Below are 288,358 nucleotides of genomic sequence, written 5' to 3'. Positions count from 1 at the left end.
TGTAAAGTTGAAAAGATGCCAAGAATCACAAAGTATCAAAAAGATTTTGGCTGCACAAGCGTTCGATCGCGTTAGTCCCCAAATTTTTAAAATGCATTTTTGAGGCTCTTAGGTGTGTCAGATTTCGAATTCGATCCCAAAAATGGATCCAAAATGGTCCAATTAACCAGGGGTGTGATTTTTGTGCAAATTTGAGCACTTTGAAAAATTTGGGTCAACAGCTATATAAGGGCTCGACGGGTCATTTTCAATTCATTTGTGCTATTTGTCTTCTATTGATTTGAGCTCTAAGAGAGACATGGCAGTTAGCATGAGACATCATCATTTTGAGCGTTCCAGACGTCACAGCCGCCCAACAGACTACAGACCACCGGTGAGTCATTGATTCCCCTCCTTCGTACTTTCACTTTTAAGCATTTCAAGGTCATTTATTACACATTTTAGCTTGTTTTTAGGGGGTCAAATCTCTCTTCGTGCGAGACCTATCAACTTTCGTGCGAAGATCTTCTTTCTTTGCGCAAAGAAACAAGGTTAGCTATTTCTTCACGCGCGGCGAGGAGGATCTTCGCGCGAGAGACATTATGTTTCGCGCGAAGGAAGAGATTATTCGCACAAGGCAATTCGTTTCTCGTGCAAAAATCTCTTTTCTTGCACGGACAGTTCTTTCTTCGCTCAGGCAACCCTTTTTTCGCGCAATGGCATGATTCTTCGCGAGAAAGAAGAATGTTTTCATGCGAAACTGATAGAATTTTGCATGAGATTTTATGAATTTCGCGCGAAATTTCATGACAGTCTTGTGTAAAAGTTTGATTTTCGCACTCAAAAATTGCATTTTAATTTGTTCTGATGCATCATTTTGTCTTGATATTGATTGGTTCTTTTGTTGTTTCTTGTTGTGCGTGCAAGAGGTCTTTGGTGACATTGCATTCAGATCGCATTTCCCACCATATGGGGAGCTATTGCAAAGTCTCGATGATGCTGATCGGGCACACATTGCCCAATTGGGTTTGTCTTCTTTGTGTTAAATTCTAGCCATAATGGTGAATCACGGCCTTCTCATTGCATTGGTTGAGCATTTCCATTCAGAGATGAACACATTCCACTTGCCTATGGGTGAGATGACCATCACACCAGAGGACATATGGAGGATCTTGCAGATTCCATTTCATGGTGCCCGAGTTATCTATGATACAGTGCCCTGAGCAAGGTCAAAGGCACTATCCGTTGTGTTCGGGAGGGATCTACTGAGAGGTAGGGCTATCAGCTGGGATGAGCTGATGCACACTTATGGACCCACGCACAGGCTAGCATCAGTGCTAGCTATATTTTTGAGCTGCTTCTTATGTCCTGACAGAGGATAGCATGGTTTGGAGTGTGGGTGGGGAGTCATGCTCCACAAGATGCTAGAGGCACTTGATATTTTTGGGTAGGGTCAGTGCATGCTGGCTCACCTTTTTCATGAGATGCACAAGGTCGTCTTCCACAAGAAGAAGACCATGGTAGTCAGAGTATATGGTTTGCAAATCTAGGCCTAGGAGCATCTTCCCATATGTAGGCCAATTTTTTAGGATGCCCGAGAGCCCATGGAGCCCTATATTTGCAGATATCAAGGGCATATTACCCAGGCCCACTTGGGTAAGACAGAGTAGTGGAGGATACATCTTGATGACCTAGTGTCTATTGTATGGCGACCCTGGTGAGAGATAGAGGACTGGGATGATGCTCCCAGAGAGTTGCCATGGATGTTTAGTTCTTGACCTCTGGTGGGCAGGACGACATCTGTTATGGAGAGATTCATGATCTCTTGAGTGTGGCGATAGTATGGACAACCACAAGATATTTCTCCTGAGTTCTGCGCCTATGCCAGGTTGCAGAAGGATGTTAAGCGAGGTTGGCCAGCGTGGATGGATCCAGGGCGATCCATGATAGACATTCACAGCTTAGCTGTAGTTCAGTGGGACTACCTGCCAGAGGTAGTTGATGGCGGGATAACGCCTACATATCAGGTATTTTTTATTAGCCATCTATTCCCATGTTTTATAGATCCAGTGGGGATGGCAGGGCAGGTAGAGAGACAGGTGCCCAGCAGTAGCAGGCACAGCAGCAGTCACGGGTCTGGCACTGGGTTCAGCAAATGCAGATTCTCCCACGTCAGATGGGATCAGACCTAGGTGTTAGGGGCAGTGGGACTGAACAAAGTCAGTGCTACAGGCAGAGGAAAAAGGAGTAGGCACCTCAGTATGAGGCTCCACAGCAGCAGGTGCCACCATAGCCGCAAGTGCCACCATAGCAGCAGGCACCACCATAGCAGCAGGCACCACCACAGTGGTAGGCACCTGAGATGCTTGATAAGGACATGCCGGATTAGCCAGTAGGTGGGGTGCAAGACATGGTATGACAGTATCGAGAGTGGGTTCGTTTGGCCTCCCGACAGTTGAGAGAGTTACAGATTGCAGTGGCAGTCAGGGATGCACAGCGACAGTGGGACACAAATCTTTGGAGAGAATGTGTCAAGACTGCAGAGCAGAGATTGGAGCTGGCACATGATGAGATCCGATTTCAATTGGCTCGTGCAATGTATTACTATGCTGCATATACCAACACGGTGCCAAATGAGACACTCCAGGTGTAGCGCTTTTCTTAGTATGCGTGAGAGTCTGGGGGCGCATGACCTCCTGCCAGGCCAGATATGCCACTGCCACCTTCGCCACCTGCTGCTCCTGCTCCTCTTGGAGGCGAGGATGCAAGACAGAGTTAGACACTCTGTGCTTGATCTTTGATTTTGATCCCTGGCTATGTATCGATTGGTGTGCCAGCACCACATGTATCATTTTTGATTGATTGCGCTCGAGTAGCGCCCATTTTTGTACTGACTCATTTTTTTGATATATATATACGAGATCTTGAGCTGAGTATTCCTGTGTACATGTCATTGTCTATTTTTCTTTACTTTGATGTACATGAGATGTATGTTGTACTTAAGTAGAATGCATATGTATGGACTGACATCTCACATAGTGTTGATTGTGTTTGCTTGACAGTCACAAGTATTCTATTGAGGAGCGTGAATTGATGAACCAAATGCTTGTGCAGCTATGGAGGAATCTGATGCATGTGGAGATTCCCCCCATTCTTTTATTACAAAGGGTAGGAACATAATGACCATCGAATTGTGTGCTTATGCAAATGAAGGATGTAATGCAAGACTATGTTAAATGCAACCCTAGGTTTGGTTACCAAGCCTCAATATTTAATAATCACTGAATATAAAATAAAGCTCGTACGTTATACAATTCCCACTGACACTGCAATCATGGAAATATGAATTTAACATACGTTATTAGTTTGTCAGGATTAAATGTAAGCATTCGAGGCACAAGAAGCTAGAAGGACTAGAATATTTGTCCCTTTTAATGTAGCAAGTTAACATAAGCATCAGAGCATAAATGCTAGGATGACCTGAATGTTGCTAGCATGATAGGCACATCAAACACACGGGAGATCCCTCTTATGCTAAGTATTTAGTATTCACTCTGTCCACAACGACCCTTGTGTTCGTAACTTGAGATAGAAGTGTGCTAGATATACTCGCAGTGACCCGTACGTTCACTTAGCAGGATGAGTATCAGTATTTACTATAGCATGAAGAGTTTACTCCAACAAACAAGGAGAAGAACCAACGTTATTGGTGTATTCGTATAAAAGGAGTCGAGGTACACACGGCCATCCAATAGGAGATGGAGGCTCTTATAGTGGACACCCCTCTTATAAGAATAAATCAACTTATTGGAACTAAACAGCAAACAGAAAGAAAAGAAAAGATCATGCCCCCAGTCATTACTTCTCTAGTCGAAGATGACATCATCGAGTTGCTCGAGGAGATATGATAAAGCAAAAAAAGAAAAAAATCTCAGCATATCCAAACAAGTATATCATTTTTGAGTTCAATTGTTTTGGGATTGATGTCAAGTATCAGTGTCCATAATGGGTGATGACAGTAGGCAGATGCAGTCAGAATGACTGGTGACTGAGGTCAAAGAGGAATCTTCACAATATAGAACCTAAAAAAGATTGAGCGATAGTAGACAGACACAGCCAGGATGACTGGTGACTGATGCAAGAGAGATCTTCCATAAAGGAATTTGGAGACATGACATTAGCAATAGTAGGCAAACATAGCTGAAACAACTGGTGACTATTGCGAAAGAGATTTTATGAGGAGAATCTTGAAAAGAGTGGCACTAGCAATAGTAGGCAGATGCAGTGAGAACCACTGGTGACTGTCGTGAAGGAGATTCTCTGAGGAGAATCTCAAAAATAGTGGCACTAGCAATAGTAGGCAGACGCGGTGAGAACCACTGATGACTGTCGTGAAGGAGATTCTATGAGGATAATCTCAAAAATCATGATACTAGAGGGAAATGCCCTTGAGTTGTGACAAGACTCAATCCATGGATACATGAGCGTAAAGCAGGAAAATTAGGAAAGTGAAAGCATGAAAGTGACTGTATAGAATAGCCAGAAGATGCGCTACAAGATGGAGCATTGGGAACAAGAGGTGCCTATTTACTAGGTTTTCACCTTCTTGGTTGTATTTTCTTTTTTTTGCTACCATGATGCCTGTTTCCAAGTTTTCACCAATGGAACTTTTCTTGTTTTTCAATTTTTTTTATTTTTTTTTTAAATTTTTGGTGTTACCAAGGCGCCTATTACTAGGTTTTCACCAGGGTAACAATTTTTTCAAGACTTTTTTTGATTTTTTTAGATTTTTTTAGGACATATAGATATGTACAGAGAGCTTGCTGAGATTAAATCAACTATAAAACCACTTTAGGTGGAGAGTGTTAATAGGCTCTTTAAACATTTCTCCTTCAGTTGTGGAAAGTTGATAGGCGCCAGATCCATATACTACAGTAATGATGTAAGGACCTAGCCAATTTGGTTCAAACTTCCCCTTTTGCACTCATTGTTGTTGATTCTTAGGGTTCTCTCTCAGGACAAGGTCACCCAACTGGAAGTTGTGTGGCTTGACCCTCTGATTGTAACTTCTAGTCATTCTTTGTTGATATGCTCATAGATGATCACATGCCACTTATCGTCATTCATCCAGTAACACAAGCTCTTGAAGCCAAGCTATCTTGTAGTCGTCATTAGTGATAAGACCCTTTATAGAGATTCTCAAGGTAGGAATCTCGACCTCTATTGGAAGCACAGCATCCACCCCATAAACCAACGCAAAGGGAGTTGTGCCCGTTGGAGTTCTATTGCTTGTCCTATATGCCCACAGGGCTGGGTTGATCTAGAGATGCCAGTCTCTCCCTGATTTGCTGACTGTGCGATGAAGAATTTTGAGGATCGCCTTATTGGATGCCTCAGCTTGGCCATTACCCTAGGGTTAATAAATGGAAGACCAATGTTGTGTGATCTTGATTTTCTTGCAGAGTTCCTTGAGGTCTTTATTCTTGAACTATCCTCCATTATCAGTAATGATTCAGGACGGTACACCATATTTGCAGATGATGTAATTTGTGATGAAAAGCGCTACAGTTTTTCCATCAGCAATTGTGAGAGGGACTGCCTCTACCCATTTCATGAAATAATATGTAGTTGTGATGATGAACTTATGTCCATTAGAAGAGGTTGGGTTAATCTGCCCCACCAAGTTGAAGGCCCATTGTTGAAATGGCCATGTTGTAGTAGAGGGAATCAGCTCTCTGGCTAGAGTGTGAATGAGATTCCTGTGTAGCTGATACTGCTTGCAAGACCTAGCATACTTAATAGCTTCTTGCTCCATTTTAGGTTAGTAGTAACCAGCATAAAGGAGTTTGCGAGCTAGCGTCAGGCCATTGGAATGAGATCCGCAAATGCCTTTGTGAACATCAATTAGTGCGCATTTGGACTCGTCGGGTTCTAAACACCTAAGGAGTGTTCCGCTGAGACCTCTCCTATACAGATCGTCAGCAATAATGACATAATGTGAAGCATTACGAATTAGGTAACATTTCTCATTCCCAGTTAGACCTTTCGAAATGGTTTGATTACGAAGGTAGGAATAGATGTGATGGTAGCAGGATGATTCTTCTCCTATAATAGAACAGATCATCTTGGAATCAGGTGTGTCATAGGTTGGGTAGTGTAACGCTTCCACCAGGAACTCATGTCGGAGATCATTTTCTGGCATTTGCAGCAGGGAGGCCAGAGTGGCCATGGCATCAGCCACTTTATTATCTACTCGTGGAACTTGCTAAAAGGTGATGTGTGCAAAATACTTCGTCAAGTCATCAACCATGCATTTGTAAGGAATTAGTTTCTCATCCTTTGTTTGATACACATCGTTTACCTGGTTGATAACAAGTTGAGAGTCACCAAAGATGTCTAACTGATCCACTCTCCATTTAGCTACAATTTTCATACCATTGATTAAAGCCTCATATTCAGCAATGTTATTTGTACAAGGAAATATAATCTTGTACGCTTTAGGCAATGAGTATCTCTGTGGTGTAATGAAGAGTAATCCAGCACCTAATCCCTGTTGCGTGAAGGACACATCAAAGAACATAACCCATGTATGGTGTGTGAGTGTCAGAATTGACTCATCTAGGAAATCAATGTTCATTGGTAGAAGACTTTTTATGGGTGCCTCGGCCAACAGGTCTGCAATTGCCTATCCCTTTATAGCCTTGTGTTTAACATATTGGATGTCAAACTCACTGAGTATCATGACCCATTTAGCCAATCTTCCTGTGAGAGCTGCCTTACTGAGCAAGTACTTTAGTGGATCTATTTTAGCCACAAGCCGTGTAGTGTGGGCAAGCATGTAGTGTCTCAACTTCTGGGAAGAAAAGACAACTACCAAGCAAGCTTTCTCAATAATGTTGTAGTTCTTCTCATAAGAGACCAATGTTTGGCTCAAGTAATAAATCGCTCTTTCTTTGTTATCATTGTCTTCCTGAGCCAACAAGATTCTCGAAGATGTTTTAGTGGCTAAAATGTATAAAAGCAAAGGCTTCCCATGCATAGGAGGCATCAGAATTGGTGGATTGACAAGATATTGTTTGATCTGTGTTAAGCTTTTCCCACAATCCTAGCTCCAATTGAATTTCACACCCTTATGTAAGGTCTTTGTGAAGGGTTGTGATCTATCCACCAATTGTGAAATAAACCTGCGAATAGATTGAAGCCTTCCTTGTAGTCCTCTCATCTGACTGATGTTCCGAGGTGGTGGCATGTCCATTATCACTTGTACTTTCTCTGGATCTACTTCAATTCCTTTTGCAGAAACAATGTATCCCAACAACTTCCTTGATGTGACACCAAATGTGCATTTCTTAGGATTGAGCCGAAGATGAAATTTTTCCATACGATCTAGGATGGGTCCCAAATCTTGCAGATGAGTATTGTGTTTAGCGCTTTTGACCAAGGTATCATCGACGTAGTCCTCCATGGTTCTATGCATCATGTCATAGAAAATTGTAGTAATAGCCCGCTGATATGTAGCACCAGCATTCTTCAAACCAAATGGCATTACATTCCAAAAAGAGGTTCCCCATGCACATGTGAAAGCTATTTTCTCCTAGTCTTCTAGCGCAATTTTTACATAATTGTATCTAGAAAAACCATCCATAAGTGAGTACATCTCATAGCCAGCAGTCATGTCTATGATCATATCAATATTAGGGAGCGGAAAGTCATCTTTAGGACAAGCCAAGTTAAGATCAAGGAAGTCTGTACAAACCCTGATAGATTTATCGTGCTTGGAAACTAGAACAATATTGGATATCCATTCAGCATAATCAACTGGACAGATGAAACCAGCCTTTTGGAGTTTCTACAATTCTGCTTTGATGAGCAATGCAACGTGAGGGTGCATTTTTTGAAGCTTTTGTTTAACTGGTTTGATGCCTGGTGCTATGGAAAAATGATGCATGATAAGATCAAGATCTAATCCTGGCATGTCGGAATATGTCCAAGAAATTTTTATTTTCTTTTCCTTGAAAAAGGAAATGAATTGTTCCTTCTCTTCAGGTGACAGTGACTGCGCCAGATGTATCATATGAGGATGTTCTTTTGTGCCCAGGTTAATTGGCTGCATCGGCTCTCTTAACACTAATGATCTCTCCTGAAAGTGACTAGGAAGGACATCAAATATCTCATCCGCAGGCACCTCAGAGAGGTTTTCACCCTTGGATATGTCTTTTTTTTTTACTTTATTGGGATTTGACACTGCCACAATGTGGCTTTCACCATGGGACCTCTTGCATTTTTTCTTTTTAATTGCGTGACTGAGATATTTGATGTCAGCCTCAGTCATGTTGATACTCTGCTCATTGGTGGAAGACGTTACAGGTTCCATAGCATTTAGGTAATAGGCGAGAGCATAGTCATTCTAGAACATGGGGACTTTTTTAGATGCATTGGGGTTCCAGTCTATAAGCTTGAGATGTGTGAGTGAGAGAGGAGTGGCTGATTCAATTGTGTTCACAGTATAGTCATTAAGTTTGTGGACTAGTAATTCGAGACCTACGGCAACCTCATCCATAGGTGTGTTCAAATGCCTCAGAATACTAACGTTAGGAATTAACGACTCTAGGATACTAGTTGGATCAAACCCCTGTGACCTAACCCTAGAAGTTTCACCCACTTTGATTCAATTTTCATAGACATGCACTTGGTCAATGTCTTTATCAGTAGTAGCTTCTGAAAGATTGTCAAACTCATATTCATGAGAATCGGTGCTACATGGTGAGAGACTATAGAACTCCCCAATAGTGATAGGGACGTACTCTCCTTCAACCTCTGGATTCTTACACAAATACTCAATACGACATGACTGACTAGATTCTCCCTTTTCTGAATGATATTTGAGTTGCTTAGTATTGTCCTCAGAAGAATCACTAGTATCATCCATAGTGCTAACACATGGCACAAAGTCATCTGGCTCAGCAAAGAATTTAGCGAGATCATAAGGATTAGGATGAGGGTAGGAATCCTCATCATTAGATTCTTCCTCTTGAGTATCTGACTCAGCTTGTGACTTGTTTTCAGATGAACTCTCAGGTTTGGGGATGAATTGATTTGATCCCAAATGGAAAGGGACCTTCTTAAACCCTAGGCCAGTTGTATCACTGTTGCTTCAAGTTGTTGCTTTGATAGGATAAATTAAGCCATTATTATTGCACTCAATAGGGCCAATTCCCTTGTAACCAAAATGCTTCATAAGCCTAAGACCGGGTCCATATTTCTTAGGAGTGATTTCTCGAGCTTGTATAGTTAGGTCCACTGGAGCCTCTTCTCTGTAAAGCCATGCAGCAATGGCTCTATTTTCACTTTCATCTTCTAAAGGCCCTGTAGCCTTAACAAAATCACCATTATACTTGGTCTGAGGTGTCAGCACGAATAGCTTCTTTGCTTCGGAGGGTCTCCCATAGTGTCAAGGAGACTCTGGGAGAGACGTTAATGATAGCATTGGTTCAATGTGGTACTCTCCCATACTAGTTTCTTTCAGTTTGAATGACTGCTCAATTTGTTTTAGCTTATTATCGTGACAATCAGTAGACTCACGGTTAGCAGGGACAAAATTTTCAGCAACTTTGAGCATATTGCAGGTGTAGCTAGTAGTGGCAGGAATAGTAGCTTCAGAACCATGAAATGGGAACTTGATGCATTGATGGTATGTGGATGGCACAGTGCGCATCTCATGTATCCATGGCCGTCCCAACAAAATGTTGTAGGCCAAGGGAATGTCAAGCACCTGACACGTGACATCCCTTTTGACAAGACTGACACAAATTGGTAAAACCACAAGACCTAGTGACTTTCGTTCCACTTCATCGTATGCTTTGATAGTGATCTTTCATCGAGGATCAATAGAGTCCTCAGAATAATCCAATTGTCTAAGCAGAGTAGCAGAGACAATATTTAGGCCAGCACCGTTGTCAATGAGTACCCGACGAACACGTGTCTGGTGGATCATAACCTCGATGTGTAGAGGTTGATTGTGTGGGTGTTTCAACGAGTTATCATCCTCCTCGGAGAAGGTCATAAGATAAGTTGAGGTTAGGTGACCTACCATGGATTGAAATCACTCAAGATCAAGATCTTGAGGAACATTTTCCTGAGTGAGGGCTTTGTCTATAATTTTCCTGTGAGAAGGCGAGAGTTTAAGCAGCTCAAAGATGGAAATCTGAGCATTAGTTCATTTTAGCTGATCGAGAACACTATAACTAGTTGCAGTCAAGTTCATTGCAAGTTTTTCACCTTTACCAGATGGACCAGCAAGGGTGTTGTCTTTGTGTTGTTCAGGATTTGAAATAGGAGGCACAGGGCCTTTGAGCACCAACTTGGCATGAGAGCAAGTAATAGTGTTAGCACAGTGTTGCGAAGGCGTATTATCCATTGCATTGGAAGTAAGGCCCCTCAAGACAAATGGTGTCTTGGGTTTGTCGTTATCTTGCTTGCCCTTTATGGTAATAACGTCGCAGTATTTAGAATCTACAAGTTCAACCATGTGAATGACATTGTCATCATTGGAATATGTATAGTTGACCTTATTATAGGGTTCTGGTTTCGAAGTCTCTCCTTTTTCATAAGCTGGGAAAGGCTCTTTGAATGCCTTGTGGTCCGAGTTTTTGTTATGTCCATCTACCACAAGATCACCAGCATCAATCATGTCTTGGACTTTATGACGCAAGTTTATATAGTTGCTGGTTTTGTGTCCCTTTTTTTGGTGATACTCACAAAATGAGGTCTCATTCCACCATTGTGGATCATAGGGACGAGGGTTATCCATTGGTGAGATAAGCTTATGTTGTAGCAATGTTTTGTAAACCACATCTAAAGGTTCCCCCAAAGGCATATACTCTCGCTTGGGGCGTTTTGTCCATGACTTTTTTGATTTTTTCCCAGACATCTTATTGTCAGGGGGAGGTTTCTCAACATTTTTGGCCGCTTTGAGACAATCTGTGAGATTAAACATTGCTTTAGCTAGTTTAGGTGTGACATTGTCAACAACTCCATCATGTACAATTTCTCAGTTCTTGTTGACATGTTGGTTTTATCCTTGTTGGAAGTGGAACCTTGTTTTGTGTCTCTCTGAAGAGTGAGTTCACCTTTCTTAACCATTAATTCCTTGATACAGATAACCTGTGTAATCATGTCTTCAAAGGTACGTGGACCTTGAAGTTGGAATTTGTATCCGAAATCAGGTGGGAGGTTATCAGTGAAAATGTCAAGCTTCTCCATTTCTAGAATTTTGCGAGAATACTTACTGTATAGTTGTCTCCACCATTGGAGGAATGTGAGGAAAGGTTCACCAACCTTTTGTTTAAGGTTGCATAGATCTCAAATATTGATAGGGTCTTGTATGTTATGAGAATATTGCTAAACAAATGAGTTGCCAATTTCATCAAATGTCTTGATACCAGGAGGTAAATGTGAGAACCACTCCAAAGCCTAACCACCTAGGCTTCTAGGGAATAAACGCATGAGGTATGTTTGATTGTGTATAAACTCCATAGAGAAAGCACCAAATTTCTGCAAGTGATCTTGGGGATCAGTAGTACCAAAGTACTTTTCATATTTGGGTAGTTCTATGCCTCGTGGAAAAGGCGGCATGTTTATACTTTTTTCAAATGGAAATGAACAAAGAGCATCCAATGTGTATGTCTTTGTGGGTTTATCTTTCTCATGCATCATCTGAGCCAATTGGTCTTGCATAATTTTCAATTATTTTTGGAGTTTGGAAGTCTCAGTTTCTTCTTCAGTTTTGACAATGGTTTCTACATTGAAATGAGAAGGTAACTTTGCTCCCTCTCGGGCAAGTTTGAGAAAGTATTTTTCTTTCTCTTCGTTGATTAGGATTCCCATGACCTTTTCGAAGTTTTTGTCTCTTCGACATTTTGCTATGTGTTCAGGGAGGATTTCCACCTCTTCATGCTCCTTATCAGTGTCATAGTCTTTCTCTTTCTCTTTGTCATTCCTAGGTGGTTTTTGATATCGACTATGACTACCATGTTTAGGTTCATGATTAGTCATTATAGGAACGTGTTCAGTTTCAGTGTGTTGTGTTTCAAAAGGGTCTCTGGAGAAAGGATCATACATCGTGTTTGGGAATGCAGGACCTCTACCTGTCTCAGTATCCTCTTGATAAAAAGGATTCCTAATTTGTTGCAAATTTATGGAAAATGTTTGTTAAACTCGAGATGACCTAGCAGGTGAGGGAGATTGTGAAGATGCCTCACTAGCTGAACTGGATACAGATTGCATAACGAAAGGTAAGCGACCTCTACCGTGATTACGACCCCTAGCACAACCACATTTAAGGTTATAGGGATAAAACACGTTGCCGTTTTTGGTTGTGACAGTCATAGACAAGGACAAGAAGTTAGAACTTGGACAAGGACTACACTAAGACTAAGTCTCAAAAATTGCAAGGTAATAGTAAGAATGTTGTTCACTAAGGCACAAATGGTTTGATTTAAAGGCTAGAACAGCGAGAGATTATGACCAACGCGACACAAAGTATAACAAGTATTAAGACAAGGACCAAAAAAATTACTTATGAGATGAGACTAGTCAAAGTACAAGACACAATTCTTTGGCTAAGTGAAGTGTCGATATTTCAGGACTGTGTGCAGATAGAGAGCAATAAACGGACGCAAAAAAAGATAGTGTGCAGGCCGTAGACAGCTAAAACAGACCCAAATTGGTAATGTTGACACAAGATTTTGCACGAGAAACCTTTACAGGCCGCACGAAGAAGTTTTATAGATTGCATGAAGGAGTTTTCTGGCTCGCGTAAAGGTCAATGATAGTGTTTTACTTTTGCATGAGAAAGTTCACAGGGTCGTGCGAAGATTGACGACAAAGGTTTAATTTTGTGCGAGAACAAAATGATTTCACGTGAGGACCAGATGATTTCGCGTGAGACCCAAATGATATTGCGCGAGAAGTCAAACTAGTTTTACAATAGCAACTAATTTTGACAAATTTTGATTGTTTCAGTAACTATTCAGATAAATAGGCACGTAGAACAGCAAGCAGGTGATTTCAAGAACATCTGAAAACAATGAGCAAGGGCAAAAGCAACCTTGCACATGAACAATCAAGTGACTTAGTTTGTGCTAATCCCTAGGAGAGCTATTTGTGTATGTTTTCAAAGAGTTTTGCAATCATTGCACACATTCCTAGAAAGTGAAAAGTTTGGCCTCTCTAAGGTTTTTAGTAATGTTTTGACTTTGCAACTTTTATGACTCACAGGGGTGACCTCCAATCTTGGCACACCGAGGTTTCAACACAGTCAGAGAACTTAATCTTCAAGAGCTACTTGGGAGATCTGACAAACCACAATGAACCACACTCATGGAGATTTCTTCCACAAGGACATTTATATAGCGGTTGTCACTACCACGTCAAAAATGGCTATTACCGAACTTCGCAGTTTGCCCTGTAGAGGGATTGTCTGTTACGGTTAACCCTCTCTAAAGGTGACCAACTCACAATAGTGTACCACAAGGGGACTTAGCTTCCAGATTTAAGGTTTTGACACCTTTTCACTTTTAGCCCAATCAAAGCAGACAGATTAATCTGACATGCTAAACTAAGAGTATCTCTTAAAGATCTATGATATCAACTCCCAGTGATCTATCCACCTCTCTAGAGAAAGGATGCCTCAATCAACAAGTTGAAGATTCATCTATCTGCGAGATGCTCAAAGTATCCTCCCCACCTACAAGGAATCCGTCGTAGAGAGGAGTTTCACTAGGAACCCACTCTCTCAAGATCCACGAATAGTGTTCATGGCGCCAAATTACTATGTGTGTACAAATGTTAATTCCCAAAAGAAAATCTATCCAAAAGAAATCAAAGAGCACAAGGTGGTGCACTTAACGCTTTAACTAATGTGAGGTGAGTCCAAAGATGTGGAACATTTAACCCCTCACACAAGCCAACACGAGTCCACAACTCAAAAACTTGTGAATCTAGAAAGCACAAAAGGGTTGCCTTGTGGAGCATTTAACGCTTCTTTCCTGTAGTCCCTCCCCTTTAACGTGGTGTTGATCTTGCAACCACAGGGTGAAACAAGGGGCCAATGGATTAGTGAGTCCAATAACCCAAGATAGCTAATTAGATCTATCACTAGTAACTAAGCCTGCTAGATGAAAACTAATAGAGATCACAACCTAGTATCAAATTATGTATGTGTTGTAAAATGAGAACATGGAAGGAAATACACACAATCTTGACACAATAGATGTTTGTTTTAGGTCCAAATGAAGTGTTACCAGTCAAAGAGAATTACCTGGTAATCCTCGCAACACGCTTAGTAGATGTTTTACGTATTTTTAAAAACATTATCACGCTTTTCCAATTGTCCCGCAAACCGTTGTTATGTTATCCCAAAAAATCATAAAACACAGAAAAACCAGAAATAATGAGCAGTTAGGAGAAAAATCAAAAAACATTAAAATCAATGCAAAAATAGCCTCTGTCAACAAAGTCTCGCGCAAAATTCTTGACAATCTGCACGAAGAAGTTTTTCGACCCGTGCAAAATTCTTTTATGGCCTGCGCAAAGAAATAATGTCGCACAAAGATTCGCATGCTCAGGCACTTTCTCGCACGATACAAAAAGAATCTTCGCACGAAGATTTTGGATCCTCGTGCAAAAATGAACAGTCTCACGTGAAGATTCTCGAATTTGTACGGAACAATATGGATAGAGAACAAAAAAAATGATTAAAAAATGTAGAAAGAGGCCAGAAAAATTGATTTTCGAGCCCCACGGTGGGTGCCAAAAATGTATATGTGAAAATGTGGCCTATGCTAACACACACACTTCAACATGGTCTTTATTTGCAGATTCATCCTAGAATGAAAATTGGATTGTTCATCCAAAAATCATCCGGCAAGGCGACTTGTTGCCTTCTATCTAAAGGGAATTGCTTGTTAGATATCCTCAGATTTGAGGTGTTAAGCAACCAAACCCTCTACGAATGAAGGATTTAAAAGAAAATGTGACTAATCTATATGAGAATGCAAATTAATCTAGAATGAAGTATGCACATTTAATCTAAGAACATGTAAAAGAAACCTATGCTAAAATGTATGCATATTATGCTAAATGAGATTAAACTAGAAAATTAATATCTTATGAAAATAATGAACTCAAATGAATACACAATCCAGCAGCAATTCAATGCAATTTCTCTTTTCAACCTCTTCCTGAAATGAAGAGAGGAGGGTCTCTTAAATAGACTTTCCTGAAATCCATCAATGGTTGAGATTGATTTCAATCAATGGTCAGGATTAAAGGTGAAGTTCAGTGATAAAGAAAGATTCCCAAATTAGAGGAAGTTAACTGATTTCTTTTGAGTAGAATAAGGAGTTAACTAATTTAATTTGAGTAGAATAAGGAGTTAACTGATTTAATTCCTTTTTGATCAACAGTGAACTGGAAATTTCCCTTTTTGAACTGAAGAGAGATTTTGGTGCGATATTTAATTTAATAAAATGAGATATGCTCTCATAATTACCTTTTCAATTTAATTAAATAATTCTATTTAATTAATTAGAGACACTTTTCTTATTTAATTAAATAACTTCATTTAATTAATTAGGAACGGCTTCCCATTTAATTAAATAACTTTTCTTAATTAATTAGAAGTAAGTTCTCCATTTAATTAAATAATTTCGTTTAATTAATTAAAATAGGCACATTTATTATATTAAATAAATTTAATTCCATAGTACATTAGCCTTAGGATATAATTTAATTTAATTAAAGTATAAATAATTAGTAATTAAATTAAATATTAATCAATAAGTTTAATGTGACTAATATGAGTAAATACTATAGGAATTAAATAATAAGCATGATGAATGCAGATTAGGGTTTTCTGCATCTGATAATTAAGTCAAGTAGCAAGTAGCCGAATAAGAATTTGCCTAACGGAATAGGACTTTAGGATTGATCAGAAATAGACCAGAATTGGTATCATGGCAATGAGCCAATTTTGGGGTATTACACTATGAACCTAATACTTTACCTGAAATTCAAGCAAATGCAATTGGAAATTAGAAGTCTTCACCAGAGGAGTCCCCTAAATCCCTAGTTCAACCCGAGTTGTAGCTAGTGCAACCCGAGTCACAATCTAAGGAACCTGAGTCTCATTCAAAAGGACTCGAGTTTCAGAAAGTGGAACCCAAGACATAGTCTGAAGAACCTGAGTTACAGACAATGGGACCTGAGCATGATTCTAAAGATCATTTTGAGCATGGTAAATTGAGTGAATCAAGTCCAAAATCTAGAAAGAAGGAACCTATACTTGCTAGATATGTCAAAAGGAATCATGCACCTGAACAAATCATTGGAGATCAATCAAAAGGTACAATGACAAGGAACAAACTAAAAGTTACATGTTTTCTTATTGAGTTTGAACCTAAAACTATTAAAGATGCTTTAGAAAATGAAATTTGGATTGAGGAAATGAATAAAGAGATTGAACAAATTGAAAGGAACAAAACTTGAACTCTTGTTCCTAGACCCAAGGACAAAAATGTAATTGACACAAAATGGGTATTCAAAAATAAGTTGAATGAAAATGGAGAAGTATCAAGGAACAAGGCAAGGCTAGTATGCAAAGGTTATGCTCAAGAAGAAGGTATTGATTATGGAGAAACATTTTTCCCTGTTGCAAGACTAGGTGTTAGAACACTACTTGCTTATGCTGCACATAAAGGATTCAAAGTATATCAGATGGATGTAAAGTTGGCTTTCTTGAATGGAATCCTAGAAGAAGTTTACATTGAGAAACCTAAAGGTTTCATAGATCCTAACAAAAGGAATATGGTTTGCAGATTACACAAAGATGTATATGGTCTCAAACAAGCCCCCAAATCCTAGTATGAAAGATTGCATAGTTATCTGGTAAAAATTGGTTTTCAAAGAACAAATGACAACAACAGTCTATAAATCAAGGAAGGACTAGAAAAGAAGATATTGCTAGCAAAAAATTTTGTAGATGATATATTATTCGCTGGACATGATGACTTGTGCAAATCTTTTTCTGAGGAAATGAGTAAAGAATTTGAAATGTCAATGTTTAAAGAGATTAAATTATTTGTTGACCTGCAAATTCAATAGAAGAAGGATGGCATCTACATTACTCAGTCAAAGTACATCAAGGAGTTATTGAAGAAATATAGAATGGAGGATTCTATACCAATTGGAACACCTATGTCTACTAGACATAAACTTTCAAAAAATGATGATTCAAAAGAGGTAGATCAGCCTACATATAGATCACTGATTGGAAAACTTCAATATGTAATACACATAAGGCCTGATATTGCATTAGTAGTTGGTATAGTGGAAAGATTTTCTACTAATCCAAAGGAAAATCATATAATGATAATAAAAAGAATTATGAGGTATCTAAAAGGTACTAAAGACTATGGTTTTTGGTATAAGAAGGGAGGAAACTTTGAATTAAAAGCCTTCACTAATGTTGATTAGGCAGAAAGTATTGATGACAGGAAGAGCACTAGTGGTGGAGCCTTCTTTCTTGGAAAGAGGCTAGTGTCTTGGACAAGTAAGAAACAAAATTGCATCTCTCTGTCTATAGCAGAAGTAGAATATGTTGTAGTAGTAGTAATTTGTTCCAACATCATTTGGTTCAAACAATTGTTGGCAGGTATGAAGGAAGAAATCAAGGATCCAATAGTTATCTTCTATGATAACACCATTGAAATAAACATATCAAAGAATCTAGTGATGCATGCCAAGACAAAGTACATTGCAATAAAATTTCATTTTTTGAGAGAATTAGTGCAAGAAAAAGAGGGAATATTAGAATATGTGAATACAAAAGAACAAAATTGCAAACATATTCACCAAACCATTACCTAAGGATGCATTTGTGTATCTAAGAGATAAGCTAGGGGTCACTCCCCTATTTGAAGCTCACTAAACAAAGATTAGTGATGCATCAATCGAGCATTTGAAGACTAGTCAAGTTGATGTAGTATTATCATAATAGATTACATATGAATCAGTACATCAATTACATGGAAAATCCATTGAATGTTGTCTTTGGCATGAGATGTCAAAGAGGGAGAGTTTGTTGTCATATCAAAGAATTTTTTTATTAATAAGTTAGAGGGAGCGATTGTAGTTAGAGAAGTCAAAGAAAATCATTCCAGAGGGTGAGACTGATGTCAGAGGAAGTTCTCACTGATAGAGGGAGTTCTCATGAATGAGTGTCAAAATCAAAATAAGGATATTATCCTTACTTCTATTTTTCTTTCTAAAAATTTCATTGTACTATGATATGTTGTGTTTCCATCAATGCCAAAGAGGGAGGTTGTTGAAAACAATTATTCAATTATATGTTGTCTTTGATGTTACACAAAATGTCAAGCCTTTACTTAGCATTCAATGATAGTTGAGCTCACTCAAGCATCAAAGATAGTTTCATGTATGTGTCATGTGTTCAGTTATAACCAAGTTCAAAGTCAGTATTGACCGAGCTCAGTCGATTAATGAATCTAAGTCATATTGGCTGAGTTCATTCAGTTATCAAAGGAAAGTTAGCATGAAGTCTATTCTAACTAAGTTGGGTTAGTTAACAATAGAACTCTAGTTCTAACCATGTTGGTCAACAAATGAAGGGATCCTCTGTGTTAATCGAGTACTCAATTATGTATTAGTTAGCTATCAACCTATTAAGTCTAATAAATTTATTGGTTAATAAAAGCCGACTTAAGGGATGATAATTGTTTGATTAAAAGAGTATTCAAGTCGACTTGACAAGGTGAATTGTATAAATGAAAGGTCAAGTTGAGGATTAAAATTTGGAATTGAAGAAGATGAATAAAGGAAGTGAATTGAAAGCATATTTGTAAGAGGGCAAAGTATCTGTGTTGACCGAGTTGCAAAGAACATTCTGATAAAGGAGGATCAAGTAATCAAGCTAGAACCAAGATCTAAATCAGTAAAGATACTTGCATCAGAAATTAGGTCAAGTCATTGTTACTTTCTAATACTTGTAGCAGTGAATCAAATCTCCTAACAGAGTTAGCCTAATAGCTATTTAGCAAATCCTCTAATGAGGTGGCATTTCTAGAGTGAAGTTTCTGAAGACCTCTAACAAGGCCACTCCTAATAGGGTGAATTAAATGCTCTAACAAGTTCACACCTAACAATGTGTTTTGTAACCTTTAACAAGGTTGGCTCCTAATAGGGCTTACTTCAAGAGAGTGAAAAACAATAACTAGTTGCAATTGGTGGTTTTCCCAAATTGGGTTCCACGTTAAATCTTGGTGTCTCTTGTGTTTGTGTTATTTATTTTATGCTTCTGCAACTTAGTTAATAAAGACTAATCACACTAAGTTAATAAAGACTAATCACATTAAATATCTTAAGATCTAATAATCTTTGTGTTAATTGAATAACAACAAAATATTCAATGTTAATTGAGTTTTAGTAAGGATTTGGTTTAAAGTGTTATCGACATCTTAAGGGACTTGGATTTTTTTTTGTGGTAACTGATTCACCCCTACCCTCTCAGTAACTTCTTTGCATTTCCTACAACAGGAAGCAATGTTAGAATTTTTTGGAACTTCTTTGAAAGTGGACATGTATAAAGTGTAGACTTTAACAACATGAACTTGCAGGTAAATTCTCTAGATAAACATTTTCTTTAAATTTTAAATGATCTAACTTTCATATAAATAATGTGTGTGTGTGTGTGCGCGCGCGTGTGCGTGCGTGCATGCTTGTGTGTGTGTGTGTGTGTGTGTGTGTGTGTGTGTGTGTGTGTGTGTGTGTGTGTGTGTGTGTGTGTGTGTGTGTGTGTGTGTGTGTGTGTGTGTGTGTGTGTGTGTGTGTGTGTGTGTGTGTGTGTGTGTGTGTGTGTGTGTGTGTGTTTTATGATATATAGGTAATAGGATAGAGAGTGTAAATCAAATTGTTCAATGGTGCAAAGCTCATTTTCTAGTCAAGGTATCAAACACAATAAGTGTTATTTTTGGGAAGTGAAAGGTAATTTATATATATAACATTGTTCAAATTCAAGTTTAATTATTTATTTTGAAATGTGACATGTGTTTTCCATATTTGTAACAGATATAGTTCAATCTAATGCTTACAATTGTCAAATGATTATTGGTATTAGAAGTTTACATCAAATGGTGACTACAAGACACCACAAACCTCATATGATTAAAGTAAGAGAGAAATCATGTTTTTGTGATGATTGCATTAAGGACAATCCAATGAGGGAATGTGAAAATATTGCAAATGGATATTTTTTGCAATGGGATTTGAAGGAGATAATCAGAAAGCCTCCTTTCAAAGATGCTAAAATTTCCATTGACATTCATGATCCTATATATTTAGTCGATTATGAGTGCATTTCTAATTTAGTTATTACAGGTATGTGCATATGTATATGTGTGTTCTTTAAAATCAATTTATATATTTAATTTTTCAATTTAAAATTTTCTTCTATTTTTATGTATGTAGGAGATATTTTTGTTGTCCAAGCCTTAGCAGATAATGTAGAAAATGTAGACTATTATCTACTAAGAATCAAAATACAAGTTACTAGAAGGAACTATAGACACTAATGGACAATCATATCTAACTGTTTCAATTGCCATTGAAGGCGGATATTATCAACAACAAAAAGTTAGACAAAAGTGGTATTGAATTTATTGAATTCATGTCTGGACAAAAAGTTTTACATTAAAGTAACCATGTTATAGTGGAAAAGTTACAATTTGAGATAGTATGAAGAAGAGGACGCATAAATAAAAAGACAAAATTGTCTATTCAAGAGCATGAAAATATTTTAGAGATATTTAGAAATAGAGAGGATCCTAACAATACATTGTTTGTAGAGCTCTAAGCTAAACTTGTTTTCATGTAGCTCTCATACTTCCATACTTGAACTCTTTAATTTTGTTTTCATGTAGCTCTCATACTTCCATATTTGAACTCTTTAATTTTAACACTTATTTAATGTACATTGGATTTTGGATATGTGTTTTATAAATGTATACATTGGATATTGGATCTTGGATATGCTAAATTATGTTATTTTATTTTCATGATTCAATGGGTTGATGTTAAAAAATTTCTTGAAGATGTTATTTATACTTTGATCTATGTTTTTTATGTATGTTCTCATGTTTTATTTGATGATTGAATTCTTTGAATGGTATCCCCTTAAGACATCCTCTTAGGACTTCCCCTTAAGATATCCCCTAAAGACATTCCCATAGGACATCCTCTTAGGATGTCCTATTAGGAAATCCTCTTAAGACTTCCATTTAGGAAATCCCCTTCAGACATCCCCTTAAGATATTCCCTTAGGACATCCCCTTAAGACATCCCCTTAAGACAACCTCTTAGGACCTCCCCTTAAGATATCCCCTTACAACCTCTCCTTAAGAAATCCCCTTAAGATATCATCTTAGGACATCCCCTTAAGACATTCCCTTAGGAGATCCTCTTAAGACATTCTCTTAGGACCTCCCCTTAAGAAATTACCTTAGGACATCCCCTTGAGACACCATCTTAGGTCATCCCCTTAAGATGTCCCCTTAGACATAATCGGTCTATGATTTCATGATTATATGTTTTGTGAACGTGCATTAGATGGTTTGATTTAAATTTATGCTTCAATGTTATTTATGGTTTGATCTATGTTTTTATGTATGTTCTTATGTATTGTTAGAATATTTAATGGTTTGAATCCAATATCCCGTTAAGCTATCCCCTTACGACATTATCTATTTTATGTGTTGTATGATTATAGGTACATTGTCTATTTTTATATGTTAGATTATAATGCACATATATTAAATTATTTATATTCATGTGTGTGTGTGTGTGTGTGTGTGTGTGTGTGTGTGTGTGTGTGTGTGTGTGTGTGTGTGTGTGTGTGTGTGTGTGTGTGTGTGTGTGTGTGTGTGTGTGCTTTAATCTATGTTTTTATGTATGACCTTATGTGTTCTTTGATGATTGAATGGTTTGAATCCAATATCCCCTAAAGAAAAGTCATTTTATAGCTCATTAAAGTTATATTAAGACATCCCCAATTGGATCCCCTTAGGACCTGTAATTTGATGATTACATGCACATAAACTATTTTATATGTTGTATGATTACATGCACATTACCTATTTTTATATGTTAGAATATGATGTACACATATTAAATTATTTATATTCTTTTATGTGTGTGTGTGCATGCACTTTGATGAAAATATCAATATTGATAACATGTACACAACATGAACATAAACATAAATATAAATATGAATGTTGAAAACAATTATCCATGAACATAAAATGTGAACATAAGACATGAACATAACATACATATAGAAAAAAAATGAAATAACATGTATATATATCTATATAATGAAATGTTTCTAGAGAATAATGCACCCATATAAATGTCTCTGTATTGAATGTATCGAATGTATCGAATAGTAGAAGATGAAGATGAACCATTTTCAATTCAGATGGAACAAAATTTGGATCTTCCAGATCCAGATGATTGGACAATCACAATGAATGATCGAATCAACCAAATGAATGAGAAGTATCGCTTCAATCTAGATATTTATAATAAATTGAAAGCTGATTTTAAACAGAGAATGGATCAACCTTCTCCTAACATAAAATCCAAATTGAAAAAAGAGTGGATTCAAATCAAAATTTGGCGTTCGTGTTTACATGTAACTCTATGGTGTGCATATGAACTATAGCGCCCCACCCAAAGATCCTTGGAACATAAGAATAAGACATGCACTGAATAATTTTTTTCTTAAGATAAGTTATTTAACAACAGCATAAAGTAACCAAGTGCAATAATGAAGCACTAGGACAAGGTGATGAGAATAGGGAACATGGCAAGACTCACATGTGATGCAGAGCCAAACATTGGAAAACTCAGGAGAAAAAAACTTACTCAACTGAGTTGCTTCAAGGGGCGTCTACAACCTTCAAGATCACACAATAAAATCATATTCAATCAAACAAAACTTTGTAAATAAAATTTTCCAAAATATCTTCTTGCTGCCTTCGGATAGACCCGCACTCATACATGAATAACTTTCGAACCAAAAAATATTTACTCAATCCAACCGTTGAGATTTGGCGTAACTAGGTTGCAAAAAACATATAAATATTTTAGAGAAATCCAACAGTTCAAACCCGAGTTATTGACCACGCATCAGAGTACATTTTTCTGCAAAACATTGCTTCTTGTTGTCTCTAGATAGACCCGTGAACAGACATGTATAACTTTTGAATAAGACAATATTTTCTCAATCCAATCATTCATATTTTTCGTAACTAGGTTTCAAACAACATATAAAAATTTTAGAGAAATCCAACAGTTCAAACTTGACATATTGACCCCGCATCAGAGTACATTTTTCTGCAAAACATTGCTTCTTGTTGTCTCTAGATAGGCCTGCACTCAGACATGAATAACTCTTGAACCAGATCAAAACTCTGCAATCTCTCTAGTGAAGATGGGCATAATTAGGCCTATAATAACATATCAAAAGATCATGAAAATCCAACGGTGCATTTGGGAGATATTACCCATGCACTGAGACTAATTTTCTGCAAACATACCGAATTCGACCCAAAACTAAAACTTTTTAATCTTCTGCAAACTATCAACTTGTTTCCAGTGAGAAGATAAGAAAAATCCATTCAAAACTCAGACCATCGAAAACTTGCACCAAGACAAAATAAAAAAACATTCCATATCTCTCCAAATTCGATTCGTCTCTTACATAGCCGACTGGCTCACCCTTAAAACTGACTTTCTTTCTCTAATTAAAGGATGTGAAACGTTTTCTTTCTATTTAGAAAAGAAAACGTCTTCTATCCAAAAAAAGATCAGAATCTGAAACGTTCTTTTCCTACCAATATTAGAGAGTTGTTTCCTAAATCAGGAATATTTCAAAAAATTGCCTACTACCTATTCTTCGACTCTGAAAATCATTAAACACTCCACCTACGAATTAAAAAACTATTCTAATTTAAAATCCACACACCTGGTCCTAAGTGGCTATATCTGGAGAGCTTATCGAACTGCTACTCTAGGTATGCCACCACATGTAGGACGTTATTACAAACTTCAAAAACTAAAAGCATTTAAAACATAACATTAAATTCCCTATTACATTTTTAACAATGTTGCCTCCTATAGCGTTTATCTTCTCTGCCACTGCAGCATACTCCCTTGTAGAATGAATCTCAAGTCCTCTTGAGATGATGTGTTGTAGAAATGAATCTCATTCTTCTTTCAAACTTTCCAATTTCTTTGAACTAGGATGAGCATATCTACAAGAAAAACAAAAATAATATCCAACTTCTCCACCTTGTAGCTTTGATTCTTTAATGTTGTAAATGTCACAGAAAATTCTCCAGCATGATTCACTATACATGAAATCTGCATCCCTGCATAAACATTATAAGAAGAAAACATATCATCAGCATTAAGATTATTTGAGTTCTCTTTTTGAATATGAGCTTCCTTATACACCATGTAATGTGCATCATATCTATCTTCATCAATAGTAACCATAAACTTATCTGCTTCTTGACTATCAACCAGTTTCACATCTTGAATCTTAAGAATCGTATTTATCTCTTCTTCCTTTATTAAACATTTATCATCATCTTGATCTTTTGTAGTAATCTCACTTTCAAATATCTCTTTCTTATTACAACTTTGCTCAAGAACAATAACAGTATTTCACTCTTTCCTTTCTTCTTCAAGCTGAGTTTCCGTACTATCGCCATGCCTTTTCCATTCTCCCACAATGGCTGCAAATTTTTCCCATAAATCAGATTCTTCTTTAGAACTTGTTGTTACACATTCCTTAGCTTCATCTTCATGTCATTCCTCTTGACATTTTTCTTCATTATGCATATTTTAGGCTTCATCAGTTGCCTCCAAAATATTTTCCGTAGGAGTACCTTCCAACATTGTACTCTTCTATATTTTCAAAGGACACATTATTGTTCCAACCATAACTTTATCACACTCAAATCCCATAGGGCTTTCCTCTTTATTCTTTTCATCAACATTTACTTGTTGCACTCCTTTCTGCATTTTATTTTCTCTCAACTTAGCTTCATTCTCTTCACGTCTCCTTCTCAAACCTTTTATTTCCTCTTCTATCTTGCTTACCTCTTCTTTTTGTTTTCTCATTTCTTCTTCATCTCTTTTCTTCTTTTCTATCACTTCCACCTTCAAGTTTGAAGACTCCATCTCTGGATTTTCTTCCTCAATCTGATTTTCAGCATCATTCTGTAATTTGTCTTTGAGTACCGGAACCAGTGCAAAGAGTGGGCTCTTCTTTCCTTTCACCTCTTTCAAGAATTCTTTCTTACCCATCACCATAACTTTGGCTTCTGCGGCTTTTGATTCTTCTTGACTTGGCTCAACTAAAGGTATCAGTTCAATGACCTTTCCATTCTTTGTAATGGTATATGTATTCTTCACTCCATCATGATGTGCCTTGAGATCATATTGTCAGGGTCTGCCGAAAAGTAAATGGCATGCATCCATATTAACAATATCAAACAATAATCTATCCTTATAGGCTCCAATCTAAAATTCCACCCAAGCTTGCTCTTCTACTATAGTCTGTTGTCCTTTATTTAACCAAGATACTTTGTAAGGATACGGGTGTTGTATTCTTGGTAGCTTTAACTTTTCCACCATTTCAAGAGACACAAAATTTTCTGTAGAACTAGAGTCTACTAGTACCTTACAAACTTTTCCCGCAGATTTACAGGTAGTTCTGAAAATGGACTTCCTTTGTGGTGGTTCTTCTTTGATAGGCATTTTTAACAGTGTTCTTCTCATCATAAGTGCTTCTCCCTTTTCTGGATAACCATAACTCTCTGAATCTTCTTGTAAATCCACTTCTTGTGCCAGGTGTATTCTCCTTTCACCATGAGTACTAGAGCTTGCTTTTGCTGGACATTTGTGTGCCATATGACCTTCCTGATTACAGTTGTAGCATCTTATTGGTCCATTTTTCCTTCCTGGTGATCTTCCTCTGAAATTTTGCCTTCTACCTGTGAAACTTCCTCTGAAATTATCAAACTTATTATCTTCATTATGCATCTCCGTTTGTGGCTGAAAATTTGGACTCCTTCCGCTAAATGTACCTCTTCCTCTGAATGGTTGTCTTTCTCTGCCTCTTTTATTATTTTCTTGTCTCCTTTTGATTTTCTCTTCCACTTTTAAAGCCAACTGATAGCACTTAGCTACGGTGTTAGGACTCAGCAACTACAACTCTTCTTGTATGTTCATCCTCAAACCGTTTAGGTATCTTGCTACCTTGATACTCTCAGGTTCTGCAAATTTTGACCTTAGACTTAACTTCTAAAATTCTTCTGTATAAGTACAGACATCCATATCCCTTTGTCTGAGATTCTGCCTTTTCTGATGCAACTGTACCTCATAGTCTTCAGGGAGATACGTCTCTCTTATCATTGACACCATCTTCTTCCACGAACAAATTATTCTTTTATCCTCCTTTACCCTTTCTTCTTGCAAAAAATTCCACCATGTAAGGGCTGCTCCCTTCATTCTGGACTTAGCCAACTTTACTTGCTGTGACTCTGAAACTTTCTCACATTCAAAATGATTCTCTAAGGCTTCAATCCATTCCAACACTAATTCAGCGTCCATCTTTCCTATAAACATAGGTAACTCCACGGGTTTTCCTCCCAAAGCCTTTAAAACTTTAAAAAATGGCTTCTCGTTCTCAGATATTCTATCTTCTTCACTGTCGGGTACGTCTTCCTCTTCTTCCATTTCTTCTTTCATTTTTTTCTTCTCAACTATATTCTACATATATTCCAACTTACTGGCTAGTTCTGCCACTATCCCCTTCAACTCCCTATTCTCTTTATGGATAAGTTCTTCTTGCTCCTTGACTTTCTTCACTAACTCTGCATTGGTCACCATCTTGCTTGACCCTATTGAGGAATTTTGATCAGGGGCGTTCAACATATAACTTCACAACTTGCAACTCTCAAGCTCTGATACCAAAAATGATGCAGAGCCACACCTTGGAAAACTCAGGAGGAAAAAACTCACTCAACTGAGTTGCTTCAAGAGGCATCTACAACTTTCAGGATCACACACTAAAATCAGATTCAATAAAACAAAACTTTGTAAATAAAATTCCCCAAAATATCTTCTTGCTGCCTTCAGATAGACCCGCACTCAGAGATGAATAACTTTTGAACTAGAAAAGATTTACTCAATTCAACCATTGATATTTAGCATAACTAGGTTTCAAACAACATATAAAATTTTTAGATAAATCCAACGGTTCAAACCTGAGATATTGACCACGCATCAGAGTACATTTTTCTGCAAAACATTGTTTCTTGCTATCTCTAGATAGACCCGTGAACAAACATGTATAACTTTTGAACCAGACAATATTTTCTCAATCCAATAATTGATATTTTGCGTAACTAGGTTTCAAACAGCATATAAAAATTTGAGAGAAATTCAACAGTTCAAACTTGAGATATTGACCCCGCATCAGAGTACATTTTTCTGCAAAACATTGCTTCTTGCTGTCTCTAGATAGGCCTGCACTCAGACATGAATAACTCTTGAACCAGATCAAAACTCTTCAATTGCTCTATTGAAGATGGGCGTAATTAGGCCTATAATAACATATCCAAAGCTCATGAAAATCCAACGGTGCATTTGGGGGATATTACCCATGCACTGAGACTAATTTTCTGCAAACATACCGAATTCGACCCAAAACTAAAACTTTTTAATCTGCTGCAAACTATCAACTTGTTTCCAGTGAGAAGATAAGAAAAATCCGTTCAAAACTCAAACCATCAAAAACTTGCACAAAGACAAAATAAAAAAACATTCCATATCTCTCCAAATTCGATTTGTCTCTTACATAGCCGACTGGCTCACCCTTAAAACTGACTTTCTTTTTTTAATTAAAGGATGTGAAACGTTTTCTTTCTATTTAGAAAAGAAAACGTCTTCTATCCAAAAAAAGATCAGAATCTGAAACGTTCTTTTCCTACCAATATTAGACAGTCGTTTCCTAAATTAGGAATATTCCAAAAAACTGTCTACTGCCTATTCTTGGACTCTGAAAATCATTAAACACTCCACCTACGAATTAAAAAACTATTCTAATTTAAAATCCACACACCTGGTCCTAGGTGGCTATATTTGGAGAGCTTATCGAACTGCTACTCTAGGTATGCCACCACATGTAGGACGTTATTACAAACTTTAAAAACTAAAAGCATTTAAAACATAACATTAAATTCCCTATTACATTTTTAACAATGTTGCCTCCTATAGTGTTTCTCTTCTCTGCCACTGCAGCATACTCCCCTGTAGAATGAATCTCAAGTCCTCTTGAGATGATATGTTGTAGAAATGAATCTCATTCTTCTTTCGAACTTTCCAATTTATTTGAACTAGGATGAGCATATCTACAAGAAAAACAAAAATAATATCCAACTTCTCCACCTTGTAGCTTTGATTCTTTAATGTTGTAAATGTCACAGAAAATTCTCCAGCATGATTCACTATACATGAAATCTGCATCCCTGCATAAACATTATTAGAAGAAAACATATCATCAGCATTAAGATTATTTGAGTACTCTTTTTGAATATGAGCTTCCTTATACACCATGTAATGTGCATCATATCTATCTTCATCAATAGTAACCATAAACTTATCTGCTTCTTGACTATCAACCAGTTTCACATCTTGAATCTTAAGAATCGTATTTATCTCTTCTTCCTTTATTAAACATTTATCATCATCTTGATCTTCTATAGTAATCTCACTTTCAAATATCTCTTTCTTATTACAACTTTTCTCAAGAACAATAACAGTATTGCACTCTTTCTTTTCTTTTTCAAGTTGAGTTTCCGTACTACCGCCATACCTTTTCCATTCTTCCACAATGGCTGCAAATTTTTCCCATAAATCAGATTCTTCTTTAGAACTTGTTGTTACACATTCCTTAGCTTCATCTTCATGCCATTCCTCTTGACATTTTTCTTCATTATGCATATTTAAGGCTTCATCAATTGTCTCCAAAATCTTTTCCGTAAGAGTACCTTCCAACATTGTACTCTTCTCTATTTTCAAAGGACACATTATTGTTCCAACCATAACTTTATCACACTCAAATCCCATAGGGCTTTCCTCTTTATTCTTTTCATCAACATTTACTTGCTGGACTCCTTCTTTCTGCATTTTATTTTCTCTCAACTTAGCTTCATTCTCTTCACGTTTCCTTCTCAAACTTTTTATTTCCTCTTCTATCTTGCTTACCTCTTCTTTTGTTTTCTCATTTCTTCTTCCTCTCTTTTCTTCTTTTCTATCACTTCCACCTTCAAGTTTGAAGACTCCATCTCTGAATTTTCTTCCTCGGTCTGATTTTCAGCATCATTCTCTAATTTGTCTTTGAGTACCGAAACCAGTGCAAAGAGTGGGCTCTTCTTTCCTTTCACCTCTTTCAAGAATTTTTTCTTACCCATCACCATAACTTTGGCTTCTGCGGCTTTTGATTCTTCTTGACTTGGCTCAACTAAAGGTATCAGTTCAATGACCTTTCCATTCTTTGTAATGGTATACGTATTCTTCACTCCATCATGATGTGCCTTGAGATCATATTGCCAGGGTCTGCTGAAAAGTAAATGGCATGCATCCATATTAACAATATCAAACAATAATCTATCCTTATAGGCTCTAATCTAAAATTCCACCCAAGCTTGCTCTTCTACTATAGTATGTTGTCCTTTACTTAACCAAGATACTTTGTAAGGATACGGGTGTTGTATTCTTGGTAGCTTTAACTTTTCCACCATTTCAAGAGACACAAAATTTTTTGTAGAACCAGAGTCTACTAGTACCTTACAAACGTTTCCCCCAAATTTACAAGTAGTTCTGAAAATGGACTTCCTTTGTGGTGGTTCTTCTTTCACAGGCATTTTTAACAGTGTTCTTCTCACCATAAGTGCTTCTCCCTTTTCTGGATAACCATAACTCTCTGAATCTTCTTGTAAATCCGCTTCTTGTGCCAGGTGTATTCTCCTTTCACCATGAGTACTAGAGCTTGCTTTTGCTGGAAATTTGTGTGCCATATGACCTTCCTGATTACAATTGTAGCATCTTATTGGTCCATTTGTCCTTCCTGGTGATCTTCCTCTGAAATTTGGCCTTCTACCTATGAAACTTCCTCTAAAATTATCAAACTTATTATCTTCATTATGCATCTCCGTTTGTGGCTGAAAATTTGGACTCCTTCCGCTAAATGTACCTCTTCCTCTGAATGGTTATCTTTCTCTGCCTCTGTTATTATTTTCTTGTCTCCTTTTGATTTTCTCTTCCACCTTTAAAGCCAACTGATAGCACTTAGCTACGGTGTTAGGACTCAGCAACTGCAACTCTTCTTATATGTTCATCCTCAAACCATTTAGGTATCTTGCTACCTTGATACTCTCAGGTTCTGCAAATTTTGACCTTAGACTTAACTTCTAAAATTTTTCTGTATAAGTACAGACATCCATATCCCTTTGTCTGAGATTCTACCTTTTCTGATGCAACTGTACCTCATAGTCTTCAGGGAGATACGTCTCTCTTATCATTGACACCATCTTCTTCCATGAACAAATTTTTCTTTTATCCTCCTTTACCCTTTCTTCTTGCACAAAATTCCACCATTTAAGGGCTGCTCCCTTCATTCTGGACTTAGCCAACTTTACTTGTTGTGACTCTAAAACTTTCTCACATTCAAAATGATTCTCTAAGGCTTCAATCCATTCCAACACTAATTCAACGTCCATCTTTCCTGTAAACATAGGTAACTCCACGGGTTTTCCTCCCAAAGCCTTTAAAGCTTTAAAAAATGGCTTCTCATTCTCAGATATTCTATCTTCTTCACTGTCAGGTAGGTCTTCCTCTTCTTCCATTTCTTCTTTCATTTCTTTCTTCTCAACTATATTCTGCATATATTCCAACTTACTGGCTAGTTCTGCCACTATCCCCTTCAACTCCCTATTCTCTTTCTGGATAAGTTCTTCTTGCTCCTCAACTTTCTTCACTAACTCTGCATTGCTCACCATCTTTCTTGACCCTATTGAGGAATCTTGATCAGGGGCGTTCAACATATAACTTCACAACCTGCAACTCTCAAGCTCTGATACCAAAAATGATGCAGAGCTACACCTTGGAAAACTCAGGAGGAAAAAACTCACTCAACTGAGTTTCTTCAAGGGGCGTCTAAAACCTTCAGGATCACACACTAAAATCAGATTCAATTAAACAAAATTTTGTAAATAAAATTCCCCAAAATATCTTCTTGCTGCCTTCGGATAGACCCGCACTCAAACATGAATAACTTTCGAACCAGAAATTATTTACTCAATCTAACCGTTGAGATTTGGTGTAACTAGGTTTCAAACAACATATAAAAATTTTAGATAAATCCAACAGTTCAAACCTGAGATATTGACCACACATCAGAGTACATTTTTTTTGCAAAACATTACTTTTGTTGTCTCTAGATAGACCCGTGAATAGACATGTATAAATTTTGAACCAGAGAATATTTTCTCAATCGAACTGTTTATATTTTGAGTAACTAGGTTCCAAACAACATATAAAAATTTGAGAGAAATCCAATGGTTCAAACTTGAGATATTGACCCCACATCAGAGTACATTTTTCTGCAAAACATTGCTTCTTGCTGTCTCTAGATAGGCCTGCACTCAGACATGAATAACTCTTGAACCAGATCAAAACTTTTCAATCGCTCTGGTGAAGATTGGCGTAATTAGGCCTATAATAACATATCCAAAGCTCATGAAAATCCAATGGTGCATTTGGGAGATATTACCCATGCACTGAGACTAATTTTCTGCAAACATACCGAATTCGACCCAAAACTAAAACTTTTTAATCTTCTGCAAACTATCAACTTGTTTCCAGTGAGCAGATAAGAAAAATCCATTCAAAACTCAGACCATCGAAAACTTGCACAAAGACAAAATAAAAAAACATTCCATATCTCTCCAAATTCGATTCGTCTCTTACATAGCCGACTAGCTCACCCTTAAAACTGACTTTCTTTTTCTAATTAAAGGATGTGAAACGTTTTCTTTCTATTTAGAAAAGAAAACATCTTCTATCCAAAAAAAGATCAGAATCTGAAACCTTCTTTTCCTACCAATATTAGACAGTCGTTTCCTAAATCAGGAATATTCCAAAAAATTGCCTACTACCTATTCTTGGACTCTGAAAATCATTAAACACTCCACCTACGAATTAAAAAACTATTCTAATTTAAAATCTACACACCTGGTCCTAGGTGGCTATATCTGGAGAGCTTATCGAACTACTACTCTAGGTATGCCACCACATGTAGGACGTTATTACAAACTTCAAAAACTAAAAGCATTTAAAACATAACATTAAATTCCCTATTACATTTTTAGCAATGTTGCCTCCTATAGAGTTTCTCTTCTCTGCCACTGCAGCAACATGTTCACCTACACTAGCAGAAGTCTTACAACTACTTCCAAAGATCTCCAAGCTCTAAACCACCACTGCAAACCAAGACCAAATGAATCATGAGAATATACCAATGAGATGTTCTCTTTCAAACCCCAAGTAAAGGCTCCTATCATGGTTATACTTACAAGTTCATATCCACAAAACATATCATAATCAAGAATCACAAGCAGTGACCAACAATGGTCATGCAGAAGATGAGGACTCAAAATTACCACCACTCATCTACCAAACACCATGCTAAAAGATAAATGCTAACTCCTAAAATTTGGTTAAGCCTAAAATCCTAAAGCCCTTAAAACTGGCTTAGTTTGAATTTTTGAAGCCTTGAAATTTCCTAGAATCTTTATCTTAACCCGGAGAGGTCTAGAACCTATCTCAAATGAATCATCACATATATTGAAATATATCTTATATATATTTCTTATACTTAAACGATATATTTTAAACCCCATAGAAAGACTATTTTGAAATAGAAAGGTGTGAAATCCAACAAGGTAGCCAAAACCAACTTTCAAAACTTCCTCGGCCAAGCCTAATTGCCACTTGTTTCTCGCACAAGGAACTGCACTAGTCTCTAATTTTGCACGAGGAACTACATCACTACAGGTAAGGAAGTGGATTACTCCGCACGAAGAAGTGTACTAATCCACATGAGGATTCACATCACATCATGCAAGGAAGTACACACTCTACGAGAGGGAGAATGTATGTCTACATGAGATAATATGTTTTTGTGTGAGCAACTACCTTTCCCATGCAAGGATTGCCAACAGTGCTAAAATGAAGTAGGAAGAAAATGCATGAAAACATAAAACCTCCACACTAGGGAGTACCAGATCCATGTAAATCAAGGAATGATCACTCAAGAGCATAAAAGACAAGACGTCATCCAACAAGAAGGAAAAACATATATCCATCTAATCCATAATAGCATATGAAAGAACATGCAGAAAGCAATATCACAATGAACATACATAGTTCATAAACTAAACATCATATGAAGGAAAGCATAAGCATCTAAGCACCAACACAACTAAAAATCGTGTGTGGTTTCTCCCAATTGTAATAGCATCATGAGGCCTCAAAGGCCCTAGCCATCCCCCACACGTAACATCCCAAACTACCAACTAGATAGTCGAAGCTGTCTTATGAGGGCGTTACTACTACAAGTGTAACTAACATAATAAGAACAAGAAGATCTAACATGCTAATCCAACAAAACATAGATACTCCAACTAGTAGTGAATCACATCATCTAACCATATGCTATAACATCATAATAAAGGAATGCACCAATGAAACTAACATCATCTAAACATGATATCCATGCATTCCAATGAAAGCATAAATCACAAGGAAACATACTCCGAAAACCAAAAATGCCAAGTGAAACATCAAGCATCGGTCTCAACTGGAAATAGATTGTCTATGTATATTAGTCCCCAGTAGTGGTATAGGTAGCTATGTCTCCCAAACATGTGAAACCCATAGGTGCACTCCCCTCATACTGATGGGGATAATGATCCAACCACAAACACACAAATCAAGTGTCCATGGCTAACACTCATGCCAGACAATAAAGATGATTGAAACCAAGATCATGAGATAATACAAGTACAATAGGTCCTAATCAGACACTCAATGGGTCAACTGTGTAGGGACTCGGCTAGAGGGTAATCACTTGGCATCAAGTATCCCAAGCTAGTACCATGCATCATCAACTCCCCAACGGAAGGTGCACGCACTATGTCCTCAAACTAATATCGGATGCTCACATATCATTTTATTATCTTAAATTTATTACCCAATTAATTTATTTGGTTATCACTTGTTAGAACTTCTTCACGCCAACCCACTAGGCAATGGTCACCAGGTTGTGAGAGAGAAGCCCCCTCCATGCTACCCTTCCCTACCCATACTCATCCAACGATGAGTTCCCATAGGCATGCATATTCCCAACCCAACCCCAATGAACACAACTCAATTGAAATACAAATGAGAGGTTGTGCCTTGCAAGTCACCCAATGATGCACACACATGTGCTCGTGTGTGGTGTACCACCATCATGAAGATCATAAAATAAGGGTTGGATGAGAACACAAGAAAAAATAACACTCAACTGAATACAAGCTCAGGAGGAAAAATTCTACACAAATCCCAATGAACAATAACACCATACATCATGAACTCACTCAGCTGGCCTCAATTCAGGAGTATGGATTCTACATGAATCCCAATGATGCAACAAAAAAACACACCATGAATTCACTCAACTAGCCTCAATTGGGGAGTATAGATTCTACATGAATCCTACCATCCATGAAATAACAAGGGTTTGATCATAACTATAACATCAGATAAAAAATCACTCAACCGAACACAAAGTTGGGAGTATGGATGCAGCACACATCCTAATGCAACATAAAATTAAAACAATGGTCTGACTAACATCCTACAGATAATCCAAGTCCATGATCAACATCATGTTGAGAAAACTTGAGAAAATTGGGTGGCACAGAAATCACAGTGAAAACCTCAAAACTAAAAAACTTCACAATTAAAACCCATTTGGTCTTAGGGCACAAAAGCCATGAATATCAAATAAAATCTAGGTTAGAAGTCTGTATGCAAAAATGGCCTACATAATGGTGCAAAACCCCAAACCCCCATCCCAAAAAATAGGGAAATGCTCATACGCACCCAATTAGGTAGAGCTAGCATATAGAAATGGAGGGGAACACTAATTCTCAACCTCCTAACAGATAGCCACCAAAGACGGAAGAAGAAATGGAGTTGAAACAACAAAATGGGAGAGCCCTACCTTGCAGCCAAAAGGGAAAATATGGAAACATGAGCAATAAAATAAAAACCCTACAGAAGTGGCCAAAAATCATGGCAACCCAAGGTCTCCTCGAGATGGATCCATTGAAATTGATCTCGCGACGATCCCATGCTCGTAGCTCCCACAATGAACATAACAGTATTTCTTGATGAAGAGGATTTGGAATTTTCTCTCAAATTTCTATTTCAAAAAGTGAGAAGGGAGGAATTAAATTCCTTTTTCGATACTTATTCACTTTTTGAGTGAATTAATAATTAGGGTAAATAACCAAGTAACCTACTTAAACCCTAATTCAACCCAAACAAAACAAGATATTCCAAGTAATTGGAATTCATCTATGGCAAAGCTGCCAAGAATTAAAATTAAATTAGATAAAACCTAAAATTCCCTTTAACCAAAATCACAGAATTCGTTAATAACTTTCACGATAATGCAAACCTCTAAATGCACAGACACGTTCACAAGTCTAATCACATAATGCAAATGAGTCTAGATTTATCAAATCACCGAAAGGTTTAATTTAAACAATTAAATAGGATACGTTGACCATATAGGGATGATATTGGTTAAATATGAATAGTTGAATCATTAACTCCATGTGCCACTGCTAGGGACATAAATCTTGCACACTAAACAACATGATCAAGTGTGATTGCATATAATAATATTGCTAAAGTGGTAAATGCATTAAATTACATTAAATAACCATTTTGCATAAATTACCGAAATGAACAAGGTAAATATCTGCAGCACATAACCAATGAATCCAATATGGACAATTCATTTCTAATTATTTAAGCATTTAATAATGGTTGTTTAAACAACTTAGAAAAGAACTTAAAACACATAAGTGAACATGGTCAAATACATGACTAACCACTGCTATAGGAACCTAGTCCAATGTAGTAGGATAATAATACACAATGCAATCTCTGCACACATCTCAGGGTAATCACAGAACAACATCATGATACCACATCAATCATGGTAACCACTAGCACAAACCTCAGTGAAACCATCTAACACATCATAATGTCGTAATTTAGCCATAACAATAATCAAGGCAATTGATACAGTAACATAAATCCAATCACCTCAAGGGTGCAGACCACTCATGGTCCCAATCATGATCACTCACCAATCAAGATCATCAAGGTTGCATCCATTAGTATGACTCACAAAAATCAAATGGGAGAAGCACTACATGAACTTTGTGTCAAATGAAAGAAATACATACATACATGTCAGATTAAAAGTACTTATATAGAGTTATGAAATTCGCAATGTGTATCTATGTTTGTCTACACACACGCGTGCACACACACACACACACTTATATAGAGTTATGGAATTCACACGTGTGTATGTGTGTGTCTATATATATTACATACCTTTGTGTCATGATGTTTGGGATCTATAGGTGTCTCAAGATCTCCAAAATGTAACAAACTATCACTAAGGCCATGTAGCACAAGTATGTACACATTTATAAGTTATATTGAATTTGATATGTATGTATAGTTATGTATTTAAACTCAAGTACATATAAGTATTTTAAATAATAAATAATAAATTTTATATATATATATATATATATATATATACACGCCATAGCATCATGTAATGATCTGTCAATCTGGTTGATATCTAAATCATGCAATCATAAAGTAGTATTAGTCTCTATGTTGAATATCTCATTAGTAAGTATAGTGGTCAAAAGAAGATATGTTGTGGGGGTGCAGGGGGGTTGTAGGAGGTGCTATAGGGGCCTAAGTAGGAGCAGGTGTTGTAGGAGGTGTTGAAATATCCTTAGCAATTGTGGTCTACAAAGGAACTATAGCAAGTGCAAGAATATCCTCATGTCTTTATAGACCCTGTGATCTTGATGTGCGTGAGGGGATGTGGTTGATGTGTCTACCAATGTCACTAAGAGGAATCCCAATGACTATCGATGAGGCATGATATCCACCAAGAAGATCACTAGCTAAATATGATGCCATGTGATGCAATGCATCCACATTTGACAAAGAAGAAAACTTTAATAGAGAAGGTATGTATGTTGTCCCATATGCATCATCAAGTCTAGTGCTAGAGGATAAAGTTGTCTAAATGGTGTCACAAGACTACAACATATATCTCCCACATTGATCAGATGATATCTCCTATAGTTGTATAGCAATTGTGTCAATGTTATAATATATATGAGTCCCAGTTGTATCATCTGGAACACTCAGACCTGCAACTATCATCCTTGGATCTTTTGACATAACCAAAAGGTTTAGACCCACCATAGTCCACTTATCAATGAGTGCAGGGGTCTCCACATGTCTTAATCTCTCTAATAATCCACCAAGGTCTTGCCTAGCATGACCTAGAAAATCTATATAATCTACATCATACTGTGAATGAAATTTTGCAACTAATTATTTGTAGAAATAGAGGGGAAACTCATCCATTTGTGGTCATCTATGATGTAGGTGTTTCTTGAACACTACCCTCCCTTGAAGATGTAGGTGATACCCCAGTACTAGATGCCATAATGTATGATGTAAAGATGTATATATCTATAGATCTCTAAGAAACAAGTGTCATAAAGATATATGCACATGCATATATACACATGCATGCAATGTAAATAAAAATAATCAAATTTTAATTTAGAACATATATGTATGTGATAATATGTATGTTATTGAATCAAATCTAAGTTGAATGACTAAAAAATATAGATTATTTTAAAACATGTATGTGTGTGTAAGAGAATATGTACATGTGATAAAAAAAATAAGTTTATTTGAAATTAAGTTAGCAAGAGGTTGAACAAGTTATATAGGTTAGATGTAGATGGAAGTTAATTAGGTTAGAACTATATTTGAACAACTAAGTTGACTCTAGATTTTACGTTATATATCTTTTGAAATTGGTTAGTTTTTTAATTCTAAGTTTGAATAACTAGGTTAATTCTAGTTTAGTTCTACCTGATGTTTGATTATGTTAGTTCTATATCGTAGATATGTTAGATTCTAGGTTTACTAAGTTAACTTCTTTTTAAATACAATTTACTAACATTAATCTATGTCTTAACTATACTTACTCTATGATCATAATTAACTAATGTTTAATTTGACTATAGTTATCTACAATTAATCTATGTCAATTATTAACTATGCTAAATTTCAATACTCTATAGTTATCTAGGTTGAATCTATGTCTATGGTTAACTAGAGTTCTAAGTTTGAACAACTAGGTTCGTTCTAGTTTAGTTCTACCTAATGTTTGACTATGTTAGTTCTATATCTTAAAATTTGGATATGTTAGATTCTAGCTTTGCTAAGTTAACTTCTTTTAAAATATAGTCAACTAACATTCATCTATGTTTTAACTATGTTTAATCTACGATTATAATTAATTAAGGTTAAATCTAACTATAGTAATCTGTATTTAATCTATGTCTATGATTAACTATGTTACATTTCAAGACTCTGTAGTTATCTAGGTTGAATCTACGTCTATGGCTAATTAAATTAAATTTGACTATATAATTTTTTGCATTTAAGCTATGTCAACAATAAACTATCATTTAACAAAAAAATTAGAATACAAAATTTATTAATTAAATTTAATAGTAATAACTAAGCTATATTATGCTAACATTTTAATATACTAACTGAAAAATACTTTAAAATAAAAAATCTAACTAATACTAACTAAACAAAACAAAAAAAATCTTTTAAAAAACAAAATCACCCACCTCTTCCAACTGAAACACCTAGACACCTGCTCCACAAAATTAGGATGGCGCTACAGTGAAAATGACCCCCAATGGTCACCCCAGTCTATATATAGGTTTTTGAGGTTACAGTCGAAACACTTTCTACCATAACCCTTCTGATCAAAAGGGCTTCAATTGTAACTTGTATGCCACATCTATGTCACATTGACACCAGGTGGTGCCACAAGGTTTCAACTGTAACTATTTTAGCCATAACCTTGTCGAAATCCTAAAGGATGACATAGGTTTGTTCTTTACCCCATTGGTCTAGTATATTCAGAGCTTATTCTTACATTTAGACTACATGTTAGTGATGCTTCCTTAGGGGAGTAGTCACTCTTTGAGTAGAGTTATTGAGAACTATTAGAGTAAAGGATTAATTTAATTTCATTTATTAAATTACCTTTACTCCCTTCTTAAGATTTCACTTTATGCACATGCATTATCATTTAATAATTAATTATTAATTATTAAATGGCATTTACCTTTTAGAGTTTCCCTATTAGGGTTTTACAATCTCCTTTATTAGGATTGATCTGTTGTATTTTTAATTCATTCTTTTCAGTATGATAATATATTCTTCTATGTTTTCAAAGTCAAACCCTTGCCTTCTCTTGTCTTTTTCTTGTTTGTGACAAGTTCTTGCATGCAGGTGTTCTACTGGATCTATGGATTTGTTCTCATCAAATCCTTCATGGAATCGACACTTTATTCCATAATGAAAAATATTTAAAACTACATGAATACAATGATTGAAATTGTTGTCTATAACAGCATATTACACTAATGAAATTATGAAATCATGACCAAAATCATCTCTTGTACAAATAATAAACTAAGTCAAACTAAATTATTGTTGTCTTGAGTAAATGCAAACCGATCAGACTGGAGAAAAGAAGTGGTGATTCAAAAATCATGCATTAGAATTTGAAGTCAATCTACATACAAATCATCGTGGAATCTGGAGTTAACTGGTAGTGAAAAAAATGTTGGAATTGATCATGCACCCCCTAAATTCCAATCACAGAGAATGAAAACTAACGAAAGAAAAGAGATAAAAGGAAAGCCTAGTGGAAAAAAAAACCCCCATTAAACTTCTACAAAGAGAAATTCTTCTATGACATGAAAAATATTGTGAATGTCTGTCGAATGATAACCATCATGGTGTTGAATGAAGAACCTCCTCTAAAACCAAAATTAAGATCAAGATCAATCTCCATGAGTGCCTCCAACAACACTACTCAAAAAATGAACAGATGGAAAACAAAGGCAAAACATTTGTCAATCAAATCAAAGAATAGATGGAAAATAGAGGCAAAACATCTACCATTCAAAGATGTAGTTGACGCATGAGTCTATACAAGTGACCCTAATGACACTACTCAATCATGCAAGAATAAATTGTTGATTGAAAATGTAGAAGTCAATTCTCTATAATTTGGTCAAACATGGAACCAAGAAAGCATTTGCACGAAGAGGCATTACAAATCCACAAATTGTAGTATGTCACTAGAGAGAAAACAAAGGCAAAATCCATGCATAGAGAGCATGATCTTGACCTATCTTTGATATAGAATCAGCTCCAACCTTAGATGTCATGGCATTTCAATGCAAGCCTATTCTTGTGGGCCTAAGAAGAATTGGTGGCTTATGCTCGAAATAATTGAATGACATGAGAAAGAAAGAAGCTGAAAATTCCATCCTCAAAAACTCAATCTTCAATATTTTCACATATAAAAATGCATTTCTTCAAAGACCCCCTTATTTTCACAAAAATACCTGAAAATAGCCAAATCTATTTTGTCAGACCTTTGTTCCTCTTTTTCTTTAAACAAGAATAAGTTGTGGGTAGATATGGCTCTTGTAAGATGTTTGAGTTCTCACCACATGATGTGGTTATTTGAGATCTCCATGATCCTAACTTAGTTTTTGCTACTGGGAGTATTCATCTTTAGGTTCACTTATATGAGTTTGATGGCTTTGAGAGCTCTGATTCTACAAGTGTTTCTCTTATTTCTCATGTAAACATCGTGAGAAATCTTTTGCATGAGTGTTTTGGCCATGTCAACTACATATATTTGTAGTAGATAAGTACACATGAGCTATTGATTGGCTACCTCAGATCTCTTGTATTAAGGGGTTTGTCAAGGTCGTACACTTGGAAAACATCACAGAGATCCATTTTTGGCACATAGATCCACATGTGCTAAGGCGCCATTGGAGTTGATACACACTTATCATATATCATTCCCCATTCCATCATTTTCAAGTGCTCGATATGTGTTTACCTTCATAAATGACTTCTCTAGACGTACATGGGTGTACTTTTTAAAGTACAAGTCTGATGTCTTTGATTCTTTTTGAATATTTAAGATATTTGTGGAGAAGCAGTTTGGTCTTTCTGTCAGGTGTATATGCATTGACAACTATAGGGAATATGTGAACCAATATTTTAAAGATTTTTGCAGTGAGCATGGTTTAAAGAATTAGTTCATAGTTCCCCATACCCCTCAATAGAATGAGGTTGCAAAGAGAAATATTAGGATGTTACAAGAGATGGTCAATTGTATCACATAGTCTTGAGCTATGAGTTCTTCATTTTTGGTTGAGGCTATCAATTGTTCCAACTATAATCAGAATCAAATGCCTCATAAAGCATTGTATATTTCACTCTTGAAGAGGTTTGGACTCATGTCAAGCCTAATGTTTCTACATTCCACATTTTTGGTAGTGAGGCTTGGACATTTATTCTAGATGCTCATAGGAAAGCCATGGAGAGGAAGAGTTGACGACTCATCTTTGTTGGCTATTGTGAAGATGTGAAGGCGTATAGGTTATTTGATCTTGATTCCAGAAAGGTCTTGTTTTAGCGAGATGTCCAGTTTGATGAGTATTATCCTCAGATAGAGCTTCCATCACTAACTTCTCCCTCACTACCTAATACTTCTTCTTCTCCTCTACAAGATTGTGTATCCTCTCAGGAAGACCTTGATGTTGATCACCCTTCACCACCTCCACTAGATGTTCAGTGAGTTCCCAAGTGGGTTTGTGATACTATTGATGCATCAAGACCTATGGAAAAAGATCCTTTATATTCTTGTTGCACTTGTGCTTAGACATCTGGTACTAGACTATTGAGTCATGCCATTTCAGATGATCCACAAATTTTTTCACAAGCCACAGGATAGTTAGAGTGGGATAAGGCTATGGATGAGGAGTACTCTTCTTTGATGAAGAACTACAGATGGGATCTTTGTCCTCTTCTAAAAGGAAGAAAGCCAGTTCGATGTCGGTGGTTGTATCGTACCAAGTATGTTGCAGATGGTTATATTGATAGGTACAAGGCACATCTTGTTGCAAAGGTTTTTTCATAGGTTAATGGTATTGATTACTCTGAGACCTTTGCTCATGTTGCCAAGATGAGCTCTATTTGTCGTGTACTCTCTCTTGCAACTTCTCAGGGATAGACAGTATTTCAGATGGACATGAAGAGTTTTTTTTTGCATGGAGACCTACATGAGGAGATCTATATGGAGCATCATCATGGCTTTGTGCAGGATTGTTCTATGGTATGAAGGCTTTGGAGGTCTTTATATGGTCTCAAACAAGCCCCTCAGGCTTGGTATGAGAAAATGGATTCCTTCTTGCTTGTTTGACAGTTGACTCAATGTCATTCTGATCTTATAGTGTCCATTCAACATCATGGGGATGACTTATTGATACTTGTGCTATATGTATATGATCTCATCATTACAACTAGCTCAACCTCTATGATTTAGAGTGTTCAACAAGCTTTGAGAGAGCAATTTGAGATGACAAACCTTGGACTTGTACACTATTTTTTTGGCCTACAAGTTGTTCACTCTTTGGATGGGATAGCCATACTCCAACAGAAGTATGATCTTGATATGCTTTAGAGATTCAACATACTTAATTACAAGCCTACTCCCACAACTTTTTAGTCAGGTGTCATTTTATCTATCACTTGCACTACTCCTACAGTGGATTCCACTTTATACAAACAACTTGTGGGTAGTTTTTTGTACCTAACACACACGTGTCCTGACATTTCCTTTTTGGTTAGACTTGTCTCTAGATTCTCACATGATCCACATGAGATTCATTGGCAAACCTTCAAACATATCTTAAGGTACATCCAGGGTACTACATGTTATGGCATTCACTACACATCGAGGGATCCTCACACTATTGGTTATACAGACTCAGATTGGGCTGGTGATATTGATGATTTAAAGCCTACTTTTGGATTTGATTTTTTTCTTGGATCTAGTCCTATCACATGGTCTTGCAAGAAGTATCATGCTCATGCATTATCATCTATAGAGGCAAAGTATAGGAAAGTTGTGCTAGATAGTCAGGAGGTTTTATGGCTTTGATAGTTGGTGATAGAGTTTGGATTTCCTCCTGATAGTTCCACCTTTCTTCAGTGTGACAATTAGAGTGCTATACACATTTCCTGCAACCCAATTGAGCATCAAAGGACCAAGCACATTGAGCTTCACATGCACTTCATTAGTCATCTGATTTAAGATGTTTCTCTTAGCTTGGAGTACATTCCCACTACTTAGTAGGTTGCAGACATCTTCACTAAACCTTTTGCATCCTTTTGGTATCTTTAGTTGTGTTCTATGTTTGGGGTGAAGGAAGTTGTCCTTGGGGGGTCTCAATGAGAAGTCCTTCCTTCCTTCTTTTATTGAATTTTTGCTTCTTCTATCTCTTTTTGGAGTAGATTTTTTCCCAAGTGGTTTTCCCTGTTTCTCTATTTTTCAGAGATTTGGTTGTGTTGAGTACCTCATCAGGCCATGTAATTTGGACCCATTTATGCTTTTAGCATTGTAGTTTCCTTTCTTTTTCTACATTGTTTATAGATGCATTGTTGCTCATCTTGGCAGGGGGCATGGTCTTAGAGTAAAGGATAATTTTAATTTCATTTTTTAAATTACCTTTACTCTCTTCTTAAGATTTCACTTTATGCACATGCATTACCATTTAATTATTAATTATTAATTTTTATTTACCTTTTAGGGCTTCCCTATTAGGGTTTTACAATATCCTTTATTAGGATTGATCCATTGTATTTTCAATTCATTCTTTTTAGTTTGATAATATATTCTTTCATATTTTCAGAGTCAAACCCTTGCCTTCTCTTGTCTTTTTCTTCTCTATGACAAGTTCTTGCAACTGGATTTGTGAATTTGTTCTCATAAAATCCTTCAAGAACTCTTTGAGCATTTTTTAATAGTGTCTTTTGACACTTGTTGAGATTTTTTAGACTGTTTTAGAAATTATTGAGTTGGTATAATGACACTTTTGTCATTGATGTTAATGGGGGAGAGGTATACATGAAAATATTGTTGATCAATGGGGGAGATTAGAAGATAAAAAAAATCTTTACAGCATGTCTATATCCATGGTGGAGAGATATTCTTATGAGGAGGAATTTTCTTTCATGAGGAGCAACATGAATGGGAAAGTAAAGGTATATGAGGAAGAAATATATTTTGTATTCATGGTACTTTGATGTTGTTCATCATATATTTCCATCAATGTCAAAGGGGGAAATTGTTGGCATGAATGCATTTAGGAGATTGTGAGAAGTTTTTTGGAGATGACTAAGTTCTTATATGTTTCTTTCATGACTTAGTTTGTCATTGATGTCAACTTATCAGCTTTTTGGACAATTCTAGCAAAGTTGTACAGAGAGTTTTGTTCAGCAAGGCCAAAGGTAGTTGAATTTCTCTTAGTGGAGTTAACAGTGTGTTCTTGGATGTTCATAAATGTTATGTCTATGTTCACAAAAAAAGTCATAGATCTTTTAGTGAGTTACAAATATTTATAGAGGACTAGTTGTAGGATAATTTGTAGGAAATTGTATGATGTTGTATGTATTGTATCTTTTTGGCTAGGTTGGATTGTGTTCAACAAGCTTGGATTTTGGTTAGTAACATGTTCATTATGCTATGTTCAAGATGGTGGAATCTAGTTTTCATTTTGTAAATACTTGTGAAGAATAGTGTGTGGGTTATTTATTGGAGGTTGGTTGTATTATGTAATTGATTAATATGCTTTGTAATGTGAGGAACCTAATTGTAATATCTTATGATGGTCCTATATTATTAATTGTATATTGGGAAATCCTCAAGGATGATTCAATTAGTTACTAGGTCTTGGTATTAAGTAAAGATTTTTTCTTGGTTGTAAGTGTGATCAATGAGATCATATGTGGTCATATGTATTGTGATGTAATGTATGTAACCTTTTGGTGCAAATTTGTGAAGGTCGGAGTAGCAATTGACATTGAGGATAACTTGTGAACTTCAAAGGAAGTGTATTAACAAGATAAATTGTTATTTCAATCAGTTCATTTTCTTGGATAGTTATCATGAATTGTTTAGTGTAAACAGTTCTGAAGAAAATTGGACAGTGGATTTAGTTGTCTTATTATCAACTCCTAATAGGGTTGGAATCTCCTGATAGGGATTCAAAGTCTCCTAATAGGGACTCATATGTACTGACTATATTGAATTGATTCCTAATAGGGACACACCCTTCGACAAGGAACTTTCTATATTAGTACTTTATCTTGTGGGCATCATTCACACTAGGTTTTTTCCTTTGATTAAGGGTTTCCCTAGTTAATATATCTTGTATCACTTTGCATGGTTATTATATCTCTTGATTACATGTTTCAATTTTTTTAAGGATGATAAAATTCTCTTAAAGCATATGACAAGTTCACTTCCCCCCCACTCCACTCAATTATATTGGTGGACTTTAATTTCAAACAATTACACCCCTTTGTTGGATACAATTGACTAATTGTGTATTGTCTTTGATGTTACACAAATGTCATATCAGTTGTCAGTCAGTGCTTACCAAGCTCACTTGGTCAGCAAGACAATTTTCCTTGTCCACCAAGCATTCTCGGAGATTACTCTACGAAGACAGTATCTACCGAGCTCACTCGAGTGTCGAAGGAAATTATGGTAGAAAGTAGTATTAATTGAGTTCTCATGGTTAATGAAGGAAGCTGGTCAGAGTCAGTATTAACCGAGTTCACTTGGTTGCCAAAGGATTTTACAAGTTCGCAGTGTTAATCGAGCTTTTGTTGGTTAACATAGGAAATCATTTTAGGACCAATGTTTACCGAGCTTGGTCGGCTATCAAAGGATTTTGTTGATTTGGGATATGAAGTTTAATTATTTCAAGTATTGATTCAAGTCAACTATGGTGATGATTATTGGTCATTGTAATTTGTATTGAGCCGACTTGACTATCTGAATGATATAAATATAAGGTCAAATTGTGATTTTTAGTAGGATGCAAGTATTGATTGATTGAGAAGGAAAGTTTGTGAGAAAACTTGAAGGATGGTCAGATATCCTTGTGGAGCAGCAAAGTAATATTCGATCAGGAAGGATCAAGCTTTTGTGAACAAAACAGAGATCTGGACCTAGCAATTCAGTTGCATCTCAAGCAAGTCATTTCATTGTTTCTTTCTTACCATTGTAGCAGTGATCTAAATCTCTTAACAGACAGCCAATTGTAAATCCTCTAATAGGGTAACAATTCCATTGAATTGTTTTAAGACCTCTTACAAGGCCACTCCTTATAGGGTGACTAAATCCTCTAACAAGGTCACACCTAACAGTGTGTATTGTAACCTTTAACCAGGTTGGCTCCTAATAGGGCTCGCTTCATAAAAGTGAAAAATAGTAACTAGTTACATTGGTAGTTTTTCCCATATTGGGTTTCCACGTTAAATATGGTGTCTCTTATGTTCATTTCTTTTCTCTCATGTTTGCAAATTATTACTATTGATGTTAGATCTACTAAAGTAAAACATACTCTACATTTATCGAGTTACAGCATTTTTAGTAGTTTACCGAGTGACAGCAGTAATTAGTTTTATCAGACATCTAAAGGATCTATGGATATATTTTGTGGTAACTAATTCACCTTCCCCCTCTCAGTTACTCCATCTATATTTCCAACAATTGGTATCAAAGCTTTTGTTGCTTGTAGGAAAGGTTTCAAGGACCTAAGCTAACGATCAAGATGTCTTACAAGAGAGAAATTCCAAAGCTTAATAGAGATAGCTTTTTAGCATGGCAGGGACTCATGAGACTTCATTTGGCTTCCATTGGTGATTCAAGCTTGAAATACCTTGATGAAGAATACCCAACTCCTATTGGTACATTGTCTATTGGAGTTATTGCTGAGAAAAAGAACCATAACACCATGATGATAGATATTGCATCTGCTCTTAGCTATGATGAATTTAATGAGATCAAGGACTACAAAACTACTTTTGAAATGTGGAATAAGCTAAAGGACATATATGGTGGTGATGACAATGTGAGGAGAGCCAAAGTAGAAAGCCTTAGAGGATAATTTGATCAGACGAGAATGAGAGAAGATGAAAATATTACCAAATATGTGGAAAGAGTCAAAGCCAGCATCAATGCAATTAGAGCATCTGGAGGAGAAATCAAAGAAGAAATTGTTGTAAGTAAAGTTCTTAGAACATTAATTCCTATCTATGCAATTAGAGTATATGTTATTCGAGAAAGGAGGTGTGAGACAAATCATAAGATAATTTTGGATACCTTAGTAGGAAGATTGGCAGCTTTTGAGCTAGACAAATTTGACAATTATGTTCCAACTTCCAAGAATATTGAATCTACATTTGAGGCCAAGCTTTCACTTAGGGAGAAAGGCAAGAAAATAAAGGGCATTCAGTCAGAAAGTGAAGAAGAATCACAAGAAAGTTCTAATAGTGATCTTGAAGTTGTTGAAGCTTTACTTGCAAGGAAATATTCTAGAGGCAGAAGAAAATACAAATGTAAAGTTCCCCTAATCTATTTTTCATGTGAAGAAGTTGGTCATATTGCTGCCAGGTGCCCAAACAAAGAAAACAAGGATGAGAAGAAAAGTCAAAAGTGCAATAAGGATTTCAAAGGTCATAAATCATACAGGGACAAAAGTAAGAAAACATGTTTTATGGCTAAAGATTCTAATAATAGTGAAGATGAAATAGTTTACATTGTTGTGAAAGATGAATCTAATGAAGAAAAAGATAAGATGGCACTTATCTCTCATGCTAGTAAGAATGACACATGGATCATAGATAGTGGATGTTCACATCATATGACTAGAGACAAAACAAAGTTTGAACACTTTGAAGACTATGATGGTGGTAGTGTAAGGTTTGGATACAATAAACTTTATTGCATAAAAGGAAAGGGTCGTATTTCATTAACCAATGAACTTGTATGTGACAATGGTTATTGGGTTGAAGGACTAAAGCACAATCTGCTGAGTGTGGCATAGCTTATCAACGTTGGATTCAAGGTAGAATTCATGCATGGCAAGGAAAGACTACTGGATGACAAAGGAAAACTAATTGGATCAGGAAAACAAACAAAAAGTAACCTATTTTATCTTGATCTTGGTGATTGCTGATGTTTTATTGCTCAAGTTGAAGAAAGTTGGCTATGGCACAGAAGGTTATGTCATGTAAATTTTGATAACATGGTGAAAATAAGCAAATTCAGAAAAGTGAGAGGTATTCATAGTTTGAAGAATCCAGATGTTGGTTTATGCAAGAACTGTCAAATTGGCAAAATGGGAAAGACTAGTTTTAAAAGCAAAAACTATCAATCTAAAGATATCTTGGAAATTGTGCATACTGATTTGTGTGGACCTATTGGAGCAGAATGCTATAGTGGAGAAAAATTCTTTATTCTTTTTGTTGATGACTACTCTAGAATGATGATTATTATGTATTTAAGAGAAAAGTCAGAAGCATTTGAGAAATTCAAATGGTACTTGGCAAGAGTAGAGAAAGACATAGGGAAAAGACTAAAATGCTTAAGATCAAACAGAGGTGGTGAATTCATCTCCAATGAATTCAACAACTTTTGCATTGAAAGAGGAATCAAAAGATAGATATCAGCCCCAGGAACTCCCGAGCAGAATGGAATAGCTAAAAGGAGAAACAGATCCATCATAGATTGTGCAAGGACTTTGATGATTGAAAAGAATGTTGCTATCAGATACTGGAAGGAAGCTATCAATACTGCAGTCCATACTTTGAACCAAATTCAGTTGAAGAAGGATTCAGACAAGACTCCCTATGAACTATGGTATGGCTACAAACCCAATGTAAGTTACCTAAAAGTATTTGGAAGTAAATGTTATTTCTTGAAAGATTCTAGAAAAGGAAAGTTTGATTTAAAAAGTGATGAAGATATATTTCTAGGATACTCTAGCAAAAGAAAGGCATATAAATGTTTAAATTTGTTTACTCACAAAATCATAGAAAGTGCACATGTGAGAATTGATGAGTTTGCAGAGAAGGCTGAAGAAGAAAGCAAGAAAGAGCCAGAAGACTACAGAAGGTTTGTCTACTATGAATCTAACACGTTGCCAAGTATATTTGATAATAAGAAGACTACATCTACTAAGCCCAGTATAGTTATCGAGTCACAAATAGTTCGACCCGAGTCGCAGGAACCCAAGTTACAGTCTAAAGCTATTGAACTAATGCCTATTGAGTCTGAAGGACCCGAGCCACAGACAAAACAATCTAAGTCCCAAGTTGAAATTCAAGAGGAAGAAAATGCAATTCATTTAAAAGGCAAGGAACCTATATTAGCTAAGTATGTCAGAAAGCATCATACACCTGATCAGATTATTAGAGATAAAACAAAAGGTACTATGACAAGAAGTAAGCTAAAAGGTACATGTTTACTTGCTAATCTTGAACCTAGAAATGTTAAAGATGCATTGGAAAATGAAAGTTGGATTGAGGCTATGAATGAAGAAATAGAGAAAATGAGAAGAACAAAACTTGGACCCTTGTTCCTAGGCCTAAAGATAAAAATGTGATTGGAACTAAATGGGTATTCAAAAATAAGCTAAATGAAGATGGACAGGTATCAAGAAACAAAGCTAGATTGGTATGTAAAGGCCACTCTCAAGGAGAAGGCATTGATTATGGTGAAACTTTTGCTCCTGTTGCAAGATTGGAAGTTGTCAGGACCTTACTTGCATATGCAGCACATAAAGGATTTTAAGGTATATCAGATGGATGTTAAAGCTGCATTTCTCAATGGTATTCTTGATGAAGAAGTCTACATTGAACAACTAGAAGGTTTTGTTGATCCAGATAAAAGGGACATGGTTTGCAAGCTACACAAAGCTTTGTATGGTCTAAAACAAGCTCCTAGAGCATGGTATGAAAGATTACATAACTACTTTATGTAGATTGGTTTTCAGAGAACTAATGATAACAGTAGTTTGTACGTCAAAGAAGGACCAAATAACAAGATTGTATTGGCAAAAATATGTGTGGATGATACTTTATTTATAGGGAATGATAATCTATGCAAAGAATTTTCAGAGAAAATGAACAAAGAGTTTGAAATGTCTATGTTTGGTGAGATTAAGTTCCTTGTTGGATTACAGATACAGCAGAGTACGAATGGTATCTACATCACTCAGTCTAAGTATATCAAGGAGATACCCAAGAAGTTTGGTATGGAAGATTCAAAAGTATTTGAAACCCCCATGTGTATTTGATTAAAGCTTACCAAAGATGATGACTCAAAAGAGGTAGATCAAACCTTGTATAGATCAATGATTGGAAAATTATAGTATGTAGTTCATATAAGACCTGATATCGCTCTTGTAGTTGGGATAGTGGCAAGATTCTTAGCTAAACCTAGAGAAAATCATATGATGGCAATCAAAAGAATTTTGAGATATTTGAAAGGCACTAAAGACTATGGTTTATGGTATAAACTTGGAGGAGATCTGGACCTAAAAGTGTTTACTGATGCTGTTTGGGTAGGAAATATCAATGGCAGAAAGAGAACAAGTGGTGGAGCATTCTTTCCTGGTAAAAGGTTGGTATCTTGGACAAACAAGAAGAAAAATTGCACATCACAATCCACGACAAAAGCAAAATATGTTGCAGCAGCAGCAAACAATTGTTGCAAGGTATGAAGGTTGAAATCAAGGACCCAGTTGTCATGTTTTGTGATAATACAAGCACAATTAACATATCAAAGAATCCAGTGATGCATTCCAAAACCAAGCATATTGCTATAAAATATCATATTGTCAGAGAACTGGTGCAGGACAAAGAAATCAGATTGGAATATGTCCATACAAAAGAACAGATTACAAACATAATTACCAAGTCATTGCCTAAGGATGCATTCTTGTATCTAAGAGGTAAGTTAGGGGTCATTCCCCTATCTGAAGCTCACTAAATAAAGTTTTGGTGATGCATCAACAGGAGCCAAGTTGAAGATCAATCAGTTGATGTTGCATAATCAAGAGAACATTGCATATGAATCGGTACTCAAGGTACATTGATATTTATTTGGAATGTGTTGTCTTTGGCATGTGTTTTCAAAGAGGGAGAAGTTTACTGTCATATCTTTCTGAAATTTGTTTTGAGAGAAGTATAGTATCAAAGAAGTTATGTAATTCCTTCACAAAGGGAGATTACTACATAAAAGAGAAGCTTGTGGTATAAAATCTAAGAGGGAGAAACTTTCTATCAGAGAAAGTCTTGTTCTCAAATTTCATTGTGTTATGATATGTCATGTTGCCATCAATGCCAAAGAGGGAGACTGTTGGATACAACTGACTAATTGTGTTTTGTCTTTGATGTTACACAAATGTCATATCAGTTTTCAGTCAGTGCTTACCGAGCTCACTTGGTCAGCAAGATAGTTTTCCTTGTCTACTAAGCATTCCTGGAGATTACTCTACAAAGACAGTGTCTACCGAGCTCACTCAGGCGTAGAAGGGAATTATGGCAGAAAGTAGTATTAACTGAGTTCTCATGGTTAATGAAGGAAGTTGGTCAAAGTCAGTATTAACTGAGTTCACTCGGTTGCCAAAGGATTTTGCAAGTTTGCAATGTTAACCAAGCTTCTGTTGGTTAACACAAGAAATCATTTTAGAACCAGTGTTTACTGAGCTGGGTCGGCTATCGAAGGATTTTGTTGATTTGGGATATGAAGTTTAATTATTTCAAGTATTGATTCCAGTTGACTGTGGTGATGATTATTGGTCATTGTAATTTGTATTGAGCCGACTTGACAATCTAAATGATATAAATATAAGGTCAAGTTGTGATTTTCAATAGGATGCAAGTACTGATTGATTGAGAAGGAAAGTGTGCGAGCAAACTTGAAGGATGGTTAGATATCCTTGTGGAGCAGATCACGAAGGATCAAGCTTTTGTGAACTGAATAGAGATCTGGATTCAGCAATTTAGTTGCATCTCAAGCAAGTCATTTCATTGTTAGTTTCTTACCATTGTAGTAGTGATCTAAATCTCTTAACAAAGTTGGTTTAATAGCCAGTTATAAATTCTTTAATAGGGTGACAGTTATATTGAATTGTTTTAAGACCTCTTACAAGACCACTCCATACAGGGTTACTAAATCCTCTAATAGTGTGTATTGTAACCTTTAACCCAGTTGGCTTCTAACAGTGCTCACTTCAAAAGAGTGAAAAATGGTAACTAGTTACATTGGTGGTTTTTCCCATATTGGGTTTCCACGTTAAATTGGTGTCTCTTGTGTTCATTTCTTTTCTCTCATGTTTGCAACTTATTACTATTGATGTTAGATTTGCTAAAGTAAAAAATACTTTGCATTTACCGAGTTATAGCATTTTTAGTATGTTTACTGAGTGACAACAATAATTAGTTTTATCAAACATCTAAATGATCTGTGGACATATTTTGTGGTAACTAATTCACCCCCCCCCCCCCCCCCCCCCACCTTCTCAGTTACTCCATCTATATTTCCAGCACCCTTAGCTATCTAAGGACTTCCTCATTTTTCATTGGTAAAAAGTGGACAAATATCATTTACCCATCATAGGTGTGATTTCTATTTTTTGGTAGAAAAAAATGGGAATGGAGGGAGCATCCCCTCCCAATATTGCAAAATGTCCTCAATCACATCTAAATTCCAAAGGAATACTAAGAAGAATGTTAGATTACAACACTCTACTAAAAAAATGCAAGAAATATGAAACTTAAATGCTTCCATTTCTTGAGCACCATCCCAATAGAAAACACTTTCTCATTCCTCTAGTTATCATATCACTTGCAAGTCTATGAATGCATATCACTTAGTGCATACAATTCATATGTCAATATTTTGTTTTTATCGGAGTACTAGGAATTTCTGTAATTTTATGTTAAAGTAAGTTGAGATTTGTATAAGTATTGTTTTATTCACCTAACCATAATTATGTGTGGTCTACTAATGCAAATTGTGATGCATGTGTTTCATAAGTTCAAAATGATTAGAAGTTGTGATAAGACTAGATATGAAAAGAATTACCTTCTAGCAAAGAAAAAAATATTTCTTAGTAATAACTATTTCTCATTTCCATAAAAGTGGGCATGAAAGGCATTTATCTTTCATCCAAAACTAAAGATTATTTAGAAAAAAATAATTGTTTCACATTTTCTCTATGTTGACGTATTTTTTGTGACACTTGCCAACATAGAGTAAAATAGTAAGTATTTTATCCTTTCTTAAATGGTGAGAACTTGAATGCTAAACAACATGAAACTATATGATCAAATAACGCAACCTCGAGGTTTATACTATGATCATGCAACATTTTACTAGATATATGCTTAGTGAATTGATGAGGTATTGTTGCTAACATACAAATGGACTTACACAATCATTTTTGGATCTTATCAACTATTTTCTTTGAAAGAAGTTGAAACTTGAACATTGACTCAAAATTCAAAATTATTTTAAAATAAAAAAGGGAAAAAGAGTAAAAGAGAAAAGAGAAAAGAGGGTAAAAAGGGATAAGAGTTTAGAGAGACTATGCTACTTCTAACACCTATGGACAATAGTGATAATGGATAGCACTTAGATAGATGAATTTCTTAATCAAGCTTTGATTCCCCATGAGGAAACAATACAAAAGAAATGCAATTTCCAAAGGTAACAACATACTTTTAAATTGTAAATGTTCATCCAAATACCTAATACTAACACAATCCAAATGAATATCCATAATTGAACTAGTGCTTAACGAGGCTCAAAGTAACCATATCAATTTGCAATCAACAAACTACAACTAGTATGAACCAAGGAATTCATCATGTAGCTCCGCATTTCTCAATTACAATCAATGAACATTAACTAATCATCGAGAAGTAGAAACCATCCAAAATGTTGGAACATGTCATCAATGAAAGTCACTTATTTATTACAAGATAATCTTGACAACGATCTTTGATCTCCTCCTACTATTACTTGTCTCTGTTATATACTTTAAATCTTTGAGTTAATTTACAAATTAGAAGGCCAAGCTTTATATAAACCTCTCAATCATAAATGAAGGACGTAGATTGATTCTTTATCAATGGTCAAGTTATTGAATGAAATCCTGATTGGGGTACTTACAAACACCACCTACATATATTTAATACCGTCCAAACCAAAAATAAGAAATCGGTACAGATCCTTTCAAGGATGAACCGATGAGAAAATTGGTTGCAATATTGAATTCAGCATCATCCGCATATCTAATTTTTGATAAGTTAGGTTTGGTGGAATTGGAATTATTCGATTGGTTAGAGATGAGTAGGGATCATCTTAACTCTCACACAACTCGTAATATTTTGTCATCGTCACAAATAAGTATTTGTATCACTAGGAATATATCTTTATACTCAGCTTATCCTTCTAACTTTGATCAACTCTTTTGGAACTATCTGCTGCTTGTGAATTATTTCGATGGTTCATATTCCCAAATTGCTTCATCTCCAAGAATGTTCTCCTTCATCTTCGTAGCAATTCTTCAATGACTTCGGATTCTGCATAGTCTTCTTGAATGCCTTTATCTTGGATGCCATTTTCTCTTGATCTTCTTTGTAATAGTCAAGTTTTCCATGTGTGATATCCTCCTATTTTGCTCTTATCTTTTGTCATACACTTAGACTGGATTTGTGATAGCATAGATTTATGGATATTATTACTCTTATGAGAATCATGTCATGACATGATTATAGGATAATAGTAGCGTTTATCACTAGTTATAATAGTTATAATAGTAGGCTAAGTACTATTGTATCATTTTATGACTTACTCATTTTAACTAGTAATTAAATGAGTTGTAGTTGACCAATTAAAATGAGTTATATTTGATATTTTATTATATTTTTTAAACTATTCATGCCAAAATTTTAACTTAATAATTTGTATATATTATTTTTTCCTTTTAATTGGATGAATCCATTGAAGTCTTATATGTGATTTCGTGCAATTGTCAGATATGATAATTTTATGAAATATTTTTTTAACTCATGCTCTATTCTTATAGCCGATAAACTCTGAAAAAGTATGCCTTATCCCTAATTATTGACAAACAATCCTAGTTAAGAATGGGGACTTTAGAGATTATTTGTAGAGTTTGCCTGCACCACTTGCTTTTCTAATACAATAATCAGCTTTTGATTGACTAATATATCATCCTTTGATAACTTTTAATTTATTTCCAAAGATAAAAGTATAATATTAATGTGTATAATCTCTTTTATAAATATATTTTCTTTAGCAAAATAACTTGATCTAATACTAGTATTTCTTTAAAGTCTTTCATTTGAATATAACTCTTCATGTGTAAAATATGTCTATGTAAATAATAGTTCATATAACATTACTTTAAAAATTTGCATTCTTTAAATAATGATATGACTTTCATAATTTCACCATTTTGTATATATGGAAATAACCCACAATGAAAAATAAAGATTTTTAGGTTATGAAAATAACTTGATATATTCTTCAAAAATGATTATTACTTATCCATGGGCAAAAAAAAAGGTATTTCACCTTTCTACATAAATTTTCTTCAATAATAATAATATTAAGAAGATTGAAATTTTCTCATATGTATTAACTATAGGCAAAAACTTTCTCCCTTTGTAAATATTTATTTTGATGACAAATTTGAGTCCCTCAAATAAAATTTCAACAAATTATATTACAATTTTTAAAGTTGTAAATGTACCTTGAAGTTTATTTTCACATTTAATATATATCTTTCTCAAAATTTCTGTAATGTTTCACTCTTTTTAAATTATTTAATCTTGAATAAAAAATATTAATTTTAATGTTCTTTCCATTTATATAACTTTTTTAAATAAAAATTAAAAAAGTGTTTAGCTTATCTTTATAATTATGCCAATGGATGCAGAGATAAAATACAACTGAAGCAAAAACAAAAGGAACCAGCACTAGCAAGAGATAGATAATAAAAAATTTCTAATTGATTTATCAAATGAACAATACATACACTTGCTTTCCTACAGATTTCTTCTCCCCGTAACTTTCTATCTAAAAACTTTTCCTAAACCTAAAGCTAAAACTCTATTTATACTTGCTAGGATAGTATACGGAACATTCTAGATTATTACAATATAGAAAATTCTAGATCAATATAGAATAGGGAAGAATGACCCCACAATGGTCTGAACAAATCCCAAGAAAAGATCTTATCCTAATGATGAAATCAAGATAAATTTCTCAAGTCGGCTCGTGCATAAAACTTGACCTAAATATTTTATGTGGGTGCTCCTACACCATACTCCCCAGGAAATTTTATCTCAAGTCCACTTGAGATGAGCTCTTGTAGAGTGGTACCCTACTTCTTGATATCTTGTTTGGTCATCCACACAGCATCTACATCCAAATAACCTCTAAGTTCTACCAAATACTGCTTGGACTCCCTCTTTTTTGCTTTATGACTTTGGTGTCAAGTATCCTTTCTAGACGTGTTGGAAAATGGGTTGTTATTCAAAATCTTAAGGCAGTGGTTCGTGATTCTCCTCCTGCTGGTTGGGTAGAGAGGACAACCTCCAGATCGGCGTGATGGTTCTGATAGCAGTCTGACAAGAAGAGATCTTCTTCTCTTCTTATCAACTGCTAGAATTGTAATGGCTCTTTATGGTCATTACCTGGTCTTTTTCAGGATGTGGTGGGGTCTTCAGATATTTTGGCCATTACTGAGACTCACAAGAGCCCTATGTGTCCTCTTCCAGGTTGTCATGGTTATCAGTGATTGTCAATGTGTAGGGATGAGGTTCGGACGTCTGGTGGGGTCCATGGGTCTGGGGGTGTTGCTTGTTTGGTTCGAGATGATATTTTCAGGGTTATGTCAGTTGTTCACTCTGATGCCTTTGCCAGATTTATGTGGGTCTAGATTGGTCGGCGGAAATATAGACAAAGAGATATTTTTATTGTTGTTTGTTATTTTCCTTCAACCTCTTCTCCCTATGCTATTCATGACCTAGAGGATGGCGATCCCTATTTGGACCTTCAGGAGAGTATTTCGCAGTTTGAGGCTTTAGGAGATATTGTTATTCTTGGTGATTTCAATGCTCGTACCAAGGATCGTCAGATCCCTTTACATGATCGTGGCTCTGATTTGAACTGCATTTCTGAGTTAGATCCTACTTCTATGGGCCTGCAGCGCACTTCAAAGGATGTTCTTGGGTCGTTCTCTATTTATGGTCACCACCTCCTTCAACTTTGTGAGTCTTCTAGGTTGTTGATCCTGAATGGTTTATCCTTCCTTCTTGGATCGGACCTCTTTACCTATTGGTTGCACTGTGGTGGTGCGAGTGTTGTTGACTATGTCATTTCCTCTCCTTCTTTCATTTCTTCCATTCGTAGTTTCACCATTGCGCGTCTTCCGCTTGCCGATCATGCTCTTCTTAGCATTTCTATTTGTGCTTCACCCCATCCTTCCCCGCCCTTGCTCTACCAGACTAGTATGATCTCCCTTCCTAATCGCTTCCATTACCCTGAGAGTGATGGTGAGCTCTTTACTTATCACCTTAGGCGTCTTTTGTCACCCGCTAGTTTTGATGACTCGCTCGCTGCCTTAGACATGTTTGATTCGCTTGCCTCTGCCATATGGGATTCTGCTCTCCTTTCTATTCCCCACCGTTCCCCTCTCTCTCTCACAGCTAACTGTCGAAATACCTGTCCTATGAATAAATGGTTTGATGCTGACTGCAAAGCTTTCCATCGCTCTGTTCGTGTCACCTTTGAGGCTCAATCTCCTGCCTTTACCCATATGCTTGTTTCTTATCTGCATTTTCTTCGTCATAAGAAACGTTCCTTTGCTGCTTTTCAATGTAGAACCCTTTGCTCCACATTTATCCAGAATCCCCAGATCTTCTAGCGTACCCTTTTCCCTCGTTGCTCCCCCCCATCTCCACTCTTGACTATCGTTCTCTGATCTGCCATATCACGACGCTTTATGACATTCCTGGGCAACCTCCTCTCTACTCCACTTCACCTCCCCACTACCATTTATTCACCTATTCTAGCATTATGGAGGCCATCAAATCTTTGAGATGCGGCAGAGCAGTTGATGAAGAGGGTTTTCAGACAGAACTTTTCAAACTTGGTGTTTCAGTTCTTGGATCTTACCTTCCTACACTCTTTAATATAGTGGTTTGCACTGGGTTTCCTGATTCCTGGTCTAGACATGTTGTTTACCCTATTCACAAGTCTGGGCCTGTTTCTGATTCAGGAAATTACAGAACTATTATGATTGGTCATACTTTTGCCAAACTTTATGCCACTGCCCTAAACACCATGTTATCCAGTGAGCTTGACAAATGGGGATTTAGGGCGAGAGGTCAGGTTGGCTTTCGAGCAAACTACCAGACTATGGATCATGTTTTTACAATGCGGGCTATCATTGAGGAGGCTAGACACCACTCTCAGAAGGTCTATTGTTGTTTTGTGGACTTTCGTAAGGCTTTTGATTCTGTTCCTAGGTTGGCTTTATTTCAACGGCTTCAAGAAATTGGGATTTCAGATATGTTACAGACTGCTATTTTGAGATTTTATGAGAAGGTTACTGGTAGGCTCAGAACTCTGGAGGGCTTTTCTGATCTGATTCGGAGCACCATTGGTGTGAAACAGGGTTGTCCTCTTTCCCCTACACTGTTTGGCTTGTATATTGATGAGTTGGAGGATTTCCTTATGAAATCCTCTCAACCAGGAGATGGGTGTTATTTACATCAGGTTCTGATCTCTATTCTCCTCTTTGTTGATGATGTTGTTCTCTTGGCCTCTTCTCTCGATAGCTTACAAAGACTCCTTGATTGTCTTTCTTCTTTCTGTACTCAGCGACATCTTTTGATCAATTTATCTAAGACACAGGTTATGGTCTTTAATTGTTTAAAGACCTCTCATCTCCATTTCTTCTTTCAAGGGAAGGAGGTTGAGATTATTCCCTCTTACATGTATCTTGGTGTGAAGTTCTCAGGACCACGTTTCAGTTTGAGACCTGCTATTCAGTCCAAAGTTAGTAAGGGTACGGGCTCCCTGGCTTTGCTAGAGAGACAATGCTTCAGGCATCATTTTCAGGATATTTTGTCCAAGTTGTCCCTTTTTGACTCCTTGGTTCGTCCGACAATCCTCTATGGTTCTGTGGTTTGGGGACCTTCTCTTATTGCTTTTGATTGGGCTTCTATTGAGCAGGTCCAGACACTGTTGTTGTGTCATATCATTAGGTGTCACAGATTCACCCCTCACAGCATTGTTTTAGCGGAGTTTGGTGCTCATCCTCTCAAACTTGTTATTTTTTACTTGATTTGGTTTCTTCATTGGCTTCGTGCTTTTATGGAGACAGGTGTTGACCGTCATAGATACTCTTCTTTGCCATATTTTTCTTCGATGGAGATTATGAGATCTAACACTTCTGCTAGATCAAGATGCTAATACGCTCAGGCCACCTCTTTGTTGGGTTCAATCGGGATTGAGATTGATCATCTCCCTCCCTATCAGTTTTCGCTGGATGCCCCAGCTCATCTTCTTCCCTCTCGTCAGGAGTTGAATGAGCATGTCAGACAGGATATCTATAGACAATATATTTCCACTACTTGGTGTCATCCCCTAGGTGGTTTGCGACCTAAGATGGCCTTCTATGCTAAGCATTTTCTTGTTATTCAGGATGGCATTGTTGTTCGCCTTGCCTATCTTTCCCGGCATTGGAATCATGCATTACAATTCTCTTTGGGCTCTTTTAGGGTTGGTTCTCATCATCTCAGGGCTCGTACTGATCACCATATGGATCAGGCTGATCGATTATGCCAGTTATGCACTCTGATGGAGGTTGAGACCGAGACTCACTTCATATTTCGTTGTCCTCATTACTATGAGATCAGAGGGAGATTCTATTGCCTTTTTAGAGATTGTTCTTCTCTCTCAATGTTCTTCAGTTATATTGATCAGCGGTGTTTAGCACTTTATCTTCAAGAAGCCACCCATCTTCGAAAGAATACCCTGCAGTCCTTTCATTGGAGACAGACTTCTGATCAGCTCATTACCACCTTTTTCTCTCCCTTGTCTCCTCCACAGGGTTTAAAAAGGCCTTGCACTACTTCATATTCCAGATCTGTCAGACATTGTACCAATCTCTACAAGCAGCATCAGTCCTATAGGGGTTCTTCACAGCATTCAAAGACTATGGATTGTCCACAGATGTACCTCTCTATTACGGATTTCTTTGTGACAATGAAGAACCCTTAGTCCTTACCTTGTCTTTCTTTCTTCTTGTTGCTTTGTTCCTTTTCAGTCACCGTTTGGTGCCTTTGCTTGGTTGGCTCTTCTGTTTGTATGCTCAGTCCCATAAACCATTTTGGTTTTCATGGACATTAATAATTTTATCTTATCTTATCTTATCTTATCTAGCTATGGTGTCTTCTTAAATGGTAGACGTTGAATGTCTTTTGTATCAGCAATCTGTCCTGTATCAATTTTGTAGTGGGTGCTTTGAAGGGTGTGAGGTCTGCTATGTTGAAGATGGGAGAAATGCCAATCTCATGTGGCAATGGAATCTCATAAGAATTGGTTCCAAACTTCTTCAATATTTGATAAGGACCTATTTTTCTCAACATAAGCTTGGTAGATTTACCCTTTGGTAGCCTCTCTTTCTTGAGATTTGCCCATACTAAATCTCCCACTTCAAATTCTTAAGTGTCTTTGTTTCTTATCTACATGCTTCTTATACTTGTCAGACATTTGTTGGAGTTGTGCTCTGACTTCATCATGGATTTCTTTTATGGCTATAGCAAATTCTTCTCCTTGGGCACTAACTTGTTGCTTTGAACTAATGTCTCTTAACTCAAAAATCCCTCTAGGATGAATTCCATAAACCACTTGAAATGGTGACTTGCTTGTGCTTCTATTGATGGAGTCATTATATGCAAATTTAGCTTGGGGTAGAATTACATCCCATTTTGTTGCATGTTGTCTTGTGAATGTTCTTAACAAATTGCCCAATGTTCTATTAACTACTTCTGTTTGGCCATCAGTTTGAGGGTGGTAGGCTGATGAAAATGATAAATTGGTTCCAAGTTTCCTCCATAAAGTTCTCCAAAAGTGTCCTACAAACTTCACATCCCTATCTGAAACTACGTTGAGAGGTAACCCGCGAATCCTTATGACTTCTTTGAAAAATAGATCTGCTATATGAGAAGCATCATAGGTCGACTTACATGGTAAGAAGTGAGCCATTTTGTTGAACCTATCTACTACAACAAATACACTATCATGCCCCTTTTGTGTCTGTGGCAACCCCATTACAAAATCCATCGTTATGCTTTCCCAAGGTCTACCAAATAATAGGTGGCATGCATCCATGTCAACTATATTACACAAAATTCTGTCCTTATACTTTCCAATTTGAGAATCAATCCATGATTGCTCATTTTCAAGAGTTTTTTGACCCTTTGTTAGCCATGAAACTTTATAAGGAAAAGGATGAGGTATTCTCCTAAATTTTAACTTCTCAACCATCTCAAGAGAAACTAAATCTTTAGTAGATCCTGAGTCAATAATGACTTTACATACCTTACCTCTAGATTTGCAAGCAGTCCTAAAGATAGTTTTCCTTTGTGCTGGTTCCATGGTAGTAGGCACTTTCAAAAGTGTTCTTCTCATCATTAAACTTCTCCTCTTTCAAGTACACTATCTGAGTCAACCATCTTCTTCTCTTGGTATTCATCATCTTGTACCAAATGTGTTCTTCTTTCACCTTTTGAACTTGAACTTGCTCTATCCGGACACCTAGATGCATAATGTCCCTTCTTATTGCAATTGAAACAAACAATCAAACTTGTCCTTCTACCACCAAATCCACCTCTTGAATTGCCTCTTCTACCTCTGAAGTTACCTCTGAAATTTCCTTCGCTTTGACTGGTTTCTTGCTTTATCTCCTTGTGATCTTCATGGTTTTGTCCTCTTCCTTGGAAATTTCCTCTTCCCCTTTGATTTCTTCCTCTTCCTTTGCTATTTTGTTCTTGCCTTCCTTTCAATTTGGCTTCCACCTTCAATGCTAGTTGATAACATTTATGTACTGTACCAAGATACAATAAATTAAGTTCTTCTTGAATGTTCAACCTCAATCCATTGAGATATCTAGCAACTTTTACATTTTCACATTCACTCTACTTTGCTATCAAGCTTAAATTTTGGAATTCTTCAGTATAGGCAGTGACATCTAGCTCCTTTTGTCTTAAACTTTGTCTCCTTTGATGAAGTTAGATTTCATAATCTTTAAGTAAGTATGTTTCTCTCATCTTGGCACACATCCTTTCCCATGAAGTTATCATGTTCTTACCTTCTTTGACCCTTTCTCCTTGAGTGAAATTCCACCAAGTGAGGGTTGGTCCCTTTAGCTTTGACTTGGTAATTTTTACCTTGTCCTTTTTTGCTATATTTTCACATTCAAAATGGTTGTTCAAGGCTTCTATCCAATCCACAACAACATCAACATCCATCTTTCCCAAGAAGATGGGTAGGTCACCTTTGGCATCCTTCTTGCCAACTCTTTCAAGGGCTTCTATGAAATATCTCTAGTCTACAGGTGAGTTAACCACCTCCTGCTCAAGGGTATCCTCTTCTTCCCCTTCTTCCTCTTGCTCTGAAGGAATCTTTTCTCCCTTTTCCATCTGGCCCTTCATCTTATCAAATTCATCTAATAACCACTTATTGATTTTTTCATGTTCTTGCATCTTCTTTTCCAGTTTAGCATTGGTGACCATGTTTGATGTTTTAGCTTCTAACTCTAATCCAAACATAAAATCTAATTGCCTCAGGAGCTTTCCCCAAGCTCTGATACCAAAAATGATGCAGAGATAAAATTCAACGGAAGCAAAAACAAAAGGAACCAACACCAGCAAGAGATAGATAATAAAATTCTCCTAATTGATTTATCAAATGAACAATACATACACTTGCTTTCCTACAAATTTCTTCTCCTTGTAACTTTCTATCCCAAAAACTTGTCCCTTCACCTAAACCTAAAACTCTATTTATACTTGCTAGGACAATATACGAAACGTTCTAGATTATTACAATATAGAAAATTCTAGATCAATATAGAATAGGGAAGAATGACCCTACAATGGTCTAAAAAAATCCCAAGAAAAGGTCTTATCCTAATGACAAAATCGAGATAAATTTCTCAAGTCGACTCGTGCATAAAACTTGACCTAAATACTTTATTTGAGTGCTCCTGCACCACCAATGAATTCATTGTCATAGTTATTATTGTCATAATAATATTCATATGGTGATATTTCTATCAAGATTTAATTGCCTAGTTTTTAAGTCAAACTCATTGACCCATGTATCATGAGTAGTGATTTACACATGAATCCATCTCTCGTGACAATAAATGAAACACCTAGCACTCATTAGATCTAGGTGATGCTTACACAGGTGAAGCGCCAAGACTTCCTAGGAGGTCACCCATCCCAATACTACTCCATCTCGAGCACACTTTACTACAGAGTTTCCTCCATAGTTAAACCCACTCTACTTGCAACCCCATTTGCAAGCAATCTGGGTTTAACCATAGAGGAAACTCAGTAGTTAAACACAATCAAGTTGGACTAGTACTAGAATGGGTCATCGCTAGGGAAGTTATATTACAATATTTATAAGTTGTAAATGTACCTTGAAGTTTATTTTCACATTTAATATATATCTTTCTCAAAATCTCTATAATGTTTCACTCTTTTTAAATTATTTAATCGTGAATAAAAATATTAATTTTAATGTTCTTTACATTTGTATAACCATTTTAATTTTAATTTTTTTAAGTGTTTACCTTATCTCTATAATTATACCAATGAATTCATTGTCATAGTTATCATAGTTAGAATAATATTCATATGGTGATATTGCTATCAGGATTTAACTGTATAATTTTTGAGTCAAACTCATTGACCCATGTATCACGAGTACAAATTTACACATGAATCCATCTCTCATGAGAATAAATGGAACACTTAGCACTCATTGCTTACAGAGGTGAAGCACCAGGACTTCCTGGGAGGTCACCCATCCCAGTACTAGTCTAGCTCGAGCGTGCTTAACTACAGAGCTTCCTCCATAGTTAAACCCACTTTTCTTGCAACCCCATTTGCAACCGAAGTGGGTTTAACCATGGAGGAAAATTCGTAGTTAAGTGCGCTCAAGCTGGACTAGTACTGGAATGGGTGATCTCCAAGGAAGTTTTGGTACTTCACCTCTGTGAGCATCAACTAGATCCAATGAGTGTTGAGTAGTTCATTTATTCTTGTGAGATATGGATTCATGTGTGAATCACTACTCATGATACATTGGTCAATGAGTTTGATAGAAAAGCTACACAGTTAAATCCTAATAGCAATATCACAATTTGACTTGCTATGGAAAAATGTCTCCTACTTATCAATATTCATATGGATATAACTTTTTATGATAAAAATTAAAAAATTATAAAACTAAAAATTGCCAACATGACGTACGCCATGGACTTCATCAACATAAGTATTAAAACAAGAGTATCATTTATATGTTTGTCCCAATGCCGAATGAGTTATGTAGGTATAAATCTATCAATGGCTTCATCCACACAACTTATTTCTAACTATATGTTTATTCTAATTGAGATAACATTTTCTTCCCAATAGGGATGCCCCATGAGGATATCATTTTAACTTTGTTTATATATAGGGTTAGAGATTTATATATATTATGTCCTTAGTTAATATAGCATATATCAAATTCTTTCAATTGGAGTTGATTTTCACATATCATCCATATGATTTGTGTTCTTCATTTCTAAATATTACAAGCTTATAACTGTTTGGTGGAGTGAATCCTTTGTACAAAAATTGTGTATCCTTAATCTCAAAATAGTGAGAAATCTCCATCGTCTACATGCTTGTTTGCTCCAAATAGTAGGCAACTTAAAGATATTTGACAAATTGTGGCATATCTTAGTGCTACCCATCTTTAACTTAAACATCAATACTTATTTTATTTACTTAAGAATTATTGTATAAAAATATTTATGTTCCTTTATGAAGTATTAATTTTTTCGTACTTAATAATATCTTATTATTATTATAAATAGTCACTACAATTATTATTATTATAGAAAATTACAATTATATGAGTTTTTTATTAATTATAAAATTTTATATATTATAATAAATTTACCATATGACACTTATTTCATTAGTGAATATCATGTTACTCTCACATTATTTATGTGTGATTTACAAAATAAGCTTAGAACATATTATTTTAATTGATTTAAGTATGTCTCTATGTTATCCCAAGATGTTATGCTATGAGATAGATAATGTTTTAATACATTTGAAGATTCGCATATTAAAAGATGTTATAATGAATTAAGTATAAATAATAATAATAATAAATAAATAAATAAACTGTATTAATTTATTAGCTCTATAAAATGAAATCAATAACCTAATTAATTACAAATACTGGGGCAAGAATTGTTAATGCGAGTTTGGGTGAATTTGATTTCTTGGGATCGAGAACTGTGTCTCTGAAAATTTGCTTGGAGTTTTTGTTTGGAAGAGGCATCCGTGCAATTATTAGACTTTCTTTGCCATTCTTTGGTAATCGAGGTAGGGCTCTTTGATCTGATCATGAAGTTTGTTTTTGAATATTAACTATGCAAATAAAAGAATTTTGTGTGCTTTTTCTTTGGTGATATATTATCAGTTTAGATTATATTTTTATTTTATTTCTTTTCTTGATTACTTTTACTCTGTATTTGCTTGTGCAAAAAGGTGTGAATCCTGTATTAGATGATGTCTGCAAATATATGTGACACTCACAGTTTTCACAATGAGATTTGCTAGTTTGAATATTCGCTAGTCCGAAGTAAATGATAACCCTATTTGGCTCACAAAAGAGAGAAATCATCAATGGGATAGAATATCCGAAGATGCTAAAGGCTGCAATCATTTTGGGGAAGAATTGATCACTTTGTGTGGCACATTTGATCTAATAATCTGTAATGGTTTGGCTAGATGGGCTAAGTCAGGCAATTTCACTTGCAACACATACAACGGGGCAAGTGTGGTAGATTATGTAATTTGTTCGCAGCATTTGTATAACAATATTGAAGAAGTTGAAATTGGAGAGCACATTTGGGATCTCAAATCAGAGCATAAACCGTTGTACGTAAATTTGTATTGGGCAAAGGATAGGCGGATTGGGGCAAAAATCCAAGGCCCTCAACACCCACCTTCTCAGGGCAGAATTTTGTTAACTTCAGAAAATAGTAACACTTTCAGGGCTACTCTTGAGGAACTTTGTATGGGACACCCTATGTATAAGCACGGTGTTAACAGTCATGATTTATCAAATCTGATTCATGAGGCTCTTTCAAAATGCAAGAGAGCAAAAAATAGAAAATCTGAAACTAATTGTTTTCCAGCCAATGCATGGTTTGATAAGGAATGCAAGAGGGCTAGGAGAAATCTAAGGGAGTCAAATAAAACTAACCTTGACATTAAGACCTACAAACAGATCCTAAAGAAGAAGAAAATCGATTTTATGTCCACAAGGAGAGAGGAGCTAATTTTCTTGGGCAGAAATAACCCCAAACATTTTTGGAAAGAACTCCAACCAAGGAGGAAGCAAACTGAAAATAATATTACTGCCACCCAATGGTTTGATTATGCTAAGAAACTTTATGAACAAGAGGGTGGAGTGGGACAACCACCTTTGGTCAATGATACCACAAATATTTTTACTGTGCAAGAGATAGAGACAGGGATTAAGAAGTTGGGTGGAGGCAAAGCAAAAGACCTTGTTGCGCTTCAAGCTAAATATTTGAAGTGGGGTATGAAAACTCTTGCACCGCACATCACTGAAATCTTCAACAAAATCTGCCAGGAAGGGTTTTTGAAAGATTGGACAATCAGCCTTGCAATACCACTTTTTAAGAGTGGTGATGTTAACAATCCCTCCAACTACAGGACTATAATGATCAATCCCCTCTTTGCTAAACTTTTTGGCAGTATGATAAAAACTAGGATCAGCAAATGGGCAGAAGAAAATCATAAACGTGCTAAAGGGCAAGCTGGTTTTAGGCCAAAGCACTCGACAGTGGATCACTGTGTCACTCTGAGACACATTATTGAAAAAGAGTAGGAGAAAAAGGAAGAGGTTTTTTGTTGCTTTGTTGACTTCAAAAAGGCTTTTGATACCGTTCCGAGAGACAAGCTTTGGTTGAGGATAGAAGAATTGGGAATTCCTAGGCATCTCAGAGCTGCTGCTCATAGGATGTACGAAGAGGTGAAAGTCAAAATCAGAACTTCAGATGGCATTTCAGAATGTTTTAGGAGCGATATCGGGGTCAAACAAGGCTGCCCTTTATCTCCTACTTTATTTGGTTTATATATTGACAAACTGGAAGAGTGGTTAAACACGCAAAAGCGTGAAGCCATTCAGCTAGGGGAATTTGTTATAAAGCTACTCCTATATGCAGACGACCTCATTTTAATTGCCAAATCTGCTTGTGGTTTGCAAGACCATCTATCTTCTCTTGAGCGCTTTTGTAGAATGGTGGGGATGCAGGTCAATATCAGCAAAACCAAGGTTATGATTTTCTCTAATAATAAAAAACAGCATCAACATGAATTTTATTACAATGGAAGTGTTCTCGAAGAAGTTGCGAAATATAAATACCTTGGCATCGATTTCAACAAAAAACTAAGCTGGTCTAGCTGCAGGTATAGAAGGACATTAGGTGGATGGAAGGCTTTCTACGCTCTTCAGAATAGGTGTCATGAAGCGGAGTTGTGGGATTGGAAAACTATTCAAACCTTGTTTGGTCTTCTTGTGTTGCCAGTTGTTCTTTATGGATGTGAATTATGGGCCAGCCGCACTACTATAGCACAATGGAAACAAATCGAAGGAATCCAAAAGCGCTTGATTACAAGCAAGTTTAAAATTAAAAGCACTGTTCCATATGACATCATGCTAAGTGAAATGGGGGCTGTGCCTATCGAGGCACTTGCTATGGTTCGCCTTTTAAGCTATCTAAAAAGAATCGAAAAAATGGAAGAGGATAGATGGCCGAAAGTTGTCTTTAGGGACACACTATGTAAGCGAAAAAGGACATGGATGCAACAAAACATCAAGTGGATGAGTAAATGGAATATTCATTTCAATATGTGCCCCACAAATAATAAAGAAATAAAGCTCTTTGTTATGGAGAAATTCTACAAGAGAAATTGGGGAAGCGAGATTGGGAGGAAAAAACTATATTATATAAATGAGTTCAACCCCACTTGTGATCAACTCGAAAAAGCGTACATAGGAGCCAACATTTCTTGGAGAGCTAAAATTTTTATTGCTCAGCTGAGAACCAACTCTCACCAACTTCGTTGTGAGACCGGGCATTGGAAGAGGCCAAAGGAGGCTTGGGAAGAGAGAATTTGCAGATTTTGCAATTCTGGGAAAGTGGAAACTGAACAGCACTTTATTCTAGAATGTGAGGCCTACAAGGATAGCAGGGATAAGTTTGCGGATACTATATGTGACAATTCTTGGCATAACCTGTTCAATGAAGAGTACATTGAGCAATTGGGGGGGCTCATCATTAGTCTACACAAGAGGCGAACAACACTACTTAAGTCTGCTTGAGTTGTCTTGCTGTCCCATAGGCTATTTTTAGCCTTGTGGAGGTTAAATTTTTTATCTATCTATCTATCTATCTATCTGTTTGTAATTTTGAGACTTGGCACCCAAAACATATGAAGTAGTTTTTTCATGGACAGATTTGCATATCTTTTCGTAATGCCCAATCTCTTATCTTTGTATTATGACTCGAATTTCTACTTCCTTTATAAAAATTTCCAGCCCAATCTTTATCGTGATTTTCCTTGCTGAATGGATTTTAGTGCAGATGTTCAGTTATTAAAACGAAGCATGTTAAAGTTCATATTTATATATGCTAAAATAAAAGATTGGATATCGTGGAAGTTAATAACTTGTGCAAGAGGATACAATGGTTGTGGTTGTTCGTAAATAGATTTCAGAAATGTGACATTGGAAATAAATATAAAATTGGGATCTATGTTAGTTCTTAGTAATCTTTCAGTATTTATGATGCTATATATTTCTTTAGGAAATGGTGTAGAATAATGTTAATCAATACATTTTTTCATAACTATATATTTATTTATTTATGTAATTTGGAAAAGTTAGTTATGCAAGTTTTATTTCTTCAATTTTAAAATGTTGTTATAAAATAAGTATTAGTTATACATATGGTACCATTTCTTTCATCATGAATAAATCAATTTATTTATGAGGAATAATAAGACCTCGTTTCTTGTCTCTATGAGTATTGTATTCATAGATTTCAGTCAATGCCAATTTATATATTGAGTTAGTTTGTGTTGTATTCAAATAATAGGATGGACATGTCATAGGCATAAAGGAAGAGTGGCTCTTCATAGGGTTCGGGCCCCTAAAGTGGCCAATCTAGAATAGCTCATTAGAGAGTTAAGTAAACAAGTGAAAACCTAAATATATTAACTAGGGTTAAAACATTAATCAAGATAAGGATATCTCCCATCCATGCCTTTAGCGCTAGTATAGGCTAAGGATGGGAATGGAGAAGATGACATAGTGAGCAACATAGTTGAACTTCCTTGTCATCACTAAAGGAGCATCCAACTCTGCTTGAGTCCTTAGGGGTCAAGTCTAGATGGATTAATTGAAGATAACCCAAGGAGAAAGTATCACACTCTTCCCCAATGTACTCCAGTGTATAGTTTTGTATCCTTGAATAATGTTTGCCAACTATCATGTTTCTTATATTTATTTTGATTATTACCTTTTACTTAGCCTTCTTGTGTTTTCTTGTTGCCTATGTTCTTATGGACAATACTTCTACAAGGAATATTGATAATTGCAGACATTCAATATTGTTATATGTGCTTGTACCTATCAATATGTTCCTATCCACCACTTGTTCTCGAATGCTTCTATGTAAATTTTGAAGCACTTTTTATAAATGGTGTTAATACTATTTGCATATAATTGTTCTTCATATAGTTTTAGATTAAGGTAAAAATAGGTTTTGAAGGGGCCCCGAAACCCTTTACATCAAAAAGAAAGATATACCATAAAGCACTACCAAGTTTTAAAAGGACATGAAACCAACTGAACATCTAAACCAGGTTTTACAGGGACCTGAAACCAACAAATGTATCTAGAAAAAGCAACCAGAAAATACACTAGAACCTAGAAAGCAAACAGACTGGAAGGCAAGGCAACCAGTAAAACCTCCCAGACCAATAACCAGCGACCCAGAGCCACAACCCGCTCACCATCACAAAAATAAACCAGTCAAAACAGTGGAACTTAAGATTTTCCTTTTGATTTGAAGTTTCCCTTACGTGACCGAAGGTTCATATCTAAAGGGGGAGCAGAAGACTTAGTTCGCTTACTCTTTACCGCTATCCACCCATCCTTAATCTTTGCAACCTCAGCAACCCAAGCCTTAGAGGAAATAGAACAGTGGAATCCAGGGGGCGCTGAAGCGGCAACAATCTCCCTATGAGAATCAGTCAACAACTGGCCCTTAGGAAGAGCATCCGAAATAGGGGAAGAGACCAAAGAGAGGACACCTTCCTCTTCCGTCGGCTCCAAATGATCACCAGGAGAGACCTCAGCCACAAAATCCACAGGAACATCCAAGGATTGTTTCACCGTATAGTGCTCAGAAGAGGCCCCTGACCACCACGAAGGTGGTCGCCTTGATTTAGACTTCCCAGCAACACGCCGAGCAGCAATGTGACCAGTCAAGTGGCAATTCTTGCAACAAAAAGGGATACCTTCGAAATCCAGCATTTGTGTCCAAGAACCCCTCGAGGAATCCAAGCAAATCGCCTCAAGGAGGCCCTTAGAAACATCCAACTCAACAAGAAAGCGCACACAGGTCGAGTGGAAAATATCAGACATGTCAAAATCCACATATAAGAAAACACCAATAGCATTCCCAATAGTTTCAAAAACCGAATCATGCCAAAGATGTATCAGGAGATTCGGAAGCCGGACCCAGATAGGGAACTTGTTCTTCATATAGTTGATTAAATATATAACCTTGAATTGTAAATATTAACAGACTTGAGATGTTGTAATAGCTCGATATTGCTTAAATGATTTACCAATGTCGCTAATTGTGAAGTCTAATAAGTGTCGTTTAAGGTGGGGACATTTAGGAACCCTTGGGGACTTAGGGATTAGTTGTTAATTTTGAACTCTGATTTTTTATGAATTATGTAAAAATGAAATGGTATTTTATCTTTGCATTCATGTCATGTAATTCTTTATTTTAAGAAAGATTTGATTACTATATTCATGTTTAAGGAAGTGTATTAGCTGTTGCGTTAAAAAAAGGTGTTATAATTCATTTATTAATTGTCATCCTAGATTTCTTAGCGGGGCATTACATCTCAAAGGAAGTCCAAAGTCGTTGTAGCATACTTTATTTGTAGAGCAATCCACTCCCTTCAAACTTGATCTTGAATCTTGTCCTTGCTTAAGCATCATCCCATGCATCAATCCTCAAAAAGAGGAACGCTTTGGATCAAAGCTGCAAACGAAAATGAAATGCAAGTTTAATATTGAAGTACTTCAAATGATCTTTATGAAGATAAACAACTCTTCAAAGGGTGTTTTGACTTTGATCTTGAATTGGATTGAATTTTATTAAACTGGGATTTAGAAATCTGATCGAAATCGTTCTTGGATTTGCTTCTAGAATCTCTACTGCACCTCTTTCTGATTTTCTTCGCTTGATTTTGGTTGTAAGATTCCACTTGAACGATGGAGAATCCACCACCTTTATTTTCAGATATGAATCTATCTTTCAACTTTCCCTCGATCTGATTTAATTTGTATCATATGTTGAAGTTCGCTCTTCTCGAGCTTGATTTGGTTCTACATTTTAAGTCTAGAAATTTGCCTCTTAGATTAATCAAATCTGCACCTCTAGATCAGGGATTTTCACCTTCATAACTGATCCAATTCTAGAATTCGCCTTTTGGGTCTTGATCTATGATCCGATTCGCATTTTGAAGTCTAATTTTCTATTTCCCTTGATCTAATAATTTGCTTCTCTGATAATGCAAATTCGCCTTAATCTTGGATTTAGCTCCTCTTCATGTAATTTTGCTTTGAACTGCTTATTTGATTTGGTTTTGCACTCAACTCTGGGAATTTGTCTTTTAGGTACTGAGGTTCGCACTTGAATTCATTGGAGCTCTAATTCTCAACTGCTAGAGATCTGTACTTTGTTCGCTTCACTTTGCTTTCAATTTCATTTTTGAGTGATGGAATTCGTATCTTAATCTGATTTTTATGCACTCCTTTGTTTAGGAAATTCGGTCTAATCTAGGCTAACTTCACATTCCAATGCTCTTGATTTTGATTTTGATTTTTAATTTGAATTTGGTATTTTATTTGGGAATTCATAGTATTTTTGCTCTTAATTCATCTTGATTTTCTTGAATTCACCTTGTTAGGTTTGAATTTCTGATGTAATTTTGTACTTCACTTCTTGAATCTGTCTTCCAAGCTCGAAATTCACCCTGATCTGCCTTAATCTCAAAATTTGATTTGAATTCTACCCTAAGTTATGATTAAAATGGCACTTCATTGCTTGAGAATTTGCTTCTGCTCTTGATTAAATTCGCCATTTGAAATTGCTTGCATCTGAATTGGCTTATGTTGAAATGATTTATTTGATCTCTTACGTATATGGCGCACATCTTAAATTGCCTTCAATTTGATAAAGAGCCAGCCCTCTTTGAAGTGTTTCTATTGCATTTCAAATCCTTTTCTTATGGGCACTCATCTCAGTATTTGATTTCTCCTTGATAGAGCTGGCCTTTACATTTTTTCCTCATTTTAAATATGTTCCAAAACCTAGCGTGGAAATTACCACTTTGGGCGGAAATACTGATGCCTACAAATCAGAATTTTAGTGGGAAACGATGACGGGAAAACAATTTTTAGTTAGAAATGCTCATGCCTAAGTGTGCAAATCAGAATATTTCGTGAATCAATTGTTAGGTGGAAATAAGAGCAAATTCAGTTTTTAAGTGAAAATATCAATTCAAATTGGATTTTTAACTGTAAATGTATAGAATAAAAAATTTTAAAAACTCCACTTTCAGCTAGAATTCTAGATATTTTTTATATTTACTTAGAATTCTTTTGAATTTTATATTTTCCAACTGAGTATTCTTTGATTTTACTTTCAATTCGAAATTTTTATTATTTTGTTCTCACTTGGCAATTTACAAATTCTCTATCTAGCATATTGACTTGAAAACATTTTGCATCAATTTGCAACTTTGACCACATTTTTCAACTTGATGAAATTAAAAATTCCATCCTCAATTCCCAAAGTCGACAATTCTTTCTTCCACAACTTTTCAACTCCATATTCATTAGAACAATTTCATCATATTACTCTCCTCATCCTTAAAGGTTGTCTCAAATCTTACAATTTGGTCACGGACTTCCATTCCAATTCTAGATTTCAAACTTCAAACAAGAATTTCCAAAATACTCCTAGAGATTAAATCCTCCTCAAACCAAGATTTTGCAATTGAGATTTAACCCTACAAAATTTGTTCATTCCAAATCTCAACCTAAGTACTCCTCACTCCGCTCACCCCTTCCCTAATAGCTAGGAGACTAAGAAACCCCAAAAATGTTGCAACTATGGACAACTAAGCTGAACACTTGAGATAGCAAGGGAAAAAAGGGGGATCCCCATTTGCTATTAGGCATGTGTTTTACAACACTTTTTGCATATAGATGTATATATAGTGGTTGAATTTCTTTTCACAATCACACATTTGTGCCCCTATTGACCATATTCCTTTGACCAAGGTGACAAAAAAATCAACTATCCAAACATCCCTCACTATACTTGCAAGTGGACCCAATATGAAGCTTTGATACTTTCCCTAGTTGTGCACCATTCTCCCAGTCACAATTTCTCACTCTTGTTATTATACCCTCTTGAATATCCATGAATGCATAACATAAGATCCACAAAACATAGCAATCCTATTCATTTCTCAAGTTAATTTTATTTTGTATCTAAAACTTATGCATTCTTTAATTCTTATAGCAAATTATGTGTGGAATATCCATCTCAAACGCAAAGGATCAAATGAATGATAAAATCCCTAGACTAGGAAAGCATTTACCTTTATCCAAAACAAAAGAATATTTAGATATGTGCATTTCCCATTTCTTTGTACACATGAAGATGCATTCATTAAACAATCCATGTCTTGTGTTGGTGTTATCTTCCCTAATCAAGGCTTTTCAAACAATTTAGAAACAAAAAATCAAGTTGTCATGGTGTCCAAGTCAATTACAATGCTCGATTACAACTTTCCCCATGCTTGCGACAACAAGAAACTGTAATTGTTGCTTTTGATTGGCATCATATTTCTAGTGATCAATTTCCCAATAAATTTGGTGTATGTACCTCTTGCAAGACTCTAAATGCTCATTATATAGAACATACAAGAAGATGAATCTCCTTGATACTTAAGTAGGAGATATTTTCCACAGCAAGTCAAATTTTGATATTTCCATAAGGATTTAACTATGTAGTTTTTGAGTGAAACTCATTGACCCATATATCATGAGTAGTGATTCACACATGAATCCATCTCCCATGAGAATAAATGTGAGAGTTAGCACTCATTGGATCGAGATGATGCTCCCAGAGGTGAAGCATCAAAAATTCCCAAAAGGTCACCCATCCCAATAATACTCTAGCTCGAGCCGAGTCCCCTCCATGGTTAAACCCACTCTGCTTGCAACCCCATTTCCAAAACCATCACCAAGTGTTGTGCCTTATGAACCATTCATTAGAAAGCCCCTTAAGCTCATCAATTGATAAGTAGGAGATATTTTCCATAGCAAGTCAAATTGTGATATAGCTATCAAGATTTAACTGTGTAATTTGAGTCAAACTCATTGGTCCATCTATCATGAGTAGTGATTCACACATGAATCCATCTCTCGTGAGAATAAATAGAACACTTAGCACCCATTTGATCTAGGTGATGCTCACAGAGGTGAAGCACCGGGAGGTCACTCATCCCGGTACTACTCCAACTTGAGCGTGCTTAACTACCGAGTTCCCTCCATGGTTAAACCCACTCCGCTTGCAACCCCATTTGCAAAACCTTCACCAAGTGTGTGCCTTATGAACCATTCATTAGAAAGCTCCTTAAGCTCATCAATTGATAAGTAAATATCCACAACAAGTCAAATTGTGATATTGCTATTAGAATTTAATTGAGTAGGTTTTGAGTCAAACTCATTGACCCGTTTATCATGAGTAATGATTCACACATGAATCCATCTCTCATGAGAATAAATGGAACACTCAACACTTATTGGATCGAGGTGATGCTCATAGAGGTGAAGCACTGGGACTTCCTAGTAGGTCACCCATCCCAGAACTACTCCAGCTTGAGCACGCTTAACTACGGAGTTCCCTCCATGGTTAAACCCACTCTGCTTGCAACCCCATTTGCAAAACCTTCACCAAGTGTTGTGCCTTATGAACCATTCATTAGAAAGCACCTCAAGCTTATCAATTGATAAGCAAAGTGGATTTAACCATGGAGGGAACTTCGTAGTTAGGCGCGCTCAAGCTGAAGTAGTAGTGATTCACATATGAATCAATCTCTCAATGAGAATAAATGGAACACTTAGCACTCATTAGATCTAGGTGATGCTCATAGAGCTAAAGCTCTGGGACTTCCTAGGAGATCACCCATACCATTAATACTCCAGCTCGAGCACACTTAACTACAGACTTCCCTCCATGGTTAAACCCACTCTGCTTGCAACCCCATTTGCATAACCTTCACCAAATGTGGTGCCTTATGAACCATTCATTACATAGCCCCTTAAGCTCATCAATTAAATAAATGGAATACTTGACATTCATTGGATCTAAGTGATGCTCACAAAGGTGAAGCACCGAAACTTCCCTAGAGGTCACCCATCCCAGTATCCCAATGCTACTCCAGCTCAAGCATGCTTAACTACGAAGTTCCCTCCAAGGTTAAAGTCACTCTGCTTGCAACCTCATTTGCAAAAACCTCACCAAATGTTGTGCCTTATGAACCATTCATTAGGAAGCCCCCTTATCAACTGATGAGCTTAATGGGTTTTCTAATGAATGGGTCAATGAGTTTGACTCAAAAAACACAGTTAAATCCTGATAGCAATATGAGAAATTGACTTGATGTGGAAAATATCTCCTACTTATCAATTGATGAGCTTAAAGGACATTCTAATGAATGGTTCATAAGGCACAACACTTGGTGCAAATGGGGTTGCAAGCAGAGTAGGTTTAACCATGGCAGGAACTCCTTAGTTAAGCGTGATTGAGCTGGAGTAGTATTGGGATGGGTGACCTCCTAGAAAATCCCGGTGCTTCACCTCTATAAGCATCACCTAGATCCAATGAGTGCTAAGTGTTCCATTTATTCTCATGAGAGATGGATTCAGGTGTGAATCACTACTCATGATATATGGGGTCAATGAGTTTGACTCAAAAACTACACAGTTTAATCCTGATGGCAATATCACAATGAATCTCCTTGTTTCTCAAACCTTTTAAAAGAAATTAATATTGCAAATTATATTCAATATGTTTGTCTCTGCACAAAAGGTTTAGAAGTATGATAAAACCTGACCTTAAAAGTGCTGAACTTTTATATAAAACAAAATCAGAGACATCACGTTCAGCAGGCACACTTGATAGTAGTTACTACAGAATATGGCCTTCATCCTAGTACACAAGAAAACACATTTTAGAGGTCCCTTTTTAATAATTTACAGGCAAGGGGTTTGAGAATGCAGCTTCTGAAATAAACACAGTTTTACTTCTGATGATATGATAATATATTCCATAGTATATTAGCAGCAGCTCTAAACCTTAAAATTATGATGATATTAACCCTACTAAAATGTTTCTGAGGATTTGAGCTCTGCATTTGACAATAATTTTCTTTTAAAAACAAAACTTACAAAACCATTTCCTATAATAACAATCATCTTGTCCAATTTGCAATGGCACTGAAATTGGCCAATTTGAATATGCAGATCTAGGAAACATGCAAAAATAAATGACCATTCAAAAGCTGAACCACCATAAAGATACTGACCTTGCCACCAAAATAGCCAAGCAACCTTAATTTAATATGATGACAATTGCATCACCTTCTCTATATTACCCAAGCTTTTTAATTGCTTCTACATCAAACTCAGAAATGTTAAATTTGGATAAAATGCTAAAATTTCTCTTGAAGTATCAAGCTAAAGGATGTAATAGAATCAACAATTTGACATGGAGCTAATTTTCCTTAATATGTAAAGAACGTAGAATCTTCCATATACTGACTACAACCAATAGATTCCATATGCCATAAACTTGCATAAACAAATCATGGAATATATAGGCAATTGAATCAGTTTTTACAGACAACAATCATGCATGCCTCTTCCAGCGAGTTCATGTATGCCTCTTTCAGCAGACTTCAACTCAATCGCAAGCTGATCCTCGAAGCAGAATTACAAAATAATGAACTTTCAGGGAGAAGTGTATGATACATGAAGAAGATGCTGTATCTGGTACAAGATTGTACTACTGATATCCATGCCAATGAAATCCAGCCAGTAAAGACAAGCTGAAATGAGGCCAAAAGAATTGGCCCACCTTCAGGTTCAACTAAATACAAGAAATGCATTGAGCATGGTAATTTTCTGAGAAGATTCATGGGAGTAAATCCAACCAACCATGTACTCCATAAAAGATTTCCATCAAATAGGTGCCAACGAAATATGACTAGCAGAGACAAGCTGGCACAACATGAGCCAAATGAGTTGAGCCAACTTCGAGTTCAATTAAATCCACAACTCACAATGACGATCCTGACTTTTTAAGAAAATACATAGAGTGAATCCAATCCTCCATGTACTTCATAAGAGGACGCTGCCATTTAGGGGTAAAGGATAGATGCCAGGTATCCTTGGCTCTCAACAATGGACAAGTAATGACTCAGTTGCTCCCTTCTTGGGAACACTGATCCATGACTTGCATCATGCATCAAAAGAGCCAATGTTTGCAAAGATCAATAGCAATGAAATCTTTGTAGATATTTCAAAATCTCAATCCAACATTTTCTTCCATTCACTGAGTTAAGGACAGTTTCCTTTCATCCAACCTGAAGTGAAAGGACTGTACAATTGTCAACCAGAGCAGAGAGTGCTGTCATTGCAAGATTCTGAAAGAATCAACCATATTTATCTGAATCTTTCAGCATAGGATCACCTCAACCAGGAGGAACTGTCCTTCATGAGAAACTAGCTGATAAAGTGATTAACCTCATTTCAGAATATGAAACACGGTTCCTAATAACAAATATATACCAGAAATTATCCTAGCCAGTTTTGCAATAGAGTGGCTCTGGTCTAGAAGAAAAGGAATGTAATTGTGCCCACTCTCCTTGCAAACACTAAAATAATCTATGTTGCCACCGGGATTTAGCAAAATGACGCTGCATCAGACGCACATAAAGACCATTCTTTTCCATCAGAAAATCATGAGTGCCCTCTTCAATAATACGGCCATCATTTAAAACAACTATTGTATCTACGTGCCGCATCATTGCAAAATGGTGTGCAATGATAAGTGTTGTCTTGTTCCCCAATATCAACGTACCCAAAGCTTCTTGCACCACACGGCTAGATTCTGACTCTACATTAGAGCTTGCCTCATCCAACAGCAATATTGGTGCATTCTTCAAAACAACTCTAGCAATAGCAATTCTTTGCTTTTGACCAGGAGTGAGATCAATGCCTCTCATACCGACATGAGTATCATATCCATGTGGCAAGCTACTTATGAAGTGATGTGCATTTGCTATCCGTGCAGCTTCCTTCATCTCAGCTTCACTTGCATTGTGTCTAGCATAAATTATATTTTCCCGTATGGAAGTAGAGAAGAGAACAGGCTCTTGTTGAACAAGACCCATATGACTTCGAAGCCAGCGCAAGTTTAATGTCCTGATATCTTTTCCATCCAGAAAAATTTGACCAGCAACTGGGTCATAGAAGCGCTCAAGAAGTGCAATTATTGTGCTTTTACCTGATCCAGAAGCCCCCACCACAGCAACAGTTTGACCACCGTTCACTTTGAGGTTGAAATTACTTAAAATTGTCACTTCTGGACGAGTTGGATAATGGAAATCAACATTTTTCAGCTCAATTGTTCCATAAACATTAGGAAGCTTCAATCCAGATGCATCATCTGAATCAATCTTAGGTTTCCGATCAATTATTCCGAAAACTGAAACAAGTGACTTACGGCGTTTTAAAATGTATGGAGCTAATCCAAAAGGTTCTACCAGTGCAAAAGATACAAATGAAAATATCATGTATTCTTTCAAGATTCTAGACATGTCACCTTGGCCCCTCTTGATAGCCATGGATGCATACCATAGCAGAAAAGCATTACAGGCAAACAGGAGGAATTGTGATCCACCAAAAGCAATTCCTTTTAGCTGTGAATGATAAATGCTGTGTGCAAGAATACGGTCCAGCTGTATTTTATAGAGTTTCATCACCTTTTTCCCAGCACAAAATGCAACAACAGTATAAATATTTCTAACTGCATCCTCCAGAACTAAAGATGCTTTCCTATGCATTTCTTGGATACCCCCTGAAAATCCAGCAAGCCACATTTTCTGTGCACAATTGCAGGTCAAAAATAATTTAGCTTACTGAAGATATGAAGAATAGGAACGTTTAAGAAAATTGAGTACAAAACACATTTTATAAAACATGAAAATATAGTACATACAAATATCTGAGATATTACAGAAATTTAGGATCAAACTTACGATGTTTTGGCTGTCTGTTACAAACCAAGAAAAAAACATTACTACATAATATTCCAATTTAAAGACAACATTATATATTGTCATTATTTTGAGACTTGAGTACTTCATGGTCATTCATGTAGTTGTTGAGTATATAATTGGTTTGTAACATCCCCAAATTATGAGTATTCAAATTTTTCCCTAAATCACATTTTTTGTCAAACAAGTAGAGTTTTAGAGATCACTTTGACTCTGGTTTGAAGCCATGCACACATTAGGATTTATTCTTTATAATCATAATTCATCAGTAAATATTAAAACTTCTTCAACAACAAATGTGATCAAATCATTAATTTCCTAAAATTAACATTAAGGTGATCCAACTATAGAGGTTGAATCGGCTGATTTGATGAGGTGCCCCAGAAACCTCCTACCCTAGGCCCAAGAGCAGATATACCACCCCTCTTGGCCTTAGGTGACCCATGCCATACATATAAGCAGCATACCATCTCTCCATCTCACCACCCCTGACATGTCTCTAGTTATTGAACATTCATTTCCCATGCTAGAGATAGTGAGGAATCTTCACAACTGAGTGCCCTGAAAGTCATCATTCCTAAGCCCAAAGGCAGTCCACTTTATCCTTCTTTGGCCCCATGGGGACTCCCTGTCTCAACCATGAGGTGGTGGCATGCTTAGAAGGTGACCTCATCACTGTTAACCCCAATTGGAAATCATAATTTCTCCCATCATGACAGATTACTGCAGTCAGAGATAAAAACACAGCTTCTTATCAAATCACATATTCTGTACACTCATATATTAACTAAGCCATGAGTAATGAATTGGCAATGTATTTATTGTCTTATAAATATAAGCTTCAGAAGTATATCACTGCACATCTATGAGCACAAGCAGCAGCCATTTGCAATTAAACTGTATGTACATGTTTCAGTAGTAAGCAAACACAGATAGACTCATGATGTTGTGTATACATATTGAGTTGCTCATACCAGATATTGCTGAACATTTGTACATAACTACATATACATTTCTAGATTTATGAAAGTGCTGATGTGTAAGAATCCCTAGCCAGTAATACCGTTAGCAAACATCAATTTCACCAACTGATCATTAGTTTGACATTTTGTCAAACAACTGGCAGGCAAACTTGTGCTCCTTGTAATGCCTATTGTCCAACTTATTCAATTACATACATTACTAACAGCCAATTTTAATATCAGAACGTTGATAGCCGATAGGCAATTAAATGAACAGCTCCACCTTATCATACATTGCATTTTTCAAAATACCATACAGAATTTCACAAGCAATCAATTTATCACAATTGTAAAAACCTGGAAGTTCAGACCAGTTGATCGATTTGCAGGAAGTATGCACTTGAAGGCAGACTTGTAAATGTCTAAGATCTAGTCGTAAATCACAGGATGAAGCCATGATGCCTGTAACAGCAGCATGTCGGAACTCCCATGTATGGACGACAAACTCCACAATTCGACTCCTAGAAGGTGGCCACCAATATCAGTTGCTAATGGCCGCCAAAGTACAGATTCAAGCTGCAAGCAATATGTATTTTGTAGCAAAGGCATCCCAAATTCTGATAAAGAATTGCCCAGGTCAACCAGATATTGCTGCACCTAAGAAAAGAGTTTTTTGTGCATGAAACTCTAGTGACATGAAACTCTAGTGATAAATTGCTAGCAGAGCTGGAAATTGCCCACGCTACAGAAGACCACAAACTGGGGTACAAAGCTATAATTCCAATGCCAATATGGTACATTATAGAATTCAATAACAATAATTAACAGGGATACAAAATCCCTAACCCAACTACACCCAGACTCAGATAATTGCAGAAGAAAAACAAGAGTCGGATTACCAATTTCCTTTACAATAAACCCTTCTTCTCAGACTAAGTAGAGTAAGAGAAGACTCTAGATCCTCCAATGAACAAAATACTCCTCAGCCACAGTGAACACAGTATGAGGAAGCTCCAATTTTCAGATTCAATCCACTATACTTCAGGAGGGGGAACGAATTCACAATTTCAGAATTAATTCACAATACCTCAACTGTGAATTTACATTGCAGTTCTCAGCTATAAACACTTGTACTTCAGCAAGGGGACAAACTTCACACTCAAAAAGCCACAAAGGCAACAAAAGAAAATAAATTATCCAAGTTTGCTTTCCTCAACAAATGGGCTCGTATTTATAACCTCCAGATTCCCTTTTGATGCCAAATGTAACTTCACTCAAAAAGCTTCACCACACAACATTAACTAGAAGCTTCCATAAGATTCTCTCACCTGACTTAGCTTAACTAATTAATAAATGGCTCTCTCCAAAGATAACCTTCAACTTAGTGAAATTGTAAAGTTAAATTATAACTTTATAATAAGTCATTTAATTATTTAATAATAATTTGGCCACTAAAAATATAATAACTCCCAAAATACTCATCATTTAAATATGTCGTATGAAATAAGAGTCATACCTATTATTTCTCCATGTGACCAAATGCACTTTCCAAAAATAGGAAGGGTCCATCTCGATCAACACCTACTTACCACAAATAGTAAGTACACAAAACTAAGCCCAAACGAAGTCCAATATAAGCCAAATGAAGACCAACCTATAGCTTACTGAATTGTGGAGAAGATAAGACCCTCCCAAGCCAAACCACTACCTCAAAAGACCCTCTATCCACAATAATTAGCCTACGAGGATCACAATAATAGGCTAATCCCTAAAACTTTGATATTGACAAAAATGGGGATATTGACCCACCTTTCTATCAAAATGTCTTTTCCTTATTCTTTGCTTCACTGAAATATGTTTGTTCATTCAAATATATATCTTGCTCAAAGAAGAAAGGGAGGAATGATAAAGGCATGTCCCTTTTCCTCATAATTAATTTCAATTTCTTTATAACATAATTACATTGATTCAATATGCAAATTTTCTCTTTGTGATTAAAGACTTTGTATTAAATCTTAACTAGCAGCTATCAATAATTCTTCCAAGCACAATGTTATCTGTCTTACTAGCCTGTGTTCCACACCATCCACGTAATTTATAATGTTTCCTTTTGTTTGACTTTATTAATACTCTTAAGTGCAGTGGTGTAAGGTTTCTCCAATATATTTATATTTTACCATCGGTATGTAATCGCTGATTTGTTCTGAATAAGGTATTGCTGGAATATAGTCATGGGTTCATTGTTGACCATAATTATGAAACACTATTTATTCTAAATAATTTCCAAATTCCATCATTGCTTTCCCTTATGTTAACTATTCAGATTTTGGGGAACAAAATATCCCCTAGTCTCAACCTGGTATCTCATTACCTCATTCTGAATAGATATGTATTTGTCTCTTATAATATATCATAATTGCCACCTTTTGACAGGTTACTGCTGATTGCTGAAGTGCCCACTATATTTTCTTGGATATGTATCAACATAGGACAATAATTATCACTATATCTCTCATAAGCAGAATCCGTCAAGCATTTCTCAACTCAATGAATAACCAATATCACATTTGCAGATCATTAGTGAAGCAATGCCAAGACATGTTTAACTACTCCATGTTATGATTCTCTTGAGAATATCAATGAGGATCAGTGATGGTATGAAATTGCTAATTAAATTGTTCATGATGTACGCTTAATATCATATGTGATATGGGTGTAACCAATTGCTCCCAATGAGCAACCTTGTTCAATATCATCTGCTGATTGGTGACTGGAGAACAACATTCCATCTTATTGTCTAGGTTTTACTTGAAGATAGAAAACCATAAAGTCTTATAAATAGGTGGTTTTCCTTTGAAAGAACATCATTTTAGATCACGAATGCTAAATCAGTGTTATGAAAAGGATAGGGTTATCTCAATTAGGGTTTTGAATAGGGGCATGACATGGTTGCCCTGCACTATCTTAGGGCCCATTTGGTTGCTGGAATAGGAATAGGAAATTAGGAATATGTTTTATATTCTCTATTTGGTGCACCAAATCAGAATAGGGAATAGATACTCCCATTTTACCACTAAAATGAGCATATGTCCATTCCAAAAAATAGTTGTTATTGGAATGGGCTATTCCTATTCTCAATAATACTTTCTCAAATTATATTTTTTTTGGTGTCCGTTCTTATGTGCACATACTCGCTCATTTGACAACGACATCATTTCTTCTGTAAACATTGAAGGGTCGAGTTTGATAACAAAGGAAGCTTGCACAAGTTGGATGTAGTGATGTTCCGACTAAGAGATCAAGTCATGGAGCTTGGGGGTTGTAGATCTTGGGCAATCGGATTCTACGTGTTGTGTGAGTAAGATCGCAAATGGGCCAGTTAGGTCGATCACAATCGAGGGCTCCAAAAAGAACTCGATCCTGTGCGTTTGGTTGTCGGCTCGGTGTGAATGCTTGCTTGAGGGTTCACTGCCAAATGTGATTGGTGAGAAATGAGATTGAAGGCATTAAACTCATGCTTTCAATAGCATTTCTAGAGTACAAAGAGTACCTCGTCTGAGATAAATGGATAGACATTGAAATAGCTAGGTTTCTAAAGGAAGAAAGTGAAATGGCATTATGGGATGGCGCCTTCAACCAATATGCATTTGATATAAAACTTGCAAAATTAATGAGATACCTATTTCATGCTTATCCTACAACCTGTGTAGTCCAAGAGATCATAATGCATTGGGGAACTCTACCACACACTCTGCATGCCTCAGCCTTCCACGGCATTTGGATTTGATAGTCTTTACTGGTATTACATCAATGATCATCCTGCATCACAGCATCAATTTTGAGGCCACCAAAATAACGATCTTTTAGCAATTGGATGCATCGTCATTGTTTGCACTGGCAGCAGGATTGATCATTATTTCGTAGAAGCAAACAAAGTTCCTAAGCAATAGCATGGTGCTATAGAAAGAATGAGTTCAATATCTTTAGTGTCTCTAATTTGAAATTGGATACCACATCAGTAGTCAGATTCATGGCTTAGTTCATTGTGCTTGGTGGTGCTCGATAAAAATGGGATCGGGGTAATGTCTTCACACCAAATGTGCAAGTGTGATCAACAGATTCTACAGATATGATGCTCTCGATAAAAATGGGATCGAGGTAATGTCTTCACACCAAATGTGCAAGTGTGATCAACAGATTCTACAGATATGATGCTCGAACTTGATCCTATTTGAGGAACTCGGTAACATAAACTTAATCTTATTCCAATTGTAATTTGTACAACCAAACAAGAGATAACATATTCCCAATCAAATTCCAGGTGAACCAAATGAATTTGGGATTTTCATTTTCCATTCTTATTCTCCATTCCCATTCCTAATCCCATTTTTAATTCTAATTTTTAATTCCTATGCCTGCAACCAAAAAGGCCCTTAATGAATTTAGAATTTAAAACCCAAGATATGGTGCAAATGAGGTCAAGAGGCTGATAAATTAAGTGTAAGGGTTGAATTGCCTTTGGACTACAAAAGAACCAGTATATAGAGTAACTGCGTCCATACTCATGGCATTCTGAATTTCCTTATGATGTGTGTGAAATCAAATTTTGAACATGGCATTCATTTTCAATAAACTTCCCCAATTAACCTTTCGACTCCAAATGCCCCTTAAAACTTTACTGCTTCTATTGAGAACATGTCACTTACAGTGATGATAAGATATGATATGCATGTAAGAGCCCAATTTCTGCAGCAATATTTAAAAGCATATTTCTGTAATTCTTACCTTGACCTAATAGATCCAAAAAGGAAACCTCAATCTGTTCCATTGAAGAGTTCTCTAGTAAATGCTCTTGAATTATACATTGTGACTTGTAATGGTTGATGTCAACCATTACGGAAGTTATCACACGTGTTGTTTGGTAAGAATATACACTAGAAGCTGCAGTTCTATTATCAAATTTTCTACCCCAACATAGTGGAGGCATTCAAAGAGTAGAATGCTTACGGTTGGGAGGTGCTGAATACCATAGTTGGAAAACTCGCCAAATCCAAAAACTCGCCGAGCCCCCCAAAAGTTTAATCGGGAAAAACTCGGCCATTTAAAAAAAAACTCGGGAAAACTCGGGAACCTAAAAAAACCGCTAAAATTTAATTCAAAATACATTTTTTTGCAAATTTCAATGAGAAGATGCATCTAATGAGTTCATTATAGAGAACACAAAAGAAAGAAGCAGGAGTTTAGATATATATAAATGCATAGTGGGTACAAAATCACATTCTCATGCTGAATGCTAATGGCAGGAAGCATAATAGTAAATAATTTCTATCAAACTACAAGTAAAAACATCATTACAATCACATTTTCCTCTTTCTAGCTCTACTAGCATATTGTAACTCTCTATCTTACATAATATATATAGGCTTTTTGCCTTTTGTTTTTAACAAAAAAATTTATTTTTTTTTTTTTTAATTTTAAAAAATAATAATAATTAAAAAAAGAATTTTTCTGAAAAACTCGCCGATTTTTTGCAAAAACTCGGCGATTAGTCGGCGATTTTTCACAAAAACTCGGCGATTTTTTCTTGCGATTAAATTTGGAAAAAAAATGCCAGTCCCAAAAACTCGGCAATTAGTAGAAACTCGCCGATTATTCGGCGATTATGCCAACTATGCTGAATACCTTGGAATTATCAGATGAGTGTTACACGTATCCTCTGCTGCAGTATTCTTCCATTCATACAAAGCCTTTGGGAATTTAAGTGTGCCTTTTATTAAGTTAATCCTAGTCATGTATCCTATATCTAGATCATAGTTATTAAAATACTTTTCAAGCTTTCATTCAAAAAAACATACAATTATTTTAGGTGTGTTATATTACCAATTTTGACAAAAACAAAATCATTTCATTTGGAAGACCATTTTTTTCCTGATATAACATTAAAGTACAATGACACCTAAACTGGGGTTGTGTAAAATTGGTACCAAAGTTCTAAATAATCTCAGATGTCTGATACATCCATCCCCATTTAGGTGGTTGATTGGGATGTTAAACTACAAACAAGTGATGTCCTTTTTTTTTCTTTTTGCAGGGCATTAAACTTAGTCTACCATAATTTTAACAGAATAACTAGTCTATCTCTATTGAACAAGAATAGACTTACATTGTTGCACAAAGATCAAGGAAAAGAGATTAAACATTTTAACGGACAATCTGTGTTCCTCTCCCTCAAATTGCACAGCATTTCTCGTAGCCTTCTCCAAAGACTGATCAATATTTGTTTATTAGCAGGGAAAACCCTGGTAAGAAAGGAAACCCAGAACTCAATGGCTTTTTTACTCTTACAATGCCAAAGCTCGATCACCATCACAAAATCAGCATTTATGTTTGCTTGGACTTGTGAAGGAAATCACATAGACTTTCACAATATGGTAAAAGTCCATACAGAACAGGAATAACAAAGATGCAGAGTGTGATACAAAATAGGCTGAAATTCATACAGTTATACCAAGTGAGAAAAAAAGAATGCACAAAACAATGACCAACAACTGGAAATTGTTTCCTCGTGAGACAACTATAATAAAGCCTACTATTCTCCAGAGCAATATGTTTACAGATGCAAATTATAACATAAGAAACAATAATATGTTTTTACATAAACTAATAGAAACTATATTTGCATATAGTATATACAGATCATAGCACCATAGATTGAGAGTAAAACAACATAATCATATGGGGAAATTAGCAGAAATAGGAAAATTTTCATCTATGCACATAAGCAATATACAAATTCTCCAGTAAACAACAACAACAAAAAATACATTGGGTCAGGAGATATCTTCCCATGGCTATCATCAGACAAGATGCTAGCATATGTTCAGACTATGATAGACATCAATCAAAGGCAATTGCATATATACAGATAAAAAAACTAAATAAATGACAAACACACTTGCACGTCACCATGTACTTAATAATCAATAATCCCATGCCAAAACATTGTTTTTTTGTATTATGTATAAACAACTATGACGCCGGGGTATCAAATCCCTTCATTTTTTGGTTTTGTTTCCTTGTCCTTTTCTGGAGGTCAAATTTTGGTTTTAGTTGTCAGATTCCTTGCTCTCTCATCTCTTGACATGTGGCCAGAGAGTGGGTTCCACCTCACTTTGATTGGATAATAAAATTCTTGTATCTTGTCTCTCCAATCCTTTGTTGAATGTTCGGCAAGTTTGGTGAGGAAAGTAAAGAGCATGAGAGAAATAAAAAATCAGCTTTTGGCATGACTGTAGTGAAGAGTGGAGGTTGGCTTGAAAGAAGAAATGATATTGCATTTTTCCAGAAGGGAAGAACAATTTTTTTAGGTAGGATTGGTTGCTAACATCGATCAAGAGAAACAACCCCGATGGAGCCGTGAGATGGGTTTTTGCAGACAAAAACAAGACCATTGTAAGGCACGGAGGAGGAAAAACATAGACGGTTCTGTTTAAGAGCAGAGTAAATTGAAATTCAAAGTTGAAATTGATTTATGCATTTTCCAGGAGAGACTTTTCCGGAGAAAGGGGGCACTGTCTTAGACAAAAGTTTATAGCCTGTAACAGGGGATAAGATAAACAATAACTGATTTCCACAATCTGTAACAGGGGCTTAGATTGCAATTAATGATTTTTAATTTTCTCCCTATTTTGCAGAAAATGAAATTGATGCTCATTAACAATTTCTGTTTTGTTTGCTCTGTGTTCATGGCACCCATATTGACAGAGTTAACTTGCATTAGTTGTTTTTGTTAATCATCCATCATATTTGGTATCAGAGCATTCAATTCCTATTACTTTAATGAATTACTGTTTGTAGGGTGAGATCCTGTTGCCTTTGAGGAAAGAATTAGTTTATGTTGTTTTGTTTGTTTAATGAAATGGTTTGCATTGTTTCTACTTAAAAGATAATGCAAAAGATTTGAAGGCTCTTTACTTGACTTTACCACCCATTGAGATCAGCTCTCTGCAGCCATAAGCACACAATGCACCCCACTTTAACAGTCCGATGACGAAAATATCACTGCTAAACATTTGTGTATATGTTTAGATGGGAGGAGAGGAAGTGAATTTTTGTAACAGAACCAATTCAGATAAGTTCATCTAGTTGGTGCTAAGTGACTGGTTCTGGTACATAGTGGGGTATGGGTATGGGCCTCTACCATGCTGGTACAGCTTAAACAAAAATTGGTTATGGTACAGCTTGATATGACTGCATTACATATATTTGCAAAATAAATTAAAAATATACAAAATAAAGTATACATTTGATAAATATATATCATATAATATTATATCCTGAACCTTTGATAATTTCATAGTTCATCATTGATCAATGGTACTGATAAAGGTAACAGTCAACTTGGCACTTCACCTTTAGCACTTTGCAATTGTTCAACTTCAAAAAATACTAGCTACCTTTCAAAATGCAAAAATGGCACAACAAAAACAAGTTTGTGGAACCGGGTTGCATTGTTTGACAAACAACAAACATAACAGGTGCAATCTGCATTTCAGGTGCTTCTAAGGATTTCCTTTTATGTCTTTAGGTTTAGAAAAGGCTTTTCAAATTCATTTTTTGGTGTTTTAAATTTTTGCCCACCCACTAGAGTGTCCCTACCAGTCTAGAGCCCGTCCTGATTGGGCATAAGACTAGCACAGTTCAAGGGAGAAACTATGACTTAGTGACATTTCACAAGTACCATCGAGAAACTTGATCCGACTGATTATGCATGTTGGTTCTCATACACTAAGGTGTTGATAATGAAAATCAAGGTTGCACAATGTAAACTTCACTTGGGGTTCCATGTACAGCTTTCTAATAAAGACAAAATTTGAGGATAACTTGAATCAGTCAAATTTTACTCCTTTCTTAAGTGCTATACTTGCATCTTCTCCATTCTTACATGCCCTAAAAAGCCAAAAACGTGGCTTATACTTGCATCTTTTCCATTCTCTTTACATGCATAAAATTTTCAAGTTTTTTACTTCTACTCTCTTGTTAAAAGCAGCAGCAAGGTTAAAATAAATACAAGAAGGATAAAATAAAAATGCAGAAACGAATTCAGTGATAGTAGATTTGGAGACAGGACAAGAATTATAAATGATAATCAATTTAAACAAGCAAAAAAAAAACTGACAGTCTCAGCATTAATTTCATCATAGTATTATTATTTATACAATATTAGACCTGACTTTGCAATCACATAAACATTAGCATACCAAGATGTTGGTCGTCGCAGGCGCTAGATTCCTTTCAAACCTGCCCATTCAATACTTGCTGCTTCAAACAGAACTATTCTAAGTTTTTATGTCTTTCTCTGCCTTCAAATGACTCTGATTCTGATGCAGAGTTGGCTGAATTGTTATAGGAGCAGCAGTGTACTTTGTTTTTATGAATTTTGATTTTTATATTGAACATAAAACTATATGGCAGCACTTAGCCTTTGGGCATTTTGGTCTTGTATATTAAACTTATTTACATATTTTTTGTTATCACATGCATATATGATATTGACAATGAACATTGAATTCCGATTTCCGAATTTTGAATGCATATTGTGTTTTGAAACTATGAAATGTTGTATACTTGTATGTTAAGGTTCTATGATTTTTAAATGGAATGCCTTTTCCATATTTTCATATGAATGTCATGCATATTAGCTAATTTCCCTATATATGTTAAAATTCCCTATATTTTATACATCTGTTTCCTCGTCATCCCCAACCTTGGAAAAAAATAAATGGCGTCCCGGAAACTCATGCCCCCATCCCTTGCTGTCCCCGTCCTGGAATCTCGGGGTAACACTGAACTAAATCAATTATGTTTCTTGTGTTTTAAACATAGATTTGGGAGCAAGTACGTATTCAGAGCAAAGGAAAGGGAATTTTCCATCTTTGTCAGTCAACCTTACAAAATCAGACACAGATTAGGCTAGTTTCCAATAGCATTGAGGAAAATAATATCAGTACATACAAATATGTAAATCAGATGAGCTTCAAGAAGCAGAAAGCACACCTGTGCAAATGCTGAAACCAAAATGAGGGGTAAGGTTGCCAATGCCAGAAGTGCCAAGCGCCACTCCAGCATCAGTCCAATGGCAAGAGCAACAATGACAGATGTAGCATCTTGAACAAGAATTGACATGCGATTGCTAAATGCTGCTCTAACAAAGGTGGCATCATTTGCCAATCGCATAGACAATGAATCTGCATTGTTTTCTTCTTCATCAAACCAACCGACCTCATTTCGCAATATTGCTGCACAGAAGTAGAACATCAGAATTGCCTCTATTTATAGATTCTTTCAGAGCAATTTAGCAAGTAAAAAGACACTATAATATGTTACCAACCAATCTACCAAATCCAAATAATTTACCTGAAAACATCATTCTACGAATGCGTTCTGTCATCTTCTCTCCCATTATACCAAAGTAGAAGTGTTGCAAAAAGTTTGCTATTACAGTTGCCACACCCATACTTGTAATTAACAAGCACCACTTTTCTACCTCATGTCTGGCATGCTTCCCATGTATTCTTGAATATGCTTCAACAATCTGAACAAGAATCAATGCAAGAAGTGGATTGAAAGATCCAAAAATAGCAGCTCCTACACTACCAAGAAGAGCATAAAGCCATTCTGGAGAGCTTAATTTTGCAAGTCTCCATACAGATGGTGGTTGGAGAACTCGGGAATTCTTCGACGTTTCCTCTTCCATGCCTGCTCCATCAAAGCAAGAAGAAGATTTTCTGAGTCTTTTTGAGGGTGATTGTTCTTGTTTGGGATCAAATGACAAAAGAGGTGAAACAGGTGACTCTGGATCTGAATTATTTGTTGACTGGCATTGAATTTTCTGCATATCTAGTCTAGGGAGCGATGGCAAACACATGCCAAAGCTATCTTGTCTCCTCACAGATGGCATTCTCATGAGTGCATCAGATAGAACTCCAGTTTCTAGTGTCTTCTCTGATGGTGAACTCTGTAATTTTGCTGAATCGCATGTATCAGAATTCACATCGGGCTGCCTTGTACCATAGTCTCCATTATACCTTTGAACAGATGGGGACTTTGACATTACAGGAGATGGATCCCGGCTTTGAGTAGCAGATATATCCTTTTCTATTTCAAAACTTGCCAATTTATAACTTCTGATTGGAGTCCTGAGAAAATTCACTAGAGAATATTGAAAATTGCCAAGGCACAAAAAATAACTCCAACAAGCAAAAACGTTTACAAGCATGTTGCTCAATCAAAATCCCGCAGTCGAACAGAACAATTAGGTACAGTATGCTCAATGAAACTGGGTCGCTTTCACAAATCATTCCAATCCAATTTATCTTAGCATTGTACAATGCCCACAACTATCTTATACATAAATGAAGCTTTTCCTGATCAATCATGCAATATAAAACACAATAATACAGAGGGAAACTTTGTTTCAAAACTTAAATGCTAAAAAAAATTCAATCCTAGACATTGCTAAGAGAATAAATTTTTCAGTTAATGATGTAGTTTATTCATAGGAAGCATGCACCAATACAAAAGAAATTAGAATCAACATATAGTCATTGTTATTGGGGAGGATTCAAACCATAATGAGGACCATAACAGTTGCCATAGAATTCTTAACTCAGATGTTATGATTAATGGTCATGTATATAACATTAATTGAAAGCCTCTTCAAGGACACAAATCCCTGTCAGTATGATTGTCATGCTGTAAGACACTGCTATGTACACTGCCCCCTGTCAATCAAAAATGACTTCTTTTAAGACAGAATTTTACAGCACGCTTGATTTCCCTACAAAATATTGTCTTGATACTGTACAAGACGGACAAAAACTTGTGAAAAGAAAAAAGACTAGGTTTGCTAATACTCTTCTGTTCAGCTGGCTGTGGTATGAAAGAAAGAATGTAGAGAAAAATAATCATAATTTCCCTCCTAAATTGTGTTTAATTTCTTATTTATAAAGGCTTTTTTCCTTTTAAAATATCACCTTTCAGAATAGACTCACTCCTATAGATGACATTTTTTTTTGTTAAAAATTCATGTCCTTCCCTTATCAAATAACAACTCATCTACAAATAGAAGAATGTCTATTTCAGGATGAGTCAGCTGCTTTACAAATAATAAATCTTGACATCTTAAAGAGTGATTGGTGGCTTTTAGATATGCACACATTTAGGCACTTGGGTAAATTTTAACTATGGTATGAACAAGCCTTTTTGGGGATAATCTTGTTGATTGGTTCCAAAGACCAGTGAAAATTAATTTTGTCACTCAATGGACCCTCCACATAAAAGTATTGACCAGTAGAGGGATTGAAACAAACACAAAAAATTTCCTTCACAAAGGTTCGTGCTTTTTGTTGGATGAATGTGGTGGATGATTGGTGGAGCCAAGACATACTAATAGGCCAATGAAAGTTGAGATGGTTGAAAGGAAAAAGTTGACATGGTTTAAAAGGAAAAGTACAGCTATATGATTTATATTAATATATGTTTCAGGCCATTCAAGAAGTCAAGCCCACATAAAGACAATTCCCAAGCCCAAGCACCCTTGAGTTTCTAAATTCAAATACATTCCATATTTGGTTTTCATTCACCAAGAAAAGCATTGAAGCGAGGATTGGACAAGCAGGATGAGCTTTGATATGGACTTGTTTTAAAATTTAAATAAATTACTTAATAACATGATGAAGGTTTGCTGGAAAATCTAATTACCCAGAACCAAGGGGCATAGCATTTTAAAAATAGGGATAAGCCATAATTTGATCTTGGGGCCACAAGTGGCCATTTTTCCATTAAGGCTTTGTCTCTTAAGGTTGTTAGATATGTTATTTGCTAACAATGACCAACATAATTAAAAGAATTATCTCTCTATCTAATTTAAAATTAAATGTTCAAGAGGGTATTGTTCCTCAAACTAATTGAAAATGGTACAATAAACTTCCAATTGTAACAACTGCCCTATTAGTGATGCAATATTCTACCTCTAGACTAGTTGCGAGCCATGATTTTGACTATGGCATTCCTTTTTTATTCTATCTCCCATTTTTTCTTCTTTTGCAATAATTATGAGCTTGTATGAGCTACAAGTGAGGAGTTTTCAAGGTGTAGCCCACTATTTCGCAAATCCCAGCCCAGGGGCCAATTGTATTTCTTTTGCTTTTGAACCTTTGATAATGATAAAACTGTATGTATTTCCCCTCACCTTTCACATTGTTCTTAAGCATCTTTCTATTGTAAAGTGAACTTCTTTGTGTTCCTCAACTTTCTTTAGACATCTTCTTCCCCTTTGTTTTCTATCTACAACCAAGTATTTTGGTGCAAAAGCACCCTCACGACCTAATTAATATGCCTACACGAGGAAGGTTTATACTTTTGCTTTGTTTTGTGTTATATAATGTTTGTAAGGTTATTTTCCATTCATGATCATTTTGGATCATTACATCAAGTTTTGCATCATTTGGACAAAAAATGCAAAAGTTATCAAAATTGCCATAACAACTTTTTAAAAGTTTATTATAAGTTGTTTATGGGTAGTCTAATTTGATTGGGTAGTTGAATATGATGAAAATTGTACAAATTTTGTTCTTAAACTCGAATTTGGAGGGTAGAGAGGGTTGGAGAAAGATGCAATACAAAAGGAATATGTAATTGTCGCATCTTTAACATTGTTATCTGAAGATTTACACTCTTTGCAGTCTGAGAAATGTCATTTTATAACCTTTTGCTAGCCTCATCTTGAAGACTATAATATATGGATGTAAAGATATTTATTTCTGGTTTCCAATTCCTTTTGTCTCATTAAATTACATCGATTTTTGTGTAAGATATGGCATTTTTGGTACTTGCTGCTCTGAATTACTGGTTTTTCTGTAACAGTTTGAAAAAAATGAATGGTATGAATTGCTACAGTGCAATACTAGAGATGGAGAAATAAGTGTAGTTTTATTTCCTTTTGGTTTGAGACAATTTCATTACATTTTGAATGAATTGTGCCATTTTTTATTCCGATTCAGAGCACCATTGGGGTGAAGCAGGGCTGCCCCTCTCTCCCACTCTATTTGGGTTGTATATCGACGAGCTCGAGGACTTCCTCATGAACTCCTCACACCCCAGCGATGGGTGCTATTTGCATAAGGTTTTGATCTCCAATCTCCTTTTTGCAGATGATGTGGTACTTTTGGCCTCTTCCCCCACAATTTACAAAGACTCCTTGATGTTTTGGCTTCTTTTTGTGATCAGCGTCAACTCGTGGTCAATATGAGTAAGACTCGGGTTATGATCTTTAACTTCTTAAAGATCTCTCATCTTCATTTCTTCTTTCAGGGGCAAGAGTTTGAGATTATTTTCTTCCTATATGTACCTCGGGGTGGAGTTTTCGGGACCCAGCTTCAGTTTGAGACCGGCTATTCAGTTCAAAGTCAGTAAGGGCATGGGTTCCCTAGCCATACTTGAAAGACAATGCTTTAAACATCATTTTTACGACATTTCGTCCAAGCTGTCCCTCCTAGACTCCTTGGTTTGGCTGACCGTTCTCTATGGCTCGATGGTTTGAGGACCTCTTCTTGTCTCAAATTGGGCCTCTATAGAGGGTGTTCCAACGTTGCTTTTATGATGTATCATTAGATGTCACAAGCTCACCCCCGACAGCATTATCTTGGCCAAGTTTGCAACTCATCCCTTCAAATCTACGACCATTTTTTATTTAATCTGGCTTCTCCATCGGCTTCCTGGTTTTGTAGATTCGACTGTCGATCAACACATATATTCTTACCTGGCCTATTGTTCTTCTGTTACGGTTATGAGATCCGATACTAGCACTAGAGCTCACTATTGGTATGCTCAAGCCACCTTTTGGTTGAGTTCAATTGGGATTGAGATTGATCGTCTTCCTCCTTACCAGTTCTCGTTGGATGATTCAACTCACTTCCTTCCCTCACGACAGGAGTTGAATGAGCATGTCACACAAGATATCTATAGATAGTACATTATCCCTACCTGGTGTAATCCTCTAGGTGGATTACATCCAAAGATGTTCTATGTTGAGCATTTTCTTGAGATTCAGAATGGGGTTATTGTTCGCCTTGCTTATCTTATCGGCGTTATAGCCTGTGTTTCTCTCTGGGCTCCTTCAAAGTTGGCTCCCACCGTCTTCAGGTCCAGATCGACCACCATATGGATAGAGATGACTAGATCTGTCGTTTGTGTACTTTGGCAAAGGCTGAGACTAAGATTCACTTTATATTTCGTTGTCCTGTCTACTATGAGATCAGAGAGAGATTTTACTGCTTATTTAGAGATTGCTTCTCTCTCAGCATTCTTCAGCTACATTGAGCAATGACGTCTTGCACTTTACCTCCGGGAGGCTACCCAACTCAGCGAACAAACCCTACAATCACTCATACCTCAATGCCATATCTCAAATCAGCTCATAGCCGCCTTTTTCTCCCCCATGTCTCCACCACGAGGCGCGAAAAGGCCATCCAATATCACTCACTCCAAATCGGTGTGACATTGCACCAGTCTTTCCAGGCAACGACACTCCTCCAACGATTCTTGGCAATGATCTAAGACTCTGGATCATCCACAGTTATACCATTCTGTGACCGATTTCTTTGTACCAAGGAAGGATCCCTAGTCTTTACCTTGGCTTTTTTGTTTTTGCTTCTTGTTTTGTTTCTTCTTGGACACTGTTTGGTGCTCCTACCTTTGTCGGCTCTATTGTTTGTATGCCCAATACCATAAACCCTCGTGGTTTTTTGGACATTAATATTGTTATCTTATCTTATCTATGAGAGTAGGTTTGTGATAAAAGTAGGGTTTCCAGCAAGCATTAAGAAAACTATATTTTTTCATTGAGCCATCCGAAAAGGTTCAAAACTGATGAGATTCTTCTTTACATTTCTGAACAAGGTTTCTAAAAAGTAATTTGCATTATTTGATCATTTGAGAAAGATATGAAGGTTTTTGGGTGCCTTTGTATAGTAAGTGTTTTCATAACCATTGGTGAAATGAAGGTTTGAAATAATAAAGCATTTTGAATTGTTTGATGTAATGATGATTTATATGCCATCTATGTTCATTGTGGGAGGCCATGATCGGGTCAATATTGTATGTCCTTGATGAAGTTTTCATAACATATATCAATGGGCCAAACAAGTAATGAATCTAAGTGGTGTACAATGGAAAGCACCTTGAATGTATTAATGTAGAACTTATATGTTAATTGATGTTAGTCCCTCCTTTGCATCATATTTGGATTTGCTTTTCCAAGATACAATGATCTCATATAAGCAATTCCTAACCTCATGTTTCTGATGATAATGAAAATATAATCTCCTATCATTCATTGTAGCATGTGTTTCCCCCTTTTCTTTAGACATCAAATCTCGTGCTATAGTTCATGTGCCATAGAAATCTCTCTTAGGGCATAACTATGTATTGATTAAGATCTTTGTTTATGCATTTCCATCTTCCCTTTGATTTTTACAAATAGTCACTAAAAGTTAAATACATATCTTATAAGCTCAGTTACTGATTTGAGTTCGGTTCGAAATACAAGTTCAAAGAACCAATTCGCCGGTACGGCAAAATTTTGGAAAGGGTTTTGAGTTTGTTTGGGTTCGTTCATACAAAAACATGTAAAAAATATATATATATATATATATATATATACATATACATATTTATGAAGCCTAGAAGCATAAAGTATCATAAAATCATATGATGCAAACTCCACATTGCACAAACTTATTTTGCTCAATCACCTATTTGCTCACAAAATCACCTATTTGCACACCACAAATGATGTTAGATGCCAAAATAACCTACTTACATTCACATTTTAGGGCAACCAGAACTCAAAAATATATAAAATTCGCCCAAATTTGTCCCAAATTGTCCAAATTCATCTGAAATTCGATCTGGGTAGCCAAAATTTGCTCGGGTTCGAATTCTAGACGACGGGTTCAAACCAGCCCAAGGAAATTCGAACCTTGATCAAACATGGGTCAAACCAACCCACATTTTGAACCAGTTCAAACCTAGGCAGGGTTCTTGGGCCAAAATGGCAAACTCAAGTAACTAAGCTTATAAGTAGCCAATCTTTCAACCTTAGAGGTCATCTTGTGTTTCAATTTGCACCATTCAAGAGCTTTCTATTGTTTTGATCTACATGCAACATTGACACTTCAAAATTGCATTAAGGAGTTGCATTATTTCGACAAGAATAGTTTCTAGCATGCCTAGTTCAAGGAATCTAAAGCTTCGATAATTTTCTTCATTCTGAAACAAACTTTGTTCTACATACTATGTTTTGGTGGCAAAACATAGGAAATGAATATATATCTTCCAAGTAGCGACTCTATAGGTGGTAGGAAATAATTCCCCTATTTTGGTTTCTAGGTCCATCTAAGAATGCCTTTGGGCACCACAACTAACCAAGAAATTATGTGGACCCCTGTGAATTACAATGTAGAACAAATGTAAGATATTATTAAGCATGCACAAGACAAAGAAAACCAAGAATCAATTCTAGCATGGATCTTTATTTATCTGTGTGATGTTATATTTAATGAAATAATTGTCTAGGGTTAAGAATGTTGTTTGGAGGAAAGATGTCTCCATTGCTTCACAAATTCTAAATCATATATATAGCTTTTCAAATGAGAATGCTAGTTATGTGTTGTAACATCCCCTTTTCCCGAACCTTAGCTATCAACTAGCATATCCTCAAAATACAGTGACTACTTCACATTCATGAGAAAGCAATTCTAACAGTTATCTTACATGTTCATGTGAAGCCATTAATGGTTACAAATCTGTTCAACTGAAATATCATAACTAACAATTGAAGGCACAATCAAATAAAACTAAATTGGGGATTCGATGTTAGCAATACCCTCAATTCCAAAACCAGAATCTGCATAGGGAAACACTTGCAAAACCCTAAGTTAGTCCACATATATCGCTTAGGGCACAAAATTATACCACTGTATTGTAATAACCAATACCATTTAGGGCAACAAAACCACTATAACATCCCTTTTTCCCATTGCTAATTATAAGAAATAAAAGTAAATAAAAGATACGTTTATATTTATATTCACGTGAACGAAGGATGGTTATAACAACCATCAAGTAAGCCTATCTCATACAAGCAGTTACATTTCATGATCAATTTGTAAAATCAACTGATTTCACCAATTCCAAATACATTTAAAAGGAAATTAGTTTCTAAGCATTGAAGGGCATAACTGACTAAACGATATTAACCATCTAGAGTTGAGTATATATTACCAGAAGCTATTGATTGCAGATCATGTCTATAAGTTGAGCAAGCCTTTGCATCTAGTGGAGAGGAGAAGCATTGTCAGGGGCCTAACCTCCCAAGCTCGTGTTGCTTCGACACCTCTAGCCACACTAGTTCCCTCTTCATTCCTGCACTGATTCTCCACCTGTGGTGTGCGAGACAAATTGAGAACTCCTCCCTCGTTTCCTCAAGCCAACGTAGTCTTTGTGGTGTTTCTTCTATTAAGTCCTCACTACTTCTCACCCGCCAACAATCAAGCGAACCGTGTTCCCCATCAGTCACTGCACCTCCTGTGGCATTGTGGTCACCCTCTGTGACACTACCATGGTCCCTTACGGTGAGTTTCCTAAGCCTTTGCCTCTATTTAGCTTGTTACGCGAGGATTAAAGCTTGATGTGCGATGTGCACAATGTTATTTTGCTCTTTTCTATTTCTATCCTTATTTAATTGATGGCATCAATTCCACGAAAACATCATTAATAACAAAGAACACTCTTTATTTATTTATAATCTTCGTACATCATGGGTCATCTATGCGACCATTACAGAGTTACAAGTGCTCTTTTCCTTCAACACTCCCAAGGCCTAAGGCTCATGGGTTGGACCTCCATCGGGTCTCATTACGTTCCTACTCTTCCCAACAGTTTTGTTCAGCAAAGTTTCTCAGGGTTTGTTGTTGGCATTGCTCTCTCTCAGTTTCCTCCCTTCGCCTAGCCTGTGCAAGGAATGCTTGCGCGAATAGTCGGGGAAGATAGTGCAAGAGTGTTTGCGGTGGAACTGACGTTCAAGGCATCCCAAACATTGTCCTCAAGAACTTCTACACGTATAGCTTCTCTCCATACGAATGTTTGAATCGTCACTCGAAACAGAATTTGGAAGTTTTCCATGAGATTGTACTTGCCTTCAAACAACTCGATCACTTCGTCTTCATTAGTTTTGACATTCTTCCGTACCAATATTTCCATTTATTCTCTGTATGTCATTCATTGCATTGCCCTTCCCAGATTCAATTGGCAACGATGCCAAATGTTTACTACCTACGGTAAACTAATTAATGCATACTACAATAATAAGAGATGAGACATAACACAGAAATGCATGCAATGCTTCAAGAACCAAATGTATATCTCATTAATGCTTCAAGTACATTATATGCCAATACATAAGATAGATAGCAATGACTAATACTGAATGAATCCTCTCTCCCAACGGAGAGTGTACATAAAGAACCCTAAGGGGTGCGACCCAACTATCGCGTCATAATAGAACGCCCTTTGGTTACTAAAACACACACTTAACACATGTTTTATTAATCTCGATGGCATAACACACTTTTGCCGACACCACATTGTGCCTTAGCCTTCATGTCTATTTTGGGAGCAACAAGCTTCCTAAGCACCATGCCTAAACAAACATTAAAATATCCATTTCATATAGTGTGAGTTGATCCACAGCATGGTTTTTCTCTCCTTGGATTTTCCACATAAAATCTTGGTGTTCTTGCATGATGTATTTCTGCTCTTTACTTCTGCAGATTTGATTTAATAGTTAAAAGATTAGCGAATGATTTAGTTAATGCTGATTCACCACCCCTTCTCTCTCTTGGGATAAGGTGACTCGGCCTTACCACGTTTTATTGCTTTATTTGTGCTTTCCTGGAAAGCTGCTAAATAAAGTTGGATTCTTCCACAAGAAAAGACTTGGAGTAGAAAAACAGAAAGCATCTGTTTTTTGATGATTTATTCTCTTATGCTTTGTTTTTATGCAAAAGTTGTGCATAAGGAAGTTTCTAAAATAATTTGTAGATGCGTTGAATGTAGATGCTTTAGAAACTGTTTCTTTTTGTATGAGAACTCTATAAGTACAAAGCATTGTTGTAGAGAATTGAGAGAGAGATGAGAAGTTATTTGCACAGGGTTATACTGCGGGATTTTCTCTAGAATGGAACAAAATGTAAATCTCCATGTGAAGGCTGAAAATGTATTGTAACTTGTTGCTGAATAATACATTAGCTTGATGGTTTGGAGGGTGAGGTTTTTACCTGGAAAGGTTTTCCCCACGTATATCTGTGTTCTCTATTCTGTCTAATTCTTCTAGTTTTATGATTGTAGAATAATAATCTGTATGTCGCAATGCTGCTGAAATTTATTTACATCGGTAAATTGCAATCACTTTCCCTTAAGGTTTTAATTGTGGGAAATCAACTATGTTTGTTTCCGCTTTTATGGCATAGTAGTATGCACTTGTATTTACTGATTAGAAGTTGTTCAAGAAATTATTGGATACAAGATGTGCATACTGATCTCAGGATGGCTTTCTGGGGTGCTCTCATTTCCCTTCAATTGGTATCAAAGCCCATTTTTGTGAATTGCATGTTGTTTGCATGGGAGGATTCACAGAGTTTTTGGTTCTGGGTATTTCTTCCATTAAAATTTCTTAGCTTGTAGAGCTTGAAGAAGTCTGTTTTGAAGAAATTGACTGATAATTAATCCTTTGATGAGTGGAAGTCTTGCAGTTGATTTATTCTTTCAGGAGACAGCAAACATTTCTTGAAAGATGGTGAAGACAGAGAAAATAGAGTTGGTCATGTTGAAATGACATTGATCTGGAGCTCTTGGTTGACAACAGAATAACTCTTGATGCATGGGTATTTGAAGGTGTCTCTTTTGTTACCTGGAATGCATAGAGGCTATGGAGTTGATCATTGGATGATCTGGAAGCTTCTGCATAGCCTATCTCTCTCAGATGCATGCACTAGTAGTGGTTGTGGAATTGGTCTACAAGTGGGCCTGGAGTTCCAGTACTATGTTTTCCTCTTGGATGTTTTTACATGCATGGCTTGGATTCTTGTTCGTTGGATCCGAGGGGTTTATACATTTTCCTAAAAAAATCTTTGGTGATGTTCATCTATGATAATCCATTATTCTGGGTTCAGTTGTTTGGTATTTTATTCAAACTTTGAGTCTTCCAAATGAGAAGTGGGTGTGGATGTGCATGGATGTTCTTAAACACAATGTTTTTGCAGGTTTTGCATGCTGAAATAAAAAGTTTGTGGTTTTTTGTGGATCTACTGAAGAGCTATTTTCTGGACTCTTGTTCTTTTAGAGTGGTACCAAATAAGATAGTTGTAGTTCTACATGCATGCATTCTTTGTGCATGGTGAGAGGAGGTGTTTTTGTTTCTCTACATAGAGATATCGGTATGTGATCAATCACTCAGCATTTTTGTGATGTTGCTTTGTTGGATTTTTGGACCATGGTACTTGATGTGGGCATAATTGGCAAATCAAATTTGTGCTTGATCTGGTGTTTGAGTTATGTTGTCTACATGATTATTCTATTTGATCTCATTTGCATGTCACTAATGTGATAGTGGGTTTGCATGTTGCAATGATTGGATCTACAAGTTATGCAGTCAAGTGGGTAGGCCACCCATTTAATTGCAATGGGATAACTTGGATGTGGATTGTCTATATCCACCAGATTTGATTCAGTGTTGGTGCAGACTTGTTAGTTGGCCTTGTTTGTGGTCACTTGTGCATTTGTGTGGTTGCTTTGGATGAGAGGATGGATGATATTTGAGTACTTGGATAGTTAGTTATGGAGTCCTAAAGTATGGTGAATTTCCTTAGTGTGGAGATCATGGTTTCACCCAGTGTGATGTGTGGGCCTGGATGATTTTCAGATTTGGAGGATGGTGTGTCATATGCTTGGAGAGCTTGGTATCACGCTTCAATGGAAGCTTTAGCAGTGGCTGTATTTTTCCATCATATGGTGATGGATGATCTTCTTTAGTGTTGCAGATGTTGGAGGATGCCTTAGATCCTGTTGCTGCAAAAGGGTCTTTCACATTTGTTGGTTCACTAGTTGGAGATGGTATCTTCATGTGATTGGAGATGTTGACACCTTTAGGATTCAAGGGGTCCTTGGTAGAGATGTTGTTTATGCTTTTATTTGATATATTATCATGGTGGCTTTTATGTCATGGTTTTCTCTTTATTGCCAATCTAGAGTTGTGACATGATACAGTTATTTGATATGATCACATGAAGCATGTTATCTCTTTGGAGGAGATGGTTTACATCATGATGTCATGTTTATGTTCTTGATTCCATGTTTGGAGCTTTGACATTGATCTTGTTTTAGTTTCTTGGTATTGAGTACTTTGATCATTTGCTTGATACTTCATGACAGTGCTATGCTTTAGTGGAGTTTTGCATGGAGTGATTGATTACAAGTGCTTGTGGATACTTGGAGACTTAGGTGAGGCTAGAGTTCTCTTGAGATGAGAGACATGTTGTTGAGATGTATACTCTTGATGAGATTTCAACAGAAAGTCTGAGGAGCCTACACCTTTGTTGGACGTGAGTTCAATAGAGACCTATGACAAGATTGTTCTTGGATAAGTCATAAGGTGACTTGCATATCTTGGAGGAGCATTCTCATTCCCCGCTCTTGGTCTACTTGGCAGTTTATCACTTGAGAGGTATTGTCCAATGTTATTTTCAGGTGCTTTATCTTTTCTATCATATTCATGGATCTTGAGTTGTAGTTAGATGGTTCTGGAGGATTCATTGTGAGAGTTGGATAACATGATTATCTCCTTGAGGTGTACTTTCATTTATGATGAAAATAGGAAATGATAGTGGGTTGATTTCCTGAAATGGGAAATGGAGTTGTTTGATCTTCTTTGAGAGGCTTACATTCATGTAGATTTATGATATCAGGTTATGTTTGATCTGTTGAGGTTGAACAATTTTGGATGTTGTTGTGGCTTTTCTCTTGGGTTTGTGAAGGAGATCATACTTGGCACAGTTGACATTTAGAAGTGTTTGTAGAAGGGCATGCTACATGCTTATGATTTGCAGTTTCTTTCTTTGGTCTTGGTTATCTTCTTGGATGTTTGGGTTCACATAACATTGTTTTTTGAGATTTGTTGGAGCTATGTGGTCATTTGTTATCGCTTGTACTTCATTGTTTTTTTTCTTTGTTGGATGTGGAGAACATAAGAGATTTGTGGAGACTGGATGAGAGAGATATTTCTTGCAGTGCTTTTGCTACAAGATTTCCATATCTTTGTGGATGGTCCTTGGTACTAAATGGTTTCACTTTCTTTGTGTTGTCATCAATAAACTCAGTATGCTTTTGATTTTTTAGATTCGATGTTATGCATGCAGTGGGAGTTCTTGTATGTGTTTGGTCTTCATCGACTGGTTTGCACATAGAGCTTGAGGTTGCAGTTTATGGGTTGGTTATGTTGCTGGTATGAGTTTTCTGGTGTTCAATACCTTTGAGGTATGGGTGATTGGATGAGTTAGCATTTACTGTGGATGCTATTTTCAATCTCGTGGGTTTATCAGTTGGATTGGACAAATCAGTTTGGTTGTTGTTCTGGCTGATGTTTTATCTTGTTTTCTGGAGGATGACTTCACAGTTTTGTTGGGTTAAGAAGTTGATGTTTTTGATGCTTTTGTGTAGCTAATGAGCACAGTGGAGTGGTGGCAGTGTGTGAAGCCTTGTTATCGCATGGATCTTATGCTTGTGTTATTTGGACAAGTGTCTAGTTGGAGCACGAGAGCATATGTTATGATTTATGTTGTTTCATGGATGGCTGTGATGATATAGTTTCATCAGTTTGAATCTTGTAAGGTCTTTGTCAAGTGGGAGATTGTTGAGATAAGGTGACTCAGCCTTACCACGTTTTATTGCTTTATTTGTGCTTTCCTGAAACGCTGTTAAATGAAGCTGGATTCTTCCACAAGAAAAGGCTTGGAGTAATAAAAAAAAAAGCATCTATTTTTTGGTGATTTATTCTCTTATGCTTTGTTTTTATGCAAGAGTTGTGCAGAAGGAAGTTTCTAAAATAATTTGTAGATGCGTTGAATATAGACGCTTTAGAAATAGTTTCTTTTTGTATGAGAACTCTATAAGTACAAAGCATTGTTGTAGAGAATTGAGAGAAAGATGAGAAGTTATTTGCACAAGGTTATACTGCTGGATTTTCTCTAGAATGGAGCAAGATGTAAATCTCCATGTGAAGGCTGAAAATGTATTGTAAATTGTTGCTGAATAATACATTAGCTTGATGGTTTGGAAGGTGGGGTTTTTACCTGGAAAGGTTTTCCCCACGTATATCTGTGTTCTCTATTCTGTCTAATTCTTCTAGTTTTATGATTGTAGAAAAATAATCTGTATGTCATAATGCTGCTGAAATTTATTTACATCGGTAAATTGCAATCACTTTCCTTTAAGGTTTTAATTGTGGGAATCAACTATGTCTGTTTCCGCTTTTATGGCATAGTAGTATGCACTTGTATTTGCTGATTAGAAGTTGTACAAGGAACTACTGTATACAGAATGTGCATACTGATCTCAGATGACTTTCTAGGGTGCTCTTATTTCCCTTCACTCTCCCACCCACCCCAAGTCTTGGTGTGTTCTACAATTTTCACCCGTTTGGTACTTGTGATTTATCCCCTTTGATATAAACCTCTTTTATGTAAAAAAAGCTTAGAAACGGTGAGCCATTGAGAAATGGAAGTGTTTTGTTTTGTTTCGAGGCCCTTAAAACCAGTTTCACTCCACAATAGTAGTCTGCAAATCCACAGGGTCGTGGGCCTGAATTAAAGATTCCTGCCCCTATTGGGAGATTCGATAAAAGAGGGAAGGGGTTATAACAATGGGTTACATCAATTCGAAGATGAGATCACAAAGCGTTATGAAAGGGAAGCCATTCAACTCTATGAAGAATACCAAAGCATGCCTGTTGTTTTGAAACACGGGTCTCCTGCAATGAATCTATGAGCTCAGTTGTAACACTGAGACCCAGAAAGGCAGGTTTGACGAATTACATCAAGAGAATAATGAAAAAAAATCAGATATGGAAGGTGCTTTGATTTATCAAGACTATGCGAAGGGGCTCCAAGATGGTTCTTTGGACAGAAATATGGTTTCTGCGGTCGAGATTCTACATAACAAGGTGGACAAGATAGCAGTCTTGGATACAATTTCAGATTTATCAGATGATACCTCTTTTCACGAGCCCATCAATGCTCCTATAGAAGAAAAGCATGAGAAAACATAATCTTCAGATAAGAGGCTTGAAAAAAAAATTGACATCATATTGCTTGAAGCTGAACACAGACCTGAAGTTGGTATTAATGAAGTATATGGGTCATACAACAGCCATGAAGAAGATGCTGCTATAGGTGAAAATTACTCGAGTTATTATGGGGGTGGGGCAGTGGAGATCAACAATGAAAAGTACAACAAAGGAATGGATTGCAGTCACAATGCTATCTCATCTTCTGAGGATTATATGATGTCTTCAGGTAATTTATTGATAATTGAGAAAGATAGCATTCAATCAAACAAGGAAAAATCAGAATTCTTCTTAAATGACAGCTCAAATTATTTGAGTTAACATGTTCTTGAATCTATGACATTGCAAGACCCTAAGAATCGATAAGGAGTTTCGGATGACATAGTTGGACAACCATTTACAAGGATGGATAACGCTCACAAAGCTTTTGAAGACCTCATAGGTAAGAAAGAAAGACAAAAAAGGCTTCCTAGGTAGGATCTCTCCTGAACAATTGCAACCTAAGAAGAGGCATTATGCTTCTTCATCCAAGGTAATCACTCAATCAACTATGATAGCCTTTCCTAAGGAAGAAGAAAATGATGTTAGATTGATAGAAGTCACACAATTGCTTAAAGGGATGGAAGAGGTACATATAAATGAAAGCGGAAGTTTAATTTGTCATTATAAAGAAGAGACAGCAAAAGCAAAGAAAGAAGATAAGCAAATAGAGGTGACTGTGTTCGATGAGCCTTAAATGATGTTGAAGAATGAAGACCAATCAAGTTTGCACAAACCGGTTGGAGATAGCAAGATATGGGATCCTAGCATTGGGATTTTTGGTGCATCACTTCATTGGAACGAGGGTGAGTTGTTTCACAAGATTAGGCATGCCATGGTGACTCCTGCAATTGACTAGCATACTGTGGAGATCCAGTTGGCTCACAAGTTTAGGTATAGGGGTGTTGCTATGGTTAATGAGAAGGAGACACTAATGTGTGCATTGCAGTCAAATGTGACTTCCATCTTGATATTGGGATTAGTTCGCTATGAAGAAGAGACAGCAGAAGCAAAGAAATCAGATAAGCAAATAGAGGTGACTATGTTGCATGAGCCTTTTATGATGTTGAAGAATGAAGACCAATCAAGTTTGCACAAGCTGGTTGGAGATAGCAAGATATGGTGTTACATCCCAATTTTTGAACTAATTTAAATTATTATAGCCGTTGAGTTGAATGGATTTTTCTTTCCTATTCATGTGAAAAGGGTAGTTAAATATAACCGTTGTATCCTATGAAATTGTTTGTTGTCAATTATTTTGTCTAATTGTTTAATGATGATGGTTGTTTTCCAGTATTTGTCATATGATGATGATAGTGGTTAGCAGTTGCTTGGTTTCAGAATTATGGTTATTAATTAAATTCCTTGCTAATATCTATGTTAAATGTTATTATAGATTTATCATGGAACTTGCTATTATTGTGGAAAATGTTGCATGGGTGATTGCAGAAGTAGACGAAGAGGAGAAGCATTGCTTAACGGGTTCTACGGAATAGGGTACTACCTTAGTACATTTATCTAGTCGATAGGTATGACCTCTATCTATCTTGGTAAGGACCTAGCGACTTGTATGACAAGATACAATCATTGGACATGCATGAGCTATTAGATAAACATTAAAAATATTAATCATTTTAACTTAATTAAAGTACATACCTCTAATGGCTTATGGTTGACATTTTCATCACTTCAATATAATACATTTATGTACGTGCACATAGATATGAAAATAAAGTGACACCATAGTATTATTTTATACAAGATTATATCTATTAAAATACGTACATTTAAATGCGAGTACACCATGAGTGGATAAGATGACAAAATAATCTTCCAAGTGAAACATGTATTTAGATATACATACTTAATAGGTACAACCTTGGATAAACACTAAATATGACGCCATCTTAATAAAATATGTGTGGGTGTGTGTGCAAGTAAATATATATGTTTATAAATTATCCTTTTGATTAGTAACCTTCGAGTTCTCTTCCATATTTATTTATTTCCTTAAGAGGCGGAAATGAACACTTGACATATGTTATTGGTGATTCAAGAAGACAATTCTTCTTCTTTTTTACTGCTCAAGAGTTACGGCTTCTTGGAAGCTTTTGTTATTTTCGAATACCTCTTTATTTATGGAAGTCGGGAGAAGCCAAAGACATGATTCTTCTACACGATTTACCTTTGCTCTCCTAAGTATTACTTTATTATACTTTTGCTGCGAGTGATTCAGACAAGTTGTATTCATATTCACCCTGAGGTCTGCATTTGGATTGCTCCCACCAAGAAGAACCGGCTGCATAGAGTCAAGCCAAGCTCACGTTTTCCAGACCAGGTTATGTGGTCAGCCTTTCCAATCATAGATTGCTATATGTTTATAATTGCTTTCAAATTTACAGCAGTAGGAAATGTGTCCATGAATTCCGTATATTATTATAGTTTTGCAATATCGAAACAGATAATTGACGAGTCCATTCTTCTCATGTTGAGTTAAGATCAAGTGTACATGATATGATCATAGGTCTCTGTTTACTGATGGATTTCAGAATCAAAACATCTTCCCTGCGAGTCCATTAAGATCAGCTCCCAAGTCTTAAAGACTATAATATGACATACTGAAATTATATAATATTCTTTACGCTAGCTGAGATTCAGCAGAAAGAGTTGGATTACTCTAGGATTTGAAGACCTAGGACTCACCTGGCTTTATGGCCAAGGAAGAGGGCTAAGAGGTGCAAGAAAAATCTGCAAAAATATGAAGCAGAATCAGATGTGATAAAATAAATTTATATTATTTTAAAAGGAATCATTTAATAGCTCATGCAAGTCCATTCATATTATTTTCCTGTTGTCAAGTCGAGCGGTGGTGATCGGGTAATAGAAACTCATCCAAAACTTTGGCCAAGGTCGTTACAGGCATGCTTGCCTTCTTAAGATCACATGATGTCAGTAGTGCCAGTTATTCAAACATGTTTCTCCATAACTATGCAGACATTCTAAACACCAGTATTGCTCCAATGGCTGAACTAGTGGTAACCCAAGCCTAGCCCCGAGGTAGGGAGGGTCTTTCTTTTCATAATATTGTGTGGGGATGGATATGGTCTGCAATTGGGAGATTAAACCTAAGTCAATGCTTCTCCTCTTCTCTGAAAGCCGAGGCTTGCACAACTAGTTAAAGACTTACCAATTACTTTTTGGATGTTCTTTCTATATCCTTGCTATGCATTTATTTCCTCTTACATCATAGTAAAATGCTAGCAATTTATTTTACTAACAGAATCAAGATTGGGGTCCAGATGAGCGAGATATGGATTATTGGGAAATAATTTGATAATTTCCTAAGTTGGAAATAATAAAATAATAATAAAGTAATTATTTTAATCACTTAATAATATAATAAATTAATATAATACTTGGCCTTTTATTGAGCTATAAACTTAATTCATAATGCCTAGGGACTTGGGCCAATGAAGTTCAAATCCCTAGCTGGGGATTAAACTAGTATACATATCTTGAAGAAATCTATCTAAAGAAATGCCTATAGAAATCCACTATAAAATGATTAAAACTTAATTTCCTATGCCCAAAACTATTTATATCTCATTTATCTCCATTTTTTTTTGCACTAACTTAAGCTTTTTATTTTAATTTCTTAAAAAATGATGATTTATATCTCCAAACATTATAATTTTAACAAATATTTTGTGGTGTTTATAAATTATTTTTAAAAATATATTTTGTTTATAATTAAATTTAAAATTTTGATGTGTAGAAGGTTGTCAAATTTAACCTACAAAGGTAAAAGTTAACATTAACACACTCACACCTTCTCACTCCACCTCTACCCTTTCTGCCATTATAGAATGCCTATCAGCATTACTAAAGTAAAAGATTATTTTATGATTAAAAGGGTGAATAAAAACCCTAATTTCAAAATTACACTCGTTGGAAAATGAAATTAAATTAAAAATAAGTTGAAAAGCCATTTTTCACATCCAGAAATCATTTTTTGCATCAGCATTTTGTGAGAGAGCTCAGGGAAGAGTTTACAGCAGATCTATACTTTCTGAGAATGAAATCTCTCAGAGAGATAATCCCCTGCAGGTGTGAAAAATTACCTAAGGGTGAATAATGGAAGAGCTTCATTGTAGATTGAATTCGTGGGAGAAATCTCAGAGGATCAGAATTGGCTTTGAAGTATAAATACAACAGTATCTTCAGATTTGTTTTAAAGGGGCTTGGATTCAAATTTGCACATCTACAGGCCAGCCATACCCCTTTGGAGTTTACTGATCACACCCAGATTGGACGTAGTTAGCAGAAAATAGCAGATCTGGGTAGTTTCCAGCTAGGAGGTCACTGTATTGCGTTTGTATAGTTTCACAGCACTTTGCAGACAAGTTTAAGCATCACTTCTAGCCGTACTTCAGATTTTTCAGCACATTGTTTTCAGATCTGGGTGTGTGAAAGTAGCAGCAGCTACAGAAAGTGGAATTCTAGTATTTTTCAGAATTTTGGAGCCTGATATCAGTTGGACATCTGGAGAAACCAAAGAGGGCTGAGTCATCACTACATCTTTTCAGTGAATCAAGTCAAAATTGCCTGGTACAGATTGTATTTGATGGCAAATAAATTCAAATAAATTTCATATTTAAATCTGAGTTTGGAGTCTAGCATTGAGTGTGGTTATTTCTTTTTAAAATTGCTATTATTGCATTCCTTGCAAAATTATTATCATCATAAACCAAAAGAAAATATAAAACCTCAAAAAACAAAAAACAAAAGAAATAATCAAAAATCAAAAAAATCAGAATTGCCTGCAAGATTCCAGACTAGGCCAAAACTACAAAACTGGGTTGCCTCGTTACATTATTTAAATTAATTATCTATTTTTTAAAATTTAATTTATGTCATGTTTATATCTTCATGTGTTAACTTATTTTTTACATACCATCAGGTTGTTGTGACCCAATTTGCATCATACAATCAATTTGAGATAACTTGTGAAGGTGTGAGAGCCATTGGGCACCATAGTTTGTAGCCAAGAATGGAATATTTGGAAGCAATTAAATTCAGAGATGAACTAAAAGGTTCAGGCCCTAGGCCCCTGAATGTACCAACTTGGATGGATCTATTGTAGAGCTTGTTAGAGTTACTATTGATGACAATGAGGCTCTTGCACATGATGTACCTAGTGGAAGTGGTAGCCCACTTGCTTGTGATTCAAAAGATGTTGAACCAAATGATAAATTTCATCTAGATTCTTTTGATGAAGATAGAAGAAAATTATACAATTTTTCATTGTATTTATTTCAAATTCTGTAATTGTAATGATTTTTTATTTGAATAGTCATTCTCAGGGGTGTGTGTGTGTGTGTGTGTGTGTGTGTGTGTGTGTGTGTGTGTGAGAGAGAGAGAGAGAGGATTGAAATTTTGAACTACCGACATTTATCTTTAATCACTACTATTGATCCATGATGAAATATCATACTATCAAATGTACTTACAGTTCTACATATATTTAAAAAATGTCATACCAATGTACCAAAACCATGTACCCATATCCAATCCCATACCATAGCCAGCAACTCAGGATAAAATCAAAAAACTTATCGAATAGAAAATGAACAACCAAAAAAATTTCATCGTATGAAGGCTACATGTTTGTTTTCTTGGACCTCATTATTTGAATTCATAACAAAAGACAGTCAACTGGTTTTCAAAATATTCAATCAGTATTGGTAATAATCTTTAACATGAAAAGTAATCAAGAAATAAATGATATAAAAAGCCAAGCATGGGACATAAACCTGAGTAACAAATCTGTTATCCAAAAAACCAAAGCCAATCAAACAGCCTTCAGACTAGTGCCATACACTACTCAAATCAACATAGGTGAATATTATTAAAAGGAATAATTATTCATAAAACAAAATACTCCTAAAATGAGAAACTTACAAAAAAAACCGATAAATACCTTTTAGGGAGCTTGGCCACCTCTTCAGAATGAATGAGCTCAGCATATAAGCCATCAGCACTACACAGTTCATCATGTGTACCCATTTCAACAAGCTGACCCTCTTCCATAACTGCTATATAATCACAATTGCGTACTGGGCCAAGACGACGAGCTATGATGATAGTTGACCGCCCCAACATCAGTATGTCTAGAGCTTCTTGAACAGCACGTTCTGCCTCAATATCAAGTTCACCTGTCACTTCATCAAGCAGTAGAATGCAAGGATTGCACAGCACAGCTCTTGCTATAGCAATTTTTATTTTTTGTTCCTCAGTCAAAGATAGTCCGCTTCTGGTTATCTGCAATAAGACCATTTATAAGTATGTTGCCACTTAAAGCAAAGCAAACCAATCTCTACTCTTGAAATTTATTTCTTAACGTTTCTTTCACCTGAGTATCATATCCATTAGGAAGAGAGCTAATGAATGTATGAGCATGTGCAATTTTTGCTGCCTCTTCAACTTGATCCATAGTTGCATTTGCCCGTCCATATATAATATTATCCTTGATGCTTAAACTTAAAAGAGCAGGCTCCTGAGTTACTAATCCTATCTGTTTTCTTAACCACTCAATGTTAAGATTTTTGATATTCTCTCCATCCAGAAGAATTTCTCCTGTAGAAGGATTCAATCACAGTTCTTGTACATGTTATTATCACCAAATAAACTAAATAGTCAAAATTATCCAATGATTATAAGAAACATTCCCAAAGACAAGTTGTAGAATCAGAAATCTCACCTAAAGTAGGATCATAAAAATTCTCCATCAATGGAATAATGCTACTTTTACCAGAGCCATTCCTGCCAACAATGGCTACAGTTTTTTTGGCAGGTACAGTTAGATAAAATCCACTTAATATTGGGATATCAGGACGAGAGAGATAACTAAAATAGACATTGCGGAACTCAATAATTCCTTGGACACCATTTAATACTTTCCCATCTCGATTATTTCTTGCAGGTGACCGGCTTATCATCTCAAAAAGTCTGTGTGCTGCAATCCTTCCTTGTTCAAATGAATAAAAGTTTGTAGCTGCTTGATTCAGGCCTCTGTATCAATCACAACAAAACCTAAGACATGAAAACTTGATATTTTTCAATTTTGCACATTAAATTGTAAGCTTCAATTCTGTATTAAATAAATATGGATCTATAGATTTTATTTATGGATATGAAAGACTGAGGTGATCCAAAATACCCTTAAAACTAGACATGAGTGTAGAACTTACAGGCCACTCAAAATTATTGCAAAAAGGGCTGCAATAACTTCACCACCACTCACTTTCCCTTTTGAGATCAAAAGCCGTCCAAACCAAAGTTGCAGTGCACAGGAACATATAGCCAATCCATATGTGAAGCCAAGCCCAAGCCCTTGAACAAGACTTATTTGTACACCATAGCTCAATGTAGCCTGGAGTGAATTTGCATATGAATGTTTTCCTAATGTCTCATTTGTAAAAGCATACAATGTCCGTATGTATCCAACTGCCTGCACCAAGCAACAACTCAATAGTGTCAATAAACATCAATTAAGTATCCCTGGAGAAACTCTTAACAATAGGCAGCAAGTATCAACAATGTTAATTCCGTAACTTTATAATCCTACTGTTCTGATAAAACAGATCATACAGATCTGATTATAGAAATGATGGCTTTTGAAACCTATAAATATGTTATATTGTTCCTTAGAGAACCAGTGCCTATCTTAGGTTAATCCTTGTTTGTTTTATCACTAACAAAGATTAGTTAACTTGAGTATTACATTGATCATGTCTTAAATAGGTGCCGATTTATAGGAAACAGTCCTGGCCGATCAAGGAAAAGACATGTCCCTTCATGTCCCTTCTAGGTTCATGTTCATTGGTCAGCGTATTTACTATTTATAGAGGAATGTTTTGTGGATAAAGAGCACACAAAAATTGATTTCAAGTCTGCTTCTTTAGCAATTATTTCCTCATCAATTTATATCAGAATATAAGATATTACTTGTAGAACAACAATCAACAAAGGATGATTTCATATTCACTAAGGATCAGAAACAAGACTATAACCATTGAAAGAAAGATATTAAATCAGAGTTAGTTGCAGAATATTACTGAACATTTCATCAGAGTTTTGCAGAAACTTTACAAACAAAGCTAAGATAATATCATAATAGAATAGTGTATTGTCAATTACTTGAACCCAACTGGGTTGGTTTTAGCTACTTTGCAAGTTGAGCAATGTTTAGCTCATAAATGAAGAGAAATATGTTGCCTTATGACAAATATCAAACTGCTAATTATTATATAGAAATTACAAACTACCATTTTCTAGTTGAAATACCACTTGTAAATTCAGATTATACATTGCAAACACCAAATTATTTGACTATGACACTAGCGCAAAAGATTGATATATATAAGAATTACACTACCAAAAAGTTTAACGCTAGAGATTCATGACTCAGTTTTAATTTTACTTGTAATGTCCCCTTTATAGCCAATATCAAAGGATGAGTTGTTAGTCCATCATTGCGACCCTTGTGGACTAATGTTATAGCTAGGGGGTCTCAATTGGCTGAGCCAGTGGCTATTTTCCCACTCTAGTGTGGTTGGGGATGTTCAGGTTTGCTTTTCATTTGAGTCGGATTGGCAGTAAGTGTCTGTTTTGGGGAAAGTTAGGGTTTCTATCTTTAGCAAGACACCTGAAGAGGTTGGTGGCAGTAATCGAACTTGGTATCATTGTCTAGAACAATTATTGCTATTTATAGTAAGTCAATGTGGAGGGATTGATATATCTGATAGGCGCACCCAAACTCTTGGTATGCATAGTGATTGACTCTTTGTCAGTTGGCTCAGATTGAGGGACTTACTATTTATAGTAAGTCATCTATCTAGCATTTCTATATTTGGTGGGGCATCTGGACTAGCCTTAGTTGCAGTGGTGACCCCTTGCCATCTTTGTTGATCTAATATTCGGGGGTTTGCTAATTATAACAGGTTAAGGGTTGATAGTGATGGACCGTTACCATTTTTAATAAAGCAGTTGGATGCATAATGGATACAATGGTTAACTCTCAAGCTCTAGCAATATTGAAAATAATGACTAATGATGAAGTTAAAAGGGTATAATTATGTTAAGTGGGTTGGCAGCTTCATGTGAAAGGGTTTCAACAATACTTTTATTGCTTTAATTCCTAAGGAGGAGGATAGGATTACTTTTGATGACTTTAGTCCCATCTCTCTTTGCAATACTATTTATAAAATTATTACAAAAGTCATTGCCAATAGATTAAAACAATTCTTACATTTGGTCATTCCTAAGGAATGGAGTGGTCATTTCTGTAATGTCCCTATTTTTGGAGGAGTTAATTATTAACTTAATAAAGTGATATATTTTATAAAGTCATTAAATAAAATAATCTTCTAGAGGTTGCTGTAAGAAGCGGAGAAAAAATTAAAAAGGAGGCCGACCTATCGAGAAAAAAAAGAATAATTAGGCATTGAGGGCTCATTGCCTATCATCGAGATTTATTATTGATTTTTGCTTATGTGCGTTGTGGAGCCTAGGGTTTCTGCAAGTAGTCACAATTGGCCATTGAGAACGAAAACTCTCAATTGGTACGCAATTTTGAGGGTGTGAAAGATCACCTGAATTATTGCAGCTGTGGGAAGGATATTTCAGTCCTTTCACTTGTGCTTAATAGCTGTGGGAAGGATATTTCAGTCCTTTCACTTGTGCTTAATTGCTGGTTCGGTGTTTCAGTTGGAGTTGCACTTTCATCATATCATCTTCAGCATTCAGTCTCCACCATTTGATCAATCCAGGTTCTCCATTTCAATTTGTAGTTGCAACAAGTTCTCAATTGTATACAGCCAGTTAGGGTTTCTCTATAATGTGCCATGTCATAATGTTTTGGTGCTGAAAATTGCCATATCATTTGTAAAAACATTTGGTTTTCATTGAATGAATATATTGGCACTATTATTTCTTTTATTCAGCAATATACTTTCAGCAGTGTATTAAATTTAGGGTTTTTTTTAGTGGCCTATTGGAAAGGGTCATTACAATTTCTGGGGATTGAGAAAGTGGAGTTTGATGAATGAGGCATTGGGTGCCAAACTTGTATAGATGATGTATGCTAATCCAAACTGTTGTTGGTTAGAAACTATAGGGCTAAGTATTTAGATTCTTAGCTGGATAATCGGATCCTCACTATAAGGGATCCTCCATGGGGATCAGCCATCGATGTAGACCACTAATCACCAACCATCTAATATGGCAAATAGGAAATGGATTGCATGCAAACTTTTAGTCTGACTCTTGGGATGGTCACCCTACTTTAGACTTGGTTCATGACTTTGGGGAGGCTCGAGGCCTTTTGGAACAGCAGTGGGGTTCAAAGGTGGCAAATTATTTGGAGAGAATCGAGACTCCCTTTGGTTTGGACTCAAGGTGGAAAAGTTTAGAGAATGTTACTTTGGAGGATTACTTGAAGGCACGACTACAGGAGAAATTGGAATCCAGAAAGGTTTTGTGGTCCCATAGAGAGGATAAACTGGTTTGGTGTGCTGCAAGAAGTGGGGGTTAGTGGAGATTGGATATTATAGTCTAGTTAATGAGCTTAGAGAAGATGAGTGGCCAATAAATTTGTTTTGGGGCCCAAACATTGTCTTCCAAATGTAGGGTCCTTTGCATGCTTGGCAACCAAAAGGAGAATTCTCACAGAAGATATAAGACGGAGATTTTGTGTTCATGGCCCATCATGATGCAGCTTATGTAAAGAGCAAACTGAGGATGTTGATCATCTGCCACTCAACTGAAAGGTGGCCTCAGCTGTATGGACTATGGTTCAGGGGAAATTAGAGTTGCACAGACCCCTACCCAACACTTTGAAGGATCTTTTCTTTTGTTGGCCACACAAAGTTCCCAAATCAATGTTCTTGGGATTATGGCAAGTCTGCCCTTCCCTTACAGTCTGGGAGCTTTGCAAGGAGCGCGATAGGTGCACTTTTTGAGGTGTGGAAGAATCCTTGGAGAGGATATTACAAAGAATTGACAATGCCATTGAAGAAACTGTTAATGCAGTAGCGAGGTTCACCCCAGTTCATATGCCCTTCACAAACTTGGAGAGAGCTTGGAAAAGGGCATGACCAAGTTTGAAATATAGAATCAGCAGAATGGAAGCTAATGACAGAAGGAAATTGGACAAATCAAAGGTCAGATGGCTAAAACCTGCTCAAGGACAAGTGAAAGAAAAAGTTTATAGTCCCTCGGCTAAGATTGATGGCAAGGCAAGGGCAGCGTTCATTTTTAGGGATTGTGATGGCAATATTATAGCCTTTGGAGCTGTTAGGCTGGCCAATGTCTAAAACAATGTGGCTGAAGGATTGGCAACTCTAGAGGCACTGCACTGCAGAAACAAGCTTGGGTTTCGGAACATTCGTCTAGAAGGAGATTCATTGATTATAACAGATGCTATCAAAAAAGACTCTCTTTGGTTGGCACCTAAAACCTGTTGCGACTAGATGTTCTGTCTTATTTTCAAAATTTCAAGGTGTCACATATATGCAGGGAGGGCAACATAAAGGCAAACAAGTTATCCAAGTGAGCACTCCCCTTTTCGCAAGTAAATGAATTTAAATTTGAATTGCCTAGGAAAAACGGCTCTTTAAGTCCACGTAAGACTGGTGAATTGTAAGCGCTGATGTGGAGAGGTGGTCAAATGGTGGAGGAAAATGATGATAAGTGCAGCGAACAAACCAACGTCAAAACATTAATTGCAAAATGATGTTCTAAAATCTTCAGGAAATCTATCATTATTTAAAATCTTTGTCCCACATGAAATCTGCGTCAACAAAACTTTGCGTGGCTTTTGTAAGGAGAATATTGTCTTGTCATAGCGCATCCATAACAAGTGAAATAACAGTCCACACTGCATCTACCATTAATGAATCTCATCATTTAAGAGTGAGGTTGCATTTTATTCCTTTTAAAAGCCCAGACAAAGAGCTAATGTTTACGTGGTGTTGTAGCAAGAAAGATGGAAGCCAACTTCACTGTAACTAAAAAATTACAACAGAAATTGCTTCCTGGACCAGTTTCCGAGCGAAGGATGAAAAGATTTCTTAAGATTAAAACAAAAAGGTTGGTGGAGGTGGTTATTAAGGTGTTGTGTAGTAAATTCCAAGAGCATTGGAAATGGAAGATTAATATTGACATACTCTCATGGTGTTCGTGTGGGGTTTGCAGTTGGAGAAGGAAGAGGAAACAATTAAATGGGTCATGAAATCTCTGTTCAAGGATGATGTGTTGTTGGGCATGGATCCTATATTGGAATGGGCGGTTCCCAAGTGGGGAACATACATTTCAGAATGCTTTGCAGATGAAGTTGATAACAAGGAATATGGTCAAAGTCATAACCATTGGAACTCTCTTCGTCGTCACTATAGGTGGAGTCATAACAACGGGTGCCCTAACTTGGCCAAAAGTCGAGATGGTGGCAGTGCTAGTAGTGGGTACCATATGTGTCATAGTAGACAACATAGGGTGTGCAAATAACGACGGAGGCTCTGTAACTTCCTACACCTCATCCTCTTGGTCAACCTAAGTGCTATCTTCATCCTCTATGGGTGCCCTAACTTGGCCAAAAGTCAAGATGGTGGCAGTGCTGGTAGTGGGTACCAAATGTGTCATAGTAGACAACATAGGGCGTGCAAATAACGACGAAGGCTCTGTAACTTCCTACACCTCATCCTCTTCGTCAACCTAAGTGCTATCTTCATCCTCTGTGGCTTGCCCTATGTTATCTACTACGGCACATTTGATACCCATTACCAACACCACCCCCATCCCATCTTTTGGCCAAGTCAAAGCACCGGTTGTTATGACTCTACTTGTAGTGACAATGGAATCTCCCCGTGGTAGTCCCTGAGATGGAGACCACATTGACCATGTAGAGAGGCCCAGTGGTAATATCTGACACATAAAGTGCCTTAGTGAAGATTCTTGAGATGCCTCAAGCGACAACACATATAGTTTCAGTGGGAGAAGTTACATTGTCTTACCCTTCATCATCCAAAGATGTGGTTGAGGAGGTCAAGGTGTTGGAGATTCCAAAGATAGAGGGTAGCAGGCCACAAGAGTCGCAAGTCCGACAAGAGGTGATTAGGTCAGATGCCATGGTGACAGTTGATGCCGCACTATTGGCTGATCCAATGAGAGACAATTCCATGGGTGTGACTAAGCAAGTAGGAGGCATGTGAGTAAGTAGATGATGCAGTGGTTCCAGGTCGGACATGTTGACTCGAGGGCCTTCTATCCAATCTCCAATGAGAGAGGACCTTCATCCTGAGGTGATGGTGGTGGATAGTACAAGCGGCACCAATGTTGGGTAGTACAAGAGGAGAGAAGACGACAATAGATGTAGTGAAGGGAGGATGTCCTCTAGGACTAGTGGTAGAGGTTGTGGTTCAAATAGAGGAGCCAACACAAGACACGGCTGATAAGGATGTAGAGGCATATTTTGCTAATGTGGTTGCTAAAGATCGTCGAGTTAACTCTCGACACGGCTAGAGTTATAGAGGATTTTGTGAAGGAGTTGAGTCATATTTTGCCATACATGTTAGTTGGATGTCCCTCTACCTACCACACTTGTTTTGAGGCACGAGGATGGTCAACGATAGAGACCCTAGCTATGATGATGGAGTGGATTGTTGAGGAGTTAGTGGTAGAGAGCAGCCGAGTTGAGAGGCTCACCTGCGAGATAGCACAAGTGCACATTGACATCTACTATGCTTGGCTGCATGATGAGGCAGATAGGGTAGCTGCAAAGAGATCTCGTGAGGGATAGCTACCCAACTAGCCACTAAGTAGTCGGATTGGGCAAATGTCATAACCCCATAATGCCATATGACTCATGTAACTCATGTAAATATAAATTATTTTTAATACAAATATATGTATTCAATTTGTTATTAATAAACTACTGTACCTTGTTAATCATTTCTAAATATCAACCATTTGCATTGACACAATATGAATGCACAAAATATATCATATTGATTTATTACCTATAGGTAATGCCAGAAAAGAGAATAATAATAATATATATTACCATTGATCAAAGTCCATAATTCTGATAATATTAAATGATATAATAATTAAATACTTTATCCCTATCAACTAACATGCCTAATAATTAAATAGTTAATGTTTTACGAGCTGAGGGGTTACGACCTATGCCCATAGAATGAACACATTAATAAGGGTCAGATTAAATGAGAAAGGGGCATGAATGTTTTGGAAAATACGTGTGAAGGACAAGGCAAGAGTTAATAAACCCATCCAATGCAAACTTGACACATCCAGTCAAGGTACCATCAAAGACTGAAAGTACAACAGTGGGCATTGAATCATGAAGAGAAGGAATCAGTGCACATATAAGTTTCATTGTACGTTGTGTTGACTTGACAAGAGTAAACAGGAAAATGAATCCTCCACATGGCATCAACAAACCTTGGATCACATTTGGTATGCAACAGAGGTACAATCAGCAGACCCCATGGGCAATAAGGAAGTTGACAGGACCAAGCAAAGGAAGGTGGGTCCCCAATCCCACCAAGGTAAGTTGGGTAAATTTCCTAGGATATTATTATTAAGTATTGTATGTGAATTATATTTGGTGTATGATTTGGTGCTTCTCTGCATTATTAATTCAATTAATATACAAATACCATATATGCAAATATGATATGCTATATTAAATATATGGTGATATAAGCAAATATATTTCCTAAATAGTTATTTGTGGATTCAAGTCATAACTAAAGGAAAGAATATAATCATTGACAATATGATCTAAGCATGTCTTGGTGGAGGGCATTTGTTGAGAATGTCATAATATGATCCAAGCACATCTTGGTGGAGGGCATTCATTACAAATGTCATAACTTGATCCGATTATAACCTAGTGGAGGGCATTCATTACGAATGTCATAACTTGATTCGGGTATAACCTGGTGGAGGGCATTAATTACAAATGTCATAACTTGATCCGGGTATAACTTGGTGGAGAGCATTCATTACAAATGTCATAACTTGATCTGATTATAACCTAGTGGACGGCATTCCATATAAATGTCATAATATAATTCAAGGAATTTTGATGGATAGTATTTGAATGTTAATTTGGATAATTTGCTAAAATATGAAATATCTAAATAGATTCATTGTAATCTTTAGTATTATTACATTCCCCATTCTAACTCTAATAGTGGGGACATAACAGCGAAGGAGTGCGCAACACTTATGGCTCAATTGGAGGCAGCCACAAAGGGTAAAAGTATGGTAGAGACACAATTGGCAAAGGTTACAAAGGAGAAGTGTGTAGTAGAGACACAATTAGGCGAAGTTTAGGACACATGTGAGAGAAAGGAGACTAAACTAAAGGATTTTTTACTAATGTTAAAGAAGGTAGTGGAGGCAAACGCACAGGCATAAGCAGATTTGGATATCCATAACCAACAGGTGTACCAGTTACAGAAGAAGTTGAACCTTTCAGCATCCCAACCAGCTCCAGGGGTGCTTCCTTGTTTATCTTAGTTGTTTTCTTTTATGTATAAAGTTTAGAACATTATCTCCATTTTGTCTGATGTCGCCAGGAGACGACATTCTCTTTTCAATGCGATGATGTTGTCGGGTAATTGTGTTTTGCAAATAGTTATATGTTTCGGGAATAATTAATTATGTCAGTTACCAAAAATGTTATGTCGTCATGAATGAGTCAAAACGCTTTGGATGTTATTTATGTATGCTTGTCATGCACGGAGAAAGATATCAATCAATGAATCATCAGATAGACTTCTCTTGATCTGGTCGTATGTCCCAAGTTGTACTAGCTACGAATATTAAAGAAATAACATTTTAGTTTCCTGTCTACTTCTGTGTTATGCTTTTACTTATCTTCTGTAGTATGCATTAACTAGTTTACCCGTGACGGTAAACAATGGGGGAAAAATGACAAGGAATCCTACACGGAAGATCGTTGCGAAGTGTGGTTGAGTTTGAAATTGGAATTACAGAAGTTGAAGATGGAGTTGCAGCAGAATTTCCAGTCCAGGTTACACGCTGCAGCCAAACTCAATGTGTTGGGAGATGGGAGCACTCGGGGGTGATTGCTCAACCTGATGTACAGTAATGCCCTTCATCTGTGTGTCAATTTATAGTTAATATGTGTTTTTAGGCTTGATGGTTTGTCAGTGTGTTAGACAAGCCTGTAAGCTTATCGATTTAGTAAATAGCTATTATAATGAATTTTGGTGTGTAATGGGTGGGCTGTTTTGTAAATCCTCTTTTTGGTCTATGTTTGAAGGTTGTTAACTGGTGTGGTTATGTCCACATATGAAAATATGAGTTTATATCTATCACCCAATCCCCGACGGATGTAGGAACATAGGTGTTGCTTTGTCGCTCATTGTAGTAGTTAAGAAGTTAGATCCTGGCTGGTTTGGGTGCTTTTTTATTACTGCTAAGAATGCAGTTTATTGATGAAGAATGTAAAAATCTTATGTTAGTTGACTTTATATTAATAAAATACAATCATTACCGATCAAAAAAAAAATCGTTAAGTGCATATATCATTGAGAAGTTTAGTGGATTCATTTAAAAAGGGATTTTTATATGTTTTTAAAGAATGCCTTATAATAAGTGCTAAAGTGTTATTGAAAAGGAAGGTATAAGTGTTTAATAACATATACTTCATACTTTAAGGTGTGCATCAAAAGGAGGGCAATATAATTAAACATTAAATTTCAATTGCAACAAGAGCAAATATATTTTAAGAAAAGCTAAGTTATGATTTGAGTTATGCGAGGTGTGGGTTTGGAGCTACTAGATCAATCTTCAGTTGAGAATTATAGAAGGTTTCATTGGTGAAAATAAATTCATTCATGACTTGTGCATTTGATAAACTTGCTTGTGTGGTGAAATTCGGAACAAGGGTTTGAAGAATTTCAGCATGGTGGAATTGTGAATTCTACATAGGCTTCAACACTTTGAATTGGTGAAACATCCAATTAATTGTGCAACGGTCATGACTTTATATCAGAAGCCATCATTGTGCTTTCAAGTGAAGGAATTGGGGTTTGATTACAATCAGTTTGTTGCAAGGGTTAGAAGATCAATGAATAATACAGTTCGCAGCCTGTAATAGCAGTGTTTATGAATTTTTAAAGGCAGACACAGGAAACAGTCAACTGTGTTAGCCACTAATAGTGGTGTGGATTTATTCAGAGGCACATTGGGGTTTTTTTTGTGCTTCAATAGACATTGGTAATTGGCACCAAGGTTCATAGTTATTCCAGGACACACCTGCAATATTGTTTGGGGTTTTGATTGCATGCAGCACTGAGTTTCAGGCTTTTTAAAATTGCAAATAAGTTATATGTCAATGCATTTGATAATTTTCAACTTATTCAATTGTAATAAGAGGAAATTTTGTGAATAGTTGCAGCAGTGAATTTGTATGCAAATTGTTTGATGAAATGCTATGTATACAAGGAGGGGGGTGTGGAACTTAGAAGAATGAGAATGTAGAATGTCACTCTAGCGATAAAAGTTGGCATGGAAATTGTATAGGGAGCCAAATCAAGCATGGTGCAGAATCTTCCAAAGAAAATATATGGATGAGGTAGACCCAAATAGGATACTGCCAATGGCAGATTCATAAGGCAATTCTGTTTACCGCATAGATTAATTGATTAATGCATACAAACAATGAACAAGAACAGCAACAGCAGTACTCCTGTATTCGCATATGCCAAGAGATTACATTATGCTTGATAAGATAAGATAAGATGATTTACAACAATTCCAGACGGGGTACAACGATCCCAGACGGGGTATAAATACTTTCTGCCAAACCTTCCTGAAAGGGTCCATCGGCTACATAACAATACTAATCTATTCGTCGGCTACAAAATACAAAATCTTCAATGACATAACCAAGTCGGCTACAGAATGCAAAATTTACCAACGACATCATCCCCCCCCCCCCCCAAAAAGAAAAGTCGTCTCCTTACGAATAACAAAATAGGAGACAACCCACATACAACAAACAAAAAATACTAGAACGAAGATGGTGCCCCTGAAGAGTGCTGCTGGCAATGCAACTCTTACACCTGATCTATCCGGATTCACAAATCCTTTTGAATCTGTGAATTAACCTCTACAGCCTCCTTCAGAAGAAGCACTGCATCCATAGCCTATGTCTTGGCTAACTGCAACTCCTATTCTGCTACATCCTTATCTCGCACAGCTGCTTCCTTATCCCTGAACAGTGCTGCCCACGCTGCCTGCTAGCTGGCCAAGTCCGCCGCTAACTTCTCTCTAGCTTCCATCTCAACTGCTAGAGATCTCTCGACTGCAATCCTACCTGCTGCCCTATCCGCCTCCGTGCGCTTGTGAGCATAATAAACCTCCTTATACAATCCCACAATCATGTACGCCAACCTCTCCATGGAAGTATTACACGGACCCAACTCTGGCTCGGTGGCCCAATCCGCCAACATCTCCGGTGTCTCAAGTGGTGGCCAACCTCTCTCCTCAAAACATGAACGGAACCGCTGCGAACAAATCCCCTTTATGTAAGCTCGAACCAAATGCCACTCTCTCCGCCGAGTCATAGCCTGCAATGCCACATTATGTCCCTTCTTTAGCGCAACCTTCATAGCCCTAAGGTAATCCCTGCACCTATCCTCATCTGACCCATAATCCTCTTTCGCCACGCCCTCCATCGTCCATTCCTCATCACTACTCTCTGCCTCGTCTGTGGTGGCCATGCCCACATCCAGTGCGGCCTCCTCTGCTCTCGGCACATCCTCGGCCTATGGCACCCCCATCTCCTAAGGCTCTAGTACTGTAGCTAATACCCCTAGATGCCTGGGAGACTGAATGGACGGACCAACCTCGGCAGGGATGAGTCAGAACCGCTATCTGAGGAATGCACTCGCTCTATCCATCATCTTCGGCTGCTCTGACTGTGTGGGCTCCATGCTCCGATCCTACTACTCTGGTTGGGCTGACTGGACTGACTGTACTGGCTCAACTTCTAACAAGGAGGACGAAATGGTCACCACTGCATCACAGTCGATCACATCCAAACAAACCTGGGGCTCAAGCTCTGGCGCAAGCAACTCTACCCTCTGCGAGACTGGCTCCGCTGGTGCAATTGGAACAACATCCGCCACGACCTTGGAGAAAGTAACACCTGGACTGGTCGTCGGTGCAACATCTGTCATCGGTGGGACACACTCAGCCACTGCCCGCGGGACATCTGCTATCGCTGGTGGAGTCATCCGACCGGTGCATGACGTTGACCAAAAGGAGGAATGTGTGAAGTGAGGGTGGACAAGTGCACCGAAGTTGACAATTGTGGCGGGGTGAAAAATGCGAGCTCACTATTTGCTAGGTCACTGCCAACTTCCGCCAAAGTACTCTCTTCCTCGTACTCTGCCCCACTGCTCTCTGAAGTCTCCTCCCGTCCGTTGTCGATGTCCCCGTGAGCCGCCTGCAATCTCTGAAATACCTTCTTCTGTCCTGTTGCTGTCCCACCCGTGTCCGGATGTCTCCAATAAAATATCGAAGGCTCTCTCGATGCCAACTTCCCTCGAGGTGGTGCCTCAAAATCATCCATTGGTATCTGATTAATTGCTGCCTCCAGAAACAAGCCAATTGCATGGTGCGGCATAAAGAATGTGCGGTGCTGGAGTGTCATGAACTCCTCCATCCTATCAGCAAGAATTGTAGCCCAATCATACATCGTGTCGTTCATGATGCCATTCATGAATACTATCTGTGGTAATGTTATATCTGAAGCCCGAGTTGCCCCTGTCAGCTTGCTCTTGATAATGTCCATAATGCACCTCCAGTGGCCTTCCTGAATAAGATCCCGCCGAAGCCCTCTGCATTTAGACCCCTTGATCACTAACTCCATCTCATTCGGTGTAAGATTGCGGCCTACTAGTCAAATCCAATGTTCCTTCCGTTCTTGAGAGAGCGTGGGGTTCTTGATTTCCACCTTTTTACCTCTAGGACCAGGAATGCCAAAAACCCTCGTGAAATCCCTAGGCTTAAAAGAAACTATCATTCGATGCTTTTTGTACAAAAATGTGCTCGTTCTGTTGTGCCGATTATATGATTCGATCATGGTGCGCAACACCAATTCAAACAATTGGATGGAAAAGACTGGAAGCTGGATGGCCCAATGCACCTATGCTTGTATCAAAACCTGCTTAACCAGGTCTACATCCAGAGTTTCCTACCACCACTTCTGGCACTTGCTGCCATTGAGTCCCTCAAACTGAACCATGAGATGAGTGATTTTTGCCCTAACTTTCTATTTCTTGTTGCTGGAAACCGATGGCCTTGCAACTCGAATTCTAGATGCTAAAACCCTTGCATTCTTCTCCATATGTGTCTTCAGCTGGTTCTTCCACTTCCGTTTCCTTGCAGATTCCATGCAATAACGGCTTCTTTTGTGCTTTTATAATCTATGGTTCCTCCTATTGCATGCATAGCAAAAAGGATGAAGTGGAGTTAAATAACCAATCGCAGAAGGATTTAAAAAGTCACAATGCGTATAACACCATCCGCGGGCAAGGAGTACCCACGGCAAACAAAATGCTGAAACTCACAGAAATAAAAGGTCCGCGGGGATGAAGGTAACCCACGGAAAGAGAAAAGATGATAGCACCCTAGTTTGCCAGCACGCTGCAAAAACTGCTCCAAAGATAATATCTTAGATTCCGCAGGTCCTACTACAAGCAATAGAAATACTTTTGCAAAAACTTCTATGAAGTAAAAATTCCACATGCAAGGGCATCCTCATATATCCCCAAATCAAAATGTTCAGAACCAGACACGTCACAATAAGATTGAGAAGTATTCTTGTCAACTCCAGATAATATATGGGAACAATCAAAAGACTTCTCACAATAGAGCATCCTAGTTTCATATGTTGTGTTCCACAAGCCTCTCGCCAGCAAGTATCTCGTCGTTAACACACACGTGAAACCAATCTATCCACGGGAGAACACATTGCCAGCAGTCAGAAACCATCAACTGCGTGCTCGCATGAGAACAAGAAAACATCCGCTGGACGAAGGATATTTGTGGATGAAAAGACGTTCGCAGGAGATAATAATACTCCACGAACATAAGTGTTTTCTCTCTCTTTTTTTTTTTTTTTGCATTTTCTCTTCTTTTTTGTTTTTTTCCTTTCATTTTCTCTTTTTTTTCTTTTCTTTTTTTAATACAAAAAATACAATTGCTTAATTTTCCCTTCCGACCTCACCAACCTGCAACGACGAGGGAGACAGTCAGGCCTGGTCATTCGGCAATGACGACGAGCTCTTCCTAGCATGGTACATTTTCAGCTTCGACCCGTTGACTACCTAAGGCACTTCTTGTCCGTCCAAGGTCCACAATTTTATTGCTCCATTGTCGCCGACCTCTCAGATCTAGTATGGTCCAACCCATCTAACCTTAAATTTCCCTGGTTTAATTTCATTCCGACCGTCATACTTGAGTACCAACTGCCCCGGCTGAAACTTGTTGAGTTTGAGATGCTTATCATGCCATGCCTTACATCTATTCTATGTCACCTTCGTGGCCCACTGCACCAACAATCACTTCTCCTCAAGCTTGTTCAAATTATGCAATCGCTCCCTTAAGCTTTCCATGTCACTTAGCTTATTTTCCAGTGCTATTCGCAGGCTCGAAATCATGAATTCCATTGGTACCACTGCCTCCTGTCCGAACATTAATTGGAATGGCCTGTGCCCTATCGTCACCTTGTACGACGTGCAATAAGCCCAAAGGGCAGAGGGTAATTTTGCCTCCCAATCCTCACTTTCAACCACGTAGGATTTGTAAATAATTGATACCAAGATTTTATTGGTAGCCTCCACTTGTCCATTAGCTCTCAGGTAGTACAGGCTTGATAATGAATGATAAATTTTGAATTCGGTGGTGAGCAGTCGGATGACATGATTAACAAAATGTCCTCCCTTATCACTTGTTAACTGTAATGGAATTCCATACTTGGTAATGATCTGCTCATAAATAAACCTTGTTGTGTTGACGGCCGAGTTATCTGGGAGTGCGCATGCCTCCACCCACTTGGTCAGGTACTTCGTTACGAAAATAATGAACCAACACCGTCTAGTCTTGCTCACTGTCAAGGGTCTAATGAAATCCAATCCCCACCGTTGAAAGAGTTCCTGCGAGTGGGAAGGATTGAGCGGTATAAAGTCTCTCTTCAACGGCTTCCTGACCCGTTGGCAAGTGTCACAACCGATGACCCATTCCCGCGTGTCATTGTACACCATCGGCCACCACAATCCTGCCAGTAGTATCTTTCTCGCCATGGTGTCGGGTCCCATATGTCCACCTGTTGGTCCCTCGTGCTTCCTTTAGTACTTTCGGTATTTCCTCCTCCAACACACACCGTCTAAGAATATGATCCCGCCCCATTTTGTACAGCAGTCCATTAATCAACTGAAATGTGCGGCTCCTTAATACCAATTTTCGTCTTTCAATCTCTAGCATCTCCCTCAGTGGTTGTCTCGTGGACAAGTACTCCCCAATACTGGTATACCATTTTGGTAGCACTGCAATTTGGAATAGCTATGCATCAGGGAAGTCATCATTCATGCCTCCATCCGTTGGTTCCCCTGTTTTAATCTGCAACAAATGGTCCGCATTGACATGCTTCTTCCCGGCCCGAACAACGATTTTGAAGGTGAATTCCTGTAGCAAAAGAAGCCACCGATTGATTCTTCCCTGAATGACCGGTTTGTTTACGAGGTACAGTAAAGCTTGATAGTCCACATAGAATAAAAATGGTGTTGCCAGCAAGTAGTGTCGAAACTTTTGTACTACGTACACCATGCCCAATGCTTCACATTCCGTTGTGTTGTAGTTTTGTTCTGCTTTAGATAACAATCGGCTGGCAAAGTATATGGGGTGATCCAATCCGTGGTTGCCTGTCTACGCCAAGGTTGCTCTAATTGCATAGTTGGATGCATCGACGTGCTCATGGAATTCCTTATCCCAATCCAGATATGCCAAGATGGGTGTTGTAGCCAATCGTACCTTCAATGCTTCGAATGCCTCATCATGTTCCTTCTCCCATCTAAATGATTCTCCTTTGCACGTTAATCTGTCTAGCGGATATGATACTTTGGCAAAAAATTTAATGAACCTTCTATAATAACCTATGTGTCCCAAGAAAGATTTTACCTCCGTTACATTGGTGGACGGCTGCATTTCCAATATTACTCTGACCTTGTTTGGATCAATCTTTAATCCCTCTTTACAAACTATGTGTCTGAGCAACCTTCCCTACAGAACCATAAACTTGCACTTCTTCAAATTCAGGGCTAGGCACGCCCGTCAGCATCTCTCCATACACTCGCCCAGTGCTGCTAGGTGTTTGTCCTTAGCGCTGAATACCAACCAATCATCCAGGAATGCTTTGAAGTTTCTGACGGACATCTTGTTAAAGATGTGCAGTATGATCTGCTGGAATGTGGCAGCGTGTTGCACAAGCCGAATGGCATCCGATTGTATGCATAGACCCCATCTTCGACGACAAACATTGTCTTCAATTTGTCTTCCTCCGCTATGGAGATCTAATTGTATCCAGAGGACCCGTTCATAAAGGAGTAAATTTCATGTCCAGCGACCTCCTCCAGGATGTTGTTTGTAAATGGAATCGGAAAGGGATCCTTGATCGTAACTGCATTAAGACATCTGAAATCCACACAAATCCAGATTTGGGTAGTGTCTTTCTTTAGTGAAATTACTATGGGTGACACCCATTCACTGGTCTGCACCTTGAAAATGATACCGGATTTTAGCATCCAATTGATTTCCTCCGTAACCCATGTTGCATAGTTCTTATTCATTCTCTAGGGCCGCTTCCGTACAGGTACTGCTCCTTCGATCAACGGGATGTGGTGCACACACAACTCCAACGATACTCCTTTCAAGTCCTTGTATGTCAATGCAAACACATCCTTATGTTCCAAAAATATCTTGAATGTTGTTGCCTTCAATACTGGGTCCCAGTTATCTCCCAGCAGTATGTTTCTTGGTTCAGCTTTGTCTCCCAAATTCATATTTTGCAATGTGGCTTCATTGTATTTGATGGGCTCCCCTTCAATGAATGCATGGGCGGGTGTCTCATCCAGCGACGCATCCCCCTCTTTCATTTCTCTGAATTCTCTTGGAAACTCATCTCCATTGTGGCCTTCCTCTATTGTCAGTACATTGCAGCTCTAGAACAGTTCGTAGTCCTCTATTTGCCAGTGGTAAAGATCGTTGACCGAATCCAAATCGTCATATGTTGATCCTCCTTCCAACCGCAAGACTCCCTCTTGATCTGGTTCCATACGCTGCGTCCCTTCATCTTTCTCTTCAGAATCTGATGACAAAGCTTCTTCTCCCACCATCTGAGTGTGCAAATTAATAACGAATTTCCTCTCTTTGCTTTCAAGCGATAAAGTGTTTCTCTTCCAATTGTGTTTAACTCTAACTTGAATAAGCCATCTGTGGCCCAAAATAGCGTCGTCTCCTTTTCTCTTCAGCAGAATCACCACAAAGTCAAGCAAGAACGGTTGTGTGCCAATTGTCACCGGTTGCGCCATCAAAATGCCGAGAGGTTTTATGCCATGTTGGTCTACTATTAGCAACAGAAATGTAGGCGGCCACAACGTCGGTTGTCCCAACCTCCTCCAGGTATCCTCGGGTAAGACGTTCACATCGGACCCTCCATCGACAATTGTGTCCGTCAGCACACTTCCGAGAATCCCCATCTCGACGACTGTTGGATACCATCTGGATGTGAGGGTGAGCAACATTGGGTCTTGTCCACCGTCGGCAGTTTCCTTCCCTCCTCCTGGTTCTCCTAGTAACTTGGCAGTTGGTGCGATATTTGTGAGTGCAGACCGGAGCTGAGGCATTGTGATCAGCCGATCGTTGATTTTAACAGGTACCTCCGTTTGTAGTATCTATCGTACAATGTTCTGCTCGACGCAGTTCCTTGGTGAGGTGCCTGTGGTATCCTTCAACTGAGATGTCTCCGCCTGTGTTGCTTTCTCAATTTCCTTTCATACTTCCTCCAGCCTCTTCTTTTCTTCTGCTGGGTCGAGATATAGTTTCGCTTGTTTCCATGTGATTGCCAACACCTCCTCTTCGCCCGTCCCAACGGTGATCAGATTCACTCCCAACTTCAAGCACTTGGCATCTTCGTGATCGCCAGGTCTACACCACCTGCATAATAATTTCGGTGTGTTTGTCGTTGTACAATCCCAGGCAAAGTGGCCCTACAAATTGCATGCGTGGCATTGAACTATCGATCGGCTATTCTCATCATACTAAATCCGACTCCTCCCGCCATTATTGGTGTTGTCGCTACTGCTGTTGTTTCGACCGCACCAATTATTTTTGTATCCTCTCGATGTGGCACCCTCCATACTTGTGTTCCCGCTCCCTCCGAATGCGAAAGCCTCTTGCGCCAAGAACACCTATTGAGATCCTCTGGTTTTCATGTTGAAGGGGCATTCTTTTGTGGAGTGTGCCATGATTTGGCAAATGTTGCAGAACTAGTTCTTTAGACAGGACCCTTTGGTGTGACCTTCTGTCTTACACTCCGTACACCATAGCTCACTGCCCTTTGTTTCTTTTTGCATGTTCTTAAATACCTTTATCATACGAATCATGTCCTTTTGGAGGGCTCAGACCTTCTTGCTGTTGCTTTCATCATCACTGCTATCTTCTGCTAAAGATGTGTCGTCATCTAAATCCGACGAGCTACTCTTCTTTTTTTTGGTCTTCTATTTACTTTCTAGGTTCATGGCCCAGTTGTAAGCTTCAGTGTATGTCGATGGTGGCACGATCTTCATCTTCTTTCGCAGCTTCAGGTGAAGGCCTTCAATGAACCATCTTTTTTGTAGCCCATCGACCGGCTTATTCTCCATTTTATTGATCAAGTCCTTCAGCTTCCTGGTGTAGACTCGAACTATTTCATTCTTCCCCTGTTTTGTATTGTATATCTCTGTGACAATTTTGTTGTTGTCGCGCAACAGTTGAAATTCGGCAGTAAACTCCTCCTTGAGGTTATCCCAAGTGGTTAAGTTCTAGGGATCTACATCGACGAACCAGTCAATTGCAACACCCCGTAGGGTTGCCAGAAACTGTCGAACCCATTCGTTTGTATCTATTATGCCATTTTCCCTCCAAATCGTTTCACATGTTTTACAATGTCGGATTGGATTGACTATACCATTACCATCAAACTTCGGCAACTTTTCCTTTGGTCTCGCCATCACTACTAGATTTTGTGCGCGGGCGCTGTTCGATCTTGCTACACTAGCACTGTTTACTCCCACACCAGCGATCTGCACTCCCACACCGACAGTCTGCACTCCCACACCGGCGGTCTATTTTCCCACACCAGCGGTCTACTCTCCCACACCAGCGGTCTCAACAACTGCGAACTTTGGTGAAGAAGGATCTTCTGAAGTTGTCCCTTCCGAAAGTGTATCCTGGACGAAGAGTTCACTCCACACTCTTGCTCCCTCGGCACTCCGAGCCGTGCGAGTCGATTCTCTTCCGTTTGGACTCTCTTCCCTCGATGAATACAAATTCAAAAACTCCTCCCTTGCTTCTTCCACCAACTCCACCCACTGTCGAGTCTCCTCCAACAATTCTTCTGCACTTCTGTGTCCGTCGGCAATCTTCTGGAACCTCCTTCTGCATTCGGCTTGTGCCAAAATTAAATTTTCCTGCGCAGTACGTATTCTATCTTTTCCCCTTATCTTATTTTGATCTTTGTTAAGCTGATTTGGCATTAAGCTTCATTCCTCCTTCCAAGTTCATAGGGCAATGGCGCCAAATGTTTACCGCATAGATTAATTGATTAATGCATACACAATGAACAAGAATAGCAACAGCAATACTCCTTTATTCACATATGCCAAGAGATTACATTATGCTTGATAAGATAAGATAAGATGATTTACAATGATCCCAGACAGGTTATAAATACTTTCCGCCGAACCATCGGCTACAAAATACAAAATCTCTAACGGCATAACCAAGTCGGCTACAAAATGCAAAATCTACCGACAACAAATTCAACTACTTGAAGATTACTATAGGAAAGCAAAAGAACCATCATTGAACACTTATGTCAAAAATCACTCACAAAATTAAAATGGATCCTAGGCCGACTCATGGAACTAACATAAACTCTTAAAAGAAATCAATGGTATAGAAGGCCAAATTGGATGGCTTAGATATAAATATGGATGGACAGTAGTGGACTATGTGCGCAGGGAATTCCCTAAAACTGGGGAGAACTTTAGGTGGAGCAAAATATCACAATTCCCTATCTCAAATAGACTGAAAACAGCCCTAATAAATAATATTAGAACAGAGGAAGATATGCCTTACGGACAATAAAGATGAAATCATCACATGTGGTTCAAAGATAAGATAATACTCAATCAAAAGAAGAATGCTATTCAAAAAGTCCAAAGCAAATTGGGAGAATGGCCTTCAAAATTATTTTATCACAAGGTGGTGGTTCGCAGAGCAAGTGCACTCCTGTCGACAACTAAACAAACAAATTTTGATAGATGAAAGCTTACAAATTCTTGGTATTTGTGGACCTAGTTGGTGCCTCTTGTGCCAAAAGAATAGCGAAATGGCTAACCTTTTTATTAGTCTTGTCCCTTCACAACCAAATGTTAGGACTAACTGCAAAATTCTCTGTAATAGCAAGGATTGTGACAAAAAGATCTCTTAGTGTAATGTCTCCCATTGGGACCTTACTTTATTTATCCTTAATTTCTTAATTGCAGTTTGGATTGTAATGTCCCTTAATACGATTAGTTATTCATCTTGTTAGATTTAACTTTTAAGTTATCTGTACAAATTATTATCACCCATACCTACCTTATTACTACTCAACTCAATGAAGGAAGGATTAGGCATGCAACAGAGGTGCCTAGAGACCATTACAAATTCTTGGTATCTGTGGACCTAGTTGGTGCCTCTTGTGCCAAAAGAATAGCGAAATGGCTAACCTTTTTATTAGTCTTGTCCCTTCACAACCAAATGTTAGGACTAACTGCAAAATTCTCTGTAATAGCAAGGATTGTGACAAAAAGATCTCTTAGTGTAATGTCTCCCATTGGGACCTTACTTTATTTATCCTTAATTTCTTAATTGCAGTTTGGATTGTAATGTCCCTTAATACGATTAGTTATTCATCTTGTTAGATTTAACTTTTAAGTTATCTGTACAAATTATTATCACCCATACCTACCTTATTACTACTCAACTCAATGAAGGAAGGATTAGGCATGCAACAGAGGTGCCTAGAGACCAACTGCAATTGGCTCCCTCAAAGTTTAAAGATCTAAGCGCTTAGCCTATCTTGGGACTATGCCTACAAGGCGCTCAAGGCCGCTGATTTCTACCCTATCTTGGGAAAGACAACCATTGCTTGGATTTATACAAGCTCCTCCTTGAAAACATCCATGTCCTCCCTGCTCAGATGAAAATAGTAATATGTCTTGAGTATTTACATATCTGTATAACATAATTGATAAATAATTCTGATATTATTCTTATTAATCGATATATATATATATATTAGACCATATGCTGATTCTTTATCCCTGATAGTTTAAAAATAATATTTTGGAATTCAGTATCTAACTCGTAGATGCATTGCAACATCATTTTCTGTCACAATATGCTTGTTAGCAATGTAATAGATTCATTATTTACTTATATCTTCCTTTATAATGAGTAACAAATGTATTTTTAATCTGCTATTTTTCCATAGAATAACAGATACGATATATACAAAATAAGAAATGTCCCATGATGCTGGATGGTGTGGGAGAGATTTTATTATTATATTTCGAAAACAGAATGGATGGCATCCTTTAATAATTGATAAGACACCCATCTCACTCCTCCATAACTATTAGTTTACAAAGAATACCAATTATATTATATTATTAATGAGAACTTTATTATTTTATTGTTGCATTTATTATTTATTCATTCTTATTTCTGCAAGGGGACATGACACTTAGAATTCCTACTAAGTGGGTCGTTGTCATTTAGGAATGTTGTGTAGGCAAAATTTTGGGTGGTGGCTCTATCAATGGGAGCGTGGCAAGTGTGGACAGAAAGAGGCAGAAGGAAATTTAGTGACACAAGAATCAATGAGAACGAAGTAATGAATAATGAGAGCCTATGTGATGTGGTAAATTTTGAAATGCCTCTTGATCTCTACATAGTTTTTGAGATAGAATAATGAAATTAAAAAACAACGGTGACAATTGAAAGTAATAAAAAAGGAACTTAATAACATACATAACAAGGGAAGGGAAGCAAATTGAATTGCCCCTCCACACACCAGGTTGAAACTTAATTTTGACATAGCCGCAGAGGGCAACCCTGGTCCTGTTGCGGTCAAATGTATTTTATGTTAGGATTAGATGACAAAAAGCTAATGGCTACATGCAAATATAACCAATAATGCAAAGAAATAAAGCAGAAAGACGACACAAATATTTAACATGGTTCACCCAATCTTGGGATACATCCACAAAACAAAGTGTCCAATATTATTATCCAGCGAAGACTAAATTATAGTCTCATACATTTTACAATAAACCACGGCTTAGTAGCCCTTTAGGCAATCTACCAATGTCGGTTAAAAGTAAACTCTAAAATACTTGATGAGTCAACCTAGGGAAATGCTTGACAAGTTAACCCCATGATAAATGATGAGTGTGCAGTACTTACCTGATCAGTTGCTTGCCTGATCAGTCACCACAAACTAACATTTTAGAGAAGGGTCGGTAAGTATGTACTCTATCTTGGAAACTTGCTGTTGCCACCAAAAAAGAGGTGAAACAGGAGGCATTTGCAAAGGGACTATAGTTATTTAAAGAAAAAAAGCTAGATCATATACATAGACACAGGATTTTGCATGTGATTAATGTAATAAAGAAGGAAATTTCAAACAAGGCATTGAAAGAGTGGATACAAATAATTTGGGAATGCCTAGACAAGATAGGCAACTTCTCGTTTGTGCACATAGTAAGAAAAGTTGATGAAGCAGCAGACTTATTGGCAAATTGTGGGGTCTCCCAAGATGAGGTTGAGGTAGTATATTCCAACCAAATGACTTTGCTGGTTCTAGAAGACATTTTAGCAAAGGAACCGAATCGGGGTCTGACGATGAAGAGATGTTGATTGAATAACTGATATTGATGCAAACTGTGTTTTGGCAGCTCACAGGGAATGTCATCCTCTCTGATAAAGAGGTTGAATTCAATTTTGATGGGCAAGGCTCTCAATAGATATGGGAGTTTCTGATGACTCGGCAAATTTTGCATTTATACCATGATCACTAACAGCAACTAACATACAAGAAATGCATATGATTACCCTGCTAGAGACTTGCCACACATTTTTACAGTCAAATATTTGCAGCGTGATTTTTTTCCTAAATTTTAAAAAAATGAAATAAATAAAATCAAAGTTGTCCATATATATGTTCTTTGCTGTATTTTCTGGGTAGTTTGTTCTAATTTTTGCATCAACGTTTTGGAGCACACTCTGTGATCCATCATCAGAATGAGAGATTTTTTTTTCCATTCGCTCTCTCATCCTGATGATGGATCACAGAATGCGATCCAAAACGTTGATGCAAAAATTAGAACACAATCTACCCAGAAAATACAGCAAAGAATTTTAATGGATTGTGGAAAACTACTATCTATCTATCTATCTATCTATCTATCTATCTATCTATCTATATATATATATATATATATATATATATATATATATATATATATATATATGTTGTCAATTGAACATAAACGTGTGTGAATGCATGAGCAGAGCTTACTGTGAAATAATTATAAAATGTAGCATGCACTACCCCTTCAAAATAACCAATAATGTACAAAACCAGAGGCAGTATTGAAGTTTTTTGTATATCTATGTGTACAAATGTACAGGAAGTTATTACTTTGTTTCAAAATGTATGCATCTAGACAAAATACATAACAAAATGCAGCAGAGAAATTTAACCTGCTCTGCAATACTGGCAGCTTCTGCATATGCATCTTGAATATTTTCAGCTAGTCTATGGAGAAAAATATTTGATATTCCACCAGCAGCCACAATGAATGGACCAGTAGCTAATGTCAAAAGAGCTATCTGCCAGCTATTTATAAATCCCACAGCAAGGCCTCCGAAAAATGTTGCCATGTTATGGACATAATTGCCAACCTGTTACAATTTCATTTTGCTTATCCCCAGGTGCTAGTTGAACACTGAGAAAAAGTATTACAGAACAATGCAACATATATATCTTGAGAGATTAAATTTTAAAACAATCGCAGAAATAATAAAAAATGAAATATACCTTCTCACTAAGAGCAGATTGAATTAGAAGCACATCCCCTAACACTTGGCTTACAATATCTCCATTATTTCCGTAAGTGTCAAAAAAACTCATGTCTTGATTTAACAATACTTGAACATACTTGGCTCTAATGACAGCTGTCTGTCTCTCTGCAGTGAGAATCCAACAGGATACCTCTGTTTTGAAAAATCAGGTTAAAATAGGATGCATCTGCAAAAGAAAAAGTAACCCAGAAACTAGCAGCAAATAACTAAAGCCAGATACAATCTTAAAGTTCCAAAACTAAAGCTTCATCACCGGTGGTATTGAATTAAAACAAAACTAAAGCTTTCACACATTGTTAACAAAAAGGTTTAAGATTCATCCAATCAAATGATGTATAAGTGAAAAGGGGCAAAGGAAAGCTCACCAATCCACCCAACAACAAATACGCCTCCAGCTATATAAACAATATACAGAGCATGCTGCACAGAAATCAGGTATTCTGTAAGTGAATGTCGAAAGTTTCTGGACACAGGTACACTTTGAACAACGTTTCAAATTTCAACTCTGATGACAAACGTCTTTTATCATCCAATGCAAGCAAATAAAACAACTATAGAAATATAATGCCTTCAGAATTAAAACATTAACTGAACTTGATAGTTCGTTGATAGAAAAAACACTTCAAAGCATAAAATGGCAAGAGCAATTCTACATTCCTGTGCAATATAGAATATATCCATCCAGTTGTGCAGAGTAAACTATTGACTTATAGACTAGTAATATAAAGAAATGATCATCAACATCCACCCAGAGGCCAGCAGACATGCCAGCTAAGAAAAAGAGTTCATCTTCAGATGTCCAGTCTAGTAATTTTCTAGAGACTGAACGATTCTGCATCAACCGCTCCAAATTATGAGTGCAAAAAGTGCATTGATTTCTCTTAGAAATTAGCCCCACTTGGGCCAACAATAGTGTGATTGCAGAGGTGTCAGAAGCTCAGTTTACATCACTCTAGCAGCAAATAGAAGGTCCTAGGTTTGGGTCCCTAGCTGGTCATGAGCACTAACACAAGAAGTTATCAGAACCAAGGTAGGCTGAGAGCCCGAGGCACATGCAATGTGACTTAGGGGTTGTTGGAAATAAACCACGTCCAGACCAATGATGAACTAGCCACAAAGCAGCCTATATAGCTCAGTGGTAAAGTACTCCAGCAGCAAATTAAAAGCCCTAAATTAGAGTCCTAACTGGTCCAAGAGCAGAAGCTCAACAATCAAAAAATTTAACCAAATTCACCATTGGGGTCATCTAAGAAAGCAGTCATTGGCATTGGAAAGATCAACATTTAGAACTGAAAGGATCAAATTTGAGGGCATCAGAAGTCTAAGGCATTTATAATTTTTATAACAAGGCACATGGCTCATAGCCCATGATGGAAGATTGTCCTACGTTTTGAAACCATGGGTCATGGTAGATTTTTCTGCCGCAAAATGGTTATCTTGGAATTTGAGATCATACTGCAATGTGGAAAACCAATCCACATTCAGGTTAGGCTGAAAAGTTCACAAGCGAGGAAATAAATGAAAATTTCACAAATTTTCACCAAATGTAATCATTTTATCCTAAATTTGTATCAATTTAAGAAATACATAAAATCAGAATTCCAATATTGCATACCTATTACACATGACTTAACTTTTTCTAACAATTGATTTCCCCGTCAAAGAAAACTGATAGCTCAAACTTCAATCACTGAAAAATGTGTTCCAGTGAAAAAGAAACTTGAAAGACTAACTGTTGGCAAGTGAGTGATAGGTGAGTGTTCAGATGTTGTCACTGATGGCAACATATCTCATTTGCATGATCACTTAACAATCAGTTTTGTTATGGTATAAGTATGAAAAATGCCTAAGGCCAGGGAGGGAATGCAGGATACAGTCAGACAGATTTGGTCAGCGACGAGAGCATACTTATTAGGTGAGGCCATAATTTTGGGGATATGAAATATACAGTATGTATGAACTACTAGTATGGTCGCTTGTGTTAATATGAAGTCTAGCATGTGCTTTGGTGATGCAAAGCATAATAGACCCAGTATGAAAGAGTTTCAGGACAGTATATGTGATTGGGTATTTTGGCTTAGCAAATTGAATTGCCTTGTCAATTCAATTGCTTAACAATAGCAGGACAACATCCAATGACTTAACTCTTGGATAGCATGGTTTCAAGAAATTGTTGATTACCACTGGCAGTTCTGAATCATTGATTCAAGAAATCAAACAGAATCTTTCAGTATTTTGAAATAACCAACCTTGGACTTTTGTCATTACTGCCTAGGTGTCAAGGTTTGGCAGCAGTCACATGGCATCTTCATCTACATCTATGGTGTTTGTTCCCAAGTTATCAACCAAATTTGGTTCTCCTGTTGAGAATGAATCAACATTCAGACAATTAGTGAGCAATTTGATATATCTTGACGCCAGTAGATTTCATCTCAATTTTACAGTGAGTTACATATCTCACTTCATGATAGCTCCCATTTCATATCATTGGGTTGCAACAGAAGCACATCCTGGACTATTTCAAGGGCACTCCCAATTTTGGTATTCTCTATGGACGGAACAAAGATGCCTAGCTTATTAGTTACACGGACTCAGATTAGGGAGGCTCGGTTGGTGACAAAAAGTCTACTTCTGAGTTTGTCTTCAGTTTGGGCACATGCACTGTTACTTGGACCAATAATAAGCAGCAGGTTGCATCCCTTTCGTCAGCAGGAACTGAATATAGGGGAACAATCAAAGCAGGTTGTGAGGCAGTTTGCCTTCGTAGGATTCTTTTCAATATCCATATACCTCAAGCAAATCCTTTGCCCCTCATTTGCAACAATCAAGCTGTCCTCAAACTTGCCAAAAATCCAGTCTTCCATGAGGGGACTAAGCATATTAACATTCATTGTCATTTTATCTGTTAGTGGGTTGAAGATGGATTTGCGGATTTGCAGAGTAATACTTCCCTGATTCCATAAAAGTTTCTCAAATTCAGAGGGCAGCTTGGTGTCTGTAATGGCACTTGGAACACCCTTGCGAAGATTTGGATAAACTATTATAATTCTCGCTTTTGAACTCGCTTCCAAATTGTAATTTGTAGGCTCTACATTGTTTCTTCTTCTAGTGATTCTAGAAACATACAAACTCCCCTTATCATATGATATTTAGTCCTTGAGCTCAAAAAAAAAAAAAAAAAACCCTTACAAGATAAGGTAAGTGCAATGTATGTTTTGTTGCTAAACACGAATATAATTGCATCCACTGTAATGCATGGTTTATGTCTTTGGCCTGAAGGGATTGTATTTAGGAAACATATACTCTGTAATAAAAGAGTGGAATGGTGCGTTGATATTAGATCACAATATTACGAAGTAATTGGTAAAATACTTGCTTAATATTAACAAAAACCGAGATGTCAATATATACAAAAGAATAAAACAATGTTTCCTTAGGAAACGATCGTAAAGAATAGAAACATTCTATTCTAGCTAAAAGAAAGCTAAAGAAAGCTAACAGATAACTACAGAGTAACTAATATTAGAAACATTCTAAGATTTACAATAGCTTACAAATAGATAACCATTAACTAATAATAAAAGCTTATCTATTATCATAATCCGCTTCCTTAATGGTTTAATCTATCCACAACACCAAGATGTAATCTGAAGTTTACGAACTTATCAGAACCAAGAGGCTTGGTGAGAATGTATGCAGTCTGATCCATGGTAAGAACATATTGCAAGTCTATTGTCTCGTCTTCAACCAGTTGTCGTATGTAGTGGTAATGGACATCCACATGCTTGGTTTGTTCATAGAAGACTGGATTCCGTACTAATTTGATAACGACTTCATCATCAACAAACAAAGTGATTGATTTTGTTGGTGACATGCATATCCCCAAGCATCCAACGAAGCCAAACAACTTCATAACCTGCCTTGATTGACCTTTTGTATTTGGCCTCTATAGAGGAAAGAGAAATTGTCTGTTGCTTCTTATTGGTCCATGTGACGACACCGGATCCCAAACTAAACACATATCCAAAAGTTGATATTTTATCGTCAACAAAGCCTGCCCAATCTGAATCTGTGAACCCACTAAGTCTAGGATAAGAAAGTCGAGAGTAAAGAAGTCCAAAACCTGTAGTGCCCTTCACATAACAAAGCACACGCTTTGCTGCCATCTAATGATCAGCCTTAGGAGCTGTCATAAAATGTGAGATGTAGCAAACTGTGAAGCTGATATCAAGCCTAGTAGCAAAGAGGTAGATGAGACTGCCTCCTAGTTGCTTGTATATAATATCATCAACAAGAGGAGAATTAGATTTGGTTGATAACTTGAGACCTTTCTCCGTGGGTGTAGATACAGGCTTGCAATCTTACAAACGAAATTTGTCTAATAAAGCCCTAGCATATTTGGACTAAGAGATGAATATACCAGAAGATTGTTGCCAAACCTCCACACCAAGGCAATAATGCATGAGACCAAGATCAATCATATCAAAAGACTGGCATAAATTTTATTTTATTTCCCGAATCAAAGATGTTGAACTGCCACTGATGATCAAATCTTCCACATAAATGACCAGAAGGATGATGTCACTATCAGTAGTCTTGATGTACAAATTTGAGTCTGAAGAACTCATCTAGAAGCCTTGCTCGCCAAGGTACTTATCAATTTTCATGTACCATGCCCTAGGGGCATGCTTCAAGCCATAGAGAGCTTTCACTAATCATAGGGGGATGTTCTTTACTAGCAACCTTGAAACCAGGAGGTTGCATCATGTAGACCTCTTCGTGGAGATCACCATTTAGGATAGCACTCTTGACGTCCATCAATGGACCTTCCAGCCAAACTGTGTTTCCATGGCTAGGACTTATTTGATTATGCTCATCTTTGCAGTAGGGATAAAGGTTTCCTCATAATCAAAACCTTGACGCTGAGAAAAGCCCTTTGCAACTAAACGAGATTTGTACTTATCCAAAGTACAATCAGATTTGTATTTGATTTTGTAAACCCATTTGCAGCCAATGGATTTCTTCCCTAGTGAAACATTAGAAAGGACCTAGGAGTTATTCTTCAATAGGCTCTGGTGTTCAGATGTCATGGCTTGTTCCCACTTTGGAATTACTTTAGCCTCGGAATATGTTTGAGGTTCAAACACATTGTGAATGTTGGCCATGAGAGCAAAATTAACTAACTCTATAGGTTTTCTCTTTTTCCGAGCAATTCTCTTATCAATGAGATCATCATCACGAAGATCAGCAAGTGTCTTAGCCCACCACTTAGGCCGTAGAGAAGAATGACCAGCATTAGTATCAGGAGATGCTCTATGATCATATTCCTCATCTCAAGAATCTAGATCAAACTCGGGTGAAACATCTACAAATCTAGGTGATCCTATACGAGAAGCTAGAGGTGTCTGCATAGGGATCAATGTTATAACTAGAGCTGTAGGAGCTACTTGAGCCCTCCCATCAGGTGGACCTAATGAAAGTCTAACTTCCAAATCATGAGCCTTCATAGGCTGGTTTGTTGGATCAGGAACAGAAGAAACATGCATGAATGGTCCTCACTGCTTATCAAAGACTACATCACAATTGTACAGGAGACAAGATGTCTCAATGTCAATCAAGCGGTATGCTTTATGAAGACTACTGTATCCGACAAGCATGAGTTTTTGACTGTTGGCATCCAACTTGGTGCGGGACGCATAAGGGATCCAAACAAAAGCAAGGGAGACAGAAACTTTTAGGTGACTAATTCTGGGCTTGCAACCTAACCTGGCCTCTTCTGGAGTCTTACCTTTGACCACCACTGTGAACGACCGGTACATAAGATAAACTGCAGTATTAACTACTTCTGCCTAGAAATTCTTTGGAACATGATTGTGTTTAAGCATGGATCGAACCATCTCAAGGATTGTTTTGTTCTGACATTCAACTACACTGTTTTGTTGTGTGTGGTGTGTAATTAACTGGTGTTTCATGCCATGAGTACAAAAGAAGCTAGAGAATTCATTAGAACAAAATCCCCCCATTGTCTAACCTAAAAGTAATAATAGATTACCTAAACTCTTTTTCAACTGAAGGATTAAACTTCTGAAAGACAGAAAATGCCCACATTTTTCTACTAAAATCATCAACGAACAACAAAAATTACCTAGACCCAAGAATAAGAGTGGCCATAGAGCCACAGATGTCAGCATGAACAAGTTGAAGTACCTGAGAAGCTCACCATGAATTGCCACTAGTGAAAGGTGTGCGATGTTGCTTCCCAGCCTACCATGCATCACAAACTCCAAGCTATTGAGTCTGAATCTCTGGCAAACCAAGTACAAGCTCATTCGAGCTAGCTGCAAAAGATAATGCAAGTTTATGTGCCCATACCGAGGTGAACCCACAATAATGGGTTATACTTTTTTTCCTAAACTGACACTGAACTGTGAATTTTCAAGAAAACTTTCACTTTTGGATGCAAATTGCCATTCAACGGTTACGAATTTGAAGATGAAGTAAATTAGAGTCTTTTAAGATTTTCCGTGTAGAATCCAATTTTTTTTTTTTTTTAATTTTAATTGATTTGATTGAATTATTTTTTCTCCCACGAAAAATTGGTATGTTATCAAAAACCTGATTTTTAAAGAGTGACATTGTTTTTGACACAACTTTTCCTCTACAATAGATATCAATGCGACTCTTCCGAATTTAAATTGTTAACATCCATACAAAAACCGTGGAGGTGATCTGATGTCTTTATCCTTAGTATTTCATATTTTATCAGAGTTTAAAGTTGACCTAACAAGAATTTGGACATACATGGCTTTTGACACACGTAACTTATTATATATTTACCCGATTTCAATTTATTTTTTATTGAAAGAGGACTCGAATACGAAGACCGTAGTTATTTTTCCAATTTTTTTCTCTTAGTTACTATTTTCCCATGAGCGTCCAATATATAGGTTTATTTTTTATAACAAACCTCTATTCAATTCACATGCAAAAATGTATATCTAAAAAATTCAAAATGTAGCAAAATCATAGTCATTAGAAAGTTCATTCAAAGTATTATCATGCAAAACGACATGACTTTAGTGCTCCATTTGAACTTGGTAATGGAGCCTGGAAGCCATGAAATCATACTAAACCTTCTCACACTTCAAAAAAAAACCATAATCTTCTTAGTTTCAATAGAAACAAATCTATCGAAATAAAAAATATCGGATTCGATAGAAACTAAAGTTTCTAGTTCCGATCGAAACTAGAAACCTTAACCATGTTGGTTAAGGTCGTCAGCTTTAGTTTCGATCGAAACTAGAAAGTTTAGTTTCTATCAAAACTATTAACTCTAGTTTTGATCGAAACTAGAGTCGACCTTTAGGCGTGCTCTAGTATCAATGGAAACTAGAGTCGGCCCCAAGGGCTTACTCTAGTTTCGATCAGAACTAGAGTTGGCCTTAAGGGTCTTTTTTTTTAAATAGAAATTGTCATATAAATAAATAAAAAAATTCAATTCTAACATTCAAATAATTTGCACTTCAATTAGGAGGGAGGAAATATTTTGCAACTTTTGTTTTCGAGTTTTGGAAAAATAATTTGCAACATGGGCAATAAAGGTAAAAGGGCGAGTAAATATTCACAAAGAAGATCTGACAAACAAGAAAAAGAAAATTGTCGAAAAACTTTAACAAGATATTATAGGAGGCAAAGTATGTACATGTGCAATATATTTTTTCCAATGCATATTTAGTTCATATAGTGTGCAATCGTATTATAGACTTCCTTTATGTATATAGTCAGGATTAGCGTTTATTCAATTAGGAATATGGTAAATATAAACTTAGGGTTACTATTAATTTAATATTAAAGGTTTATTGAATTATGAATATTTAGCATTAGGTTTGTTAAATTATGAATATTTAGCATTAGGTTTTATTAAATTATGAATATTTTGTCTTATTAGGGTTTATTAGATTATGGTTTTTAAATTATGAATATTTACAATTTTAGGGTTTATTACATTATAGTTTTTAAATTATGAATATTTACAATTAGGGTTTATTAGATTATGGTTTTTAAATTATGAAAATTTACAATTAGAATTTATTAGATTATGGTTATTAAATTATGAATATTTAGAATTAGGGTTTATTACATTATGGTTTTAAATTATGAATATATATTTAGAGTTTGGGTACATTTCAATTATGGTGTTTTAAATTATGAATATTTATAATTTTCGGGTTTATTACATTATGCTTTTTAAATTATGAATATTTACAATTAGGGTTTATTAGATTATGATTTATAAATTATGAATATTTACAATTAGGGTTCATTAGATTAAATGATTTTTAAATTATGAATATTTAGAATTAGGGTTTATTACATTATGGTTTTTAAATTATGAATATATATTTAAAATTTGGGTATATTTTAATTATGGTGTTTTAAATTATGAATTTATTTAGGACGTAGTGAAACAAAACAACCTACTAAGATTGGAGAAGGTTCATCCCAAGTTCAAACATGTATGTATGCACACATCTCGAGCGCAAACTTATAATCTCTACAAATTCTAGATTTCTACCCAGGTGTAGAAGCAAACTTTATATCTTTGATTCTTAATTTTAGAGACAAATCCCCAAGTACAAACTTGCTTGATTTAATTTGTTATATCGTGCACATGCAGTAGTAGATGATGAAAATGTTGGACATGAGGAAATTGAAGATGAAGCAATGGCTATTGAAGAAGGACCATCCAAATGAGATAAAATTGTATTTAATAGTTCATTTGTTATATATATATGTGGACACTAAAGAATAGTTGTATCTCAAGTCTTTATTTTAATTTTTCTTGCAGCCCAAGATCAAACAACAAATAAAAATGTTAATCTAGCTCAAAGTTTGAAGAGAAAAATTAATCATAGAAACATAGATCATTTAATTGAAATGAATGTGGAAAATTTGAGAGAATATGTTAGTCAACCTACAAATACTACGAAGAGGAAATTGAATAAAAAGTCTAAAAAAATAATTGCACAATTTGAGAATCTTGATACAGTGGAGGAAACTCAACTATTATCAATTTCACTTCTTAAAGATAAATTAAAAGAGTCATTGAAACTATTGGGTATAGATACAAGTGTAAAAAAGAGGAAGACTTCTAAACTACAAAAAGATATTGTTGAAAGTGTTTAGGAAGGGTTACACTCCATTGGGAAAAAATCTAGATCTGCAGATAAATCCATTGCACGAAGAGTGATATTAACATCTCTTTTAAATAAGAAATCATGGCAAAAAAGACAAATCTAACATTTGTTTTAATATATTACATTGTTTGAATGTGTGTACATTACAAATTTAAATATACATGTGTACATATCCACAATATGTCCATGTATGTACAACATGATGTTATATATATATATATATATATATATATATATATATATATATATATATATATATATATATATATATATATATATATATATATATATATACATGTGACATATATGTATATATACATGACATATTTATGTCATGTATATATGCATATGCATATTTACATGACATAAATATATCATGTATATATGCATATGCATATATACATGACATATATCTATCATATATGAATGATATATATAAAATGTAACTAAAACATATATACATATTTATATCATGTATGCATATAATATATATATGCATATATACATGACATATATATGCATATATATATACATGACATATATGCATATATGTCACATGTATATATGCATATGCATATATACATGACATATATATCATATATGCATATATACATACATGATATATATGCACATATATACAAAAATATATATATATATATATATATATATATATATATATATATATATATATATATATATATATATATATAAATTGAAGCAAAAAAAATATAAAGTGTAAGTAAAACCCTAAAATCAAAAACAAAAAAGGTATAAAACCAAATCCATACCCTTTTGGATGTTTCAATTTCGGATGCCTTTCTCACTTCTGCACTTTCAAATTGAAACTATACTTACAAAAATGACAGTGGGGTCGGGACCCGCGGACAAGCTTTTTCCTTTCCAAATGTTTGATCGAAACTATTAAGTATAGTTTCAATCGAACATTTAGAAAGCCCGACTGCAGTTTATTAAACCTGCGGCCGGGTTTAACTTTCGATCGTCACTATGTTATAAGTTTCAATCGAAACTTATAACATAATTTTGATCGAAACTTAAAAGTGTTGTTAGTTTCTATTGAAACTATGTGACTTTTTGGTTTCGATAGAAACTAATAAGTTTCTATCGAAACTTTGAAGAAAAAAAATTTTGGTCGCGAAATTTCGGAGGATTTGCTTCCTCCAAAAAAGTGTAACCCACTATTGTGGGTTCACCCACCGTTGATGCCAAAGTATGCTAATAGAAGACCGCCCAGCAGCCATAGCTAGGTCCCAAGAATCAATAAGTCGGAAAAGACCATGATTCTCAAGATCCACTACAACAATAGACTAAGTCACCCTATCAATGATGGTACACTGATGTGAACTGAAGGTGACATCCAACTGTGGAGAATGTCGCAGCGACTGACTAACTGAGAGTAGATTTAGTTTCATCCCTAGAATGTACTACACATCGAGGAAAATGAGATTCCTCCCAGCAAACGAAATCTGAATGTTGCCTTTGCCAACAACGGTCTACTCTTCTCCGCCACCAAAAATAATAGAATTTAAGGCTAGTAGTCGATGAACCAATCTCAGCGATAAATGAAATGACAAGAGGCACTTGAATCAATGTATCAGATAGACAAGTTCACATTATCTACTCGTCTTTTAGCCATAAAGGCAAAAAAGGCAAATTTCATCTTCTCACTGTGCTCTACACTATTTGTTTTGGGTTGCAAACCTGATTGCTTAGATTGGGCAGCTAAGCATTTCTCACATTCAACCTTCGTGTGACCAAACTTGTGGCAATAGTTGCATTGAATGTTCTTCTTTCGAGAGCCTTCTAAACCTAGAGCAGAGGACTTATGTTGAGAAGATTGCTGAGACTTGGGTTTATCCTTCTGAAAGGTTTTAGTAGCAAAGGCTTGCTCTGGAGGTGGCACTGGAACTGCTATCAAATTATTGTTTCCATTGATCTTGCTGAAGCAGAAGTGTGCAGAGATTTGTGATCTTCAAATCAACACCAAAAGACGTAATTGCGAGTCTCGATAAAATGCTTGTAGGACTTGGGTAAACTCTTAAGAGAAATGATTACAATGTCCTCTTCCTCCATCTTGCGACCAATGACAAACAACTGATCACTGATTTCTTGAATCCTATTCAAGTGAGCCTGGAGCGATTTTCGCTCATCCATGATAATAGAAACAGTGTGTTCTTCAAAAAGAAAGTTCTGCTTTTGTCAAAAGTCTCATGACGATTCTTGAGATGTGCCCATATCTCAACACTTGTCTTGTAGGATGGAATCCGAGAGAGTTGATTATCAACTATGGATAATTTGAGAAGCATCAACGCCTTTCGATTATTTATCTTTCATGTAACCTAACCGGTACCAGGGGCAATCGAACGCTGTGTAAGACCCAAAACAATCTAATCCATATTTCAATAATAAAAAATTGCTATTATCCACAACTTCCAAGTGCCATAATTCCAACCATTGAATTTTGAATTACTCTCGAACAAAATATTAGTCAAAGATGCTATAGCACGTTTTTCAATGAAAAAACATGAAAATTTGTGAAGGCATGTACTTCGAAGCAAGAAATGGAAGACTCAAAAAAATTGAAGGGGTACCCAAAAGATGGCTCGAAAAACCTAGAGAGAATATGTTGTCATTTTTTGGATCTACTAGCTAAAAATTTAAGGCACAACAATCAAGGCACCTCAAAAAATCTAATGAGAACCCAGTCGAGCTCTCAAAAAACCCACCAAGAATCTCTGATCATAAAAAAATATAAGCCCAAAAGTTAGGGTTTCGAACAAAAACTTCCTAGGCTGAAAAAAGCTTGAAATCAATGGCAAATGTGCAACAAAAAAAATAGTTTCTGGGCATGAATCTATCACTAAGGGATTTAACAAACCCTTGGTGTCACTCCCAGCGCTAGATGTGACGATAAAATGGAAAAAATGACCAAAAAAGTCTTCTTTTTTTTTTAAATGGCCAGAAAAAAATTAATCAATATTGATGGTCAATATTCTCAAACAAACCCTAGTTCGAAGCAAATATAGGGTCTGATAATTGTTCTCTATCCTGTACGATAAACAATAATTTCATAAACAAAATTATGATTTTCAAAAAAATTTAAAGAAGTGGCTCTAATACCATATTACGAAGTAATTAGTAAAATACGTGTTTAATATTTAATAGAAACCGAGAGGTCAATATATACAAAAGAATAAAACGATGTTTCCTTAGGAAACAATCGTAAAGAATAGAAATATTCTATTCTAGCTAAAAGAGAGCTAAAGAAAGCTAATAGATAACTACAAACTAACTAATATTAGAGACATTCTAATATTTAATAGATTACAAATAGATAACCATTAACTAATAGAAGCTTATCTATTATCGTGATACAAAATTGATGAATTCTATTACTGTTATTCTGACGGCTTCCTTAGTTCCTCATCGACTTGCCCTTCACTATTTGATTATGAGGCTCTTATTAAGAGTGGGAGTTATAACTTTTGATATCTTATAATGTCGCCTTGACGCTTGTAGCTCTATGTTTAAGTTGTCTCATATCCTCCTTGTGTATATCCACTGGATGCATGTTACTATTTGGTTAATGCAATACTGAACAATGCACAATTTTTATGGTTGATATAGATCGTCATGCTTCCTGACTCTTATTTTTGGCTTTGTTGTTGTGTCCTCCTTATCCGCTTTCCTCCTTTTTTTAATAGTGATTCAATGCAGCTTGAAATATCGAAAGGTTGCACCTATTTGCCACCAATAGTCACCTCATATCATTTAGTATTTGTCATTAGTTTCTTCCCACTAATCATTGCTTAACTCCAATAATGAAATACGTTATGATTAAAACTTTAGCGTCGATAATATGACTATCTTTGTCTATATAATCAATAATGGTTAAATACATTTTTTATTTGTTATTTTATTATTTTATTGCAACAGTAGTATTCTGGCTGCTAAACCATACCTTCAGCAGTGTACTATTTGACTTGAAGATTATTATAGCTTCATGATAATATATCTTTGTTGAGTTGGTTTTTAACTAATCTTCTATGTTCTTATGTATATACGAATGCTTTTCTTATTCCCTTGTTTGATCAGCAATTTAATGACATTTTCATCATTTGTTGCCGGTCATGTTAGCTAATACCATGCAATCGAATCTATACAAGTCTTGTTAATTATGGAGGTAATGTATTTGCTGCCTTAATATAATACATAGTAATTTATGCCAACATCCTTAGTTATTTATGATTAGTATTTAATACTATTATATTTGCTTGTTAAAATATTTTTCAATATTAGATTTTAGAAATAGTACAATGTAAGATTTATAATCAATAATTTTTTTATTTATATTTGCATTGTTGTTAATTATTTTATAGTATTATATCTAATAATAGATTATAATAGTATTGAGTTTATGAATTTATATTGTATCATTCTTATATTAATAATATAATTAAATAAATAAAATAATACTTTATTATTATTTATTCTTTTGTTTACTATTTGACTTGAAGATTATTATAGCTTCATGATAATATATCTTTGTTGAGTTTGTTTTTAACTAATCTTCTATGTTCTTATGTATATACAAATGCTTTTCTTATTGCCTTGTTTAATCAGCAATTTAATGACATTTGCATCATTTGTTGCTGGTCATGTTGGCTAATACCATGCAATCAACTCTATACGAGTCTTGTTAATTATAGAGGTAATGTATTTACTGCCTTAATATTATACATAGTAATTTATGCCAGCATCCTTAGTTATTTATGATTAGTATTTAATACTATTCTATTTGCTTGTTAAAATATCTTTCAATATTAAAATATTAGATTAATAATATATTCTTGTTATAATAATGTAAGATTTATAATCAATAATTTTTTTATTTATATTTGCATTGCTGTTAATTAATTTATAGTATTATATCTAATAATAGATTATAATAGTATTGAGTTAATGAATTTATTTTTTATCATTCTTATATTAATAATATAATAAAATAAATTAAATAATACTTAATTATTATTTATTCATTTGTTTATTAATTTACTTTCTTTACTATTTATTATTAAATCTTATTCAAAAATAGGGACATGAGAGTCCTTCCTTCCTGAAATTGCTTGTCCTCAAGCAATCCAAAACCTTCACATGAGAGTTATTTGCTTGTGCACAGTTTTAAGCCCTAAAATCATAATTGAGGTTAGAGATGTAAATTTGTAATACATATATAAATAGGAATTTATCAAATCTAAATGTATTTCATTATAAAAATCTTAAGACAAATCAAAAGGTAGAATTTGTCCCGTGATAAGTCAGATGAGTAATCCTTATAATCATTAGTAGAGAATTTAACTCTTCCCACATCTTATGGATACTTTTTCAATATGTACTTGTAAACCTTAGAGGAGACTTTATCTTGTCCTAGGCCTCTATGGAAATCCCTTTAGGACTACCATCTTTATTTAACCATTAGGAGAGACTTTATCTCATCCTAAGGCCTCTAAAGATATAATCTCTACTTTGCAGTAGGGTGCCTAAGCAGTTCTCCTATGATCATAGCGTAGTTGGGTACCCTACTAGCAGTTCTCCCTTGACTGCTACTGTGGCAGGGTACCATCAATAGTTCTCCCTCAACTACTTATGCAATAGAGTTCCCTTAGCAGTTCTCCCTCACTTACAACATAGTAGAGTGCCCTTACTACAATTTTCTCTTAACTATCACTATAAGGGGAATGCCCTTCACGATTCTCCCTTAATTGTATCATGGGTCTCTTCTACAATAGGGTGCCCCAGTGGTTCTCCCTTAATAACAAAGCAATATAGTGCCCTTACAGTGGTTCTCCGTACATGCTACCATAATAGGGTAACCTAGCAATTCTCCCTTACTTGCAACATGGGTCTCTTTTGCAATGGGGTGCTCAATTAATCTCCCCTAATCACAGAGAAGAAGGGTGCCCTTGTAGCAATTCTCCCTAACATGCTACTATAATAGGGTACCCTAGCAATTCTCCCTTGATTGCAGCCTTGAGAAGGTGCTAACCATAGGATGCCCTAGCAGTTCTCCCTAAATTACAGTGTAGTAGAATAACCTTATAATAGTTATCCCTATTGTTATTTTAGTAGGGTGCCCTCACAAATCTCCCTTAATTGCCACTCTTTCCCTATATATAAATTGAATATCAAAAGTATATTAATAATCATAAAAATATTTACATTTTTTTTTTAATATCTACTTTATTGTTTGAAATTAAATCTCTCGATTAGGATATGAGTATGGTTAAACTTCCTTGAAGCGATTTTCAATTCCCACATTCTACTTAGATATTCTTGAGACTCCCTTGATCACACTTTGTTTTCTTGTGTGGAGTTTCTTCCTCCTCTATTTCAAGTGTTGCTTCTATTTTATGGAGTTCACTCTTCTTGTCGTACTTATGTCTTGGTTCTCAAGGGCCTCTGCATCTTAACCACGTCCTTCCATGTGTCCTCTTTTTATTTTTGGGTTTCCTTGCTTGGGCATTAGTGTCCTCTACTCCATCTTCCTTTGCAGAAATAACATTCTTTTTCTCTATGATCTTTTCTCAAGTCTTCATGCCTATATTTTGTCTTGGTTGTAGAATTCTTAGATCTTTCTTTTGAAGTCTATGTTCTTGCTTTTATAATGGTTTCTTCCAAGTTTTGCGGTTCAAGCGGCTTTATAGAGTTTCCAATGGAGTCTTTCAATCCTTCAATAAACATATGAATGAGTCTCTTTCACGAAGGGTCTGGAACCATAACTCATAACCCTTGGAATTCGCAAACGAACACTTCCACTGTTCCAATTTTTCTAAGTTGAGCTAGTTCTTGGAAATACCATTCAGGATCCTTATCATCAAATTTGTTTATGAGCTTTTGAGAGAGTTCTTCATAAGATTTTATGTTTTGATGCCCTAATGAAATGCATCTATGGGTCCACCAATCATGTGTTGCTCCCTCTAAATGGAGTATTGCAAATTGGAGAGCATCATCTTCTGTCATGGGACTTAAAAGTAAAAAACGCGTTTAATTTTTCTAACCATACGTGGGTTATAAGTTATAACCTTTCCCAATCCATCAAAATTTGAAATTTTTACTTTGTTGACTTTATGTTTGAGTTCTTCGTTTACTTTTTTTCTAGGTATCTCTCTTCGCTTATCTTCGCAAAATTCCCTAAATGATACCACCTCTCTAATGTGAGGTTCTAGAGCTGCATAAGCTCTTGTAATGTCTTCAATTCTAGTAATTGATTTTTCTATTCCTTCTTCTCTTGGTATCTCTCCTCTGGGTAAGAATGGGGTTGAGTTATCCCCACTGCAGAAGATGTGTTATTATTTTCTGAGTTAAGTAGAACTAACGTCTCTTGCATGGGTAGGATGACTTTTCAAAATATTGATTGGATTTCCCATATATTGCAATGCTTGAAGAAGTGCTTGATTTGATTTTTCCATTTGACTGTCAAGGTTTGGTTTGTTTGTTCAATATAGGTTCTCATTTCATTTGCTAAGTCAATCATTGTGGTTCTCCTTGTTCTTGCTTCATAAGTTTCCATAATCTTCTACGCACAGGATGGCAAGATTATGCTCTGATACCATCATAATGGCCCTTGGAACACCCTTGTGAAGATTTGGAAAAACTTCTATAATTCTCGCTTTTGAGATCACTTCCAAATTGTAACTTGTAGGCTCTCCTTTGTTTCTTCTTCTTGTGATTCTAGAATCTTACAAATTCCCCTTATCTTATGATTTTTAGTCCTTGAGTTCAAAAAAAAAAAAAAAAAAAAACCTTACAAGATAAGGTAAGTGCAATTTCCAATTTGTTGCTAAACACGAGTATAATTCCATCCATTGTAATGCATGCTTTATGTCTTTGGCATGATGGGATTATATTTAGGAAACATATATTCTGTAATAACAGAGTGGAATGGTGAATTGATAATAGATCAGAATTTATGAATTCTATTACTCTTATTCATCACTTCTATATCCAATATCTTCCTTAGTTCCTTATCGACTTGCCCTTCACTACTTGATTATGAGGCTCTTATTAAGAGTGGGAGTTATAACATTTGATATCTTATAATGTCGCCTTGATCAATACACTAAATTCAACACTTGTAGCTCTATGTTCACGTTGCCTCATATGCTCTTTGTTGTGCATATCTATTGAATGCATGTTACTGTTGAGTTGATGCAATATTGAACAATGCACAATTTTTATGGTTGATGTGGGATCGTCGTGCTTGCCAACTCCCTTTTTTTATTTCGTTATGCAGTTGTGTCCTTATCTGCTTTCCTCCTTTTTCTTTAATAGTGATCCAATGCAGCTTGAAATATAGTAAGGTCGTTACCTATTTGCCACCAGCAGTTGCCCCATATCATTTAGTATTTGTCATTAGTTTCTTCTCGCTAATCATTGGATAACTCCAATAATGAAATACGTTGTGATTAAACCTTTAACTCTAGTGTCAATAATATGAATATCTTTGTCTATATAATAAACAATGGTTGAATACATATTTAGTTTTTTATTTTATTGGTTTTATTGAAACAATGGTGTTGTGGCTAACCATACCGTTAGTATCAGCATCGTACTATTTCACTTGAAGATTATTATAGCTTCATGATAATATATCTTTGTTGAGTTGGTTTTTCACTTAATCTCCTATGTTCTTATATATGTATGAATGCTTTCTTATTCCCCTGCCCGATCAGCAAATTAATGACATTTTCATCATTCGCTGCTGGTCATGTTGGCTAATACCATGCAATCAATTCTAAACAAGTTTTGTTAATCATAGAGGTAATGTATTTGCTGCCTTAAAAATAGTGATTTATGCCAGCATTCTTAATTATTTATGATTAGTATTTTATACTATTATATTTGCTAATTAATATATCTTTCAATATTAAAATATTAAATTAATAGTATATTCTTGTTATAATAATGTACCAATTTCTAATCAATAATAGATTATAATATTATTGAGTTTATGAATTAATATTATACCATTCTCATATTAATAATATACTTAAATTATTACGATAAAAGATAGTTTCTATTATCTCTGTTTAGTATCTAATGCTTATCTATTGTATATCTCGTGTAAATATTAGAAAGTTTCTATTATTTAGTTTCCTATTTCTAGAATAGAATGTTTCTATTCTTTACAATTGTTTCCTAAGGAAACATCGTTCAGTCTCTTGTATAAATTGATTTCTTGATCATTGTTAATAACAAGTTTTTCCAATTACTTCGTAATATGGTATCAAAGCAGGTCAATGGGATTTCATAAAATTTGGCAGATTTTTTAAGGAAAATTTGAGCCCTTTCTAATCTGGAATTTTTTTCCAGAAACTTGTTTTTTCGATTTTTAGAAATAAAAATCGTATTTTATGAAACTTTTGTGGTTTGTCTTCAAGGACTTTTACTGGAAATTGCAAGTCTGGTTAGGGGTTTTCATCTCTCGATTTCTTGGTTGTAGCAAAAGTCTGTATTTTTAGGATTGCATGTACTTGTATGTGCTTGCATGTTGCTTGCATGTGCTGGTTAACCATGCGAAGTCTCGTGTTTTTGCTGCCCTTAAAGTTTTTTTGATGTGTTTTCATAATTTTCCCCCTTAAAAAATTTGATGGGTTTTCATAATTTTTTCCCTTACAAATTTTCTAATGGGTTTCATAATATTTTCCCAAAAAAAGAAATTATTATGGGTTTCTATACTTTTTCCCTAAAAAATTTCTAATTCTATATAATTGGCAAAGTTGTGTGGAATTCCTTTGTGGGTCTATAATTTTTTCCTCAATAATTATCTAGTGGTTTTTATCGTTTTTCCTAAAAAATGAAGCTTCGTATTGTCTAGTTTTGATTTTTTTTTCAGCTCAAAAATCATGTTAGGTTTTGATCAATTATTCACCTCAAAAATCATGTTCGATTTTTCTCCTTAAAAAATCACATCTTTTTGCAGTCTATTTTGGAGCATCATGCCTCATCTGCAAAGTTTGGAGGGTTTGCGATTTTTCCTTAACATCATGCTAGTTGTTCTCAGTGTTTGTCTCTATCTCCAGGGAAGAACAACTTTGTTATCCAACCTCAGGTTAAACATTCTGCAATGATTTTATATTAGATGTTTTGCTGATTCTGGGAGTGTTTGTGGCAAACTATCTCAATGGCAGAGTCAGTGGCAGGCTCTTGTCTTGTTTTGCAAAGCATTCAAGAAGGGGGCGCCCTTCTATGATCTTTTATAGATGAATTTTGGTTTCTTGGTCATTAACATTTTGCAAATCCAAGGAGGGTCTCACTAGCAGCAAAACGCTTTTTAGGATTTCTAACCTAAAGACAATTATTAGACAATGACCATTAAAGGAGGGTATTAGAATATTCTAATGTTTCTTTAATGGTCATCTTAGTTAGTCTTTAGTTTATTAGTTAGTTTCTATTACTGTCATTAGTTCACGATTGTTTCTTCTAAAAACATCGCCTTTGTAATTCTATATAAGGAGCTTTCGTCTCCTTTGTTTAATACAACTACGGCATCATCAGTTTACTCTAAACTCTAAACTAAACTTTCGAAAATAATTATAATTTCTTTATTGAAATTATCTACCTTTTATTTTCAAAATTATTTTCATGCATATTTGCTTCCAAAACCTCTAGTTCAACTAGGGTTTTCTGCCAAAAAATCGCACCATTTTGTCTGTAACTCCTGCGATTTTTTCTGGTCTGCAAACTCACGCCCTTCTATCTGCAACTAATGCGACTGAATCCTCTAAAAATCAAGGATTATTCTCCATTGTTCACGTAGAGGTCTGTTGGTTGCCATTTCTCTGCAACTCACACCCAAATTTTTCTACCACTCGCATACAAATTTCTCTGAAAATCGCGCATTTGTTTTGTGGCCTGTTTTTTCCATTTTTTTTTTTTTTAAGTGGTCATTAATTGCCTATTTGGAGGCGTCAAGGTTTTTACAAGCCTTTTCTATTTATTTGCACCCAAATTTTGTAATTTTCTCGGCAAATCTTGCATTTTTCTAAGCTTTTTTGCAGCCAAGGCTATTTTTGTTTGAAACCCTAAATTTTTGTACTGGATCAAAAAACATTTATAGATTCTTGGTGGGTTTTTTGAGAGCTCAACTGGGTATTTGTCCGTTTTTTCTAGGTGCCTCAATTTTTGATCTAGCAAACCCAAAATCCGACAACATATTCCTTCTTGGGTTTTTCAAGCTCTCTTCTAGGTACCTCTTCATTTTTTTTGTGTCTTTTGTTTTTTTGCCTTCAAGTATGTGCCTTAAAAAAATTTCACACTTTTTCAACGAAAAAATATTCTATGGCATCTGACCAATATTTTGCTCGAGGGAAATTAGAAGTTCAATGGTCACAATTATGGCATGTGGAAACAAGAAATGCTAACCATCATCGAAGATCATGACAACGATAAGGTAACAATAGATAACCATTGGTTCACAGCAATCTGCTCAATAGAAGTCCTCTACTCCATCTTTAGAAGGCTCCTGGAAAAAGCACATTTAATGCAACTATTGCCACAAGTATGCTCACATGAAGGTTGAATGTCAAAAGCGCTTAGCTGCCCTATCTAAGCAATTTGGTTTGTAACCCACAACAAACAGTGCAGAGCACTCTATGTGGAGAGAATCTACCTTTTATGCTTTTTGACAGCTTCGTGCTTTGAATAGATTAACCATTAAGGGAGGGTATTACGATAATAGATAGTTTCTATTATCTTTGTTTTGTATCTAATGGTTATCTATTGTAATCTCCTGTAAATATTATAGAAAGTTTCAAATTTTAGTTTACCATTTCTAGAATAGAATGCTTCTATTCTTTACGATTGTTTCCTAAGGAAACATCATTCGTCTCTTGTATAAAGAGGTCTCTTGCTCACTGTTAATAACAAGCAAATATTTTCCAATTACTTCATAGTATAAATTAATTAAATAATGTTTTATTATTATTTATTCTTTGGTTAATTAATTTACTTTCTTTAATATTTATTATTAAATCTTATTCAAAAATAGGGACATGACAGTGTCATTGATGAGTTACCATTAAGAGAGGGTAATAAAAATAATCTCTCCTAAGTTATTCTATCTTATTTTAATGGTCACTTCTAGATATTGTAGATATCCTGAATAACAGATTTTTCTATTATTGTGTGTTTTTGTAGAGACATCTCAATTGTAAACTCTATAAGAACAATTTGTTATTTGTTAATAGATCATCCAATATTCTACTAAATATATGTCTAATAGTCATTGATGGCAACATTCATCAATAAAAAAGCTCAAACAACCAATCTCCAAAAATATCTTGAATTTTGCCCCTTTAACAACAATTAAAAGGGGCTAAAAGGCAACCCGAGGGTTTCAGGGATTGGGTTAGTTGTCAGAGACAGCAATGTGCACTTTTTAATGGTAGGAGCAAGAAAACTTCCTAATGGCACAAATAACAGTGCAGAATGCCATGCAGCTCTGATAGCAGTTCAAATAGCCATTAAAGAGGGGATTAAAGGAATCCATTTAGAAGGAGACTCTCTACTTACAGTGCAGGCAATTTCCAAACTTAGTGTTAATGCATGGCATCTGCAACCTATTATCAATCTCATAGAGCAAGAATTACAAAAATTTGAAGACTTTAAAATTTTACCATATTAAAAGAGCAGATAATAAAGAAGCAGACATCTTATCCAAAAAGGCTCTAACGATGAATGATCAGAATTTAAGGTTAGAGAAAGCATATTTGAAAGAACAGCTTTTTAAAAAATTTAAGCATATAAATTGTAAGGATGGTTGTAATTACAAATAAATGAGATAGATGGATTGGCATGATGTTTCAAAGATTCTCAATCTGGACAAGCATGCGAAATCTTTTAAATGGAGAGAACGCAGGCTTTACATTAAAGAGAATTGTAAAGAGGTAAACATCACAAATGAAGATTTAATGCTACGCACATATTGGAGTTTAATAAGAAAGGAGGACGATAGACTAGTGTGGTAATAGCAGTTGAACATTTTGGTGAAAATAGCAATGGAACCCTCATTCACGTTCAAAACAAAGCATCAACAGAAAGCTTTATTCGGACGTGTTGCAAACTGGCGTTTGAAAAAGATGGTCAAATGTCCATCTCAAACAGTGGTGGAGGCACTATAGGACACACCAGGCCCTCTTTTTCAGGATGCGGAGCATAGGTGGAAAGTCCAGGTCGACATTGCGGCAATGACTAAGGCATGGGGTCTGGAGGTAGGCAAGCATGAACAGGTCGTGGGCTAGGTTATGAAACAACTCGTTGAAGACACCCTCATTCCAAACATGGAATCCATGTTGGAGTGGGATCACCCGAGCTGGGCCTTCGACTATAGCAAGGGTTATGAAGATATAGAGGAGGGACGAGAGAAAGGCATTGTTCCATTTGTAAACTGGCCTCAGGGGTATTCGAATAAAGAGGCTTATGTAAATGAGCGTCGAGCAGCATGGACTACCCTCAAGGACGCTATCCTGGATTTCAATGCACAAAGACAAAGGGAGACATTGATTTTGGTTATTCCAAGAAAGAGGCGTTCGGCTAGAGGATGGCACAGAGCATAACAGGAATGGAGGTTGAAAGGTTTTTTTGGTTTTTGTCAATAGGGTGAACATTCTCCCTTATGAAGATATTAGTATCAAACGCGGCAATTGTGTAAGGGAAGGTTTTTGAAGTTTTTGCTCCACCATGTAGGTAAGGCTCAGCAGATCAATGGAATACAACTGATGCAGGTTCGTGGATCATCGAAGCGGCAGAAACTACGAACCTTGTGAAAGATGATATACTGTAGAAATTGTCCATTTTGATATAGTTTTTGTCGGATATTGTAAATCAGGTTAGGGGAATGTTTTTGAAAGGTCAATTTTGTATAGATGATAGCCCTTGGAAAATGTATTTTTTGAAAGCATGGGTAAAGTATAGATAGCAGATGTAAAGAGATATCAAGACATGATGATTATATTGTAAAGATGTAAAGAAGTTATGTATTTTTTGACTATTAATAAAATATATATCTTATTACCGATCAGAAAAAAAAAACAATTAAAAGGGGCCAAACAGAACTCCCCCTTACTGCTCCCACAAGAGGAAGCCTACATGCATTGATCTAGAAAGTATAGAGATGCAAAGCATTGGACTACGCACATTTAAGGCAACATTTTTCAATTAAAAAGCTCAAACAACCATCTCCAAAATTCTCCCCCTTCGACAACAATGACAAAGGGCCAAACATAACTCCCTCTTACTATTCCCCTGAGAGGAAGCCTCCAAGCATTGATCTAGAAAGTAAAGAGATGCAAAACACTGGACCAATAAACTCACTAGCGCATTAGTGAGCATTAGGAAAAGGACAGAACACCCAGCTTCCCCATGATATACTCGAAAGTATCCTTGCGCAAAGGTTTGGTAAATAAATCTACATCTTGCTCCTTTGTGGGCACAAAATCAAGCTTAACTTCACCTCCTCCAACCTTCTCTTTGATGGATTGATATCTAATATAAATATGTTTTGTTTAGCAATTCACCACTAGATTCGTCGACATATTGATAGCACTAGTGTTATCACAGAAGATTGGAATTGGTTCATCAAAACTAATTCCTATATCCTTCAAAGTTTGTTTCACCCGTAATACCTATGTCCAAGAGGATGCTGCAATGTATTCTGATTCAGTAATTGATAAGATTATAGAATCATGACTCTTTATTGACCAAGCAACTACCTAAGGGCCAAGAAAGTCGACTCCTCCACTGGCACTCCTCTGGTTATCCAAGCAACCTGCCCAATTTACATCTATATATTTTGTAACTCAAAAATCTGATTCTCTTAGATACCATAATCCCATATCTTTTGTTCCTTTCAAATATCTAAAAATCCTCATTACTACCATAACATGTGACTCTTTTAGTTTTTGTTGAAATCTGGCTGCCAAACAAACTGCATACATAATGTTTGGTTTGGTAGCAATCAAGTACAATAAACATCCAATTATCGACCTATACTTTGTGATGTCCCCATATTAGTATATAATTTAATTAGTAAATAAATAATAATAATAATAATAATAATAATAATAATAAAAAATAAATATTAACAAGTAATATTAAATAATAAATAAATATTATATATATTTATATTATCAACAAGATATCAATTTGATATAATATTATATTATATCAATTAATATAGTAGCAAAATGTAAATTATATAATTATATAAATAATGAATATATTATTAATATAATATCTTATATTATTATTATAATATAATACAATAATTAAATTATAAGAATATATATAATATAATTATATTGTATTCGACTCAATAAAACATAATAATAATATACATTGTAAGTGTATTACTCAAATTATTATTATATTATAAACAAATTATTAAATTTTAAAAATAAGTAATATAATCCAGATGCTCATATGTTAATCATCAATAAAACAATTATAAGTATAAGGAATGGAGATTGGCTAAAGCCACGGTACCAAACATTGAGATTAGAATTCACCATTATGAGGGTATGGACTCAAGGAATGCTCACATAATTATACCATTGGTCAAATATTAAATCCCTCTCCAATCTTCATTTATGAACGCTATTTGAAAACACCATCAATGAAGATAAACCGGTTACATGAATTGGTTTGTGACTAAGGCAGCAGCTTGGAAGGACATGTACTTCATCCATCACCCAATCCACATAGATAGCACCATACATATTTTCATCATTGGAAAAAACATGATTTATAAGGTAATAAATAATATATAATTACCAAAATAATCATTACGTTAGTTATGGTAATTAGGAGGTGACTCTTCCATACGCGCCTCTTCTTTTCATCATGCATATATTTATTGGAGATAGTATCATTTGGAAAAGAGGTGAATTGAAGAATATAAATTATATCATGTCCTTGTGGAACACTTTGTTTTGGAGCTTTATTCCCTTCGACAATCATTGGTACAAGTGCCATAAAAACAATCAGAGATGACAACATTCTTGAAGCATATTTATATTGATATAACAAAATGACTTGATAAAGATATACAGTCAGAATGATTAAGTTAATGACCATATGCACAACAATTTATCCGGTGACGACACAAGATAATCCCTAGATTCGACATCCAGGCATAAAAGGTTATGGTCAACATCTGATCACTGATAACAGAGGAAAGATCAGCAGTGAGGTCAATTAGAAGTTACATGCATCAGATAATGGTTCAGTAGTAGGACTATATTCAAACAGCAACAAACACCACAACACCTACATGGCAGAGTTGAAGTCGAAGGGATCCCTGACAGGCAACGAAAGAAAGAATTAGCGAAAAGACGGCAAAAAATGAATGGCCTAAAAAGGGGTCATTACAAGTGGTATCAGCGCACGGATCCTACCATCCTGACAGGAACAGCATGTACACAATAATAAGACAATATTAAGCGGCTAAACAAGGCCCTATCTGATTGTTTAAGTTGATACTAACATTGGCATACTATCTGGTGATATTGAGAAACTATCTCTGCATGATTGGGTCACTCTCAACAATAGGTGTCACGTTGGATGTAGATGTCATGATACAGACACAATAACAGCCGGATTGCAATTTATTCAAACGCTATAGTCTATGCTAAGATGGGACACTTATCCCAACCATGACCGAGTTCCAAACCCAGCAGGCATACACTTAAGTCGTCTCCACCTCAATGAAGCTTAGAGGGGGTGATAGAGGTTCAATTTCAATAAATCCTTCATCGGAAGGCACTATAAGTAGTACCTAGCTCCCCACCTCCAAAGAAACGATGCACAAATGGTGAAGTATAGAGGACGTAAGCTCCGTGAAAGTTAATGGACTTGTTAATCAAGAAAAAAGTAGTTGGCTTTTCAAATCAAGGAAATCAATATTACAATTTGAGATCTAACCAGATTTTGAAGCTAGTCAACTACATAAAGCCCTAAGGCAAATCCTTAGAGGACATGTCCACAACAATAGAAGCACAAGTATGGCATTTCCAAACACGTGTCAAATATCCTCGAAATGAAACATTTGCAGCCCTGAAGCACTATTGTGAATCAAGTTCCACGGCACACAAAATTTAAACAAAAGAGCACAATAAACGGAACTCACTATGAATTAAGGAATGGATAAAAGACACCAGCTCGAACAAAACTGTTGCAAGACACTATATACTCGATCACCTCAAGAATGCCCAAATGTAAAATATAAGGATATTGTTCAGTCATAAAAGTGATTTTAGAGGAGGATTTGTGGCCTTTCAATGATAATATCATGATCTCCAATGTTGTCAACGCAGCTATCAATCAAGAGAATATGACATTGAGTGACTTCATATTCGATATGGATATGACAGAAGCCGTAACCCTAAAGACATTTTTCCATATCAGGGGAGTATGTTTTAGAGATCTTTGAAAACAACACTTCCCACTGTAAGAAGTTCGGCCTCATCGAAATGGCGAAGAGGTGAATAGAGTCTGAAAGAAATGTGGCTACCTCGCAAGACAAATATTATGGCCCTCATCAAAATGCTATTGATTTCATAGAAATATTTATTATTCGTGCCATGGAAAGGGGAGTCAATAAGAGATATAAAGGAACAAGAAAGATAAAAAGAGATATAATAGTTCATGAAGATGCTTCAAATGTCTAAACTTTATCCAAATCCACACTGCAGTCTATGCTCAGGAAAGAGTAAGGATTATTATTATTATCAGTGCAATGCATATGAAAATCATGGTTTGTAATATTGAAAATAATATTATACTATGAAAGAGCCGTATTTAGGCAGCCATGAACCGGAAAGCTATGGTTTTATCACAAAATACTAAGCTTGCTATTTTGAGCTGCAAGATTAAGATTTCACTGGTAACTATCCAACAACAATAAAACTCTTATATTAGTTGTATACATTGGCGTAATCATAGAACAATGACAGAAGAAAATTGGAATGATCAAACTTTCTATGTCAATTGGGTATGTACAACCCTTTGCGTGAAAATAAGTACTTGTAATACCTAACCCTAATCACATAATTAGAAGGGGTGAACGAATTTACTTTCCTATACGGCAGAATCGGAAAATAAAAGATATGGCTCTCAGGTAAGTAGAAATTGTAATGTTTGTTTTAATTTGATATTTTCTAAATATTGTCAAGAGGAATTTTTTTGAAATTATGAAAATATTTTATTTTTTCTTAAATGAGCTTCCCAAAATGAGAACGCCTATTTAGGAAGGTTCACAAATCGGGAAATGGAAAAGGTGAGGAATTGAGCTTGCTCAAATTGCAAAAGAGGTAAAATTAATTTCTTATCTATTTTTGACATGTTATTATAATAATTAATTTTAATATATATCTCTGAAGCAAAATTATTTACATGATGAGTTGAATAAATGGTAATTATTACTATTCATTTTCTCTAAATTTAGAAGATCTATAATGACTTCCTTAAAAGGGATAGCAATATGAATATATGAAAAATGAAATATAAATGAAAAATGTACGAAAAATGAAAAATGAAATACAAATAAATATTGAATTAAGGGATACATATATAATATATTAAGATACATCCTAAGGAATTATGATAGCATTAGAAACATTTTATTTCTATGTCAGTGGGTGACGAAACGACCTGTGGTATTGACTGTGAATAAAATATTGAGTGCACATTGAGATTCATAATAATAAGTAAGGCTATGTTAATAGTCGATACACTAATCATGCCAAGGTGGCACATTAATCTCATACAATTCAGATATCAAGCATGGGGATTTGAAGGTATCTAATATATTACATTGGCACCATTCTTTGTACATATGTCAGACACATAAAACTTAGAGATAATGCCATGAGGAAACGAAGAATTCATGGGAAATTCACGTATATCAGAAAATACTCAAACGTGTCATCCAACACTTTAAAAAATCAAAATGGAATAAAGTACAGAGAAATTAAATGAAGAGTTAAATGTTATGTTATAAAAAGATGATGGTAGTACCACCACCATGAAAATTTTGTAGACCGTATGGAGTACAATACTGTAAACTAGGTACCACTAAGATTTAAAAAGATACTAGGATAGAGTGTGTAGTTGATTTTACATAAGCAAGACCATCCTAGTATTCTAATAACCATAGCCAATGGAAAAAGAGAATAATATCAATAGACCAAGGGAAATCAAATAGGTTTGAGAAACAAACAAAAAAGGTGTGGCATGAGCCATGACAAATGTTGTCCCACCACTCAAGTATAAACACCATAGAAATATATGAAATTGGGTGCAGTAACCTATCATAGTTTAGTGACTATTGGTTTTACACCTGACATTACAAAAGAGTAAATACATGTCCATAGAGCAGTGTATATTCCAAAAAAGAAAGAATTTAACCAATTATGATAGAAGGGAAAGTAATGTGATTTATATTACATAGGAGTCTATTTTCTCATCCACATTAAGATCTCTTAAGATAGGGAGTTGGTGGAGGGAGAGGTGGAGTAAATTCGAGCACTTGACGGATATCCTACAGGGAACTGCTTGTAGCTTGTTTCACGCGCCCTCTGCACCGTCAATCTACCATCTCAAGATGATTGTAATAAGGCGAGAGAAAGATTCCTATGTCAAATAATTATGTTAATTTGATTAATCATCTCATCCACATTAAGATCTCTTAAGATAGGGAGTTGGTGGAGGGAGAGGCGGAGTAAATTCGAGCACCTGACGGATATCCTCTAGGGAACCACTTGTAGCTTGTTTCACGCGCCCTCTGCACTGTCAATCTACCATCTTGAGATGATCATAACCAGGAGAGAGAAGGTTGTCCGGTACTATAAGAAGAAATCTTTCAAATGAACTAAGTAAATTAAATTTAACACTCATCTTCTCATCCACATTATGATATCCTAAGGTAGGGAGTTGGTGGAGGGAGAGGTGGAGTAAATTCAGGCACATGATAGATATCCTCCAGGGAATCGCTTGTAGCCTGTTTTACGCACCCTTTGCACCGTAAATCTACCATCTTATGATGATCGTAATGAGGAGAGAGAAAGATTCCTTCCAAATAATTATATAAATGAGGAAAGGAATCATCACAAGACTCATCTTTCTTTGGAGCTATTATATGCTAATAATTATTTGTGTTTGCAGGGTTCATAATCAAAAGCCTAGTGAAGAAGTAAAGTCATTGCACATTGTTAATTCTAGGATCTAATCAAGGTTATGTATGATTTGTCTTCATCGTGTATGCTTTGTGTCTTCACGCATCAGCTGTCTTCATCGTGTATGCTTTGTGTCTTCACGCATCATGTCTTCATCGTGTATGCTTTGTGTCTCCATGCATCATCTGTCTTCATCGTGTATGCTTTGTGTTTTCATGCATTCATATGTCTACTTTGTGCTTGCTTTGTGTAATTATGCATCAATATTTATATATGCTTATATTTCTTATATCATAAGGATATTAACATTATATGAAGATAGTCTTATAAGTTTTCTTTGCTTGAGGACAAGCAAATTCGAGAGGGGAGGACTGTGATGTCCCCATATTAGTATATAATTTAATTAATAAATTAATAATAATAATAATAATAAATAAATATTAACAAGTAATATTAAATAATAAATAAATATTATATATATTTATATTATCAACAAGATATCAATTTGATATAATATTATATTATATCAATTAATATAGTAGCAAAATGTAAATTATATAATTATATAAATAATGAATATATTATTAATATAATATCTTATATTATTATTATAATATAATACAATAATTAAATTATAAGAATATATATAATATAATTATATTGTATTCGACTCAATAAAACATAATAATAATATACATTGTAAGTGTATTACTCAAATTATTATTATATTATAAACAAATTATGAAATTTTAAAAATAAGTAATATAATCTAGATGCTCAGACGTTAATCATCAATAAAACAATTATAAGTATAAGGAATGGAGATTTGGCTATAGCCACGGTACCAAACATTGAGATTAGAATTCACCATTATGAGGGTATGGACTCAAGGAATGCTCACATAATTATACCATTGGTCAAATATTAAATCCCTCTCCAATCTTCATTTATGAACGCTATTTGAAAACACCATCAATGAAGATAAACCGGTTACATGAATTGGTTTGTGACTAAGGCAGCAGCTTGGGAGGACATGTACTTCATCCATCACCCAATCCACATAGATAGCACCATACATATTTTCATCATTGGAAAAAACATGATTTATAAGGTAATAAATAATATATAATTACTATAATAATCATTATGTTAGTTATGGTAATTAGGAGGTGACTCTTCGATACGCGCCTCTTCTTTTCATCATGCATATATTTATTGGAGATAGTATCATTTGGAAAAGAGGTGAATTGAAGAATATAAAATATATCATGTCCTTGTGGAACACTTTGTTTTGGAGCTTTATTCCCTTCGACAATCATTGGTACAAGTGCCATAAAAACAGTCAGAGATGACAACATTCTTGAAGCATATTTATATTGATATAACAAAATGACTTGATAAAGATATACAGTCAGAATGATTAAGTTAATGACCATATGCTAAACAATTTATCTGGTGACGACACAAGATAATCCCTAGATTCGACATCCAGGCATAAAAGTTTATGGTCAACATCTGATCACCGATAACAGAGGAAGGATCAGCAATGAGGTCAATTAGAAGGTACATGCATCAGATAATGGTTCACTAGTAGGACTATATTCAAACAGCGACAAACAGCACAGCACCTACATGGCAGAGTTGAAGTCGAAGGGATCCCTGACAGGCAGCGAAAAAAAGAATCAGAGAAAAGATGGCAAAAAATGAATGACCTGGAAAGGGGTCATTACATACTTACACACATTTGCTTTCTGTGGATCATCCTTCTTAGTCAACTTACAGTCGATAGCAATAGGAGTACATACAAGCTTTAAACTTTTGAAATCATACTTCTTCAACAACGCTTTCGCATACTTGGAAGGAATAAAAATACCTTTCCCATTCTGAACTACTTGCAATTTAAGAAAGACATTCAGCTCACTGATCATTGACATCTCAAACCCTTTTTGCATCCCTTTAACAAATTTCTTGCATAAATCATCTTTGCCTCCGAAGATAATGTTATTGACATTTACAACAGCAATCAAAATCTTATTTGAATCTATCTTGATTTACAGATTGTTGTTTGTCCATCCTTTCTTGAATCCTTGACATGTGAAATACTTATCTAGCTTTCCATACTAGGCATTAGGTGCCTGCTTTAACCCATATAGTGTTGTCTTTGATCTGCAAACTGCATCAAGGTCTTTTTTTTATTGAATCGCTTTGGACACTCCATGTAAACTTCCTCCTTTAGTTCTCCATTTAGGAATGCTGACTTGACATCCATCTAATAGATCTAATAGACCTTTAACTTCTTGAATGCTGCAATGTCAGGAACATCCTAATTGCCTCCACCCAAGCAACAAGTGCATGTTTCTCATCAAATCAGTTCCTTCAATCAGTGAATATCCCTTGCATACTACTCTTGCCTTATTCCTTACAACCTTTCCATTTTCATCTAGCTTGTTCTGGTACATGTGAATATCCTTTCTTGAGTCCTTGATATGTGAAATACTTATCTAGCTTTCCATGCTAGGCTCTAGGTGCCTGCTGTAACCCATATAGTGTCGTCTTTAATCTGCAAACAGCATGAAGGTCTTTTCCTGATTTGAATCCTTTTGGTTGCTCCATCTAAACTTTCTCCTTTAGTTGTCCATTTAGGAATGCTGACTTGACATCCATCTAAAAGACCTTGACCTTCTTGAATGCTGAAAATGTCAGGAACATCCTAATTGCCTCCATCTGAGCAACACGTGAATGTTTCTCATCAAACTAGTTCCTTCAATCTGTGAATATCCCTTGCATACTACTCTTGCCTTATTCCTTACAACCTTTCCATTCTCATCTAGCTCTTTCTGGTACATATGAATATCCTTTTTTGAATCCTTGATATGTGAAATACTTATCTAGCATTCCATACTAGGCTCTAGGTGCCTGCTTTAACCCATATAGTGTTGTCTTCAATCTGCAAACTGCATCGAGGTCTTTTTTCTGATTTGAATCCTTTTGTTTGCTCCATGTACACTTCCTCCTCCAGTTCTCAATTTATGAATGCTAACTTGGCATCCATCAAATGGACCTTGAACTTCTTGAATGCTGCAAATGTCAGGAACATCCTAATTGCCTCCATCCGAGCAACAAGTGCATGTTTCTCATCAAAACAGTTCCTACAATCTGTGAATATCCCTGGCATACTACTCTTGCCTTATTCCTTACAACCTTTCCATTGTCATCTAGCTCATTTTGGTACACCCACTTTGTACCTATCACATTCTTGTCTATTGGTTTGGGCACAAGTTCTCGACTGATTTTTTCTAATATGATTAAGATCTTCCTTCATTGCATAATCCAACTCTAAACACTACAAACTTCTGTTACAATTTCCGGTTCTACCTTTGATAATAAGCAAAACAAAGTTTGTTCTCGTGTTGCTTTACTACTACTAACAACTATGTTCTTATTACCAATAACCTGATTTTCTAAATGGTGTCTTTGTACATACCTTGGTGTATTGCTGCTTGATGTAGGTTTTCGCTTTGCTTCTCCTTCTTTCTTGTCTTTTGTACCAGACTCAAACTCAAAATGCTTTTTCAGTCTTCTAAAAACCGTCATCAACTCTTACATTTGCACATTCCATTATCTTATTAAGCCTTTTGTTGTAACACAGATACACCTTGCTTCTCGTGGAGTAACCCAGAAATATGCCTTCATCTTCTCTGCTATCAAATTTACCCAGATTGTCTTCATCTCTATGAATGTAGCACTTTCTTCCAAAGATTTTGAAGTATTTCACTGCAAGTGCTTTTCCATGCCACAACTCATATGAAGTCTTGCCATATTTCTTCCACTACAAAACTTTGTTCAATGTGTGCGCAACGACTCTCCAGTAGATTTCTAGTAGCCTTGCCTCCTTGATCGGTGTCATAGCTTCTTGTGGAGTAACCCAGAAATATGCTTTCATCTTCTCTGCTATCAAATTTGCACAGATTGTCTTCATCTCTCTGAATGTAGCACTTGCTTCCAAAGACTTTGAAGTATTTCACTGCAAGTGCTCTACAACTCATATGAAGTCTTGCCATATTTCTTCCATTACAAAACTCTGTTTAGTGTGTGCACAACTACTCTCCAATAGGTTCCTAGTAGCCTTGCCTCCTTGATCATTGTCCCAGCTACCTCATATAATGTTCTATGCATCCTCTCCACAACACCATTGTGGTGTTCCAATTGAAGACAATTGTCTTTTTATGCCATGCTTTTCACAGTGCCTTTCAAACTCATCAAATGTAAACTCTCCTCCTTTGTCGAATCTTAACATTTAATCTTTTTACCACATTCATTTTCAACTCTAGCCTTTAAAATTCTAAACTTCTCAAATGCTTTTGATCTTTCTCTAAGCAATGCAACCCAAGTATACCTTGAATAATTGCCAATAATTAGTATAAAGTACCTCTCAGCTTGAAAACTTCTTGTTCTACTGGGACTAGACATGTTGGTATGCATCAGTTCCAATAAACCAATAGACGAAAGATCTTCTGCCTTGAAAGTCTCTCTTTTCTTCTAAGAGGAAGTTATTCTCTCTCCCTTCCAAGATTTTCCTTGATGAAGATCTCACAAAGGCTCAAAATATAGAGTTGAAACATGCTCGTGGTGTTGTGGCTAAGGTGAGGTGTGCTAGTAAATGGGTTGTTATCAGAAATCTCAAAGCAATTATTTGGGATTCCCCCTCCAGTGGTTGGGAAGAGAGACACGCCCCATGGCCAAATGACGGTCCTACCAGCGATCGGACAAGAGGGAGACCACCACTTGCTCCATTCTTGTTAACTGTTGGAATGTTAATGGCTCATTGTGGTCATTACCCGATCTTTTGTGCGATGTTGTGTGGTCCGCAAATATTCTTGTCACTACTGAGACTCATGAGAGCGTTGTGCGTCCTCTTCCAGGTGTTATAGGTTATCAATGGTTATCTATATGCAGGGAGGAGGTTCGTACTTCTGCTGGGGTTCATGGATTTGGTGGTGTGGCTTGTTTGATTAAGGATGACATTTTTAGTGGTACTTCTATTGTTCACTCTAATGCATTTTTCAGATTTTTGTAAGTCCCCATTGACCGTAGGAGTCATTGTGGTGGTGCTAGCGTTGTTGATTATGCCCTCACCTATCCCTTTTCCATCCCTCGTATCCACAATTTCACCATCCTACGCCTTCGTCTTGTGGATCATGCTCTCCTTAATATTCCTATGCGCATTTCTCCTCCTACTCTACCCCCTCTCCCATCACCTCATCTCTCATCTGTTACTACTCATTCACCCATTCGTTTCCACTTTCTTGATGACGATTGTGAGCTTTTTTCCTCTCATCTTTCGAGACTCCTCAACCTTGCGTGTTTCTCTGACTCTTGTGACGCCACCTCCATGTTTGACTTGCTTGCGATGACCATCCAAAAGTCTACCATCATTTCCATTCCTCATCATCCTTCGCTGCTCCTCCACAATAAATGCCATAATACTTGTCCCATGAACCAATGGTTCGATGTGGACTACAAAGCTTTCCAATGCTCGATGCATTTTGCTTTTGAGGCTCACTCTCCCAACTTTACTCGCCTTCGTTTATCTTACCTTCATTTTCTTTGTAGTATGAAACATTCCTTTACCACTTCCCAGTGCAAATCCCTCTGCTCCACGCTGATCTGCAACCCCCAACTTTTTTGGTGCACCCTTTTTCCCCATTGTTCCTCTTCGCCCTCCACCCTCAACTTTCGCTCCCTTGCCTCCCACACCACGGCTTTTTATGACATCCCTGGGCACCCTTCTTTACACCCCATTCTGCCTCCTTTCTACCACTTGTTCACCCCTTCTTGCATTTATGAGGCCATCAGATCCATGAGGTGTACGAGTGGCAGATGAGGAGGGTTTCCAAGCGTAGCTTCTCAAGTTTGGTGCCTCGATTCTGAGCCCCTATCTCACTATTCTTTTAAACAAAGTGATTTGCACCGAGTTCCCGATTTCTTGGACCAATTATTTGATTTATCTTATCCACAAGACCGGTCCAATCTCTAATCTAGGGAATTACAGAACCGTCATGATTGGGCATATGTTTGCCAAACTTTATGCGGCAGCCCTTAACGCTATGATGTCTGGTGAAGTTGACAGAAAAGGTTGTAGGGCTAGAGGGCAAGCTAGTTTTGAAGCCTACTATCAAACTAGGGATCACCTATTCACTTTACGGGCTATTATTGAGGAGGCTAGACATAGATCGGAGAAGGTTTACTATTGCTTTGTTGATTCTTGCAAAGCTTTTGATTCTGTTCCTAGGATGGCTCTTTTTGAGAGGCTTTGCAAGATTGGGATTTTTGAGATGTTACTTACTACTATGATGAGATTATATGAGACTATGATTGGCAGATTCAAAACCCCTGAGGATTTCTCAGATCCAATCCATAGCACTATTGGGGTCAACCAGGGATGTCCTCTCTCTCCTACTTTGTTTGGGTTATATACTGATGAGCTTGAGGACTTCCTTCTAAAGTCCTCTCTCCTAGATGATGGTTGCTATCTACACCAGGTCTTGATCTCCATTCTTCTTTTTGCAGATGATGTGGTTCTTCTTGCTTCCTTTCCAAACAATTTACAGAGGCTTCTTGATAGATTGGCTTCCTTTTGTGACCAACGATAGCTTGTGGTTAATATGGGTAAGACTCAGGTCATGATCTTTAACTGCTTGAAGACTTCCCATCTTCACTTTTTTCTTCAAGGACAGGAGATTGAGATCACTTCATCTTATACTTATTTGGGGGTTAAGTTTTCTGGGTCACAGTTCACTATGAGACTAGTGATTCGGCCTCGAGTCAACAAGGGTATGGGCTCTCTTGCTATGCTTGAGAAACAGTGCTTTAGACATTACTTTCAAGATACCTCATCCAAGTTATCGCTCTTGGACTCCCTTGTGTGGCTGACAGTTCTTTATGGGTCTATGGTCTAGGGCCTGTCTCTCCTTGGTTCTGATTGGGCATCGATCAAGCAGGTTCAGACATTGCTTTTGCAACGCATCATTAGATGTCACAGGTTTACTCCTCATAGTATCATTCTTGCTGAGTTTGGCGCTCATCCTTTCAATCGCACAGTCATTTTTGGTCTGACTTGGTTCCTCCATCATCTATGTGGTTTTGCGGTTTGGTTGGTGACCGTGATCGGTACTCCTACTTGGCTTATTGTTCTTTGGTTACTACTGCAAGTTCTGATTTTGGTCCTCAAGCTCGCTGTTGGTATGCACAGACCTCTTCTTTGCTGGGATCGATTGGGATAGATATTAAACGCCTCCCCCCTTACCAACTCTTGTTGAATGCCCCTGCTCATCTTCTCCCCTCACAGCAGGAGTTAAATGACCACGTCAAACTTGACATTTATAGATAGTACATTGCCACTACCTGGATTAACCCGCCTAATGGGTTACGTCCGAGGATGTCCTTTTATGCAGAGCACTTTTTGGAGATCTCTGATGGGATTATTGTTCGTCCTAGCTACCTTTCTCGGCGGTGGTCTCATGCCCTAGATATCTCCTTGGAGTCCTTCAAAGTTGGTTCTCACCGTCTTCAGGCTCAAACCGACTACCATATTGATAGCGGAGAGTGGATCTGTAAGCTATGTACTTTGGATGAGACTGTGACTGAGACTCACTTTCTTTTCCATTGCCTTATCTACTATAAAATCAGAGGAAGATTTTTTTGTCTTTTCCAAGAGTGTTTCTCTCTGTAATTTCTTGAATTACTATGATCAGCAGTGTCTTGCACTTTATCTTCAAGAGGCCACTGTGCTCCATGATAGCAATCTACAGTCACTACTTCCTCACCGGCATACTTCTACTCAGCTCATTACTGCCTTTTTCACACCATTATCTCCTTTGCGTGGTGTGAAAAGGTTGTCTAGCTCTACCAGCTCTAGTCATTCAAGATCTGCCAGATCTATCAGATCCTGTACCGGCTATTTGTAGCAGCGACAGTCCTCTACGAGTTCTCAGAGACAGAGCAAAGCTTCTACCCATCGGTAGGCTTATCCTTATGTGATTGATTTCTTTCTGCCTAGAAAGGACCCCTAGTCATTTGTCTTGGCCTCTCTGTTTCTTTTCTTGTTCTTGTTTTGTTGTATGCTTTTGTTTTCGGACACCATTGGGTGCTCTTGCTATTGTCAGCCTCATTGTTGTAAGTTTGTAACCCTCCAGTCCCTTAGACCTTTTGGGGTCTTTTATTGGACATTAATATCATCTTATCTTATGTTGACATTCTTGCATATCACATTATCTAGTTTTCTCAACCTTGGTAAATGTCTAAAAATATGACACGCTTATCCTTGCCAAGTTAACAAAGTTGATGTGACACATCCTTCAGCATCAGAGCCAATTATCATCAACCAGAAATATTAGCTTTTTCTAGCCAGTACATATTTCTACCAGTCATCTTGCCAACAAATATTAATGCTCTAGTTCTTTTACTAATCTCACATCCTTCATTCTTGAAAATGACATCATAACCATTCTCATAAATTTGTCCAACACTCAATAGATTGTGGTATAAACCCTTCACATCATAAACATTGTCAGTGTTATTCTCTCCATTAAATGTAATTGATCCTTTAACAACAATATATGTTGCCTTATCATCACCAAATCTAATAGGACCACTATCATACTTGTCAAGTGAAACAAACTTGCTTTTATATCCAGTCATATGATGAGAACAGCCACTACTAATTGGTCATTTGTCCTTTTTCTTCTAACATATAAAGCAGTTTCAATATCATCAATTTTAGCACATATGTTAGAAATCTCAAACTCAAATTTCTCTTCATCTGCTTCTTCAACATAAAATAAATAGTCTTCTCCTTCTAATTCATCATCTGAAATATTAGCATCTTTATTCACATTGTAAGTCTTTTTATTGAAATTTTTATTGAACCTCTTAAACTTCTATCTAGGACCTCTCTCTGGACATCTAGTAGCCAAATGACCAATTTTATCACATCAAAAACATTTCAGGGGTAACATACCTTTGTACTTGTCAATATCTTTCTTCAGTCTTCTTAGAAAGTTAGCTTCTAGCTCTTCTACATCACCACCATCTTGTTCATATTCAAATTTAGTTGCCTTGAAAGTTATCTCAGATCTGCCTTTGTCTCTACCAAACTTCCTGAGTTCAGATGCTCTCAAAGTGTCAAACAATTGTTCCTTGGTAAACTTTTTCTGATCATAAACCTCCTCAATAGTTGAGATCTTGTCATTGTAACTATCAGCCAGTGTCATCAAGATCTTTTCCATGAAATCCTCATCGGTAATGGTGCCACCTTGGTACTTAAACTCATTCACAGTGCTCTCAAGTCTATAAAAGTAACTCTAAATGTCTTCACCATCTTCCATTCTCTGATTCTCCTAATGCTTCTTAGCAATCAATTTCTTAGATAACTTTACCCTATCATTTCCTTCATAGATCTCCTTTAGCTTTTTCCAAACTGCATAAGCAATCTTCAAAGACATATTAGTGATCGCATACCTTGCCTTCTTAATCTCCTCCAATGTTTTGACTTGATCAGGTGTCTGCAAGCCATTCTAAGAGAACACATACTTTGTCTCTATATTTCTCCAAGTCGCACTTTTGCCAAACTTCATAAGCAGTCTTCTATATTAGTGATTGCATACCACTATACTGTCACAGGTACTCTGCAACACATTCTACACCAACAAATGAAATATTCCACTCTATTTATACTGCATTTTGCCCTCAAATTTGTCGGCCTAAACAGATTTGAAGTAGGTCACACCAAGACATTCATGCAATGGAGAAAGAAATGAGACATGGACCACCTCAACCAAAAAATTAGCCTAAACAGATTTGACCACTTCAGCATGCTACGCCATCAACCAATCTTCAATGCCAGCAGTTACAATGAACACGAGGCAAGTCAATAACTAGGACCAAAACACAAATAACATGCTTCACCTAGGAATAAACAAAAAAACAATCCAGCACATGTTGCACGCCAAATAGATCTGTCAGCGCCAAGTAGATCCATCTCCACAACAAATAAAGATAAAGCATTTAAAGCACAATCATTAGCAAACTCATCAACCGCTGCACAAACTGTCAGTACACATTGTCCAACGTACAAATGATACACCAGATCTATCAGAGCATATCAACCGAAACACCACAAAGATGTAACAATGTTGACATCAATCACAACAGCAAGAATAGCATCAACTTCACATTCTAACATTTTCACTTGTCATAAGGTAGTCACCTACCCTCAACTTCCATTGTATTTCAATTACTGCCAATAAGATAGTCTGAGAAACGCCATTGTTTTGTATCATTCTTATCAATGCAATGATCATGTCTTAACTTTGGTAGTGGCATCAGAGAAGAAACTGTTTTTGTGAGGTCTTCTATGCAATACGACACTTCTTAATGCCAAAGATGCGCATGTTGTTAGTCTATATCTTTGAGTGAACAATCGTATAGATCTTCCTCATATATTTATAGAAATTCCTCAGCATTATCACTATTCTTCTGTGATTTTGTCTCTTCTAGATACTTCACAAAATTGAGATTACATTATATTATACTTTATTGTTATTTCTTTATTTGTTTATTAATTTTAATTTTATTACCATTATTATTTATTATTAAATTCCATTTCAAAAAGGGGACATCACAAAGTCACTCAATTGAAGTGTCTATATTAATATTAGAACAGTTTAAAAGCACTCTAGAGAAGTCTTGTGTTGTGTTCAAGTGGTCAAACAGTGCATTCATACAAAGAGGGGTTCAAATTCAAATACCCACATTGCAGTAATTTGATTCAAATATTGCTCTAATTTTTGTGTGTTGTATCTATCTTAATAGAAATTCCTAGTTTTCAGACCATTTGCAGCTTATTCAGATTTAATTTTTAAATAATGAACAAATATACGAAATTGGAGATTAACCCATCTATAAAATTATAGTTGTTTTCATCTTTGGGCATCTCATTCATTTCCACTGACAAGGCATTTGACTTTTTCCAATAAGTTTACATGTATGTTGGATATTAAAGAGACACTTCACAAATCTTGGACTTCTGGGAAAGCAATGATGTTGGGAGTAATTGGCCAAGTCCAATTCTAGTAAAATGCCTCCTAGAGTGGTTGGAATAAAATGGTCAAGACCTCTTTACAACCACACTGATCATGAGAACAGAGCCTCATGGGTACAAAGTTTAAACAATATACATAAAAGATACGCACAATGGAAATTGACCATCATAGAAAAGACTTAATATACAGAAATCAAAATCCCACGTGAATTAATAAATCTAAATTAAACTGACTGCAGAAGTCCAAACCACAGCCTGTCTATACTGGATTAAGTTTTATAAAAACTCTGCAACATGGCAGTATTAGATATTTAAGATACTATAGCAGAACCTTAAACTTCAAGTGTTCCTGGTACAGTTTTGCTGCAAATTGTTCAAACTTTTTCTTCACAGTACCAATTGGAAATTATGATAGGCCTAACCCACATCAATGAGACCACAGAGGTAAACCTGAGGGAGATTGTTTACAAAATCGTGCATTTCAGAACCATCATTTTTCTTTAAAATCTCAATTAAATAAATAAAAATGTAGCAGGTAGCTGAGTTTTTTAGTTTTCATGGAACTGTCTTACTGCTAATGATTCCATATTTTCGTAGCAACGCCTGGAGCCCTGGCATCCTATGTGAGACTATTGTGTGAAACCATTGTGTTATTCACAACTCGGGATTATTCAAAAAATGGAGAAACTAGCGAACATTCATTGCTAACATGTATATAGATAGAACCTAACTGAATTTTAGAAAGATTTTAGACGAGATGAAAAACTGAAAATCAAATAACACTGTAGCAGCACAACCAAATTTATATTCTCATTGGACTATCTTACTGCAAACCTTTCCAAACAGCAAAGATGCTTAAAAACTCCCACAAGAAAATTTATGATAGTCTTCCTCCACTACACCTTTGATAGGGACATCTAATATAGATGGTATTATAAACATAATGATTTATAGTAATACAAGTAGAATAGTTGGAAAGGGTGGATAAAAAACAAATTGAAACGTGGACAGGAATTATTGAAGACTAAAATCATTAGATAGAAAGTAAGAATTTTAACTTATATTGCATTCTTCTCTTACATAATGATAAAAAGATATTTAGAAATAGAGTGATACCAGATGGTCCAAGAGGCTAATGATCAACCCCTTTCCAATTTGAAATTTTCTTTTTGTTTGCATACTGATTCCATTCTTAGCTCCACTCTTAATCTTTTAATGCAACAATTGTACATTTTGGCACCCCAAATTTCTTACAGTTCAATCCTCTGTTTTTAGAAGTCTAGTAGAATTTCTGGCAAATTTTCTGCGGACCAATTTTCTGTCGATCTGATCTCTCAGTTGTGATGAATAGTTCAACAAGCACTCAAAGCTAACCCGAATTACTTAACCAAGAGCTACATGATCATATGGACAACAAAATGCATTTCAAATCCATCTTGTGAAGCAAATAATGAGCATTTTCCTGTTGATTAAAGTTTTAAACAATAGGGGCAACCTCATGACTTGACTTCATTTACACAACCTCATTGTTGCTTCACTTCCTACAAGCATCAAGGAAATGGGTAATGAAACGTTGTGCACTCCCCAGATTGCCACATGGCCTGTGAGGAAGATATTGTTTTGACCGCTATACTTCTTCCAATGATTGAATCCATAGGGCAAAGCCATCTACACCATGTTGAATCTCTTCCTATCCCTCAAACTACAATATCCATTCTTCTTCCTCAGACTAGAGTTTGAAATTCAACGATCTGATTATGAACTGCAATATCATTTGCTTCCTCAATTAACAATGGCTCCTGATCCTAAGGGAACTAAGTCAAAACTCTAACTTGAACTCTCCACATTCTAGGGATAGGCATCCTCTCCCCTTGTGTCCTTGCCTCTGTTTATTTCCTTCTTGAACAATGAGGACAAACCAAAAAATGTGCTTTCAACAACTACTATAATTCACTTCTATCACAAGATTCAACACTCTTGCCAGCTAATAACATCTCTTTTGATACAGAGATCCACCATGTAAAACATCAATTTCTAGAACTTTGATCTTCATATGACAATTTTCTGTCTACATTCCGATTGTATCCATCAAGTCCATTGTCCCTGTTTATGGTTTTGCATGAAGTGCATATCCTGCCAGATCCCATTTTGTCCTAGATCATCTTGACAGCGACACAATGCTTCTGATTTATTTGTAGAAATTGGATACAATTGTCAATTTTCTTTAAGCAAGGAAGAAATGATAAAGACATTTAAGAGGGCAGTTTATCTATATTGATTTTTCAATTAAATCCATACACGAGTATGATAGCTGGAACTGATTGATAGAATAAAGTTAAATTGGGTAGGTAGGTTGTAACTTTAAATTTCATTATAAGATATTTGATATGTACATACAAGCATTCAGATATAAATTTATGTCAGCTATAGACGTAGTGTAATGCAACATATTACTTTGAATTGCAATGAAAATAGAGGGGAAAAAAGAGTTTCATATGGATTGTAGAAGACAAAGACCTTAGTAAAATCATGATACACTTCATGTCTTCCAAAGGGAGGGCCGAGAAAAGTGAACAAATCAATGATCTTTCCAAAAAAGTGAAGATAAACAACTAGAGCAGCACCATGTGCAGCAGCGGCCTGTGGAAAATCAAATCATAACAAGGTTATAAAAATATATTTAATAGAACTAGCTTGAAAAAAAATTATGAAACCAAAAGTGTATTCTACTAAATTACATTCAAACTCTTGAAAGCATTATTTGTTGCAACTAGCCCACAATAAACAAAATAATTTAGTATAGAGTTGTATCCTTCAAAATACATTCATCATATCAAAAGCACAATCTACCACAAGTAACACATAGCAAGCACCTAGATTTAAATTGTCTCCCACCAATTAAGCTAGAACTATCAAAAGCATAACCTACAATTTTCCCCAAGAAACACAAAGATTTGATACAATTTGGTAAGAAATCATAAACACATAATCTACAACATACACACAAAAGATGCATATACCACAAGACATTAAAATTGTCAAAACTTAAAAGCCTAAACTATAACCTACTACAATTAAGTAATAAAAACACAAATCATTCGCCAGGAATCTCTGTTCTGTCCACTTTAATTACAAATCTCAAAAGCACCTTCTCAAACATACAAAACCAAATAAGACTCGATACCTTTTTACTTTAAAAAAACTGAGCCTGTGATCTTCCAAGGTACCAAACAAATAAACCTCTATACCTTTTAATTAAAAATACATAACTGTTGGACAAAATTGAATCATAGAAATACAACACCTAGCTCACAAAGAACACCTTTGTACAGAATCGTATACTATGTAATTGGTTAACAATAATGATCTCAAAAGTCACTTTGCAATGCATCTCTCATTCATACCAAACCAAAGAAGCTTCAATGCTTTCTTTATAAACAAATGCTATATCACCAATTAACTCAACTTTATGCCTAGAGCTGGGTTTATTCCATGACCAATCCAAGTTTTGGTACAGGCCCCCAAGGTTTCAAATAGAACCGTCACAAGAAAATGTAACTTCATCCAAGTACGCTTTGCAACATACTCAGGAGTGCTTGGGAGGACCTAGGGTGATGGAGTAGATAAAAGAAGAGAGGCATAAACATGATTTTGAATGTTGCTAAAAAAAATACAATGACATGGTGTGTGATGATATGCCAAATGAACTAAGAGCAGTAATCATCATAACAATTTGATTCTAGGAGTAAGTTTGCCAAATAAAGTTACATATAGGATGATGCCAACAAAAAAATAAGAGTTGAATAAACAAATATTGGAGTTGTTCAAAAATCTACGATAGAAGAAAATTTGGGTCCTTGTGTGGTACCAATTACACTATCACCAAAGAAAAGAGGAGAATTAAGATCATGTACAAATTAAAGAGCTATTAATAAGATCCCGGTAAGGTGTAGGTTTGCTTTGCTAAGTATAGATGATTTGATGGATTCTTTTGCTGAAACAAATGTTTTTAGCAAAATGGATTTGAAGACAGGCATTTTTTGACAAGTTTGTATTTACTTGGATAATATTCTAATTTTCTGTTGGACTAAGGAAGAGCATCTAGAACATATTAGATTAATATTACTGAGATTGAGATAAGAAAAGTAGTAATGAACAAGAAATATAACTTGATGAAAGAAGAAATTATATATTTGCAATTTCAATAGAAGGTTTGAAAATGGATCCAGCAAAAGTCGAAGAAATATGTTATTGGATTACATCAATAAGTATTTCAAAAGGAAAAATATTTGCATGGATTAAATAGTTTCTGTTGGAAAAGCATTAAAAATGATGCAATATATGTGAGCCAATTACCAGGATAATGAGAGAAGATAAATGAAAGTTTAGGTGGATTATAGGAGCAGGCCAATGAAGTTTGGTAGACATATAGTGTTACTGTTACCTTTACCAAACTTGGTTAAGGTATTTCAAGTTGATTGTGAGTCAAGTGATAATGCAATTGGTGCAATATTGTGAAGAAATGGAGGGTTTATTTGTTGCTCAAGGTGTCGTATTGTACATAGATGATCAACATTGCAGTATTTGATCAGCCAAGGCAAGTTGAACAATAAACATATAAAACAGATTAAGTTTATACAAATTTATTTCTTCTATATTGAAGCATAGAACTGGTAAGTCAAATAGAGATGTTGATCCACTGAGGAGATAATTTGTTGATTGAAATTAGAGTTGAACAGGTTGGATTTGAAGAATGAAGGGTTTGTACTAGGATAATTGTGCTGAAGCATGTAAGTCATGTAAAGAATTAGCCTGTATGGATAGAACTAAGTGACTGGATTATATAAGCGTAACAGAGGATAAACAGGTCATTTTGGAGTTGATAAGACAGTACAAATGGTGAGTGAGAGCTATTATTGGTCACAAATGTACAAGGATTTGACAACCTATGTTTACAATTGCAAAAATTAACCACTAGTCAAAATTTTGGATTATATTGACCATTGTCAATTCTAGAGAAACCTTGGGATGATATAAACATAGATTTTGTTTTGGGTTGGCAAGAACACAGAGAGGCCATAATATAATATAAATTGCACTTCATTTATTTGTAGAATGGCACATTTCGGAGCATGCAAAAAAATTTAAAAACTAATAATGGAATACATGCAGCTGATTTATTTATCAAGGAGATAGTAAAATTGCACGGTTTGCCAAACATCATAATTTCTGATTGGGATACCAAATTTGTTGGTTACTTTTAAAAGGAACTGTGGAAGAAAATGAAAACAGAGTTGAAATTTAATTTAGAATATCATACACAAACTAATAAACAAACAAAATAGGGAATACAAGTTTAGGAAACTTGTTAAGGTTATTAGCACAAGAAGCACTTGCAAAAAAAAAAAATCAATAAATAGGAGTGCAAGAAGAAACACCATTTGAGATAGCATGTCGCAAGAATCCGATATATGTATCAGAGCTAAGAGATATTAGAAATGAAAATGGTGAGAGTTGAAGGCAAAAGAATCAGCAGGTTATATAATGGTATTGCATGAAAAGGAAAGAAAAGAGTTACAGAAAATTAAATACTAAGTACAAGGAGATGGCTGACAAGAAAAGGCGACATAAGGAGTCTGAAGTTGGAGACGAGGTAATCAAATATTTGAGAAATGAGAGGTTTCCACAAGACACGTGCAACAAACATAAGATGAAAACAATTGTGCCACACAAGATCATAAAGTGTTAAGATTATAGCTATAGTCGGATTGATTTAATCATAAGATACAATGTTGATATAATATATTGTATACATATAATATTATAATCATACTACATATACATATACATATATATATATATAATATTAAATATATATAAATTTATAATATTATAAACTGTATTATATATATACATATATATATAAAATATTATACATATATTATATTGTGATTTATATTGTTAATATTTATTAACTAATAATGATTAATCATAGAGACAGGTCTTTTCATGAGACATGTATCCTATACTTATATTTATAAGAGATTGGGATCTGCATTTGGAACATACCTATAACAATGGCAGTATAATTACATTTGCAAAAACCGATCCATGCTACTCAACATGGTATCAGAGTCAAGCTGCAAATGTAAGGAAGAAAGCAATACCAACATGGAAGCATGGAAAACATCAAATAGGAAGAAACTTAGTCTTATAGGAGATATGAGAGAAAATATTATCATCAGAGATCGTTGCAAAATAATCCATCAGTGCCTCATCTGATGAAATATTCACTAAAGCGGTTTGATTCATTGACTAAGGGGATTGGCATAATCTTGGTCCATAAAGTTTTATACATGCCTACACGTAATTGTGGATCGAAAGTAATAAGCTTATTTCCGCAGAATTGAAAAGGTCCCACAGTTTCCAATTACGCAGGAGTCGTTAGAGGGCTACTGCATGTGACCAAAATCTTAAGAGCCATAAGATTAGTGCAGGTTTTAAAGATTGTAAAGCGTGGCTCATTCTTGTGGATAATTCATGTGAATCTTCCCAACTCCTTATGCACCACCAATCTTAGGACCCATATAAGAGATGTACTAGATTTCAAGGGAGAGGCTGAAAACAAATAACAAATATGAGATTCTGATTATTTCTTAGCATTAGGTGCATCTTCTGATATTCTTCCTGGATTTACATTATACCTTGGCGTGAGTCTTGTTACGTGTATGTGGAATGACTTCACAAGTAACATTTTCAAACAACTGGAAGAATTAACAATGAAGCAAACAAGAGGAGTGAAAAGAGAATGTACGTCATCCTATCAATGCAATAGGTGTACAAGACAAAGTAATTAACCAATCATTTTAGTTGGCAGTTTCAGAAGAAAATACCTTTAAAAAGGGCTTAGGCTAATCATCAATTCGTGAGATAACAACAATCCAAACATCTCACGTACCACGTCATCAAGGATAGCAGGAGATTTGATTTATATTTATAAACTATCCACAAACTAACGGGGACATCCTACACCAATACATGGTGAGAAGAGGGAGACACCTCATGAGGCAATTTACTAATTAAAAGGAAACGATCATATACATTTGAGGGGACCACTCACAAGAATTAGCTGAGAGTGACTGAGCACATACTTCAGTCACCCTAACATCAACCAGAAATAAAGAATAATCAGATGAAGAGATATAAAGTGACCTTCGAAAAAATAGTACACGTGGTACCCGATACACCAAAAGGAATTGACAAATCATTCTATGCTGATTCTATGCAACTTGACTGGTATTAGTTGCAGGATACATGATGAATAGAATGAAGGCAATTCGTTAAGGGAGAAAGGGGCATCAGGCAGATAACAAGGGAGTAACCAATAATGATTATTGGAAGCTTGATTCTACTGAAGTCTTCATCGATGTAAGAATACTATCATAACAGTGACATCTCTTTATCATATTACAATCCATTAGACACAACGAAGAAAATAAGGAGAATGCTTGCAGATGGAAACATCTGCTCTGTCAATATGAAGATTCCATTCTAATATAAGATTCAAATTGAGTTCTGAGATTGACTCACGAAGACTCAGGTTAAGATGTGAATAATAATAAGAAATATTGTGTTCATGAATCCATCAGTGAGGATTCCCTAAAAACATGGTATGATTCTTACTGATGTGACATGTTGGGGAAATTAAGTGAATGTACTTCCACCCATTACATCAAATTTGACTTCGTAATTGTTTGTAGACTGATAGAATCGGAATCTTCTGTTCAACATGTCTTATGTTGAACATGTTCCTGTTCTTGTCCTCAAATAGGCACAAGAACCACTGAAAATGCTCCAAGAAAGCATGGTTTTATTATGTACATTGTTTGCAGATGTACACATACAATGGAGCAGTGAGAAGGGTTGGAAACTTTCATATAAATGCAAGCGGTTGTTAACTTTGAAACAGTGAGTACATCATTAGTCAATTCCAGAGCGATGAGTTGGTATTAGTTGGAAATCATGTGACCTGGATATATTCCTTTCGTGTAAGAATATAATATGCATGTTTCCTGTGAGCAACTGAATCTGCTCATTGAAAGATTTGCACTTGTTACAAAGGCTTTGGGTAGTGGATAAGAAGCTATAGTGGCATGTATCTAATGTTATAAACTTTGGTAACTTCATAATGAAATTAATGCAGCTGAGATAGGAATCATGTGATCCTGATGGATAATGTTTTGCCAAGAGAGATTACGAAATTCCATAGGCAGAGATTATTTTAAATAGAAGACCACAATAATATATTAGCAAATGCAGCAATGGTGCGCAAACTCTCATGTTGGCTATGAGAAACTCGGACCGTGTTAAAGGCTGTTATTGATATTCATGGAATAATTTGCAGTTATGAAGACTGTTGTTTGTTACATAAGGCAAGACCAACAATATAGAGTGAGAGGCATATAAGAAGTTATCCATAATGGAAGGATACATTTCTTTAGAAGAATGCATTTTTTAGAAGAAATCCTCTCTTTACAGAAGGAGAAAAACAAAAAAATGGAAGATGTGTAGTAAATTATTCAAAGATACAAATTTTATCGTGCAAAGTTAAATTAATCAAGAGACAATCCAAGTCATTCTTATAAACCATTAGGAAATCTAGGTAATCTTGGTGACTAATTTTGTGTACATAGATATCTACATTTAAAGCAATCTCTGATGATAATGAATAATTGATTTGCCATATGTCATCATTCAAGGCAAGCGTGATCAAAAGAGTAATCATATTCTATTAGCAAGAAAACTATGAATAGAGTTTGCAGTGATCTACTGGCATTGACAAAATAAATAAGAAATTTGACATACTTGAATATGATGCAAAATTGTTCAACAATATAATAATGAGTGGAAATTTTACATTGTGGGGGGAATAATAGTCAATGTTCCATTCCCACTTGAAAGATTATTTAGAGGGGAGAAGTTCCATTCTCAAATGATCTAAAAGACAATTTCTAAACCTTCATGTGCTCAAACAATCTAAAAAGACAATTTATGAATCTTCATGTGCAGATAAGTATTCTTATCTTTTACATTTATCTACTCTTTGTAGTCTCTTTCTTATTTGTAATTCTATACATACTATAAGAGTTATTTGCCTTAACCTTTTCCTTTATGTTTGAGGATATTCTTATAGGAAAAGTAGGTTGGTACTTTATATGTGCTACCTAATATTGTGCAGACTCAATCTAATGATAATAGCTACAAAGACCCTGATGATCAAGCTGGATAAAATGAGGCTCTTGAAGAGAACATCTTGGATGATTGAGATTATGAGATTCTTCTACATTAAGAGGGAGTATGACACTTCTTCTAAAAGCAACGTAGGAGCTTAGAAGATTGATACTCGGAGGGAATCTAGAAATGCGTGTGACTGCATGATTTTGATGGGCCTAATCCTATGTATATCATGAGGAAGTAACAACTTGTCACTAGAAAGTTGGAAGATGGAAATCAAATTCAGAGGGAGTTCGACACGCATCCTTAGGTGAAGAGAGCTCTAAGGGAGTAACTAGAGGACCCAACTTCACAAGATCGATGTTCAAAGGGAGAATTTTTTGAGGTGCAATCCTTTGTGAATGATATCTTCTCTATGAGGAGAAGTTCTAAGTGAAACTCTTTGTAATGCATTCTTCTCTATGAGACAAAATTAAGGTGAAAGCCTTTGTACCACCCTTTGACTAGGCTCATGATGGTTACTATTTCACATATGATATGTAATGAAAAGTGACAATCTTTCATTGACATATATAAACAAAAGGTAACCATTGTAAGGTGACGATCTTATAAATAGTAGACCTATTATCATGACAAACTCATAAGTTGTCCCAGAGTGTTGGAAGTCATGACAACTAACATATCAACTAGAAGGCAACCATTTTAAGGTGACGAACTTATCAATGGTTTGATCTATCTCCTAGATACGCTATATTAACTTGTAGCACCTAAACATGTTGGAGGAGCAAGTGTTATCATGGTTCTTTGGGCCAGATTTTGCCAGACACCTTGATAACCAACTAATCATGGTTCTTCGAGCCGGATTTTGTCAAACACCTTGATAATCAACTCATCATGGTCCTTCGGGCCAAATTTCGCCGGACACCATGAAAATCAATTTGTTATGGTTCTTCGAGCTGGATCTTGCCGGACACCATAACTTAAATCTATCATAGACCACACTTAAGGTGGTGTTCAAATCTTGTATTATAATTGCTTTAACTCTTTGCTAAAGAGGGAGTGTTGAGAAATTTAGCCTCATAGTGAATTGAGCAAATTCCATATGTAATATATGTTAATGTGTGTGATTGTGTCTGTGTTTGATATCCTTGAATATGTCATTCTAGGAATATCACATTGAGATGATATATCTCTATATGCTTGAGAGCATAATGTGTTCCATAACAAATCCTCCCTAGCTAAGAGGGAGTGTTATGATTATAGCTACAGTGGGATTGATTTAATCATAAAATACAATGTTGATATAATATATCATATATATATAATATTATAATTATACTATATATATATGTGTGTGTGTGTGTGTGTGTGTGTGTGTGTGTGTGTGTGTGTTATATTGTGATTTATATTGTTAATATATTTATAAGAGATTGGGATCTACAATTGGAACATAACTATAACAATGGTAGTATAATTACATTTGTAGAAACCAATCCATGCTACTCAACATAAAGAAGTTTGATTCTAATTAATAATGCTTCAAGGTTTTTAGTTTATCTAAGGGTATCATGAGGGCAAAAAGGAATTAAAAAGCACAAAATAATTTGTAAAAAACAAGCACCAGGGAAACAACCTTAAGTAAATGAAGAGATATTGGATAGAAGAATTGGGAAGAGTTTTTTCAAGAAATGGAAAAGAGACTGATTGAAGAACCTGCATGTGAAATGTTTTGGTTTTCGTTTGGTTGTCTCAAAGTGACGATCACTTTTAATTGCCTAAGGTGTCTAATACAAGAGCATGTACATTGTAGAAGCACCTTGCTTCAACCAAACCTATTTTCTTTCATGTTTGTTTTCTTTTGTACGTAACAACAATTGTACAGTCACTGTTCTTACTATAGAGGACAATTCATATTGTAAACGATTATTCTTACCACAATCATCATTCCAACACAGACAATTGTCAACTTTGTTTCTATTATGAGCTAATGCATTTTATTCTCAAAGTCTTCAAATTGATGCGAAAGCTTCAGCAAGTCATTATCTCTCGAGCCAGATTATTCAGAACTGGTTATTCATACTTCAAAGGATCACTCTTACCACAATCATTACTGCAATACAATGTCATATGTATTTCTACCATGGGGTAATACCTTTTGCTCATATTTACAACGATGATGTTTCTAAATGAAACAATCATGAAGTAAAGAAGAAAATAGAAACTACCTAATAAAGTAAGGATTAACTACGATGACTATCTATTAAACAAAAGATTAACTAAGATGACCATAAAGAAACGTCATAATATTCTAATACCCTCAATTGGTCATCATCTAACTGTTGTCTTTCGGTCACAAATTCTTCAAAACATTCTACTGATGTTGCAATCCTCCATAGATCAGCAAAATGTCAATGACCAAGAAGCCAAAATCCGTTTATAAAATAACAGAGAAGGGTACCCCCTTCTTCAGAAAGCTTTGCAAAAAGAGACAAGAGTCTGCCACTAAGATGAGACTGCCACTAACGCTCCTAGAATCAACAAAAAATATCACAAAAAATCATCAAAAACCATCCAACATGATGTTGGATAATGGAGCCTCTCTTCACTGGAGATATTATACTTTATTAACACTAAGAACAACTAGCACAACTTTGCAAGAAACAAACTTTGCATATAAGCATAATGCCCCAAAACAAACTACAAAAAGCCATGACTTTTTAAGGAGAAAAATCAGAAAAACTAGACATGATTTTTTTAAAGTAGGATATAACTTTGTAGTTAAGCGTGCTCAAGCTAGAGTAAAACTAGGATGGGTGACCTCCCAGGAAGTCCCAATGCTTCACCTCTGTGAGCATCACCTAGATCCAATGAGTGCTAAGTGTTCCATTTATTCTCATGAGAGATGGATTCATATTGAATCACTATTCATAAGAGATGGATTCGTATTGAATGACTACTCATGAAACATGGGCCAATGAGTTTGACTCAAAAACTACACAGTTAAATCCTGATAACAATATCACGGTTATTTTTGAGGTGAAAAAACAATCAAAACCAGACAACAAAGTCCAGGGCACAGATTAGAGAATACAAAACATTGTTTTTGAGTAAAAAAGGGTAAAACCCAACAAATAATTTTTGAGGAAAAATATAATAAACCCACCAGATAATTTTCAAGGAAAAAATTATGAACCCATGTACTCAATTTTGAGGAGAAAACCCAAAATGACAAACATATCTTTCCTCGTAGAACACACAAATCATTAAAAAAACTACTCAATTTTGAGGAGAAAACCCAAAATGACAAACAAATCTTTCCTCGTAGAACACACAAATCATAAAAAAAACTTTGGCATCATCCCCTCTTGTTTGAATAAAACACATGATACCCTTTACACGGACAGTGAAAATTGGGTCATCGTGAAAACAACAGATAGAATATGCCACAAAAGAGCCTACAAAACTTGATGTCGAAGCTGAAAAACGTGAGCAAGGAACACATGAAAAAGGAACCTCCATCGGTGACCAAAAATATGCACAAAATAGCAGAAAACAAGTCATCGGAAATAGGCATATGTAGAATGAAAAATGCGGGCAAACATGCAACTCAATGAAATAGAAGTTAAACAAAGAAAAACACAAAAAATCCACATGCAAAAAAGGTTCAAATTGTGTGCAAACAAAGTTCGAGAGAAAATTAAAAAGGACATCGTGCACCCTAAATAGGCGCATGAAACAAATGACACCCACAAGGATCTCCAAAAAACAACAAACAAAAAACCACCACAAGTTTTCAGCACAGCAAACTCAATCTGTTGTAGCCCTAAAAACCCTTGCAAATTATAGGTTGAGAACCCTTAAATTTCACAAAAGACAACGAAATTTTATTTTAAAAATTGCAAAAAAAAAAAAAAAGAGGCCATGAATGTTTTTGTTTAAAAAATTCTCAAAATCAAGAAAAATCCCATTGGCTCTACTACCATGTAATGGTAAATCGATGTTGTGGAGATTGAAGCTCCTTATATAGATTTACAAGGATGATATTTCTAAAAGAAACAACCATGAACTAAAGATGAAAATAGAAACTACCTAATAAACTATAGATTAACTATGATGAATATTAAAGAAATATTATAATATTTAATAATAATGTGATGTAACTTCTAATATTCAATAAAGGAGACCTAATTCTAATGTAACAACACATTTGAATATTTTGCCAATTATCCATAGGGGGCTCATAATTAGGGCCAAATTCAGTTGTAATGCTTACATCTTACCACATATATCTTAGAAGGATTAAATAACTAATTTCCTTATGAAGTTCAAAGGTGATAACATTCTAGACTACACTGATTATTTCTTCCGCATGAGCATAGGGTAGTATACCCAAATTTTTACTTGGCATAAAGATATTTATTTGATTACTAAAAAGAAAACCAATTCTACAATACATTGAGATAAATAATTAGCGAGCATGATAGTTTGATAGTATTTCTAAAGTACAAAAATGTTGGAGCAATGCTCCCAAGCCAAGGTCAACAGCTGCTACAACTTACAAAACAAAGAAAAACGATATAGATCACCAGGAAAAGATATTGATATTGAAATTGTTGTCCGACAAAAGGGGTAATTAGACAGTGACCGGTGCGGACACAATTGTGTCGTTTCATTGGCATCGTTTCGGACATTATAAATGTCATGCACACTTATGTATTTTGGCATCATTATCATTGTATGAAATATCATTGTTGTGTACAGAAAGCATTTGATAAATGAACACTATTTTGCATAGATTATATGTTTCTTTCCTGTTCACCTACGGGCTGAACATTTGGCACCATTGCTAGTTCAAGTTCATAGTAAGGAAGGATGAAGATAAATGGGAAGAATAGTACAAGACAACCAAAAGACAAATGACGACAACAAAATAGAAATTTTTGAAGGAAAGCACAAGACAGCACAGAACTTTCACATTCTGTATCGCGTAGGCCTCAAAACGTTCATACAGAGAGAAGCTGCGGAGAACGGGGTTACGACAGACAATGTGTGGGATGATATGCACGCGAGTCCAACCACGAAAAAGATTTTGGACCAACTTCCCCGTCTGATCGCCCAAGCCTACGTAGCACAGAAGAGACGCAAGGAGGAAGTAGGACACGAGGAATGTCGTCAGGAAACCCTCAAAAAATTCTATGAGGAGAGAGCTACATGGCATCAGAAAACTGGACCATGAGATATTGCACTGTGGTGTCAAGAGCACTCAGAAATCTGTAATTGTAGCAAAAGTCGACACATTATGTATACAGAGTAAATAAATAAAAGAGTGTTTTGTTTTGTTTTGTTTTGTTTCATAATGGTCTATTTCAAATAAGAATAGGAATTTGAGGGAAGAAATCAACAAATTACAAACTATGCGTGGCGAAGCCAAACGACGATAGAGAATAAGACAACTCACTGGGGAACGAACTGAGGGGCAGTTGGAGGAATCACCTAGTGTGGTGGTCGTAGCAGGGTTCACAGGAACCAACGAAGGGTGCCATAGTTCGCCGGAACGGAGAGGATGGAGCAACAAGGAGTTGCTCAAAGAAACATAGCATAAATTAGCAGTGCTTGAGGAGACAAAGGAGCAATTTTTACATTCATCGCGTACACCACTACGAGAGGAAACCTGTGAAGAAGTAGGAGAGGAGGCAAGGCCAACAAAAGACACAGGAGCAAAAGGAAGTGCCAGAGCGACACTACACGGTGGTCAGAGTAACCCGCCAGGACCAACTTCAAATAGTTCAGCGACACGATCTAGTGGTAATCAAAGGGCAAGAAGCACAATGTCTCAAAAACAAAAATTCTCGAAGTTCACAAGCGACAAGATGGAAGATCCCGTGTGGCATTTTCGTACATGTAAAACAATATGGACCACCAACTTGGTCACAGGGGTGGATGAATGGTTGAACCAGTTTCCAACCAGCCTACGGGGAGTGGCAGTGGATTGGTTCTCTGACATGGACAAGGCAAAGATCTCCACATGGGATGATCTGAAGAAAGAATTCCAAGAAAAATTCCGACTGCTCTGGGATGACTACAAGGTTGTAGCAGAAATCTACAACCGTAAACAGTGGAAGCACATTGTTCGAGCCTACAATCGAAGGCTTAAAGATCTTCTTAGCCGAATGGGTACTCCACCCACGGATGAACTAAAGAAACATTGGTTTGTAGAAGGCCTCCACGGAGCATTGAGAAGAAAAATGAAGATAGTTCCGCCCACATCATACATCAATGCATACCATCGTGCTCTAAATCCAGAAAGTGAAAGCAAAACACCAAAGAAGAAGAAGAAGCAGAAGAAGAGAAGTAAATCTTCATCCTCCTCCGAAAGTGATGAATACTTTGACAAGGGAAGCAGTGCAGGCAACGAGGAGGAGCCCAGCAAGAAAGTACAAGCACTCCAAAAAGACTTAGAGCGGATAAGAAAGGAATTCGAATCCATGATGGGAACCAGTGGCCGCATGGAGGAAGGAGAAATCTGGTGTACGAATTGCAAAGAGAAAGGTCATTCAAAGGGAGCGTTCCCCAAAAAGGTAATGTGTGATATCTATCAGGTCCTAGGTCATTCTACAAAGGACTGTCCGTTCAACATGAAGACTAGAAGCCAACAGCTACTATTCACATAGGAACAACCATCCACTTCTAGCACAAACAATGAGACCCAAGGCAATAATAATGCCACATCCGGCAGCTATTGGAACAACCACCGAGGAGGATGGAGCAAGAATGACAACAAGAATTGGATACAATATGATTCCAAGGGAAGGCCCATAATCCAATGCTGGGCATGATGGGGCCAATTTGCCAGAGAGTGTCCGAAGAACGACACTCCACAAACATTATGTTAATGGTGTGGTCCAAGGGACCACGAAGATGCTAACTAGCCGAAACAAGTAAACCTCATTAACATTGACGAGGGAAAAGGTCTAGTTATCACCCGCAACCAGGTTAAGAGAGCTACCTATCCTAACCCCCGCACGAAGAAGCAAAGGCTACGAGAGGCACGGGAAGACGTAGAAAAAGCAATGAAGGCTATGAAGGATATGAAAGATGCTATTCCTCGGCAATTGGAGGGAGAGAACAACTTGATCAATCAGATCCTCCAAATGGAGGTGCCCATCAGCGTTCAAGACCTATTACAAGCAATACTGCAACTAAGGACAAGTCGGAGATGAAGGGACAACCAACGATACTAGGAGGGTCGACGACAAATCCCATTTTGCTGACAATAAGCAATAGTCGTCATCCGGTGACGGTCGAGATGGGAATGCTTGGAACCATCATGACGGACACCATCGTGGATGGTGGGTTCGAGGTGAATGTTCTTTTCGAGGAGACGTGGAGGAAATTGGGAAAGCCTACCCTGTGGCCATCCACATTCAACCTACTCGGCATCAACCAACAAGGGATAAAGCCCCTAGGGACCTTGGTGGCTCAACAAGTAATTGTTGGGACGTAGCCATTTGTGTTGGATTTCGTAGTGACCCCCTTGAAGAAAAATTGATATGACGCCATTCTTGGAAGAGGATGGTTGGTGGCTGCGAAAGTAAATCACAACTAGAAGAATATATTGTCAATGGAAAGTGGAGGGCAGAAGTTTATGATTGATCTCCGAACTCAAATGGTAAGTGAAGAAATGGCATTGTTGTCAGAGTTCGAGTCAGACGGAGAACACCGAAGAGATGAAGGAAGAATGGATCCGAATGACGAAGGCGTTTTAGAATAGGAGTGTTCAAGAGACAAGACCAGTGCATTGAATGGACTTTTTCATTAGCAGATGGAAGACTATGAACTCTTCCATACGTACATGCTTGGCTTCAAGGAACCCAAAGATGAGGAGGTATTCCCACCACAATTCATGGAATACAAAGAAGGAAACGCGAAGATCAATGAGAGTCCCACCCATTGCTTTGAAGGAAAAGAGATAAGATATGAAGAGCTGTCCATAGAGGTTACTAATCTTGGAGACACAGAGAATCCGAGGAACATACTTGTGGGAAACGACTGAAACTTGGTACTGAAGACCGCGACATTCCAAATCTTTTTGGAGTACAAAGATGTATTTACATGGACTTACAAGGATTTAAAAGGAATCCTGCCAGAGATGTGTGTCCACCGCATACAGTTGGTACCCACAGCCATACCTGTGCCAAAATGCCCATACAGAATAAAGAAGAATTACGTAGCTCGCATAGATGAGGAAATACAATGAATGCTGGAAGTCGGCATAATATTCAAAGTTCAATCGGCATAATATTCAAAGTTCAAACAAGTGAGTGGATGTCACCAATTGTGACATCGATGAAGGACGGGATTCAAATCCGGATATGTGTAGACTTGCAGTGCCTCGACGCGGTCACAATAAAAAATCCCTTCCCAATTCCGTTCACCGACATGATTCTGGAAGAAGTGGTCGGACACAAGATGTATTCCTTCATGGATGGATTCTCTGGCTATAACCAGATCTCCATTACTAAGGAAGACAAACTGAAAACTACTTTTGTGGTGGAGGATGGAGTGTATGCGTACAATCGAATGCCCTTCAGATTATGTAACACACCTGCCACGTTTTAGAGGATCATTTTGCACATATTCGACAAAATATCAGTAGACAACTTCCGTGCATTTTTGTATGATTGGTCCATTTTTAGTGGATAAGACAACCACATGAAGGCACTTCAGGAATGTATGGAGAGGTGTCGACACGCAAGGCTAACATTGAATCCAAAGAAATGTCAATTCATGGTTCCTCAAGGAAAACTACTTGGGCACATTGTTTACAAGATAGGATTAAAGACCGACCCTAATAAAGTAAGTGTGATAGTGGAAATGGAAGCCCCAACGAAGGTATCTAGAGTTAGGTCTTTTCTCAGGCACATTGGGTACTATAGACGGTTTATAAAGAACCATGCCCGAATTGCTCTGCCCCTGGACAAGTTGACACAGAAAGGAGAACCATACATCTGGACTTCCGAGCAGGAGACCACCTTCACAAAACTGAAGAATAGATTGTTAGGGGCGCCCATATTGGCCTATCCAAACTGGGATAGGGAGTTCCACGTCCACATGGACGCATCAAACTTCGCCATAGGTGCAACGTTGGCACAAATTGGTGACCATGGCCTCAATCACCTAGTGTATTTTGCAAATCGGCTACTGTCAAAAGCCAAGAGAAATTATAGCACCACTGGAAGGGAGGCTCTTGGAATAGTGTACTCGGTACAAAAGTTTAGAAATTAACTATTGGCTACACCATTTACCTTTTACGTACATCACCAGGCGTTGATGTACCTAGTGAACAAACCAATCATCCAAGGCAGAATTAGCAGATGGTTGTTGCTATATAGGAATTCACCTTCACCATCATTGTGCGAACCGGGAAGAGTCGTGTCATTGCCGACCAGCTCTCCCGAATCAGGTCTGGGGAGCCGTCGGAAGGGGTCAATGTTGATTTTTCGGATGTACACTTATTTAGAATTGCCATTCTTCTAGAATGGTACAAATCTATAGGGGAGTATCTATCAACGTCTCAATTTTTGAGAGATGTCGCCAAGCAAACAACGGAAGCTGGTTTTAAGAAGCCGGATTTTTCAACTAATAAATGGTCTTCTCTATAAGATGGGTCCTAATCAAGTACTACAGCGATGTGTAATGGAGGAAGAAGTGCAAAGTGTTCTAAGGGAAGCACATGAAGGTCTGGTAGGTGGCCACATGGGACCCGACACAACCTAAGTTGCCGGTTCGCGGTTCGGTTCCGGGTTCGGGTTCGAGAACCGGTTCGCTGGTTCGACAAAATTTTGAAAAAGGGTTTGGGTTCGTTTGGGTTCGTTAGTACAAAAACATGTAAAAAAAAAATTATTTATTTTAAATATATATATATATACATCTTTACGAAGCATGAGTTAGAATTAGAATGTAGCATAGTAGCATAAACACATTTGAACAACAAAAAACTTTAAAACAGCATAAACAATATAGTAGCAAACCACAGCGATCATTGGAACCCCTAGCGACTAGATCTCTTCCCTTTCATTTAAAAAATTCATAACTGTATCTGATTAGTTTATGCATATCAACAGTAAGTTTTAATAAAAATTTCTTCTTTTCATAAATTTATTTACCAAACTCTTATTATGATTAACATAATCGATTGAACTTGGTTAAAAACTAATTAGATCTAGCTTGCAGAAGGTAAATCCCTTTGACCAGTTGAATATTCTTCAATCTCTTTGGGCACAATCTCCCAAGCACTGATCAACAACAGTAAACTGGAAAAAGACCATTCATGGAGGCCTTTGGATAACACAATCTGACGTCCCAGATTCAATATTCTTTAATACAATTTTTAATATACCTAGAGGAGAAATAATCAGCCAAACAGTGATAGACAATGTGGTAAGTAGCTGCCCCACCTGACCATATTCATGTGACCGTAACTTTCTTCTGCAGGGCAACATTTCCCAATAAAATGTTGTTTATTGTCTAGTGTTTGAAAAATTCATATTGCTACTCAAATAGGCCCTGAAATTCCTCGAAATTGGTCATGGTGGTCGCCACATGTTGAGCATCTTCTCTTGTGGGTGTCTCAAATTTAGTAGCATTTTGATTCAAATAGAAAGTGTTTTACAGCTAGGGATTACTCAACACTAAAAAACTGTGGCATTGTAATGCCTAACAACCCAGACCCAAGATGTATCAACATGAATTAAATTAAAACATGCTGTAATGTGGAAAATTTATATGTGGTTCTCCTGGGTTTGAACCCTGGTCCGAAATTTTATATGTGGTTCTCTTTGGTTCGAACCCTGGTTCGAACCAGATTGAACCAGGCCTCCAAAAACGAACCCAGGTCGAACCGGACCAGAACCACGAACCGGTTCGAACCGGTACGTGGTCCGGAGGGGGGGGGGAGGTACCCGTGCAACTTAGGACACAACATCACGAAAGGTTCTACTTGTCGGGTTATGGTGGCCCACACTTTACAACGATGCACGGGAATAGCGGTTGAGCTGCAATACATGCCAGAGAGCCGGCAAACCACTCAAGAGGGACTTTATGCCATTAAACCCATCCCATGCCTAGGAGTTGTTTGAACGTTGCGGACTAGACTTCGTCAATCCACTAAAGGTGAGTAGGGCTCGGCGCTGCCGATACATAGTGGTAGCTACGAAATATTTAACAAAGTGGGTAGAGGCACGGGCACTACCCGACAATTCTGCAATCAGTTGGCTAAGTTCTTGTATGAACCAATCATCACAGATATGACATACCTATTCAGTTGACAAGTGATAGAGGAAGCCACTTTATCAACCACATGATCAGATTATTGACAACGGAATTCAAGATTTTTCATTCATTGTCAAGTCCCTACTACCCACCAGCCAATGGCCAGGTGAAGGCCACAAATTAAATTTTGGTGGCCATCATATACAAATCATGGGGCGTCAAACAGGCACACTGGGAGGAGAAGTTGCCTTCGGCATTGTGGGCCTATTGTACCACATTCAAAGTCACAACGGGATAGATGTCGTTCTAGTTGATGTTTTGCCAAGAAGTTGTGGTACCAGCCAAATTTATGGTCCCAAGTCTGTGAATTGCAATCGACAATAGACTCGAAAATATGGAGAGTTTACGAGAACGCCTATATCAATTGAACAAACTGGATGAATGCAAATTAATAGCGCAATGGATGACAGAGGTGGCACAGACCCATCGAAAGGCATGGCACAACAAACACTTGAAAAAGACGAGATTCCAGCCAGGCCAACTCGTGCTTCGGTGCAATGGCTGCAATGAGATAAACCAAGGCAATTCAAGGTTAAATGGCTTGGACCATATAAAGTGAGAGAAGTCGATGACAATGGATCCATAAAACTATGGACCTTGGACAGGCACAAAATTTCCGATGCCATCAATGGATCAAAGTTAAAAATTTATTAGGAACGATAGGGACACGAAGTAAGAAATCATCGCAAATTAGACTTTGGTGATTATTAAAAAAATTAATTTTTAAAAAAAAATTGTAGATTAAGTCCCGCGGACACGTGTGGCCACAAACTTAAATACATGTCGCGAGGGGAGCTTAAATACATGTCGCAAAAGTTATAAATGTATGTCGTGGAAAGTTTTTTTGCCAAGGTTAATCAACAACACGAAGTAAAGCTACGGGTTGGATAGAGAGTTTGCCGGAAAAGGAAAAGTGTATGCTGAAGAGAGAGAAAGGCAGTCTACGATAGCAATATTGATGCCAGTATCCAAGAAGAGCATCCACAAGAAATCATAAAAAGAGTATCCGCTGAAGGAGAAAAGAAAGAAGCCACGTTTTGGGGGTAGGAACCATATTTCAAAGCATTGCGCTCGCGAGAAAGAGAAGAATATCCGCAGGGAAGTAAAAGATAACAAAGGCATTCAGCGTGGGAACCATTGCCACTGGAGCACTGCCGCAGAAGACAAAAAAGAGAGAGAGCAAACCCTAACCATTTCTTTTGGTTACATTAAAGGACAAAACAAAAGACCGTTACTATGGAGTCCGTAGGGAAAAGAAAGCAGTGGAAAAATCAGTTTAAGGCAAATATGAAAAAGAATGCGAGTGTTAACTTTTGGAGTCCGAGTTGCAAGGCCGACAGCATCCACTAGCAAGAAGCAGAAAGTGAAGGCAAACCTAACACACCTCACAATTTAGTTTGAAGGGTTGAATTGCAGTGAGTGCCAGAAGTGGTGGCAAGGGATTGCAAATATAGATTTAATCAAACAAATTCTGATACAAGCACAAGTACATTGGGCAATACAACTCCCGGTATTTTCCATTCAACTGTTTGAATCGATCTTAAGAACCATGACAGAAATGTACAACAAGAACAGCAAAACAAGTACATTTTTTTACAAGATGCATAGTATGACAGTCTCTTTCAAACCATGAGATTTCAGTAGAGTTTTTGGCATTCCTGGCCAAGGAGGTCGCAAAGTGGAAACCAAGAACCACAAGTTGCCGCACGAACGTAAGGAATATTGGGTGAAATTGGTGGACCACGATCTCACACCAGAGGAAATGGAGTCTATGGTGAAGGGTGCCAAGAGCTGAGGACTAAGGAGAGATTTCATTCGAGAGGGCCATTGGAGATGTATTATGGATGTAATTAAAAGCAAGTTGACGGGGGCAAGTAGGGCCTCAGATATCACCTTGCCTCAAATTACATTCATAAACGGCATCGTGAATGGTACCGTGTATGATTGGGCCACAGTCCTCACCGAAAGGATGGAGGAGTTTATAACATTATAGCATCAAACCTTTTTCATGCCACCTCATGCCATCAACTTGTTTCTGGAAGCAACCCTTCATCAAGTTCTAGTAGACGACTTTGAAGTTCCACCGAGGGGAAGTTGGTGCCAAGAGAACTTCCAATATTCTATTGGAGACATTTTGATATGGGTGGAACCACGGCCAATCAAAAGAAAGTATTGTAGGGATTGGAAGCATACGAGGACACAAACATCGAAATGGAGGAGCCCACTAAGAGTAGTGGAGCCGATTAGCCCACTAAGAGTAGTGGAGCCGATTTCAAGGAAAAGAGTACCTCGGCAGAAGTTGGGAGCAACACAACGATTGGAGGGTCCACATTTTCACCCCTCCCCAATTGCCAACTTCGGCACACTTGACAGCCACTACCTCGCTCATTCCTCCATTTGGCCAGGGACATGCGACAAATGTTATGACTCCACAAATGCCCACAACAAATGTTATAGCTCCACGTAATGTTTCACTAGATCCAGTTGCACCAACAGTGCCAGCAATGCCAATAGCAGAGATAGTGGAGATGCACGCGCCAGAGTCCGAACCCCAGGTTCAACTAGATGTGATTGGCTCTGACACTGTGGTCACCATATCTTCCTCTTTGTTGTCTGAAGCCCATCCAACCCCGCCAGCACAGCCAATCGAGAGCATTTTGATGACACAGGTAGCACAGCTTGAGAAGATTGAAGTGATGGACAGAGCCAATGCATTCCTACGACAGTAGTTCCAAATCATTCCTACAGAGGTCGGTCCCTCCATTCAGTCCTTGAGGCATGGAGAGGTATCCCTAGGAGCAGCTGCCATATTAGAGCCACAGGAGGTGGGAGTACCACAGTCTGAGGATGCGCCCAGAGAGGAGGCGGCACCGGATGTGGACGTGGCTGCTGCAGAAGAGGCAGAGATGGATACCGATAGGGAGTGGAACATCGACGATATGGGAAAAGAGGATTATGGGTCGGATAGGGATAGATAAAAGGCATACATCAAAGCCATGCAAGTTGTGATGGAGAGAGGACGCATTGTGGCATATTAGGCTTTGACTTGTAGGAAGAAGTTACATTTGATCCGAGTCTATACTCGAGGGGTCTGTCCTGAGCGTTTTCCCTCCTACTTTGAGGCCAGGGGATGGCCAGCAGCGGAAACACCGAAGATGTTGGTTGATTGGGCTATCGAGCCTGAGTTGGGACCGTGCAACACTCCTGTGGAGAAGCTGGCATACGAGAAGTGGAGGTATATAAAGGCATCAACTATGCTCATAGTTAGGATAAAGGCGATATATAAAGGCGTCCACGTTGGTTATAAACCAAAATGAAGTGTTAAGGTATTGTTAGGAAAACTTATATCTGTGACACAGGCAAAAGGATGAATAACTAGGGCCATAGGCTCACCCAGCTATCCAAACCACCCTGCCAGAGTTAACACAACGAAAACGAACACAAAGAACAGCAACCAAAGGAGGTAGAAGAGAGAAACACTTTATTGATTCATCAAAATATCTTCATACATGCCCAGCTGTAAGGCCTTCTGGATTATGGCCAATTACAAATACATCCACATTCCAAGATCCAACTGTAAATTTGCACTTTCAGTTTTGCTCTCTCTAATCTGCTCTCTAAAAACTTTTTCCTTCTAAAACTTCCTTAGCTCTAAGCCTAAACTCTCTATTTATACTTGCCAAAACCGCTTACAGAACATTCTAGAACATTACATAAGAGGAAGGTCGACCCAACAACGGTCTAGACTCATCCCAAGGCAAGATCTTAACATAAATGTCGCGAATAAAATAAATCCCGCAAGTCGGCTCGCAAAATCACGTCCAAATACTGACACTCGGCATACACAGGGTAACTCGGCACATGAAGGAATTGCTACAATAACTCAGCACATGAAGGAATTGCTACAGTAACTCGGCACATGAAGAACTACTAGGCACATGAAAGAATTGCTAGGCACATGAAGGATTGCTAGGCACATGAAGGAATTGCTAGGTGAACAAAATGAGTAGGATAACAAGGCAACCTAGGATGCTCCTGCATCAATCTGCCTTTCAAAATACCTATAGTTTAACTTGTGAAACAAATATATAGTTCATATCAAAACCTAATGTGGCATGTAAGTCGTAGTCAAACACATATCAACTTAGTGGATTAATTAACTTTTTTTTAAAATGTGTTTTTGCCCTTCTATGGGCATGACACCTATACTGAAGCTCAGTTGACAAAGTGTCTGAATCTGCAATTGCAAGTTGAGTTTCCTATTCTTGGCAACAGTATATTTTGAATTCTACACAGAATAGACCTTGCTACTGTTTCAAAAGCACAAATTCAAACCGTGCTACTGTTTCAGATTGAACTTCAAACAAGCACCTTTGCTCTCTGCTACAGATCTCCAAATTCTAACTCGCTGAAATTTATTTGCATATCGCTTCAATTTATACCTGGCAATATTTCACTCACAAGTCTTCTTTACTTTTTAGAGTTTAGAATCTTAGAACAAACTAGAATTGATCTTCAAGACACATAACTCATTTCATTTTCTTAGCCATACTTCTTCAGCCAAGGATATAACCAATTTTCATCCACCATACTACCTCAAACGAATGAGACACATAACATATATATCTGTTTGGTTTCAACTTAATGCAATTACCAAACTCTTCCAATTCTGTTGCTTCCGTCAAAAAATCCTTTAAAAAAATCCGGTTAATAAAATAATAACCTTTGGTAAGAATAACAAACTCCAAACTTGTCGCCAATGCAAAGATGAATAATTTCTTCAACTATTGCAATGTCAGTGTCCTATGCGGGGTGTGCCTCGTGGGGAAAATTTGGGGAATCGGCCAGTTACTTTTGTTCACCCGTGAACTATAGAGCTGCAATTCTCTTACCTCCAGAGGTTGTGCGTTAAAGTATGATTGACACCTATCTCCTTGGTTCGCACTGAACCTGGTGGGTAACATCTTTGCCAGGAACCCATAAGTTACTTTGAACGCATATTTGCAGTTAATTTTTTTGCCTATACTGCCACATATTTCTAGATTACTCGATGCTATAAAAAAAAAACAAAAAAAACCTCAGACGTTGTTTCTAGAATTCTATTTTCTTGACCTCCTTTAATAGTTATAGAGACCATGATGGAAATTGATTGTGTGCTTAATAATCCAATCGTAGTTTGGATGTGTATTCCATTGTAATGTTCTCATGCCCGTGAAACAAAACTCCGGCTACACAATATCCCCTCTATTAATAACACAAACCTGGCCGACTATTTCAGCCTAGCATTTTTTAAATGAATCTTCAATAAATGAGTGTACATGCATGTCGATAGAGACCCTTCTTGTGAATGTCGTTTCTATTTCCCGCTTTCACCAATAGGAGGATGCCAATATGGATGGTCAGCTATACTAGTTACGATAGCCTTAAGACTCGTCAAGTCCCACGGCCTTTGTTCCAAACACTGCATATGTAGTCACCCATATGAAAACCGACTCTAGAGAATCTGGTGAATAGTGTAGCGCACGATGAGATTATTGGTCCTGGCCTTTCCGTCCAAGTTTTGCAACTCTCACTCAACCAGCCGTAGCAGCCTTTGTTGGTCCTACAAGAATTCTGTATTTCCTGAGACCATCCACAGCTTCAGCTATGTAGGGCATATTCTATTAAAATTCGACACCCAGAGTTGACCAAATCCAACGTATCGGCATGATTGAACTCATTTTGTATCGCACATGGGAATGCTATATCACATTTCTCCCTCCATGGTTTTGCCTCATCCAAGTACTTGGCTCTTTTCTATGTTTTGAGATATTCCCTTAAGCTTCGTTGTTGGACCTTAATTTGTTTCAAAAGATCCAACTTGACAAGGTCAAACCCATCCTCACCAAGCAAATATCCTCTAGAATCTATATCTGATGTGTTCCAACAAAGATAAATGGTCTCAAAGCTTACTGTCACAAATTATTTACCTTAGCATGGAAACTCTTTTCATTAAATTAATCCAAAAAAACTCTGTTAATGTGCGAACTCTCAAACCTTTAACATTTGCAACGCAAGCAATAGAAATTCCCAAAACCCAGTTTGGACTATGTCTTAAGTAAAAGTTCCAATTAAAATCCTCTCAAATAAATAATTCTCAGCTCTGAGGGAGAACTCTAATGAAATCTTTCTGCAAATATTTTTTGAATAACCCCACAGGGTGGTAGGAAAAACCAGCTCTGATACCACTGAAATATCCCAAACCAGATATTTACTAAATTTCCCTTTCAACAATATAGTCAGAACCATAAAATCTAGGCCGAAGGTTCTCGGATCCACTCTTCTTCAAGGAACTCTGCCTATAAGGTTGGAGACGTAGGTAAACCATGTCGCCCAACTCAAAACTCTGCTCTATCCAATGGCGATCAACATACATATTCTACTGATTTTGAGCCTATAGGATATTCTCCCAAAGAGATCAGAGGATGTCCTATTGATCCTGTATTCAATCTCCAGCTAATGGTGCTCTGTTGTCCTGTAAGGCCAGATCTATGAATGATAGAGGTTTGCTACCATAGAGGGCCCGAAATGGTGTCATTTGGATGGACATGTGCTAGGGGTAGTTGTAACAGTACTCCCCTAAATATAACCATTTAACCCAAGCTCTCTGTTGCCCTACTACATAGTTCTGGAGATAACCCTCCACCCACTTGTTTACTATCTCAATTTGCCTGTCCATTTGTGGATGATAACTCGTGCTAGGTGTCAACTCTGTACCTGCCAATCTAAATAATTCTTGCCAAAAAGTGCTGAGAAATCCGCTATCTTTGTCGCTCACTATGGTCCAACGTGGACCATGTAGACAAAAAACCTCTCAAAAAAATACCTCAGCTACTTGAGAGGCCGACCAATCCACTGCTATAGCGTAGAAATGAGCAAACTTCGTCAATCTGTCCGCAAACACAAAAATGGAATCTTTGTTCTGCACTCTCAATAATCTTGTAATGAAATCCATGGAAATACTCTCCCATTTTTGTGTTGGAATAGGGAGAGGCTGTAATAATCTGGTTGGGAAATCGTGCTCCAACTTGTTCTGCTGACAAGTCTGGCATTCTCTGACATGCTGAAAGATATCGTCCTTGAGGCCCTTCCAAGAAAACCTTTCTCTCACCTGCCTATAGGTTTTAAAGAAACAAGAGTCTCCATAATTTTTCCCTTGAACTTTAGACTTTGGCACAAGATAGATCCTATCCTTATAAAAAAGGCATCATCAATTACCTTGTACCTATTGTCCTGGAGCAGCCCATCCATGATCTGACAAGCTTGAGTATTCTTAGAATACTCAACCAGCAACTGGGACTTCCAATCTGTTGATATCTCTGAAATGACACAACACTCGACTACTGAAGGTCTCCTAGAAAGTGCATCGACAACTATATTGTTCTTACCCTTGACATTCTCAATGTCAAAATCATAGGCCTAAATCTTGCTGACCCACTTTTGCTACCTTTCATTGAGATCCTTTTGTTCTAAGAAATGTCGCAAGTTGTTGTGGTTGCTCTTAACCGTGAATTTGCCACCCACCAAGTACTGTTTGAACTTGGCTAAAGCATGCATAATAGCTAGCATTTCCTTGTCATAGGTGGAGTACAATCTCTCACTGTCTTTAACCTTCCGACTCTCCTAAGCTAGTGGATGCCTATCCTGCATCAGAACTGTGCCAATTCCGCTCTCTAAAGCATCACAAACTAAGACAAAAGGATGAGAGAAGTTGGGAAGTGCCAAAACTGGGCATGTGCTCATCACCTTCTTTAGTTTACCAAAGGTCACCTTTGCATCATCTATCCACCTGAATGCCCCTTTCCATGTGAGATCGGTGTAGGAGCTGCTATCTGAGAGAAAACTTTAGTGAACCTCTTGTAATAAGAGCAAAGACTGAGGAAGCCCCTCAAATCCAACACATTGGTGGTGGCCAATCTAGGATCACTTGTATCTTTTCCTGGTGTACCTTCACCCCATCTGCACCAGTCACGTGTCCAAGGTAAAGAATCTTAGTCAATCCGAACTCACACTTAGATTCCTTCACAAACAATGAATGCTCCTCCATAATGCTAAATATCTCATCTAGGTGTTGCAAATGCTCCTCCCAAGTTCTATTGAAAACTAGGATATCATCAAAGAATACCAACACGCTCTTGCGCAACTGTTTTCTAAAAATATGGTTTGTACATGACTGAAATCTGGCAGGCGCATGGGTGAGCCCAAATGGCATAACCAAGAACTCAATAGTGTCCATAGTGGTGTCGGAAAGTTGTCTTATGCACATCCTCCTCACAAACCCGTATCTGATGGTATCCAAATCTAAGATCTATCTTCGAGAAATAAACTGCCACATGTAATTCATCTAATAACTCATCAATGCGAAGAATAGGGTACCTATTCTCAATGGTCCTCTTGTTGAGAGCATAGTAATCAATACATATGCTAAGAGTGCCATCCTTCTCCAAAACCATCGAAGAAGCAAAAAGGTTGGAGTTGGGTCTAATGTGTCCCATGTCTAAGAGTTCCTTAATCATCCTTTCTATTTCCTCTTTATAGTGACTGCGTTGACGATAAGGAGTGGTAATGACGAGTTTGGCGCCCTCCTCTAACTCAATGATATGCTCAAACCCTCTACTAGGGGAATACCCGATGGTATGTCTTCGAAAACCCTCTTGTGGTTATCAAGCACTAGCTGAATGTCAACATGAAACTGTTATCCTAAACCTAATGAAGCCTTAGAGGAAATGAAACAGTGTGCTTCCCACCCAATGTCATCATGCCTCATAATAGCCTCCATCCTGTGAGCTGAAATCAACCTAGGTTCACTCTTGGGATGGCCTTGAGAATCACATGGCTGTCATCCTATAAGAATTCTAATTGCATCTTATCATTATCAACTATGTACCTACTGATAGTCTGCAACCACTGTCTTTCCAACATGGCATCTAATCCATCCAAATCAACAACATAATCTGCCTCTAGAAGAAAGTCATCAAAGTAAATTGAAAGTCCTGGCACTTTCCCTGTCCACCTCAATCTATCACCTCCTGCTACTCTAACTTTAAACTCAAGTATATCATCAACCTATAACTTCCTCTTTGAAATCCAACATGTGCTTATGAAGTTATGTGATGCACCTGTATCTAAAAGACACACAATACGCTGCCCTCTAACTACACCCTTCAAGCGAAAGGGGTGACCCGTGGGATCGTTAGAAAGGGAAGCTATGACAGGAGACTATTCCGGAGTGGATTTCTTCTTCCTCTCTTTAGGAGGTTGCTCCTCACTTTCATTCTCATCACTGCCCCCTTGTTGCTCATCCTCCTCTTCCAACAGAACCTCAACATAATGTATTTTACCTTAGCCAAGGCATCTGTGATCCGGTGTCCATGGCTCCATACAAGTGAAGCATAGCTTCTTCCTCCTAAGTTCATTCCATGCCTCAAGGTCCAATTTGGGAGGGGTAGTCTTATGTTGGTTCTTGTTCTTCTGGAACAAAGTAGACCCCTTATAAGGTTTCTTAGGAGGTTGTAGTATCGAAGGTGAGTCTAGATCATGTGAGATCTATTTTAATAGCATCATCCAAAGCATCTGGTTTAAACACCTTAACCAAACCTCTAAATTTGTCATGTAAGCCATCAGTGAACAGCATTACCTTACGTTATTTTGTCATATCCAAAACCATCACCGAGATCCGCTAAAACTCATCAATGAAGTCATCTAGAGATCCACCTTATCGCAACTGTAAATCCCCGTAGTAAACCTCAATGTCCTTCCTGACAAAACTGGTGATCAACTTAGAGTTGAAAATCTCGTAAGATGTAATGAGAACATGATCCTAGGTGACCAACCCATGATGCCACCAATCTTATGTTGCTCCCTCTAAATGCATTGTGGCGAATCTAATGACTTCTATCTCCGACATGGGCTTAAGTGTCAGGTAGGTGTCTAGCATGTGAATCCAAGCTCTAGCGGATGTCTTACTGCTGTCATCAAAAGTGGGAAGAGATAACTTGTTCATGGCATGCTTCAAGTCCCTATTTTGTGCCCTATGCCTCCTATCCAGTTGTGGTCTTTATGTCTCCCTTTTTTGATTCATGTATTGAACAAAGGTCAAATTTTGTTTAATCTGATCCAAGAACAAATCCTATTCATCGTACATAGCCATAACATTATCTGGAAGTAAGCCCAGAGCTGTGAATTGCCGCTACTTCTTCCTCCACATTATTCTCAGCAAAAATAGGCATCAGTGACCTGTCAGTGTTTCATGTGACCTGTCAATGTTTCGTGGGACCTGTCAGTGTTTCGTGTGGGGACCCTAGCAGCTCGGGGTGATCCTGCCACACTACTACCTCCACTGTGATGACTCGGTGCTCTCCTACGAAGAGGAGCTAGCTGCTACATAGCACCTATAAGCTGCTAAAGTGCAGTAGCGATATTATTTTGTCCATCTCTAATAGCCCACAAGGTTTCCCTCACTTCCCTTTCCTGTTCATTCTCCTCGTGTGCCATTTGAATGATCTGTAATTGTTCAAACTATTCAACCTATTCACCCTGTTCAATTTGTTCAACCTGTAAGCTTGTCCCAAATGTTAACTCCTCGTCAACTGTATAACTATACTCAATGTCAATTTGATCTGAAGATCCTACCTGTTCAAGTCAGATGTGACTAAATTTATAAGGTTTCCTATTCATGCCTATCTGGCATTTCCCTATTTAAATCAGCTTGCAACGTAATAACTCACCCACAAGTCAGCAGGTCTTATGGCTCTGATACCACTGTAAGATTCCCCTTTTGATTTGACAAAAGAAATTAAACTTTGACTAATGGAATTTTGACAAACAGTTTGTGTGCAACCCGAATATGAAAACGTTGATACTATTGTAGCATCCCTTGGACGGTTATTCGCAAAATTTCATGGAATAGCTACCCAAACAAACGAGTTAATGACTTCAAAGAAAGTGCATTATTAGTGGCATGAGAACATTAATTTGCATGGAAAGAGCAGTATTGATTACAACAATGACAGAAAATATAAATCTGATATGCAGGAAACAATGGACCGAACTCCTAATTCATATAGAAAGTTAACATGACACACATAGCAAATTTGATATGCAAAACCAAATGAGTGTATACAGACCCGATTTCACCAACAAAGGATGTCGTGGTCGGGAGTCAAGCATACTTGTTACTGTCGCATCCTGTTCCCTGTCAAAGCCATTCTGGAGTTGCTCTCTGATTTAGTCCCAATGCTCCACACTAATACCAACGGGTCACTGCCTGTATCTGTTCTAACCTATAGAAGTTTACGTGTTGGAGTACGAGGGACTCGACAGACTGAGTAAGATGTCATAGAAATGTGATAGTCAATCCCCATGGTGACTATGTTGAATAACCACGAGTGTAGGAGGTGACGGCTTGGTTCAGCCAACTCTCACGCAAAGCCACAATGCACCTGTGAATGTTACCTCTGTTACGCGGGTGGTGGCTAAACTGTCCTCCTTAGTTGTCGTCTCCAACATCAAACTGCTTGTTGATAGCCTTATACCAATAAACTGTCTCAAGAGACCTCTCAGCTGACTGTGCTCTTCTATCTTCTATTAATCTCACAACAATTTCATGCAGCCTCCAACAAATAATTGCTAATTCCAATCTGATTGAGAAAGGTGAGATACTAGCGCTACATCCAGCCTCTCAATTTTCCTTAAGGGGTTTCGTCCTTAAGAAGACCTGTCACATTTAAGCAACTAGGATTAACTTCAAAATATAGATATATTTCATGGTCTGAATCTCAATGTAGCTCTTTGCTTTTATAACCTCGATATGAGGGGAAATACCCACAACTAGGCAATGTGAGATAAAAGTCATTTTCATCTTTTAGTCACTTAAGTTAAATCTGTTATAAAATGACTTTAAGTCATAAAGTAACTTTATAATTCAACTTTATAAAATAAAGTGGCTTAACTATAGGAAGCTCCACACTTAAATATCTCCCCAAATAGAATCATGTAACTGGCTGGCATCCTCAAAATAGACCAACAAGGCGCCAGAAAGCCTACCCTATCCTCAAATAATTAAATTCGCATAACCATAACTAAAGTTTAGATAAGTTTAATGAATGGTCAAAAGGCATGAGATGAAAAGTTGGAACACTTGCAAACATGAGATATGAAAGGGATAAGAGAACTTCATTTGAAGCGGAGGAAGAGGAAGAGAAAAGGGAAGAAGTGAATCAAGAAAGAATAAGTAGAGAAGAATACAAGGAATTGACTCCTTCAAAAGGCAAAAGCTATGAAGGGTTGTCACTCTTTTTGACAGTTGAAATTATGAAAGGTTGCGACTCTCCCAAGTGGTACAAATGATGACAGTTTACGACTCTTTCGTAGGATGGTAATTGTGAAAGGTTGTGAGCATTACAAAGGGGAAGACATGGTGAAGAGATGTAACATACCATACATTGGAAGATATAAAGGGAAGAAGGTTTCATTTGAGAAGGACAAACAAGGGAGATCAACTAGGAAATAAATTTATTATTCTCCTTACAAAGCAAATGTTGGATATCCACCTTATAGAGGAATAATAAATGTATTATTATTGAGCTCTTGATATTGGATATACTCCTTACAGAGCAAGATTGGCCAACGATCATACTAGAAAGTGCCTCCCATACTTTCACAAGTAGTCTCAAGATGATTGTGTTGGAGGTGAATTAAGTCTTAACAATCTTTTCAAAAAGATTTTGTGTACGTGTGTAAATATTGGGAGTGCATTAGGTCTTAAAAATCTTTTTGAGAAGATTATATATTGTGAGTGATATGTATAGAGAGAGAAATATATATATATATATATATATATATATGTACATGTATATATATATATATATATATGTGTACATGTATAGTTATATATATAATACATATATACATATACACACACATATGTATATGTATAGTCTTAACAATCTTTTTGAAATGATTGTATATAACTATACATATAAATAAATGTATAATATATGTGTATATATATCAACTCTAATATATACATATATGTGTATATAATCTTTTCAAAAAGACTGTTAAGACTTAATTCACCCCCAACACAATCATCTTGAGGCAACTTGTGAAAGTATGGGAGGCACTTTCTAGTATGATCATTAGTCAATCTTGCTCTATAAGGAGCATATTCAATATCAAGAGATCAACAATATTACACAAATGATCATTGATGACACAGTTGGATTGTGTAGAATAGCTTCTTAGTTTCACCAAGCCCGTTTTGAGAGCATGATATGCTTTACGAACGTAGATAAGTTGTTCGATCCCAAAATCATTGTTTGCTCTTATAGGAATGAATCCAATTCAAAGCGAAGGAAATTGCAGCCTGTATGGGATCAGTCAACTCATCAACAAAATGTAAGTGATCAACTACTAAGAGTGGATATTCTCTTCTTCATTTCAAGTTCGACTAAACCCAAGAGGGTGTTTCATAGAGGTATTCTTAACAAGATTGATCACAACTAATTATAGACAGCACTACAATAGTACCTAATGTATGCTTTAGCCCCGACGGTTGTTACTAGACCAAAAACTAATCTAGTACACTTGAAAGGTCTTGTAAGTTAACAAAGACATCCTTGCACAACTACAAGATGTAAGTATGGAAATATGGTTCTTGAAGATGAGGACACGTATGGCTGACTATATATGCTTCCCTCAATGATCATTAATTTATGAGTTGCATAAAAACTAATGACCTAATCCTAAATTTTTGGTGTAAGATTTTTTTCATTTTGAGTGTCTATGATCACAAACTATTTTTGATAAACAAAGTCACAAATACCAAATGACACAACACAGGGAAATCACAATAAAATATAAGTTATGCATATATGCATTTAATGATCCCTCTTCAAACTCCAAAAATCCATACGTGATAAAGAACAAACCATTTCAAACATGGATTTCAATGACAATATGTTCGAGACATTTATCAATTTTTTATCACAGTCATACTAGTAAATGTAGCAAGAGAAGAACCCTAAGAATTCATGTCACGTGCAAGATTCACTGAATATCTATATGTGGCCAAGTAGACATTCAATTATAGATATCAATTACAATACATCCTTGTGATCTACAAAATATTTTGCTTTGTAGGCAACTAAAATTCCAAGATTTGAGACCCTAGGCAAACCTACAATCTTGCAGAAATGCAAAAAAATGGCTGACCTTTTGTTTGTAGATGTACAGCATTTCGCTTGGTCACTCAATTGCTAGTAGATATCAACAAAGAATTGGAGTCTAATAAATGGTGGACATAAGAGCAAGAAAATTCCATGAAATATATTGAATGGGTAGTCCAAAATTAGCACAGGGGGCATAAAAAGTTGAAACTCAACACTACATTAATGACTACATTACCATTGTCATATTCTACTACTGAAATTTGCATATGAATATGCACTACTAAGATGAGCAATGGCCTTTAGGGAAGAAAATCTTCTTGGAGTAGTTGTAGAAGTCAAATCAAGCCATTAATAATGCCCTAGGCAGATCTAGGGAGTGAGGGAAGCAATCTAGAAAAAATGTGAAAATCTGGGATTTCAAGGTTGTTGACATATTCAATCTATTCTAAATCTAATTGATGTTCTAAGAAAGCTTGGAAAGCCGAAAAGCTGCCAATGCTCGTCCTTTTAACTATTGGTAATTTTGAACATTCTAGAACTCTATTGTCATTTTGACAATTTCATGAGCTTACAAACTTGCTAATGCACAATCTTTGAAATCTTCAGTTGGAACTTTGAGTATAAGCTTTATCGACTCTTAACATCCCCTCACAACAAATCTCAACAATTTAGCAATCAGGAACTTGAAAAGCCACCAATGTCAAAATTGGGTAGCCTTCGTTCAAAACTGTAGGCTCAAAGTGAACTTTTTCGACAAGTTCAAAGGTTCAAAACCTTAAAAGCCTCCAACACGCATGTTTGTTGCCACTTAGAAGAGTTTTTGAACTTTTGAAAGTATGATAAGTGAAAGGACCTGTTGTCGAGGATCAAGGATTGAGTGTACTTCATGAGCCATGCTCTATTAAATTATTATTATAATGTTTCTAAATGGTCATCTTAGTTACTTTGGGAAATCTTTATTTCGTGTTTCCGTTCGTGATTATTTCACTTAGAAACATCTTCTTGTAACCTATTATAAATAGACCCTTTCATCTCTTATGTATATCTCAATTTACAATAAGGTATCAAAGCGAGCCAAAAAAATTGAGAGAATCTTTTTCAAAAAACAAAAAATAGAAAAAATTGTGGATACCTAGAAAATACACTAAATTGAGGGTTTATTCAATTGTATTTTCTTTCTGCATATCATTTTTTGTTCGCACCATTTCCTCTGAAAATTGTGTGGCCTTTTATTGGAAATCATGGCTTATGCGATTCACTTGTTTTGTTTTACTACATCTTACCTCATCAAAGGTTTTTCTGTAAATCATGTTTTATTGCAAAGCCATGTCCATCATTTTTCCTCTCAATATTGTGTTGTTGTGGTCAAAACCACACAATGTTTTTTCATGCCTTAGACTAATGGTTTAAGACACTTTTTTTGGCGCATGAAAGTTGCAATTGATCATGATCACTGCATTTTCATTTTGCTTGCAAAAAGATTCTTCCACGGCCCATGTTTTCATTTACACTAAATTGAGGGTTTACTCAATTGTATTTTCCTTTTGCATCAATTTTTGTTTGTAGTATTTCCTATAAAAATTGTGTGGCCTTTTATTGGAAATCATGACTTATGCAAATTGCTAGTTTTGTTTTACTGCGTATCACCTCGTCAAGGGATTTTTTGTAAATCATGTTTTATTGCAAAGCCATGTCCACCATTTTCTCTCTCAATATTGTGTTTTTGTGGTCAAAACCAGACAATGATTTTTCATGCCTTAGACTGATGATTTAAGATGCATTTTTTGTTGCACGAAGGTTGCAATTGGTTGCAATCGCTTCATTTACATTTTGCTTGCAAAAGGAATCTTTCATGGCTCATGTTTGCGTTTATACTAAACTGAGGGTTTATTCAATTGTATTTTCTTTTTGCATACCATTTTTTGTTCACACCATTTACTCTTAAAGTTGTGCGGCCTTTTATAGGAAATCAAGGCTTATGCAAACTATTTGTTTTGTTTTATTGCATATCACCTCATCAAGGATTTTTCTGTAAATCGTATTTATTGCAAAGCCATGTCCGCCATTCTCAATGTTTTGTTTGTGTGGTCAAAACCACACAATGTTTTTTCATGCCTTAGACTAATGGTTTAAGACGCATTTTTTGGCACACGAAGATTGCAATTGGTCGCAATCCCTACATTTTCATTTTGCTTGCTAAAGGATTCTTTCATGGCCAGTGTTTATGACCTTTTTTGCACACCACCCAATGACGATTTCATTGCTTGTGGATTTGAAGCCAAGGTCCATATGTTATATGTTTACCATGAGGGGTTTCCAAACACCTGGTTTTCACGCTAGTCAAAGCCCATGAGGGTTTTGGCAATTCATCTTGATTCACGGCCTACAATTTTCTACAATTTGTGGCTAGGGTTTGTATCAAGATTGTGGGTTTCTTCTATTCCGATCAGCTTTGATTTAGTACAATTTTCCAAAAAAATGTGGTGTTTTTCATGGGTTTTGTGCAATTTTTTCCCAAAAATCATAATTTAGTTTGTAAAAGGGTTTTACTTAATTTTTCCCAAAAAATTGTGGTCATGGGTTTAAAAATTATTGTTCATTTTTATAATCTTTTCCAAAAATAATTATGTATATATGTATGTATGTATGCATGCATGCATGTATGTATGGAAAGAAACACAAGAGATATACAAAAATAAACCATTCCATAGCATGATACTTAACCATTGATAGTTCAAATTGAAATAAGAAGAGAGCCTAGCTGCAAACAAAATGAGAAAAATTTGAGGAGAACGAGCAATGAATGACCTTTTTTAGGGCTGTTTTAGGGTTTAGGAGCAAAAAACAAAAAAAAAAATCCAATTAACACATGCTTTTAAAAGTCACTAAAGTGACTGGGCATTGAAAAAGTCATGGGTGCTCTCCAGATGCACCCAAATGTTGTTAGGGCACTCTTGGAAGCATCCCAAGCGCATCCACAAACACTAGGCATGCTTCATGAGAGCACCAGTGCAACATCCAAAACCACCGGCACATCCTAACACACCAACATCAGCACCCTAGGTTTTTGGGAGAGAATTGGTATCTTAGATTAAAATCATAAAACAAAACTCAATACAACTAGCTCACTAGCTCATAAAAACACAAAGACTTGGTACAAAGCGGTTATTTAATAAATCTCTTAATTGTATTGAGCTAAAGAAAGCCTATTTTTTTAATAAAAATGCATAAAAGATAGTTAAGTAAGAATGTGAGCTGCATTGTGGTACCAAACCAAAGAAATTCTCAATACATCTTACTTCAAAATAAAAAAATATGAGGTCATAGAAAATTGAATCATGAATTTGACACAAATGTTTATACTGCCTAGTTCAGAATGTCAAATGTGTGGCTTTATAATGCATCTCTTAGTCATTCCAAACTAAATAAGGCTCAGTAGTAAATACCTATTAATCAAAATGCATGCTGATTGTCCCTCTCAATGGCAGCAAACCAAATAATCATTTTTACTTAAAAAAATGTAAGCGTTGGTATGAAAGTAAATCATTAATCTCCCAATCCATCACAAGGTAGTTTCATGAAGACCGTCACTATTTGGTACAAAATTGTATCTACTAATGTCAAAAAATGGCTTTCCAATACATCTAATGCATCTCTCAACCCTACCAAACCAAGGAAGACTAGTTGCCTTTTGTTTTAAACAAAAAATAAAAGAAGAGGCAACTGAGTATCGGAATAAGCTGCTTGTGCCTCCATCAAACCAATCCCAAGAAGCCTCGATATTTCTTTAACAAAAAGATGTAGATGGTATAAAATAAAGCATAACCCTACAACTAACTCATAAAGATAACGGGAGCAAAAAATTGCATCATGTCAAATTGAATTAAAATTTTCGATGCATCTCTCAATCAAACAACCACCAAACCAAAAAGGCATCAACGCTTTTGCCAAAAAAACTGTTTTGAGACGTGTGATTAAATATCAAACCAAACCGTTTCTTCCTCTCTTAAGTAAACCAAGCCCAAGAGGCCTCGATGCATTTTCATAACAAAATGTATGTAGGACAATAAAGCAGCAAATTAAGCCGTTGCTCCATATCTCAATCCAGCCGAACCAAAAAGCCTCAACATATCAGATACGCAGATTAAGCTGTCCCTGTGTCCCTTAACCATACCGAGCCACAGACACCTCAATTTAGCAAAACCCAAGCTGCCCCGATGCTTTTCAGAAGAAATGCGGCCTAAGATGTCTCTGTATCTCTCGATTTAACCAAACGAAAAAAAACTAAATTCATAGGATATGGTGAAATGGCAGATTAAGTTGTTTCTACATTTCTCAATTCAAACAAGCTTCAATTTCCTTTTACAGTAAAAATTATAAGCGATGCCCAAGCAGTGGGTTAAGCTGCTTCTGTGTCTCTCAATTCAACCAAACCAAAAAGGCCTAAATGCCTTTTCACTGATAAAACAATCATATTTTCATTAATAAAGTGAATATGGCGTGCATTTAAGCTGTATCTGCATCTCTCAATTCAACCAAACCAAACGAGCCCCAATATCCTTTTTCAAAAAAAAAATTAGAGATGATCAAGCAGCAGATTAAGCTGTTTTTCAGTCTCTCAATCCAGCCAAACTCAAAAATCCTCACGACGCTTATTCATTGATAGCAGAATAACAAAGGTATAAGAGATACAGTCTAAGATGTGCCCCGGGTTCTCGATCATATTACCAATATACAGAAGAATCAATTTAACTAAACAAAAGGAATCTTCATAGCTTTTGTTACCAAGGAAAAAAATAAGAAATTGAAGATGCTTCCGGTCTGTTGATTTTAACCAAGCAAAGAAACCTCAATTCCTTTTTATCCCGACAAAGAAGAAGATAGAAAATGTCAGTAGATAACAGATTAAGCTATCTCTGCCTTCCTTGGTGCAATTTTATCATATAAAAAATGCTTAAATACATGTTAAACAAGAAAACACACTTACCAGCGAACCAAGGACCATAAGAAACCAATCGAAGGCAGAGGCGTGTGCAAAGAGCCTCAAAAAAGGCACAGCCGCAGGAGGAGGGTCCATTTCTTCTTCATTGAAATCAATGAGGCCCTCATCGTCGTCTGGGATCTGGGTGCCCTCCACAAAATTGGGCAACGGCGACTCAGGCGGCTCCGAGACCTCCGAAACGGGCGTTAATGGTTGTATATGCGGTGGCGACCAGCCGAACAAACCCTTGGACATCATTGTTCTCGTTGCAGGACCTAGAAAAATTACGACATCCAAGGGTTTTCAGGAAGAAATAGCTGCAGCTTTAGCTCAGATACGTCACGAGTTCGACGCCCCGCTCAACCTTGCTGACTATTGTGGACCTTCGCCCCCGGTCAAAGTTAAGCACGAAAGATATAGTTGGGAGTTTAGCTGGCCCTGGCTTTGTTCTTCCTCTTTTTCTTCGTTCATCCAATTTAGAGCAGCTTCTGACAAACTGGCGTTGTTCCGACCAAGGCGTCCAAATTTAGAGAATGGCCTGCAAGAGGAGCGCTGGGCTGGCAGGATATTATATTAGTGCCCAAAATCCAAAAACTAAGAATCTGTTACCGTTAGAATATTACTGATTTGTTCAAATGGACAATTACTTCAGATTGGTATTGGCTTCTGGGCATGTGAACGAGGGGAGAAAAATATTTTAAAAGAAAAAAGGTATTTTTGCTGATCTGAAGATATATTCGGATGCATGACTTCACTCGTTGTCCAGAATATCATGAGTCATATTACTGAAAAAAAATATTGAATTGAGAATGAAATAAAGATAGATTATTGTTTATTTATTAATTTAGATATTTTGTGGTGGGAGATAATTTGAAAATATTGAATTCAGAATGAAATAAAGGTAGATTATTATTTATTTATTCAGATATATTTGGGGTGGGAGATAATCTGATTTGGTGTTATAATCTGTTATTTGAGGGATTTAAGGGATTTATAATGTTTTTTATTTATTTTTTTTAAATAATGTTATGAATTTTTTTTATTGAAATAATGTAAATTAATATAAATCAGGAGGCAACAAAAAGTTGGGGCAGTATAGTATGAACTAACAAACAACCTTTAAAGTCAAAGCACATAGCTTTACTACAACTAACTCATGTGAAATGTATGTCTTTATAGGACACCAACTTGAAAAAGCAATGCTTAATTAATTTGTTTTTGAATTATAAGCAGCCAAAACTAAGGGGCCGGTCTATTACCAATAGATTACCAACAACCAAAATTGCAAGCAAACATTATGTTAACAAATGAATTAAGCAATGCTTAATTCATTAACATAATGTTTGCGTGCAATTTTTTTTAATTGAACATTTTAAGATTTAATTTCATTTCTAATGTATGCATTAAATTTAAAAATGACATTTTTAAAATGATATGTACAATTTGAATTATATATAAGATAAATTGAAGTCTAAGATATGTGGTGAAAATTGGAAAAATATAAGTGGGGTCATGTTTCTTTTCTAACTCTTAAATGTATTTTGAAGATTCTTGTTTCTAGGGGACTACCTATTTATTAGAATGTAACATGGAGATACTATTATGTCATTTATTAAGCATTAATTGGTGTTGAATAATATTTCATCTTGACGTTAAAGTGGGCTCATAACAAATATTAAATGACAAAGTATCAACTAATCAGCATCCAAGTTAAAATATGCATCCCAATTTTTCATAGTTTATATTTTTCAAATTTATTGTAAACTAGATAAATTGTTTATTATATTAATCACATTTTTTTAAAGTCAAAACATCTACCAATAAGAAGCAACAATTAAAATATATTGGGTAAATTTCCTAATAACTATATTTGTATTTGTATTTGAATCTACAATAATTTCATATTACATAGGTGACTAATTTTGTCCTATTTCTTTTGACAATATGTGGATGATAAAATCACTTTACTTTTAATAATAATAACTTAACAAATATTATAGTTAATAATAAGATCGTAATCTACTTTTTACATATTAACAAAAGAATTGAATATAATAGCATAATTTAACTATTTGTAGTTATCATTACTATAATATGGAACAATGATTACATGTGTAATTATACACAATACTAGTTAACATACATATTGTATATTTGGTTGGTTAATCAATATTCAATTCAATAATTAATACTATTACTGTAAACTAATTAATAATAAATAGCAGAATAATTAGTTTAAATGATAATAGACTTTTTTTTATAGGTAAGAGCTTGAAGCCAAGATTAGTCATTATTATTCGATGTGATTGCTTATTGTTATTTGTTAAATTCGAGCAGATTCGAACCCAATATCTCCCAGATAAGAGGCTCGCAATTTTGTCATTATGTTGTAGGCTCTTGCCTAAATAATAACATACACTATTAATAATGAATATGATAATAAGTTTTTTTTAATCCCTTAATCATTTTGACTAGAGTTATGAACCATTGAATTCACATTAGGGGACCTCATCCCCATGGTGGTATGGGCAAGTGCTAACATATTATCACCTAGATTTGTTTCATGGTAATACCTCATTCTCTTCCTTATCGCTTTAGTTAATTGAGTACCTCCTTATCTCTTCTCAACTCCTTATCCCTATATGACACTATTCTTTCCATCACTTAGATCAATAAATCTCCTTTTTTTATCCCTTGTTCACCATCTATAACCCCTTATCTCTTTGTTTATTTCCCTTGTGTGTCCTAAAGCACTTCCATGATGTCATGATATCTCCTAACACTTCTTTGTGAATCTATGTGTGCATTTTTTTTATCATGTCAATATCTCTACTTAAGTATGTGTGTCAACCTTTTGTCGACAATACCCAATAGTAATTGCTAGTGAAGTGTCATTAACAACATCTACACCAATACCAATATCATGCATGTCATTTGACCTGTAACCATTCTTGACCATCATTCTTATTATTTTCAACTATTAGGGTTTCTGACTCGTTAAGCAATATGTTATATTTTTTTGTTACAATTTGTTGAACTACATAATATTTCTAATTGAGAGTATTTAGATACAATGCATCTTTTGTTTACTTACTAAGAAAAATATTTCATATTTTTACATTTAAATGTGAATGGTTCAATGTTAATTTATCTCATTACAATTTGTAGAAGTAATTACTATAATGTTATCATAATTATTCTTCAAAGAACTTAAACTTGTCCTTTTATACTTTACAATGTTAGGATTCTAATAATATTATTACAACTTACAATAATTTTAACTTCAATATAAAAATATTATGGCATGAACAAAATGCAATTGCATCCTCTTGTAGATATGTCAATAGTTGGCTAGATTAAATGGTCACAAATTTTTTTCACAACTCAAATGTTTTAAGTAGTGCAATTATAAAAGTTGTTATTTCAAATATACTTGCCTCTCTAGTAGAATTGGCCTCTATTTTTTACTAAAATTGGTCAAATTTTCTATCTAGGTTGGTCAAATGACCCACAAATGGCCTTGTCGATATTTTTCCCATCATAATTTTGACGAATCCTTGTTCAAGTCAAACTTTCGATGCAAGTCCTCATTGAAATTGGCACCAACATTTGGCTATAACCAAAATAAGCTTTAAGTAACATGCATAATTTTGCACACCGTACTGACTGAATAGCCAGATTAAACCAAAAAGTCTAAAACAACACCAACACCGTACCCTACAGCTACCATTTTCCCCCCATGGAATAGCACTAAACCATGCAACTTGCTTCAAATTTACATTAAATACCTATATGCAAAGATGAAAGTGACCTTATCACATATGTGCTTCAATTCAAATGTAGTGAAAATTTCAATATGAATGAACTAAAACTATATTCATGACTCTTGTGAGTTTGGTTTGACATATTCTTTGATTGAAATAGCTACTAAATTAATCTACCCAAATCTAAAACTCTATCAAATTACTATGGTGTTTGCATCATGCATATGATTTACTAATAAAACTAGTTCAATATAGCATAAGTATGAATAGAGTATTTATAGACAAATTTAGATAAAATAACTCAAGCATCATCACTAAGCGTAAATTAATTATTCAAGATTAGACATAGAGTACCCCTATATGCAAGCCTTGTCAATGTATCCATATACTAATTTATTTGTATATGAAATAGAATATGATTTTCATCTTTGTTTTTTTAGAAGCAAAGGTAGTTTTGAAAAATGAAATAGACTAATAAGATCTCAAATAGTTCATAAACTGTGTCAATTTGACACATTCAAGAAGACAATACTTACACAAAATGAAGTCAAATCATGTCAGACAAGTTGAGTATTAGCCCTTTTAGTTTGTTGTTTGATAGTTGCTTGAAAATGACAGATTCAAAATGCACTTATAAGAAAAGACCTAAAATGAATGAAATTGATTAAATAATGAAGGTATGCTATTTTGAGCTTCACTTGGGTTCGAGAATAGTTTAATATTCTCTACTTAACAAGGCTAACCATGTGAAGGTGGAAGCTCATCTGGCCTCGTCCCCACTCCCCCTAACATCAATCTAAATTCCCCATTAACATCTATTTACATAACTCATTCATTCATCCATCCATTCATCCATTTATGAACTATAACATTCAATCAATACAATCACATAAGATTCAATAATACTAAACATTTAATCAAGAATTCATTAACACATAACAATATTCATTAACATGACATAAAATTCAATATTAATATGCAACATTCATAAATAATTACTTAAAACAAGTTCTTTCATTATCCAACAAGGTTTATCAAGAGCATTTTTTTTTTTAAATAATTCTTTTTTGGTTTTTCTTAGATTTCTTAAGGAAAAGGCTGATAGGAGAATCAATATCTTTCTCATTCTCCTCCTCTTGTGGTTGTAATGTCAAATTATGATGCTTCCTTTTGCCTTGAGGAGCATGAGGTTGCTGCACTAAAGGGGGGTCTCCTGCAATAACAAGTAAATGGGTTAAATTCACTTTTTTTTTGTATTGTTACAAGTATTTCATTAACTAGTAGAACATAACATGCATTTTTCTTTACCTGACAATGCCAAATCACGTAAAGTAACATTTTGATTAGCTGCTAACTCAACATGTTGAACACTTCAAACATGTTTCGCTCATTCAGCATGATGTTCAACATGCTCTCAAATATTCAAAAAAAAAGGTTACATGTATGGCCTGTTGCAATTGAAGATGTTTAATTATAATAATTACATAATTTATTTTCACCACTGTGATGCACATCATGGTCTTCGTCACATGCAGGTTCTGTGATAGGATTTGAAGGCTGCAGTGAAATATCATGTGCATTGTTACCATTATTTGATATATAAAACAGAAATAGTCAATTGATGTTGGAAATTAACACCAAACATGAGATTTCTCAACTATTCAATTTGATTTACTTTTCATTTGACCAATTTACCTATGTCTCATTTGGTGCACCAGATTCTTGGGTATGGCTTTCAAATTCTTGGCATAGGTGTGCATCCACGACTTTACAGCCTTCCTTCAAGGCAATTTTTTTGTCTTCATCCATGGGATCTACATTGAATTTTGTGCCCTATATTTTTTGATTAATATCTCTAGTTTTGCATGTATGATTTGATTAAACAAAATTGTTTGCAACCTTATATTAAAAAAACAATTGATATGAAAAGCCATTGCTTTCACTTACAAGTCGAGAGTGAAATTTCATATAGTCATCAAAGCCAAGTTTGTGTTGGCCAACCTTTTGTACTCACACTTTTGTAGCTTTTGATGTGTCTTGCAGCCTATGAGAAGTTTTAGAAAAATCACTAATTAGTGCATGATTACATTCTACTTAATACTATCATGACATACCTTCTTTTGCCCTCTTTTGGTTCAATTCATTTATCCTATAGCCTTTTCTCTTTTGCATCTTCTATTATTTCATTCCACTCTATTAGTGGAATCATAGGGGGATGCTCGTACTTTGGGTTAACCTTTAGAGCCCTTCTATATTGGTCCCTCATAGTCTTTATATGTTTGGAAGCTCTTGTAAGTAGTAGGGTACTGTCAAAAATGTTTTTTCCAAAGAGGCTCTCAAAAGATGTAATGAGCAGATTTTTTAATTCAAGACCCTATTCATTCCACCTTAAAAAAAAATTTTAAAAATTGTTAGATCGATAACTTTAATATAGTACAATAAATGGAAGAAAAGAAAAATATTGTACCGATGATATGAAGTTATGTACCATTTATGTATGGTGGGCCCAAATAGTTTCAATGTCATTTCAAAAAGAGTATCATAAAACATCATTTCCTAGAAAACCATCATGGGATTATCAGTCCAAAATGAATTATGTATAAGCAAACTACAATTACAATGTAAATAATAACAATTTTAAAGCACCTAGAACCTTTGGTACTTTTACCAAAAATATAGTTTTCTCATTCAACAACAATAACCCCACAAATGAACTAGTACTAGTAACATGGGCTAATCCAAGAAATGGTTCAACTTCTATAGTAGTGGCTTTTGTTCTTGTATTAGCTATAGGTGTATATATTAGTCATGCACAAAATAGGTCTATGAGTATAAAATGCACCCAACAAAAAAAATCAATGCATAGTTAGCACATAACAAAATATAACAAAACAAGGTTTTACCACTTTTACTTGGTACAAATGAAGACATTTGCAAGCTCCGTTTTGTCGATATTGTAGTCAACAATATTAGAATGGTGATCAAAGGAGGTTTCCACACTTCATAATGAGCTGAAGAATACATTTTTAGCAAAGACATTTACAATGGATAAAGATCAAATGGGGTATTGGAAGCGTACCAAGCATAAGTTGAGTCAATTATGCATGCAAAGATTAAATGAATGGTTAAAGGTTTAAGGATTATTTACATGAAGGTTGTGTGTTGCTACAACCCTCACCATGTTGACCATGTTTCACAAGTGTCAAAAATTCTTGTAAGAAGAACACATCATATTTTAGATCATGATCCATAAGATAGTATAAAATAAAAACATCTATTGAACTTTTATTATTGCTTAAGATTAATTACTTCTTACCTTCATACAATTGACTCTATGTGTTAATTCATCTTTGAGTGCCTCTATCTCCTCAGTTTTGCTTTGTTCCATGACAAGGGTAAGAATGTGTTGACTATATTTATTTATAATCCTAGTAGCCATGAAGTTAGGGTTAGCACCACATGCGATGATATTTAAAAATGCTGCCTAAATTTCATATCACATTTTATCTGCTATCATTTTTTCTTTTCCCTATCAATAAGTATCAAGTTGTGACATCAATATCAGTAAACTTTTATCAAAATAACTTTAAATCCATAAAGAAAAGAAAATAATAATATGACATTTGTTTCTATATAATTTGTACAATTACACTAATTAAGGTTTACCTTTGCTGAAGAAGTGTGAGGAACATCGTCGACTGTGCCTTTTGGTGGATCCATGTCACCCTGTAAAAAATACTAGTAATTCTTAGCAATCAACAGTGAAATGAAAGTAATAGAATTACTATTGGTGTAAATAAGTATTTACTTATTACACTTACTTAAGTTTAATTAGGTTAATGCATTATTTAATTATTTTGCATTATTTAATTATTATTTTAGGTGAGACACTTAGGAGTTTGTGTACTCTCATTGGGTTATGCAACTCTAATTATGCACATGGTTTCTACAACACAGGAGTATGCATCATTCATTGAGTTGTCATGTTGACAACACAGTTATCCACACTCCTCATTTAGCACATGTTGTCTACACCACTAATTTGTGTGCTACACCATTGTAGGCTTATCCTCACATCATCACACTTAATCTCGTGGTCAATGGAGGATAACCAATATCTGGTGGACATGTGCCTGGTTGTATGACTTATCATGTTGCTGACTTCTATGCATTCTAGAAGCTCTCCTGAGGCCTTTATATATAGGCACTCCTAGTGTACTCTCAAGTTGGCTAAGCTATCATATTGAATGAATATTGTCATTCTGATCATACTTTGTCTATTTTGGTCTATTGTGTGCTTGTGTTGAGTTCTTTAGTTCTTGGGTGAATTCTAGCCTAAGCCAAATTCTTACATGGTATTAGAGCTCTAAGGGATATTCTCTACACATATTCGTTCGAGACCGTTCATGCTTTAGCACCTCGACACAAATCCGGAGGATCCGTAGAAATTGGGAGCGTCTAGAGCCAGATTTGAACTCACCATTGCATTCAGAGCGTCGATTCAATGAAGATAGACTATAAATTTGCCTATATTTGGTGAAAGTTGATCGTGAGGCAAATTTTTTTTGCAAATTAGAACCTAGAGGCCCCGATTTGCAGTTCGGGTATGGTCATTTCATTGATCTGATTGTTTGCTTTTTTTGATCTAAATTTCTTTGTTATTTTCGAAATTATTTTTTTCATTAGTTCTACAGGTAGAGAATTTTTTTTGCTGAACCGGGAAGTGACATCCCGACTCAGCTCTATAATGTTGGTTGGTGGAATTTCAGATTAATTTATTGCAGGTATATTATTAAATCTGCGAGCCACATATAAACTAGCTATATCTGCGCATATAATCTGACCACAAACCAATCATTCTCAAACTAGCCCTGCGCTAAACCACCAGCGATAGAGAAAATCTGGCCATTCACCCTCTATTCCCGGTGGGTGCTTTGTTTACTTTTGTTTCGAGTGCTGACCCATTTATACACTAAGTGCACTTGTAACCCCACAAATGTGGGACTAAAGCTATGCACCTCTAGCGGTAACAAACAGTCGTTGGAAGTATATTCTAGTAGTGGTTTAAAAGCTAGCAAATATGCACCATTTTTTTGGCCCCTGTTCAACGCAGACCTTGCGCCACGTGGCCTGCTTCGAGCCACCCATGTGGATAGTCAATGGTTCCTGTGGACCAATCGACCTTCGCCACATGGACAACTACCTTCGACAATGTTCCATCCTAGTCAACCCATGTAGCAATACACTCAGCCCGGCCATATGCATCGTCAGCCAGACTAGTCAACAAAGACACATCATTGCTGACTCACCGTGTCACGCTGTCATTTTTCATACATATTGTACATTTTCGTACAACCATGTCATCGGAGGACGTCATCACTGGTCCGAAGGTCACTAATGTCATCAATATAAGAGCTTATAATTGACACCTGTCTGGACGTCATTATAAGGCAAATTATAGCTACTATGACGGCCATATGACTGTCAAATTTAACCCTCTCATTCGCTGATGCAACCCCTCTCCAGATTCATTTTGGTTTTTGTAGCCTGACTTCGGGAGGTCATAACTCGGACATGCGGACTCCAAATTAGGTGCAATTTTTTTTGAAATTGGGTAGAATTTTCTAAATTTTTTAGTGGTGCAACTATTTTCTGGTTTTGGTGCAAGGATTGTTTAAAAATTGCATTTTTTGGCCACTGTACCTGGATAATCCTACATTTTGCAACTTCAAATGCTCCGTATAGGCACATCTGGAGTTGAAAACAGGTTCTATTTTTTTGAAAGTGCATTATTTTTCATCTACTTTTTAGATCTAGTATTAGATTATAGGGTTGTGTGGAAAAAATTGTCACTTTCAGCAATAGGGCCTTTCTTTGCTTTGCAATGCTTCAAAATTGTAGCACATTGTAAAGTTTCAAATTTTTACTCTATTAAGAGGTTGTAAAAAGCAAAATCAGAAGTCCACGAAGGCCAAAATTGGCAAGTGGCCCATTGTAATCACACTACTGATAAAGTGCCCAAAGCATCTATTTGGGGGGGGGGGGGTTTCTTGGTTTAGTGAAAAGGGGGGGGTGTTCTTGGTGTTGTGTTCTCTCTTTTCTACACTTTTCTTTTATTTTCTACATTACGGGGAACTTTAAGTTTCCTAAATTAAATCCTCATAACTATGCTTTGTGGTCAATCAAAATGTGGTATCACTTAATGCATAATGGAGTTTCACAATATGTAGATGGTACTATTTCTAAACCAGTAGGTGATAATGTATCAACAAGTGATATTTCAAATTGGGTAGCAATGGATAGGAAAGTCCTAGGTGATATATGTTTGGGGGTAGATGATAAGATCATGTATCAAATCAAGAAGTGTACTACATCCAAGGAAGCTTGGGATACCCTCGAAAGCCTTTATGGGAAAGTGTCTGAAGAGGATGTGCTAAAAATTGAAGATGAGCTTGTATCCTTAGATCCTAAGTCATATGACTCAATTCAAGATTTCATCATCAAGGTGAATGAACTAGGGACAAAGCTTACTGATTGTGGGAGTTCTATCAAAGATGACAGACTAATCTATCTCATACATAACAAGCTGCCATTGAAGTTTTCCACATTTGTATCTTCTTTTAACACCTCAAAGACTACCTTAGGGTCTGCCTACAAGAAAGTCACTTTTGATGAATATGCTAAATTGTTGGATGATGAAGAAAAGAAGTTGAAATCAATGGGGATTCTCAAATCACCTTAGTCCAAAGCATTGGTGGTCAATGAGGGTTCTCAACATTCAGCTAGACAATCTTCAAGTAAAGGAAGGGGTAAGAAGAAATGGAAGAAAGACAAATTTGAGGATGCAGAAAAGAAAACACCACAATCCAATCAACAAGGAAAGTCCTCAAATTCAAACAAGAAGGACAACAACAATAAGGAGAAGAAGAAGTGTGCTTATTGCAAGAAATCAGGTCATGAAGAGCATGAGTGTTATCTCAAAAAGATTGATGAGTTGACCAACATCATGAAGAAACATAATGTTCCATTTCCTAATGCTTACAAGGAGAAAGAATCATCTTCAGATTCAAAGGGCAAAGGGCAAGCACTCATGGCTAATTCAAACTTTTCAAAGGAATGGACATTTGACTCAGGTGCCTCATATCACATGGGTCCTTCAAGAGAGGATTTTTCTTCATTGAATCACTCAAGGGTACCACACATCTTCATGGGAAATTATAGCAAAATGGAAGTTGAAGGGAAAGGAAACGTGGAGATGGAAAATGGAGAGTTTCAAAAGGTTCTCTATGTTCTGAATCTAAGTTCAAATCTCCTATCAATCTACCAAATCACTCACCTTGGAGATGGACATAGAGTTGAGTTTCTTCCAGACTCAGTAAAAGTGCACAGTCTTAAAGATGATTCCTTGGTTGTAGTGGGGAAAGTGAATCATAACAAGAGGTTGTACTCTTTCTCTCATTTTGTGCCCAAGTCTCCTTCAAAGGGCTTGTTATCACAATCAAATTCAAACATGCAATTATGGCATGAGCGGTATGGTCATCTTGACTACCACTACCTTCAGCAACTTTGCACAAACCACATGGTGAAAGGTCTACCTCAAATCAACTTTTCTAAGTGTGAATGTTCAATAGATTCAGTGGATATGCATCCAAAGGGAAAGGTACATAGAGGGAAGTCTTCAAGAACACCTAGTATTCTACATATGGTTCACATGGTATTAGCAAGACCTTTTACATTCAGCCAGGGTCGCTACATACTTACCTTAGTTGATGACTTTTCACGGTTCACTTGGTTCTATTTTCTTCATAGTAAGAATGAAGTGTTGGACACATTTCTAGCCTTCAAGACTCATGTAGAATGAAAATCTAGGAAAGCCATCAAAGTACTCTGAATGGACAATAGAAGCATGTATGTGAACAGAAGACTTACGAACTTTTGCAGACATGAGGGAATTGATCTTCAGACTCCGCCAGCACTCAGTCCGCATAAGATAGATGTTGCATCTTTGAGGATTCGAACTCTTAAGTCTATGGCAAGTTGCATGATCCATGCCAAGTCTCTAGATCCATCATTAGAAGTCAAAGCAATCTCAAGTGCCACTCACATTCTTAATCGTTCTCCTCATCCAGCCTTAGATGGCATAACTCCTTTTGAGGCATGGTGCGGCAAAAAACCTATTGTGACACACTTCAGAGTCTTCTGTTGTCCTACATGGGCAAAGAGATCTTCCAGGGGATGCAAGGCATAGTCATCTCGACCTTGTACCTTCATTGGTTATGAAGATAGTGTGAAGGCATACAGACTTCTAGATCTTGAGACACATCAGATATTTTTGGAGAAGGATGTATACTTAAAGGAAAGTTCTCCAAGCTTGTCCTCTACTCCTCTCCACACATCATATAGTGTGGAAATTGATAGTGATTTCAGTGATAGTGCTTCAACAAATTCAAACACGTGGGGTTCTATCGACAGTTGCAGTGAGAGGTCACTTCATCTGTTCAGTCCACATGCATACATCGCCACAACAATAGCTCCAAAACAGTAGGGTACATTCAGTCTTCAAGATATAGGTTCAGTGATAGATTTGGGGGACATTATTGATGATCTACCTCTTCTTCTTGATGCAAAATTACCTTCTTCAGTGGTCATGAGGGATCCATAAAACTCTCTTGTTCATTCTCTACATGATCGATTGTTACAAGTTGAAGTGATTGTGGATACTTATGATTAGCAGTTGCAGCAGGGTTGTTCATCAGTTGTAGAGACAAACAATTCTTTGAGATAGGTTCTTCAACCAGATGGTCAGGTTTCAAAGACATCACTTATCCATGGGATTCTTTCCACACACAACGGAAGTGTCTCATTTGTACATTTGGCATTGTTTCTTCCTAAGGGGAGGAACACCATTATGCAGTCTTGGATCAACTTCTTCCTCGGAGTAGTCACTAACAAGCATTCTTCTTTATGGGGGGGAGCCTATCCTATCTCTCTTCCTTGACTCATTATTCTCTTATGTATATATTGGATGTATGTCGTAATGGGGGGGTCTTTATTACTCCATCCATCCATGCATCCCTATTTATCTCTCTTTTTGGGGGAGGGTTTTTCCCATGAGGTTTTCCCTCTTTCCCCGCTTTATGAGAGATTGCATATCATTATGTACATGGGTACCTATCATGGCCTAGTAACCGGGACCCATCCTGCATTGCATCCTAGATTTCATAAGCTTAAGGGCATTCTCCTAAGTTTCACTTAAGGGGGGTGTTGGTGTAAATAAGTATTTACTTATTACACTTACTTAAGTTTACTTAGGTTAATGCATTATTTAATTATTTGCATTATTTTATTATTATTTTAGGTGAGACACTTAGGAGTTTTTGTACTCTCATTGAGTTATGCAACTCTAATTATGCACATGGTGTCTACAACACAAGAGTATGCATCATTCACTGAGTTGTCATGTTGACAACACAATTATCCACACTCCTCATTTAGCACATGTTGTCTACACCATTGATTTGCATGCTACACCATTGTAGGCTTATCCTTACATCATCGCACTTAATCTCGTGCTCAATGGAGGATAACCCATATCTAGTGGACATGTGCCTGGTTGTATGACTTATCATGTTGCTGACTTTTATGCATTCTAGAAGCTCTCCTGAGGCCTTTATATACAAGCACTCCTAGTGTACTCTCAAGTTGGCTAAGTTGTCATATTGAATGAATATCATCATTCTGATCATACTTTGTCTATTTTGGTCTATAGTGTGCTTGTGTTGAGTTCTTTAGTTCTTGGGTGAATTATGGCCTAAGCCAAATTCTTACACTTACCAAAAAAATATTAATAAAATAGTAGATTATATATTGGAGGTGATTGGTTTAAAATATATTATAATTACTAGTACCATGATAGTTTTTTTTTCTGTATCAACATGATTCAAATTATAATCTATCAAAAGCTCTTCCCCTGCACTTATTAATTTTATTGCACATAAAAAAAACATGATTTTCCTCGTGTGCCTTGAATATACAATTTGACAAATTATTAGTTGACACGGGTTGAAAACTATTTATAAAACCTACAATATTCCCTGTTGTCTTTGGCCTTCCATCAATATACATAGCGAACCTTTCACTTTGATCATTTTCTTTGCATTGTATATAATTTGTTGACAATGCATTTTTTTTTAATCGCACAATCTGCATCCAATTAATGTAATTGTAACAAGGTCCTACATACTCCATCAATTCAATGACTTTATTATAACTAACCTTTATGTCATCCATTTAAAATAAGCCCAAACCATGTAATGAAGATGGAGCTATGCGATATATTTTTTTATTAACAAAAAAATCAGTGTTAATTGGAAGTAGTTCCTTAGGTACCCATTCTTTCTAAAGATATGTGTACCTTAAGGTCACCTTTGGTCTCATTATCATATGAACATGATCCCCCCTCAACAAGAAAAAATTGCATTCATTTATTGAATTTTCTTCTAATCTATTGACCTTTAGTTGATCTCCCTATTTTAGACCTACTAGATGTCTCACTTTTATCTTTTATTCCCACATTTTCCTCACTTGAGGAAGACAGATCTAACAAATACCTATTTATTGATACCTCCAATTCATCAAATGAGAGAGACCTAGTAGGAATGAAGTTGATATGGATGGTAAAGAGTCTACTGCAAATAATAAATTGTATCTATAGGATCTATTAACTTATACCCATCGATCCATGTCAATGTGCATGATCCTGGTCAAAGGTGTTAAATTCCCATGATATGTATGCTACAAATTACATAGAAGACAAAAATTACATGGTGCATTCATCGAAATCATTCTATTCTAATTCCTTACCTCTACTTCATGTGTGGTACATATGCAAAATCGTTATATATACTCCACAACATTAGAGTTCAACACATAATAACTTAATTATATAAACATACAAGTCATACAAATTTCTATGAATAAATCAATAACTCATACATGACATTGATCATACCTCAATGTAAATTTCATTGATCATGTTATTGATCATCCTCTTCATCTATGTCATCATCATGACTATCATCATCTTCATCACCATCACCATCACCATCATTGTACTTTTCCCCTTCATTGTCGTCATCATCATCATGACCAACATCGTCATCATCTTCATCACCATCATCATCATCATCTTCATCACCATTATCATGACCATCATCATCATGACCATAATTGCCTTGATCATCACCATCTTCATCAGTATAATCATGATCATCACCATCATCACCATCATCATTAGCATTATCAAAAATCTTCTTCTTCTTCTTCTTCATTGTGTAATAGTCATCTGTGATCATCATTTACTTCATCTTCTAATTCTTTAGTATCTTCTTCTTCCATCACATTATACTTTACCAGTCTTCCTCTTGGATCATGTCTAATGACAAATGACCAACCCAGTTTATGTGGAATGCCAAAGTAAAAAACATGCTCACATTGACTTGGAAGAATATAGAGCTCATCTCCAATTGGCTCAAATGACCTTGTATTAATCATTATAAATCCACTATCATGATCAATAACAATCCTATCAAGATCATTTTGATTTAGTCGTAGCTTGTACCATCTGACAAGAAATAAAACTAATTTGAATGAGTTAAAGTCGCACTCAAGTATATCATCCAAAATGCCATAATATTGATTTTCAGATTGTTAAGGATGTATATCATTTCTAGATGAAATATTAGTGGACTTAAAGATTGCACTTATCCCAGAATCACAAGTTCTTTTAATTTTGTCTAACATTTTTATGCAAAATTTATGAGCATGGTAGTACATAGCTTTATGGTGTTTGATCTACAATGATTCAAACATGTCAAGATTATTTGCATCAATCTATGAGTTGATATTAAACTTATAGGTCATGATTAGTAATATTTTACGTACCTTTCTACCTCTTAAACCATATACTAGATCAAGTACCATTGGCATAACATTGGGATCTCCATTATGATGAGCTTCTTTAACCAATGATGAAACACCATCCCATGTTAATGAGCAACCATTTTCTAGAGATTGTTGAATCCATAGCAACCATTTCTTTGAGATTGTTGAATCCATACCATTATCTAATTAGGATTATTTTCAATATACAAATGTATTGCATCCCACTCACGACCAACTATAAAGATCACAAATAGACCACTTAGAAACAACTTATATTGAAGATTTATAAGAATTAATAAAATACAATAGCATCTTATAATTACCTCTCACTTTCCTCAATCTACCTTTCCCCATCAAGTCCTCCCATTCGAATTTGTTAATAGAGTTGGGATCCCAAATGTGATCTACATGGATATTTAATGCAAACTTGGGAAGATATTCACTAATGTACACCATGGTTTGGTATACCATATATCCCTCCATCATAGAACCCTCAGGACGTGCTCTTTGTTGAACCAAGCCCTTCATAAATTTCAAATGCCTCTTGGCCATCCATATTGACTTAGTTTGTACATGCCCACACAATTCAATCCCCTCAAATTGATGTATGAGGCAAGTTTCTTAAGCATTGAAGAAAATTGAAGATAGACACTTTTGCATTTGACACATAAGTTGGTGAATTTTTCTCTTCCAATATTCTTTTTTTTTTTATCGATTTTGTTAGGTTCAATAACCACCTAAAAGAACATATAAACGAGATTTTAGAATATATATATATATATATATATATACAATAAATTGCATAAAAAGTAAAGAAAGTCGTAAGTATAATATACATACAACAAATCTAAGAAATAACACTTCTAACCTCATATATTTTCCAAGATCATATATAACTTATTTAACATTGTTGTCAAACTGGTGTGGGAGGGATAGAGGTAGGACGTACTGCAATAACTAAAAAATTATCTTTTCAATATATTATAAAATAATGCAATAAAAAGTACATGCAATTTTACAAATATATTATAAATAGACAATATGACTTACCATGACGAAGGTATGTCAATCATATGTTTTCAACCCTGGCCCAAAATCACCTTTCTTTGATACAAGACAACTTATATTTGTAGAAAATCCAATGAGAATTTTTTTTATGACTTCTTTTAGTGCATCACTTTGCTGTGTTGTTAATTACCAAGGAAGGACACTTGTATTTATGTAGTCTCTATTACTGTTTGGTTCAATGAAAATTTTTAGTGCATGATTGAATTCATGAAGTCATTACAAATTTTGACAATTTTTTCTTTGTCACACCTTCCATCCAACATTTTCTACAGGGTCTCTATTACATTCTTTCCAATATGCATAGCATCAAACAAATGCACGATTAGGAGATCCTTGTAGTATGACAACCTACTAAATTAAGTAGGATAACTTTTTATTCCTCTAGGAAGTTGGTCATTGATTCCTTGATGACCTTCATGAGCATCAATTACATCATTACTAAATAAAATACAATATCATAATATAAATTTCAAACAAAAATCATTAGATGGAATGACATTACCTCGACAATTTAGTCAATTGTATTCCAATTTCCATAGGCGAGGTATCATTCTTTGTGACCTTGATGTTGCATCTTATTTCCCATTAAAAAGATATTTTTCAGTAATTTGATACTTATGATTATTGTAGAGAAAGTGCCTAAACTCATCGAACATCTACTTTCCTAAACTTCTTGAATGAAAAGATTTCATTTTCGGACCACAAACTGGACATGCAAATTTTCCCTTTGTCTGAAGATCTAAAAGATTATTTACAATTATCATGCACAACTTAAACATACAAAAATAATGTGCAAGCACTATAACATACCAAAAATATGTGACCTTAACAATAAAACATGCCACAAAAATGAGTTAGCACAAGAGCATCATGTATTGTCCATACAAGCATTACCTGGAATTGAAATTTTCTTTGTCCTATTGGTCTAGAGATGTCATTCATAGTGACCTTGTTCCATAACTTCAATAACTTGTCAATAAGGGGCTCAATATACACATTCATATCTTTAACTTGGTACTTACCTAGTTGAATGAACATAAATATTATGTAATTATTATGACCATTTGGATGCAGTGTTTATAAATTAATTTAGATAACTATTAAATTAAAAAATACCTGGTATAATCATTGAAAACATTATGTGCTCCCTCTTTATGGACATAAAAGGAGAAATGTTATTGTTAATAACAAAAATATACCACACTGAGTAAACATATCTCATATCTCCAAATGGATTAACGTCATCTATTGCCAATGAAAGCTTTAGATTACAAGGTTCTTCTTTAAATATTGGCAACCTATCTTCTATGTCTTTAAATGTAGAATCGTCTGCAGGTATTCACATAATGTCATCTTGACTTCTATTGCATGCACGGTAATCCATAAATTGAGCCAAGCTAGTGCATTTGAATAATTGTTCAAGATGTGGAATAATGTGAATGTACCAAAGAACCTTGTGAGACACCTTTTTTGTTATTTGATCTTACCAATATCTACTAATATGACAATCAGTGTATTCCATTACAAATTTATGTTGTTTATGATATAGAATGTGATCGTTGGGATGTGCATGTGTTGTTTGATACTTCATTCCAATTTGATTCATAATAGTAGATAATTCTTGGTATGAACAAGGCAGAATGTTCAATGGCAGTAACAAAAAGTCACCTATCAACCTACAACAATAAATATGATTTGTTCATTTAATAAAGAGAAATGGTATTCTAACATTGAAGATGACAAAAATTGCATACCTTAGCATGCATGGCATTGCTACATTGGAAAAACCATTCACAACTTTCAAGTTCACCAAAAACACTATAGCAAAGAGAAGAGTTGTTTGGGAGCCTTGGTATAGGGGATCGTATGCTTTCTTAAGTATAGGTATATTAAGACCATCTTCATTATCATTATCAGATGTGATAGTACCATCATCATGATCATCTTGATTAGCTATGCCAATACCATCTTCTTCAATCATGTCCTCTGGCACATTATCAACTATGCCAATACCATCGTCTTCAATTGTGTTCTATGTCGTAGGATCATCTTCTTCTATGGGAGTGTTATCCCCAGCTTGGATATTCACAGCTCCATATTCCTCCAATTGGAAATCCACATTGACCAATGAACAAAAATCACCCCCCCCCCCCCTTCAACATGACCATATTTTCTACAATGACTCTGGGCTATTGTGATTAGAATTATTTGATTCTTTAAGACCTTACATTTTTTTCAAGGACAATTACATTTATCAAATTTTCTTCAGAACTGAGACCACAATCTAGCAATTATCTCATTATTTTGTTTTGGGTTCATATTGGTAGGCGTGGTCTTTCTTCACAAGAAAATATTCTGGCTATAAATATACAAAATGTAAACATACAAGCATTACTAGTGTCTCGTATATAATAAAAAATAATTAAATATTACAAGATTATACAAGATTTACAAGTACACACACAAATCATGCTCACAAGATTAGGCCAACCAACTTGCACATTCCTTCCCAAACCATCTTCATTTCCCCTTTATTTCTTAAAATGCCTTTTCCACAATTTTAAAAGCTTACACATTTGTACATCTAGTTTCAACAAACTCCTTATAGTGATATGTTCTAGTGTTTATGTAGTCTCTTGAGCTATAGTCCTCTTTTTAACCCCTTTGATCAAACCATGTGACTACATGTATCCCTTATAATGACTACTCTAGATATTTCTACATGCAAAATCATTATTATTGAAATTGCAATGCCAGTGTTGTTATCCAATGGATAGTTTGTATCTTCTAAGCACGTGGAATCCACCAGACTCATTTACTCCCACTCATTTACTCCCACACATTAACCTAGAGCTTTCTCTAGCAATGATTACTTGGAATAGTTTGCTAACATTGTCCTTTACTCTTAACAACTACCATCTCGGCCCACACCTAGCTACTCTACTTTCACTCTATCGATCCACACCTAGTTGCTCTGCTTTCACTCTATTGGCCTTTCACTCTAAAGGTGTAAAATACCATGCAAGGCCATAGATGGATTAAAATGTAATGTTAAAATTCTCATTGTAAGCCTTTGGACACATTTTAGGTGCTAATTAGGCATGTGGTAGCATAGAATGTGAAGAATAGAAAGAGTTATAAAATATTGCAAAGTTGTAAAAAATGTTGCTGACAATATTTTCTTGCAAAATGACAAGTTTGGAATGTGAAGGGTCATCGAGCTTGTACGCTTGGATAGGAGTTTTCAGGAAATTGAAAATTCATTTTCTATTGCATATATTATGCAATCCATTGTAATGAAGAGGGGTAAAAGTGTAAAAAAATTCCTTAGGGCAAAATTCACCCAAGACCAAGGAACTCAAGCATAAGCACAATAGTAGACCAAAAGAGTATGATCATAGTAACAATATTCAATTCAATTCAATGTGAAAGTACATTAGGAGTGCCTATATATAAAGGCATCTCGAGTGCTTCTAGAATGCCTAGGAGTTAGCAACATGATAAGTCATACTGTATATGAGCAATGTTAGTATGCTAATAAAAACCAAATTTAAATAAAGCTTCTACAAACTAAACAAAATTCATAAACTTCAAGATAGACTAAGATGAGCTCTCAATTGAGAATATGAGCCATTAATGGGCTCTCTCAATGAGAAGCTCTCTTGTTGAGTAGCTTTGTCTAAATAGATAGGATGTATGCTCAAGCTTATGCTTCAAAAAGGGCTTCAAATGGAGTTGGAATTTGGGTGTGAGTGTATGGTTTTGATGTAAAATGGCTTCTCAAAATGACATTATGACTTTACTTCATGGATTGTGTTATTTTGCAAAGGGGAAGGATCCAATTTATAGGCAAGAGGCTCAAGGGATAAAATATTCATAAAGACCCTCATAATGACTTGTAAGAGCAATAAAAGGGCTTGTAAGAGTCATTTATGACCTAGTGGACTTCATAAAGTTTTATGGTTGAGATATTTTGAGAGTGATGAGAGCAATTTCGACTTGGACTTGATTAGGAAGGTTTAAAGCTTGTTTAGGCTTGTGCAAATGATTAGAGGATGGATTAGGATGGTTTAGGATTAGCTTAGGGATAGGCAAGTGGATGGCATTTAATGAGGGTGGGTGAAGGAGGAGATATTTGTTAACTTTGGCTTGGGTTAGTAAGTTTTAACCCATGTTTAGGGAATGTGACAAGGTTAGGAGGGGATTAGGATTAGGTTTAAAGACATCTTCTAGAAGAGTCTAGACTTTGGATGAGGATAAAGACTTTCTAGAATAGTCTAGAATTTTCTAGGATGAGGATGAAGACTTTCTAGAAGAGTCTAGAACTTCTTAGGATGAGGATAAATTAGATTTTTAGGAAATAAATAAAGTTTTATTTATTTCAAGGGTTTGGGTTGAGGAGATATTTATTAAAACTTTTTTAATAAACATTAGGATTAATATTTAATCTTAAGTAAATATTCTGAGTTGGGATTAGGGGTAGGAAATGATGGGATTAGCCTTTAATCGAAATTAAAGAAGGATTAGAAGATTTTGGAAGAGGTTATTGGTCATAAGGAAATTGGCCAAGTTTTGGGCAAAAAATAATTTTTTTATTTATTTTAGGATTTTTGGTCAATTTATTAATTAAATAATCAATAAATAAGGAAATAATGTTTAAATAAGATTTAAACATTTTTGGGAGGGATTCCTTAATTAAATATTTTTAATTAAGATAAAGGGATTTAATGGCATAAAAATTAATTAATTAATTAATTAATTAATAAATGATGATGTCATCAGGTATTTTTTCAAAAAATAAAAATACTTTATTTTTAAAAGGATTTTTAGGTGTCTACACATACAACCAAGCACTTGTCTACCAGGTGTGGGTTATCCTCCATTAAGCACAGGAGTTAGTGCAATGATGAGAGGATAAGCCTACAAAGGTGTAGCATGAAAAATTATGTTGTAGACACCATGTCTTTAATTAAGAGTGCCAATAACTATGTTGTCTACATGACAACTCGGTTAATTATCAAACTCTAGCGTTGTAGACACCATGTGCTGAATTAGAGTTGCTTACTCCATTATTGTCAACATGACAACTCATAAGAGTATGCAAACTCCTAAGTGTCTCAACTAAGAAATAATAAAATAATGCATTGACCTAAGTAAACTTAAGTAAGTGTAAATAGTAAATACTTATTTACACCAACAAAAAGGATATGGTGTGGTTTTTGAATAAGTTAATTAGTTTTTGGTTATGGTAAAATCGGACTGGGTACTTGTATTTGACTACAATTTTGGTACTTTCTCCCTTACTTCATGGACATGATGGTTCTTCAATTTTATAGATAGTTGAATGAAGTCTAAAAATAATTTTAATGTTAAAGGTGTACCTACCATCATTGGTCTATTGTCAAGGTCTCATTGCTCACTAGCTAGACAACAAACTGTGTATATTTTCAAAGTAAAGTACCATAGTGACTGCATGATCTAATTGTGTTGAGTTAGGGAAGGTTTAAAGGTATTCCTTTTTGTTTGAGATTTCCCTCTCATGGATTCACACCATAACCCTAATCTTGATAAAGGATTTGGCCAAGAACCTATAAGATATTTGTTGTTGCATGAAATTGGAAAATTTGTAAAGTTGGCCAATTGCAAAGTTACTTTCACCATTTGCATATCCAACCTTGTCCTTGGATTTATGCATTGATAGTAAAGGGTTGTTCAAATTGATTAATTTGTAGATTAGTTCTTGTGGTCATGAATTTTGTAAAAGCTCTTGAGAATTTAACAATGGCAGGACCGAGTGTTAGCACTAGATTCAAAGTTGGATTTTTTTTTGAAGAATTTGTGTAGCTTCTATCAAAGGCTTTTGACAATATCTCTAGAAATGATCACACATGGAAGGACACATGCTACCAATATGGATTTTTTTTAGTGGTACTTCATTGTTCATGCATTTCTTGGATAATTGAGTGAGGGAAGTACCAATGTGTACCCTTGGTAGATAAATTTGGAGAAATTAAATATGATTACTTTATTCATGGATGTTGACCTGGTTAGGGACCTAACAAAGTATTACTACCCTCTAGTCAAAGTGATAAGGAAAATTGACAAGTCCAACCTGGTGAAGATTGATGGAGTGAGTTTCAGAGAAGCTTTGGGAAAAAGTGGTGCACCCTATATTGATATTAATTTGGAGGAGGAAACAAGGAAATATAACCTCCACAAGACTAGGCTAAAGAGAAATTCCATACCTAGGTACATGCCTAGACTTGGTAGAAGGATAACCCTAATTATAAATGATGTCAAACTAGCATTTGAGTTGGATACTTTCCACAATCATATGAGATACATTGTATATGGACTATATAAAGTCCTTGGAATAGATTGTGGTAAGAGTGTGACTTAAGATCTTCTAACGATGGAAATGAATATTCAACAAGATTATTCTATCCTTGTGCATCTATTTTTTCATAGTTCTAATATCATATATGATGAGTTGATTTTAATGAAAGTAAATATGGGTAAACCTATGCTAGTTAAACAATGGACCAATATTTGGGGGTCTAGTACTCATGTGTGTTCTTTTCTTAATTTTAATAATTGGATAGCTATTCCTATCAATTGTGTTAGGGTCTCTCCCATTTCCATAGCGGTGTGCAATAGCTTAGTGAAGTGCTATATGAAGGGAACAAAAATGGTACAAAATCAATTGTAAATATTTTAATTGCACACATATTTTTTTTCAATTTTTCTTTTATCAAAGTCTAGAGAAACTTTAACTATACGTTGGATGTGATTCTAATTTTGATATACTTGTTTTGAAATTTGGAGATAGCGATGTCTTATTATTTTGTATGCTCATTTCATAAGGAATAAGTTCTATCCTACCTACAACTATGTTAACAATTGATTTTTCTAAGTGTCAAATTTTTGGCATTTGAGTTTTTTTGTCCTTTGATGCAGTGTTAATAGATGCAAATGCATGTTAGCAGAGATTATTGTCAAAGTAGTTCTTGCTATTGCAGATTTGGAAAGAAAAGATGTTAACTTGGATTTGATTAAAGTTGAAGGAAAAGTTGGTGGAAGGCTGGAGGATATAGAGCTAGTTGAAGGCATTTTTATTGACAAAGATATGAGTCATCCACAAATGCCTAAAAAAATTGAAGATGCAAAAACCTAGAAATGGTTGGCAATGTTGTTGCTTCTACAAGTTTTCTTAGATCTATATTATATACCAATACTAGGGAAGAGAGTATTCCTGCAAGGCTGAAGAGAATAATCAAGTCATTGCATATAGAGAATAATCCATGAGTCTAGTGAGTATTTCAATTAATTAAGAAGAATATTGAGGGAAGCTCAAGTACCTCCACCATACGATACCATCGTTGGTTTGACTAATCAAGAACTATAAAAAATGACACTCCACAACTCTTCAGCCAATATTTAGCTCCAATTATCTGGATTTGGGTTAAAAAATAGTGCTCCAGATAATGTATTGCACCCAATGATATGGATTTGGGTTAATAAATGGTGCTCCACACAGCTCTCCAGCCACTATTCTGACTCATGCCTGCATTTGTTGGGTTAACAAATGTTCATGTCCAATATAATCGACCTAAATGCATGAAATCACCAAGTCGATCCGATTTGTTTACATACCTGTACTATTGTGCTTAACCCTTCCTCCTACGCACACATAGCCACTAGAATGAAATGAAATGAGAATCAATTTTATTTTTTTGTTTCTATCTCGTGTTAGTCAAAATTTTGACATTAAACTGTACAAAGGTCAAAATTTTGATCTTTTTCTGGACATATACAAAAACAAATAAATAAATCATAAGTGAAAATAGCCTTTGGTCGAAAATCAATGGCAATTGTACTGGTGCCTACTACTAGACCAAATTAAAATTTTTGAGGATAAATATTTGAAAAGTTCATTAAAAAGAAAAATTTAACTAAAAAAACTATTATGATTAGATGTACTAAACACCTTGCAAGTCTGAATATTTAAAATATTGAGCTATTTAGTATTTTACGTGTCCTTGTAAAATAGGATATTCACTTCATTCCTAGGCCATTATATCACATGCACTTTAATTTTTAATTTTTTTTTACAATTATGTCTATAAAGAAACATCTTGTAATAAAGAAAGTATACAAGCATCTATGACAAAGATATGGTATGACAAATAAGAGTGTTAAAAAAGGGGTTACATAGTGGAATTACAAGAACATTTTGTATCATTATTTAACTATGGGATGTAATTGGTGCTTCAAAAATAAATGCTTGGAATTTAGTTTGCATATCTCAACTTGCATAATGAAAGTCAAAAGTGCTTCCATATGAGTTATTATTTATTTCTAAATGTCTCTACACATGTGAGCGGTGTAAAAACGATATTATAACTTTTTGATAGAGAACATAAGAGATGTATTTGGAAGATTATGATCTCATGTTTATATTAAAGGAAGAGGGATGTTAATCTCTACAAAGGCATGAGCCTAATATTGTGAAATAACATATTATTTCAATGCTTTGGAGGTTTTTTTTTTTTTTTTAAAGCATTTTGTTAAGGTGTGTTTATGTCATTTTCTTTATTTTGGTTAACTTCTCTTCTATTTTTCTTATTATATTTTTATAACATTTATATACCTAGATTATTTTTTATTGGTAAGAGGTCGAAGTCAAGTTATTTTTTTTTTTTAAAGAGGAGTAAACGCTTTGACCTGGAGCTATGAACCAGTGAGGCCACAAACGGGGGACCTCATCCCCATGAGATTTGAACCTTGATGGCAAGGATAACAACATAACAACTTAACCATCACAACATGCCACTATTGGCAGAAGTCAAGTTAATTATTACTATGTGTTATAATTAATTTTATTATTATTTATTTGTAGACTCAAGCCTATGACCTCCCAGATAAGAGGCTCACAGTTTACCATTGTGTTGTAGGTTTTTGCCTATTTATATACCTAGATATTGTTAATTATTTTATGGATCTAATTAAAGGTTAATATCCTTAAAGAATTCATTTGAAAAATCCTATAATGCTTTACAATTATATTTAATCAAGTTTAATTGATAGAGAATTTATGGGTACTTTTCCTTACAAGAATAAATTCAATTCATGTTCAAGTATGTATTGTGAAACTTACACATTTATTTTGCTCTATGATTTTAGGCTTGATTTACTTAACACATTTATTTCCTTGCATATACAAACTTTAGAGTGTGCATTATTGTCCCTAAACTGCTTTGCTAGCAAATGTGCATCACAAGAAACTTGTATTTAGTTTGAGGTGAAATTTTATTATAATGGTTCCCATAGCTATAGTATTTTCTTACATTTAGCTACTTAATTTAGTTTTAGTGTTATATTTTATTACATTAAGCTTGCTCATAGCCTTTTTCTTAATTTTGACTACCCACTCTTTTTCTAATGTTATACTCGATTGCATTAAGCTTTCCTGTAACACTTTACTAATTTTCTACTACTGAGGATACTTTGCAAAAAGAAAATATCCAACCTCTAACATAATTAAATATGATTGAGCTAATAAAGATAATTTTAAATTTTTTTTATCAAAATAGTCATGGTAATATGCAACACTGAAAAGACTCTAACACTGGCATTCCTTAAGAAGTATAAAAAAAACTAAAACATATATTAGAAAGAGATTATATATCAAAATTAGAACCAAAGCTATCTTCAAGATTATGAAAGTTTGATTAGTTTTGAAGCAATATATCAACAAGTTAATATGGTGAACTAATTACAAAGCAATGTTTTCTTTAGATTTCAAGTCATCTTTATCTTGCTTCTCATTTTTTGTGGCACTAGCCCTTGAAAGGGAAATATAAATTAGCTCGTAATTCTACATAATACTTGGTTATTTCTGACAAACAAGAGTTGGTCAAATATAAATAAGGTCAAGTTTATGTAATGTTTTAATAGAATAGAATGAGAAGGTAGGTATCACATCATTTATAAAGCACCATTTTTTATGCATAACATTTCATCTTAATGCTAGAGTGCAATCACAAGTCTATCTATCAATAGTGTCGATTGTAAAGAACTAGTTAAAAATATTTTCCATGCAACATATGTGTAAATTAGTGAGCACATAGAAGTTGTCACCCCCAATCTACCAACCAACTACTATTAGTGTATAAGCATGCTTGTGCTTGGGTGATTTATTTATGTTGCATCTTTTCCATGTGGTAAGTTAGGTAGGGTGGTAGGTACAATATTTTCCTTTATAAATCTCCATTCCTCGCCTATGTACTCACTCACTCATTTTATGCATTTATCTTCATCTATTTGCAATTCTCTCTTTTGTTGTTTCTATTTTCCTATTATTCCTTGTTAAATCTTACATGTTATCAGAGCCTTTGCTAGTGCAATGTAGATGCAATAATGTTACAAGAAAACTTGTATAAAAACCTTTGGAGTGATAACTATAAGTTTTAGATTGGATTGGAAGTGCAAATTTATGTAGGTCTATACATGTTTTGTGAATTTTATGTGATTTTGTTTCAAAATTTACAAATCCTCTTATGTTTCCTACAAATATTTTGAATAAATGTTGAAATATATGAGACTTTTTCATAATTTTGAAAATATAAATTCAAACTACTTTGTTGTTGTATTCAAATATTTGCAAACATTTATTAAAATTGTGCAAATTCTGGATTAACATCCACTTTGTTCTATTCATTTTTTATTTTTGTCGAAATCAACTTCACATTTGATAGTAGCAGTATAATTTTGTACTTCATTTTGACATATTTACAAGTTGTAAAGAGTATTTGGCAAACATTTACATTTTTTAGGGTAGTTTGCATATATTTGTCATGTTTAGTAGAAAGCATTAAAAACATAAATTTTCTCTAAGAATTTGAAGAAATCTAAAGTGTATTTATAAAAATTTAGAAGATATTGAAGAGAATTTGTAGAAATTTAAAGTGTATTTACAAAAATGTGGAACAATTTGAAGATATTAATAGATATTTGTAATTGACATACAAAAGCTAATATTGTTTTACTGCAAATTCAAGTTGAACAAAATTCAAGTCTCGTCGATCAAATTTCCACCTTTAAATTGCTAAAACATGTGTAGAAAAATATGTAAAAAGGTATAGCTTATAGTGTGTAATTAACCTTCATCCTATCGGATTAATGTTTATGCAATATCATTTTGAGATGTCTTCTCAATGTGTGAAGATTATTTAAGTATTGTTGGAGAGGTGCTTTTATGTTATTTGTTTAGCACAACCAAATGTACAAATTACAAGGTTTGTAATGGTATGAATATTGCTAGCAAGGCATTTTGGTGTTCTTTGTTTGTTGCAAGGAAAACCTCTGATTTGGTATTATCTTGTTCACTCAAGGATAAAGACAATTTGTTACTTTCTATTTGGATGTGGTTTTATGTGTGGTAAGGGTATTATGGTATAGTCCGGGGGAGGGGGAAAGGGAAGCATATGACATATGTGTGTGAAATAATTTACCCCAAGTCAACTTTTTTGAATATTAAATGTTGCCTCTCTATTGCTTTTGTTTTTTATTCTTCACTATTGAGCACTTGTTGTTAGAAATAGGAAAAATACTAAGAGGGGGGTGAATTGGTATTTCATAAACATTTTCCCAACTATGGATATCTTTAACAATCTTTAAACATGCATTTGTAATCCAACCAAAAAGTAAACAAAACAATAACACAATGCAACTCATAACACCATTATTTGTTAACTAGGGAAACCTTGGCCAAGGGAAACCCTGGTAGGGATGGTACCCACAAAATGATCCACTAATCAAAAATATTTTGTGAAAGATATTGACCCTGATAGGAGTCTATTACATCTGCATAATGTATATGTCCTTATTAGAGGACTAGGCCTTGTTAGAAGCCTCAACCCTATTAGGAGTTGGCATTACAATTACAAAAGTAGCAAGATGAGTCCATTGCTCAAACATGCATATACAATGATATATTATGTATACAAGATGTATAGATTAAAAAAAACCTTTCCAATAGTGTTGATATATTCGATATCTAATTTTCCCTTTGTCGCTCTCTTTACAAAACTTCACATCTACTATCTTTTCTCTACTATAACACTAGTCCACATCATATAACAATTGCATTTTAATGCCAAAAGACATCACACAAATTTGCATACAAAACTCTTTCCTTTTTACCAAATTGTTTTGTCTCGTCGGTCTTTAAGTCTTCACATGTGACCTAAACTATATAATTACTTTTTCTAAGTGAGGGTTAACATATAGGATGTCATCCCTACCTTGTTAAGTCATTTTTTTAGTAAACTAAAAAATCCCTTAACCAAAATGCTTTTACTTTATTAACTTCTTTGATATGCTTGTATAACCTGTACCTGTAAAACTCACCATAACTTTGTCCATACATCTAATAATCTTTAGAACTTTTCAGTACATGCTTAATTATACATCATGCCCTTGCTTCCCTTAATTGTGCATGAGCATCTAGTAAACCACACTAAAACAAAATACATAATTGTCCATTGCTTTCCTATATTATACTTAGAATTTTTTCTAAGTTCTATCACCCAAAACTTAATATGATATTTTTCCTTCTTCATAACAGGTATATGTTTCTATAAATTACAACCCTATATCATCCTTTCATATTCTCCTAGCCAAATTCCCAACGATATCTCCTTTGGCATTGATGGCAAGATATAGGAAAATTGGCCAAGTCCCAAAAAATCTTTTAAATTGCAAAACTTGTGAAGTTTTTCATATGGCCAAATAAAATTTACAAAATGTGCATCATTTCATATATTTACCTTCTTTACAACTTATATTCATTATAACTCCCTATACTCAGAAATTACAATTGTCCTTATAGTCTCACCCCCTTTGACATCAATGACAAAGGTGAGACAAAACTTTATATACATGCAAAAAATTGTGTTACCTACTAATAAGTGCCATGCACTCTCCAAATTTCTCTTCAAGTCATTAATTTCCTTATCCCATGTATCCTTGATTGCTTCTGATGTGTTTATTAGTGCACATAAGCCATAAGATGCCAATTCCTCTCCATTAAGATCAAAATAGACAAATATGTTGAAGGAATACTTTGTGTCAGTACATTCCTTAAGTTTTCTTTGCACATGGTCAATTTTCAAGGTAAGGTGTTCCCTTAACAATGAAAATTTCTTTATGGTTCTCTCCTTCCTCAATTCAAGTAATTTTAGTTCATCATGAATGTTGGTGATCCTTGCCTCCAAATATGTTATTCTCGCAAATGGATTTTGCAATACATGCACAATACTCTTCAAATATGCCTCCTCCTCTCTAATCTCTTTCTCAATGTTTATTGTATACTCAAATGATAAAGTTCATTTCCCATATAGTTCTTTTCCTTCTTGTAGACTTTTTCTCAATACCTTGATGCAAGTATCAAGTATTGACAAATCACTTGTGATATTGTTGCAAACAATGCTAAATAAGTTAGCATCAGGTGTGGCCTGAGCTTTTGTTGTTGCAACTTCTATTGATATAGAGAATTTCTTATCAAATTATTTTATTGTCTTTCTAACTCTTTTCTCTATATCAGGTTCATGAATCTATATTTGGGCAGTGCCCTCCATCTTCTTTATCATTTTATCAAGTGTTCCCAAGGCACTCTTGCTTATCTTACATGATTCTTTTGTAATATTATTTAGTGAAAACGTTTTTAGCAAAAAAAATTAATGTATGTTTGTGTTACCATAAAATATCTTGGCAACATCTTGTGGCAATCCAATAATTAGTGCTTCAAGAGGGGATCTTGAAGTACTAGCTTGTGCTATCTTTATTGCCTCAGCAGGCGTTTGCACAATTGCTACTTGTCTCTCCTCAACTAAAATTGTAGGTCCTTGTTGGTCATCCATTTGATCTTTCTATTTTGGCATTACATCTTCTATTTCTTTCTCTTTATTCTCCTATTCTTTTCATGTCTTCTTCAAGGTAATAGTGTTGGATGTCACCCTATCCACTATGTTTGACCAATTAGTTGAATAGTCAAACTTTGCGCACACTAGTATATGTACAAAAGATAATTCTATGGGTGTTATTTGATTATGCATAACATTAGAGTCATTTTTAATTTTGTTTTCCTCTTCATCCTCTGAGCTAATATAGTTTTCAATTAGATGTCTCCATATTGTCAACTTCTTCTTTCTTTTGATTAGTATAGGGGTCAATTTTAAAAATTGCAAAGGGGTCTTCACTAATATCAATAGTGATAATAGCTCCCCCTATCACCATAGTGTCATCTTCTTTACTTGGCGCATCTCATGTGTCCATGATTGTATCATCATATTCTTCTTGTATTGTTGTTGTTGTAATAGGTGTAGACTCTATCGTGATTTTTACTTATGCATTTTATGTCTCATTGACAAATAAGTCATATTCTCTTCCCATAATTAATATGGAACTTTTCTTGTTCCTCAATAGTGGCTTAATATTTTCTAATATAGCTTCTATTTTTTCTTCACTTTGAATGTCACAAAGTTTCCTAACTACTTTTTCTCTTATCTTCTTGTCTTCTTCCTTAACTCTTGGCTTATTTTCAATCAATTTGTTGTATAAGTCTTCTAGAATATTCCCATGAATATGTACAAGCAGTTTCTTGAAATCTATTTTATGTCGCATTACTGCTTTCTCCAGTTGCCTCTTTTTCAAAGGTGTCATAAACATCACAATACTTGTTTAGCTGAGTTAGTTTACCATCCTTAATTATCATTTGATTCATTTGGGAAAATTTAAGTTTCTAAATTTCTCTCTTTTTATCACTTCTTTCTGCCTCTTGTGGTTGTGGTTGTGTCTATGGTGGTGGTGGTGTAATCTAGCCTCTCATCTTTCTTTGTGTACTTGACATTTATGTTGTGGCCTTGTTTCCTTCATAAGCCATCAATACTCTTGGTTTCTTGATTGATCTTGGACCAGTTGTCATTGCCTAAATACCTTTTTAATATTTTTTTTGGGGTTACCTCTTCCTTTTTCTCTTCCTCTTTTTCTTGTCTAATTAGTGCAAGTGTTACTGATGAAGTTATTCTTGTAGTTTTCATTGACAAAGCTAGTCTACTTATCTCACTTATTATTGTTATATCCACATATTTTTGTCCTTTAGATTCTATAGAGATGGCACTAATAGGTTCTACTTGAGTAGGTGTTGTTGATGGTGGACTTCTTGGTGCAACTGATAAAGGTTGCACTAACAATATGTTTCTTTTTCCTGTTGCTCTCATTTCTATTGCAATCTATTTTGGTTCTACATATTGCTTATGTGTAATTCTAGTATCCTTGAGTACTTTTCTTACCACTCTCTCAGAAGATTTTGTTGATTCCTTAGATGACAATAATTCTTGTGCTTTTTCCATTCTTTCTTTTGTTGTTCCTCACTTCTCACTTTCATCATCAATTTATGGTTGCAGACTCATTAATCTTTGTCTTTGTCACTTCATATCCCAAATGATCAACAAACATAACTCTAGATACAACTACCTCCATGCAAGTCTTATCATTTTCAACCATGAAACAAATCTACTTCTTAAATCTATCCACAACTGACATTGGGATCCTTACTATGTTCCTCATTTTAGTTTGGAATGATCTTATAAAATTGTTTATTGCCATGACCATATAATCTTTAGTTGTCTTCCTATAGAAAAAGATTAATAATTCCATTGAACACTTGTCTAATTTTCATTCATATTTTGGCATGTTTGGGAATCTTTTCATGACATGGAAGAATAGGTATGTGATTAGGGATCCAAATCTGAAAGTTACATATCTATTGTTATTAGTTCTCTCCAGATTGTCAAATAATTTTTGCTTCAGAATTTCAAAAAGATTAACCTCGGCTCTATCAATACACATCTTATATGCATCATTGATGAAGCTTGCAGAGAATTCATCCTCTCTTGAACTAGAACTCATTTTATGTGCTAATATTTTACTCACAAATCTTGAATCATCTTGTTTAACTAAACTTAGTATTATACCTCTACAATTCAATTATGTCTTGGTGTTTGTTTGCACCATTTTCTCCAAAATTTTCCCATTGATTGGAATTCTGCCTTTGTTGCTTAGGCCCATCACCTTATGAATTAGATCACTTGTGATTTCAGCTACTTGTTCACCTAACCAAAATTTGTTGTCATCTATTCTTCTTAGGATGACTCTAGCCCATTCATCATTGTCAAATTCATGGAAAAATAGACACGATCCAATTTTCAGTTGACCTAAGTGGTTGAACTCATCCTTAAAACTCATATCTTTCTTATAAGCTTTCTCAAAATCCTTAGAAATTTCACTATCTCCTAGTGTCTCAAACTTGCAATGTATGTAAGATTGTACATCCTCTATAACCAGTCCTCCATCTACTATTTGTGAGAATGCCCTAACAGGGTCATCTCCAAGTTGTGCATTAATTGAACCTGTGTGCATTAATTGAACCTGTTTTAAACTTATATTTAGGTTTCTCCATTATATCATGAAATGAATATTGATCCATTCTTACAAATTTCAAATGACTTCACAATTGATATAGATAAATACTTCAAATCGTTGATTCAGGGCTTTTGGTAGAAGAAAAGTATGAATTTCTTCATGAACACTCCAATTCACCTTCAAATTTCTCTTCAATCTCCTCCAAACATTTATCTTGGCTCACAATTCTCAACTAATGGTTCCTTACATTTATTTAAGTCCTTTTATTCATTACAAGTCTATTTAACATTAATTGTGCCAGTACACAAACTCAAAAAGTTGATACTATAACCAGTAGATTGAATTCTTTTCTCAAGCTCACATATGGTCTTGGAATTTTATCCATTATTGAAATTATCTTCTAGACATCATTTCCATGCTCCTCTTAGGAGTGCAAAAATTTATCTCATTATTTTAGGGTCTTATGAATTTTTGGTGTAATATCCCCTATTTCTTCTAATGACTATGACTGCTTATATTGATAAGGGTTTGTCAACTACTAAAAATGACTTCAAATTTTTGTTGGGTGTATCACTTGTATTCTTTTCAACCCATATTTGTGTTCTTGTAGGTGTCTTTTCCTTAACAAATATTTCATTGAAGTTTTCCATTTGCTCTTTCACATTTTCTTTTTGTCTCTCATTTGTACTTTTACTCCTTCTGGCATTGTTGGTTTTATTCCTTCTATAGTTCATATTTTTTATTCATGCTATTTGTCCCCATATTATTTCCAAAGCCACTGAATCTACAAAATCTTGTGGTATGCCCAAGGTTTTTGCAATTAGAACATGCTATGACATTATTTCCATATCTAGGTCTTGATTGATTGATCTATAATCTACAATCTCTGGCAATGTGTTTAAAGTTGTTGCATTTATAACACATGAATCCATTTATTATGACTTTAGTTGCACCAATAGGTATACTAGCTATAGGGTTAGTACCATGATACATATTATTATAAAATCTAGGTTTCCTACATTCATTAGCTCTATGTCCATAAGCATAACAATTATAATAATAACCAAAAATAGGGTTAGTGTACTTACCTAAATCCTCCTTCATGTGACCAATTTTATTACATGCAAAGAATCTACCAATAAATTTTCTCCTCAATTCTTTAGGATGTTCAAATTTTTTAGGTGCTTCCTTATTCAGATCTTGTTGTTGTTGTTCGAGATTTTGGATCACTAGATTTGATTCCTTAGTAACTTTAGATCTCTTAGATGATTCTCCTTCATAGTAGGTAATACCAGTCATAATCTTTATGTCTTTGTGTCAGGATATTCTCATATAGCTTTTCAATGTTGGAATTCAACTTATCAAGATTTCGCTTTGGTCGTGTAAGCTCTCCTTTTACAAGAGTGTTGTACTTCTCAAGTTCTGTAAATTGTAGCTTTGTAGATTCTATTTTAGATGTCACCTTGGTAAGTTTTGATTTCAGATATACATTCTCATATCCTAAATTAGATTGAATTTTCTTTTCATCTTCCATAAAACTCATCTTAATATTTGTGGTCTCAAGTTCATGCTATAGAATATCATTCTCCTTTTTTAGCTTAGAAATTGTATCACTATCTTTGATCTGATCATGTGAGTCTTTCTTCTTGGATTTTATTGATTCAATCTTCTCTTTCAAATTATGAATGTATTCTTGTACATCCCTAAGTTTGATCTTCATTTTTTCTCTTTCCCCTATGATTACATCAAGTTCCTCAAGAGCTTCCTCTAAGTGATTTGGTAACTAATCCATATCCATAGAGATCTTACTCAAGTTTTTATGCCTTCTTTGTGTAAATATTCTTTGAAACAAGTAGTTATAAATAGGAAATACTAAGAAGGAGGGTGGGGGGAGGGGGTGAATTAGTATTTCAAAAACTTTTGCCCAACTATGGATATCTTTAACAAGATTTAAACATGTGCATATGTAATTAAATTGAAAAGTAAACATAACAACAACACAATGCAAGTTATCACACTATTATTTGTTAACTAGGGAAACCCTGGCCAAGGGAAAACCCCAGCAGGGATGGTACCCACAAAATGATCCACTAATCAAAAGTAAAATGTGGAAGATATTGACCCTTTTAGGAGTCTATTACATGTGTATAGTGTATCCATCCTTGTTAGAGGACTAGGAAGCCTTAACCCTATTGGGAGTTGGTATTACAATTACAAAATAAGCAAGATGAGCCTACTACTCAAAATATGCATATACAATGATATATTTTGTATACAAAAGGTATAGATACAAAAACCTTTCTGACAGTGTTGATATCTTCAATATCTGATTTTTCCTTCACAGTTCTCTTTACAAAACAATACATCTATAGTCTTTTCGCTTCTATAACACAAGTTTGCATCATATAACAACTGCATTTCAATGTCAAAAGACATCACACAACTTTGCATACAAAATTCTTTCCTTTATACCAAATTGTTATGTCTCGTTGGCCTTCAAGGCTTCACACATATCCCAAAATTTAAAATTACTTTTTGCTAAGTGAGAATTAACATCTAGGATGTCATCCCCACCTTGTTAAGTCATTTTTTTTGGTAAACCAAAACAATCCCTTAACCAAAATTATTTTACTTTGTAATGCTTGTATAACCTGCACCTATAAAACTCACCATAACTTTCTTCGTACATTGAATAATCTTTAACGCTTTTAGGAATGTGCTTAATACATCATGACCTCACTATGTTCAAATGTGCATAACCTCATATGCTTCTAGTAAACTCTGCTAAGCCAAAATGCATAATTATTCATTATTTTCCTAGATTATACTTCGATAATTTTATAAGTTTAATCACACAAAACTTGATATTTTGTCTTCTTCATAATAGGTATATGTTGCCATAAATGAAAATTTGATACTATCCTTTCATATTCTCCTATCCAAATTGCCAACACTAGTAACATATTTTATCGATATTAAGAATATAGTAAGATCTTAAGTTGAAAATAAATTTTATTCAACATTCAAAATGCACCTTCCACGACATATAAATTACACCAACATTAAGAAAGGTGTTAATTTTAAAAACCTTCGACCCTTCATCATATGGAATTTTAGCCTGTGGTTCTTTGAAATTGAAGGGGGCTTAACTTCTCTAGATTTTATTCCCTTGTTTTTAACTCTAAGCTTTAAAAGTGTATTACTTCCATTTTTTTCTAGACATTTTTTTAAAAGCATTATGAGGAAATTTTTCAAAATTCTAACAAAAAAACACAATTGTCATAAGTTTTCACCTTAATCTTATGGAGAAGGAAAAATTCACCAACATCGAGACTAGTTGAAATCCCAAGGGATGAACTGTCCCTTGTGCAACCTCACTTCAACTAGCACTTTGGTGATCTAGGATATCAAGATGACATCAATAATAAAGGAAAGTTCCAATATTTATACAATTTGATGCAAAAAATATAAAAAATTAAATTAACTTAAGGTTGTACGAGTTGATAAAAATGTTTTGACTACTAAAAAATGATAGAGTTAATTAACTTTAACTTTTGAACTTTATAAGCTTGTTGTCCTATACATACACACAGGTAAAAAATGGCAGCATTAGTACATGAAAACATTGCAACAAGCATGGAGACAAAAACATGGGAGAATATGTAAAGCAATAGGGAAATTTGTTTTACTAATTAGCAATAAATGGAAGATGTCAACTATCCTGTGAAAAGAAGAATTACACAAATAAAAGACCAAGAATACTTTCAAATGGAGAAGGTTGAAAAGTGATAAGATACCCCATTTTCTCCTTGAATGAAAGTTATACACAAGGAAACAAGTAATTTTTTTGGCTATCTAATTGGAAACCTTTCTTAGTGAGATCCCTACTTTGGTATTCTTGTTAATTGTTAGGGTTGTCATTGCACCAAAAGATCAACATGTCAATGCCTAATACAAAAACTAGACTTATATGTCACAAATCCAATGAGGGACATTGACCCACTACCAATAAACCCCCTCCCAACATAACTCACCAGGTCCTGCATTTGATCATGTAATGAAGCTATGATACCACTTGTTAATTGTTAGGGTTGTTGTTACACCAAAAGATCAACCTGTCATGTGATACACCCACTAGACTTATAGAAGACAAGAGAGGCTATTAAATTGTGTTGCAAACCTAGTGAGGGATGTTGGCCCACTACCAATATTTCCTACATCCACAACAAGTGTGTCTAGGAAAGATAACAATTGAACACAACTATAAAGATAAATAGGAAAATGATAAGGTAATAATATTTCAAGATTTAGCTATAGAAATATGAACAATATTTAAATGAGTTATTTTTATAAGTGACTTTGTTTCACAATAAAAAAGGCATTTGGCTTGACATAATGAAGGCATGTATGGTCAATATGGCAAAGTTGAGATAATGTAAGTTGTCCCAAATAATGTGAAGAAACTATAAAATGAACACTTGAGTGAGGCAATAAGTATTAAGAAGCATGAAGAGGAACAAATGAAGTGAAGACATTAATTCCAAAGGTTTTGATTCAAATATTGGCATTGGTGGGTGAAAATATGAGGCATTAGACTGTGGGACAATAATGATGCTTCAATGACTCACTACACATATGTAGATTTGTAGGACAAGTGTGTTGAAAACAATTGGTTAATTATGTATTATCTTTGATGTTACACAAAATGTCATATCTTTACTAGTCATATCTTGAAGATAGTGTCCTGTACCTGCTAAGCATTCCAGAGTTTTCCAAGCTCAGAAGATAGTGTCTATCAAGTTCACTCAGGAAACAAAGAGAAGTTTGTAGAAGTTGAGTGTTAACCGAGCTCACTTGGTCAATGAAGGAAAACTTGGATGGAACTAGTGTTAAACAAGCTCACTCAATTACCAAAAGAACTTTGTGAAAATGCAGTGTTGCTTGAGTTCACTTGGTTAGCACAGGAAAATCATTTTGGAGTTAGTGTCTACCGAGTAGGATTGACTAACGAAAGATTTTCTTGTTTTGGCATATTGAGTTCAACATATTTGTTTGTTGGTTCTATCCAATTGAGGAGATGAATATTAATTATTCTAAGTTGTATTCAATCCAACTTGACAATATGTATGATATAAATATAAGGTCAAGTTGAGGATTGAATGTGTGTAAGTGAATAGAAGATTTGAAGATGCTTAGAGGAAGAAAATTAGAAGAATAAGCAGAATATCCTTGTGGAGTTGAAAAGATTCATTCAAGCATAAAGGATCAAGTATACAACCTAGAGTTGAGATCTATAATCAACAATTTAGTTGCATTAGAAATAAGGTCATCTCATTGTTACTCTCTAACCATTGTAGAAATGATCTAAATATCTTAACAGAGTTGGCTTAATAGCTATTTTAAAACTTCTAACAAGGTGGCATTTCTAGATTGAAGTGTCTAAAGACCTCTAACAAGGCCACTCCTAATAGGGTGATTAGATCCTCTAATAGGGTCACACCTAATAGTGTGTTTTGTAACCTTTAATAGGGTTGTCTCCTAACAAGGCTCACTTCAGAAGAATGAAAATCAATAATTTGTTGAAATTGGTGGTTTTTACCAAATTGGGTTTCCACATTAAATTCTTGGTGCCACTTGTGTTCATGTTATTTCTTTTATGTGTATGCAACTAAGTTAAGTAAGGTTAATCACAAATAATATCTTGATTTTTTCATGTTACACATTTGTTGAGTTATAAATGTTATTTCAGTGCTTAACAAGTTACAACATTTACTCACATAAACTGAGTGCTTGTGTGTTTCCTGAGCATAAGTATTTTTCGTGAAGTTTTGTGTTCTGTGTTGACATCTAAGGGATCTAGGATTTATTTTAGTGGTAACTGATTCACCCCTCCCCTCTCAGTTACTCCTCTTATAGTTTGAATAGAGTGTGCACCATGTGGATGTATCTCCATTACACATGTTTTATGGGATAACTAGGCCATGTGGTCAAGAGTCTTATGTATCAATTGTTGACAAGGAAAAGTGGACAAATAAAGAGGTTGGCATGAAATTTCATGTTTCTACTACTTTAGGGACAATACATAATGGTAAATTACATAAGGGTCCAATGTTATGATAATATAGTTTTCCCCTACTTTAGAGATCATGTCATTATAAGTAATATGGGATAAATTGAGAAAAACTTATCTAAATTACATGAGGATATTTTTTTTGTGTGTGGTTTCCACCAACAAGAAAGCTATAAGTTGTTATTGAGTTGCATGCAACATGTAAGTTGTCGACAAGCATGCTAATTGACAAAGTTAATAAAAATCATTGATGTTATGTTTTTGGATAATGGTAAAAACGAGTTTCGAGGGGATTTGAAACCCCATACAAAAAAAAAAAAAGATATACAAAATAGAGTCTGCCAAGTTTTACAAGGACTCAAAACATAAATAGTAGTATAGAAACATAATCCAACTAGAAAGAAAAAACAATAGTAAAAAAACCCAACATAGAGGGAAAAAACCAGAAACTTGGACCAACAAAGAAAAAGTAGGAAATTACCTTGTTACTCTAGCTTCTCCACAACCTTGGTCAAATCTTTGGCAGTATCACTGACCTCCTAAAGGAGACCCTCGACATTAGAGACAGGGGCAACTTCAATGGCCCTTTTTGTGCTTAAAAGTTTCCTCATTGCTCCTACTACCAATGCTAACTACCACCACACATAGACTTGTAGTAATCATCTCCATCAGTTGGCCGCTATCCTTGACCAATTGCCTTGACCTAGCTTCATAGGAAATTGGTTTCTTAGGAATGTTCCCAATTTTTCCCTTTAGCTCAATTCTTTTGGGTTTTCAATATTCAGAGTTCTCTATAAATCTTTAATACTTTTCTTTAGGGCCATAATTTCATTATAGAACCAAGTATCAACCTACAGAGTTACATCCACCTTTGATTTGGCTTTGTTAAGAAACATAAGCCTTCCACTAATATTCTTCTCCCTAGTCACCTCATCAACACTCTTCAACTTGAGATGATCAGTATCAATGCGGGCCTCTTCAGGCATAGAGTAATTTTACCCTACTAAATTCTTATCCTTGGTATCATTCATTTGGGTATTATCAACAATATTTGGCTCTTGGGTAATAAGGATCATAGTATCATCCTTATTAGTATCCATCAGTCATCCCTTCCCCTCATCAGCTTCAAGGGTAGGTGTATTATCTTTCATTTTTTTGTCTTTTCCCTTTGAGAAGTTCAGAGAGATGTTCGGGTCCTTATTTCCAAGGTTAGGAGAACCCACATTACTCCCCATGACTGTTGATGTTATGTTAGTATGGGTAACAAGTTTTGTTTTGAAAGATAACCATACAATAAATCAAGATATTTTTAGTGCACTAATGGGAGAAACAAAATCTAGATAGTTTTATGATAGAGTTGCTTTAGGTGCTACATCGACATGACTAGAAAAAGTTAGATATTGGCATGATAGGGTGACTTATTACATGCACTCGCATGAGTGGAAAAAGTTAGCCACTTATGTGATATAGTGACTTAGATTACATCGATATAATTAGTGAATGCTAGATAATAGTATGATAGGATGATATTTGATAAGTGGTTAACTCCTACAAAGGCCAATGAGGTAGATTTAAAAACAATCGTTAAAAACTTGTGATGTAGAGATAAAATTATAATAAGACAACCAGGTAATTAAATATAATAGACATAACAACCCTCTCTTAGAATATATTGTCTTGCTCATAGGGAGCACAAGACATTGTACAAAAGATGCAAACGTTATGACACATCAACATACAAGATTTTTTAATGGAACGTCACCCCACAAAAATTTATACATGATCTCCAAAATATCTAAACAAAGGCAAGGGGATTTGATGAGTTAGGATTAAAACCTAGAAGATGGGTAAAACTCTATGATATAAATGATCTTAGGGGTATTTGTTTAGGTCTAACTTAGTTCAAATCTAAAAAAGAGAACATGAAGACAAAGACAAATAATAATTTGGGTTAACATGGAAAGGAGGCCAAAATTCTCTCACCACTTTGTGTCATCCAAAAATGTCAAAAATCAATGCATGAAAATAGAAACATAAATAAATTAGAAGATACGAAATACACAACCCTCTATTTCTAGGTACCAATGGAATACAAGGGTTCTCTAGGGGGACAATGTTAAAAGACAAGAACTGGGAAATACATACAAATACACTCCAATATAAAGAGTTAAAGCATGTACTATTTTCAAAGATCATCCATTAGAAGGTCGTTGTCCTTCCAATCTTGATAATACAATGAGGGACATTAAGACTACAATCGTATGGCAAATATAGTGGCACCAAGCACCTCACAAATAGCCAAAGATAAGGAAGAAGTTGTCTTGACATTCTCATCCAAGAACTCAATTGAGGTGAGAGAGGGGTAATGTGAAGAGGGATTGTCTAATGATTATCGGCAATGTTGGAATTTCCTCAAGAGAGTTAAAACTCTAGCCTCAAAGCTTGCAAGTGACTGATGGTGAGTTGAAAATGAAGAATCCACCTTGCTAACCTCTCTAAAAGAGGTATAAATAAACTCAAGAGAAAATGGAGCTTTATTCATTGCAAGAACCAAAACCAAAAGTAGATTCATCAAAGAAGACTTGTGCAAAATGCAAGCATAGGTCCCTACTTAAAATTTTAGTTAAAGGATAGAGAGGAGACCCTGAAATCAATTGTATTCATCCTAAGGATCCCAATAAAGCTAGGATAGCAGTTTGGAGATGGATTTTTTTTAGCTTGGGTGCACATAACTACATTAGACAACACTTGTATATGCAATATGTTCACCAATATCTAGACAAAGGTAGGAAATTTTGTAAGGAGGTGAGTATTGATGAATCTTGCAATGGAGAGATATAAAGACCTAGACCCACTTGGTGCAAGGTCTAATAATCTTGGCGTAGGGATAAGAAAAAAAAAGAGATAGCCAAGAAAAATCCTAGATAAATTAGAATAGGAGAAGGAGAAGAAGTGATAGACGCAAGCACAAAAGATACACTTTTTTCTTTTATATCGATCTCACATACCAAAGTCCTCTCTCATTAACAATAATTACATCCTAGTGTAAGTTAGTTCTAGTATATATTTGGGTTGGGTTAAGGCTTTTGAGGACCAAGTGATATCCTAATTTATAAGTGTGGTTATTGATGTCATTGGCAAAAAAGAAGGCCCCACCAATGAAGTAGGAGGTGTCACTAGCAAAATAATTGTTGGCTTAGTTAGAGCACCCTTCATCTTTTTTCCTTATAAATTATAGGAGGGATAGAGGATGTCTTCAAAAGTTGAGGAGAAGGTTTGAGAGGACAAGGAATGGTACCATAACACCTCTTACTCTTGTTATGAATGGTAGGGTAAGGAAATCTTAAAAGATTTAAGATGGAAAAAGGCATACAAACCTTAGAGTTGTGAAACCTAGGTGCCTTTACATTGTGTGTACTGGGTGAAAATAAGGGAATAGGAGGCATTTCATGAGGTTACAAAGTGTGAGGAAGGTCACAAGGCTTCCCATAAAGCATGTGTTTTCAATGTGCCCATGATAAAGAAGAGATGATCAAGTACACCAAGCCTCGTGATAATGTTGAATGAGATTAGAGGGGATATGTGATATAGATTTGAAAGTTAATTCTCTGACCTTATACTTCTAATATGTTAGAAACATGGCATCTTGTTAGGGATGCAAGGGCCCTATTGGATTAGGTTAGAAATGGGCTAAAATGAGCCCCCACTAGCTACTAGGAGATGATAACCAATATTCTAGATTGTATGGATGGTACCCTCATAGAGAAACTTTAGACACTAAAACACAAATAAAGGGATTCCGCCCATGGATACTAGCTAAGGAATTCCAAACTTAACCTCAAGATTTGGTTTCAGGATGACTAAGAAGGTTGAAAAGATCACATTAGCTTTTACTTGGATCATCAAGGCAGTTGATCCCAAAGAGGAAAGTGATATTTTCTCATGAATTTGAATTATGGTAAAATATTCATCATACATCACATTATTTAGATCACTTATGAAGAATTCCTCCTTAGTTATAAGTTTGACCATACACCCTCCGATTAGGTGATAAGATATGATTTATCATCATTGTATTGGCAAAGGGACTATCACTTAAGGGGGAAGGATTGTGTAGAGGACCCTATTTCATGTCAAGTTTTCCAAAATATGGAGAAGGGAAAATTCACTAGCCTCAATATAGATTAGAATCATGAGGGATTAACTACCCCTTGTGCCACCTCACTTTAACTATCACTTTGATAAGTCAAGGGATTAAGACAACTTCCATGATAAAGGAAAGTGCAAAGGTTAAAATGATATGATGCAAAAAATTAAAGAATAAATTAACTAACTGGGCTAGTTGATAAAACTATCATGACTACTAAAAATGAAAGAGCTAACTAACCCCTAATTGTTGAACTATGCAAGCTCGATGTCTAAGACACACATGTAAAGTAAGGACAATGTCATAGCGCATGTATATTCCATAAAAACAAGATTAAAAAGTGAGGAAAACAAGAAAAGTAACAAGAAAAAACTTGGCTAACTATCAAATAATAAAAGAGGACAACTATGCCATGGAAAGAAGAGTTACACAAATAAAAAGACAAATAAGGTCAACAAATGAAGAGATTTGAAAAAATTAATAAAGCTACTCCACTTCCTCTTCTAACAAAGTCTGCATATAAGGAAACAATAAAAAATGTTGGGTGGTTGTTTAAAGACGTGCCTTAGTCAGATCCTTGCTTTGGTGTTTCTACCTTTATAACAACCGAATAGACAAGACAACCATGATAAATAATTGCACTGATAAATAGATAATAACTAAAGATAGTAATATTATAAATTTAGCTAAAGAACTACAATATGTTGAATAAAATATAAAGTGAGGCAGTGCAAGTGACTCCCCTTCATAACTACAAAGTCAAGGCTCAATGGAGTAAAGGATGATTGGTATGATAAAGTTGAGATAATATAAGTTGTCTCAATACCATAACAAAATAAAAAATATGGTGAAGAAACTATAGAATGAGCACTTAAGCGTCGCAGTGAAGCAAATGAGTGAAAAAAAAGTATGAAGATGATCAAGTGAAGTGAAAGCGTGAACTTTGAATGGTATTGATTTGAATCTTGACATTACATCTATAGTGTTTCAATCCTTGTTCTAAATAAGTTGCCCCATAACTATCATCAACAATAAAATTAACTAAAATAAAAATTAAGATTACAAATAAAATTAAATATAATTTCTTGATTATTTTTAATAAGTAATCTAAAAGTAAATACTATTAAATATTAAATATAATATTCTTGATTAAATATAATAAATTTATTAAAATACCAACTCCTATTGTAATTACATTATTTACAAATCTAGAAAGACAATTATGGACGACTACTTACATGGCACTTAGAATAACAAAATAATTCCAACTAAAATAAACAAATCATTAAAAGACCTCCAAATACATTTGATCATCAACATGAATACAATTTGACTACAAATTAGTGTGATACCCACATATTTGTCCTTTTCGCTCAAAAGGGATTTGGAAATTAAAAACAATTTCTCTTTTCTTCTTTTTAGATTGAGAATAAGACTGAACAAGAGACATGATGCGTCATAGTTCCTGCCTAACGCATAATGGTTGTACAGGTGTAGATGAGTGAGAATCTAAATTAACATTGTGAATGTATTAAATTTTGCCTAGAAATGCACTTGTGATCTAATAGGATTGCTCATATTTTGTTGTTAAATTCTCATCCTAGAAATGCACTTGTGATTTGATAGGATGGCTCATATTTTAATTCATTAGCACTAGACAAAAACTAGGATAGAGATATAGATAGAGATAAATAGCAGTATAGAACAATAACAACATAAACATATATGCAGAGGAAAAAAAAAAGATAGATAATATAGAAGAGGAAGAGGAAGAGAGATAAAATAGTAAGATAGAGTGATACCAACATAAGTTGTGTGTGCGAGAGAGAGAGAGGGAGTTAAATATAATTATTTTTCTTAATAAAACAAATAGTCAAAATAAAATCATGGTTATAATAAAAATTTAAAATATATTATATTTTAATTAATGAAATTAAGAATTTAATTTTTATATTAAAACTCACATTTCTATAAGAAAAAATGAAATGTATTGAAATATAAAAATATTTTATAAGTAAAACTAATTTTTTAATTTTACACAATTAGAGAAGATTTACTATTTAATGTTTTGTATTTCAAAATTTTTCATAAAATTAAGTAATTTTTAATTATGAAATAATATCTATATAATTCAATACGTACATTTGTAAATAATAAATAGATTTAATACATATAAATTTGATGTTGATGAATAAATATGATGTAATAAATAAGAAATAAAATATAACTATTTAATTTTAATACTTAATAATAATTTTTATATATTTTAGAATTGAATTATTTCTTTTTTTGTGGTTATTTCTTTAGTATATTTTTTTGATATAAAATATAATTATTAATTTAATATTAAAAAATATATTTAAGTTTTAAATGTATTTAAACTAAATGATAAATTGTTTAAATAAAAAATATTATTAATAACAAATAATATAATTTATAAATTGTAACACTTATCAGTTATACATATTACAAACACTATTGTAAAATATAATTAAAAAATAATATTATTTAATTTATTTTTATAAAATTAAAATAATAGTAAATTTTAACTACTTTTATTAAAAAAAAGTTTTAAAAAAATTAGAAATTCAGATACAAATGTATAACATATTGAAATTATAGTAAAAAATAAACATCAATGTAAAACTAATAATAAATATATTTAAAATAAGAAATTAAAATATTTAATAGATTGTGATAATTAATATTGATTAGACATGTTGTATGAGGTGGAAGATAAAATGATTGAAAAAATAAAATCTTATCAACTTGTCACAAATGTGGAAAAGATAAAGTTTTAATTAATACATTCATAAATGCAAGAGGAAGTTGTTAGAAAATATTTGTATTTTTTGTTGAAGGAAATTAATTTTCTCCCCCACCAAAAATAGTATGAACCAATAGAATGGATGAAAAATGTGATTTATAAAATAATGAAAAATTAGAAAAAGATATAAACATTTGAGATCTCATATAATCTTTTGAATTCTTTGATTTGATTGGTTAGTGTTAATGTCATATTTGTATTGACATGAATGCATAAGTATTCCTGCCTTGGCAGGAACTAAAAAACTTAATTTATAGAAAGCAGGCAATTGAAAGTAGCTAACTAACCGCCAATAAGAACAAGCAATAGAATAGACCATAATTTTCAAAAGAGAAAAATTAATTGGATCCTAGTGTGAAGTTTAAAAATGCCCAAGGATGCTTTGTCATTTTTTTATTATTTTATAATTTTTTTGCATACGTTCTTCACAAACAAACTTTGTCCCATTATTGATTTTTGACATCCCTTGAGTAATTTTTCAATCTTAATTTAAAAATAAATAAATGTTGTGCTGCAATTTGGTTTGAGCTTTTTAAACACCCCCTTCTAGTCTTTAAAAGAGACATACTTGTAAAATTTTACTCTTATGAAGGAGACGTAAATTAAATTTGATTATTTTATTAGTGGAAAATGTATAATTTTAAAACTTTTTCCTTGTCTCATCAATTATAATTTCATGGTGTTGGGAATTTAATATTATGTTTCTATATGAAGTTTGAGAATGTTTCCATTCTAAATGTTACTTAGTATAAAAATCTTATGAATATTAAAATTTATATATATATTTATTTAGTAAAAAAAAATTATTGATATTTATAAAGTCATTATATTTAAATTGATTTAAGATTTTTTATTTCATTTAAAAATTGAGTGGATATTTTAATTTTATTCGAGTTTAATCTTTATTACATTTTAGTAATATTTTTTTTTAAAAAATTAGAGATGGCGAAGATCAATTAATTTGATAAGTAGGAGATAATTTTCACAGTAAGTCAAATTGTGATAGCTGATATTGCTATCAGGATTTAACTATGTGATTTTGAGTCAAACTCATTGACCCATGCTTCATGAGTAGTGATTCAACATGAATCCATCTCTCATGAGAATAAATGGAACACTTAGCACTCATTGGATCTAGGTGATGCTCACAAGGGTGAAGCACTGGGACTTCTTGGGAGGTCACCCATCCCAGTACTACTCTAGCCTAAGCACACTTAACTACAAAGTTTTCTCCATGGTAAAACCCAAAGATGATCGATTGGTTATGATTGAGTGCAAAAACGTCGGAGAATATGGTTAAATGGCAATAAAATGTCAATTTAAGAGATGAGAGAGATCGTTACAAATGTTGATCAAGTTATTATTGAAGTTGATAGCTAAAGGGGTCATCAAGCAGAGTAATATTGTGAAATCTAGCAGAAACATGTAAATTTGGTGTGTGTGAGGGATCAACCAAAGAGAATTTAATTAGGACAAAGGATGAGAGAAATAGAGATCTAAAACAACAATGATAGTTGCATTATTTTTCATATCATATCATTGTTAATTTTTAATAATACCTTAATTGAGTGGACTTAATAGTCCATTTGTAAATCCTTTTTAAGGTGACATTCCATTAAATGATTGTAAGTCTTTAGGGACTGTTTGGTTGCTAGAATAAGAATAAGAAATAAGAAATATGTTTTCTATTTTCTATTTGGTGTGTGAATTAGAATAGGGAATAGGAATACATATTCCCATTTTCCCCCTAAAATAAGCTTATGTCCATTCCAAACAATAGTGTTATTTAGCCATTTATATTCTCAATATGCATTCCTATTCTCAATTCCTATGCTTCCAACCAAATGGGCCATTATAGCAAGCCTTTCAATTAAGGAGTGATAAGGTCTAAATGATCTTTGGTGTAAATCCTCTAACAAGGTCATATATAACACTGTGCATGGAGCCTTTAATGAGGTTGTCTCCTAACCGAACTCACTTTAGAAGAGTGAAAGTTTTGGATTACCAATCCCAGGTGGTTTCCCCCTTAACAAGGTTTCCTTGTTAAATTTTTTTGTGTCAAAATGTGTTGATGATTGTGTTGCATGTTATTTCATGATTATTTCATGTTTGATTCTTATTGTTACAAGTAGGTATATAAGGTATATGAAGTATATTGTTAGCAATTAATTTCTTTGATATTTGGTATAAGCTAACAATTTATTGGTAAAGTTTGGAATCAGTTACTGAGTTTGTATACTGAAAGTTTAAGTTGTTAAGTTGCTTAAAATTGGAATAAGGACATGAGGATAACTGATTCATGCCTCCCCTCTTAGTTATCTAACAAGCTGAATAGAGCTTTGATACCAATTGTTAAAAATAAGGATCAAATGATCATCGGGTGGGTGGGGCAGGGAGGGTGAATTTGTAATCAATCGATTAAGAAACTTTTCAACCTTTAACCCTCTATGTAAACAATAACTTAATAACAATACATGAAAGAATTCAACACATAGACACATTCACAAGATTGAAACTGATATTTTGGTATCACATAAACCCAACTTGGGTGAAAACCATGATGGGGATTAGTACCCACTAATTATGTACTCTTTTGAAGTAGGCCATGTGAGGAGCTTTACACTGTTAGGAGTTACAAAGATACTTTTAGTTGCTACTTTGTTGAGGGATTTAACTTTAGCCCTATTAGGAGCTTTAAACTATTAGCAATAGCCTAGTTAAAGGACTTTAAATACTAATCAAAGTTTCACCCTACTAAAGGGTTTACAATAAAGGACTTGTTAGGATCCATCCAGTTAAGGGATTTTACTACTGCATTTTTTAGTAAACAACAAAAAGAATGATATATGGAATAGAAATATCTATACTTGGTAAAATATATTGAATCTCAAACACACTTCATAACATACTCGATTGATTGCATCTTACACCCTTCACTACACTTGTTCAATTGCAATCAACAATAAAAAAAACTATTTTTTTTCAACCAAAATAAATCAGAATTTCAAGTCCACTTCCTTAGTCAAGCCCTAAATTTGAAATCAATATTTATTTCAAATATCCTTCTTATATCCAATGTTCCATAAGACAAGGATTAAATCAAGAAACTTATTTTCAAGAATGCACCAACCAATTCATAGAATTTTGCGCCAAGAGGTCAATTTTTTTTGATTAAATAGTTGCTTCCTCTAGAATATTCTCCATATGTTATCATCATTCAATGTGATGCCAAATTATAACCTCTAATCATGAAAAGAAACCACTAGATCATGGCTAACTCAACTGAATCCATTACAACCTCAACATTGATCACTAATCATCAATTTATTGATTTTCACTCAAGAACTCAATACACTTTAACCTATTCAACAATTCTATCACTACTTCATCTATCAACTATCCAATATTTTACTAATCACACTATTGAGTTATGATCATATCTATTTCATTGGAACTATGTTTGTTACATCATCTTGAGATCACTCTACTTGACCCATTGTAGATTTGACAAACCAATGAAATCACTTATCACTTGTCACTAACTATTCTAGTAGTTGCACTATAAATTCACATGATCATACATTTCTCAATTTCAATGGTAGTGATCATACCATGGATCTTTAGATATATTTTTGATTCTCTCCTATTGATTACTACCACTAGAACCCACCACAACACCTTGTACATCGTGTTTATGCTAGGAAACATACTGTGAACACTCGATCAGTAGTTGACATCAATGAAAATATAATAACTAATCATCATGTAGTCAAATCTATACCATGACAATACTAACATCACCTATTATCACAACATCAATTATGCAAATAGATATATCCTTCATTGATGACCAACTCCACTATCTATAATGAAAAAGAAGCTAGATCTATAGAAGGAAATACATTATTTATGACATGGAATGAGGGACTTGAATGAATCCTTGCTTGCTTGGCTTGAACTCCTTGAATGCAACTTTGAATATTTCTTACAAATGATAACTTAACTATATGCTTTCTCATAAAAATATTGATTTCTTGTAGAACTTGTGAATTTCTAAATGAGGTGAGGAAGCCCCATTTTATAATGATTATGGAATCAAATTTGAAAGGGTCCAACCATATTAATGCAGGAAATGTTGATAACCTTGAAATAAACCTAGGATCCAAGGAAAAATACTTGGAATAAGGGATGACCTTTCCTCTTACTTGGGATAAGGGGTGACCCCACACCTTACCTGGGGTAAGGGATGACCTCACTCCTTACCTATGACAAGAGACAACCTTGACCCTTACCTAGGGGGTTTTCACATCAAGATTCCCTCCAAGATCTTGGGGTTGGAGAAGTAATGGTAAAAGCTAGGCATAAACTATTAACATTTGATGAATATATTGGAGCATTTGATGGTGTTTTCATTGTTGGAAAAAAAGAATATTCTACGATGTTGATCAAGGTTAGACAACATGTGTGATACTTTAATATGACCAAGTAGAAGGATGTTGATCGAGAACACTTATACCTTTTGTAGTGTTTTATGGTGTGTGGTCATAATACTGATGACTAGACATGTCTTATATTTTAACTATACAATCACACATCCAAATTGTAAAAATGGTGTGAGTTATGAGCAATTTGGTGAGCATAGGTAGAAGGTTCATAGCACAAGAACAAGAGTTGGAACAAAGAATCTAATTGAATTAGCGCGCTCTATTAAGATATGATGAAGTTGTGTGATTACATGTGTGAAATCTTGAGGATGTATATGAGTATATGTTATCACCACACACTTATGGGAAATAGATAAAATAAGTTATTAGATTTTGATGATTTAAAAAAGAAGCAATGAAGAAAAATGGAGAACACTCATTTAGATTGTTGATCGGTGATATGAAGTTTGTTCATGGAATTGATTGGTATTGGAAGGATATGTGATGCTTGTTAATTCTGATGTGGAAAGTTAGGTATTGATTTTATTGGTTAAATTGATCATAGATTGATGAAGGCATGTATGTACCTAGGGAAAGGTAATGCATTTTGACTTTCTTGTCAAATCAATGCACAATTGAATTGTATTATCAGTACAAGATGGAGATCATTTCCAACATATTTCATGGAATTGTAAGAAGGGAATTTTGAATTGTTAAGATGGTGCAAAAACCCTAATTTAGGGAATATATCAATAACATTTTGTGTATGGAATAAGGTAGTGAAAAATAAGAAAATAAGAGAGATCATGAGTGTGATAATGATGGATTGTTGATCATAGAGTGTGTTTTAGGATAAGAGTTAGTTTGTGTGAGAAGAGGAATTGTGAACTCAATTGGATTTGATCATGAAAATTGTTAATCTTATCTTTTTGATCATGGCACTTGTTGTATCCTAAAAATTTCATTAGATCAAATCCCTAATCAAGGTCATACCTAATAATATGAGCAAGATCTCTAACATGCTATAAAGGTCAAATCATATAACAAGGTAACAAATTTACTTGTGTTCTAGACCTCTCATCACAGTAGCATTTAACATGACTTTCCAACTCCTAGAAAAGCTAAGATACTCCTAACATGGTATGTGTTTAACAACATTATTATAATTGGTCCTAACATGCCATATTTATTAGAGCTCGTGAAATGTAGTGGGTTCTATCACCACCATGATTTTTTCCTCTAACCGAGGTTTCCATGCTACCAAAATCTTAGTGTCTTATGTGGATTTTGTAGTGTTCTACATTAAAGTTTTCCATGTTGGTTATTTTGGAAGATATTAAGTTCAATTATAAGTTATTTATTGCACTAATTTATGCCCTCTTTTAATGCATGTTCAATCTAGTATAAACTCAAAAAGGTAGCAGTTCAAGCATAAATGCATCAATATTTTAGAAGATCACTATAATAAGATCTAAGAAGTCTTTAGAGCTTCCAAACTAATGAGTGCTAACTTTTAAGATGGTATAATTAGTATAATTCATTTTCATTGATTTTATCTCAATGAAATGCATGATTGCTTTAGTAATTATGAATTAATTCAATGCATGGTTAACATTATTAATTTTCATTAAAGATTTTGTGATATTTTTTTGTTAAGCAGTTTCTTTCCATAAATTTGATTGTATAAATGGATTCTATTCATATGAAACCATCCCACATTACCTATAGCCAATATTATATGAATCATAATTAGTGTAGGATTCTCTTAACCTACTTTTTCTTCACTTGAGTTATAAATTTTGATAGTAGGTTGATAGTGTTGCACACAAAGTGAAATTGTCATACAATAAAATACATCTCTAGTTTATAATTAAATAAGACTCTATTAGGATGAGAGGATAATTAATAGAATATAAGTATCTTCATTAGGATAACTTTTGTAAGTTTATTGGGAAACTAAGATACTAAGAGGAGGGGGGGAGGGGGTGCGGTGAATCAGGATTTGTAAAAATTCTATCCTTCAAAATAACTTTACTGTATTCACCACATTAACAATCTCATATATAGCTTATGCATAACATAACTTGAAATATCAAATGCTGAAATAAATCTAGCTATCAATCACATCTATGAAATGTAAACACAAAAGATTTTGGTAACCCATTAACCCTCCAAGGTGAAGGTAAAACTGGGGTGGGGATGATACCAACAAATCTTCACTACTGGAGTAACGAAGTTAGCCTGTTAGGACTACAAATTTGATCACTTTTGATGATCTACCCTATGAGAGATTTTCTCTATTAAAATCTATATAAGACTATTAGGTATACCTTGATTAAAGGATTTAACACTTACAATGAGGTAAGGACGAGGTTAAGAGATTTACAAAGGTTTGTTAAAAACTCTCTGTTAAGGGATTTGCCCTAATTCAATCTGTCAAAATAGATTCAGTACTTGATCCTTTAGTCTACATTTAAATTTTTTGATTATGGATCTCCTCCTTCGAATAGGTGATCTGATCTCTTATTTGACATGCCATTACTCTATCCTTTACTACTTCATTAGGTCACTGACTTTGTTCTTCACAACTTTTTCATGTAGCCTCCAAAACTCCTTCACATAATACTTTGCTTCCTTCACACACTTCACATTCTCATCCACACTATATCAAAATAGGGTTTGTATATTCCTATTTAAAGACATCTGTAGAGTCTTCTAGATGCTTCCCTTTTTTTCCTCTTCATCTGATTAGTTTTTCATCCCTCCTAGGGATCAATGAACCATGTCAAAATGTATAACAACCTTTGTAACAAACTCTATGATCATTAAATTTACTTTACATTTCAGCTCAAAATAGTTTACCTAAAATTTTGTACCATTATAGACATTTATGTTCTCTCTATATTACTCGACACATACTATCTGTGATGCTCGATCATAACTATTCTTCATGATGTTGCTTGACCTTAACTTACTCACTCCTATATAACTTGACATCTATGTGCTATGTCTGCTCGACATTCACTAAACTCGGCTTGTACTGAAAGTACTTGGTGACCAAATATTTGTTTGGCTCCTATAGTGCTTGACTTATACATGATAATTTTCAAGTCTTTACATGACTCACTCTCTGTAAAGTAACTTGGTCGCAGTGACAACCAACTGACTCTGCCTTATTTATGACTAAGTGTTTGACACTAATAGACAACAAAACTTAGAAAGACCAAAAATCTCCCCCTTTGACATTAGTGGCAAAAACACTTTGTCATGATTACATATTTACATTACAAAAATAATAGTACTCCCCCTAAGCCTATGACTTGGTTCTTATAGAACTTCAAAAAAGAATGCATATACTACATGACTCAAAAATAGTTTGATGTAGCTTGTCATACCTTTTTAGAATTCTACCTTTCTAAGCTTCATAGCTCTATATCTTTTCTTCATATCTATCCCCCACTTCAAAATAATATACATATATTACATGACTCAAAAATAGTCTGATGTATCTATTGTCACAAAAGTTTGTACCCTTGTCCAAAGTTTTTACCTAAGGACAACCTTGTGAAGCATGGAAACAACCTCCAAGTTGTGGGACTTGAACTATGAGGTTGAGTCTCCAGAGAAGGCCAACTTCCTTTACTATCAGGGTGCACCTAACTACACTTGGAGAGGAAAAGGGGGAGGGAATGCATGAAAGCAAATCTACCTACTCTAACCTAAGGGGTGATGCACCAAAATAAAGTGTTCAAATGAATCTCTGCCCATACATGCACACTTGAACTATTATGACATCAAAGATATACATATTCAGACTTGTTTAAATCTAGTGACCAATTGCCCTTCCTTGATGTTTTACTCATTAAGAAACCTGATGGCTCATTAGGTCGTCGTGTGTTTCAGAAGGCCACCCATACCGATTTGTACCTTCATGCCTCTTCTCATCATCATCCAAGCCAAAAAATTGGCATCCTTAAGACCTTGGCTTTAAGGGCCCACAAAATTTGTGATGATGACCACTTAAATCTGGAGCTTACCCACCTTCACCAATTCTTTAGATTGAATGGGTACTCCAACAAAAAAATTTGTAAGGCCCTTGTCCAAGCTCATTCTTTCTTCCTATCCCTCTCTGCTTCCAAACTCACCCCCTCTCCACCTCCCTCTTTTGTGAATCTTCCCTTCGTTGATGGTGTCTCGCAAAAGCTAGCTAAGATTTTGAGCAAAAAAGGCTTACATGTGGTTTTCAAACCCTTGCATAGGCTCAAAAATCAAACCCCTGAACTCAAAGACTCCAATGATGTCTTTTCAGAATTAGGAGTCTACAAAGTGTCTTGCTCTTGTGGTATGCCTTATATAGGAAAAACTTGTCGTTCTTTCAGCACTTGAATCAAGGAGCATAGCGCTGACATTAGACATGATAGGGTTCAATATTCAGCCTTAGCTGAGAACTCATCAACCACTAAGCATCAAATCTATTTGGAAGATGCTCAAATCTTATCTAAGGAGGACAATTATTTCAAAAGGAAACTTTAGGAAGCAGTTGAAATCAATGGTCACCCCATCAACCTTAATAGAGATGATGGATGGGCCTTAAACCTCTCCTGGGTTCCTATGTTAGCCAAGTGCCATCGATCTTAGTCCTGTGGTCTTCCCGCTTCGTCTATCTTTCCTTGCCTCTTTGTTCCTCTTTGTTCCCTTGGTGATGGTTGTTGGTCATCGGTTGCACCCCTCTTTCTCTTGTCTGTTTTAAATTTTCTTTGTTGTCTTGCTCTCCCTCTACGGGGCTCCCTTGTCTCTATTTCTCTCTCTTTCCCTAGGCTTTCCTTTTTCAAATGTTGCTTTTTCTCCACCTTGGCTCCTTTTCTTTCTTTATTTTTTCATTCCCTTACTCTTTCTTGTTGTTTTTATTATTATTTTTTAATGTTTGGGTTTGGCTTTTTATCCATTTTTAGGTTTGCTTTTTAATCCATTTCTATTATTCTTATATTTAGCCATTTATTTTCAATATATTCTTCTTTTTCAAGTTCATTGTTGTTATTTTTTATTTGTATCTAATTAGATTACACACGCACGCACGCATGCACACACTCACACACACACACACACACACACATCAATGATTATTTTTATTCAATTTATTTCTATTTCTGTATGTGTGTGGCATTTTATTCATTGTTAGATTCGCATATTTAGTCCATTAATTTCATTATTTTTGAAATTGGTTTTAATGCTATTTCATTGCTTTAATTGTTTCATTTCTTATTTCATATATATATATTTTAATCTATTTATATTATTATTTTTTCCATCTTATCAATATTTTTGCAACTAATATATATATATATATATATATATATATATATATATATATATATATATATATATATGCCATTTTATGTTTGCGTATTTATATTTGTGTCTTTTTATTCTTTTTTAGATTCACATATGCAGTCCATTATTATTATTCTTATATTTAGTTTTTATTTTCATTATTTCTTTATTTAGATTTTAATGTTGTTATCATTATTTCTTTATTTTGTTTTGAATATTTTATCAATTCTTTATTTGTTATTTTTATTTATTATTTCTATATATTTCTATATATTTCTATTATGAGTATTATTGTATTTAGACATACTCACATATATATAATGCGCCCATTATTATTTATTATTTATCTATTTATTTATTCCTGCACGCATGTATATTCTAATATATATCCTTACACACACAAACACACATGCATATAGATATATAAGTATATATATGCGTATATATACATGGGCATATAGTCTTATACTTATTTGCTCGAGTATGTAGATTCTAACATACGGGCACAGGTCAATATATATAATCTTCATACGCAATACCTTGTCTTATGTATCCTCTTTATTAACTCATATAATATATATATAATTTCATTGTTATCTTTAGTTTACGCTTTGGCTTATGGTTATTGGTTCTTGGTTCTTTTTTATTTTGGTTTGTTTGTCCCTAGTTATGTTTCTACAACTATTAGTCTTTTTGTTCATTTTATTTATTTTTAATGGTTTTCATTTCTTGAAGTCCTTTTTAGTTTAAACTCTTTTCTTCTTCTTCTTCACCTTGTGTTACCCCCTTTTGATCTGCATGCTAACCCACCCCCCATTTTTTCTCTCTTCCTCCTTTATATCTTTGTGCTCCCTCCAGTCAGCTACTTTATTTCTCTATTCTCTATTCTCTTGCACTCTTCATCCTGATGATGGATCACTGTGTGTGATAGTTGATGCTAAATTTTTTTTGACACAATCAAATTCCAAAAAATCTTTGATGTATTATTTAAATCCAACAATCACATGTAGATCAGACAACCAAAATGGACAATATAAGGAAGAAGAGAATTCAATTATGTATTATTCATAGGTAAAAAGAGATACAATCATGCAAATTGAAAATAGCCACAAAAAAATGAAGAAAGGCAAATAAATCTTGCACAGTCATCAAAGGCTGAAGGAGATAAGGTAGGATGTCATTAGGTCTAGAGACAAAGGGACTTACAGTAAACTTGCAAAGCAATATCAGAGAAATAAAGAAGAGTCGACCTTAAGAAAGAACTAGAACTTTGCTTTTATAATTTAAGCATAATTGAGATATTTCTTATTGAAGTTACTCTACAACCACTGCCATTAATTGCTCAAAGAATAATCAAGGCGATCCAAAATAATAAATCTAATTTGGTACACTTGTAGAGGCATGGAAATCATGAAACCCTAACTTGGAAGAAACCTTGAAGTTAAATTTTTTTTGGCACCAATCAATGCTAGAACCCTCAAAATGGACAATTAGGCAGTGGAAAGAGTACCTCTGCATCATTTCTCTCACAACAATAACTCTGGAGTGGTTGAAATCGATTGAAAAGATTAGATCATGCAAGAAACCCTATCTTTCCTTGTTTCTAGCTTATGAAATCAGCAAGGTCAATAGGTCAACTCGGTCACACAACTGGAGAAAGCCACATGGACCATCCATGTTATTTTGTTTCACCAACTCACAGAGTCTTCATGCATTTGACTGCTTTAACTAACTAATCACACCACCTTTTAATTTAACTAGAATGACTTACAATATTGTCAACTTTAACTGCGATGCTAACTTAACTGCAACTACTTTTCAAACTGGGCCTGCAAGGACACATGTCCAATCCTCACTATGTCACTATAAATAAAGGTTGATCATTTTCCCATAGTGACATAATGAGAAATGTTGATCTTCCTCCATCTCACGACCTAGAAACATGCAACTAATTCACTAACCATGCTAGAATCCAAACGAATTAGAACTCGTCCATACACCAAGTTGTCTAATAAGTCTTCGCTTTTGTGGCTTGCCAAGAGAAACATGACCCATAATCCATGTGGCAAGTACTTGCTATGTCTCATGAAATAAGTACCTTGCAACTCTGCAAGGTGACATAGCAAAAACCATGGATGATCCTTGATCTAACAACGAGTAAAATCCATGGAAGAAACTGACCCACACCTTGCACAGTCATTAACTTAGCCAATGAGAAACCAAAAAATTGCTAATGTGCTCTGACTTAGGTTTTAGTTAGATGACTTAGCCAATCCATTACCCCGAGGATAGTAGTTTGATGATGTGCTCAAGTAGATATTGTGATCAACTGCCCATGTGCAAATCTAAGCTCCTATAGTTTTTTTTGCATTATCTGGAATAATTGTTGAAGGGGCACCAAACTTGGTAATAGTTCCATCAAGGAATTCAACAACTGAAGATTCTGTGGCATCCTTCAATTCTATTGCCTCTGTCCATTTGGTAAAGTAACCCGTGGCAGCTAGAATCCATTTATGACTAGAATTGGAAGGTGGATTGATAGGGCCTATGAAATCCAATTCCCATTGAGTAAAAGGCTGATCTACCTGAATGGGGTGAAGAGGAAGAGTTGCCAGTCTTTGCTTACTAGAGAAGAAGGCACATTTTTCACACTTACTTACATGTCTATGATAGTTACAGAATAAGAGTGGCCAGTAATAACCAACTCTCATGATCTTCATTGTAGTTGTCCTTGCTAAAAAGTGGCCACCATCAGGACCATCATGAAGCTCTTTGATCATTCGTTCAACTTTGTCGATATCAATGCATCTCAATAGGGCTCCATTGAAATCCATCCTGAAAAGGATACCATCAACTATGGCATAAGGAATTGACTACAACCTATACTATCTCCTTTTAGTTCTATCCAATCATTGAGGATATCCATTTCTTATTAAGAAGGGCTTCATGTCATCTATCCAACTCGTTGGATTGCCATTTATTGCTACTTGTTGTTTTGTCAATACCATAACAACTTCCTCATCTGACTCCTGAGATGAGATCATCTATTTTCACAATCCCTTCCCTCTTACCAACTTGGTAATTTGAATGTCCACATCATACTCCATTACCTTAGTCCTTCACACTTGTATGAGGCACTAGCAAATGGATCTTGTTGTGAGACAGAAGGTGTCTAAATTTCTTCAAAGCTCTTATGAATACAAGGACTTTCTTCTCTGCATAACTGTATTTGTCTTCATATTCATTAAGCCCTTCACTAAAGAAAGCAATAGGTTGTTCCTCATTCCTATCATTTGCTTGAGTCAAGACAAAAGAAATGCTTGACTCACCTCCTAAGGTATAAAGAATGAAATCCTTCTCAAAATTTGGATTGATGAGAGTAGGGGCTAAGGCTATGGCTGCTTTGATCTCTTCAAAACTTACCTTCCCTTCCATGGTCCATGAAAAGACCATATTCTTCTTAAGCATGGCTATAAGAGGTTTCACCATGGTAGCTAAATTAGGGATAAATCTCCTAACAAAATTTATTCTACCAAGAAAACTTTGCAAACCTTTCTTATGACTAGGAAGGGGAAGAGTAAGTATTGCCTTTTTTCTTTCTAGATCAATTGTTAGGCCATCCTTTGATACAACGTGTCCTAATAATTTTCCTTGATTGGTGGCAAAGACACACTTACTTGGGTTAAGGGATACCCCAAACTCTCTACACCTTATGAACACTTGTTTGAGATGACCAAAATGATCTGCTATATCCTTTGAATACATTGTGATATCATCAAGGTAAACTAACACAAACCTTTCAATCATGTTTTTGAAGGCCATATCCATTTCCTTTTGAAATGTGGCACCTGCATTTGTTAGCCCAACAGGCATTTTTCTATAAGTATAGGTGCCCTACTTCATTGTGAATGCAGTCTTATATCTGTTAGCCTCCTTGACTAGCACTTAATTGTAACCAGAGAATCTATCAAGAAATGAGAACCTCTTTGAACCATTGACCTTGGACAATGTCTGCTCCATGGAAGGAAGGGGATGATGATATTTGAGGGAAGCTTGGTTAAGACCTCGAAAGTCCACACATAATCTAATTTCACCATTCTTCTTCCTAACAGGGACAAGGTTTGCTACCCATGATGAGTGCTTGATAGGAAAAAATATATTAGCCTTAATTAGCTTGGATAACTCTTTTCTCATTAATGGTTCAATCTTAGGATTCACTAGCCTCTACTTTTTTCTTACTGGTTTGACATTATCAATTAAATCTATGGTATGCTGAAATAGATTTGGGTCAAAACCCTTTAAATCATCATATGTCCAAGCAAATATATCATTAAATTTTTGACATAGATTAATGAAATTCTCTTTCTCAGTTTCAGAACATACCTTCCCCATGTTTAAGGAATTTCCATCAGTAATCACAACTGGTGTGTAATCATCTTTGTCAGCAACTAGGTTCATGCTTTTGTTTCTTGCTTGGTCATCAGGGTTGAAGACACTCTCTAAGGTAATGAGACCCTTAGGCAATTTGTTAGAACTAAGGTTGATGATTTGATCCCCATACTGGCCATGCAGCCTAGATTGGTTTCTCTCTGAGAATTATGCTTCATTCTGCAAGAAACTTACAATTTGTGCATCAGATTCAAACACTTGCCAATTGGTTTTGTTGTCAGGAATAGTAGGCCTTACTACCACTTTAATCTACTACTTCTTTTCAACTTCAAGGTTCTTTGGGATATCATAAGATGCACCTACTACTACAAGTTTGTTAACATGTCTATTCTCTTTTCTAGGGATGCTCTAAATATTAAATGCATTGAAACTTTCAAGAAAATCACATACCCTATGTTTATAAGACTTGAGCAAACTATTCTTAGTGATATCATGATTTCTCACTTGATTGACCATCAACTCACTATCTCCATATACACTTAATTCTTGAATTCCTCTTTTTTGAGCAAGTAGAAGACCTTGGATCAGGGATTCATACTCTACCACATTATTGGTACAACTAAATTGGAGACTAAAGGAGAAGTAGTACCTTACTTGTGTAGGAGAAATCAACATCACACTCGCCCCTGATCCATTCTTATTCCTTGATCCATCAAAATACATATTCGATATCCCACTCATATCTTCTTTGGTTTTCACAAGGTTAGGGACAATAGCATCCTTTTCTGACACATATTATGTACCAAGATCTGTCTCAATGGTTATTGATATGGGATCAAATTGATATGCATTAGCCCATTCATCTAAGAGAAAATTAGGTATCTCTACTAGAGAAGTGGCAGGCTCATTTACTATATCATTTTCATCTATCTCTAAGATGGTACAATTCATATTGATGAGATTAGGGGTGTAGGGCTCAATATGATGGAGGGCTAGAGGCTCTACTCTGATTGAAGCCTTGGTCCCATATCTTATTCTAAAAAACATATATGACCAATCAGAAGAAATGTAACCACCTATTTGTGCAGTGAAGTTTCTTGAAAGACAAATAGCGAAGTGTGGCTTGACCTCAGCAATTGATATATCTTGAGTTATAGTACAACCGGGGCATGCATGTAGGGCCATTTCAACATCCCTAAGGATCCTTATAGTATTGATAGTACTACCATCCAACTATAGTACATTCCTAACAATGGGCTCATATTTCATTTCTAAAGCATCAACAACACACCTAGGCATCATTGAACTACTAGCCCCTGAATCAATCATGCAATTGTGGACTAGTTTATCCTCTATAATTAGCGAAACATAAAATGGAGGAGGTCTAACCCTTTTACTTATTTCTACCTCCCTTGATGGTTGTACTAGGCTTGTGGCATTTTCCATGCTAGGTGGCTAATCATTTGGTTCAATACTTTCCAATTCTTGCTGCAACAACCTCTTTTGCATGGGTATAGTGGCAACAATATCCCACATGGAAATATTCACATTTATCTTCTTCATCTACTCTACCACACTGAATAAGGCATTAGTTGCTTTGGTAGAATCCTTGGGAGTTGCATGTGTAGGGGGTTGAGTTGGAATAACCTAGGGGCCATTCATATCTCCTTTGCTATTATTCTGTCTTTGTTGTTGAGGGGCATTGGCTTGATTACTCACTGTTTGTACATAAGGTACTGCATTTGATGTTGAAGCTTGATTAGGAGGAGGAGGGGTAGCATCTTGAACAACTCTCCTTTTGCTCCTAGTATTGTGAGCAATGGAGTCCTAGTTTACATTACATATTCCTCCACGTGATGATTCATGAAGGAATAATCACCCTGTCTTTGTATCTATAAGGCATCTTTAGATTGGTTCTCATTATATGATTGTCCTATTGCAGGCTCTTGAGTGGTCAAAGCCAAATAAGATTCAACCTTTTGACACATACAATAGGTATACGAGTAATTGCGAGAGGGGCAAAAATCTTGGTCTTGAGCCATATTGTTTTGAGGGACTATGGCCCTACTTTAATTTACGTTTGAAGTATAGGCATGACTATTCCGCCTACTTTGATCAAAAGAAGGATTCCCATAATTATGATTTGGGGGCCTACCATTATTCAGAGTTTGATATTACAGTTGAGGAGCCTTATTACCTTGAGCTTGTTGTCTCTCCAAAGTAACCACTTTTTTTCTCACCTTCTATATCATAGAGAAGCTATCTTCCAACTTCTTCTCTTGGCCTTGCAATCTTTTATATATGTTCAACATCATAGACTGCATCATCTCCTTGATTTGATCCATTCCATTTGAAGATATGGAAGCTTGAGGGGCTAGAGCAAGGGGTTGTAATGTGGAAGTTGTGGGAATAGTGGCCATTGTTGGTTGGTGATTTGGGGTATTAGGGAAGAAAGGCATAGGAGGACTTGGAGCTAACTTTCCTCCTTCTATCAATATGTTTTCTACCCTTATTGCTATTTCATAAGCATTAGGTAGGGTATCTCCTCCCATGGTTTGGATTGCAGTGGCAATATCACTGCTAAAATCTCTAAGGTAACGCAAGAAGGCATTACCAATGGTAGGCTTCACTGAAGTAGGTATTCTATCCCACATCTTCTAAAATTTGTAATTGAAATTAGTCATACATTCATGGGAAGCTCTTTTTATGGTGGTTAGCTATTCTAAAAGTGACAAGTAGTCAAAATTTTCCTCAAAATGTTTACATAGTCCTACTCCTAACTCATCCTAACCCGTTATAGAACCATGTGATAGACCCCTATACCATTTTAAGGCTTTTCCTTTTAATTATGAAGAGAGGAGTCTAACAACCACATCATCTTCTGTAAACCATGGATATTGCAGACATTTGCAACCTCTTGAATGTGTTCTAAGGGAGAGATAGAAGTTTCACCAGTAAAATCAGGTATACTTTTAAGTGCAACTACTGGTATGTCATGTCTCTGGGCTAACAAAAGGGGACTTCCACCATTAAAGGTGGAAAAAACATGAGCTCTAGACTGTGCCATATAAGCAAGTGATCTATTGATATGAGCTGATGGCAACCTAAGTTGAGATCTAACAATAGGAGGAGTGGAGATTGATCTTGCAGGGGTATGTATTTCTTCTGTACTCCTAACTAATGATATAGACAATCTAGTCTTCCTTCTTCTAGGATTTGAAAATGAAGGCTCTTGATATTGGAAATTACCTCTAGAAGATGCCCTTGTTTTAGCTTTGGGCATGAATCATAGCAACTTTCGTCTGGAATCAGATATGAAGGGTGTAGAATAGCCAAGTGTTTTATGGAAATGAGCCTCTTAAAGGCATGGAATACTGAGGACAACACTATTTTCTCAGTTTCAACTTGAAATTCTTCTCTTTTGACACCAATAGGCTTTGAAATCTTCTAAATATGTCCCACCGTTCATGCCAAAAACTGTTTTCACAAAAGTTTGCACCCTTGTCCAAAGTTTTTTCCTAAGGACAACCTTGTGAAACATGGAAACAACCTCCAAGCTATGGGACTTGAACTATGAGGTTAAGTCTCTAGAGAAGGCCGACTTCCTTTACTATCAGGGTGCACCTAACTACACTTAGAGAGGAAGAGAAAAAGGGGGAAGGAATGCATGAAATAAAATCTACCTACTCTAACCTAAGGGGTGATGTACCAAAATAGAGTGTTCATATCAATCTCCACCCATACATGCACACTTAAACTATTATGATGTCAAAGATATACATATTCAGACCTGTTTAAATCCAACAATCACATGTAGATCACACAACCAAAATGGACAATATAAGGAAGAAGAGAATTCACTTATGTATTATTCATAGGTAAAAAGAGATACAATCATGCAAATTGCAGATAGGCACAAAACATTGAAGAAAGGCAAATAGATCTTGCACAATTATCAATGGTTGAAGGAGATAAGGTGGGATGTCATTAGGTCTAGAGGCAAAGGGATTTATAGTGAACTTGTAGAGAAATATTAGAGAAACAAAGAAGAGTCAACCTTAAGAAATAATTACAACTTTTATTTTATAGTTCAAGCATATTTGAAATATTTCTTACTGATGTTACTCTACAACCACTGCCATTAATTTCTTAGAGAAAATTCAAGGTGATCCAAAATAATAGATCTAATTTGGTACACTTATAGAGGCATGAAAATCATGAAACCCTAACTTGGAAGAAACCCTAAAGTAAAAAAAATAGCAATGCCAATCAATGCTAGAACCCTCAAAATGGATAATCAGGTAGTGAAAAGAGTGCCTTTGCATTGTTTCTAGCACAACAATAACTCTGGAGTGGTTGAAATTGATTGAAAAGATCAAATCGTGCAAGAAATCCTATCTTTCCTTGTTTCTAGCTTATGAAATCAGTAAGGTCAACAGGTCAACCCAGTCATGCAACTGGAGAAAACCACATGGACCAACCATGCTATTTCATTTCACCAACTTATAGTCTTTACATGTTTGACCAATTTAACCAACTAACCATGTCACCTTTTAAATTTAATTGGAATGATTTACAATACTGTCAACCTTAACTACGATGCTGACTTAACTATGTCTGCCTTTCAAATTGGCCTCAGAAGGACACGTGTCCAATCCTCGCTATGTTGCTATAAATAAAAGTCAATCATTTTCCCATAGCGACATAATGAGAGATGTTGATCTTCCTCCATATGACAGCCTAGAAACATGCAACCAATTCACTAACCATGCTAGAATCCAAACCAATTAGAACTCATCTGTATGCCAATATGTCTGATAAGTCTTCACTTTTGTGGCCTGCTAAGGGAAACAAGACCCACAATCCATGTGGCAATTGCTCACTATGTTGCATGAAATAACTACTTTACAACTTTGCAAGGTGACACAGCAACAACCATGGATGATCCTTGATTTGACGGCGAGTAAAATGCATTAAAGGAACTGGCCCACACCTTGCACAATTATTACCTTAGCCAACGAGAAACCAACAAACTGCCAACGTGCTCTGACAATTGCCTGACTACTTTAATAGGAAATGGTCCACCAAAATTCACGCTTCAAGCCATCAGTATGTTGCATGAAATAACTACCTTGCAACTCTGCATAGTGACATAATGATGACCATAGATCACAAAAAGATCTAATGATGGGGAAGTTGCAGGTCCGTGAAAATATTAAAGTGTGCAATCACTTAGGAATTAAAATATAACCTAGGGTTTTAGTATAATGTATTTTTGTCCCCCATTTTATTTGAATTTTCAAATATGTGATGTTACTATGTTTGAATTCAATATGGCAATTTTGGTAGGAAGGCAAAAATGACCAATAGTATCTTGTCATACCTTGTCTAACTTCTAACTTTCTAAGCTTCATATCTTTGTATCTTTTCTTCATATCTACCCCCCTTGTAACTCATCATTCCCCATTGTTTTTGACACTTAGGTCTAATACTAGGGTTGAATAGATGGAATCAAACCATATTTGTCGATGAATGGTTTATGTGTTAGAATAATCATGGCAAGAGCAAGATTCCATGTGGTTCTCACTAACTACAAAGCATGAATATTGTAAGGAAACTTGGCAATAAAGAATATAACCGTTTCCACATAACCCATAATAGATCTAAAATAAACACAGAATTAAAATCCACATGCAAGAGAGTAGAAAACATACCCACAAAATTGTGACACAAGATATACCCTGGGAAATCCTCATTGAGGGAAAAAACCCAGCCTCCAAAAGCATCCATCACCATGTATTATTTAGCAAAAATACCATTGCCATACAACCATGGAAGCCTTCATGGCCATAGCCACAACCGAGCAAACTATGTGAACAAGCATGAATCCACACATCCCATGCCATGCTTTCAACCTTCACAAATGCTCCCTTGGCTAACCTGTCAAGCCTTGTCCCGCTCGACTCTTGCCTTTTGTTTTCTCCTTGTCACTCTTTCTCTACAACAACTACCCTTGTGGCTGCTTATATATAGTAGCAAGTCCCACAAAACCACTAAGTGGTATTACATAAACCATGTGCTACCTAACCCACTGACCCCACATTTAATATTGGGCATTTAATTCTTTTCCCCAATATTAAATAATTACATGAAATATTTTCACAATGTTACAATACAACTCATCAAGAATATTCCATGGGAATCTTTACATGTTGCACATCCATCTAGGTACAATATTACATAATAAAATAAAATAATAAAATAACAATATTATGCAATGTGTGCAACACCCATTATCTCAACAAATATTTATCTCCATATTTGTAACTAAGTTAATTAAGCTCTCAACAATAGAAAGATTATGATCTCTTTGAACTAGATCCTTTGATGAAGTTAGCTCTCATTGCATAACCTCTAAGTGTGGTATTAACATTGACTGGATGTAGATAAGTTTGGCCCTTATTCTTCTATTTTTTGTTTGTAGCTCGACCAACCTTTCTTGTGCAAACAACAATCTTATTATAATGCACGGAGTTTGATTCAGTTGACTGAGAGATAAAACTTCTTGACAACTTCATGTCAGTTTGAATCCTTTGAATGTTTGCTTGAAATTCATTAGTATATCTTGGCACATCACAAATAATATTGCATAGATCTTGTACCTTCTTCACAAGTTCTATATTTTGTACTAGTGCTTGCAACTCTACTTTTCTTACTACAGTGATAGTAAAAATGTTCTCCATCACTTTCTTTTCAAATTTCTTCTCAAACCAAGCCAGTAGTTTTTGATTTGCTTCAATATCCTCAGTGTTGACTTTTTCAAATATTTGCACTAATTAAGAGATAATGGGGGCTTGTTCATCAATTATTTGTATATCGAAAGCATCAACAAATATATCTTTGATATCATGCAACACATTTTTCTATTGTTGTTTTCTCCTTAACTCTTCTTGTCTTTTATTTCTTGTTAAAATATCTTGCAAGATGACAGTCTATTTGAATGTGAGATTGTTTAAATCTCATTTTGGCATTCCTAAAACTTCATCTAGAGTAACAAAATTATTTGGAGAATTGTCCTTTTTCTTCTTTCCTTTTCTTTTCTTTGGAGTGTTACTACTCAACACAACTTGAGTTAGAGTAGGTGAGGGGGTATCACCACTCAGTCTCACTTGTATTTTAGTGCTGGGAATAACAATAGTAACACTCGACACTACATTCTCTTTTTTTGTTTCTAATTCTTTATGTATAGTCTCCTTATTTCTCCCATCTTGAGGTCCTGAGAGTCCTATTTGACATGTAGTAGATTGGTCTATATTTAAATATTTATCTAGCTCATTTTGTTTTGCCTCCTTTTTTGGCTCCTTGGCCTTTATTACCAGAGTTTTTGTTTGTGATGCCTATTGTAGTTGTTGCTCCATCTTCTTTATTTGTTCATTGAAATCAACAACTTGGACTTGTATTTCTTATGCCTTAGGATAGTCCTCTATTTGTTGTAGTACATGAGTGTCAGGTGTGATAGCATAAATAGGAGATATGTTGCCTTGCAAGATTGACACACCTGAATCGTCTTCATTACTTTGAACATATTCAATGGTTACAGTGTCATCTTATTTTTCCTATTTATATTCTCCTATTGTTAGTCCAAAAATGTTGTTCCAAAATAATCCATTCTATTGTACAACAACCTACATTTTATTCTATAAAATCATAAATGCTCTAAATTTAGGAACAAATGAGCTCCTATACTTCTCCAAAAATGTTGTCTTTTGCTTATTTGTTACATCAGACATAATTTTGGCTAACGTGCATTCTCTTATTTTCTTCTCAATTTCTATTGCATGTTTCCATTTTCCATCAAGTCTACTATACAAATCATTTAGAGTCTTATTTTCGAATTCTATAGGTGCTAGCTTATTGTTAGCCACCATTTCTAACATGGTCTCCTCTACCTTGGATTAATCAACATTACTTAGTGTCTCATACTTTACATATCTAAATCTTGATAGGCCTCTAGAGTTTCTAATGTGGGCACATATCTCATGAATAATTATAGGCTTTATAGGCACAATGACTTGGTGGTGACCAAGTTCATTAGATTCGATCCTCTCTATGTCTTCTTCTTAAACTTTTCTTTGCTTCACTAACTTTCTTCACTTTGGATGATCTTTGGTGGCTATTACTTTCCTCTTAACTACACTTGTGCCACTTGGTTTTGTGATCTTTACCACTCATTTCTTCATTGGTGGCTTGACACTGGCTAGTGTTGCTGCCCTAATCCTTGCTCTTTATGGTGTAGAAGGAGAGAGGGGCTTAGGTTTTACCTTCTTTGTGTCCTCTCTCACCTTAGGTTCAATATTTTTCATTTTTTTGGCCTTTTTACTAGTAGAGTGACAAGTGCTAGGGCTTTACCCTATTTCTCTATACTTTCTTCCTCTTGCTCAGCATCATTGTCATTTTATTTATCCTCTCCAAGACCTTGTGTCAGCATTAAAGGTTCTTTGCCTTTTGTTTGTGTGCTTATCTTTCCTTCCAAGTCTTCAATCAATTTCATTATTTTCTTTTCCGTACAAGAAATCTTAATATCTACTGTTATTCTAGCTTTTGTTTCTTCAAATTTTCCAAAGGGCTTAACCTTTTTATAAATTTCTTCCTTTAATAGTATAGTAATGGCTACACTCACACCATCAATTTCAATTTCATAGCCAAAAGGTTTAAGCCAGGCTATCCTCAGCTTAACTTCTTGTACAAATGTATTATTAGTATCAACTAGAAAACATACATCATTATAATGTTTCTCTACTATGGATGCAGGAATCGTTAATCTTTTCCTCATTTTTAGTTTGAATTCTTCAAAATATTCATCTATAACATTCTTGAAATTTTCTCTCAAATGTGT

The 288,358-nt window shown here is 35.7% G+C and overlaps 1 protein-coding gene across 1 annotated transcript; it reads right to left on the bottom strand.

Annotated features, from left to right (window-relative positions):
- Window positions 1-78,095: 78,095 nt before the first annotated feature.
- LOC149571999 (ABC transporter B family member 20-like) lies at window positions 78,096-219,767 on the bottom strand. Its single transcript, XM_089813370.1, has 12 exons — window positions 219,021-219,767; window positions 181,776-181,898; window positions 139,077-139,131; window positions 138,668-138,843; window positions 138,331-138,531; window positions 114,384-114,643; window positions 113,894-114,204; window positions 113,546-113,769; window positions 113,114-113,454; window positions 92,052-92,833; window positions 91,692-91,933; window positions 78,096-80,499 (listed from the first exon to the last, which is right to left on the bottom strand). Exons 1-12 carry the CDS (start codon window positions 219,270-219,272, stop codon window positions 79,270-79,272), a joined length of 4,197 nt encoding a protein of 1,398 aa, XP_089669496.1. The 5' UTR covers window positions 219,273-219,767; the 3' UTR covers window positions 78,096-79,269.
- Between the last annotated feature and the right edge of the window lie 68,591 nt (window positions 219,768-288,358).

The sequence above is a fragment of the Cupressus sempervirens genome, chromosome 2, assembly GCF_028749045.1.
Source record: "Cupressus sempervirens isolate cs-2001-9-10 chromosome 2, ASM2874904v1, whole genome shotgun sequence".
Lineage (NCBI taxonomy): Eukaryota > Viridiplantae > Streptophyta > Pinopsida > Cupressales > Cupressaceae > Cupressus > Cupressus sempervirens.
Note: the sequence above shows the minus strand (reverse complement) of the source record. Positions and strands in the feature narration are given on the sequence as shown.

Coding starts and splice junctions, on each gene's coding strand:
- LOC149571999 (XM_089813370.1), bottom strand. CDS start 219,272: ATGATGTCCAAGGGTTTGTTCGGCTGGTCGCCACCGCATATACAACCA. Junction 138,532..138,667: donor AATCTGCTCTTAGTGAGAAG/GTATATTTCATT, acceptor AAATTGTAACAG/GTTGGCAATTATGTCCATAA. Junction 113,770..113,893: donor TTTTTATGATCCTACTTTAG/GTGAGATTTCTG, acceptor ATCCTTCTACAG/GAGAAATTCTTCTGGATGGA.